General features: G+C 43.7%; 1 protein-coding gene and 1 long non-coding RNA gene across 2 annotated transcripts; one reads left to right on the top strand and one right to left on the bottom strand.

Annotated features, from left to right (window-relative positions):
• Nucleotides 1-245,218: 245,218 nt before the first annotated feature.
• Nucleotides 245,219-247,780, bottom strand: LOC143215113 (uncharacterized). The gene is made up of 2 exons (XM_076436926.1): nt 246,867-247,780; nt 245,219-245,249 (listed from the first exon to the last, which is right to left on the bottom strand). The coding sequence occupies exons 1-2, from the start codon at nt 247,778-247,780 to the stop codon at nt 245,219-245,221; spliced, it is 945 nt and encodes a 314-aa protein (XP_076293041.1).
• A 3,091-nt stretch (nt 247,781-250,871) lies between these two features.
• LOC143215226 (uncharacterized) lies at nt 250,872-252,788 on the top strand. Its single transcript, XR_013010326.1, has 3 exons — nt 250,872-251,858; nt 251,957-252,082; nt 252,163-252,788. It is a non-coding gene; the product is annotated as an uncharacterized LOC143215226 (long non-coding RNA).
• Nucleotides 252,789-288,358: the final 35,570 nt, after the last annotated feature.

Below are 288,358 nucleotides of genomic sequence, written 5' to 3' on the forward strand. Positions count from 1 at the left end.
CGAAATTGGCACGAAAACTCCGATTCGGCAAGCACGATCACGATTTATTCGAGTTTATGTCAGATTCGACGATTTCTTCGTTTCACAAATGAATTTCTGTGCGGAATCGCTGTTTCGCGTGCTAGATCAGTGCAATTGCATGCAAATATGCGAAATTGGCACAGAAACTCCGACAAGGCAAGCACGATCACGATTTATTCGAGCTTATGTCAGATACGACGACTATTCGTTTCAGAAGTGTATTTCTGTGCGGAATCGCTGTTTAGCGTGCTAGATCAGTGCATTTGTATGCAAATATGCGAAATTGGCACAGAAACTCCGACAAGGCAAGCAGGATCACGACTTATTCGAGCTTATGTCAGATTCGACGATTATTCGTCTCACAAATGAATTTCTGTACGGAATCGCTGTTTAGCGTGCCAGATCAGTGCATTTGTATGCAGATATTCGAAATTGGTACGGAAACTCCGATTCGGCAAGCACGCTCACCCTTTATTCGAGCTTATGTCAGATTCGACGATTCTTCCTTTCAGAAGTGTATTTCTGTGCGGAATTGATGTTTCGCGTGCTATATCAGTGCATTTGCATGCAAGTATGCGAAATTGGAATAGAAACTCCGACCCGGCAAGCACGATCACAATTTATTCGAGCCTATGTCACATTCGACGATTCTTCGTTTCAGAAGTGTATTTCTGTACGGAATCGCTGTTTCGCGTGCAAGATCAGTGCATTTCCATGCAAATATGCGAAATTGGCACGGAAACTCCGTTTCGGCAAGCACGATCACGATTTATTCGAGCTTATGTCAGATTCGACGATTCTTCGTTTGAGAAGTGTATTTCTGTGCGGAATCGCTGTTTAGCGTGCTAGATCAGTGCATTTGTATGCAAATATGCGAAATTGGCACAGAAACTCCGACAAGGCAAGCAGGATCACGTATTTATTCGAGCTTACGTCAGATTCGACGATTATTCGTTTCACAAATGAATTTCTGTACGGAATCGCTGTTTAGCGTGCTAGATCAGTGCATTTGTATGCAAATATGCGAAATTGGTACGGAAACTCCGATTCGGCAAGCACGCTCACCCTTTATTCGAGCTTATGTCAGATTCGACGATTCTTCGTTTGAGAAGTGTATTTCTGTGCGGAATCGCTGTTTCGCGCGCTAGATCAGTGCATTTGCGTGCAAGTATGAGAAATTGGAATAGAAACTCCGACCCGGCAATCACGATCACGATTTATTCGAGCTTATGTCAGATTCGACGATTCTTCGTTTCAGAAGTGTATTTCTGTTCGGAATCGCTGTTTCGCGTGATAGATCAGTGCATTTGTATGCAAATATGCGAAATTGGCACAGAAACTCCGACAAGGAAAGCAGGATCACGACTTATTCGAGCTTATGTCAGATTCGACGATTATTCGTTTCACAAATGAATTTCTGTACAGAATCGCTGTTTAGCGTGCTAGATCAGTGCATTTGTATGCAAATATGCGAAGTTGGTACGGAAACTCCGATGCGGCAAGCACGATCACCCTTTATTCGAGCTTATGTCAGATTCGACGATTCTTCGTTTCAGAAGTGTATTTCTGTGCGGAATCGCTGTTTCGCGTGATAGATCAGTGCATTTTCATGCAAATATGCGAAATTGGCAGGAAAACTCCGATTCGGCAAGCACGATCACGATTTATTCGAGTTTATGTCAGATTCGACGATTCTTCGTTTCACAAATGAATTTCTGTGCGGAATCGCTGTTTCGCGTGCTAGATCAGTGCATTTGTATGCAAATATGCGAAATTGGCACAGAAACTCCGACAAGGCAAGCAGGATCACGTATTTATTCGAGCTTATGTCAGATTCGACGATTATTCGTTTCACAAATGAATTTCTGTACGGAATCGCTGTTAAGCGTGCTAGATCAGTGCATTTGTATGCAAATATGCGAAATTGGTACGGAAACTCCGATTCGGCAAGCACGCTCACCCTTTATTCGAGCTTATGTCAGATTCGACGATTCTTCCTTTCAGAAGTGTATTTCTGTGCGGAATCGCTGTTTCGCGCGCTAGATCAGTGCATTTGCGTGCAAGTATGAGAAATTGGAATAGAAACTCCGACCCGGCAATCACGATCACGATTTATTCGAGCTTATGTCAGATACGACGACTATTCGTTTCAGAAGTGTATTTCTGTGCGGAATCGCTGATTAGCGTGCTAGATCAGTGCATTTGTATGCAAATATGCGAAATTGGCACAGAAACTCCGACAAGGCAAGCAGGATCACGTATTTATTCGAGCTTATGTCAGATTCGACGATTATTCGTTTCACAAATGAATTTCTGTACGGAATCGCTGTTAAGCGTGCTAGATCAGTGCATTTGTATGCAAATATGCGAAATTGGTACGGAAACTCCGATTCGGCAAGCACGCTCACCCTTTATTCGAGCTTATGTCAGATTCGACGATTCTTCCTTTCAGAAGTGTATTTCTGTGCGGAATCGCTGTTTCGCGCGCTAGATCAGTGCATTTGCATGCAAGTATGAGAAATTGGAATAGAAACTCCGACCCGGCAATCACGATCACGATTTATTCGAGCTTATGTCAGATTCGACGATTCTTCCTTTCAGAAGTGTATTTCTGTGCGGAATTGATGTTTCGCGTGCTATATCAGTGCATTTGCATGCAAGTATGCGAAATTGGAATAGAAACTCCGACCCGGCAAGCACGATCACAATTTATTCGAGCCTATGTCACATTCGACGATTCTTCGTTTCAGAAGTGTATTTCTGTACGGAATCGCTGTTTCGCGTGCAAGATCAGTGCATTTCCATGCAAATATGCGAAATTGGCACGGAAACTCCGATTCGGCAAGCACGATCACGATTTATTCGAGCTTATGTCAGATTCGAAGATTCTTCGTTTGAGAAGTGTATTTCTGTGCGGAATCGCTGTTTAGCGTGCTAGATCAGTGCATTTGTTTGCAAATATGCGAAATTGGCACAGAAACTCCGACAAGGCAAGCAGGATCACGTATTTATTCGAGCTTATGTCAGATTCGACGATTATTCGTTTCACAAATGAATTTCTGTACGGAATCGCTGTTTAGCGTGCTAGATCAGTGCATTTGTATGCAAATATGCGAAATTGGTACGGAAACTCCGATTCGGCAAGCACGCTCACCCTTTATTCGAGCTCATGTCAGATTCGACGATTCTTCCTTTCAGAAGTGTATTTCTGTGCGGAATTGATGTTTCGCGTGCTATATCAGTGCATTTGCATGCAAGTATGCGAAATTGGAATAGAAACTCCGACCCGGCAAGCACGATCACACTTTATTTATGCCTATGTCACATTCGACGATTCTTCGTTTCAGAAGTGTATTTCTGTACGGAATCGCTGTTTCGCGTGCAAGATCAGTGCATTTCCATGCAAATATGCGAAATTGGCACGGAAACTCCGATTCGGCAAGCACGATCACGATTTATTCGAGCTTATGTCAGATTCGACGATTCTTCGTTTGAGAAGTGTATTTCTGTGCGGAATCGCTGTTTAGCGTGCTAGATCAGTGCATTTGTTTGCAAATATGCGAAATTGGCACAGAAACTCCGACAAGGCAAGCAGGATCACGTATTTATTCGAGCTTATGTCAGATTCGACGATTATTCGTTTCACAAATGAATTTCTGTACGGAATCGCTGTTTAGCGTGCTAGATCAGTGCATTTGTATGCAAATATGCGAAATTGGTACGGAAACTCCGATTCGGCAAGCACGCTCACCCTTTATTCGAGCTTATGTCAGATTCGACGATTCTTCCTTTCAGAAGTGTATTTCTGTGCGGAATTGATGTTTCGCGTGCTATATCAGTGCATTTGCATGCAAGTATGCGAAATTGGAATAGAAACTCCGACCCGGCAAGCACAATCACAATTTATTCGAGCCTATGTCACATTCGACGATTCTTCGTTTCAGAAGTGTATTTCTGTACGGAATCGCTGTTTTGCGTGCAAGATCAGTGCATTTCCATGCAAATATGCGAAATTGGCACGGAAACTCCGATTCGGCAAGCACGATCACGATTTATTCGAGCTTATGTCAGATTCGACGATTCTTCGTTTGAGAAGTGTATTTCTGTGCGGAATCGCTGTTTAGCGTGCTAGATCAGTGCATTTGTATGCAAATATGCGAAATTGGCACAGAAACTCCGACAAGGCAAGCAGGATCACGTATTTATTCGAGCTTACGTCAGATTCGACGATTATTCGTTTCACAAATGAATTTCTGTACGGAATCGCTGTTTAGCGTGCTAGATCAGTGCATTTGTATGCAAATATGCGAAATTGGTACGGAAACTCCGATTCGGCAAGCACGCTCACCCTTTATTCGAGCTTATGTCAGATTCGACGATTCTTCGTTTGAGAAGTGTATTTCTGTGCGGAATCGCTGTTTCGCGCGCTAGATCAGTGCATTTGCATGCAAGTATGAGAAATTGGAATAGAAACTCCGACCCGGCAATCACGATCACGATTTATTCGAGCTTATGTCAGATTCGACGATTCTTCGTTTCAGAAGTGTATTTCTGTTCGGAATCGCTGTTTCGCGTGATAGATCAGTGCATTTGTATGCAAATATGCGAAATTGGCACAGAAACTCCGACAAGGCAAGCAGGATCACGACTTATTCGAGCTTATGTCAGATTCGACGATTATTCGTTTCACAAATGAATTTCTGTATAGAATCGCTGTTTAGCGTGCTAGATCAGTGCATTTGTATGCAAATATGCGAAATTGGTACGGAAACTCCGATGCGGCAAGCACGATCACCCTTTATTCGAGCTTATGTCAGATTCGACGATTCTTCGTTTGGGAAGTGTATTTCTGTGCGGAATCGCTGTTTCGCGCGCTAGATCAGTGCATTTGCATGCAAGTATGAGAAATTGGAATAGAAACTCCGACCCGGCAATCACGATCACGATTTATTCGAGCTTATGTCAGATTCGACGATTCTTCCTTTCAGAAGTGTATTTCTGTGCGGAATTGATGTTTCGCGTGCTATATCAGTGCATTTGTATGCAAATATGCGAAATTGGCACAGAAACTCCGACAAGGCAAGCAGGGTCACGACTTATTCGAGCTTATGTCAGATTCGACGATTATTCGTTTCACAAATGAATTTCTGTACAGAATCGCTGTTTAGCGTGCTAGATCAGTGCATTTGTATGCAAATATGCGAAATTGGTACGGAAACTCCGATTCGGCAAGCACGCTCACCCTTTATTCGAGCTTATGTCAGATTCGACGATTCTTCGTTTGAGAAGTGTATTTCTGTGCGGAATCGCTGTTTCGCGCGCTAGATCAGTGCATTTGCATGCAAGTATGAGAAATTGGAATAGAAACTCCGACCCGGCAATCACGATCACGATATTATTCGAGCCTATGTCAGATTCGACGATTCTTCGTTTCAGAAGTGTATTTCTGTGCGGAATCGCTGTTTCGCGTGATAGATCAGTGCATTTTCATGCAAATATGCGAAATTGGCACGAAAACTCCGATTCGGCAAGCACGATCACGATTTATTCGAGTTTATGTCAGATTCGACGATTCTTCGTTTCACAAATGAATTTCTGTGCGGAATCGCTGTTTCGCGTGCTAGATCAGTGCAATTGCATGCAAATATGCAAAATTGGCACAGAAACTCCGACAAGGCAAGCACGATCACGATTTATTCGAGCTTATGTCAGATACGACGACTATTCGTTTCAGAAGTGTATTTCTGTGCGGAATCGCTGTTTAGCGTGCTAGATCAGTGCATTTGTATGCAAATATGCGAAATTGGCACAGAAACTCCGACAAGGCAAGCAGGATCACGACTTATTCGAGCTTATGTCAGATTCGACGATTATTCGTTTCACAAATGAATTTCTGTACAGAATCGCTGTTTAGCGTGCTAGATCAGTGCATTTGTATGCAAATATGCGAAATTGGTACGGAAACTCCGATGCGGCAAGCACGATCACCCTTTATTCGAGCTTATGTCAGATTCGACGATTCTTCGTTTGAGAAGTGTATTTCTGTACGGAATCGCTGTTTAGCGTGCTAGATCAGTGCATTTGTATGCAAATATGCGAAATTGGCACAGAAACTCCGACAAGGCAAGCAGGATCACGTATTTATTCGAGCTTATGTCAGATTCGACGATTATTCGTTTCACAAATGAATTTCTGTACGGAATCGCTGTTTAGCGTGCTAGATCAGTGCATTTGTATGCAAATATGCGAAATTGGTACGGAAACTCCGATTCGGCAAGCACGCTCACCCTTTATTCGAGCTCATGTCAGATTCGACGATTCTTCCTTTCAGAAGTGTATTTCTGTGCGGAATTGATGTTTCGCGTGCTATATCAGTGCATTTGCATGCAAGTATGCGAAATTGGAATAGAAACTCCGACCCGGCAAGCACGATCACACTTTATTTATGCCTATGTCACATTCGACGATTCTTCGTTTCAGAAGTGTATTTCAGTACGGAATCGCTGTTTCGCGTGCAAGATCAGTGCATTTCCATGCAAATATGCAAAATTGGCACGGAAACTCCGATTCGGCAAGCACGATCACGATTTATTCGAGCTTATGTCAGATTCGACGATTCTTCGTTTGAGAAGTGTATTTCTCTGCGGAATCGCTGTTTAGCGTGCTAGATCAGTGCATTCGTATGCAAATATGCGAAATTGGTACGGAAACTCCGATTCGGCAAGCACGCTCACCCTTTATTCGAGCTTATGTCAGATTCGACGATTCTTCGTTTGAGAAGTGTATTTCTGTGCGGAATCGCTGTTTAGCGTGCTAGATCAGTGCATTTGTATGCAAATATGCGAAATTGGCACAGAAACTCCGACAAGGCAAGCAGGATCACGACTTATTCGAGCTTATGTCAGATTCGACGATTATTCGTTTCACAAATGAATTTCTGTACAGAATCAGTGTTTAGCGTTCTAGATCAGTGCATTTGTATGCAAATATGCGAAATTGGTACGGAAACTCCGATGCGGCAAGCATAATCACCCTTTATTCGAGCTTATGTCAGATTCGACGATTCTTCGTTTGAGAAGTGTATTTCTGTACGGAATCGCTGTTTAGCGTGCTAGATCAGTGCATTTGTATGCAAATATGCGAAATTGGCACAGAAACTCCGACAAGGCAAGCAGGATCACGTATTTATTCGAGCTTATGTCAGATTCGACGATTATTCGTTTCACAAATGAATTTCTGTACGGAATCGCTGTTTAGCGTGCTAGATCAGTGCATTTGTATGCAAATATGCGAAATTGGTACGGAAACTCCGATTCGGCAAGCACGCTCACCCTTTATTCGAGCTTATGTCAGATTCGACGATTCTTCCTTTCAGAAGTGTATTTCTGTGCGGAATTGCTGTTTCGCGCGCTAGATCAGTGCATTTGCATGCAAGTATGAGAAATTGGAATAGAAACTCCGACCCGGCAATCACGATCACGATTTATTCGAGCTTATGTCAGATTCGACGATTCTTCCTTTCAGAAGTGTATTTCTGTGCGGAATTGATGTTTCGCGTGCTATATCAGTGCATTTGCATGCAAGTATGCGAAATTGGAATAGAAACTCCGACCCGGCAAGCACGATCACAATTTATTCGAGCCTATGTCACATTCGACGATTCTTCGTTTCAGAAGTGTATTTCTGTACGGAATCGCTGTTTCGCGTGCAAGATCAGTGCATTTCCATGCAAATATGCGAAATTGGCACGGAAACTCCGATTCGGCAAGCACGATCACGATTTATTCGAGCTTATGTCAGATTCGACGATTCTTCGTTTGAGAAGTGTATTTCTGTGCGGAATCGCTGTTTAGCGTGCTAGATCAGTGCATTTGTTTGCAAATATGCGAAATTGGCACAGAAACTCCGACAAGGCAAGCAGGATCACGTATTTATTCGAGCTTATGTCAGATTCGACGATTATTCGTTTCACAAATGAATTTCTGTACGGAATCGCTGTTTAGCGTGCTAGATCAGTGCATTTGTATGCAAATATGCGAAATTGGTACGGAAACTCCGATTCGGCAAGCACGCTCACCCTTTATTCGAGCTCATGTCAGATTCGACGATTCTTCCTTTCAGAAGTGTATTTCTGTGCGGAATTGATGTTTCGCGTGCTATATCAGTGCATTTGCATGCAAGTATGCGAAATTGGAATAGAAACTCCGACCCGGCAAGCACGATCACACTTTATTTATGCCTATGTCACATTCGACGATTCTTCGTTTGAGAAGTGTATTTCTGTACGGAATCGCTGTTTCGCGTGCAAGATCAGTGCATTTCCATGCAAATATGCGAAATTGGCACGGAAACTCCGATTCGGCAAGCACGATCACGATTTATTCGAGCTTATGTCAGATTCGACGATTCTTCGTTTGAGAAGTGTATTTCTGTGCGGAATCGCTGTTTAGCGTGCTAGATCAGTGCATTTGTTTGCAAATATGCGAAATTGGCACAGAAACTCCGACAAGGCAAGCAGGATCACGTATTTATTCGAGCTTATGTCAGATTCGACGATTATTCGTTTCACAAATGAATTTCTGTACGGAATCGCTGTTTAGCGTGCTAGATCAGTGCATTTGTATGCAAATATGCGAAATTGGTACGGAAACTCCGATTCGGCAAGCACGCTCACCCTTTATTCGAGCTTATGTCAGATTCGACGATTCTTCCTTTCAGAAGTGTATTTCTGTGCGGAATTGATGTTTCGCGTGCTATATCAGTGCATTTGCATGCAAGTATGCGAAATTGGAATAGAAACTCCGACCCGGCAAGCACGATCACAATTTATTCGAGCCTATGTCACATTCGACGATTCTTCGTTTCAGAAGTGTATTTCTGTACGGAATCGCTGTTTCGCGTGCAAGATCAGTGCATTTCCATGCAAATATGCGAAATTGGCACGGAAACTCCGATTCGGCAAGCACGATCACGATTTATTCGAGCTTATGTCAGATTCGACGATTCTTCGTTTGAGAAGTGTATTTCTGTGCGGAATCGCTGTTTAGCGTGCTAGATCAGTGCATTTGTATGCAAATATGCGAAATTGGCACAGAAACTCCGACAAGGCAAGCAGGATCACGTATTTATTCGAGCTTACGTCAGATTCGACGATTATTCGTTTCACAAATGAATTTCTGTACGGAATCGCTGTTTAGCGTGCTAGATCAGTGCATTTGTATGCAAATATGCGAAATTGGTACGGAAACTCCGATTCGGCAAGCACGCTCACCCTTTATTCGAGCTTATGTCAGATTCGACGATTCTTCGTTTGAGAAGTGTATTTCTGTGCGGAATCGCTGTTTCGCGCGCTAGATCAGTGCATTTGCATGCAAGTATGAGAAATTGGAATAGAAACTCCGACCCGGCAATCACGATCACGATTTATTCGAGCTTATGTCAGATTCGACGATTCTTCGTTTCAGAAGTGTATTTCTGTTCGGAATCGCTGTTTCGCGTGATAGATCAGTGCATTTGTATGCAAATATGCGAAATTGGCACAGAAACTCCGACAAGGCAAGCAGGATCACGACTTATTCGAGCCTATGTCACATTCGACGATTCTTCGTTTCAGAAGTGTATTTCTGTGCGGAATCGCTGTTTCGCGTGCAAGATCGGTGCATTTCCATGCAAATATGCGAAATTGGCACGGAAACTCCGATTCGGCAAGCACGATCACGATTTATTCGAGTTTATGTCAGATTCGACGATTCATCGTTTCACAAATGAATTTCTGTGCGGAATCGCTGTTTCGCGTGCTAGATCAGTGCAATTGCATGCAAATATGCGAAATTGGCACAGAAACTCCGACAAGGCAAGCACGATCACGATTTATTCGAGCTTATGTCAGATACGACGACTATTCGTTTCAGAAGTGTATTACTGTGCGGAATCGCTGTCTAGCGTGCTAGATCAGTGCATTTGTATGCAAATATGCGAAATTGGCACAGAAACTCCGACAAGGCAAGCAGGATCACGACTTATTCGAGCTTATGTCAGATTCGACGATTATTCGTTTCACAAATGAATTTCTGTATAGAATCGCTGTTTAGCGTGCTAGATCAGTGCATTTGTATGCAAATATGCGAAATTGGTACGGAAACTCCGATGCGGCAAGCACGATCACCCTTTATTCGAGCTTATGTCAGATTCGACGATTCTTCGTTTGGGAAGTGTATTTCTGTGCGGAATCGCTGTTTCGCGCGCTAGATCAGTGCATTTGCATGCAAGTATGCGAAATTGGAATAGAAACTCCGACCCGGCAAGCACGATCACAATTTATTCGAGCCTATGTCACATTTGACGATTCTTCGTTTCAGAAGTGTATTTCTGTACGGAATCGCTGTTTCGCGTGCAAGATCAGTGCATTTCCATGCAAATATGCGAAATTGGCACGGAAACTCCGATTCGGCAAGCACGATCACGATTTATTCGAGCTTATGTCAGATTCGACGATTCTTCGTTTGAGAAGTGTATTTCTGTGCGGAATCGCTGTTTAGCGTGCTAGATCAGTGCATTTGTTTGCAAATATGCGAAATTGGCACAGAAACTCCGACAAGGCAAGCAGGATCACGTATTTATTCGAGCTTATGTCAGATTCGACGATTATTCGTTTCACAAATGAATTTCTGTACGGAATCGCTGTTTAGCGTGCTAGATCAGTGCATTTGTATGCAAATATGCGAAATTGGTACGGAAACTCCGATTCGGCAAGCACGCTCACCCTTTATTCGAGCTCATGTCAGATTCGACGATTCTTCCTTTCAGAAGTGTATTTCTGTGCGGAATTGATGTTTCGCGTGCTATATCAGTGCATTTGCATGCAAGTATGCGAAATTGGAATAGAAACTCCGACCCGGCAAGCACGATCACACTTTATTTATGCCTATGTCACATTCGACGATTCTTCGTTTGAGAAGTGTATTTCTGTACGGAATCGCTGTTTCGCGTGCAAGATCAGTGCATTTCCATGCAAATATGCGAAATTGGCACGGAAACTCCGATTCGGCAAGCACGATCACGATTTATTCGAGCTTATGTCAGATTCGACGATTCTTCGTTTGAGAAGTGTATTTCTGTGCGGAATCGCTGTTTAGCGTGCTAGATCAGTGCATTTGTTTGCAAATATGCGAAATTGGCACAGAAACTCCGACAAGGCAAGCAGGATCACGTATTTATTCGAGCTTATGTCAGATTCGACGATTATTCGTTTCACAAATGAATTTCTGTACGGAATCGCTGTTTAGCGTGCTAGATCAGTGCATTTGTATGCAAATATGCGAAATTGGTACGGAAACTCCGATTCGGCAAGCACGCTCACCCTTTATTCGAGCTTATGTCAGATTCGACGATTCTTCCTTTCAGAAGTGTATTTCTGTGCGGAATTGATGTTTCGCGTGCTATATCAGTGCATTTGCATGCAAGTATGCGAAATTGGAATAGAAACTCCGACCCGGCAAGCACGATCACAATTTATTCGAGCCTATGTCACATTCGACGATTCTTCGTTTCAGAAGTGTATTTCTGTACGGAATCGCTGTTTCGCGTGCAAGATCAGTGCATTTCCATGCAAATATGCGAAATTGGCACGGAAACTCCGATTCGGCAAGCACGATCACGATTTATTCGAGCTTATGTCAGATTCGACGATTCTTCGTTTGAGAAGTGTATTTCTGTGCGGAATCGCTGTTTAGCGTGCTAGATCAGTGCATTTGTATGCAAATATGCGAAATTGGCACAGAAACTCCGACAAGGCAAGCAGGATCACGTATTTATTCGAGCTTACGTCAGATTCGACGATTATTCGTTTCACAAATGAATTTCTGTACGGAATCGCTGTTTAGCGTGCTAGATCAGTGCATTTGTATGCAAATATGCGAAATTGGTACGGAAACTCCGATTCGGCAAGCACGCTCACCCTTTATTCGAGCTTATGTCAGATTCGACGATTCTTCGTTTGAGAAGTGTATTTCTGTGCGGAATCGCTGTTTCGCGCGCTAGATCAGTGCATTTGCATGCAAGTATGAGAAATTGGAATAGAAACTCCGACCCGGCAATCACGATCACGATTTATTCGAGCTTATGTCAGATTCGACGATTCTTCGTTTCAGAAGTGTATTTCTGTTCGGAATCGCTGTTTCGCGTGATAGATCAGTGCATTTGTATGCAAATATGCGAAATTGGCACAGAAACTCCGACAAGGCAAGCAGGATCACGACTTATTCGAGCTTATGTCAGATTCGACGATTATTCGTTTCACAAATGAATTTCTGTACAGAATCGCTGTTTAGCGTGCTAGATCAGTGCATTTGTATGCAAATATGCGAAATTGGTACGGAAACTCCGATGCGGCAAGCACGATCACCCTTTATTCGAGCTTATGTCAGATTCGACGATTCTTCGTTTGAGAAGTGTATTTCTGTGCGGAATCGCTGTTTCGCGCGCTAGATCAGTGCATTTGCATGCAAGTATGAGAAATTGGAATAGAAACTCCGACCCGGCAATCACGATCACGATTTATTCGAGCTTATGTCAGATTCGACGATTGTTCCTTTCAGAAGTGTATTTCTGTGCGGAATTGATGTTTCGCGTGCTATATCAGTGCATTTGCATGCAAGTATGCGAAATTGGAATAGAAACTCCGACCCGGCAAGCACGATCACAATTTATTCGAGCCTATGTCACATTCGACGATTCTTCGTTTCAGAAGTGTATTTCTGTGCGGAATCGCTGTTTCGCGTGCAAGATCGGTGCATTTCCATGCAAATATGCGAAATTGGCACGGAAACTCCGATTCGGCAAGCACGATCACGATTTATTCGAGTTTATGTCAGATTCGACGATTCATCGTTTCACAAATGAATTTCTGTGCGGAATCGCTGTTTCGCGTGCTAGATCAGTGCAATTGCATGCAAATATGCGAAATTGGCACAGAAACTCCGACAAGGCAAGCACGATCACGATTTATTCGAGCTTATGTCAGATACGACGACTATTCGTTTCAGAAGTGTATTACTGTGCGGAATCGCTGTCTAGCGTGCTAGATCAGTGCATTTGTATGCAAATATGCGAAATTGGCACAGAAACTCCGACAAGGCAAGCAGGATCACGACTTATTCGAGCTTATGTCAGATTCGACGATTATTCGTTTCACAAATGAATTTCTGTATAGAATCGCTGTTTAGCGTGCTAGATCAGTGCATTTGTATGCAAATATGCGAAATTGGTACGGAAACTCCGATGCGGCAAGCACGATCACCCTTTATTCGAGCTTATGTCAGATTCGACGATTCTTTGTTTGGGAAGTGTATTTCTGTGCGGAATCGCTGTTTCGCGCGCTAGATCAGTGCATTTGCATGCAAGTATGAGAAATTGGAATAGAAACTCCGACCCGGCAATCACGATCACGATATTATTCGAGCCTATGTCAGATTCGACGATTCTTCGTTTCAGAAGTGTATTTCTGTGCGGAATCGCTGTTTCGCGTGATAGATCAGTGCATTTTCATGCAAATATGCGAAATTGGCACGAAAACTCCGATTCGGCAAGCACGATCACGATTTATTCGAGTTTATGTCAGATTCGACGATTCTTCGTTTCACAAATGAATTTCTGTGCGGAATCGCTGTTTCGCGTGCTAGATCAGTGCAATTGCATGCAAATATGCAAAATTGGCACAGAAACTCCGACAAGGCAAGCACGATCACGATTTATTCGAGCTTATGTCAGATACGACGACTATTCGTTTCAGAAGTGTATTTCTGTGCGGAATCGCTGTTTAGCGTGCTAGATCAGTGCATTTGTATGCAAATATGCGAAATTGGCACAGAAACTCCGACAAGGCAAGCAGGATCACGACTTATTCGAGCTTATGTCAGATTCGACGATTATTCGTTCAGAAGTGTATTTCTGTACGGAATCGCTGTTTCGCGTGCAAGATCAGTGCATTTCCATGCAAATATGCGAAATTGGCACGGAAACTCCGATTCGGCAAGCACGATCACGATTTATTCGAGCTTATGTCAGATTCGACGATTCTTCGTTTGAGAAGTGTATTTCTGTGCGGAATCGCTGTTTAGCGTGCTAGATCAGTGCATTTGTTTGCAAATATGCGAAATTGGCACAGAAACTCCGACAAGGCAAGCAGGATCACGTATTTATTCGAGCTTATGTCAGATTCGACGATTATTCGTTTCACAAATGAATTTCTGTACGGAATCGCTGTTTAGCGTGCTAGATCAGTGCATTTGTATGCAAATATGCGAAATTGGTACGGAAACTCCGATTCGGCAAGCACGCTCACCCTTTATTCGAGCTTATGTCAGATTCGACGATTCTTCGTTTGAGAAGTGTATTTCTGTGCGGAATCGCTGTTTCGCGCGCTAGATCAGTGCATTTGCATGCAAGTATGAGAAATTGGAATAGAAACTCCGACCCGGCAATCACGATCACGATTTATTCGAGCTTATGTCAGATTCGACGATTCTTCGTTTCAGAAGTGTATTTCTGTTCGGAATCGCTGTTTCGCGTGATAGATCAGTGCATTTGTATGCAAATATGCGAAATTGGCACAGAAACTCCGACAAGGCAAGCAGGATCACGACTTATTCGAGCTTATGTCAGATTCGACGATTCTTCGTTTCAGAAGTGTATTTCTGTTCGGAATCGCTGTTTCGCGTGATAGATCAGTGCATTTGTATGCAAATATGCGAAATTGGTACGGAAACTCCGATGCGGCAAGCACGATCACCCTTTATTCGAGCTTATGTCAGATTCGACGATTCTTCGTTTGAGAAGTGTATTTCTGTGCGGAATCGCTGTTTCGCGCGCTAGATCAGTGCATTTGCATGCAAGTATGAGAAATTGGAATAGAAACTCCGACCCGGCAATCACGATCACGATTTATTCGAGCTTATGTCAGATTCGACGATTCTTCGTTTGAGAAGTGTATTTCTGTGCGGAATCGCTGTTTCGCGCGCTAGATCAGTGCATTTGCATGCAAGTATGAGAAATTGGAATAGAAACTCCGACCCGGCAATCACGATCACGATTTATTCGAGCTTATGTCAGATTCGACGATTCTTCGTTTCAGAAGTGTATTTCTGTTCGGAATCGCTGTTTCGCGTGATAGATCAGTGCATTTGTATGCAAATATGCGAAATTGGCACAGAAACTCCGACAAGGCAAGCAGGATCACGACTTATTCGAGCTTATGTCAGATTCGACGATTCTTCGTTTCAGAAGTGTATTTCTGTTCGGAATCGCTGTTTCGCGTGATAGATCAGTGCATTTGTATGCAAATATGCGAAATTGGTACGGAAACTCCGATGCGGCAAGCACGATCACCCTTTATTCGAGCTTATGTCAGATTCGACGATTCTTCGTTTGAGAAGTGTATTTCTGTGCGGAATCGCTGTTTCGCGCGCTAGATCAGTGCATTTGCATGCAAGTATGAGAAATTGGAATAGAAACTCCGACCCGGCAATCACGATCACGATTTATTCGAGCTTATGTCAGATTCGACGATTCTTCCTTTCAGAAGTGTATTTCTGTGCGGAATTGATGTTTCGCGTGCTATATCAGTGCATTTGCATGCAAGTATGCGAAATTGGAATAGAAACTCCGACCCGGCAAGCACGATCACAATTTATTCGAGCCTATGTCACATTCGACGATTCTTCGTTTCAGAAGTGTATTTCTGTACGGAATCGCTGTTTCGCGTGCAAGATCAGTGCATTTCCATGCAAATATCCGAAATTGGCACGGAAACTCCGATTCGGCAAGCACGATCACGATTTATTCGAGCTTATGTCAGATTCGACGATTCTTCCTTTCAGAAGTGTATTTCTGTGCGGAATTGATGTTTCGCGTGCTATATCAGTGCATTTGCATGCAAGTATGCGAAATTGGAATAGAAACTCCGACCCGGCAAGCACGATCACAATTTATTCGAGCCTATGTCACATTCGACGATTCTTCGTTTCAGAAGTGTATTTCTGTACGGAATCGCTGTTTCGCGTGCAAGATCAGTGCATTTCCATGCAAATATGCGAAATTGGCACGGAAACTCCGATTCGGCAAGCACGATCACGATTTATTCGAGCTTATGTCAGATTCGACGATTCTTCGTTTGAGAAGTGTATTTCTGTGCGGAATCGCTGTTTAGCGTGCTAGATCAGTGCATTTGTTTGCAAATATGCGAAATTGGCACAGAAACTCCGACAAGGCAAGCAGGATCACGTATTTATTCGAGCTTATGTCAGATTCGACGATTATTCGTTTCACAAATGAATTTCTGTACGGAATCGCTGTTTAGCGTGCTAGATCAGTGCATTTGTATGCAAATATGCGAAATTGGTACGGAAACTCCGATTCGGCAAGCACGCTCACCCTTTATTCGAGCTCATGTCAGATTCGACGATTCTTCCTTTCAGAAGTGTATTTCTGTGCGGAATTGATGTTTCGCGTGCTATATCAGTGCATTTGCATGCAAGTATGCGAAATTGGAATAGAAACTCCGACCCGGCAAGCACGATCACACTTTATTTAAGCCTATGTCACATTCGACGATTCTTCGTTTCAGAAGTGTATTTCTGTACGGAATCGCTGTTTCGCGTGCAAGATCAGTGCATTTCCATGCAAATATGCGAAATTGGCACGGAAACTCCGATTCGGCAAGCACGATCACGATTTATTCGAGCTTATGTCAGATTCGACGATTCTTCGTTTGAGAAGTGTATTTCTGTGCGGAATCGCTGTTTAGCGTGCTAGATCAGTGCATTTGTTTGCAAATATGCGAAATTGGCACAGAAACTCCGACAAGGCAAGCAGGATCACGTATTTATTCGAGCTTATGTCAGATTCGACGATTATTCGTTTCACAAATGAATTTCTGTACCGAATCGCTGTTTAGCGTGCTAGATCAGTGCATTTGTATGCAAATATGCGAAATTGGTACGGAAACTCCGATTCGGCAAGCACGCTCACCCTTTATTCGAGCTTATGTCAGATTCGACGATTCTTCCTTTCAGAAGTGTATTTCTGTGCGGAATTGATGTTTCGCGTGCTATATCAGTGCATTTGCATGCAAGTATGCGAAATTGGAATAGAAACTCCGACCCGGCAAGCACGATCACAATTTATTCGAGCCTATGTCACATTCGACGATTCTTCGTTTCAAAAGTGTATTTCTGTACGGAATCGCTGTTTCGCGTGCAAGATCAGTGCATTTCCATGCAAATATGCGAAATTGGCACGGAAACTCCGATTCGGCAAGCACGATCACGATTTATTCGAGCTTATGTCAGGTTCGACGATTCTTCGTTTGAGAAGTGTATTTCTGTGCGGAATCGCTGTTTAGCGTGCTAGATCAGTGCATTTGTATGCAAATATGCGAAATTGGCACAGAAACTCCGACAAGGCAAGCAGGATCACGTATTTATTCGAGCTTACGTCAGATTCGACGATTATTCGTTTCACAAATGAATTTCTGTACGGAATCGCTGTTTAGCGTGCTAGATCAGTGCATTTGTATGCAAATATGCGAAATTGGTACGGAAACTCCGATTCGGCAAGCACGCTCACCCTTTATTCGAGCTTATGTCAGATTCGACGATTCTTCGTTTGAGAAGTGTATTTCTGTGCGGAATCGCTGTTTCGCGCGCTAGATCAGTGCATTTGCATGCAAGTATGAGAAATTGGAATAGAAACTCCGACCCGGCAATCACGATCACGATTTATTCGAGCTTATGTCAGATTCGACGATTCTTCGTTTCAGAAGTGTATTTCTGTTCGGAATCGCTGTTTCGCGTGATAGATCAGTGCATTTGTATGCAAATATGCGAAATTGGCACAGAAACTCCGACAAGGCAAGCAGGATCACGACTTATTCGAGCTTATGTCAGATTCGACGATTATTCGTTTCACAAATGAATTTCTGTACAGAATCGCTGTTTAGCGTGCTAGATCAGTGCATTTGTATGCAAATATGCGAAATTGGTACGGAAACTCCGATGCGGCAAGCACGATCACCCTTTATTCGAGCTTATGTCAGATTCGACGATTCTTCGTTTGAGAAGTGTATTTCTGTGCGGAATCGCTGTTTCGCGCGCTAGATCAGTGCATTTGCATGCAAGTATGAGAAATTGGAATAGAAACTCCGACCCGGCAATCACGATCACGATTTATTCGAGCTTATGTCAGATTCGACGATTGTTCCTTTCAGAAGTGTATTTCTGTGCGGAATTGATGTTTCGCGTGCTATATCAGTGCATTTGCATGCAAGTATGCGAAATTGGAATAGAAACTCCGACCCGGCAAGCACGATCACAATTTATTCGAGCCTATGTCACATTCGACGATTCTTCGTTTCAGAAGTGTATTTCTGTGCGGAATCGCTGTTTCGCGTGCAAGATCGGTGCATTTCCATGCAAATATGCGAAATTGGCACGGAAACTCCGATTCGGCAGGCACGATCACGATTTATTCGAGCTTATGTCAGATTCGACGATTATTCGCTTCACAAATAAATTTCTGTACGGAATCGCTGTTTAGCGTGCTAGATCAGTGCATTTGTATGCAAATATGCGAAATTGGCACAGAAACTCCGACAAGGCAAGCAGGATCACGTATTTATTCGAGCTTATGTCAGATTTGACGATTATTCGTTTCACAAATGAATTTCTGTACGGAATCGCTGTTTAGCGTGCTAGATCAGTGCATTTGTATGCAAATATGCGAAATTGGTACGGAAACTCCGATTCGGCAAGCACGCTCACCCTTTATTCGAGCTTATGTCAGATTCGACGATTCTTCGTTTGAGAAGTGTATTTCTGTGCGGAATCGCTGTTTCGCGCGCTAGATCAGTGCATTTGCATGCAAGTATAAGAAATTGGAATAGAAACTCCGACCCGGCAATCACGATCACGATTTATTCGAGCTTATGTCAGATTCGACGATTCTTCGTTTCAGAAGTGTATTTCTGTTCGGAATCGCTGTTTCGCGTGATAGATTAGTGCATTTGCATGCAAACATGCGAAATTGGCACGAAAACTCCGATTCGGCAAGCACGATCACGATTTATTCGAGCTTAAGTCAGATTCGACGATTATTTGCTTCACAAATGAATTTCTGTGCGGAATCGCTGTTTCGCGTGCTAGATCAGTGCAATTGCATGCAAATATGCGAAATTGGAATAGAAACTCCGACCCGGCATGCACGATCACAATTTATTCGAGCCTATGTCAGATTCGACGATTCTTCGTTTCTGAAGTGTATTTCTGTGCGGAATCGCTGTTTCGCGTGCAAGATCGGTGCATTTCCATGCAAATATGCGAAATTGGCACGGAAACTCCGATTCGGCAAGCACGATCACGATTTATTCGAGTTTATGTCAGATTCGACGATTCATCGTTTCACAAATGAATTTCTGTGCGGAATCGCTGTTTCGCGTGCTAGATCAGTGCAATTGCATGCAAATATGCGAAATTGGCACAGAAACTCCGACAAGGCAAGCACGATCACGATTTATTCGAGCTTATGTCAGATAAGACGACTATTCGTTTCAGAAGTGTATTACTGTGCGGAATCGCTGTCTAGCGTGCTAGATCAGTGCATTTGTATGCAAATATGCGAAATTGGCACAGAAACTCCGACAAGGCAAGCAGGATCACGACTTATTCGAGCTTATGTCAGATTCGACGATTATTCGTTTCACAAATGAATTTCTGTATAGAATCGCTGTTTAGCGTGCTAGATCAGTGCATTTGTATGCAAATATGCGAAATTGGTACGGAAACTCCGATGCGGCAAGCACGATCACCCTTTATTCGAGCTTATGTCAGATTCGACGATTCTTCGTTTGGGAAGTGTATTTCTGTGCGGAATCGCTGTTTCGCGCGCTAGATCAGTGCATTTGCATGCAAGTATGAGAAATTGGAATAGAAACTCCGACCCGGCAATCACGATCACGATTTATTCGAGCTTATGTCAGATTCGACGATTCTTCCTTTCAGAAGTGTATTTCTGTGCGGAATTGATGTTTCGCGTGCTATATCAGTGCATTTGTATGCAAATATGCGAAATTGGCACAGAAACTCCGACAAGGCAAGCAGGATCACGATTTATTCGAGCTTATGTCAGATTCGACGATTATTCATTTCACAAATGAATTTCTGTACGGAATCGCTGTTTCGCGTGCTATATCAGTGCATTTGCATGCAAGTATGCGAAATTGGAATAGAAACTCCGACCCGGCATGCACGATCACGATTTATTCGAGCTTATGTCAGATTCGACGATTCTTCCTTTCAGAAGTGTATTTCTGTGCGGAATTGATGTTTCGCGTGCTATATCAGTGCATATGTATGCAAATATGCGAAATTGGCACGAAAACTCAGATTCGGCAAGCACGATCACGATTTATTCGAGCTTATGTCAGATTCGACGATTATTCGCTTCACAAATGAATTTCTGTGCGGAATCGCTGTTTCGCGTGCTAGATCAGTGCAATTGCATGCAAATATGCGAAATTGGCACAGAAACTCCGACAAGGCAAGCAGGATCACGATTTATTCGAGCTTATGTCAGATTCGACGATTCTTCCTTTCAGAAGTGTATTTCTGTGCGGAATTGATGTTTCGCGTGCTATATCAGTGCATTTGCATGCAAGTATGCGAAATTGGAATAGAAACTCCGACCCGGCAAGCACGATCACAATTTATTCGAGCCTATGTCACATTCGACGATTCTTCGTTTCAGAAGTGTATTTCTGTACGGAATCGCTGTTTCGCGTGCAAGATCAGTGCATTTCCATGCAAATATGCGAAATTGGCACGGAAACTCCGATTCGGCAAGCACGATCACGATTTATTCGAGCTTATGTCAGATTCGACGATTCTTCGTTTGAGAAGTGTATTTCTGTGCGGAATCGCTGTTTAGCGTGCTAGATCAGTGCATTTGTTTGCAAATATGCGAAATTGGCACAGAAACTCCGACAAGGCAAGCAGGATCACGTATTTATTCGAGCTTATGTCAGATTCGACGATTATTCGTTTCACAAATGAATTTCTGTACGGAATCGCTGTTTAGCGTGCTAGATCAGTGCATTTGTATGCAAATATGCGAAATTGGTACGGAAACTCCGATTCGGCAAGCACGCTCACCCTTTATTCGAGCTTATGTCAGATTCGACGATTCTTCGTTTGAGAAGTGTATTTCTGTGCGGAATCGCTGTTTCGCGCGCTAGATCAGTGCATTTGCATGCAAGTATGAGAAATTGGAATAGAAACTCCGACCCGGCAATCACGATCACGATTTATTCGAGCTTATGTCAGATTCGACGATTCTTCGTTTCAGAAGTGTATTTCTGTTCGGAATCGCTGTTTCGCGTGATAGATCAGTGCATTTGTATGCAAATATGCGAAATTGGCACAGAAACTCCGACAAGGCAAGCAGGATCACGACTTATTCGAGCTTATGTCAGATTCGACGATTCTTCGTTTCAGAAGTGTATTTCTGTTCGGAATCGCTGTTTCGCGTGATAGATCAGTGCATTTGTATGCAAATATGCGAAATTGGTACGGAAACTCCGATGCGGCAAGCACGATCACCCTTTATTCGAGCTTATGTCAGATTCGACGATTCTTCGTTTGAGAAGTGTATTTCTGTGCGGAATCGCTGTTTCGCGCGCTAGATCAGTGCATTTGCATGCAAGTATGAGAAATTGGAATAGAAACTCCGACCCGGCAATCACGATCACGATTTATTCGAGCTTATGTCAGATTCGACGATTGTTCCTTTCAGAAGTGTATTTCTGTGCGGAATTGATGTTTCGCGTGCTATATCAGTGCATTTGCATGCAAGTATGCGAAATTGGAATAGAAACTCCGACCCGGCAAGCACGATCACAATTTATTCGAGCCTATGTCACATTCGACGATTCTTCGTTTCAGAAGTGTATTTCTGTGCGGAATCGCTGTTTCGCGTGCAAGATCGGTGCATTTCCATGCAAATATGCGAAATTGGCACGGAAACTCCGATTCGGCAAGCACAATCACGATTTATTCGAGTTTATGTCAGATTCGACGATTCATCGTTTCACAAATGAATTTCTGTGCGGAATCGCTGTTTCGCGTGCTAGATCAGTGCAATTGCATGCAAATATGCGAAATTGGCACAGAAACTCCGGCAAGGCAAGCACGATCACGATTTATTCGAGCTTATGTCAGATACGACGACTATTCGTTTCAGAAGTGTATTACTGTGCGGAATCGCTGTCTAGCGTGCTAGATCAGTGCATTTGTATGCAAATATGCGAAATTGGCACAGAAACTCCGACAAGGCAAGCAGGATCACGACTTATTCGAGCTTATGTCAGATTCGACGATTATTCGTTTCACAAATGAATTTCTGTATAGAATCGCTGTTTAGCGTGCTAGATCAGTGCATTTGTATGCAAATATGCGAAATTGGCACGGAAACTCCGATTCGGCAAGCACGATCACGATTTATTCGAGTTTATGTCAGATCGACGATTCATCGTTTCACAAATGAATTTCTGTACGGAATCGCTGTTTCGCGTGCTAGATCAGTGCAATTGCATGCAAATATGCGAAATTGGCACAGAACTCCGACAAGGCAAGCACGATCACGATTTATTCGAGCTTATGTCAGATACGACGACTATTCGTTTCAGAAGTGTATTTCTGTGCGGAATCGCTGTTTAGCGTGCTAGATCAGTGCATTTGTATGCAGATATGCGAAATTGGCACAGAAACTCCGACAAGGCAAGCAGGATCACGACTTATTCGAGCTTATGTCAGATTCGACGATTATTCGTTTCACAAATGAATTTCTGTACAGAATCGGTTTTTAGCGTGCTAGATCAGTGCATTTGTATGCAAATATGCGAAATTGGTACGGAAACTCCGATGCGGCAAGCACGATCACCCTTTATTCGAGCTATGTCAGATTCGACGATTCTTCGTTTGAGAAGTGTATTTCTGTGCGGAATCGCTGTTCGCGCGCTAGATCAGTGCATTTGCATGCAAGTATGAGAAATTGGAACTAGAAACTCCGACCCGGCAATCACGATCACGATTTATTCGAGCTTATGTCAGATTCGACGATTCTTCCTTTCAGAAGTGTATTTCTGTGCGGAATTGATGTTTCGCGTGCTATATCAGTGCATTGCATGCAAGTATGCGAAATTGGAATAGAAACGCCGACCCGGCAAGCACGATCACAATTTATTCGAGCCTATGTCACATTCGACGATTCTTCGTTTCAGAAGTGTATTTCTTTACGGAATCGCTGTTTCGCGTGCTAGATCAGTGCATTTGTATGCAAATATGCGAAATTGGTACGGAAACTCCGATTCGGCAAGCACGCTCACCCTTTATTCGAGCTCATGTCAGATTCGACGATTCTTCCTTTCAGAAGTGTATTTCTGTGCGGAATTGAGTTTCGCGTGCTATATCAGTGCATTTGCATGCAAGTATGCGAAATTGGAATAGAAACTCCGACCGGCAAGCACGATCACACTTTATTTATGCCTATGTCACATTCGACGATTCTTCGTTTCAGAAGTGTATTTCTGTACGGAATCGCTGTTTCGCGTGCAAGATCAGTGCATTTCATGCAAATATCCGAAATTGGCACGGAAACTCCGATTCGGCAAGCACGATCACGATTTATTCGAGCTTATGTCAGATTCGACGATTCTTCGTTTGAGAAGTGTATTTCTGTGCGGAATCGCTGTTTAGCGTGCTAGATCAGTGCATTTGTTTGCAAATATGCGAAATTGGCACAGAAACTCCGACAAGGCAAGCAGGATCACGTATTTATTCGAGCTTATGTCAGATTCGACGATTATTCGTTTCACAAATGAATTTCTGTACGGAATCGCTGTTTAGCGTGCTAGATCAGTGCATTTGTATGCAAATATGCGAAATTGGTACGGAAACTCCGATTCGGCAAGCACGCTCACCCTTTATTCGAGCTCATGTCAGATTCGACGATTGTTCCTTTCAGAAGTGTATTTCTGTGCGGAATTGATGTTTCGCGTGCTATATCAGTGCATTTGCATGCAAGTATGCGAAATTGGAATAGAAACTCCGACCCGCAAGCACGATCACACTTTATTTATGCCTATGTCACATTCGACGATTCTTCGTTTCAGAAGTGTATTTCTGTACGGAATCGCTGTTTCGCGTGCAAGATCAGTGCATTTCCATGCAAATATGCGAAATTGGCACGGAAACTCCGATTCGGCAAGCACGATCACGATTTATTCGAGCTTATGTCAGATTCGACGATTATTTGCTTCACAAATGAATTTCTGTGCGGAATCGCTGTTTCGCGTGCTAGATCAGTGCAATTGCATGCAAATATGCGAAATTGGAATAGAAACTCCGACCGGCATGCACGATCACAATTTATTCGAGCCTATGTCAGATTCGACGATTCTTCGTTTCAGAAGTGTATTTCTGTGCGGAATCGCTGTTTCGCGTGATAGATCAGTGCAATTGCATGCAAATATGCGAAATTGGCACAGAAACTCCGACAAGGCAAGCACGATCACGATTTATTCGAGCTTATGTCAGATACGACGACTATTCGTTTGAGAAGTGTATTTCTGTGCGGAATCGCTGTTAGCGTGCTAGATCAGTGCATTTGTATGCAAATATGCGAAATTGGCACAGAAACTCCGAAAAGGCAAGCAGGATCACGTATTTATTCGAGCTTATGTCAGATTCGACGATTATTCGTTTCACAAATGAATTTCTGTACGGAATCGCTGTTTAGCGTGCTAGATCAGTGCATTTGTATGCAATATGCGAAATTGGTACGGAAACTCCGATTCGGCAAGCACGCTCACCCTTTATTCGAGCTTATGTCAGATTCGACGATTCTTCGTTTCAGAAGTGTATTTCTGTGCGGAATCGCTGTTTCGCGTGATAGATTAGTGCATTTGCATGCAAATATGCGAAATTGGCACGAAAACTCCGATTCGGCAAGCACGATCACGATTTATTCGAGTTTATGTCAGATTCGACGATTCTTCGTTTCACAAATGAATTTCTGTGCGGAATCGCTGTTTCGCGTGCTAGATCAGTGCAATTGCATGCAAATATGCGAAATTGGCACAGAAACTCCGAGAAGGCAAGCACGATCACGATTTATTCGAAGCTTATGTCAGATACGACGACTAATCGTTTCAGAAGTGTATTTCTGTGCGGAATCGCTGTTTAGCGTGCTAGATCAGTGCATTTGTATGCAAATATGCGAAATTGGCACAGAAACTCCGACAAGGCAAGCAGGATCACGACTTATTCGAGCTTATGTCAGATTCGACGATTATTCGTTTCACAAATGAATTTCTGTACAGAATCGCTGTTTAGCGTGCTAGATCAGTGCATTTGTATGCAAATATGCGAAATTGGTACGGAAACTCCGATGCGGCAAGCACGATCACCCTTTATTCGAGCTTATGTCAGATTCGACGATTCTTCGTTTGAGAAGTGTATTTCTGTGCGGAATCGCTGTTTCGCGCGCTAGATCAGTGCATTAGCATGCAAGTATGAGAAATTGGAATAGAAACTCCGACCCGGCAATCACGATCACGATTTATTCGAGCTTATGTCAGATTCGACGATTCTTCCTTTCAGAAGTGTATTTCTGTGCGAAATTGATGTTTCGCGTGCTATATCAGTGCATTTGCATGCAAGTATGCGAAATTGGAATAGAAACTCCGACCCGGCAAGCACGATCACAATTTATTCGAGCCTATGTCACATTCGACGATTCTTCGTTTCAGAAGTGTATTTCTGTGCGGAATCGCTGTTTCGCGTGCAAGATCAGTGCATTTCTATGCAAATATGCGAAATTGGCACGGAAACTCCGATTCGGCAAGCACGATCACGATTTATTCGAGCTTATGTCAGATTCGACGATTCTTCGTTTGAGAAGTGTATTTCTGTGCGGAATCGCTGTTTAGCGTGCTAGATCAGTGCATTTGTATGCAAATATGCGAAATTGGCACAGAAACTCCGACAAGGCAAGCAGGATCACGTATTTATTCGAGCTTATGTCAGATTCGACGATTATTCGTTTCACAAATGAATTTCTGTACGGAATCGCTGTTTAGCGTGCTAGATCAGTGCATTTGTATGCAAATATGCGAAATTGGTACGGAAACTCCGATTCGGCAAGCACGCTCACCCTTTATTCGAGCTTATGTCAGATTCGACGATTCTTCGTTTCAGAAGTGTATTTCTGTGCGGAATCGCTGTTTCGCGTGATAGATTAGTGCATTTGCATGCAAATATGCGAAATTGGCACGAAAACTCCGATTCGGCAAGCACGATCACGATTTATTCGAGCTTATGTCAGATTCGACGATTATTCGCTTCACAAATAAATTTCTGTACGGAATCGCTGTTTAGCGTGCTAGATCAGTGCATTTGTATGCAAATATGCGAAATTGGCACAGAAACTCCGACAAGGCAAGCAGGATCACGATTTATTCGAGCTTATGTCAGATTCGACGATTATTCATTTCACAAATGAATTTCTGTACGGAATCGCTGTTTCGCGTGCTATATCAGTGCATTTGCATGCAAGTATGCGAAATTGGAATAGAAACTCCGACCCGGCATGCACGATCACGATTTATTCGAGCTTATGTCAGATTCGGCGATTCTTCCTTTCAGAAGTGTATTTCTGTGCGGAATTGATGTTTCGCGTGCTATATCAGTGCATATGTATGCAAATATGCGAAATTGGCACGAAAACTCAGATTCGGCAAGCACGATCACGATTTATTCGAGCTTATGTCAGATTCGACGATTATTCGCTTCACAAATGAATTTCTGTGCGGAATCGCTGTTTCGCGTGCTAGATCAGTGCAATTGCATGCAAATATGCGAAATTGGCACAGAAACTCCGACAAGGCAAGCAGGATCACGATTTATTCGAGCTTATGTCAGATTCGACGATTCTTCCTTTCAGAAGTGTATTTCTGTGCGGAATTGATGTTTCGCGTGCTATATCAGTGCATTTGCATGCAAGTATGCGAAATTGGAATAGAAACTCCGACCCGGCAAGCACGATCACAATTTATTCGAGCCTATGTCACATTCGACGATTCTTCGTTTCAGAAGTGTATTTCTGTACGGAATCGCTGTTTCGCGTGCAAGATCAGTGCATTTCCATGCAAATATGCGAAATTGGCACGGAAACTCCGATTCGGCAAGCACGATCACGATTTATTCGAGCTTATGTCAGATTCGACGATTCTTCGTTTGAGAAGTGTATTTCTGTGCGGAATCGCTGTTTAGCGTGCTAGATCAGTGCATTTGTTTGCAAATATGCGAAATTGGCACAGAAACTCCGACAAGGCAAGCAGGATCACGTATTTATTCGAGCTTATGTCAGATTCGACGATTATTCGTTTCACAAATGAATTTCTGTACCGAATCGCTGTTTAGCGTGCTAGATCAGTGCATTTGTATGCAAATATGCGAAATTGGTACGGAAACTCCGATTCGGCAAGCACGCTCACCCTTTATTCGAGCTTATGTCAGATTCGACGATTCTTCCTTTCAGAAGTGTATTTCTGTGCGGAATTGATGTTTCGCGTGCTATATCAGTGCATTTGCATGCAAGTATGCGAAATTGGAATAGAAACTCCGACCCGGCAAGCACGATCACAATTTATTCGAGCCTATGTCACATTCGACGATTCTTCGTTTCAGAAGTGTATTTCTGTTCGGAATCGCTGTTTCGCGTGCAAGATCAGTGCATTTCCATGCAAATATGCGAAATTGGCACGGAAACTCCGATTCGGCAAGCACGATCACGATTTATTCGAGCTTATGTCAGATTCGACGATTCTTCGTTTGAGAAGCGTATTTCTGTGCGGAATCGCTGTTTAGCGTGCTAGATCAGTGCATTTGTATGCAAATATGCGAAATTGGCACAGAAACTCCGACAAGGCAAGCAGGATCACGTATTTATTCGAGCTTACGTCAGATTCGACGATTATTCGTTTCACAAATGAATTTCTGTACGGAATCGCTGTTTAGCGTGCTAGATCAGTGCATTTGTATGCAAATATGCGAAATTGGTACGGAAACTCCGATTCGGCAAGCACGCTCACCCTTTATTCGAGCTAATGTCAGATTCGACGATTCTTCGTTTGAGAAGTGTATTTCTGTGCGGAATCGCTGTTTCGCGCGCTAGATCAGTGCATTTGCATGCAAGTATGAGAAATTGGAATAGAAACTCCGACCCGGCAATCACGATCACGATTTATTCGAGCTTATGTCAGATTCGACGATTCTTCGTTTGAGAAGTGTATTTCTGTGCGGAATCGCTGTTTCGCGCGCTAGATCAGTGCATTTGCATGCAAGTATGAGAAATTGGAATAGAAACTCCGACCCGGCAATCACGATCACGATTTATTCGAGCTTATGTCAGATTCGACGATTCTTCCTTTCAGAAGTGTATTTCTGTGCGGAATTGATGTTTCGCGTGCTATATCAGTGCATTTGCATGCAAGTATGCGAAATTGGAATAGAAACTCCGACCCGGCAAGCACGATCACAATTTATTCGAGCCTATGTCACATTCGACGATTCTTCGTTTCAGAAGTGTATTTCTGTACGGAATCGCTGTTTCGCGTGCTAGATCAGTGCATTTGTATGCAAATATGCGAAATTGGTACGGAAACTCCGATTCGGCAAGCACGCTCACCCTTTATTCGAGCATATGTCAGATTCGACGATTCTTCGTTTGAGAAGTGTATTTCTGTGCGGAATCGCTGTTTCGCGCGCTAGATCAGTGCATTTGCATGCAAGTATGAGAAATTGGAATAGAAACTCCGACCCGGCAATCACGATCACGATTTATTCGAGCTTATGTCAGATTCGACGATTCTTCGTTTCAGAAGTGTATTTCTGTTCGGAATCGCTGTTTCGCGTGATAGATCAGTGCATTTGTATGCAAATATGCGAAATTGGCACAGAAACTCCGACAAGGCAAGCAGGATCACGACTTATTCGAGCTTATGTCAGATTCGACGATTATTCGCTTCACAAATGAATTTCTGTGCGGAATCGCTGTTTCGCGTGCTAGATCAGTGCAATTGCATGCAAATATGCGAAATTGGCACAGAAACTCCGAGAAGGCAAGCACGATCACGATTTATTCGAGCTTATGTCAGATACGACGACTAATCGTTTCAGAAGTGTATTTCTGTGCGGAATCGCTGTTTAGCGTGCTAGATCAGTGCATTTGTATGCAAATATGCGAAATTGGCACAGAAACTCCGACAAGGCAAGCAGGATCACGACTTATTCGAGCTTATGTCAGATTCGACGATTATTCGTTTCACAAATGAATTTCTGTACAGAATCGCTGTTTAGCGTGCTAGATCAGTGCATTTGTATGCAAATATGCGAAATTGGTACGGAAACTCCGATGCGGCAAGCACGATCACCCTTTATTCGAGCTTATGTCAGATTCGACGATTCTTCGTTTGAGAAGTGTATTTCTGTGCGGAATCGCTGTTTCGCGCGCTAGATCAGTGCATTAGCATGCAAGTATGAGAAATTGGAATAGAAACTCCGACCCGGCAATCACGATCACGATTTATTCGAGCTTATGTCAGATTCGACGATTCTTCCTTTCAGAAGTGTATTTCTGTGCGAAATTGATGTTTCGCGTGCTATATCAGTGCATTTGCATGCAAGTATGCGAAATTGGAATAGAAACTCCGACCCGGCAAGCACGATCACAATTTATTCGAGCCTATGTCACATTCGACGATTCTTCGTTTCAGAAGTGTATTTCTGTGCGGAATCGCTGTTTCGCGTGCAAGATCAGTGCATTTCTATGCAAATATGCGAAATTGGCACGGAAACTCCGATTCGGCAAGCACGATCACGATTTATTCGAGCTTATGTCAGATTCGACGATTCTTCGTTTGAGAAGTGTATTTCTGTGCGGAATCGCTGTTTAGCGTGCTAGATCAGTGCATTTGTATGCAAATATGCGAAATTGGCACAGAAACTCCGACAAGGCAAGCAGGATCACGTATTTATTCGAGCTTATGTCAGATTCGACGATTATTCGTTTCACAAATGAATTTCTGTACGGAATCGCTGTTTAGCGTGCTAGATCAGTGCATTTGTATGCAAATATGCGAAATTGGTACGGAAACTCCGATTCGGCAAGCACGCTCACCCTTTATTCGAGCTTATGTCAGATTCGACGATTCTTCGTTTCAGAAGTGTATTTCTGTGCGGAATCGCTGTTTCGCGTGATAGATTAGTGCATTTGCATGCAAATATGCGAAATTGGCACGAAAACTCCGATTCGGCAAGCACGATCACGATTTATTCGAGCTTATGTCAGATTCGACGATTATTCGCTTCACAAATAAATTTCTGTACGGAATCGCTGTTTAGCGTGCTAGATCAGTGCATTTGTATGCAAATATGCGAAATTGGCACAGAAACTCCGACAAGGCAAGCAGGATCACGATTTATTCGAGCTTATGTCAGATTCGACGATTATTCATTTCACAAATGAATTTCTGTACGGAATCGCTGTTTCGCGTGCTATATCAGTGCATTTGCATGCAAGTATGCGAAATTGGAATAGAAACTCCGACCCGGCATGCACGATCACGATTTATTCGAGCTTATGTCAGATTCGGCGATTCTTCCTTTCAGAAGTGTATTTCTGTGCGGAATTGATGTTTCGCGTGCTATATCAGTGCATATGTATGCAAATATGCGAAATTGGCACGAAAACTCAGATTCGGCAAGCACGATCACGATTTATTCGAGCTTATGTCAGATTCGACGATTATTCGCTTCACAAATGAATTTCTGTGCGGAATCGCTGTTTCGCGTGCTAGATCAGTGCAATTGCATGCAAATATGCGAAATTGGCACAGAAACTCCGACAAGGCAAGCAGGATCACGATTTATTCGAGCTTATGTCAGATTCGACGATTCTTCCTTTCAGAAGTGTATTTCTGTGCGGAATTGATGTTTCGCGTGCTATATCAGTGCATTTGCATGCAAGTATGCGAAATTGGAATAGAAACTCCGACCCGGCAAGCACGATCACAATTTATTCGAGCCTATGTCACATTCGACGATTCTTCGTTTCAGAAGTGTATTTCTGTACGGAATCGCTGTTTCGCGTGCAAGATCAGTGCATTTCCATGCAAATATGCGAAATTGGCACGGAAACTCCGATTCGGCAAGCACGATCACGATTTATTCGAGCTTATGTCAGATTCGACGATTCTTCGTTTGAGAAGTGTATTTCTGTGCGGAATCGCTGTTTAGCGTGCTAGATCAGTGCATTTGTTTGCAAATATGCGAAATTGGCACAGAAACTCCGACAAGGCAAGCAGGATCACGTATTTATTCGAGCTTATGTCAGATTCGACGATTATTCGTTTGACAAATGAATTTCTGTACCGAATCGCTGTTTAGCGTGCTAGATCAGTGCATTTGTATGCAAATATGCGAAATTGGTACGGAAACTCCGATTCGGCAAGCACGCTCACCCTTTATTCGAGCTTATGTCAGATTCGACGATTCTTCCTTTCAGAAGTGTATTTCTGTGCGGAATTGATGTTTCGCGTGCTATATCAGTTCATTTGCATGCAAGTATGCGAAATTGGAATAGAAACTCCGACCCGGCATGCACGACCACGATTTATTCGAGCTTATGTCAGATTCGACGATTCTTCCTTTCAGAAGTGTATTTCAGTGCGGAATTGATGTTTCGCGTGCTATATCAGTGCATATGTATGCAAATATGCGAAATTGGCACGAAAACTCAGATTCGGCAAGCACGATCACGATTTATTCGAGCTTATGTCAGATTCGACGATTATTCGCTTCACAAATGAATTTCTGTGCGGAATCGCTGTTTCGCGTGCTAGATCAGTGCAATTGCATGCAAATATGCGAAATTGGCACAGAAACTCCGACAAGGCAAGCAGGATCACGATTTATTCGAGCTTATGTCAGATTCGACGATTCTTCCTTTCAGAAGTGTATTTCTGTGCGGAATTGATGTTTCGCGTGCTATATCAGTGCATTTGCATGCAAGTATGCGAAATTGGAATAGAAACTCCGACCCGGCAAGCACGATCACAATTTATTCGAGCCTATGTCACATTCGACGATTCTTCGTTTCAGAAGTGTATTTCTGTACGGAATCGCTGTTTCGCGTGCAAGATCAGTGCATTTCCATGCAAATATGCGAAATTGGCACGGAAACTCCGATTCGGCAAGCACGATCACGATTTATTCGAGCTTATGTCAGATTCGACGATTCTTCGTTTGAGAAGTGTATTTCTGTGCGGAATCGCTGTTTAGCGTGCTAGATCAGTGCATTTGTTTGCAAATATGCGAAATTGGCACAGAAACTCCGACAAGGCAAGCAGGATCACGTATTTATTCGAGCTTATGTCAGATTCGACGATTATTCGTTTCACAAATGAATTTCTGTACCGAATCGCTGTTTAGCGTGCTAGATCAGTGCATTTGTATGCAAATATGCGAAATTGGTACGGAAACTCCGATTCGGCAAGCACGCTCACCCTTTATTCGAGCTTATGTCAGATTCGACGATTCTTCCTTTCAGAAGTGTATTTCTGTGCGGAATTGATGTTTCGCGTGCTATATCAGTGCATTTGCATGCAAGTATGCGAAATTGGAATAGAAACTCCGACCCGGCAAGCACGATCACAATTTATTCGAGCCTATGTCACATTCGACGATTCTTCGTTTCAGAAGTGTATTTCTGTTCGGAATCGCTGTTTCGCGTGCAAGATCAGTGCATTTCCATGCAAATATGCGAAATTGGCACGGAAACTCCGATTCGGCAAGCACGATCACGATTTATTCGAGCTTATGTCAGATTCGACGATTCTTCGTTTGAGAAGCGTATTTCTGTGCGGAATCGCTGTTTAGCGTGCTAGATCAGTGCATTTGTATGCAAATATGCGAAATTGGCACAGAAACTCCGACAAGGCAAGCAGGATCACGTATTTATTCGAGCTTACGTCAGATTCGACGATTATTCGTTTCACAAATGAATTTCTGTACGGAATCGCTGTTTAGCGTGCTAGATCAGTGCATTTGTATGCAAATATGCGAAATTGGTACGGAAACTCCGATTCGGCAAGCACGCTCACCCTTTATTCGAGCTTATGTCAGATTCGACGATTCTTCGTTTGAGAAGTGTATTTCTGTGCGGAATCGCTGTTTCGCGCGCTAGATCAGTGCATTTGCATGCAAGTATGAGAAATTGGAATAGAAACTCCGACCCGGCAATCACGATCACGATTTATTCGAGCTTATGTCAGATTCGACGATTCTTCGTTTCAGAAGTGTATTTCTGTTCGGAATCGCTGTTTCGCGTGATAGATCAGTGCATTTGTATGCAAATATGCGAAATTGGCACAGAAACTCCGACAAGGCAAGCAGGATCACGACTTATTCGAGCTTATGTCAGATTCGACGATTATTCGTTTCACAAATGAATTTCTGTACAGAATCGCTGTTTAGCGTGCTAGATCAGTGCAATTGCATGCAAATATGCGAAATTGGCACAGAAACTCCGACAAGGCAAGCACGATCACGATTTATTCGAGCTTATGTCAGATACGACGACTATTCGTTTCAGAAGTGTATTTCTGTGCGGAATCGCTGTTTAGCGTGCTAGATCAGTGCATTTGTATGCAAATATGCGAAATTGGCACAGAAACTCCGACAAGGCAAGCAGGATCACGACTTATTCGAGCTTATGTCAGATTCGACGATTATTCGTTTCACAAATGAATTTCTGTACAGAATCGGTGTTTAGCGTGCTAGATCAGTGCATTTGTATGCAAATATGCGAAATTGGTACGGAAACTCCGATGCGGCAAGCACGATCACCCTTTATTCGAGCTTATGTCAGATTCGACGATTCTTCGTTTGAGAAGTGTATTTCTGTGCGGAATCGCTGTTTCGCGCGCTAGATCAGTGCATTTGCATGCAAGTATGCGAAATTGGAATAGAAACTCCGACCCGGCATGCACGATCACGATTTATTCGAGCTTATGTCAGATTCGACGATTCTTCCTTTCAGAAGTGTATTTCTGTGCGGAATTGATGTTTCGCGTGCTATATCAGTGCATATGTATGCAAATATGCGAAATTGGCACGAAAACTCAGATTCGGCAAGCACGATCACGATTTATTCGAGCTTATGTCAGATTCGACGATTATTCGCTTCACAAATGAATTTCTGTACAGAATCGGTGTTTAGCGTGCTAGATCAGTGCATTTGTATGCAAATATGCGAAATTGGTACGGAAACTCCGATGCGGCAAGCACGATCACAATTTATTCGAGCCTATGTCACATTCGACGATTCTTCGTTTGAGAAGTGTATTTCTGTTCGGAATCGCTGTTTCGCGTGATAGATCAGTGCATTTGTATGCAAATATGCGAAATTGGCACAGAAACTCCGACAAGGCAAGCAGGATCACGACTTATTCGAGCTTATGTCAGATTCGACGATTATTCGCTTCACAAATGAATTTCTGTGCGGAATCGCTGTTTCGCGTGCTAGATCAGTGCAATTGCATGCAAATATGCGAAATTGGCACAGAAACTCCGACAAGGCAAGCAGGATCACGATTTATTCGAGCTTATGTCAGATTCGACGATTCTTCCTTTCAGAAGTGTATTTCTGTGCGGAATTGATGTTTCGCGTGCTATATCAGTGCATTTGCATGCAAGTATGCGAAATTGGAATAGAAACTCCGACCCGGCAAGCGCGATCACAATTTATTCGAGCCTATGTCACATTCGACGATTCTTCGTTTGAGAAGTGTATTTCTGTGCGGAATCGCTGTTTCGCGCGCTAGATCAGTGCATTTGCATGCAAGTATGCGAAATTGGAATAGAAACTCCGACCCGGCATGCACGATCACGATTTATTCGAGCTTATGTCAGATTCGACGATTCTTCCTTTCAGAAGTGTATTTCTGTGCGGAATTGATGTTTCGCGTGCTATATCAGTGCATATGTATGCAAATATGCGAAATTGGCACGAAAACTCAGATTCGGCAAGCACGATCACGATTTATTCGAGCTTATGTCAGATTCGACGATTATTCGCTTCACAAATGAATTTCTGTGCGGAATCGCTGTTTCGCGTGCTAGATCAGTGCAATTGCATGCAAATATGCGAAATTGGCACAGAAACTCCGACAAGGCAAGCAGGATCACGATTTATTCGAGCTTATGTCAGATTCGACGATTCTTCCTTTCAGAAGTGTATTTCTGTGCGGAATTGATGTTTCGCGTGCTATATCAGTGCATTTGCATGCAAGTATGCGAAATTGGAATAGAAACTCCGACCCGGCAAGCACGATCACAATTTATTCGAGCCTATGTCACATTCGACGATTCTTCGTTTGAGAAGTGTATTTCTGTGCGGAATCGCTGTTTCGCGCGCTAGATCAGTGCATTTGCATGCAAGTATGAGAAATTGGAATAGAAACTCCGACCCGGCAATCACGATCACGATTTATTCGAGCTTATGTCAGATTCGACGATTCTTCCTTTCAGAAGTGTATTTCTGTGCGGAATTGATGTTTCGCGTGCTATATCAGTGCATTTGCATGCAAGTATGCGAAATTGGAATAGAAACTCCGACCCGGCAAGCACGATCACAATTTATTCGAGCCTATGTCACATTCGACGATTCTTCGTTTCAGAAGTGTATTTCTGTACGGAATCGCTGTTTCGCGTGCTAGATCAGTGCATTTGTATGCAAATATGCGAAATTGGTACGGAAACTCCGATTCGGCAAGCACGCTCACCCTTTATTCGAGCTTATGTCAGATTCGACGATTCTTCGTTTGAGAAGTGTATTTCTGTGCGGAATCGCTGTTTCGCGCGCTAGATCAGTGCATTTGCATGCAAGTATGCGAAATTGGAATAGAAACTCCGACCCGGCAAGCACGATCACGATTTATTCGAGCCTATGTCACATTCGACGATTCTTCGTTTCAGAAGTGTATTTCTGTACGGAATCGCTGTTTCGCGTGCAAGATCAGTGCATTTCCATGCAAATATGCGAAATTGGCACGGAAACTCCGATTCGGCAAGCACGATCACCCTTTATTCGAGCTTATGTCAGATTCGACGATTCTTCGTTTGAGAAGTGTATTTCTGTGCGGAATCGCTGTTTCGCGCGCTAGATCAGTGCATTTGCATGCAAGTATGAGAAATTGGAATAGAAACTCCGACCCGGCAATCACGATCACGATTTATTCGAGCTTATGTCAGATTCGACGATTCTTCCTTTCAGAAGTGTATTTCTGTGCGGAATTGATGTTTCGCGTGCTATATCAGTGCATTTGCATGCAAGTATGCGAAATTGGAATAGAAACTCCGACCCGGCAAGCACGATCACAATTTATTCGAGCCTATGTCACATTCGACGATTCTTCGTTTCAGAAGTGTATTTCTGTACGGAATCGCTGTTTCGCGTGCTAGATCAGTGCATTTGTATGCAAATATGCGAAATTGGTACGGAAACTCCGATTCGGCAAGCACGCTCACCCTTTATTCGAGCTTATGTCAGATTCGACGATTCTTCGTTTGAGAAGTGTATTTCTGTGCGGAATCGCTGTTTCGCGCGCTAGATCAGTGCATTTGCATGCAAGTATGAGAAATTGGAATAGAAACTCCGACCCGGCAATCACGATCACGATTTATTCGAGCTTATGTCAGATTCGACGATTCTTCGTTTCAGAAGTGTATTTCTGTTCGGAATCGCTGTTTCGCGTGATAGATCAGTGCATTTGTATGCAAATATGCGAAATTGGCACAGAAACTCCGACAAGGCAAGCAGGATCACGACTTATTCGAGCTTATGTCAGATTCGACGATTATTCGCTTCACAAATGAATTTCTGTGCGGAATCGCTGTTTCGCGTGCTAGATCAGTGCAATTGCATGCAAATATGCGAAATTGGCACAGAAACTCCGACAAGGCAAGCAGGATCACGATTTATTCGAGCTTATGTCAGATTCGACGATTCTTCCTTTCAGAAGTGTATTTCTGTGCGGAATTGATGTTTCGCGTGCTATATCAGTGCATTTGCATGCAAGTATGCGAAATTGGAATAGAAACTCCGACCCGGCAAGCACGATCACAATTTATTCGAGCCTATGTCACATTCGACGATTCTTCGTTTGAGAAGTGTATTTCCGTGCGGAATCGCTGTTTCGCGCGCTAGATCAGTGCATTTGCATGCAAGTATGCGAAATTGGAATAGAAACTCCGACCCGGCATGTACGATCACGATTTATTCGAGCTTATGTCAGATTCGACGATTCTTCCTTTCAGAAGTGTATTTCTGTGCGGAATTGATGTTTCGCGTGCTATATCAGTGCATATGTATGCAAATATGCGAAATTGGCACGAAAACTCAGATTCGGCAAGCACGATCACGATTTATTCGAGCTTATGTCAGATTCGACGATTATTCGCTTCACAAATGAATTTCTGTGCGGAATCGCTGTTTCGCGTGCTAGATCAGTGCAATTGCATGCAAATATGCGAAATTGGCACAGAAACTCCGACAAGGCAAGCAGGATCACGATTTATTCGAGCTTATGTCAGATTCGACGATTCTTCCTTTCAGAAGTGTATTTCTGTGCGGAATTGATGTTTCGCGTGCTATATCAGTGCATTTGCATGCAAGTATGCGAAATTGGAATAGAAACTCCGACCCGGCAAGCACGATCACAATTTATTCGAGCCTATGTCACATTCGACGATTCTTCGTTTCAGAAGTGTATTTCTGTACGGAATCGCTGTTTCGCGTGCAAGATCAGTGCATTTCCATGCAAATATGCGAAATTGTCACGGAAACTCCGATTCGGCAAGCACGATCACGATATTATTCGAGCCTATGTCAGATTCGACGATTCTTCGTTTCAGAAGTGTATTTCTGTGCGGAATCGCTGTTTCGCGTGATAGATCAGTGCATTTTCATGCAAATATGCGAAATTGGCACGAAAACTCCGATTCGGCAAGCAGGATCACGTATTTATTCGAGCTTATGTCAGATTCGACGATTATTCGTTTCACAAATGAATTTCTGTACGGAATCGCTGTTTAGCGTGCTAGATCAGTGCATTTGTATGCAAATATGCGAAATTGGTACGGAAACTCCGATTCGGCAAGCACGCTCACCCTTTATTCGAGCTCATGTCAGATTCGACGATTCTTCCTTTCAGAAGTGTATTTCTGTGCGGAATTGATGTTTCGCGTGCTATATCAGTGCATTTGCATGCAAGTATGCGAAATTGGAATAGAAACTCCGACCCGGCAAGCACGATCACACTTTATTTATGCCTATGTCACATTCGACGATTCTTCGTTTCAGAAGTGTATTTCTGTACGGAATCGCTGTTTCGCGTGCAAGATCAGTGCATTTCCATGCAAATATGCGAAATTGGCACGGAAACTCCGATTCGGCAAGCACGATCACGATTTATTCGAGCTTATGTCAGATTCGACGATTCTTCGTTTGAGAAGTGTATTTCTGTGCGGAATCGCTGTTTAGCGTGCTAGATCAGTGCATTTGTTTGCAAATATGCGAAATTGGCACAGAAACTCCGACAAGGCAAGCAGGATCACGTATTTATTCGAGCTTATGTCAGATTCGACGATTATTCGTTTCACAAATGAATTTCTGTACCGAATCGCTGTTTAGCGTGCTAGATCAGTGCATTTGTATGCAAATATGCGAAATTGGTACGGAAACTCCGATTCGGCAAGCACGCTCACCCTTTATTCGAGCTTATGTCAGATTCGACGATTCTTCGTTTCAGAAGTGTATTTCTGTACGGAATCGCTGTTTCGCGTGCAAGATCAGTGCATTTCCATGCAAATATGCGAAATAAGCACGGAAACTCCGATTCGGCAAGCACAATCACCCTTTATTCGAGCTTATGTCAGATTCGACGATTCTTCGTTTGAGAAGTGTATTTCTGTGCGGAATCGCTGTTTAGCGTGCTAGATCAGTGCATTTGTATGCAAATATGCGAAATTGGTACGGAAACTCCGATTCGGCAAGCACGCTCACCCTTTATTCGAGCTCATGTCAGATTCGACGATTCTTCGTTTGAGAAGTGTATTTCTGAGCGGAATCGCTGTTTAGCGTGCTAGATCAGTGCATTTGTATGCAAATATGCGAAATTGGCACAGAAACTCCGACAAGGCAAGCAGGATCACGTATTTATTCGAGCTTACGTCAGATTCGACGATTATTCGTTTCACAAATGAATTTCTGTACGGAATCGCTGTTTAGCGTGCTAGATCAGTGCATTTGTATGCAAATATGCGAAATTGGTACGGAAACTCCGATTCGGCAAGCACGCTCACCCTTTATTCGAGCTTATGTCAGATTCGACGATTCTTCGTTTGAGAAGTGTATTTCTGTGCGGAATCGCTGTTTCGCGCGCTAGATCAGTGCATTTGCATGCAAGTATGAGAAATTGGAATAGAAACTCCGACCCGGCAATCACGATCACGATTTATTCGAGCTTATGTCAGATTCGACGATTCTTCGTTTCAGAAGTGTATTTCTGTTCGGAATCGCTGTTTCGCGTGATAGATCAGTGCATTTGTATGCAAATATGCGAAATTGGCACAGAAACTCCGACAAGGCAAGCAGGATCACGACTTATTCGAGCTTATGTCAGATTCGACGATTATTCGTTTCACAAATGAATTTCTGTACAGAATCGCTGTTTAGCGTGCTAGATCAGTGCATTTGTATGCAAATATGCGAAATTGGTACGGAAACTCCGATGCGGCAAGCACGATCACCCTTTATTCGAGCTTATGTCAGATTCGACGATTCTTCGTTTGAGAAGTGTATTTCTGTGCGGTATCGCTGTTTCGCGCGCTAGATCAGTGCATTTGCATGCAAGTATGAGAAATTGGAATAGAAACTCCGACCCGGCAATCACGATCACGATTTATTCGAGCTTATGTCAGATTCGACGATTGTTCCTTTCAGAAGTGTATTTCTGTGCGGAATTGATGTTTCGCGTGTTATATCAGTGCATTTGCATGCAAGTATGCGAAATTGGAATAGGAACTCCGACCCGGCAAGCACGATCACAATTTATTCGAGCCTATGTCACATTCGACGATTCTTCGTTTCAGAAGTGTATTTCTGTGCGGAATCGCTGTTTCGCGTGCAAGATCGGTGCATTTCCATGCAAATATGCGAAATTGGCACGGAAACTCCGATTCGGCAAGCACGATCACGATTTATTCGAGTTTATGTCAGATTCGACGATTCATCGTTTCACAAATGAATTTCTGTGCGGAATCGCTGTTTCGCGTGCTAGATCAGTGCAATTGCATGCAAATATGCGAAATTGGCACAGAAACTCCGACAAGGCAAGCACGATCACGATTTATTCGAGCTTATGTCAGATACGACGACTATTCGTTTCAGAAGTGTATTACTGTGCGGAATCGCTGTCTAGCGTGCTAGATCAGTGCATTTGTATGCAAATATGCGAAATTGGCACAGAAACTCCGACAAGGCAAGCAGGATCACGACTTATTCGAGCTTATGTCAGATTCGACGATTATTCGTTTCACAAATGAATTTCTGTATAGAATCGCTGTTTAGCGTGCTAGATCAGTGCATTTGTATGCAAATATGCGAAATTGGTACGGAAACTCCGATGCGGCAAGCACGATCACCCTTTATTCGAGCTTATGTCAGATTCGACGATTCTTCGTTTGGGAAGTGTATTTCTGTGCGGAATCGCTGTTTCGCGCGCTAGATCAGTGCATTTGCATGCAAGTATGAGAAATTGGAATAGAAACTCCGACCCGGCAATCACGATCACGATTTATTCGAGCTTATGTCAGATTCGACGATTCTTCCTTTCAGAAGTGTATTTCTGTGCGGAATTGATGTTTCGCGTGCTATATCAGTGCATTTGTATGCAAATATGCGAAATTGGCACAGAAACTCCGACAAGGCAAGCAGGATCACGACTTATTCGAGCTTATGTCAGATTCGACGATTATTCGTTTCACAAATGAATTTCTGTACAGAATCGCTGTTTAGCGTGCTAGATCAGTGCATTTGTATGCAAATATGCGAAATTGGTACGGAAACTCCGATTCGGCAAGCACGCTCACCCTTTATTCGAGCTTATGTCAGATTCGACGATTCTTCGTTTGAGAAGTGTATTTCTGTGCGGAATCGCTGTTTCGCGCGCTAGATCAGTGCATTTGCATGCAAGTATGAGAAATTGGAATAGAAACTCCGACCCGGCAATCACGATCACGATATTATACGAGCCTATGTCAGATTCGACGATTCTTCGTTTCAGAAGTGTATTTCTGTGCGGAATCGCTGTTTCGCGTGATAGATCAGTGCATTTTCATGCAAATATGCGAAATTGGCACAGAAACTCCGACAAGGCAAGCACGATCACGATTTATTCGAGCTTATGTCAGATACGACGACTATTCGTTTCAGAAGTGTATTTCTGTGCGGAATCGCTGTTTAGCGTGCTAGATCAGTGCATTTGTATGCAAATATGCGAAATTGGCACAGAAACTCCGACAAGGCAAGCAGGATCACGACTTATTCGAGCTTATGTCAGATTCGACGATTATTCGTTTCACAAATGAATTTCTGTACAGAATCGCTGTTTAGCGTGCTAGATCAGTGCATTTGTATGCAAATATGCGAAATTGGTACGGAAACTCCGATGCGGCAAGCACGATCACCCTTTATTCGAGCTTATGTCAGATTCGACGATTCTTCGTTTGAGAAGTGTATTTCTGTGCGGAATCGCTGTTTCGCGCGCTAGATCAGTGCATTAGCATGCAAGTATGAGAAATTGGAATAGAAACTCCGACCCGGCAATCACGATCACGATTTATTCGAGCTTATGTCAGATTCGACGATTCTTCCTTTCAGAAGTGTATTTCTGTGCGAAATTGATGTTTCGCGTGCTATATCAGTGCATTTGCATGCAAGTATGCGAAATTGGAATAGAAACTCCGACCCGGCAAGCACGATCACAATTTATTCGAGCCTATGTCACATTCGACGATTCTTCGTTTCAGAAGTGTATTTCTGTGCGGAATCGCTGTTTCGCGTGCAAGATCAGTGCATTTCTATGCAAATATGCGAAATTGGCACGGAAACTCCGATTCGGCAAGCACGATCACGATTTATTCGAGCTTATGTCAGATTCGACGATTCTTCGTATGAGAAGTGTATTTCTGTGCGGAATCGCTGTTTAGCGTGCTAGATCAGTGCATTTGTATGCAAATATGCGAAATTGGCACAGAAACTCCGACAAGGCAAGCAGGATCACGTATTTATTCGAGCTTATGTCAGATTCGACGATTATTCGTTTCACAAATGAATTTCTGTACGGAATCGCTGTTTAGCGTGCTAGATCAGTGCATTTGTATGCAAATATGCGAAATTGGTACGGAAACTCCGATTCGGCAAGCACGCTCACCCTTTATTCGAGCTTATGTCAGATTCGACGATTCTTCGTTTCAGAAGTGTATTTCTGTGCGGAATCGCTGTTTCGCGTGATAGATTAGTGCATTTGCATGCAAATATGCGAAATTGGCACGAAAACTCCGATTCGGCAAGCACGATCACGATTTATTCGAGCTTATGTCAGATTCGACGATTATTCGCTTCACAAATAAATTTCTGTACGGAATCGCTGTTTAGCGTGCTAGATCAGTGCATTTGTATGCAAATATGCGAAATTGGCACAGAAACTCCGACAAGGCAAGCAGGATCACGATTTATTCGAGCTTATGTCAGATTCGACGATTATTCATTTCACAAATGAATTTCTGTACGGAATCGCTGTTTCGCGTGCTATATCAGTGCATTTGCATGCAAGTATGCGAAATTGGAATAGAAACTCCGACCCGGCATGCACGATCACGATTTATTCGAGCTTATGTCAGATTCGGCGATTCTTCCTTTCAGAAGTGTATTTCTGTGCGGAATTGATGTTTCGCGTGCTATATCAGTGCATATGTATGCAAATATGCGAAATTGGCACGAAAACTCAGATTCGGCAAGCACGATCACGATTTATTCGAGCTTATGTCAGATTCGACGATTATTCGCTTCACAAATGAATTTCTGTGCGGAATCGCTGTTTCGCGTGCTAGATCAGTGCAATTGCATGCAAATATGCGAAATTGGCACAGAAACTCCGACAAGGCAAGCAGGATCACGATTTATTCGAGCTTATGTCAGATTCGACGATTCTTCCTTTCAGAAGTGTATTTCTGTGCGGAATTGATGTTTCGCGTGCTATATCAGTGCATTTGCATGCAAGTATGCGAAATTGGAATAGAAACTCCGACCCGGCAAGCACGATCACAATTTATTCGAGCCTATGTCACATTCGACGATTCTTCGTTTCAGAAGTGTATTTCTGTACGGAATCGCTGTTTCGCGTGCAAGATCAGTGCATTTCCATGCAAATATGCGAAATTGGCACGGAAACTCCGATTCGGCAAGCACGATCACGATTTATTCGAGCTTATGTCAGATTCGACGATTCTTCGTTTGAGAAGTGTATTTCTGTGCGGAATCGCTGTTTAGCGTGCTAGATCAGTGCATTTGTTTGCAAATATGCGAAATTGGCACAGAAACTCCGACAAGGCAAGCAGGATCACGTATTTATTCGAGCTTATGTCAGATTCGACGATTATTCGTTTCACAAATGAATTTCTGTACCGAATCGCTGTTTAGCGTGCTAGATCAGTGCATTTGTATGCAAATATGCGAAATTGGTACGGAAACTCCGATTCGGCAAGCACGCTCACCCTTTATTCGAGCTTATGTCAGATTCGACGATTCTTCCTTTCAGAAGTGTATTTCTGTGCGGAATTGATGTTTCGCGTGCTATATCAGTGCATTTGCATGCAAGTATGCGAAATTGGAATAGAAACTCCGACCCGGCAAGCACGATCACAATTTATTCGAGCCTATGTCACATTCAACGATTCTTCGTTTCAGAAGTGTATTTCTGTTCGGAATCGCTGTTTCGCGTGCAAGATCAGTGCATTTCCATGCAAATATGCGAAATTGGCACGGAAACTCCGATTCGGCAAGCACGATCACGATTTATTCGAGCTTATGTCAGATTCGACGATTCTTCGTTTGAGAAGCGTATTTCTGTGCGGAATCGCTGTTTAGCGTGCTAGATCAGTGCATTTGTATGCAAATATGCGAAATTGGCACAGAAACTCCGACAAGGCAAGCAGGATCACGTATTTATTCGAGCTTACGTCAGATTCGACGATTATTCGTTTCACAAATGAATTTCTGTACGGAATCGCTGTTTAGCGTGCTAGATCAGTGCATTTGTATGCAAATATGCGAAATTGGTACGGAAACTCCGATTCGGCAAGCACGCTCACCCTTTATTCGAGCTTATGTCAGATTCGACGATTCTTCCTTTCAGAAGTGTATTTCTGTGCGGAATTGATGTTTCGCGTGCTATATCAGTGCATATGTATGCAAATATGCGAAATTGGCACGAAAACTCAGATTCGGCAAGCACGATCACGATTTATTCGAGCTTATGTCAGATTCGACGATTATTCGCTTCACAAATGAATTTCTGTGCGGAATCGCTGTTTCGCGTGCTAGATCAGTGCAATTGCATGCAAATATGCGAAATTGGCACAGAAACTCCGACAAGGCAAGCAGGATCACGATTTATTCGAGCTTATGTCAGATTCGACGATTCTTCCTTTCAGAAGTGTATTTCTGTGCGGAATTGATGTTTCGCGTGCTATATCAGTGCATTTGCATGCAAGTATGCGAAATTGGAATAGAAACTCCGACCCGGCAAGCACGATCACAATTTATTCGAGCCTATGTCACATTCGACGATTCTTCGTTTCAGAAGTGTATTTCTGTACGGAATCGCTGTTTCGCGTGCAAGATCAGTGCATTTCCATGCAAATATGCGAAATTGGCACGGAAACTCCGATTCGGCAAGCACGATCACGATTTATTCGAGCTTATGTCAGATTCGACGATTCTTCGTTTGAGAAGTGTATTTCTGTGCGGAATCGCTGTTTAGCGTGCTAGATCAGTGCATTTGTTTGCAAATATGCGAAATTGGCACAGAAACTCCGACAAGGCAAGCAGGATCACGTATTTATTCGAGCTTATGTCAGATTCGACGATTATTCGTTTCACAAATGAATTTCTGTACCGAATCGCTGTTTAGCGTGCTAGATCAGTGCATTTGTATGCAAATATGCGAAATTGGTACGGAAACTCCGATTCGGCAAGCACGCTCACCCTTTATTCGAGCTTATGTCAGATTCGACGATTCTTCCTTTCAGAAGTGTATTTCTGTGCGGAATTGATGTTTCGCGTGCTATATCAGTGCATTTGCATGCAAGTATGCGAAATTGGAATAGAAACTCCGACCCGGCAAGCACGATCACAATTTATTCGAGCCTATGTCACATTCGACGATTCTTCGTTTCAGAAGTGTATTTCTGTTCGGAATCGCTGTTTCGCGTGCAAGATCAGTGCATTTCCATGCAAATATGCGAAATTGGCACGGAAACTCCGATTCGGCAAGCACGATCACGATTTATTCGAGCTTATGTCAGATTCGACGATTCTTCGTTTGAGAAGCGTATTTCTGTGCGGAATCGCTGTTTAGCGTGCTAGATCAGTGCATTTGTATGCAAATATGCGAAATTGGCACAGAAACTCCGACAAGGCAAGCAGGATCACGTATTTATTCGAGCTTACGTCAGATTCGACGATTATTCGTTTCACAAATGAATTTCTGTACGGAATCGCTGTTTAGCGTGCTAGATCAGTGCATTTGTATGCAAATATGCGAAATTGGTACGGAAACTCCGATTCGGCAAGCACGCTCACCCTTTATTCGAGCTTATGTCAGATTCGACGATTCTTCGTTTGAGAAGTGTATTTCTGTGCGGAATCGCTGTTTCGCGCGCTAGATCAGTGCATTTGCATGCAAGTATGAGAAATTGGAATAGAAACTCCGACCCGGCAATCACGATCACGATTTATTCGAGCTTATGTCAGATTCGACGATTCTTCGTTTCAGAAGTGTATTTCTGTTCGGAATCGCTGTTTCGCGTGATAGATCAGTGCATTTGTATGCAAATATGCGAAATTGGCACAGAAACTCCGACAAGGCAAGCAGGATCACGACTTATTCGAGCTTATGTCAGATTCGACGATTATTCGTTTCACAAATGAATTTCTGTACAGAATCGCTGTTTAGCGTGCTAGATCAGTGCATTTGTATGCAAATATGCGAAATTGGTACGGAAACTCCGATGCGGCAAGCACGATCACCCTTTATTCGAGCTTATGTCAGATTCGACGATTCTTCGTTTGAGAAGTGTATTTCTGTGCGGAATCGCTGTTTCGCGCGCTAGATCAGTGCATTTGCATGCAAGTATGAGAAATTGGAATAGAAACTCCGACCCGGCAATCACGATCACGATTTATTCGAGCTTATGTCAGATTCGACGATTGTTCCTTTCAGAAGTGTATTTCTGTGCGGAATTGATGTTTCGCGTGCTATATCAGTGCATTTGCATGCAAGTATGCGAAATTGGAATAGAAACTCCGACCCGGCAATCACGATCACGATATTATTCGAGCCTATGTCAGATTCGACGATTCTTCGTTTCAGAAGTGTATTTCTGTGCGGAATCGCTGTTTCGCGTGATAGATCAGTGCATTTTCATGCAAATATGCGAAATTGGCACGAAAACTCCGATTCGGCAAGCACGATCACGATTTATTCGAGTTTATGTCAGATTCGACGATTCTTCGTTTCACAAATGAATTTCTGTGCGGAATCGCTGTTTCGCGTGCTAGATCAGTGCAATTGCATGCAAATATGCGAAATTGGCACAGAAACTCCGACAAGGCAAGCACGATCACGATTTATTCGAGCTTATGTCAGATACGACGACTATTCGTTTCAGAAGTGTATTTCTGTGCGGAATCGCTGTTTAGCGTGCTAGATCAGTGCATTTGTATGCAAATATGCGAAATTGGCACAGAAACTCCGACAAGGCAAGCAGGATCACGACTTATTCGAGCTTATGTCAGATTCGACGATTATTCGTTTCACAAATGAATTTCTGTACAGAATCGGTGTTTAGCGTGCTAGATCAGTGCATTTGTATGCAAATATGCGAAATTGGTACGGAAACTCCGATGCGGCAAGCACGATCACCCTTTATTCGAGCTTATGTCAGATTCGACGATTCTTCGTTTGAGAAGTGTATTTCTGTGCGGAATCGCTGTTTCGCGCGCTAGATCAGTGCATTTGCATGCAAGTATGCGAAATTGGAATAGAAACTCCGACCCGGCATGCACGATCACGATTTATTCGAGCTTATGTCAGATTCGACGATTCTTCCTTTCAGAAGTGTATTTCTGTGCGGAATTGATGTTTCGCGTGCTATATCAGTGCATATGTATGCAAATATGCGAAATTGGCACGAAAACTCAGATTCGGCAAGCACGATCACGATTTATTCGAGCTTATGTCAGATTCGACGATTATTCGCTTCACAAATGAATTTCTGTACAGAATCGGTGTTTAGCGTGCTAGATCAGTGCATTTGTATGCAAATATGCGAAATTGGTACGGAAACTCCGATGCGGCAAGCACGATCACAATTTATTCGAGCCTATGTCACATTCGACGATTCTTCGTTTGAGAAGTGTATTTCTGTGCGGAATCGCTGTTTCGCGCGCTAGATCAGTGCATTTGCATGCAAGTATGCGAAATTGGAATAGAAACTCCGACCCGGCATGCACGATCACGATTTATTCGAGCTTATGTCAGATTCGACGATTCTTCCTTTCAGAAGTGTATTTCTGTGCGGAATTGATGTTTCGCGTGCTATATCAGTGCATATGTATGCAAATATGCGAAATTGGCACGAAAACTCAGATTCGGCAAGCACGATCACGATTTATTCGAGCTTATGTCAGATTCGACGATTATTCGCTTCACAAATGAATTTCTGTGCGGAATCGCTGTTTCGCGTGCTAGATCAGTGCAATTGCATGCAAATATGCGAAATTGGCACAGAAACTCCGACAAGGCAAGCAGGATCACGATTTATTCGAGCTTATGTCAGATTCGACGATTCTTCCTTTCAGAAGTGTATTTCTGTACGGAATCGCTGTTTCGCGTGCTAGATCAGTGCATTTGTATGCAAATATGCGAAATTGGTACGGAAACTCCGATTCGGCAAGCACGCTCACCCTTTATTCGAGCTTATGTCAGATTCGACGATTCTTCGTTTGAGAAGTGTATTTCTGTGCGGAATCGCTGTTTCGCGCGCTAGATCAGTGCATTTGCATGCAAGTATGCGAAATTGGAATAGAAACTCCGACCCGGCAAGCACGATCACGATTTATTCGAGCCTATGTCACATTCGACGATTCTTCGTTTCAGAAGTGTATTTCTGTACGGAATCGCTGTTTCGCGTGCAAGATCAGTGCATTTCCATGCAAATATGCGAAATTGGCACGGAAACTCCGATTCGGCAAGCACGATCACCCTTTATTCGAGCTTATGTCAGATTCGACGATTCTTCGTTTGAGAAGTGTATTTCTGTGCGGAATCGCTGTTTCGCGCGCTAGATCAGTGCATTTGCATGCAAGTATGAGAAATTGGAATAGAAACTCCGACCCGGCAATCACGATCACGATTTATTCGAGCTTATGTCAGATTCGACGATTCTTCCTTTCAGAAGTGTATTTCTGTGCGGAATTGATGTTTCGCGTGCTATATCAGTGCATTTGCATGCAAGTATGCGAAATTGGAATAGAAACTCCGACCCGGCAAGCACGATCACAATTTATTCGAGCCTATGTCACATTCGACGATTCTTCGTTTCAGAAGTGTATTTCTGTACGGAATCGCTGTTTCGCGTGCTAGATCAGTGCATTTGTATGCAAATATGCGAAATTGGTACGGAAACTCCGATTCGGCAAGCACGCTCACCCTTTATTCGAGCTTATGTCAGATTCGACGATTCTTCGTTTGAGAAGTGTATTTCTGTGCGGAATCGCTGTTTCGCGCGCTAGATCAGTGCATTTGCATGCAAGTATGCGAAATTGGAATAGAAACTCCGACCCGGCAAGCACGATCACGATCTATTCGAGCTTATGTCAGATTCGACGATTCTTCCTTTCAGAAGTGTATTTCTGTGCGGAATTGATGTTTCGCGTGCTATATCAGTGCATTTGTTTGCAAATATGCGAAATTGGCACAGAAACTCCGACAAGGCAAGCAGGATCACGTATTTATTCGAGCTTATGTCAGATTCGACGATTATTCGTTTCACAAATGAATTTCTGTACGGAATCGCTGTTTAGCGTGCTAGATCAGTGCATTTGTATGCAAATATGCGAAATTGGTACGGAAACTCCGATTCGGCAAGCACGCTCACCCTTTATTCGAGCTCATGTCAGATTCGACGATTCTTCCTTTCAGAAGTGTATTTCTGTGCGGAATCGCTGTTTCGCGCGCTAGATCAGTGCATTTGCATGCAAGTATGAGAAATTGGAATAGAAACTCCGACCCGGCAATCACGATCACGATTTATTCGAGCTTATGTCAGATTCGACGATTCTTCGTTTCAGAAGTGTATTTCTGTTCGGAATCGCTGTTTCGCGTGATAGATCAGTGCATTTGTATGCAAATATGCGAAATTGGCACAGAAACTCCGACAAGGCAAGCAGGATCACGACTTATTCGAGCTTATGTCAGATTCGACGATTATTCGCTTCACAAATGAATTTCTGTGCGGAATCGCTGTTTCGCGTGCTAGATCAGTGCAATTGCATGCAAATATGCGAAATTGGCACAGAAACTCCGACAAGGCAAGCAGGATCACGATTTATTCGAGCTTATGTCAGATTCGACGATTCTTCCTTTCAGAAGTGTATTTCTGTGCGGAATTGATGTTTCGCGTGCTATATCAGTGCATTTGCATGCAAGTATGCGAAATTGGAATAGAAACTCCGACCCGGCAAGCACGATCACAATTTATTCGAGCCTATGTCACATTCGACGATTCTTCGTTTGAGAAGTGTATTTCCGTGCGGAATCGCTGTTTCGCGCGCTAGATCAGTGCATTTGCATGCAAGTATGCGAAATTGGAATAGAAACTCCGACCCGGCATGTACGATCACGATTTATTCGAGCTTATGTCAGATTCGACGATTCTTCCTTTCAGAAGTGTATTTCTGTGCGGAATTGATGTTTCGCGTGCTATATCAGTGCATATGTATGCAAATATGCGAAATTGGCACGAAAACTCAGATTCGGCAAGCACGATCACGATTTATTCGAGCTTATGTCAGATTCGACGATTATTCGCTTCACAAATGAATTTCTGTGCGGAATCGCTGTTTCGCGTGCTAGATCAGTGCAATTGCATGCAAATATGCGAAATTGGCACAGAAACTCCGACAAGGCAAGCAGGATCACGATTTATTCGAGCTTATGTCAGATTCGACGATTCTTCCTTTCAGAAGTGTATTTCTGTGCGGAATTGATGTTTCGCGTGCTATATCAGTGCATTTGCATGCAAGTATGCGAAATTGGAATAGAAACTCCGACCCGGCAAGCACGATCACAATTTATTCGAGCCTATGTCACATTCGACGATTCTTCGTTTCAGAAGTGTATTTCTGTACGGAATCGCTGTTTCGCGTGCAAGATCAGTGCATTTCCATGCAAATATGCGAAATTGTCACGGAAACTCCGATTCGGCAAGCACGATCACGATATTATTCGAGCCTATGTCAGATTCGACGATTCTTCGTTTCAGAAGTGTATTTCTGTGCGGAATCGCTGTTTCGCGTGATAGATCAGTGCATTTTCATGCAAATATGCGAAATTGGCACGAAAACTCCGATTCGGCAAGCAGGATCACGTATTTATTCGAGCTTATGTCAGATTCGACGATTATTCGTTTCACAAATGAATTTCTGTACGGAATCGCTGTTTAGCGTGCTAGATCAGTGCATTTGTATGCAAATATGCGAAATTGGTACGGAAACTCCGATTCGGCAAGCACGCTCACCCTTTATTCGAGCTCATGTCAGATTCGACGATTCTTCCTTTCAGAAGTGTATTTCTGTGCGGAATTGATGTTTCGCGTGCTATATCAGTGCATTTGCATGCAAGTATGCGAAATTGGAATAGAAACTCCGACCCGGCAAGCACGATCACACTTTATTTATGCCTATGTCACATTCGACGATTCTTCGTTTCAGAAGTGTATTTCTGTACGGAATCGCTGTTTCGCGTGCAAGATCAGTGCATTTCCATGCAAATATGCGAAATTGGCACGGAAACTCCGATTCGGCAAGCACGATCACGATTTATTCGAGCTTATGTCAGATTCGACGATTCTTCGTTTGAGAAGTGTATTTCTGTGCGGAATCGCTGTTTAGCGTGCTAGATCAGTGCATTTGTTTGCAAATATGCGAAATTGGCACAGAAACTCCGACAAGGCAAGCAGGATCACGTATTTATTCGAGCTTATGTCAGATTCGACGATTATTCGTTTCACAAATGAATTTCTGTACCGAATCGCTGTTTAGCGTGCTAGATCAGTGCATTTGTATGCAAATATGCGAAATTGGTACGGAAACTCCGATTCGGCAAGCACGCTCACCCTTTATTCGAGCTTATGTCAGATTCGACGATTCTTCGTTTCAGAAGTGTATTTCTGTACGGAATCGCTGTTTCGCGTGCAAGATCAGTGCATTTCCATGCAAATATGCGAAATAAGCACGGAAACTCCGATTCGGCAAGCACGATCACCCTTTATTCGAGCTTATGTCAGATTCGACGATTCTTCGTTTGAGAAGTGTATTTCTGTGCGGAATCGCTGTTTAGCGTGCTAGATCAGTGCATGTGTATGCAAATATGCGAAATTGGTACGGAAACTCCGATTCGGCAAGCACGCTCACCCTTTATTCGAGCTCATGTCAGATTCGACGATTCTTCGTTTGAGAAGTGTATTTCTGTGCGGAATCGCTGTTTAGCGTGCTAGATCAGTGCATTTGTATGCAAATATGCGAAATTGGCACAGAAACTCCGACAAGGCAAGCAGGATCACGTATTTATTCGAGCTTACGTCAGATTCGACGATTATTCGTTTCACAAATGAATTTCTGTACGGAATCGCTGTTTAGCGTGCTAGATCAGTGCATTTGTATGCAAATATGCGAAATTGGTACGGAAACTCCGATTCGGCAAGCACGCTCACCCTTTATTCGAGCTTATGTCAGATTCGACGATTCTTCGTTTGAGAAGTGTATTTCTGTGCGGAATCGCTGTTTCGCGCGCTAGATCAGTGCATTTGCATGCAAGTATGAGAAATTGGAATAGAAACTCCGACCCGGCAATCACGATCACGATTTATTCGAGCTTATGTCAGATTCGACGATTCTTCGTTTCAGAAGTGTATTTCTGTTCGGAATCGCTGTTTCGCGTGATAGATCAGTGCATTTGTATGCAAATATGCGAAATTGGCACAGAAACTCCGACAAGGCAAGCAGGATCACGACTTATTCGAGCTTATGTCAGATTCGACGATTATTCGTTTCACAAATGAATTTCTGTACAGAATCGCTGTTTAGCGTGCTAGATCAGTGCATTTGTATGCAAATATGCGAAATTGGTACGGAAACTCCGATGCGGCAAGCACGATCACCCTTTATTCGAGCTTATGTCAGATTCGACGATTCTTCGTTTGAGAAGTGTATTTCTGTGCGGTATCGCTGTTTCGCGCGCTAGATCAGTGCATTTGCATGCAAGTATGAGAAATTGGAATAGAAACTCCGACCCGGCAATCACGATCACGATTTATTCGAGCTTATGTCAGATTCGACGATTGTTCCTTTCAGAAGTGTATTTCTGTGCGGAATTGATGTTTCGCGTGTTATATCAGTGCATTTGCATGCAAGTATGCGAAATTGGAATAGAAACTCCGACCCGGCAAGCACGATCACAATTTATTCGAGCCTATGTCACATTCGACGATTCTTCGTTTCAGAAGTGTATTTCTGTGCGGAATCGCTGTTTCGCGTGCAAGATCGGTGCATTTCCATGCAAATATGCGAAATTGGCACGGAAACTCCGATTCGGCAAGCACGATCACGATTTATTCGAGTTTATGTCAGATTCGACGATTCATCGTTTCACAAATGAATTTCTGTGCGGAATCGCTGTTTCGCGTGCTAGATCAGTGCAATTGCATGCAAATATGCGAAATTGGCACAGAAACTCCGACAAGGCAAGCACGATCACGATTTATTCGAGCTTATGTCAGATACGACGACTATTCGTTTCAGAAGTGTATTACTGTGCGGAATCGCTGTCTAGCGTGCTAGATCAGTGCATTTGTATGCAAATATGCGAAATTGGCACAGAAACTCCGACAAGGCAAGCAGGATCACGACTTATTCGAGCTTATGTCAGATTCGACGATTATTCGTTTCACAAATGAATTTCTGTATAGAATCGCTGTTTAGCGTGCTAGATCAGTGCATTTGTATGCAAATATGCGAAATTGGTACGGAAACTCCGATGCGGCAAGCACGATCACCCTTTATTCGAGCTTATGTCAGATTCGACGATTCTTCGTTTGGGAAGTGTATTTCTGTGCGGAATCGCTGTTTCGCGCGCTAGATCAGTGCATTTGCATGCAAGTATGAGAAATTGGAATAGAAACTCCGACCCGGCAATCACGATCACGATTTATTCGAGCTTATGTCAGATTCGACGATTCTTCCTTTCAGAAGTGTATTTCTGTGCGGAATTGATGTTTCGCGTGCTATATCAGTGCATTTGTATGCAAATATGCGAAATTGGCACAGAAACTCCGACAAGGCAAGCAGGATCACGACTTATTCGAGCTTATGTCAGATTCGACGATTATTCGTTTCACAAATGAATTTCTGTACAGAATCGCTGTTTAGCGTGCTAGATCAGTGCATTTGTATGCAAATATGCGAAATTGGTACGGAAACTCCGATTCGGCAAGCACGCTCACCCTTTATTCGAGCTTATGTCAGATTCGACGATTCTTCGTTTGAGAAGTGTATTTCTGTGCGGAATCGCTGTTTCGCGCGCTAGATCAGTGCATTTGCATGCAAGTATGAGAAATTGGAATAGAAACTCCGACCCGGCAATCACGATCACGATATTATTCGAGCCTATGTCAGATTCGACGATTCTTCGTTTCAGAAGTGTATTTCTGTGCGGAATCGCTGTTTCGCGTGATAGATCAGTGCATTTTCATGCAAATATGCGAAATTGGCACAGAAACTCCGACAAGGCAAGCACGATCACGATTTATTCGAGCTTATGTCAGATACGACGACTATTCGTTTCAGAAGTGTATTTCTGTGCGGAATCGCTGTTTAGCGTGCTAGATCAGTGCATTTGTATGCAAATATGCGAAATTGGCACAGAAACTCCGACAAGGCAAGCAGGATCACGACTTATTCGAGCTTATGTCAGATTCGACGATTATTCGTTTCACAAATGAATTTCTGTACAGAATCGGTGTTTAGCGTGCTAGATCAGTGCATTTGTATGCAAATATGCGAAATTGGTACGGAAACTCCGATGCGGCAAGCACGATCACCCTTTATTCGAGCTTATGTCAGATTCGACGATTCTTCGTTTGAGAAGTGTATTTCTGTGCGGAATCGCTGTTTCGCGCGCTAGATCAGTGCATTTGCATGCAAGTATGAGAAATTGGAATAGAAACTCCCACCCGGCAATCACGATCACGATTTATTCGAGCTTATGTCAGATTCGACGATTCTTCCTTTCAGAAGTGTATTTCTGTGCGGAATTGATGTTTCGCGTGCTATATCAGTGCATTTGCATGCAAGTATGCGAAATTGGAATAGAAACTCCGACCCGGCAAGCACGATCACAATTTATTCGAGCCTATGTCACATTCGACGATTCTTCGTTTCAGAAGTGTATTTCTGTACGGAATCGCTGTTTCGCGTGCTAGATCAGTGCATTTGTATGCAAATATGCGAAATTGGTACGGAAACTCCGATTCGGCAAGCACGCTCACCCTTTATTCGAGCTCATGTCAGATTCGACGATTCTTCCTTTCAGAAGTGTATTTCTGTGCGGAATTGATGTTTCGCGTGCTATATCAGTGCATTTGCATGCAAGTATGCGAAATTGGAATAGAAACTCCGACCCGGCAAGCACGATCACACTTTATTTATGCCTATGTCACATTCGACGATTCTTCGTTTCAGAAGTGTATTTCTGTACGGAATCGCTGTTTCGCGTGCAAGATCAGTGCATTTCCATGCAAACATCCGAAATTGGCACGGAAACTCCGATTCGGCAAGCACGATCACGATTTATTCGAGCTTATGTCAGATTCGACGATTCTTCGTTTGAGAAGTGTATTTCTGTGCGGAATCGCTGTTTAGCGTGCTAGATCAGTGCATTTGTTTGCAAATATGCGAAATTGGCACAGAAACTCCGACAAGGCAAGCAGGATCACGTATTTATTCGAGCTTATGTCAGATTCGACGATTATTCGTTTCACAAATGAATTTCTGTACGGAATCGCTGTTTAGCGTGCTAGATCAGTGCATTTGTATGCAAATATGCGAAATTGGTACGGAAACTCCGATTCGGCAAGCACGCTCACCCTTTATTCGAGCTCATGTCAGATTCGACGATTCTTCCTTTCAGAAGTGTATTTCTGTGCGGAATTGATGTTTCGCGTGCTATATCAGTGCATTTGCATGCAAGTATGCGAAATTGGAATAGAAACTCCGACCCGGCAAGCCCGATCACACTTTATTTATGCCTATGTCACATTCGACGATTCTTCGTTTCAGAAGTGTATTTCTGTACGGAATCGCTGTTTCGCGTGCAAGATCAGTGCATTTCCATGCAAATATGCAAAATTGGCACGGAAACTCCGATTCGGCAAGCACGATCACGATTTATTCGAGCTTATGTCAGATTCGACGATTCTTCGTTTGAGAAGTGTATTTCTGTGCGGAATCGCTGTTTAGCGTGCTAGATCAGTGCATTTGTATGCAAATATGCGAAATTGGTACGGAAACTCCGATTCGGCAAGCACGCTCACCCTTTATTCGAGCTTATGTCAGATTCGACGATTCTTCGTTTGAGAAGTGTATTTCTGTGCGGAATCGCTGTTTCGCGCGCTAGATCAGTGCATTTGCATGCAAGTATGAGAAATTGGAATAGAAACTCCGACCCGGCAATCACGATCACGATTTATTCGAGCTTATGTCAGATTCGACGATTCTTCGTTTCAGAAGTGTATTTCTGTTCGGAATCGCTGTTTCGCGTGATAGATCAGTGCATTTGTATGCAAATATGCGAAATTGGCACAGAAACTCCGACAAGGCAAGCAGGATCACGACTTATTCGAGCTTATGTCAGATTCGACGATTATTCGTTTCACAAATGAATTTCTGTACAGAATCGCTGTTTAGCGTGCTAGATCAGTGCATTTGTATGCAAATATGCGAAATTGGTACGGAAACTCCGATGCGGCAAGCACGATCACCCTTTATTCGAGCTTATGTCAGATTCGACGATTCTTCGTTTGAGAAGTGTATTTCTGTGCGGAATCGCTGTTTCGCGCGCTAGATCAGTGCATTTGCATGCAAGTATGAGAAATTGGAATAGAAACTCCGACCCGGCAATCACGATCACGATTTATTCGAGCTTATGTCAGATTCGACGATTGTTCCTTTCAGAAGTGTATTTCTGTGCGGAATAGATGTTTCGCGTGCTATATCAGTGCATTTGCATGCAAGTATGCGAAATTGGAATAGAAACTCCGACCCGGCAAGCACGATCACAATTTATTCGAGCCTTGTCACATTCGACGATTCTTCGTTTCAGAAGTGTATTTCTGTGCGGAATCGCTGTTTCGCGTGCAAGATCGGTGCATTTCCATGCAAATATGCGAAATTGGCACGGAAACTCCGATTCGGCAAGCACGATCACGATTTATTCGAGTTTATGTCAGATTCGACGATTCATCGTTTCACAAATGAATTTCTGTGCGGAATCGCTGTTTCGCGTGCTAGATCAGTGCAATTGCATGCAAATATGCGAAATTGGCACAGAAACTCCGACAAGGCAAGCAGGATCACGACTTATTCGAGCTAATGTCAGATTCGACGATTATTCGTTTCACAAATGAATTTCTGTACAGAATCGCTGTTTAGCGTGCTAGATCAGTGCATTTGTATGCAAATATGCGAAATTGGTACGGAAACTCCGATTCGGCAAGCACGCTCACCCTTTATTCGAGCTTATGTCAGATTCGACGATTCTTCGTTTGAGAAGTGTATTTCTGTGCGGAATCGCTGTTTCGCGCGCTAGATCAGTGCATTTGCATGCAAGTATGAGAAATTGGAATAGAAACTCCGACCCGGCAATCACGATCACGATATTATTCGAGCCTATGTCAGATTCGACGATTCTTCGTTTCAGAAGTGTATTTCTGTGCGGAATCGCTGTTTCGCGTGATAGATCAGTGCATTTTCATGCAAATATGCGAAATTGGCACAGAAACTCCGACAAGGCAAGCACGATCACGATTTATTCGAGCTTATGTCAGATACGACGACTATTCGTTTCAGAAGTGTATTTCTATGCGGAATCGCTGTTTAGCGTGCTAGATCAGTGCATTTGTATGCAAATATGCGAAATTGGCACAGAAACTCCGACAAGGCAAGCAGGATCACGACTTATTCGAGCTTATGTCCGATTCGACGATTATTCGTTTCACAAATGAATTTCTGTACAGAATCGGTGTTTAGCGTGCTAGATCAGTGCATTTGTATGCAAATATGCGAAATTGGTACGGAAACTCCGATGCGGCAAGCACGATCACCCTTTATTCGAGCTTATGTCAGATTCGACGATTCTTCGTTTGAGAAGTGTATTTCTGTGCGGAATCGCTGTTTCGCGCGCTAGATCAGTGCATTTGCATGCAAGTATGAGAAATTGGAATAGAAACTCCGACCCGGCAATCACGATCACGATTTATTCGAGCTTATGTCAGATTCGACGATTCTTCCTTTCAGAAGTGTATTTCTGTGCGGAATTGATGTTTCGCGTGCTATATCAGTGCATTTGCATGCAAGTATGCGAAATTGGAATAGAAACTCCGACCCGGCAAGCACGATCACAATTTATTCGAGCCTATGTCACATTCGACGATTCTTCGTTTCAGAAGTGTATTTCTGTACGGAATCGCTGTTTCGCGTGCTAGATCAGTGCATTTGTATGCAAATATGCGAAATTGGTACGGAAACTCCGATTCGGCAAGCACGCTCACCCTTTATTCGAGCTCATGTCAGATTCGACGATTCTTCCTTTCAGAAGTGTATTTCTGTGCGGAATTGATGTTTCGCGTGCTATATCAGTGCATTTGCATGCAAGTATGCGAAATTGGAATAGAAACTCCGACCCGGCAAGCCCGATCACACTTTATTTATGCCTATGTCACATTCGACGATTCTTCGTTTCAGAAGTGTATTTCTGTACGGAATCGCTGTTTCGCGTGCAAGATCAGTGCATTTCCATGCAAATATGCGAAATTGGCACGGAAACTCCGATTCGGCAAGCACGATCACGATTTATTCGAGCTTATGTCAGATTCGACGATTATTCGCTTCACAAATGAATTTCTGTGCGGAATCGCTGTTTCGCGTGCTAGATCAGTGCAATTGCATGCAAATATGCGAAATTGGCACAGAAACTCCGACAAGGCAAGCAGGATCACGATTTATTCGAGCTTATGTCAGATTCGACGATTCTTCCTTTCAGAAGTGTATTTCTGTGCGGAATTGATGTTTCGCGTGCTATATCAGTGCATTTGCATGCAAGTATGCGAAATTGGAATAGAAACTCCGACCCGGCAAGCACGATCACAATTTATTCGAGCCTATGTCACATTCGACGATTCTTCGTTTCAGAAGTGTATTTCTGTACGGAATCGCTGTTTCGCGTGCAAGATCAGTGCATTTCCATGCAAATATGCGAAATTGTCACGGAAACTCCGATTCGGCAAGCACGATCACAATTTATTCGAGCCTATGTCACATTCGACGATTCTTCGTTTCAGAAGTGTATTTCTGTACGGAATCGCTGTTTCGCGTGCAAGATCAGTGCATTTCCATGCAAATATGCAAAATTGGCACGGAAACTCCGATTCGGCAAGCACGATCACGATTTATTCGAGCTTATGTCAGATTCGACGATTCTTCGTTTGAGAAGTGTATTTCTGTGCGGAATCGCTGTTTAGCGTGCTAGATCAGTGCATTTGTATGCAAATATGCGAAATTGGTACGGAAACTCCGATTCGGCAAGCACGCTCACCCTTTATTCGAGCTTATGTCAGATTCGACGATTCTTCGTTTGAGAAGTGTATTTCTGTGCGGAATCGCTGTTTCGCGCGCTAGATCAGTGCATTTGCATGCAAGTATGAGAAATTGGAATAGAAACTCCGACCCGGCAATCACGATCACGATTTATTCGAGCTTATGTCAGATTCGACGATTCTTCGTTTCAGAAGTGTATTTCTGTTCGGAATCGCTGTTTCGCGTGATAGATCAGTGCATTTGTATGCAAATATGCGAAATTGGCACAGAAACTCCGACAAGGCAAGCAGGATCACGACTTATTCGAGCTTATGTCAGATTCGACGATTATTCGTTTCACAAATGAATTTCTGTACAGAATCGCTGTTTAGCGTGCTAGATCAGTGCATTTGTATGCAAATATGCGAAATTGGTACGGAAACTCCGATGCGGCAAGCACGATCACCCTTTATTCGAGCTTATGTCAGATTCGACGATTCTTCGTTTGAGAAGTGTATTTCTGTGCGGAATCGCTGTTTCGCGCGCTAGATCAGTGCATTTGCATGCAAGTATGAGAAATTGGAATAGAAACTCCGACCCGGCAATCACGATCACGATTTATTCGAGCTTATGTCAGATTCGACGATTGTTCCTTTCAGAAGTGTATTTCTGTGCGGAATAGATGTTTCGCGTGCTATATCAGGGCATTTGCATGCAAGTATGCGAAATTGGAATAGAAACTCCGACCCGGCAAGCACGATCACAATTTATTCGAGCCTATGTCACATTCGACGATTCTTCGTTTCAGAAGTGTATTGCTGTGCGGAATCGCTGTTTCGCGTGCAAGATCGGTGCATTTCCATGCAAATATGCGAAATTGGCACGGAAACTCCGATTCGGCAAGCACGATCACGATTTATTCGAGTTTATGTCAGATTCGACGATTCATCGTTTCACAAATGAATTTCTGTGCGGAATCGCTGTTTCGCGTGCTAGATCAGTGCAATTGCATGCAAATATGCGAAATTGGCACAGAAACTCCGACAAGGCAAGCACGATCACGATTTATTCGAGCTTATGTCAGATACGACGACTATTCGTTTCAGAAGTGTATTACTGTGCGGAATCGCTGTCTAGCGTGCTAGATCAGTGCATTTGTATGCAAATATGCGAAATTGGCACAGAAACTCCGACAAGGCAAGCAGGATCACGACTTATTCGAGCTTATGTCAGATTCGACGATTATTCGTTTCACAAATGAATTTCTGTATAGAATCGCTGTTTCGCGCGCTAGATCAGTGCATTTGCATGCAAGTATGAGAAATTGGAATAGAAACTCCGACCCGGCAATCACGATCACGATTTATTCGAGCTTATGTCAGATTCGACGATTCTTCCTTTCAGAAGTGTATTTCTGTGCGGAATTGATGTTTCGCGTGCTATATCAGTGCATTTGTATGCAAATATGCGAAATTGGCACAGAAACTCCGACAAGGCGAGCAGGATCACGACTTATTCGAGCTTATGTCAGATTCGACGATTATTCGTTTCACAAATGAATTTCTGTACAGAATCGCTGTTTAGCGTGCTAGATCAGTGCATTTGTATGCAAATATGCGAAATTGGTACGGAAACTCCGATTCGGCAAGCACGCTCACCCTTTATTCGAGCTTATGTCAGATTCGACGATTCTTCGTTTGAGAAGTGTATTTCTGTGCGGAATCGCTGTTTCGCGCGCTAGATCAGTGCATTTGCATGCAAGTATGAGAAATTGGAATAGAAACTCCGACCCGGCAATCACGATCACGATATTATTCGAGCCTATGTCAGATTCGACGATTCTTCGTTTCAGAAGTGTATTTCTGTGCGGAATCGCTGTTTCGCGTGATAGATCAGTGCATTTTCATGCAAATATGCGAAATTGGCACGAAAACTCCGATTCGGCAAGCACGATCACGATTTATTCGAGTTTATGTCAGATTCGACGATTCTTCGTTTCACAAATGAATTTCTGTGCGGAATCGCTGTTTCGCGTGCTAGATCAGTGCATTTGTATGCAAATATGCGAAATTGGCACAGAAACTCCGACAAGGCAAGCAGGATCACGACTTATTCGAGCTTATGTCAGATTCGACGATTATTCGTTTCACAAATGAATTTCTGTACAGAATCGGTGTTTAGCGTGCTAGATCAGTGCATTTGTATGCAAATATGCGAAATTGGTACGGAAACTCCGATGCGGCAAGCACGATCACCCTTTATTCGAGCTTATGTCAGATTCGACGATTCTTCGTTTGAGAAGTGTATTTCTGTGCGGAATCGCTGTTTCGCGCGCTAGATCAGTGCATTTGCATGCAAGTATGAGAAATTGGAATAGAAACTCCGACCCGGCAATCACGATCACGATTTATTCGAGCTTATGTCAGATTCGACGATTCTTCCTTTCAGAAGTGTATTTCTGTGCGAAATTGATGTTTCGCGTGCTATATCAGTGCATTTGCATGCAAGTATGCGAAATTGGAATAGAAACTCCGACCCGGCAAGCACGATCACAATTTATTCGAGCCTATGTCACATTCGACGATTCTTCGTTTCAGAAGTGTATTTCTGTACGGAATCGCTGTTTCGCGTGCTAGATCAGTGCATTTGTATGCAAATATGCGAAATTGGTACGGAAACTCCGATTCGGCAAGCACGATCACAATTTATTCGAGCCTATGTCACATTCGACGATTCTTCGTTTCAGAAGTGTATTTCTGTACGGAATCGCTGTTTCGCGTGCAAGATCAGTGCATTTCCATGCAAATATGCAAAATTGGCACGGAAACTCCGATTCGGCAATCACGATCACGATTTATTCGAGCTTATGTCAGATTCGACGATTCTTCGTTTGAGAAGTGTATTTCTGTGCGGAATCGCTGTTTAGCGTGCTAGATCAGTGCATTTGTATGCAAATATGCGAAATTGGTACGGAAACTCCGATTCGGCAAGCACGCTCACCCTTTATTCGAGCTTATGTCAGATTCGACGATTCTTCGTTTGAGAAGTGTATTTCTGTGCGGAATCGCTGTTTCGCGCGCTAGATCAGTGCATTTGCATGCAAGTATGAGAAATTGGAATAGAAACTCCGACCCGGCAATCACGATCACGATTTATTCGAGCTTATGTCAGATTCGACGATTCTTCGTTTCAGAAGTGTATTTCTGTTCGGAATCGCTGTTTCGCGTGATAGATCAGTGCATTTGTATGCAAATATGCGAAATTGGCACAGAAACTCCGACAAGGCAAGCAGGATCACGACTTATTCGAGCTTATGTCAGATTCGACGATTATTCGTTTCACAAATGAATTTCTGTACAGAATCGCTGTTTAGCGTGCTAGATCAGTGCATTTGTATGCAAATATGCGAAATTGGTACGGAAACTCCGATGCGGCAAGCACGAACACCCTTTATTCGAGCTTATGTCAGATTCGACGATTCTTCGTTTGAGAAGTGTATTTCTGTGCGGAATCGCTGTTTCGCGCGCTAGATCAGTGCATTTGCATGCAAGTATGAGAAATTGGAATAGAAACTCCGACCCGGCAATCACGATCACGATTTATTCGAGCTTATGTCAGATTCGACGATTGTTCCTTTCAGAAGTGTATTTCTGTGCGGAATTGATGTTTCGCGTGCTATATCAGTGCATTTGCATGCAAGTATGCGAAATTGGAATAGAAACTCCGACCCGGCAAGCACGATCACAATTTATTCGAGCCTATGTCACATTCGACGATTCTTCGTTTCAGAAGTGTATTTCTGTGCGGAATCGCTGTTTCGCGTGCAAGATCGGTGCATTTCCATGCAAATATGCGAAATTGGCACGGAAACTCCGATTCGGCAAGCACGATCACGATTTATTCGAGTTTATGTCAGATTCGACGATTCATCGTTTCACAAATGAATTTCTGTGCGGAATCGCTGTTTCGCGTGCTAGATCAGTGCAATTGCATGCAAATATGCGAAATTGGCACAGAAACTCCGACAAGGCAAGCACGATCACGATTTATTCGAGCTTATGTCAGATACGACGACTATTCGTTTCAGAAGTGTATTACTGTGCGGAATCGCTGTCTAGCGTGCTAGATCAGTGCATTTGTATGCAAATATGCGAAATTGGCACAGAAACTCCGACAAGGCAAGCAGGATCACGACTTATTCGAGCTTATGTCAGATTCGACGATTATTCGTTTCACAAATGAATTTCTGTATAGAATCGCTGTTTAGCGTGCTAGATCAGTGCATTTGTATGCAAATATGCGAAATTGGTACGGAAACTCCGATGCGGCAAGCACGATCACCCTTTATTCGAGCTTATGTCAGATTCGACGATTCTTCGTTTGGGAAGTGTATTTCTGTGCGGAATCGCTGTTTCGCGCGCTAGATCAGTGCATTTGCATGCAAGTATGAGAAATTGGAATAGAAACTCCGACCCGGCAATCACGATCACGATTTATTCGAGCTTATGTCAGATTCGACGATTCTTCCTTTCAGAAGTGTATTTCTGTGCGGAATTGATGTTTCGCGTGCTATATCAGTGCATTTGTATGCAAATATGCGAAATTGGCACAGAAACTCCGACAAGGCAAGCAGGATCACGACTTATTCGAGCTTATGTCAGATTCGACGATTATTCGTTTCACAAATGAATTTCTGTACAGAATCGCTGTTTAGCGTGCTAGATCAGTGCATTTGTATGCAAATATGCGAAATTGGTACGGAAACTCCGATTCGGCAAGCACGCTCACCCTTTATTCGAGCTTATGTCAGATTCGACGATTCTTCGTTTGAGAAGTGTATTTCTGTGCGGAATCGCTGTTTCGCGCGCTAGATCAGTGCATTTGCATGCAAGTATGAGAAATTGGAATAGAAACTCCGACCCGGCAATCACGATCACGATATTATTCGAGCCTATGTCAGATTCGACGATTCTTCGTTTCAGAAGTGTATTTCTGTGCGGAACCGCTGTTTCGCGTGATAGATCAGTGCATTTTCATGCAAATATGCGAAATTGGCACGAAAACTCCGATTCGGCAAGCACGATCACGATTTATTCGAGTTTATGTCAGATTCGACGATTCTTCGTTTCACAAATGAATTTCTGTGCGGAATCGCTGTTTCGCGTGCTAGATCAGTGCAATTGCATGCAAATATGCGAAATTGGCACAGAAACTCCGACAAGGCAAGCACGATCACGATTTATTCGAGCTTATCTCAGATACGACGACTATTCGTTTCAGAAGTGTATTTCTGTGCGGAATCGCTGTTTAGCGTGCTAGATCAGTGCATTTGTATGCAAATATGCGAAATTGGCACAGAAACTCCGACAAGGCAAGCAGGATCACGACTTATTCGAGCTTATGTCAGATTCGACGATTATTCGTTTCACAAATGAATTTCTGTACAGAATCGGTGTATAGCGTGCTAGATCAGTGCATTTGTATGCAAATATGCGAAATTGGTACGGAAACTCCGATGCGGCAAGCACGATCACCCTTTATTCGAGCTTATGTCAGATTCGACGATTCTTCGTTTGAGAAGTGTATTTCTGTGCGGATTCGCTGTTTCGCGCGCTAGATCAGTGCATTTGCATGCAAGTATGAGAAATTGGAATAGAAACTCCGACCCGGCAATCACGATCACGATTTATTCGAGCTTATGTCAGATTCGACGATTCTTCCTTTCAGAAGTGTATTTCTGTGCGGAATTGATGTTTCGCGTGCTATATCAGTGCATTTGCATGCAAGTATGCGAAATTGGAATAGAAACTCCGACCCGGCAAGCACGATCACAATTTATTCGAGCCTATGTCACATTCGACGATTCTTCGTTTCAGAAGTGTATTTCTGTACGGAATCGCTGTTTCGCGTGCTAGATCAGTGCATTTGTATGCAAATATGCGAAATTGGTACGGAAACTCCGATTCGGCAAGCACGCTCACCCTTTATTCGGGCTCATGTCAGATTCGACGATTCTTCCTTTCAGAAGTGTATTTCTGTGCGGAATTGATGTTTCGCGTGCTATATCAGTGAATTTGCATGCAAGTATGCGAAATTGGAATAGAAACTCCGACCCGGCAAGCACGATCACACTTTATTTATGCCTATGTCACATTCGACGATTCTTCGTTTCAGAAGTGTATTTCTGTACGGAATCGCTGTTTCGCGTGCAAGATCAGTGCATTTCCATGCAAATATCCGAAATTGGCACGGAAACTCCGATTCGGCAAGCACGATCACGATTTATTCGAGCTTATGTCAGATTCGACGATTCTTCGTTTGAGAAGTGTATTTCTGTGCGGAATCGCTGTTTAGCGTGCTAGATCAGTGCATTTGTTTGCAAATATGCGAAATTGGCACAGAAACTCCGACAAGGCAAGCAGGATCACGTATTTATTCGAGCTTATGTCAGATTCGACGATTATTCGTTTCACAAATGAATTTCTGTACGGAATCGCTGTTTAGCGTGCTAGATCAGTGCATTTGTATGCAAATATGCGAAATTGGTACGGAAACTCCGATTCGGCAAGCACGCTCACCCTTTATTCGAGCTCATGTCAGATTCGACGATTCTTCCTTTCAGAAGTGTATTTCTGTGCGGAATTGATGTTTCGCGTGCTATATCAGTGCATTTGCATGCAAGTATGCGAAATTGGAATAGAAACTCCGACCCGGCAAGCACGATCACACTTTATTTATGCCTATGTCACATTCGACGATTCTTCGTTTCAGAAGTGTATTTCTGTACGGAATCGCTGTTTCGCGTGCAAGATCAGTGCATTTCCATGCAAATATGCGAAATTGGCACGGAAACTCCGATTCGGCAAGCACGATCACGATTTATTCGAGCTTATGTCAGATTCGACGATTCTTCGTTTGAGAAGTGTATTTCTGTGCGGAATCGCTGTTTAGCGTGCTAGATCAGTGCATTTGTTTGCAAATATGCGAAATTGGCACAGAAACTCCGACAAGGCAAGCAGGATCACGTATTTATTCGAGCTTATGTCAGATTCGACGATTATTCGTTTCACAAATGAATTTCTGTACGGAATCGCTGTTTAGCGTGCTAGATCAGTGCATTTGTATGCAAATATGCGAAATTGGTACGGAAACTCCGATTCGGCAAGCACGCTCACCCTTTATTCGAGCTTATGTCAGATTCGACGATTCTTCCTTTCAGAAGTGTATTTCTGTGCGGAATTGATGTTTCGCGTGCTATATCAGTGCATTTGTATGCAAATATGCGAAATTGGTACGGAAACTCCGATTCGGCAAGCACGATCACAATTTATTCGAGCCTATGTCACATTCGACGATTCTTCGTTTCAGAAGTGTATTTCTGTACGGAATCGCTGTTTCGCGTGCAAGATCAGTGCATTTCCATGCAAATATGCAAAATTGGCACGGAAACTCCGATTCGGCAAGCACGATCACGATTTATTCGAGCTTATGTCAGATTCGACGATTCTTCGTTTGAGAAGTGTATTTCTGTGCGGAATCGCTGTTTAGCGTGCTAGATCAGTGCATTTGTATGCAAATATGCGAAATTGGTACGGAAACTCCGATTCGGCAAGCACGCTCACCCTTTATTCGAGCTTATGTCAGATTCGACGATTCTTCGTTTGAGAAGTGTATTTCTGTGCGGAATCGCTGTTTCGCGCGCTAGATCAGTGCATTTGCATGCAAGTATGAGAAATTGGAATAGAAACTCCGACCCGGCAATCACGATCACGATTTATTCGAGCTTATGTCAGATTCGACGATTCTTCGTTTCAGAAGTGTATTTCTGTTCGGAATCGCTGTTTCGCGTGATAGATCAGTGCATTTGTATGCAAATATGCGAAATTGGCACAGAAACTCCGACAAGGCAAGCAGGATCACGACTTATTCGAGCTTATGTCAGATTCGACGATTATTCGTTTCACAAATGAATTTCTGTACAGAATCGCTGTTTAGCGTGCTAGATCAGTGCATTTGTATGCAAATATGCGAAATTGGTACGGAAACTCCGATGCGGCAAGCACGATCACCCTTTATTCGAGCTTATGTCAGATTCGACGATTCTTCGTTTGAGAAGTGTATTTCTGTGCGGAATCGCTGTTTCGCGCGCTAGATCAGTGCATTTGCATGCAAGTATGAGAAATTGGAATAGAAACTCCGACCCGGCAATCACGATCACGATTTATTCGAGCTTATGTCAGATTCGACGATTGTTCCTTTCAGAAGTGTATTTCTGTGCGGAATTGATGTTTCGCGTGCTATATCAGTGCATTTGCATGCAAGTATGCGAAATTGGAATAGAAACTCCGACCCGGCAAGCACGATCACAATTTATTCGAGCCTATGTCACATTCGACGATCCTTCGTTTCAGAAGTGTATTTCTGTGCGGAATCGCTGTTTCGCGTGCAAGATCGGTGCATTTCCATGCAAATATGCGAAATTGGCACGGAAACTCCGATTCGGCAAGCACGATCACGATTTATTCGAGTTTATGTCAGATTCGACGATTCATCGTTTCACAAATGAATTTCTGTGCGGAATCGCTGTTTCGCGTGCTAGATCATTGCAATTGCATGCAAATATGCGAAATTGGCACAGAAACTCCGACAAGGCAAGCACGATCACGATTTATTCGAGCTTATGTCACATACGACGACTATTCGTTTCAGAAGTGTATTACTGTGCGGAATCGCTGTCTAGCGTGCTAGATCAGTGCATTTGTATGCAAATATGCGAAATTGGCACAGAAACTCCGACAAGGCAAGCAGGATCACGACTTATTCGAGCTTATGTCAGATTCGACGATTATTCGTTTCACAAATGAATTTCTGTATAGAATCGCTGTTTAGCGTGCTAGATCAGTGCATTTGTATGCAAATATGCGAAATTGGTACGGAAACTCCGATGCGGCAAGCACGATCACCCTTTATTCGAGCTTATGTCAGATTCGACGATTCTTCGTTTGGGAAGTGTATTTCTGTGCGGAATCGCTGTTTCGCGCGCTAGATCAGTGCATTTGCATGCAAGTATGAGAAATTGGAATAGAAACTCCGACCCGGCAATCACGATCACGATTTATTCGAGCTTATGTCAGATTCGACGATTCTTCCTTTCAGAAGTGTATTTCTGTGCGGAATTGATGTTTCGCGTGCTATATCAGTGCATTTGTATGCAAATATGCGAAATTGGCACAGAAACTCCGACAAGGCAAGCAGGATCACGACTTATTCGAGCTTATGTCAGATTCGACGATTATTCGTTTCACAAATGAATTTCTGTACAGAATCGCTGTTTAGCGTGCTAGATCAGTGCATTTGTATGCAAATATGCGAAATTGGTACGGAAACTCCGATTCGGCAAGCACGCTCACCCTTTATTCGAGCTTATGTCAGATTCGACGATTCTTCGTTTGAGAAGTGTATTTCTGTGCGGAATCGCTGTTTCGCGCGCTAGATCAGTGCATTTGCATGCAAGTATGAGAAATTGGAATAGAAACTCCGACCCGGCAATCACGATCACGATATTATTCGAGCCTATGTCAGATTCGACGATTCTTCGTTTCAGAAGTGTATTTCTGTGCGGAATCGCTGTTTCGCGTGATAGATCAGTGCATTTTCATGCAAATATGCGAAATTGGCACGAAAACTCCGATTCGGCAAGCACGATCACGATTTATTCGAGTTTATGTCAGATTCGACGATTCTTCGTTTCACAAATGAATTTCTGTGCGGAATCGCTGTTTCGCGTGCTAGATCAGTGCATTTGTATGCAAATATGCGAAATTGGCACAGAAACTCCGACAAGGCAAGCAGGATCACGACTTATTCGAGCTTATGTCAGATTCGACGATTATTCGTTTCACAAATGAATTTCTGTATAGAATCGCTGTTTAGCGTGCTAGATCAGTGCATTTGTATGCAAATATGCGAAATTGGTACGGAAACTCCGATTCGGCAAGCACGCTCACCCTTTATTCGAGCTTATGTCAGATTCGACGATTCTTCGTTTGAGAAGTGTATTTCTGTGCGGAATCGCTGTTTAGCGTGCTAGATCAGTGCATTTGTTTGCAAATATGCGAAATTGGCACAGAAACTCCGACAAGGCAAGCAGGATCACGTATTTATTCGAGCTTATGTCAGATTCGACGATTATTCGTTTCACAAATGAATTTCTGTACGGAATCGCTGTTTAGCGTGCTAGATCAGTGCATTTGTATGCAAATATGCGAAATTGGTACGGAAACTCCGATTCGGCAAGCACGCTCACCCTTTATTCGAGCTCATGTCAGATTCGACGATTCTTCCTTTCAGAAGTGTATTTCTGTGCGGAATTGATGTTTCGCGTGCTATATCAGTGCATTTGCATGCAAGTATGCGAAATTGGAATAGAAACTCCGACCCGGCAAGCACGATCACACTTTATTTATGCCTATGTCACATTCGACGATTCTTCGTTTCAGAAGTGTATTTCTGTACGGAATCGCTGTTTCGCGTGCAAGATCAGTGCATTTCCATGCAAATATGCGAAATTGGCACGGAAACTCCGATTCGGCAAGCACGATCACGATTTATTCGAGCTTATGTCAGATTCGACGATTCTTCGTTTGAGAAGTGTATTTCTGTACGGAATCGCTGTTTCGCGTGCAAGATCAGTGCATTTCCATGCAAATATGCAAAATTGGCACGGAAACTCCGATTCGGCAAGCACGATCACGATTTATTCGAGCTTATGTCAGATTCGACGATTCTTCGTTTCAGAAGTGTATTTCTGTACGGAATCGCTGTTTCGCGTGCAAGATCAGTGCATTTCCATGCAAATATGCGAAATTGGCACGGAAACTCCGATTCGGCAAGCACGATCACGATTTATTCGAGCTTATGTCAGATTCGACGATTCTTCGTTTCAGAAGTGTATTTCTGTACGGAATCGCTGTTTCGCGTGCAAGATCAGTGCATTTCCATGCAAATATGCAAAATTGGCACGGAAACTCCGATTCGGCAAGCACGATCACGATTTATTCGAGCTTATGTCAGATTCGACGATTCTTCGTTTGAGAAGTGTATTTCTGTGCGGAATCGCTGTTTAGCGTGCTAGATCAGTGCATTTGTATGCAAATATGCGAAATTGGTACGGAAACTCCGATTCGGCAAGCACGCTCACCCTTTATTCGAGCTTATGTCAGATTCGACGATTCTTCCTTTCAGAAGTGTATTTCTGTGCGGAATTGATGTTTCGCGTGCTATATCAGTGCATTTGTATGCAAATATGCGATATTGGTACGGAAACTCCGATTCGGCAAGCACGATCACAATTTATTCGAGCCTATGTCACATTCGACGATTCTTCGTTTCAGAAGTGTATTTCTGTACGGAATCGCTGTTTCGCGTGCAAGATCAGTGCATTTCCATGCAAATATGCAAAATTGGCACGGAAACTCCGATTCGGCAAGCACGATCACGATTTATTCGAGCTTATGTCAGATTCGACGATTCTTCGTTTGAGAAGTGTATTTCTGTGCGGAATCGCTGTTTAGCGTGCTAGATCAGTGCATTTGTATGCAAATATGCGAAATTGGTACGGAAACTCCGATTCGGCAAGCACGCTCACCCTTTATTCGAGCTTATGTCAGATTCGACGATTCTTCGTTTGAGAAGTGTATTTCTGTGCGGAATCGCTGTTTCGCGCGCTAGATCAGTGCATTTGCATGCAAGTATGAGAAATTGGAATAGAAACTCCGACCCGGCAATCACGATCACGATTTATTCGAGCTTATGTCAGATTCGACGATTGTTCCTTTCAGAAGTGTATTTCTGTGCGGAATTGATGTTTCGCGTGCTATATCAGTGCATTTGCATGCAAGTATGCGAAATTGGAATAGAAACTCCGACCCGGCAAGCACGATCACAATTTATTCGAGCCTATGTCACATTCGACGATCCTTCGTTTCAGAAGTGTATTTCTGTGCGGAATCGCTGTTTCGCGTGCAAGATCGGTGCATTTCCATGCAAATATGCGAAATTGGCACGGAAACTCCGATTCGGCAAGCACGATCACGATTTATTCGAGTTTATGTCAGATTCGACGATTCATCGTTTCACAAATGAATTTCTGTGCGGAATCGCTGTTTCGCGTGCTAGATCATTGCAATTGCATGCAAATATGCGAAATTGGCACAGAAACTCCGACAAGGCAAGCACGATCACGATTTATTCGAGCTTATGTCAGATACGACGACTATTCGTTTCAGAAGTGTATTACTGTGCGGAATCGCTGTCTAGCGTGCTAGATCAGTGCATTTGTATGCAAATATGCGAAATTGGCACAGAAACTCCGACAAGGCAAGCAGGATCACGACTTATTCGAGCTTATGTCAGATTCGACGATTATTCGTTTCACAAATGAATTTCTGTACAGAATCGCTGTTTAGCGTGCTAGATCAGTGCATTTGTATGCAAATATGCGAAATTGGTACGGAAACTCCGATGCGGCAAGCACGATCACCCTTTATTCGAGCTTATGTCAGATTCGACGATTCTTCGTTTGGGAAGTGTATTTCTGTGCGGAATCGCTGTTTCGCGTGCTAGATCAGTGCAATTGCATGCAAATATGCGAAATTGGCACAGAAACTCCGACAAGGCAAGCACGATCACGATTTATTCGAGCTTATGTCAGATACGACGACTATTCGTTTCAGAAGTGTATTTCTGTGCGGAATCGCTGTTTAGCGTGCTAGATCAGTGCATTTGTATGCAAATATGCGAAATTGGCACAGAAACTCCGACAAGGCAAGCAGGATCACGACTTATTCGAGCTTATGTCAGATTCGACGATTATTCGTTTCACAAATGAATTTCTGTACAGAATCGCTGTTTAGCGTGCTAGATCAGTGCATTTGTATGCAAATATGCGAAATTGGTACGGAAACTCCGATGCGGCAAGCACGATCACCCTTTATTCGAGCTTATGTCAGATTCGACGATTCTTCGTTTGAGAAGTGTATTTCTGTGCGGAATCGCTGTTTCGCGCGCTAGATCAGTGCATTAGCATGCAAGTATGAGAAATTGGAATAGAAACTCCGACCCGGCAATCACGATCACGATTTATTCGAGCTTATGTCAGATTCGACGATTCTTCCTTTCAGAAGTGTATTTCTGTGCGGAATTGATGTTTCGCGTGCTATATCAGTGCATTTGCATGCAAGTATGCGAAATTGGAATAGAAACTCCGACCCGGCAAGCACGATCACAATTTATTCGAGCCTATGTCACATTCGACGATTCTTCGTTTCAGAAGTGTATTTCTGTACGGAATCGCTGTTTCGCGTGCTAGATCAGTGCATTTGTATGCAAATATGCGAAATTGGTACGGAAACTCCGATTCGGCAAGCACGCTCACCCTTTATTCGAGCTTATGTCAGATTCGACGATTCTTCGTTTGAGAAGTGTATTTCTGTGCGGAATCGCTGTTTCGCGCGCTAGATCAGTGCATTTGCATGCAAGTATGCGAAATTGGAATAGAAACTCCGACCCGGCAAGCACGATCACGATTTATTCGAGCTTATGTCAGATTCGACGATTCTTCCTTTCAGAAGTGTATTTCTGTGCGGAATTGATGTTTCGCGTGCTATATCAGTGCATTTGTTTGCAAATATGCGAAATTGGCACAGAAACTCCGACAAGGCAAGCAGGATCACGTATTTATTCGAGCTTATGTCAGATTCGACGATTATTCGTTTCACAAATGAATTTCTGTACGGAATCGCTGTTTAGCGTGCTAGATCAGTGCATTTGTATGCAAATATGCGAAATTGGTACGGAAACTCCGATTCGGCAAGCACGCTCACCCTTTATTCGAGCTCATGTCAGATTCGACGATTCTTCCTTTCGGAAGTGTATTTCTGTGCGGAATTGATGTTTCGCGTGCTATATCAGTGCATTTGCATGCAAGTATGCGAAATTGGAATAGAAACTCCGACCCGGCAAGCCCGATCACACTTTATTTATGCCTATGTCACATTCGACGATTCTTCGTTTCAGAAGTGTATTTCTGTACGGAATCGCTGTTTCGCGTGCAAGATCAGTGCATTTCCATGCAAATATGCGAAATTGGCACGGAAACTCCGATTCGGCAAGCACGATCACGATTTATTCGAGCTTATGTCAGATTCGACGATTCTTCGTTTGAGAAGTGTATTTCTGTGCGGAATCGCTGTTTAGCGTGCTAGATCAGTGCATTTGTTTGCAAATATGCGAAATTGGCACAGAAACTCCGACAAGGCAAGCAGGATCACGTATTTATTCGAGCTTATGTCAGATTCGACGATTATTCGTTTCACAAATGAATTTCTGTACGGAATCGCTGTTTAGCGTGCTAGATCAGTGCATTTGTATGCAAATATGCGAAATTGGTACGGAAACTCCGATTCGGCAAGCACGCTCACCCTTTATTCGAGCTTATGTCAGATTCGACGATTCTTCGTTTGAGAAGTGTATTTCTGTGCGGAATCGCTGTTTCGCGCGCTAGATCAGTGCATTTGCATGCAAGTATGAGAAATTGGAATAGAAACTCCGACCCGGCAATCACGATCACGATTTATTCGAGCTTATGTCAGATTCGACGATTCTTCGTTTCAGAAGTGTATTTCTGTTCGGAATCGCTGTTTCGCGTGATAGATCAGTGCATTTGTATGCAAATATGCGAAATTGGCACAGAAACTCCGACAAGGCAAGCAGGATCACGACTTATTCGAGCTTATGTCAGATTCGACGATTATTCGCTTCACAAATGAATTTCTGTGCGGAATCGCTGTTTCGCGTGCTAGATCAGTGCAATTGCATGCAAATATGCGAAATTGGCACAGAAACTCCGACAAGGCAAGCAGGATCACGATTTATTCGAGCTTATGTCAGATTCGACGATTCTTCCTTTCAGAAGTGTATTTCTGTGCGGAATTGATGTTTCGCGTGCTATATCAGTGCATTTGCATGCAAGTATGCGAAATTGGAATAGAAACTCCGACCCGGCAAGCACGATCACAATTTATTCGAGCCTATGTCACATTCGACGATTCTTCGTTTGAGAAGTGTATTTCCGTGCGGAATCGCTGTTTCGCGCGCTAGATCAGTGCATTTGCATGCAAGTATGCGAAATTGGAATAGAAACTCCGACCCGGCATGTACGATCACGATTTATTCGAGCTTATGTCAGATTCGACGATTCTTCCTTTCAGAAGTGTATTTCTGTGCGGAATTGATGTTTCGCGTGCTATATCAGTGCATATGTATGCAAATATGCGAAATTGGCACGAAAACTCAGATTCGGCAAGCACGATCACGATTTATTCGAGCTTATGTCAGATTCGACGATTATTCGCTTCACAAATGAATTTCTGTGCGGAATCGCTGTTTCGCGTGCTAGATCAGTGCAATTGCATGCAAATATGCGAAATTGGCACAGAAACTCCGACAAGGCAAGCAGGATCACGATTTATTCGAGCTTATGTCAGATTCGACGATTCTTCCTTTCAGAAGTGTATTTCTGTGCGGAATTGATGTTTCGCGTGCTATATCAGTGCATTTGCATGCAAGTATGCGAAATTGGAATAGAAACTCCGACCCGGCAAGCACGATCACAATTTATTCGAGCCTATGTCACATTCGACGATTCTTCGTTTCAGAAGTGTATTTCTGTACGGAATCGCTGTTTCGCGTGCAAGATCAGTGCATTTCCATGCAAATATGCGAAATTGTCACGGAAACTCCGATTCGGCAAGCACGATCACGATATTATTCGAGCCTATGTCAGATTCGACGATTCTTCGTTTCAGAAGTGTATTTCTGTGCGGAATCGCTGTTTCGCGTGATAGATCAGTGCATTTTCATGCAAATATGCGAAATTGGCACGAAAACTCCGATTCGGCAAGCAGGATCACGTATTTATTCGAGCTTATGTCAGATTCGACGATTATTCGTTTCACAAATGAATTTCTGTACGGAATCGCTGTTTAGCGTGCTAGATCAGTGCATTTGTATGCAAATATGCGAAATTGGTACGGAAACTCCGATTCGGCAAGCACGCTCACCCTTTATTCGAGCTCATGTCAGATTCGACGATTCTTCCTTTCAGAAGTGTATTTCTGTGCGGAATTGATGTTTCGCGTGCTATATCAGTGCATTTGCATGCAAGTATGCGAAATTGGAATAGAAACTCCGACCCGGCAAGCACGATCACACTTTATTTATGCCTATGTCACATTCGACGATTCTTCGTTTCAGAAGTGTATTTCTGTACGGAATCGCTGTTTCGCGTGCAAGATCAGTGCATTTCCATGCAAATATGCGAAATTGGCACGGAAACTCCGATTCGGCAAGCACGATCACGATTTATTCGAGCTTATGTCAGATTCGACGATTCTTCGTTTGAGAAGTGTATTTCTGTGCGGAATCGCTGTTTAGCGTGCTAGATCAGTGCATTTGTTTGCAAATATGCGAAATTGGCACAGAAACTCCGACAAGGCAAGCAGGATCACGTATTTATTCGAGCTTATGTCAGATTCGACGATTATTCGTTTCACAAATGAATTTCTGTACCGAATCGCTGTTTAGCGTGCTAGATCAGTGCATTTGTATGCAAATATGCGAAATTGGTACGGAAACTCCGATTCGGCAAGCACGCTCACCCTTTATTCGAGCTTATGTCAGATTCGACGATTCTTCGTTTCAGAAGTGTATTTCTGTACGGAATCGCTGTTTCGCGTGCAAGATCAGTGCATTTCCATGCAAATATGCGAAATTGGCACGGAAACTCCGATTCGGCAAGCACGATCACAATTTATTCGAGCTTATGTCAGATTCGACGATTCTTCGTTTGAGAAGTGTATTTCTGTGCGGAATCGCTGTTTAGCGTGCTAGATCAGTGCATTTGTATGCAAATATGCGAAATTGGCACAGAAACTCCGACAAGGCAACCAGGATCACGTATTTATTCGAGCTTACATCAGATTCGACGATTATTCGTTTCACAAATGAATTTCTGTACGGAATCGCTGTTTAGCGTGCTAGATCAGTGCATTTGTATGCAAATATGCGAAATTGGTACGGAAACTCCGATTCGGCAAGCACGCTCACCCTTTATTCGAGCTTATGTCAGATTCGACGATTCTTCGTTTGAGGAGTGTATTTCTGTGCGGAATCGCTGTTTCGCGCGCTAGATCAGTGCATTTGCATGCAAGTATGAGAAATTGGAATAGAAACTCCGACCCGGCAATCACGATCACGATTTATTCGAGCTTATGTCAGATTCGACGATTCTTCGTTTCAGAAGTGTATTTCTGTTCGGAATCGCTGTTTCGCGTGATAGATCAGTGCATTTGTATGCAAATATGCGAAATTGGCACAGAAACTCCGACAAGGCAAGCAGGATCACGACTTATTCGAGCTTATGTCAGATTCGACGATTATTCGTTTCACAAATGAATTTCTGTACAGAATCGCTGTTTAGCGTGCTAGATCAGTGCATTTGTATGCAAATATGCGAAATTGGTACGGAAACTCCGATGCGGCAAGCACGATCACCCTTTATTCGAGCTTATGTCAGATTCGACGATTCTTCGTTTGAGAAGTGTATTTCTGTGCGGTATCGCTGTTTCGCGCGCTAGATCAGTGCATTTGCATGCAAGTATGAGAAATTGGAATAGAAACTCCGACCCGGCAATCACGATCACGATTTATTCGAGCTTATGTCAGATTCGACGATTGTTCCTTTCAGAAGTGTATTTCTGTGCGGAATTGATGTTTCGCGTGTTATATCAGTGCATTTGCATGCAAGTATGCGAAATTGGAATAGAAACTCCGACCCGGCAAGCACGATCACAATTTATTCGAGCCTATGTCACATTCGACGATTCTTCGTTTCAGAAGTGTATTTCTGTGCGGAATCGCCGTTTCGCGTGCAAGATCGGTGCATTTCCATGCAAATATGCGAAATTGGCACGGAAACTCCGATTCGGCAAGCACGATCACGATTTATTCGAGTTTATGTCAGATTCGACGATTCATCGTTTCACAAATGAATTTCTGTGCGGAATAGCTGTTTCGCGTGCTAGATCAGTGCAATTGCATGCAAATATGCGAAATTGGCACAGAAACTCCGACAAGGCAAGCACGATCACGATTTATTCGAGCTTATGTCAGATACGACGACTATTCGTTTCAGAAGTGTATTACTGTGCGGAATCGCTGTCTAGCGTGCTAGATCAGTGCATTTGTATGCAAATATGCGAAATTGGCACAGAAACTCCGACAAGGCAAGCAGGATCACGACTTATTCGAGCTTATGTCAGATTCGACGATTATTCGTTTCACAAATGAATTTCTGTATAGAATCGCTGTTTAGCGTGCTAGATCAGTGCATTTGTATGCAAATATGCGAAATTGGTACGGAAACTCCGATGCGGCAAGCACGATCACCCTTTATTCGAGCTTATGTCAGATTCGACGATTCTTCGTTTGGGAAGTGTATTTCTGTGCGGAATCGCTGTTTCGCGCGCTAGATCAGTGCATTTGCATGCAAGTATGAGAAATTGGAATAGAAACTCCGACCCGGCAATCACGATCACGATTTATTCGAGCTTATGTCAGATTCGACGATTCTTCCTTTCAGAAGTGTATTTCTGTGCGGAATTGATGTTTCGCGTGCTATATCAGTGCATTTGTATGCAAATATGCGAAATTGGCACAGAAACTCCGACAAGGCAAGCAGGATCACGACTTATTCGAGCTTATGTCAGATTCGACGATTATTCGTTTCACAAATGAATTTCTGTACAGAATCGCTGTTTAGCGTGCTAGATCAGTGCATTTGTATGCAAATATGCGAAATTGGTACGGAAACTCCGATTCGGCAAGCACGCTCACCCTTTATTCGAGCTTATGTCAGATTCGACGATTCTTCGTTTGAGAAGTGTATTTCTGTGCGGAATCGCTGTTTCGCGCGCTAGATCAGTGCATTTGCATGCAAGTATGAGAAATTGGAATAGAAACTCCGACCCGGCAATCACGATCACGATATTATTCGAGCCTATGTCAGATTCGACGATTCTTCGTTTCAGAAGTGTATTTCTGTGCGGAATCGCTGTTTCGCGTGATAGATCAGTGCATTTTCATGCAAATATGCGAAATTGGCACAGAAACTCCGACAAGGCAAGCACGATCACGATTTATTCGAGCTTATGTCAGATACGACGACTATTCGTTTCAGAAGTGTATTTCTGTGCGGAATCGCTGTTTAGCGTGCTAGATCAGTGCATTTGTATGCAAATATGCGAAATTGGCACAGAAACTCCGACAAGGCAAGCAGGATCACGACTTATTCGAGCTTATGTCAGATTCGACGATTATTCGTTTCACAAATGAATTTCTGTACAGAATCGGTGTTTAGCGTGCTAGATCAGTGCATTTGTATGCAAATATGCGAAATTGGTACGGAAACTCCGATGCGGCAAGCACGATCACCCTTTATTCGAGCTTATGTCAGATTCGACGATTCTTCGTTTGAGAAGTGTATTTCTGTGCGGAATCGCTGTTTCGCGCGCTAGATCAGTGCATTAGCATGCAAGTATGAGAAATTGGAATAGAAACTCCGACCCGGCAATCACGATCACGATTTATTCGAGCTTATGTCAGATTCGACGATTCTTCCTTTCAGAAGTGTATTTCTGTGCGGAATTGATGTTTCGCGTGCTATATCAGTGCATTTGCATGCAAGTATGCGAAATTGGAATAGAAACTCCGACCCGGCAAGCACGATCACAATTTATTCGAGCCAATGTCACATTCGACGATTCTTCGTTTCAGAAGTGTATTTCTGTGCGGAATCGCTGTTTCGCGTGCAAGATCAGTGCATTTCCATGCAAATATGCGAAATTGGCACGGAAACTCCGATTCGGCAAGCACGATCACGATTTATTCGAGCTTATGTCAGATTCGACGATTCTTCGTTTGAGAAGTGTATTTCTGTGCGGAATCGCTGTTTAGCGTGCTAGATCAGTGCATTTGTATGCAAATATGCGAAATTGGCACAGAAACTCCGACAAGGCAAGCAGGATCACGTATTTATTCGAGCTTATGTCAGATTCGACGATTATTCGTTTCACAAATGAATTTCTGTACGGAATCGCTGTTTAGCGTGCTAGATCAGTGCATTTGTATGCAAATATGCGAAATTGGTACGGAAACTCCGATTCGGCAAGCACGCTCACCCTTTATTCGAGCTTATGTCAGATTCGACGATTCTTCGTTTCAGAAGTGTATTTCTGTGCGGAATCGCTGTTTCGCGTGATAGATTAGTGCATTTGCATGCAAATATGCGAAATTGGCACGAAAACTCCGATTCGGCAAACACGATCACGATTTATTCGAGCTTATATCAGATTCGACGATTATTCGCTTCACAAATAAATTTCAGTACAGAATCGCTGTTTAGCGTGCTAGATCAGTGCATTTGTATGCAAATATGCGAAATTGGCACAGAAACTCCGACAAGGCAAGCAGGATCACGATTTATTCGAGCTTATGTCAGATTCGACGATTATTCATTTCACAAATGAATTTCTGTACGGAATCGCTGTTTCGCGTGCTATATCAGTGCATTTGCATGCAAGTATGCGAAATTGGAATAGAAACTCCGACCCGGCAATCACGATCACGATTTATTCGAGCTTATGTCAGATTCGACGATTGTTCCTTTCAGAAGTGTATTTCTGTGCGGAATTGATGTTTCGCGTGCTATATCAGTGCATTTGCATGCAAGTATGCGAAATTGGAATAGAAACTCCGACCCGGCAAGCACGATCACAATTTATTCGAGCCTATGTCACATTCGACGATCCTTCGTTTCAGAAGTGTATTTCTGTGCGGAATCGCTGTTTCGCGTGCAAGATCGGTGCATTTCCATGCAAATATGCGAAATTGGCACGGAAACTCCGATTCGGCAAGCACGATCACGATTTATTCGAGTTTATGTCAGATTCGACGATTCATCGTTTCACAAATGAATTTCTGTGCGGAATCGCTGTTTCGCGTGCTAGATCATTGCAATTGCATGCAAATATGCGAAATTGGCACAGAAACTCCGACAAGGCAAGCACGATCACGATTTATTCGAGCTTATGTCAGATACGACGACTATTCGTTTCAGAAGTGTATTACTGTGCGGAATCGCTGTCTAGCGTGCTAGATCAGTGCATTTGTATGCAAATATGCGAAATTGGCACAGAAACTCCGACAAGGCAAGCAGGATCACGACTTATTCGAGCTTATGTCAGATTCGACGATTATTCGTTTCACAAATGAATTTCTGTACAGAATCGCTGTTTAGCGTGCTAGATCAGTGCATTTGTATGCAAATATGCGAAATTGGTACGGAAACTCCGATGCGGCAAGCACGATCACCCTTTATTCGAGCTTATGTCAGATTCGACGATTCTTCGTTTGGGAAGTGTATTTCTGTGCGGAATCGCTGTTTCGCGTGCTAGATCAGTGCAATTGCATGCAAATATGCGAAATTGGCACAGAAACTCCGACAAGGCAAGCACGATCACGATTTATTCGAGCTTATGTCAGATACGACGACTATTCGTTTCAGAAGTGTATTTCTGTGCGGAATCGCTGTTTAGCGTGCTAGATCAGTGCATTTGTATGCAAATATGCGAAATTGGCACAGAAACTCCGACAAGGCAAGCAGGATCACGACTTATTCGAGCTTATGTCAGATTCGACGATTATTCGTTTCACAAATGAATTTCTGTACAGAATCGCTGTTTAGCGTGCTAGATCAGTGCATTTGTATGCAAATATGCGAAATTGGTACGGAAACTCCGATGCGGCAAGCACGATCACCCTTTATTCGAGCTTATGTCAGATTCGACGATTCTTCGTTTGAGAAGTGTATTTCTGTGCGGAATCGCTGTTTCGCGTGCTAGATCAGTGCATTTGTATGCAAATATGCGAAATTGGCACAGAAACTCCGACAAGGCAAGCAGGATCACGTATTTATTCGAGCTTATGTCAGATTCGACGATTATTCGTTTCACAAATGAATTTCTGTACGGAATCGCTGTTTAGCGTGCTAGATCAGTGCATTTGTATGCAAATATGCGAAATTGGTACGGAAACTCCGATTCGGCAAGCACGCTCACCCTTTATTCGAGCTTATGTCAGATTCGACGATTCTTCGTTTCAGAAGTGTATTTCTGTGCGGAATCGCTGTTTCGCGTGATAGATTAGTGCATTTGCATGCAAATATGCGAAATTGGCACGAAAACTCCGATTCGGCAAACACGATCACGATTTATTCGAGCTTATGTCAGATTCGACGATTATTCGCTTCACAAATAAATTTCTGTACAGAATCGCTGTTTAGCGTGCTAGATCAGTGCATTTGTATGCAAATATGCGAAATTGGCACAGAAACTCCGACAAGGCAAGCAGGATCACGATTTATTCGAGCTTATGTCAGATTCGACGATTATTCATTTCACAAATGAATTTCTGTACGGAATCGCTGTTTCGCGTGCTATATCAGTGCATTTGCATGCAAGTATGCGAAATTGGAATAGAAACTCCGACCCGGCATGCACGATCACGATTTATTCGAGCTTATGTCAGATTCGACGATTCTTCCTTTCAGAAGTGTATTTCTGTGCGGAATTGATGTTTCGCGTGCTATATCAGTGCATATGTATGCAAATATGCGAAATTGGCACGAAAACTCAGATTCGGCAAGCACGATCACGATTTATTCGAGCTTATGTCAGATTCGACGATTATTCGCTTCACAAATGAATTTCTGTGCGGAATCGCTGTTTCGCGTGCTAGATCAGTGCAATTGCATGCAAATATGCGAAATTGGCACAGAAACTCCGACAAGGCAAGCAGGATCACGATTTATTCGAGCTTATGTCAGATTCGACGATTATTCGTTTCACAAATGAATTTCTGTACGGAATCGCTGTTTCGCGTGCTATATCAGTGCATTTGCATGCAAGTATGCGAAATTGGAATAGAAACTCCGACCCGGCATGCACGATCACAATTTATTCGAGCCTATGTCAGATTCGACGATTCTTCGTTTCAGAAGTGTATTTCTGTGCGGAATCGCTGTTTCGCGTGATAGATCAGTGCATTTTCATGCAAATATGCGAAATTGGCACGAAAACTCCGATTCGGCAAGCACGATCACGATTTATTCGAGCCTATGTCAGATTCGACGATTCTTCGTTTCACAAATGAATTTCTGTGCGGAATCGCTGTTTCGCGTGCTAGATCAGTGCAATTGCATGCAAATATGCGAAATTGGCACAGAAACTCCGACAAGGCAAGCACGATCACGATTTATTCGAGCTTATGTCAGATACGACGACTATTCGTTTCAGAAGTGTATTTCTGTGCGGAATCGCTGTTTAGCGTGCTAGATCAGTGCATTTGTATGCAAATATGCGAAATTGGCACAGAAACTCCGACAAGGCAAGCAGGATCACGACTTATTCGAGCTTATGTCAGATTCGACGATTATTCGATTCACAAATGAATTTCTGTACAGAATCGCTGTTTAGCGTGCTAGATCAGTGCATTTGTATGCAAATATGCGAAATTGGTACGGAAACTCCGATGCGGCAAGCACGATCACCCTTTATTCGAGCTTATGTCAGATTCGACGATTCTTCGTTTGAGAAGTGTATTTCTGTGCGGAATCGCTGTTTCGCGCGCTAGATCAGTGCATTAGCATGCAAGTATGAGAAATTGGAATAGAAACTCCGACCCGGCAATCACGATCACGATTTATTCGAGCTTATGTCAGATTCGACGATTCTTCCTTTCAGAAGTGTATTTCTGTGCGGAATTGATGTTTCGCGTGCTATATCAGTGCATTTGCATGCAAGTATGCGAAATTGGAATAGAAACTCCGACCCGGCAAGCACGATCACAATTTATTCGAGCCTATGTCACATTCGACGATTCTTCGTTTCAGAAGTGTATTTCTGTGCGGAATCGCTGTTTCGCGTGCAAGATCAGTGCATTTCCATGCAAATATGCGAAATTGGCACGGAAACTCCGATTCGGCAAGCACGATCACGATTTATTCGAGCTTATGTCAGATACGATGACTATTCGTTTCAGAAGTGTATTTCTGTGCGGAATCGCTGTTTAGCGTGCTAGATCAGTGCATTTGTATGCAAATATGCGAAATTGGCACAGAAACTCCGACAAGGCAAGCAGGATCACGACTTATTCGAGCTTATGTCAGATTCGACGATTATTCGTTTCACAAATGAATTTCTGTACAGAATCGCTGTTTAGCGTGCTAGATCAGTGCATTTGTATGCAAATATGCGAAATTGGTACGGAAACTCCGATGCGGCAAGCACGATCACCCTTTATTCGAGCTTATGTCAGATTCGACGATTCTTCGTTTGAGAAGTGTATTTCTGTGCGGAATCGCTGTTTCGCGCGCTAGATCAGTGCATTAGCATGCAAGTATGAGAAATTGGAATAGAAACTCCGACCCGGCAATCACGATCACGATTTATTCGAGCTTATGTCATATTCGACGATTCTTCCTTTCAGAAGTGTATTTCTGTGCGGAATTGATGTTTCGCGTGCTATATCAGTGCATTTGCATGCAAGTACGCGAAATTGGAATAGAAACTCCGACCCGGCAAGCACGATCACAATTTATTCGAGCCTATGTCACATTCGACGATTCTTCGTTTCAGAAGTGTATTTCTGTGCGGAATCGCTGTTTCGCGTGCAAGATCAGTGCATTTCCATGCAAATATGCGAAATTGGCACGGAAACTCCGATTCGGCAAGCACGATCACGATTTATTCGAGCTTATGTCAGATTCGACGATTCTTCGTTTGAGAAGTGTATTTCTGTACGGAATCGCTGTTTAGCGTGCTAGATCAGTGCATTTGTATGCAAATATGCGAAATTGGCACAGAAACTCCGACAAGGCAAGCAGGATCACGTATTTATTCGAGCTTATGTCAGATTCGACGATTATTCGTTTCACAAATGAATTTCTGTACGGAATCGCTGTTTAGCGTGCTAGATCAGTGCATTTGTATGCAAATATGCGAAATTGGTACGGAAACTCCGATTCGGCAAGCACGCTCACCCTTTATTCGAGCTTATGTCAGATTCGACGATTCTTCGTTTCAGAAGTGTATTTCTGTGCGGAATCGCTGTTTCGCGTGATAGATTAGTGCATTTGCATGCAAATATGCGAAATTGGCACGAAAACTCCGATTCGGCAAGCACGATCACGATTTATTCGAGCTTATGTCAGATTCGACGATTATTCGCTTCACAAATAAATTTCTGTACGGAATCGCTGTTTAGCGTGCTAGATCAGTGCATTTGTATGCAAATATGCGAAATTGGCACAGAAACTCCGACAAGGCAAGCAGGATCACGATTTATTCGAGCTTATGTCAGATTCGACGATTATTCATTTCACAAATGAATTTCTGTACGGAATCGCTGTTTCGCGTGCTATATCAGTGCATTTGCATGCAAGTATGCGAAATTGGAATAGAAACTCCGACCCGGCATGCACGATCACGATTTATTCGAGCTTATGTCAGATTCGACGGGATCCGGACATTTCGTCGAAGGACATTTCGTCGAAAATCGAATTCGGACATTTCGTCGAAGTCATTTCGTCGAATGGACATTTCGTCGAAAGGACAGTTGGTCGAATGGACATTTGGTCGAATGGACATTTCGTCGAAAGGACAGTTCGTCGAATGGACATTTCGTCGAAGTGACATTTCGTCGAAGGGACATTTCGTCGATGGGACATTTCGTCGAAGGGACATTTCTTGACCCAAGTTTTGGTTTTGGTTTTAGTTTTGGTTTTGGTTTTAGTTTTGGTTTTGGTTTTGGTTTTGGTTTTGGTTTTGGTTTTGATTTTGGTTTTGGTTTTGGTTTGGTTTGGTTGTCAGGCTGGCCCTTTCCACCCCCCCCCTGTTTTCTCTCTGACACCACACACACACACCCAGTGCTTAACACGCACCCAGTATTTTTAAAAAGAAGGTTTCCGTTAAGAAATTAACATTTGCACCAATTTTCACTATCATATTTGTAATCAGCACGTGAAAATACGTAAGAATCTAGAGTATAATTTAGAAACAGTGGGTGCGTGTTAAGCACTGGGTGGGTGTGTGTGGTGTCAGAGAGAAAACACGGGGGGGGGGTGGAAAGGGCCAGCCTGACACCACACACACCCACCCAGTGCTTAACACGCACCCAGTGTTTTTAAAAAGAAGGTTTCAGTAATTATTTACAAAAGCACCACCCTCTCCGATTTTGATAAAATTTATATATGATATAGATATGGACATTTTGAACAACTTTTTCCTTTTCCAATATAGGGGGGTTTGGGCAACCAAAACCAAAACCAAAACCAAAAACAAAACAAAAATTTAAAACAAAAACTTGGGTCAAGAAAGTGGACGAAATGTATTTTCGACGAAATGTCTCTTCGACGAAATGTCCCATCGACGAAATGTCTCATCGAAGAAATGTCACTTCGACAAATTATCCATTCGACGAACTGTACTTTCGACGAAATGTCAATTCGACCAAATGTCCATTCGACCAACTGTCCTTTCGTCGAAATGTCCATTCGACCAAATGTCCATTCGACGAAATGTCTTCGACGAAATGTCTTTCGACGAAATGTCTTTCGACGAAGTGCCCTAGATCCCAGATTCGACGATTCTTCCTTTCAGAAGTGTATTTCTGTGCGGAATTGATGTTTCGCGTGCTATATCAGTGCATATGTATGCAAATATGCGAAATTGGCACGAAAACTCAGATTCGGCAAGCACGATCACGATTTATTCGAGCTTATGTCAGATTCCACGATTATTCGCTTCACAAATGAATTTCTGTGCGGAATCGCTGTTTCGCGTGCTAGATCAGTGCAATTGCATGCAAATATGCGAAATTGGCACAGAAACTCCGACAAGGCAAGCAGGATCACGATTTATTCGAGCTTCTGTCAGATTCGACGATTATTCGTTTCACAAATGAATTTCTGTACGGAATCGCTGTTTCGCGTGCTGTATCAGTGCATTTGCATGCAAGTATGCGAAATTGGAATAGAAACTCCGACCCGGCATGCACGATCACAATTTATTCGAGCCTATGTCAGATTCGACGATTCTTCGTTTCAGAAGTGTATTTCTGTGCGGAATCGCTGTTTCGCGTGATAGATCAGTGCATTTTCATGCAAATATGCGAAATTGGCACAGAAACTCCGACAAGGCAAGCACGATCACGATTTATTCGAGCTTATGTCAGATACGACGACTATTCGTTTCACAAATGAATTTCTGTACGGAATCGCTGTTTAGCGTGCTAGATCAGTGCATTTGTATGCAAATATGCGAAATTGGCACAGAAACTCCGACAAGGCAAGCACGATCACGATTTATTCGAGCTTATGTCAGATACGACGACTATTCGTTTCAGAAGTGTATTACTGTGCGGAATCGCTGTCTAGCATGCTAGATCAGTGCATTTGTATGCAAATATGCGAAATTGGCACAGAAACTCCGACAAGGCAAGCAGGATCACGACTTATTCGAGCTTATGTCAGATTCGACGATTATTCGTTTCACAAATGAATTTCTGTACAGAATCGCTGTTTAGCGTGCTAGATCAGTGCATTTGTATGCAAATATGCGAAATTGGTACGGAAACTCCGATGCGGCAAGCACGATCACCCTTTATTCGAGCTTATGTCAGATTCGACGATTCTTCGTTTGGGAAGTGTATTTCTGTGCGGAATCGCTGTTTCGCGCGCTAGGTCAGTGCATTTGCATGCAAGTATGAGAAATTGGAATAGAAACTCCGACCCGGCAATCACGATCACGATTTATTCGAGCTTATGTCAGATTCGACGATTCTTCCTTTCAGAAGTGTATTTCTGTGCGGAATTGATGTTTCGCGTGCTATATCAGTGCATTTGTATGCAAATATGCGAAATTGGCACAGAAACTCCGACAAGGCAAGCAGGATCACGACTTATTCGAGCTTATGTCAGATTCGACGATTATTCGTTTCACAAATGAATTTCGGTACAGAATCGCTGTTTAGCGTGCTAGATCAGTGCATTTGTATGCAAATATGCGAAATTGGTACGGAAACTCCGATGCGGCAAGCACGATCACCCTTTATTCGAGCTTATGTCAGATTCGACGATTCTTCGTTTGAGAAGTGTATTTCTGTGCGGAATCGCTGTTTCGCGCGCTACATCAGTGCATTTGCATGCAAGTATGAGAAATTGGAATAGAAACTCCGACCCGGCAATCACGATCACGATTTATTCGAGCTTATGTCAGATTCGACGATTCTTCCTTTCAGAAGTGTATTTCTGTGCGGAATTGATGTTTCGCGTGCTATATCAGTGCATTTGCATGCAAGTATGCGAAATTGGAATAGAAACTCCGACCCGGCAAGCACAATCACAATTTATTCGAGCCTATGTCACATTCGACGATTCTTCGTTTCAGAAGTGTATTTCTGTGCGGAATCGCTGTTTCGCGTGCAAGATCAGTGCATTTCCATGCAAATATGCGAAATTGGCACGGAAACTCCGATTCGGCAAGCACGATCACGATTTATTCGAGCTTATGTCAGATTCGACGATTCTTCCTTTCAGAAGTGTATTTCTGTGCGGAATTGATGTTTCGCGTGCTATATCAGTGCATTTGTATGCAAATATGCGAAATTGGTACGGAAACTCCGATTCGGCAAGCACGATCACAATTTATTCGAGCCTATGTCACATTCGACGATTCTTCGTTTCAGAAGTGTATTTCTGTGCGGAATCGCTGTTTCGCGTGATAGATCAGTGCATTTTCATGCAAATATGCGAAATTGGCACGAAAACTCCGATTCGGCAAGCACGATCACGATTTATTCGAGCCTATGTCAGATTCGACGATTCTTCGTTTCACAAATGAATTTCTGTGCGGAATCGCTGTTTCGCGTGCTAGATCAGTGCAATTGCATGCAAATATGCGAAATTGGCACAGAAACTCCGACAAGGCAAGCACGATCACGATTTATTCGAGCTTATGTCAGATACGACGACTATTCGTTTCACAAATGAATTTCTGTACGGAATCGCTGTTTAGCGTGCTAGATCAGTGCATTTGTATGCAAATATGCGAAATTGGCACAGAAACTCCGACAAGGCAAGCACGATCACGATTTATTCGAGCTAATGTCAGATACGACGACTATTCGTTTCAGAAGTGTATTACTGTGCGGAATCGCTGTCTAGCGTGCTAGATCAGTGCATTTGTATGCAAATATGCGAAATTGGCACAGAAACTCCGACAAGGCAAGCAGGATCACGACTTATTCGAGCTTATGTCAGATTCGACGATTATTCGTTTCACAAATGAATTTCTGTACAGAATCGCTGTTTAGCGTGCTAGATCAGTGCATTTGTATGCAAATATGCGAAATTGGTACGGAAACTCCGATGCGGCAAGCACGATCACCCTTTATTCGAGCTTATGTCAGATTCGACGATTCTTCGTTTGAGAAGTGTATTTCTGTGCGGAATCGCTGTTTCGCGCGCTAGATCAGTGCATTTGCATGCAAGTATGAGAAATTGGAATAGAAACTCCGACCCGGCAATCACGATCACGATTTATTCGAGCTTATGTCAGATTCGACGATTCTTCCTTTCAGAAGTGTATTTCTGTGCGGAATTGATGTTTCGCGTGCTATATCAGTGCATTTGCATGCAAGTATGCGAAATTGGAATAGAAACTCCGACCCGGCAAGCACAATCACAATTTATTCGAGCCTATGTCACATTCGACGATTCTTCGTTTCAGAAGTGTATTTCTGTGCGGAATCGCTGTTTCGCGTGCAAGATCAGTGCATTTCCATGCAAATATGCGAAATTGGCACGGAAACTCCGATTCGGCAAGCACGATCGCGATTTATTCGAGCTTATGTCAGATTCGACGATTCTTCCTTTCAGAAGTGTATTTCTGTGCGGAATTGATGTTTCGCGTGCTATATCAGTGCATTTGTATGCAAATATGCGAAATTGGTACGGAAACTCCGATTCGGCAAGCACGATCACAATTTATTCGAGCCTATGTCACATTCGACGATTCTTCGTTTCAGAAGTGTATTTCTGTGCGGAATCGCTGTTTCGCGTGATAGATCAGTGCATTTTCATGCAAATATGCGAAATTGGCACGAAAACTCCGATTCGGCAAGCACGATCACGATTTATTCGAGCCTATGTCAGATTCGACGATTCTTCGTTTCACAAATGAATTTCTGTGCGGAATCGCTGTTTCGCGTGCTAGATCAGTGCAATTGCATGCAAATATGCGAAATTGGCACAGAAACTCCGACAAGGCAAGCACGATCACGATTTATTCGAGCTTATGTCAGATACGACGACTATTCGTTTCACAAATGAATTTCTGTACGGAATCGCTGTTTAGCGTGCTAGATCAGTGCATTTGTATGCAAATATGCGAAATTGGCACAGAAACTCCGACAAGGCAAGCACGATCACGATTTATTCGAGCTAATGTCAGATACGACGACTATTCGTTTCAGAAGTGTATTACTGTGCGGAATCGCTGTCTAGCGTGCTAGATCAGTGCATTTGTATGCAAATATGCGAAATTGGCACAGAAACTCCGACAAGGCAAGCAGGATCACGACTTATTCGAGCTTATGTCAGATTCGACGATTATTCGTTTCACAAATGAATTTCTGTACGGAATCGCTGTTTAGCGTGCTAGATCAGTGCATTTGTATGCAAATATGCGAAATTGGTACGGAAACTCCGATGCGGCAAGCACGATCACCCTTTATTCGAGCTTATGTCAGATTCGACGATTCTTCGTTTGAGAAGTGTATTTCTGTGCGGAATCGCTGTTTCGCGCGCTAGATCAGTGCATTTGCATGCAAGTATGAGAAATTGGAATAGAAACTCCGACCCGGCAATCACGATCACGATTTATTCGAGCTTATGTCAGATTCGACGATTCTTCCTTTCAGAAGTGTATTTCTGTGCGGAATTGATGTTTCGCGTGCTATATCAGTGCATTTGTATGCAAATATGCGAAATTGGCACAGAAACTCCGACAAGGCAAGCAGGATCACGACTTATTCGAGCTTATGTCAGATTCGACGATTATTCGTTTCACAAATGAATTTCTGTACAGAATCGCTGTTTAGCGTGCTAGATCAGTGCATTTGTATGCAAATATGCGAAATTGGTACGGAAACTCCGATGCGGCAAGCACGATCACCCTTTATTCGAGCTTATGTCAGATTCGACGATTCTTCGTTTGAGAAGTGTATTTCTGTGCGGAATCGCTGTTTCGCGTGCTAGATCAGTGCATTTGTATGCAAGTATGAGAAATTGGAATAGAAACTCCGACCCGGCAATCACGATCACGATTTATTCGAGCTTATGTCAGATTCGACGATTCTTCCTTTCAGAAGTGTATTTCTGTGCGGAATTGATGTTTCGCGTGCTATATCAGTGCATTTGCATGCAAGTATGCGAAATTGGAATAGAAACTCCGACCCGGCAAGCACAATCACATTTTATTCGAGCCTATGTCACATTCGACGATTCTTCGTTTCAGAAGTGTATTTCTGTGCGGAATCGCTGTTTCGCGTGCAAGATCAGTGCATTTCCATGCAAATATGCGAAATTGGCACGGTAACTCCGATTCGGCAAGCACGATCACGATTTATTCGAGCTTATGTCAGATTCGACGATTCTTCGTTTGAGAAGTGTATTTCTGTGCGGAATCGCTGTTTAGCGTGCTAGATCAGTGCATTTGTTTGCAAATATGCCAAATTGGCACAGAAACTCCGACAAGGCAAGCAGGATCACGTATTTATTCGAGCTTATGTCAGATTCGACGATTATTCGTTTCACAAATGAATTTCTGTACGGAATCGCTGTTTAGCGTGCTAGATCAGTGAATTTGTATGCAAATATGCGAAATTGGTACGGTAACTCCGATTCGGCAAGCACGCTCACCCTTTATTCGAGCTTATGTCAGATTCGACGATTCTTCGTTTCAGAAGTGTATTTCTGTGCGGAATCGCTGTTTCGCGTGATAGATCAGTGCATTTTCATGCAAATATGCGAAATTGGCACGAAAACTCCGATTCGGCAAGCACGATCACGATTTATTCGAGTTTATGTCAGATTCGACGATTCTTCGTTTCACAAATGAATTTCTGTGCGGAATCGCTGTTTCGCGTGCTAGATCAGTGCAATTGCATGCAAATATGCGAAATTGGCACAGAAACTCCGACAAGGCAAGCACGATCACGACTTATTCGAGCTTATGTCAGATTCGACGATTATTCGTTTCACAAATGAATTTCTGTACAGAATCGCTGTTTAGCGTGCTAGATCAGTGCATTTGTATGCAAATATGCGAAATTGGTACGGAAACTCGGATGCGGCAAGCACGATCACCCTTTATTCGAGCTTATGTCAGATTCGACGATTCTTCGTTTGGGAAGTGTATTTCTGTGCGGAATCGCTGTTTCGCGCGCTAGATCAGTGCATTTGCATGCAAGTATGAGAAATTGGAATAGAAACTCCGACCCGGCAATCACGATCACGATTTATTTGAGCTTATGTCAGATTCGACGATTCTTCCTTTCAGAAGTGTATTTCTGTGCGGAATTGATGTTTCGCGTGCTATATCAGTGCATATGTATGCAAATATGCGAAATTGGCACAGAAACTCCGACAAGGCAAGCAGGATCACGTATTTATTCGAGCTTATGTCAGATTCGACGATTATTCGTTTCACAAATGAATTTCTGTACGGAATCGCTGTTTAGCGTGCTAGATCAGTGCATTTGTATGCAAATATGCGAAATTGGTACGGAAACTCCGATTCGGCAAGCACGCTCACCCTTTATTCGAGCTTATGTCAGATTCGACGATTCTTCGTTTCAGAAGTGTATTTCTGTGCGGAATCGCTGTTTCGCGTGATAGATCAGTGCATTTGCATGCAAACATGCGAAATTGGTACGAAAACTCCGATTCGGCAAGCACGATCACGATTTATTCGAGCTTATGTCAGATTCGACGATTATTCGCTTCACAAATAAATTTCTGTACGGAATCGCTGTTTAGCGTGCTAGATCAGTGCATTTGTATGCAAATATGCGAAATTGGCACAGAAACTCCGACAAGGCAAGCAGGATCACGTATTTATTCGAGCTTATGTCAGATTCGACGATTATTCGTTTCACAAATGAATTTCAGTACGGAATCGCTGTTTAGCGTGCTAGATCAGTGCATTTGTATGCAAATATGCGAAATTGGTACGGAAACTCCGATTCGGCAAGCACGCTCACCCTTTATTCGAGCTTATGTCAGATTCGACGATTCTTCGTTTGAGAAGTGTATTTCTGTGCGGAATCGCTGTTTCGCGCGCTAGATCAGTGCATTTGCATGCAAGTATAAGAAATTGGAATAGAAACTCCGACCCGGCAATCACGATCACGATTTATTCGAGCTTATGTCAGATTCGACGATTCTTCGTTTCAGAAGTGTATTTCTGTTCGGAATCGCTGTTTCGCGTGATAGATTAGTGCATTTGCATGCAAATATGCGAAATTGGCACGAAAACTCCGATTCGGCAAGCACGATCACGATTTATTCGAGCTTATGTCAGATTCGACGATTATTTGCTTCACAAATGAATTTCTGTGCGGAATCGCTGTTTCGCGTGCTAGATCAGTGCAATTGCATGCAAATATGCGAAATTGGAATAGAAACTCCGACCCGGCATGCACGATCACAATTTATTCGAGCCTATGTCAGATTCGACGATTCTTCGTTTCAGAAGTGTATTTCTGTGCGGAATCGCTGTTTCGCGTGATAGATCAGTGCATTTTCATGCAAATATGCGAAATTGGCACGAAAACTCCGATTCGGCAAGCACGATCACGATTTATTCGAGTTTATGTCAGATTCGACGATTCTTCGTTTCACAAATGAATTTCTGTGCGGAATCGCTGTTTCGCGCGCTAGATCAGTGCATTTGAATGCAAGTATGAGAAATTGGAATAGAAACTCCGACCCGGCAATCACGATCACGATTTATTCGAGCTTATGTCAGATTCGACGATTCTTCCTTTCAGAAGTGTATTTCTGTGCGGAATTGATGTTTCGCGTGCTATATCAGTGCATTTGTATGCAAATATGCGAAATTGGCACAGAAACTCCGACAAGGCAAGCAGGATCACGACTTATTCGAGCTTATGTCAGATTCGACGATTATTCGTTTCACAAATGAATTTCTGTACAGAATCGCTGTTTAGCGTGCTAGATCAGTGCATTTGTATGCAAATATGCGAAATTGGTACGGAAACTCCGATGCGGCAAGCACGATCACCCTTTATTCGAGCTTATGTCAGATTCGACGATTCTTCGTTTGAGAAGTGTATTTCTGTGCGGAATCGCTGTTTCGCGTGCTAGATCAGTGCATTTGCATGCAAGTATGAGAAATTGGAATAGAAACTCCGACCCGGCAATCACGATCACGATTTATTCGAGCTTATGTCAGATTCGACGATTCTTCCTTTCAGAAGTGTATTTCTGTGCGGAATTGATGTTTCGCGTGCTATATCAGTGCATTTGCATGCAAGTATGCGAAATTGGAATAGAAACTCCGACCCGGCAAGCACAATCACAATTTATTCGAGCCTATGTCACATTCGACGATTCTTCGTTTCAGAAGTGTATTTCTGTGCGGAATCGCTGTTTCGCGTGCAAGATCAGTGCATTTCCATGCAAATATGCGAAATTGGCACGGAAACTCCGATTCGGCAAGCACGATCACGATTTATTCGAGCTTATGTCAGATTCGACGATTCTTCGTTTGAGAAGTGTATTTCTGTGCGGAATCGCTGTTTAGCGTGCTAGATCAGTGCATTTGTTTGCAAATATGCCAAATTGGCACAGAAACTCCGACAAGGCAAGCAGGATCACGTATTTATTCGAGCTTATGTCAGATTCGACGATTATTCGTTTCACAAATGAATTTCTGTACGGAATCGCTGTTTAGCGTGCTAGATCAGTGCATTTGTATGCAAATATGCGAAATTGGTACGGTAACTCCGATTCGGCAAGCACGCTCACCCTTTATTCGAGCTTATGTCAGATTCGACGATTCTTCGTTTCAGAAGTGTATTTCTGTGCGGAATCGCTGTTTCGCGTGATAGATCAGTGCATTTTCATGCAAATATGCGAAATTGGCACGAAAACTCCGATTCGGCAAGCACGATCACGATTTATTCGAGTTTATGTCAGATTCGACGATTCTTCGTTTCACAAATGAATTTCTGTGCGGAATCGCTGTTTCGCGTGCTAGATCAGTGCAATTGCATGCAAATATGCGAAATTGGCACAGAAACTCCGACAAGGCAAGCACGATCACGATTTATTCGAGCTTATGTCAGATACGACGATTCTTCCTTTCAGAAGTGTATTTCTGTGCGGATTCGCTGTCTAGCGTGCTAGATCAGTGCATTTGTATGCAAATATGCGAAATTGGCACAGAAACTCCGACAAGGCAAGCAGGATCACGACTTATTCGAGCTTATGTCAGATTCGACGATTATTCGTTTCACAAATGAATTTCTGTACAGAATCGCTGTTTAGCGTGCTAGATCAGTGCATTTGTATGCAAATATGCGAAATTGGTACGGAAACTCGGATGCGGCAAGCACGATCACCCTTTATTCGAGCTTATGTCAGATTCGACGATTCTTCGTTTGGGAAGTGTATTTCTGTGCGGAATCGCTGTTTCGCGCGCTAGATCAGTGCATTTGCATGCAAGTATGAGAAATTGGAATAGAAACTCCGACCCGGCAATCACGATCACGATTTATTTGAGCTTATGTCAGATTCGACGATTCTTCCTTTCAGAAGTGTATTTCTGTGCGGAATTGATGTTTCGCGTGCTATATCAGTGCATATGTATGCAAATATGCGAAATTGGTACAGAAACTCCGACAAGGCAAGCAGGATCACGTATTTATTCAAGCTTATGTCAGATTCGACGATTATTCGTTTCACAAATGAATTTCTGTACGGAATCGCTGTTTAGCGTGCTAGATCAGTGCATTTGTATGCAAATATGCGAAATTGGTACGGAAACTCCGATTCGGCAAGCACGCTCACCCTTTATTCGAGCTTATGTCAGATTCGACGATTCTTCGTTTCAGAAGTGTATTTCTGTGCGGAATCGCTGTTTCGCGTGATAGATCAGTGCATTTGCATGCAAACATGCGAAATTGGTACGAAAACTCCGATTCGGCAAGCACGATCACGATTTATTCGAGCTTATGTCAGATTCGACGATTATTCGCTTCACAAATAAATTTCTGTACGGAATCGCTGTTTAGCGTGCTAGATCAGTGCATTTGTATGCAAATATGCGAAATTGGCACAGAAACTCCGACAAGGCAAGCAGGATCACGTATTTATTCGAGCTTATGTCAGATTCGACGATTATTCGTTTCACAAATGAATTTCTGTACGGAATCGCTGTTTAGCGTGCTAGATCAGTGCATTTGTATGCAAATATGCGAAATTGGTACGGAAACTCCGATTCGGCAAGCACGCTCACCCTTTATTCGAGCTTATGTCAGATTCGACGATTCTTCGTTTGAGAAGTGTATTTCTGTGCGGAATCGCTGTTTCGCGCGCTAGATCAGTGCATTTGCATGCAAGTATAAGAAATTGGAATAGAAACTCCGACCCGGCAATCACGATCACGATTTATTCGAGCTTATGTCAGATTCGACGATTCTTCGTTTCAGAAGTGTATTTCTGTTCGGAATCGCTGTTTCGCGTGATAGATTAGTGCATTTGCATGCAAATATGCGAAATTGGCACGAAAACTCCGATTCGGCAAGCACGATCACAATTTATTCGAGCTTATGTCAGATTCGACGATTATTTGCTTCACAAATGAATTTCTGTGCGGAATCGCTGTTTCGCGTGCTAGATCAGTGCAATTGCATGCAAATATGCGAAATTGGAATAGAAACTCCGACCCGGCATGCACGATCACAATTTATTCGAGCCTATGTCAGATTCGACGATTCTTCGTTTCAGAAGTGTATTTCTGTGCGGAATCGCTGTTTCGCGTGATAGATCAGTGCATTTTCATGCAAATATGCGAAATTGGCACGAAAACTCCGATTCGGCAAGCACGATCACGATTTATTCGAGTTTATGTCAGATTCGACGATTCTTCGTTTCACAAATGAATTTCTGTGCGGAATCGCTGTTTCGCGCGCTAGATCAGTGCATTTGCATGCAAGTATGAGAAATTGGAATAGAAACTCCGACCCGGCAATCACGATCACGATTTATTCGAGCTTATGTCAGATTCGACGATTCTTCCTTTCAGAAGTGTATTTCTGTGCGGAATTGATGTTTCGCGTGCTATATCAGTGCATTTGTATGCAAATATGCGAAATTGGCACAGAAACTCCGACAAGGCAAGCAGGATCACGACTTATTCGAGCTTATGTCAGATTCGACGATTATTCGTTTCACAAATGAATTTCTGTACAGAATCGCTGTTTAGCGTGCTAGATCAGTGCATTTGTATGCAAATATGCGAAATTGGTACGGAAACTCCGATGCGGCAAGCACGATCACCCTTTATTCGAGCTTATGTCAGATTCGACGATTCTTCGTTTGAGAAGTGTATTTCTGTGCGGAATCGCTGTTTCGCGTGATAGATCAGTGCATTTTCATGCAAATATGCGAAATTGGCACGAAAACTCCGATTCGGCAAGCACGATCACGATTTATTCGAGTTTATGTCAGATTCGACGATTCTTCGTTTCACAAATGAATTTCTGTGCGGAATCGCTGTTTCGCGTGCTAGATCAGTGCAATTGCATGCAAATATGCGAAATTGGCACAGAAACTCCGACAAGGCAAGCACGATCACGATTTATTCGAGCTTATGTCAGATACGACGACTATTCGTTTCACAAATGAATTTCTGTACGGAATCGCTGTTTAGCGTGCTAGATCAGTGCATTTGTATGCAAATATGCGAAATTGGCACAGAAACTCCGACAAGGCAAGCACGATCACGATTTATTCGAGCTAATGTCAGATACGACGACTATTCGTTTCAGAAGTGTATTACTGTGCGGAATCGCTGTCTAGCGTGCTAGATCAGTGCATTTGTATGCAAATATGCGAAATTGGCACAGAAACTCCGACAAGGCAAGCAGGATCACGACTTATTCGAGCTTATGTCAGATTCGACGATTATTCGTTTCACAAATGAATTTCTGTACAGAATCGCTGTTTAGCGTGCTAGATCAGTGCATTTGTATGCAAATATGCGAAATTGATACGGAAACTCCGATGCGGCAAGCACGATCACCCTTTATTCGAGCTTATGTCAGATTCGACGATTCTTCGTTTGAGAAGTGTATTTCTGTGCGGAATCGCTGTTTCGCGCGCTAGATCAGTGCATTTGCATGCAAGTATGAGAAATTGGAATAGAAACTCCGACCCGGCAATCACGATCACGATTTATTCGAGCTTATGTCAGATTCGACGATTCTTCCTTTCAGAAGTGTATTTCTGTGCGGAATTGATGTTTCGCGTGCTATATCAGTGCATTTGCATGCAAGTATGCGAAATTGGAATAGAAACTCCGACCCGGCAAGCACAATCACAATTTATTCGAGCCTATGTCACATTCGACGATTCTTCGTTTCAGAAGTGTATTTCTGTGCGGAATCGCTGTTTCGCGTGCAAGATCAGTGCATTTCCATGCAAATATGCGAAATTGGCACGGAAACTCCGATTCGGCAAGCACGATCACGATTTATTCGAGCTTATGTCAGATTCGACGATTCTTCCTTTCAGAAGTGTATTTCTGTGCGGAATTGATGTTTCGCGTGCTATATCAGTGCATTTGTATGCAAATATGCGAAATTGGTACGGAAACTCCGATTCGGCAAGCACGATCACAATTTATTCGAGCCTATGTCACATTCGACGATTCTTCGTTTCAGAAGTGTATTTCTGTGCGGAATCGCTGTTTCGCGTGATAGATCAGTGCATTTTCATGCAAATATGCGAAATTGGCACGAAAACTCCGATTCGGCAAGCACGATCACGATTTATTCGAGCCTATGTCAGATTCGACGATTCTTCGTTTCACAAATGAATTTCTGTGCGGAATCGCTGTTTCGCGTGCTAGATCAGTGCAATTGCATGCAAATATGCGAAATTGGCACAGAAACTCCGACAAGGCAAGCACGATCACGATTTATTCGAGCTTATGTCAGATACGACGACTATTCGTTTCACAAATGAATTTCTGTACGGAATCGCTGTTTAGCGTGCTAGATCAGTGCATTTGTATGCAAATATGCGAAATTGGCACAGAAACTCCGACAAGGCAAGCACGATCACGATTTATTCGAGCTAATGTCAGATACGACGACTATTCGTTTCAGAAGTGTATTACTGTGCGGAATCGCTGTCTAGCGTGCTAGATCAGTGCATTTGTATGCAAATATGCGAAATTGGCACAGAAACTCCGACAAGGCAAGCAGGATCACGACTTATTCGAGCTTATGTCAGATTCGACGATTATTCGTTTCACAAATGAATTTCTGTACGGAATCGCTGTTTAGCGTGCTAGATCAGTGCATTTGTATGCAAATATGCGAAATTGGTACGGAAACTCCGATGCGGCAAGCACGATCACCCTTTATTCGAGCTTATGTCAGATTCGACGATTCTTCGTTTGAGAAGTGTATTTCTGTGCGGAATCGCTGTTTCGCGCGCTAGATCAGTGCATTTGCATGCAAGTATGAGAAATTGGAATAGAAACTCCGACCCGGCAATCACGATCACGATTTATTCGAGCTTATGTCAGATTCGACGATTCTTCCTTTCAGAAGTGTATTTCTGTGCGGAATTGATGTTTCGCGTGCTATATCAGTGCATTTGTATGCAAATATGCGAAATTGGCACAGAAACTCCGACAAGGCAAGCAGGATCACGACTTATTCGAGCTTATGTCAGATTCGACGATTATTCGTTTCACAAATGAATTTCTGTACAGAATCGCTGTTTAGCGTGCTAGATCAGTGCATTTGTATGCAAATATGCGAAATTGGTACGGAAACTCCGATGCGGCAAGCACGATCACCCTTTATTCGAGCTTATGTCAGATTCGACGATTCTTCGTTTGAGAAGTGTATTTCTGTGCGGAATCGCTGTTTCGCGTGCTAGATCAGTGCATTTGTATGCAAGTATGAGAAATTGGAATAGAAACTCCGACCCGGCAATCACGATCACGATTTATTCGAGCTTATGTCAGATTCGACGATTCTTCCTTTCAGAAGTGTATTTCTGTGCGGAATTGATGTTTCGCGTGCTATATCAGTGCATTTGCATGCAAGTATGCGAAATTGGAATAGAAACTCCGACCCGGCAAGCACAATCACAATTTATTCGAGCCTATGTCACATTCGACGATTCTTCGTTTCAGAAGTGTATTTCTGTGCGGAATCGCTGTTTCGCGTGCAAGATCAGTGCATTTCCATGCAAATATGCGAAATTGGCACGGAAACTCCGATTCGGCAAGCACGATCACGATTTATTCGAGCTTATGTCAGATTCGACGATTCTTCGTTTGAGAAGTGTATTTCTGTGCGGAATCGCTGTTTAGCGTGCTAGATCAGTGCATTTGTTTGCAAATATGCCAAATTGGCACAGAAACTCCGACAAGGCAAGCAGGATCACGTATTTATTCGAGCTTATGTCAGATTCGACGATTATTCGTTTCACAAATGAATTTCTGTACGGAATCGCTGTTTAGCGTGCTAGATCAGTGAATTTGTATGCAAATATGCGAAATTGGTACGGTAACTCCGATTCGGCAAGCACGCTCACCCTTTATTCGAGCTTATGTCAGATTCGACGATTCTTCGTTTCAGAAGTGTATTTCTGTGCGGAATCGCTGTTTCGCGTGATAGATCAGTGCATTTTCATGCAAATATGCGAAATTGGCACGAAAACTCCGATTCGGCAAGCACGATCACGATTTATTCGAGTTTATGTCAGATTCGACGATTCTTCGTTTCACAAATGAATTTCTGTGCGGAATCGCTGTTTCGCGTGCTAGATCAGTGCAATTGCATGCAAATATGCGAAATTGGCACAGAAACTCCGACAAGGCAAGCACGATCACGATTTATTCGAGCTTATGTCAGATAGGACGACTATTCGTTTCAGAAGTGTATTTCTGTGCGGATTCGCTGTCTAGCGTGCTAGATCAGTGCATTTGTATGCAAATATGCGAAATTGGCACAGAAACTCCGACAAGGCAAGCAGGATCACGACTTATTCGAGCTTATGTCAGATTCGACGATTATTCGTTTCACAAATGAATTTCTGTACAGAATCGCTGTTTAGCGTGCTAGATCAGTGCATTTGTATGCAAATATGCGAAATTGGTACGGAAACTCGGATGCGGCAAGCACGATCACCCTTTATTCGAGCTTATGTCAGATTCGACGATTCTTCGTTTGGGAAGTGTATTTCTGTGCGGAATCGCTGTTTCGCGCGCTAGATCAGTGCATTTGCATGCAAGTATGAGAAATTGGAATAGAAACTCCGACCCGGCAATCACGATCACGATTTATTTGAGCTTATGTCAGATTCGACGATTCTTCCTTTCAGAAGTGTATTTCTGTGCGGAATTGATGTTTCGCGTGCTATATCAGTGCATATGTATGCAAATATGCGAAATTGGCACAGAAACTCCGACAAGGCAAGCAGGATCACGTATTTATTCGAGCTTATGTCAGATTCGACGATTATTCGTTTCACAAATGAATTTCTGTACGGAATCGCTGTTTAGCGTGCTAGATCAGTGCATTTGTATGCAAATATGCGAAATTGGTACGGAAACTCCGATTCGGCAAGCACGCTCACCCTTTATTCGAGCTTATGTCAGATTCGACGATTCTTCGTTTCAGAAGTGTATTTCTGTGCGGAATCGCTGTTTCGCGTGATAGATCAGTGCATTTGCATGCAAACATGCGAAACTGGTACGAAAACTCCGATTCGGCAAGCACGATCACGATTTATTCGAGCTTATGTCAGATTCGACGATTATTCGCTTCACAAATAAATTTCTGTACGGAATCGCTGTTTAGCGTGCTAGATCAGTGCATTTGTATGCAAATATGCGAAATTGGCACAGAAACTCCGACAAGGCAAGCAGGATCACGTATTTATTCGAGCTTATGTCAGATTCGACGATTATTCGTTTCACAAATGAATTTCAGTACGGAATCGCTGTTTAGCGTGCTAGATCAGTGCATTTGTATGCAAATATGCGAAATTGGTACGGAAACTCCGATTCGGCAAGCACGCTCACCCTTTATTCGAGCTTATGTCAGATTCGACGATTCTTCGTTTGAGAAGTGTATTTCTGTGCGGAATCGCTGTTTCGCGCGCTAGATCAGTGCATTTGCATGCAAGTATAAGAAATTGGAATAGAAACTCCGACCCGGCAATCACGATCACGATTTATTCGAGCTTATGTCAGATTCGACGATTCTTCGTTTCAGAAGTGTATTTCTGTTCGGAATCGCTGTTTCGCGTGATAGATTAGTGCATTTGCATGCAAATATGCGAAATTGGCACGAAAACTCCGATTCGGCAAGCACGATCACGATTTATTCGAGCTTATGTCAGATTCGACGATTATTTGCTTCACAAATGAATTTCTGTGCGGAATCGCTGTTTCGCGTGCTAGATCAGTGCAATTGCATGCAAATATGCGAAATTGGAATAGAAACTCCGACCCGGCATGCACGATCACAATTTATTCGAGCCTATGTCAGATTCGACGATTCTTCGTTTCAGAAGTGTATTTCTGTGCGGAATCGCTGTTTCGCGTGATAGATCAGTGCATTTTCATGCAAATATGCGAAATTGGCACGAAAACTCCGATTCGGCAAGCACGATCACGATTTATTCGAGTTTATGTCAGATTCGACGATTCTTCGTTTCACAAATGAATTTCTGTGCGGAATCGCTGTTTCGCGCGCTAGATCAGTGCATTTGAATGCAAGTATGAGAAATTGGAATAGAAACTCCGACCCGGCAATCACGATCACGATTTATTCGAGCTTATGTCAGATTCGACGATTCTTCCTTTCAGAAGTGTATTTCTGTGCGGAATTGATGTTTCGCGTGCTATATCAGTGCATTTGTATGCAAATATGCGAAATTGGCACAGAAACTCCGACAAGGCAAGCAGGATCACGACTTATTCGAGCTTATGTCAGATTCGACGATTATTCGTTTCACAAATGAATTTCTGTACAGAATCGCTGTTTAGCGTGCTAGATCAGTGCATTTGTATGCAAATATGCGAAATTGGTACGGAAACTCCGATGCGGCAAGCACGATCACCCTTTATTCGAGCTTATGTCAGATTCGACGATTCTTCGTTTGAGAAGTGTATTTCTGTGCGGAATCGCTGTTTCGCGTGCTAGATCAGTGCATTTGCATGCAAGTATGAGAAATTGGAATAGAAACTCCGACCCGGCAATCACGATCACGATTTATTCGAGCTTATGTCAGATTCGACGATTCTTCCTTTCAGAAGTGTATTTCTGTGCGGAATTGATGTTTCGCGTGCTATATCAGTGCATTTGCATGCAAGTATGCGAAATTGGAATAGAAACTCCGACCCGGCAAGCACAATCACAATTTATTCGAGCCTATGTCACATTCGACGATTCTTCGTTTCAGAAGTGTATTTCTGTGCGGAATCGCTGTTTCGCGTGCAAGATCAGTGCATTTCCATGCAAATATGCGAAATTGGCACGGAAACTCCGATTCGGCAAGCACGATCACGATTTATTCGAGCTTATGTCAGATTCGACGATTCTTCGTTTGAGAAGTGTATTTCTGTGCGGAATCGCTGTTTAGCGTGCTAGATCAGTGCATTTGTTTGCAAATATGCCAAATTGGCACAGAAACTCCGACAAGGCAAGCAGGATCACGTATTTATTCGAGCTTATGTCAGATTCGACGATTATTCGTTTCACAAATGAATTTCTGTACGGAATCGCTGTTTAGCGTGCTAGATCAGTGCATTTGTATGCAAATATGCGAAATTGGTACGGTAACTCCGATTCGGCAAGCACGCTCACCCTTTATTCGAGCTTATGTCAGATTCGACGATTCTTCGTTTCAGAAGTGTATTTCTGTGCGGAATCGCTGTTTCGCGTGATAGATCAGTGCATTTTCATGCAAATATGCGAAATTGGCACGAAAACTCCGACTCGGCAAGCACGATCACGATTTATTCGAGTTTATGTCAGATTCGACGATTCTTCGTTTCACAAATGAATTTCTGTGCGGAATCGCTGTTTCGCGTGCTAGATCAGTGCAATTGCATGCAAATATGCGAAATTGGCACAGAAACTCCGACAAGGCAAGCACGATCACGATTTATTCGAGCTTATGTCAGATACGACGATTCTTCCTTTCAGAAGTGTATTTCTGTGCGGATTCGCTGTCTAGCGTGCTAGATCAGTGCATTTGTATGCAAATATGCGAAATTGGCACAGAAACTCCGACAAGGCAAGCAGGATCACGACTTATTCGAGCTTATGTCAGATTCGACGATTATTCGTTTCACAAATGAATTTCTGTACAGAATCGCTGTTTAGCGTGCTAGATCAGTGCATTTGTATGCAAATATGCGAAATTGGTACGGAAACTCGGATGCGGCAAGCACGATCACCCTTTATTCGAGCTTATGTCAGATTCGACGATTCTTCGTTTGGGAAGTGTATTTCTGTGCGGAATCGCTGTTTCGCGCGCTAGATCAGTGCATTTGCATGCAAGTATGAGAAATTGGAATAGAAACTCCGACCCGGCAATCACGATCACGATTTATTTGAGCTTATGTCAGATTCGACGATTCTTCCTTTCAGAAGTGTATTTCTGTGCGGAATTGATGTTTCGCGTGCTATATCAGTGCATATGTATGCAAATATGCGAAATTGGCACAGAAACTCCGACAAGGCAAGCAGGATCACGTATTTATTCAAGCTTATGTCAGATTCGACGATTATTCGTTTCACAAATGAATTTCTGTACGGAATCGCTGTTTAGCGTGCTAGATCAGTGCATTTGTATGCAAATATGCGAAATTGGTACGGAAACTCCGATTCGGCAAGCACGCTCACCCTTTATTCGAGCTTATGTCAGATTCGACGATTCTTCGTTTCAGAAGTGTATTTCTGTGCGGAATCGCTGTTTCGCGTGATAGATCAGTGCATTTGCATGCAAACATGCGAAATTGGTACGAAAACTCCGATTCGGCAAGCACGATCACGATTTATTCGAGCTTATGTCAGATTCGACGATTATTCGCTTCACAAATAAATTTCTGTACGGAATCGCTGTTTAGCGTGCTAGATCAGTGCATTTGTATGCAAATATGCGAAATTGGCACAGAAACTCCGACAAGGCAAGCAGGATCACGTATTTATTCGAGCTTATGTCAGATTCGACGATTATTCGTTTCACAAATGAATTTCTGTACGGAATCGCTGTTTAGCGTGCTAGATCAGTGCATTTGTATGCAAATATGCGAAATTGGTACGGAAACTCCGATTCGGCAAGCACGCTCACCCTTTATTCGAGCTTATGTCAGATTCGACGATTCTTCGTTTGAGAAGTGTATTTCTGTGCGGAATCGCTGTTTCGCGCGCTAGATCAGTGCATTTGCATGCAAGTATAAGAAATTGGAATAGAAACTCCGACCCGGCAATCACGATCACGATTTATTCGAGCTTATGTCAGATTCGACGATTCTTCGTTTCAGAAGTGTATTTCTGTTCGGAATCGCTGTTTCGCGTGATAGATTAGTGCATTTGCATGCAAATATGCGAAATTGGCACGAAAACTCCGATTCGGCAAGCACGATCACAATTTATTCGAGCTTATGTCAGATTCGACGATTATTTGCTTCACAAATGAATTTCTGTGCGGAATCGCTGTTTCGCGTGCTAGATCAGTGCAATTGCATGCAAATATGCGAAATTGGAATAGAAACTCCGACCCGGCATGCACGATCACAATTTATTCGAGCCTATGTCAGATTCGACGATTCTTCGTTTCAGAAGTGTATTTCTGTGCGGAATCGCTGTTTCGCGTGATAGATCAGTGCATTTTCATGCAAATATGCGAAATTGGCACGAAAACTCCGATTCGGCAAGCACGATCACGATTTATTCGAGTTTATGTCAGATTCGACGATTCTTCGTTTCACAAATGAATTTCTGTGCGGAATCGCTGTTTCGCGCGCTAGATCAGTGCATTTGCATGCAAGTATGAGAAATTGGAATAGAAACTCCGACCCGGCAATCACGATCACGATTTATTCGAGCTTATGTCAGATTCGACGATTCTTCCTTTCAGAAGTGTATTTCTGTGCGGAATTGATGTTTCGCGTGCTATATCAGTGCATTTGTATGCAAATATGCGAAATTGGCACAGAAACTCCGACAAGGCAAGCAGGATCACGACTTATTCGAGCTTATGTCAGATTCGACGATTATTCGTTTCACAAATGAATTTCTGTACAGAATCGCTGTTTAGCGTGCTAGATCAGTGCATTTGTATGCAAATATGCGAAATTGGTACGGAAACTCCGATGCGGCAAGCACGATCACCCTTTATTCGAGCTTATGTCAGATTCGACGATTCTTCGTTTGAGAAGTGTATTTCTGTGCGGAATCGCTGTTTCGCGTGATAGATCAGTGCATTTTCATGCAAATATGCGAAATTGGCACGAAAACTCCGATTCGGCAAGCACGATCACGATTTATTCGAGTTTATGTCAGATTCGACGATTCTTCGTTTCACAAATGAATTTCTGTGCGGAATCGCTGTTTCGCGTGCTAGATCAGTGCAATTGCATGCAAATATGCGAAATTGGCACAGAAACTCCGACAAGGCAAGCACGATCACGATTTATTCGAGCTTATGTCAGATACGACGACTATTCGTTTCAGAAGTGTATTTCTGTGCGGATTCGCTGTCTAGCGTGCTAGATCAGTGCATTTGTATGCAAATATGCGAAATTGGCACAGAAACTCCGACAAGGCAAGCAGGATCACGACTTATTCGAGCTTATGTCAGATTCGACGATTATTCGTTTCACAAATGAATTTCTGTACAGAATCGCTGTTTAGCGTGCTAGATCAGTGCATTTGTATGCAAATATGCGAAATTGGTACGGAAACTCGGATGCGGCAAGCACGATCACCCTTTATTCGAGCTTATGTCAGATTCGACGATTCTTCGTTTGGGAAGTGTATTTCTGTGCGGAATCGCTGTTTCGCGCGCTAGATCAGTGCATTTGCATGCAAGTATGAGAAATTGGAATAGAATCTCCGACCCGGCAATCACGATCACGATTTATTCGAGCTTATGTCAGATTCGACGATTCTTCCTTTCAGAAGTGTATTTCTGTGCGGAATTGATGTTTCGCGTGCTATATCAGTGCATATGTATGCAAATATGCGAAATTGGTACGGAAACTCCGATTCGGCAAGCACGCTCACCCTTTATTCGAGCTTATGTCAGATTCGACGATTCTTCGTTTCAGAAGTGTATTTCTGTGCGGAATCGCTGTTTCGCGTGATAGATCAGTGCATTTGCATGCAAACATGCGAAATTGGTACGAAAACTCCGATTCGGCAAGCACGATCACGATTTATTCGAGCTTATGTCAGATTCGACGATTATTCGCTTCACAAATAAATTTCTGTACGGAATCGCTGTTTAGCGTGCTAGATCAGTGCATTTGTATGCAAATATGCGAAATTGGCACAGAAACTCCGACAAGGCAAGCAGGATCACGTATTTATTCGAGCTTATGTCAGATTCGACGATTATTCGTTTCACAAATGAATTTCTGTACGGAATCGCTGTTTAGCGTGCTAGATCAGTGCATTTGTATGCAAATATGCGAAATTGGTACGGAAACTCCGATTCGGCAAGCACGCTCACCCTTTATTCGAGCTTATGTCAGATTCGACGATTCTTCGTTTGAGAAGTGTATTTCTGTGCGGAATCGCTGTTTCGCGCGCTAGATCAGTGCATTTGCATGCAAGTATAAGAAATTGGAATAGAAACTCCGACCCGGCAATCACGATCACGATTTATTCGAGCTTATGTCAGATTCGACGATTCTTCGTTTCAGAAGTGTATTTCTGTTCGGAATCGCTGTTTCGCGTGATAGATTAGTGCATTTGCATGCAAATATGCGAAATTGGCACGAAAACTCCGATTCGGCAAGCACGATCACGATTTATTCGAGCTTATGTCAGATTCGACGATTATTTGCTTCACAAATGAATTTCTGTGCGGAATCGCTGTTTCGCATGCTACATCAGTGCAATTGCATGCAAATATGCGAAATTGGAATAGAAACTCCGACCCGGCATGCACGATCACAATTTATTCGAGCCTATGTCAGATTCGACGATTCTTCGTTTCAGAAGTGTATTTCTGTGCGGAATCGCTGTTTCGCGTGATAGATCAGTGCATTTTCATGCAAATATGCGAAATTGGCACGAAAACTCCGATTCGGCAAGCACGATCACGATTTATTCGAGTTTATGTCAGATTCGACGATTCTTCGTTTCACAAATGAATTTCTGTGCGGAATCGCTGTTTCGCGTGCTAGATCAGTGCAATTGCATGCAAATATGCGAAATTGGCACAGAAACTCCGACAAGGCAAGCACGATCACGATTTATTCGAGCTTATGTCAGATACGACGACTATTCGTTTCAGAAGTGTATTTCTGTGCGGAATCGCTGTTTAGCGTGCTAGATCAGTGCATTTGTATGCAAATATGCGAAATTGGCACAGAAACTCCGACAAGGCAAGCAGGATCACGACTTATTCGAGCTTATGTCAGATTCGACGATTATTCGTTTCACAAATGAATTTCTGTACAGAATCGCTGTTTAGCGTGCTAGATCAGTGCATTTGTATGCAAATATGCGAAATTGGTACGGAAACTCCGATGCGGCAAGCACGATCACCCTTTATTCGAGCTTATGTCAGATTCGACGATTCTTCGTTTGAGAAGTGTATTTCTGTGCGGAATCGCTGTTTCGCGCGCTAGATCAGTGCATTAGCATGCAAGTATGAGAAATTGGAATAGAAACTCCGACCCGGCAATCACGATCACGATTTATTCGAGCTTATGTCAGATTCGACGATTCTTCCTTTCAGAAGTGTATTTCTGTGCGGAATTGATGTTTCGCGTGCTATATCAGTGCATTTGCATGCAAGTATGCGAAATTGGAATAGAAACTCCGACCCGGCAAGCACGATCACAATTTATTCGAGCCTATGTCACATTCGACGATTCTTCGTTTCAGAAGTGTATTTCTGTGCGGAATCGCTGTTTCGCGTGCAAGATCAGTGCATTTCCATGCAAATATGCGAAATTGGCACGGAAACTCCGATTCGGCAAGCACGATCACGATTTATTCGAGCTTATGTCAGATTCGACGATTCTTCGTTTGAGAAGTGTATTTCTGTGCGGAATCGCTGTTTAGCGTGCTTGATCAGTGCATTTGTATGCAAATATGCGAAATTGGCACAGAAACTCCGACAAGGCAAGCAGGATCACGTATTTATTCGAGCTTATGTCAGATTCGACGATTATTCGTTTCACAAATGCATTTCTGTACGGACTCGCTGTTTAGCGTGCTAGATCAGTGCATTTGTATGCAAATATGCGAAATTGGTACGGAAACTCCGATTCGGCAAGCACGCTCACCCTTTATTCGAGCTTATGTCAGATTCGACGATTCTTCGTTTCAGAAGTGTATTTCTGTGCGGAATCGCTGTTTCGCGTGATAGATCAGTGCATTTGCATGCAAACATGCGAAATTGGTACGAAAACTCCGATTCGGCAAGCACGATCACGATTTATTCGAGCTTATGTCAGATTCGACGATTATTCGCTTCACAAATAAATTTCTGTACGGAATCGCTGTTTAGCGTGCTAGATCAGTGCATTTGTATGCAAATATGCGAAATTGGCACAGAAACTCCGACAAGGCAAGCAGGATCACGTATTTATTCGAGCTTATGTCAGATTCGACGATTATTCGTTTCACAAATGAATTTCTGTACGGAATCGCTGTTTAGCGTGCTAGATCAGTGCATTTGTATGCAAATATGCGAAATTGGTACGGAAACTCCGATTCGGCAAGCACGCTCACCCTTTATTCGAGCTTATGTCAGATTCGACGATTCTTCGTTTGAGAAGTGTATTTCTGTGCGGAATCGCTGTTTCGCGCGCTAGATCAGTGCATTTGCATGCAAGTATAAGAAATTGGAATAGAAACTCCGACCCGGCAATCACGATCACGATTTATTCGAGCTTATGTCAGATTCGACGATTCTTCGTTTCAGAAGTGTATTTCTGTTCGGAATCGCTGTTTCGCGTGATAGATTAGTGCATTTGCATGCAAATATGCGAAATTGGCACGAAAACTCCGATTCGGCAAGCACGATCACGATTTATTCGAGCTTATGTCAGATTCGACGATTATTTGCTTCACAAATGAATTTCTGTGCGGAATCGCTGTTTCGCGTGCTAGATCAGTGCAATTGCATGCAAATATGCGAAATTGGAATAGAAACTCCGACCCGGCATGCACGATCACAATTTATTCGAGCCTATGTCAGATTCGACGATTCTTCGTTTCAGAAGTGTATTTCTGTGCGGAATCGCTGTTTCGCGTGATAGATCAGTGCATTTTCATGCAAATATGCGAAATTGGCACGAAAACTCCGATTCGGCAAGCACGATCACGATTTATTCGAGTTTATGTCAGATTCGACGATTCTTCGTTTCACAAATGAATTTCTGTGCGGAATCGCTGTTTCGCGCGCTAGATCAGTGCATTTGCATGCAAGTATGAGAAATTGGAATAGAAACTCCGACCCGGCAATCATGATCACGATTTATTCGAGCTTATGTCAGATTCGACGATTCTTCCTTTCAGAAGTGTATTTCTGTGCGGAATTGATGTTTCGCGTGCTATATCAGTGCATTTGTATGCAAATATGCGAAATTGGCACAGAAACTCCGACAAGGCAAGCAGGATCACGACTTATTCGAGCTTATGTCAGATTCGACGATTATTCGTTTCACAAATGAATTTCTGTACAGAATCGCTGTTTAGCGTGCTAGATCAGTGCATTCGTATTCAAATATGCGAAATTGGTACGGAAACTCCGATGCGGCAAGCACGATCACCCTTTATTCGAGCTTATGTCAGATTCGACGATTCTTCGTTTGAGAAGTGTATTTCTGTGCGGAATCGCTGTTTCGCGTGCTAGATCAGTGCATTTGCATGCAAGTATGAGAAATTGGAATAGAAACTCCGACCCGGCAATCACGATCACGATTTATTCGAGCTTATGTCAGATTCGACGATTCTTCCTTTCAGAAGTGTATTTCTGTGCGGAATTGATGTTTCGCGTGCTATATCAGTGCATTTGCATGCAAGTATGCGAAATTGGAATAGAAACTCCGACCCGGCAAGCACAATCACAATTTATTCGAGCCTATGTCACATTCGACGATTCTTCGTTTCAGAAGTGTATTTCTGTGCGGAATCGCTGTTTCGCGTGCAAGATCAGTGCATTTCCATGCAAATATGCGAAATTGGCACGGAAACTCCGATTCGGCAAGCACGATCACGATTTATTCGAGCTTATGTCAGATTCGACGATTCTTCGTTTGAGAAGTGTATTTCTGTGCGGAATCGCTGTTTAGCGTGCTAGATCAGTGCATTTGTTTGCAAATATGCCAAATTGGCACAGAAACTCCGACAAGGCAAGCAGGATCACGTATTTATTCGAGCTTATGTCAGATTCGACGATTATTCGTTTCACAAATGAATTTCTGTACGGAATCGCTGTTTAGCGTGCTAGATCAGTGTATTTGTATGCAAATATGCGAAATTGGTACGGTAACTCCGATTCGGCAAGCACGCTCACCCTTTATTCGAGCTTATGTCAGATTCGACGATTCTTCGTTTCAGAAGTGTATTTCTGTGCGGAATCGCTGTTTCGCGTGATAGATCAGTGCATTTTCATGCAAATATGCGAAATTGGCACGAAAACTCCGATTCGGCAAGCACGATCACGATTTATTCGAGTTTATGTCAGATTCGACGATTCTTCGTTTCACAAATGAATTTCTGTGCGGAATCGCTGTTTCGCGTGCTAGATCAGTGCAATTGCATGCAAATATGCGAAATTGGCACAGAAACTCCGACAAGGCAAGCACGATCACGATTTATTCGAGCTTATGTCAGATACGACGACTATTCGTTTCAGAAGTGTATTTCTGTGCGGATTCGCTGTCTAGCGTGCTAGATCAGTGCATTTGTATGCAAATATGCGAAATTGGCACAGAAACTCCGACAAGGCAAGCAGGATCACGACTTATTCGAGCTTATGTCAGATTCGACGATTATTCGTTTCACAAATGAATTTCTGTACAGAATCGCTGTTTAGCGTGCTAGATCAGTGCATTTGTATGCAAATATGCGAAATTGGTACGGAAACTCGGATGCGGCAAGCACGATCACTCTTTATTCGAGCTTATGTCAGATTCGACGATTCTTCGTTTGGGAAGTGTATTTCTGTGCGGAATCGCTGTTTCGCGCGCTAGATCAGTGCATTTGCATGCAAGTATGAGAAATTGGAATAGAAACTCCGACCCGGCAATCACGATCACGATTTATTCGAGCTTATGTCAGATTCGACGATTCTTCCTTTCAGAAGTGTATTTCTGTGCGGAATTGATGTTTCGCGTGCTATATCAGTGCATATGTATGCAAATATGCGAAATTGGCACAGAAACTCCGACAAGGCAAGCAGGATCACGTATTTATTCGAGCTTATGTCAGATTCGACGATTATTCGTTTCACAAATGAATTTCTGTACGGAATCGCTGTTTAGCGTGCTAGATCAGTGCATTTGTATGCAAATATGCGAAATTGGTACGGAAACTCCGATTCGGCAAGCACGCTCACCCTTTATTCGAGCTTATGTCAGATTCGACGATTCTTCGTTTCAGAAGTGTATTTCTGTGCGGAATCGCTGTTTCGCGTGATAGATCAGTGCATTTGCATGCAAACATGCGAAATTGGTACGAAAACTCCGATTCGGCAAGCACGATCACGATTTATTCGAGCTTATGTCAGATTCGACGATTATTCGCTTCACAAATAAATTTCTGTACGGAATCGCTGTTTAGCGTGCTAGATCAGTGCATTTGTATGCAAATATGCGGAATTGGCACAGAAACTCCGACAAGGCAAGCAGGATCACGTATTTATTCGAGCTTATGTCAGATTCGACGATTATTCGTTTCACAAATGAATTTCTGTACGGAATCGCTGTTTAGCGTGCTAGATCAGTGCATTTGTATGCAAATATGCGAAATTGGTACGGAAACTCCGATTCGGCAAGCACGCTCACCCTTTATTCGAGCTTATGTCAGATTCGACGATTCTTCGTTTGAGAAGTGTATTTCTGTGCGGAATCGCTGTTTCGCGCGCTAGATCAGTGCATTTGCATGCAAGTATAAGAAATTGGGATAGAAACTCCGACCCGGCAATCACGATCACGATTTATTCGAGCTTATGTCAGATTCGACGATTCTTCGTTTCAGAAGTGTATTTCTGTTCGGAATCGCTGTTTCGCGTGCTAGATCAGTGCAATTGCATGCAAATATGCGAAATTGGAATAGAAACTCCGACCCGGCATGCACGATCACAATTTATTCGAGCCTATGTCAGATTCGACGATTCTTCGTTTCAGAAGTGTATTTCTGTGCGGAATCGCTGTTTCGCGTGATAGATCAGTGCATTTTCATGCAAATATGCGAAATTGGCACGAAAACTCCGATTCGGCAAGCACGATCACGATTTATTCGAGTTTATGTCAGATTCGACGATTCTTCGTTTCACAAATGAATTTCTGTGCGGAATCGCTGTTTCGCGTGCTAGATCAGTGCAATTGCATGCAAATATGCGAAATTGGCACAGAAACTCCGACAAGGCAAGCACGATCACGATTTATTCGAGCTTATGTCAGATACGACGACTATTCGTTTCAGAAGTGTATTTCTGTGCGGAATCGCTGTTTAGCGTGCTAGATCAGTGCATTTGTATGCAAATATGCGAAATTGGCACAGAAACTCCGACAAGGCAAGCAGGATCACGACTTATTCGAGCTTATGTCAGATTCGACGATTATTCGTTTCACAAATGAATTTCTGTACAGAATCGCTGTTTAGCGTGCTAGATCAGTGCATTTGTATGCAAATATGCGAAATTGGTACGGAAACTCCGATGCGGCAAGCACGATCACCCTTTATTCGAGCTTATGTCAGATTCGACGATTCTTCGTTTGAGAAGTGTATTTCTGTGCGGAATCGCTGTTTCGCGCGCTAGATCAGTGCATTAGCATGCAAGTATGAGAAATTGAAATAGAAACTCCGACCCGGCAATCACGATCACGATTTATTCGAGCTTATGTCAGATTCGACGATTCTTCCTTTCAGAAGTGTATTTCTGTGCGGAATTGATGTTTCGCGTGCTATATCAGTGCATTTGCATGCAAGTATGCGAAATTGGAATAGAAACTCCGACCCGGCAAGCACGATCACAATTTATTCGAGCCTATGTCACATTCGACGATTCTTCGTTTCAGAAGTGTATTTCTGTGCGGAATCGCTGTTTCGCGTGCAAGATCAGTGCATTTCCATGCAAATATGCGAAATTGGCACGGAAACTCCGATTCGGCAAGCACGATCACGATTTATTCGAGCTTATGTCAGATTCGACGATTCTTCGTTTGAGAAGTGTATTTCTGTGCGGAATCGCTGTTTAGCGTGCTTGATCAGTGCATTTGTATGCAAATATGCGAAATTGGCACAGAAACTCCGACAAGGCAAGCAGGATCACGTATTTATTCGAGCTTATGTCAGATTCGACGATTATTCGTTTCACAAATGAATTTCTGTACGGAATCGCTTTTTAGCGTGCTAGATCAGTGCATTTGTATGCAAATATGCGAAATTGGTACGGAAACTCCGATTCGGCAAGCACGCTCACCCTTTATTCGAGCTTATGTCAGATTCGACGATTCTTCGTTTCAGAAGTGTATTTCTGTGCGGAATCGCTGTTTCGCGTGATAGATTAGTGCATTTGCATGCAAATATGCGAAATTGGCACGAAAACTCCGATTCGGCAAGCACGATCACGATTTATTCGAGCTTATGTCAGATTCGACGATTATTCGCTTCACAAATAAATTTCTGTACGGAATCGCTGTTTAGCGTGCTAGATCAGTGCATTTGTATACAAATATGCGAAATTGGCACAGAAACTCCGACAAGGCAAGCAGGATCACGTATTTATTCGAGCTTATGTCAGATTCGACGATTATTCGTTTCACAAATGAATTTCTGTACGGTATCGCTGTTTAGCGTGCTAGATCAGTGCATTTGTATGCAAATATGCGAAATTGGTACGGAAACTCCGATTCGGCAAGCACGCTCACCCTTTATTCGAGCTTATGTCAGATTCGACGATTCTTCGTTTCAGAAGTGTATTTCTGTGCGGAATCGCTGTTTCGCGTGATAGATCAGTGCATTTGCATGCAAACATGCGAAATTGGTACGAAAACTCCGATTCGGCAAGCACGATCACGATTTATTCGAGCTTATGTCAGATTCGACGATTATTCGCTTCACAAATAAATTTCTGTACGGAATCGCTGTTTAGCGTGCTAGATCAGTGCATTTGTATACAAATATGCGAAATTGGCACAGAAACTCCGACAAGGCAAGCAGGATCACGTATTTATTCGAGCTTATGTCAGATTCGACGATTATTCGTTTCACAAATGAATTTCTGTACGGAATCGCTGTTTAGCGTGCTAGATCAGTGCATTTGTATGCAAATATGCGAAATTGGTACGGAAACTCCGATTCGGCAAGCACGATCACGATTTATTCGAGCTTATGTCAGATTCGACGATTATTCGCTTCACAAATAAATTTCTGTACGGAATCGCTGTTTAGCGTGCTAGATCAGTGCATTTGTATGCAAATATGCGAAATTGGCACAGAAACTCCGACAAGGCAAGCAGGATCACGATTTATTCGAGCTTATGTCAGATTCGACGATTATTCATTTCACAAATGAATTTCTGTACGGAATCGCTGTTTCGCGTGCTATATCACTGCATTTGCATGCAAGTATGCGAAATTGGAATAGAAACTCCGACCCGGCATGCACGATCACGATTTATTCGAGCTTATGTCAGATTCGACGATTCTTCCTTTCAGAAGTGTATTTCTGTGCGGAATTGATGTTTCGCGTGCTATATCAGTGCATATGTATGCAAATATGCGAAATTGGCACGAAAACTCAGATTCGGCAAGCACGATCACGATTTATTCGAGCTTATGTAAGATTCCACGATTATTCGCTTCACAAATGAATTTCTGTGCGGAATCGCTGTTTCGCGTGCTAGATCAGTGCAATTGCATGCAAATATGCGAAATTGGCACAGAAACTCCGACAAGGCAAGCAGGATCACGATTTATTCGAGCTTATGTCAGATTCGACGATTATTCGTTTCACAAATGAATTTCTGTACGGAATCGCTGTTTCGCGTGCTATATCAGTGCATTTGCATGCAAGTATGCGAAATTGGAATAGAAACTCCGACCCGGCATGCACGATCACAATTTATTCGAGCCTATGTCAGATTCGACGATTCTTCGTTTCAGAAGTGTATTTCTGTGCGGAATCGCTGTTTCGCGTGATAGATCAGTGCATTTTCATGCAAATATGCGAAATTGGCACGAAAACTCCGATTCGGCAAGCACGATCACGATTTATTCGAGCCTATGTCAGATTCGACGATTCTTCGTTTCACAAATGAATTTCTGTGCGGAATCGCTGTTTCGCGTGCTAGATCAGTGCAATTGCATGCAAATATGCGAAATTGGCACAGAAACTCCGACAAGGCAAGCACGATCACGATTTATTCGAGCTTATGTCAGATACGACGACTATTCGTTTCACAAATGAATTTCTGTACGGAATCGCTGTTTAGCGTGCTAGATCAGTGCATTTGTATGCAAATATGCGAAATTGGCACAGAAACTCCGACAAGGCAAGCACGATCACGATTTATTCGAGCTTATGTCAGATACGACGACTATTCGTTTCAGAAGTGTATTACTGTGCGGAATCGCTGTCTAGCGTGCTAGATCAGTGCATTTGTATGCAAATATGCGAAATTGGCACGAAAACTCCGATTCGGCAAGCACGATCACGATTTATTCGAGCTTATGTCAGATTCGACGATTATTCGCTTCACAAATAAATTTCTGTACGGAATCGCTGTTTAGCGTGCTAGATCAGTGCATTTGTATGCAAATATGCGAAATTGGCACAGAAACTCCGACAAGGCAAGCAGGATCACGATTTATTCGAGCTTATGTCAGATTCGACGATTATTCATTTCACAAATGAATTTCTGTACGGAATCGCTGTTTCGCGTGCTATATCAGTGCATTTGCATGCAAGTATGCGAAATTGGAATAGAAACTCCGACCCGGCATGCACGATCACGATTTATTCGAGCTTATGTCAGATTCGACGATTCTTCCTTTCAGAAGTGTATTTCTGTGCGGAATTGATGTTTCGCGTGCTATATCAGTGCATATGTATGCAAATATGCGAAATTGGCACGAAAACTCAGATTCGGCAAGCACGATCACGATTTATTCGAGCTTATGTCAGATTCCACGATTATTCGCTTCACAAATGAATTTCTGTGCGGAATCGCTGTTTAGCGTGCTAGATCAGTGCATTTGTATGCAAATATGCGAAATTGGTACGGAAACTCGGATGCGGCAAGCACGATCACCCTTTATTCGAGCTTATGTCAGATTCGACGATTCTTCGTTTGGGAAGTGTATTTCTGTGCGGAATCGCTGTTTCGCGCGCTAGATCAGTGCATTTGCATGCAAGTATGAGAAATTGGAATAGAAACTCCGACCCGGCAATCACGATCACGATTTATTTGAGCTTATGTCAGATTCGACGATTCTTCCTTTCAGAAGTGTATTTCTGTGCGGAATTGATGTTTCGCGTGCTATATCAGTGCATATGTATGCAAATATGCGAAATTGGCACAGAAACTCCGACAAGGCAAGCAGGATCACGTATTTATTCAAGCTTATGTCAGATTCGACGATTATTCGTTTCACAAATGAATTTCTGTACGGAATCGCTGTTTAGCGTGCTAGATCAGTGCATTTGTATGCAAATATGCGAAATTGGTACGGAAACTCCGATTCGGCAAGCACGCTCACCCTTTATTCGAGCTTATGTCAGATTCGACGATTCTTCGTTTCAGAAGTGTATTTCTGTGCGGAATCGCTGTTTCGCGTGATAGATCAGTGCATTTGCATGCAAACATGCGAAATTGGTACGAAAACTCCGATTCGGCAAGCACGATCACGATTTATTCGAGCTTATGTCAGATTCGACGATTATTCGCTTCACAAATAAATTTCTGTACGGAATCGCTGTTTAGCGTGCTAGATCAGTGCATTTGTATGCAAATATGCGAAATTGGCACAGAAACTCCGACAAGGCAAGCAGGATCACGTATTTATTCGAGCTTATGTCAGATTCGACGATTATTCGTTTCACAAATGAATTTCTGTACGGAATCGCTGTTTAGCGTGCTAGATCAGTGCATTTGTATGCAAATATGCGAAATTGGTACGGAAACTCCGATTCGGCAAGCACGCTCACCCTTTATTCGAGCTTATGTCAGATTCGACGATTCTTCGTTTGAGAAGTGTATTTCTGTGCGGAATCGCTGTTTCGCGCGCTAGATCGGTGCATTTGCATGCAAGTATAAGAAATTGGAATAGAAACTCCGACCCGGCAATCACGATCACGATTTATTCGAGCTTATGTCAGATTCGACGATTCTTCGTTTCAGAAGTGTATTTCTGTTCGGAATCGCTGTTTCGCGTGATAGATTAGTGCATTTGCATGCAAATATGCGAAATTGGCACGAAAACTCCGATTCGGCAAGCACGATCACAATTTATTCGAGCTTATGTCAGATTCGACGATTATTTGCTTCACAAATGAATTTCTGTGCGGAATCGCTGTTTCGCGTGCTAGATCAGTGCAATTGCATGCAAATATGCGAAATTGGAATAGAAACTCCGACCCGGCATGCACGATCACAATTTATTCGAGCCTATGTCAGATTCGACGATTCTTCGTTTCAGAAGTGTATTTCTGTGCGGAATCGCTGTTTCGCGTGATAGATCAGTGCATTTTCATGCAAATATGCGAAATTGGCACAAAAACTCCGATTCGGCAAGCACGATCACGATTTATTCGAGTTTATGTCAGATTCGACGATTCTTCGTTTCACAAATGAATTTCTGTGCGGAATCGCTGTTTCGCGCGCTAGATCAGTGCATTTGCATGCAAGTATGAGAAATTGGAATAGAAACTCCGACCCGGCAATCACGATCACGATTTATTCGAGCTTATGTCAGATTCGACGATTCTTCCTTTCAGAAGTGTATTTCTGTGCGGAATTGATGTTTCGCGTGCTATATCAGTGCATTTGTATGCAAATATGCGAAATTGGCACAGAAACTCCGACAAGGCAAGCAGGATCACGACTTATTCGAGCTTATGTCAGATTCGACGATTATTCGTTTCACAAATGAATTTCTGTACAGAATCGCTGTTTAGCGTGCTAGATCAGTGCATTTGTATGCAAATATGCGAAATTGGTACGGAAACTCCGATGCGGCAAGCACGATCACCCTTTATTCGAGCTTATGTCAGATTCGACGATTCTTCGTTTGAGAAGTGTATTTCTGTGCGGAATCGCTGTTTCGCGTGATAGATCAGTGCATTTTCATGCAAATATGCGAAATTGGCACGAAAACTCCGATTCGGCAAGCACGATCACGATTTATTCGAGTTTATGTCAGATTCGACGATTCTTCGTTTCACAAATGAATTTCTGTGCGGAATCGCTGTTTCGCGTGCTAGATCAGTGCAATTGCATGCAAATATGCGAAATTGGCACAGAAACTCCGACAAGGCAAGCACGATCACGATTTATTCGAGCTTATGTCAGATACGACGACTATTCGTTTCAGAAGTGTATTTCTGTGCGGATTCGCTGTCTAGCGTGCTAGATCAGTGCATTTGTATGCAAATATGCGAAATTGGCACAGAAACTCCGACAAGGCAAGCAGGATCACGACTTATTCGAGCTTATGTCAGATTCGACGATTATTCGTTTCACAAATGAATTTCTGTACAGAATCGCTGTTTAGCGTGCTAGATCAGTGCATTTGTATGCAAATATGCGAAATTGGTACGGAAACTCGGATGCGGCAAGCACGATCACCCTTTATTCGAGCTTATGTCAGATTCGACGATTCTTCGTTTGGGAAGTGTATTTCTGTGCGGAATCGCTGTTTCGCGCGCTAGATCAGTGCATTTGCATGCAAGTATGAGAAATTGGAATAGAAACTCCGACCCGGCAATCACGATCACGATTTATTTGAGCTTATGTCAGATTCGACGATTCTTCCTTTCAGAAGTGTATTTCTGTGCGGAATTGATGTTTCGCGTGCTATATCAGTGCATATGTATGCAAATATGCGAAATTGGCACAGAAACTCCGACAAGGCAAGCAGGATCACGTATTTATTCGAGCTTATGTCAGATTCGACGATTATTCGTTTCACAAATGAATTTCTGTACGGAATCGCTGTTTAGCGTGCTAGATCAGTGCATTTGTATGCAAATATGCGAAATTGGTACGGAAACTCCGATTCGGCAAGCACGCTCACCCTTTATTCGAGCTTATGTCAGATTCGACGATTCTTCGTTTCAGAAGTGTATTTCTGTGCGGAATCGCTGTTTCGCGTGATAGATCAGTGCATTTGCATGCAAACATGCGAAATTGGTACGAAAACTCCGATTCGGCAAGCACGATCACGATTTATTCGAGCTTATGTCAGATTCGACGATTATTCGCTTCACAAATAAATTTCTGTACGGAATCGCTGTTTAGCGTGCTAGATCAGTGCATTTGTATGCAAATATGCGAAATTGGCACAGAAACTCCGACAAGGCAAGCAGGATCACGTATTTATTCGAGCTTATGTCAGATTCGACGATTATTCGTTTCACAAATGAATTTCAGTACGGAATCGCTGTTTAGCGTGCTAGATCAGTGCATTTGTATGCAAATATGCGAAATTGGTACGGAAACTCCGATTCGGCAAGCACGCTCACCCTTTATTCGAGCTTATGTCAGATTCGACGATTCTTCGTTTGAGAAGTGTATTTCTGTGCGGAATCGCTGTTTCGCGCGCTAGATCAGTGCATTTGCATGCAAGTATAAGAAATTGGAATAGAAACTCCGACCCGGCAATCACGATCACGATTTATTCGAGCTTATGTCAGATTCGACGATTCTTCGTTTCAGAAGTGTATTTCTGTTCGGAATCGCTGTTTCGCGTGATAGATTAGTGCATTTGCATGCAAATATGCGAAATTGGCACGAAAACTCCGATTCGGCAAGCACGATCACGATTTATTCGAGCTTATGTCAGATTCGACGATTATTTGCTTCACAAATGAATTTCTGTGCGGAATCGCTGTTTCGCGTGCTAGATCAGTGCAATTGCATGCAAATATGCGAAATTGGAATAGAAACTCCGACCCGGCAATCACGATCACGATTTATTCGAGCTTATGTCAGATTCGACGATTCTTCGTTTCAGAAGTGTATTTCTGTTCGGAATCGCTGTTTCGCGTGATAGATTAGTGCATTTGCATGCAAATATGCGAAATTGGCACGAAAACTCCGATTCGGCAAGCACGATCACGATTTATTCGAGTTTATGTCAGATTCGACGATTCTTCGTTTCACAAATGAATTTCTGTGCGGAATCGCTGTTTCGCGCGCTAGATCAGTGCATTTGAATGCAAGTATGAGAAATTGGAATAGAAACTCCGACCCGGCAATCACGATCACGATTTATTCGAGCTTATGTCAGATTCGACGATTCTTCCTTTCAGAAGTGTATTTCTGTGCGGAATTGATGTTTCGCGTGCTATATCAGTGCATTTGTATGCAAATATGCGAAATTGGCACAGAAACTCCGACAAGGCAAGCAGGATCACGACTTATTCGAGCTTATGTCAGATTCGACGATTATTCGTTTCACAAATGAATTTCTGTACAGAATCGCTGTTTAGCGTGCTAGATCAGTGCATTTGTATGCAAATATGCGAAATTGGTACGGAAACTCCGATGCGGCAAGCACGATCACCCTTTATTCGAGCTTATGTCAGATTCGACGATTCTTCGTTTGAGAAGTGTATTTCTGTGCGGAATCGCTGTTTCGCGTGCTAGATCAGTGCATTTGCATGCAAGTATGAGAAATTGGAATAGAAACTCCGACCCGGCAATCACGATCACGATTTATTCGAGCTTATGTCAGATTCGACGATTCTTCCTTTCAGAAGTGTATTTCTGTGCGGAATTGATGTTTCGCGTGCTATATCAGTGCATTTGCATGCAAGTATGCGAAATTGGAATAGAAACTCCGACCCGGCAAGCACAATCACAATTTATTCGAGCCTATGTCACATTCGACGATTCTTCGTTTCAGAAGTGTATTTCTGTGCGGAATCGCTGTTTCGCGTGCAAGATCAGTGCATTTCCATGCAAATATGCGAAATTGGCACGGAAACTCCGATTCGGCAAGCACGATCACGATTTATTCGAGCTTATGTCAGATTCGACGATTCTTCGTTTGAGAAGTGTATTTCTGTGCGGAATCGCTGTTTAGCGTGCTAGATCAGTGCATTTGTTTGCAAATATGCCAAATTGGCACAGAAACTCCGACAAGGCAAGCAGGATCACGTATTTATTCGAGCTTATGTCAGATTCGACGATTATTCGTTTCACAAATGAATTTCTGTACGGAATCGCTGTTTAGCGTGCTAGATCAGTGCATTTGTATGCAAATATGCGAAATTGGTACGGTAACTCCGATTCGGCAAGCACGCTCACCCTTTATTCGAGCTTATGTCAGATTCGACGATTCTTCGTTTCAGAAGTGTATTTCTGTGCGGAATCGCTGTTTCGCGTGATAGATCAGTGCATTTTCATGCAAATATGCGAAATTGGCACGAAAACTCCGATTCGGCAAGCACGATCACGATTTATTCGAGTTTATGTCAGATTCGACGATTCTTCGTTTCACAAATGAATTTCTGTGCGGAATCGCTGTTTCGCGTGCTAGATCAGTGCAATTGCATGCAAATATGCGAAATTGGCACAGAAACTCCGACAAGGCAAGCACGATCACGATTTATTCGAGCTTATGTCAGATACGACGATTCTTCCTTTCAGAAGTGTATTTCTGTGCGGATTCGCTGTCTAGCGTGCTAGATCAGTGCATTTGTATGCAAATATGCGAAATTGGCACAGAAACTCCGACAAGGCAAGCAGGATCACGACTTATTCGAGCTTATGTCAGATTCGACGATTATTCGTTTCACAAATGAATTTCTGTACAGAATCGCTGTTTAGCGTGCTAGATCAGTGCATTTGTATGCAAATATGCGAAATTGGTACGGAAACTCGGATGCGGCAAGCACGATCACCCTTTATTCGAGCTTATGTCAGATTCGACGATTCTTCGTTTGGGAAGTGTATTTCTGTGCGGAATCGCTGTTTCGCGCGCTAGATCAGTGCATTTGCATGCAAGTATGAGAAATTGGAATAGAAACTCCGACCCGGCAATCACGATCACGATTTATTTGAGCTTATGTCAGATTCGACGATTCTTCCTTTCAGAAGTGTATTTCTGTGCGGAATTGATGTTTCGCGTGCTATATCAGTGCATATGTATGCAAATATGCGAAATTGGCACAGAAACTCCGACAAGGCAAGCAGGATCACGTATTTATTCAAGCTTATGTCAGATTCGACGATTATTCGTTTCACAAATGAATTTCTGTACGGAATCGCTGTTTAGCGTGCTAGATCAGTGCATTTGTATGCAAATATGCGAAATTGGTACGGAAACTCCGATTCGGCAAGCACGCTCACCCTTTATTCGAGCTTATGTCAGATTCGACGATTCTTCGTTTCAGAAGTGTATTTCTGTGCGGAATCGCTGTTTCGCGTGATAGATCAGTGCATTTGCATGCAAACATGCGAAATTGGTACGAAAACTCCGATTCGGCAAGCACGATCACGATTTATTCGAGCTTATGTCAGATTCGACGATTATTCGCTTCACAAATAAATTTCTGTACGGAATCGCTGTTTAGCGTGCTAGATCAGTGCATTTGTATGCAAATATGCGAAATTGGCACAGAAACTCCGACAAGGCAAGCAGGATCACGTATTTATTCGAGCTTATGTCAGATTCGACGATTATTCGTTTCACAAATGAATTTCTGTACGGAATCGCTGTTTAGCGTGCTAGATCAGTGCATTTGTATGCAAATATGCGAAATTGGTACGGAAACTCCGATTCGGCAAGCACGCTCACCCTTTATTCGAGCTTATGTCAGATTCGACGATTCTTCGTTTGAGAAGTGTATTTCTGTGCGGAATCGCTGTTTCGCGCGCTAGATCAGTGCATTTGCATGCAAGTATAAGAAATTGGAATAGAAACTCCGACCCGGCAATCACGATCACGATTTATTCGAGCTTATGTCAGATTCGACGATTCTTCGTTTCAGAAGTGTATTTCTGTTCGGAATCGCTGTTTCGCGTGATAGATTAGTGCATTTGCATGCAAATATGCGAAATTGGCACGAAAACTCCGATTCGGCAAGCACGATCACAATTTATTCGAGCTTATGTCAGATTCGACGATTATTTGCTTCACAAATGAATTTCTGTGCGGAATCGCTGTTTCGCGTGCTAGATCAGTGCAATTGCATGCAAATATGCGAAATTGGAATAGAAACTCCGACCCGGCATGCACGATCACAATTTATTCGAGCCTATGTCAGATTCGACGATTCTTCGTTTCAGAAGTGTATTTCTGTGCGGAATCGCTGTTTCGCGTGATAGATCAGTGCATTTTCATGCAAATATGCGAAATTGGCACGAAAACTCCGATTCGGCAAGCACGATCACGATTTATTCGAGTTTATGTCAGATTCGACGATTCTTCGTTTCACAAATGAATTTCTGTGCGGAATCGCTGTTTCGCGCGCTAGATCAGTGCATTTGCATGCAAGTATGAGAAATTGGAATAGAAACTCCGACCCGGCAATCACGATCACGATTTATTCGAGCTTATGTCAGATTCGACGATTCTTCCTTTCAGAAGTGTATTTCTGTGCGGAATTGATGTTTCGCGTGCTATATCAGTGCATTTGTATGCAAATATGCGAAATTGGCACAGAAACTCCGACAAGGCAAGCAGGATCACCCTTTATTCGAGCTTATGTCAGATTCGACGATTCTTCGTTTGAGAAGTGTATTTCTGTGCGGAATCGCTGTTTCGCGTGATAGATCAGTGCATTTTCATGCAAATATGCGAAATTGGCACGAAAACTCCGATTCGGCAAGCACGATCACGATTTATTCGAGTTTATGTCAGATTCGACGATTCTTCGTTTCACAAATGAATTTCTGTGCGGAATCGCTGTTTCGCGTGCTAGATCAGTGCAATTGCATGCAAATATGCGAAATTGGCACAGAAACTCCGACAAGGCAAGCACGATCACGATTTATTCGAGCTTATGTCAGATACGACGACTATTCGTTTCAGAAGTGTATTTCTGTGCGGATTCGCTGTCTAGCGTGCTAGATCAGTGCATTTGTATGCAAATATGCGAAATTGGCACAGAAACTCCGACAAGGCAAGCAGGATCACGACTTATTCGAGCTTATGTCAGATTCGACGATTATTCGTTTCACAAATGAATTTCTGTACAGAATCGCTGTTTAGCGTGCTAGATCAGTGCATTTGTATGCAAATATGCGAAATTGGTACGGAAACTCGGATGCGGCAAGCACGATCACCCTTTATTCGAGCTTATGTCAGATTCGACGATTCTTCGTTTGGGAAGTGTATTTCTGTGCGGAATCGCTGTTTCGCGCGCTAGATCAGTGCATTTGCATGCAAGTATGAGAAATTGGAATAGAATCTCCGACCCGGCAATCACGATCACGATTTATTCGAGCTTATGTCAGATTCGACGATTCTTCCTTTCAGAAGTGTATTTCTGTGCGGAATTGATGTTTCGCGTGCTATATCAGTGCATGTGTATGCAAATATGCGAAATTGGTACGGAAACTCCGATTCGGCAAGCACGCTCACCCTTTATTCGAGCTTATGTCAGATTCGACGATTCTTCGTTTCAGAAGTGTATTTCTGTGCGGAATCGCTGTTTCGCGTGATAGATCAGTGCATTTGCATGCAAACATGCGAAATTGGTACGAAAACTCCGATTCGGCAAGCACGATCACGATTTATTCGAGCTTATGTCAGATTCGACGATTATTCGCTTCACAAATAAATTTCTGTACGGAATCGCTGTTTAGCGTGCTAGATCAGTGCATTTGTATGCAAATATGCGAAATTGGCACAGAAACTCCGACAAGGCAAGCAGGATCACGTATTTATTCGAGCTTATGTCAGATTCGACGATTATTCGTTTCACAAATGAATTTCTGTACGGAATCGCTGTTTAGCGTGCTAGATCAGTGCATTTGTATGCAAATATGCGAAATTGGTACGGAAACTCCGATTCGGCAAGCACGCTCACCCTTTATTCGAGCTTATGTCAGATTCGACGATTCTTCGTTTGAGAAGTGTATTTCTGTGCGGGATCGCTGTTTCGCGCGCTAGATCAGTGCATTTGCATGCAAGTATAAGAAATTGGAATAGAAACTCCGACCCGGCAATCACGATCACGATTTATTCGAGCTTATGTCAGATTCGACGATTCTTCGTTTCAGAAGTGTATTTCTGTTCGGAATCGCTGTTTCGCGTGATAGATTAGTGCATTTGCATGCAAATATGCGAAATTGGCACGAAAACTCCGATTCGGCAAGCACGATCACGATTTATTCGAGCTTATGTCAGATTCGACGATTATTTGCTTCACAAATGAATTTCTGTGCGGAATCGCTGTTTCGCATGCTACATCAGTGCAATTGCATGCAAATATGCGAAATTGGAATAGAAACTCCGACCCGGCATGCACGATCACAATTTATTCGAGCCTATGTCAGATTCGACGATTCTTCGTTTCAGAAGTGTATTTCTGTGCGGAATCGCTGTTTCGCGTGATAGATCAGTGCATTTTCATGCAAATATGCGAAATTGGCACGAAAACTCCGATTCGGCAAGCACGATCACGATTTATTCGAGTTTATGTCAGATTCGACGATTCTTCGTTTCACAAATGAATTTCTGTGCGGAATCGCTGTTTCGCGTGCTAGATCAGTGCAATTGCATGCAAATATGCGAAATTGGCACAGAAACTCCGACAAGGCAAGCACGATCACGATTTATTCGAGCTTATGTCAGATACGACGACTATTCGTTTCAGAAGTGTATTTCTGTGCGGAATCGCTGTTTAGCGTGCTAGATCAGTGCATTTGTATGCAAATATGCGAAATTGGCACAGAAACTCCGACAAGGCAAGCAGGATCACGACTTATTCGAGCTTATGTCAGATTCGACGATTATTCGTTTCACAAATGAATTTCTGTACAGAATCGCTGTTTAGCGTGCTAGATCAGTGCATTTGTATGCAAATATGCGAAATTGGTACGGAAACTCCGATGCGGCAAGCACGATCACCCTTTATTCGAGCTTATGTCAGATTCGACGATTCTTCGTTTGAGAAGTGTATTTCTGTGCGGAATCGCTGTTTCGCGCGCTAGATCAGTGCATTAGCATGCAAGTATGAGAAATTGGAATAGAAACTCCGACCCGGCAATCACGATCACGATTTATTCGAGCTTATGTCAGATTCGACGATTCTTCCTTTCAGAAGTGTATTTCTGTGCGGAATTGATGTTTCGCGTGCTATATCAGTGCATTTGCATGCAAGTATGCGAAATTGGAATAGAAACTCCGACCCGGCAAGCACGATCACAATTTATTCGAGCCTATGTCACATTCGACGATTCTTCGTTTCAGAAGTGTATTTCTGTGCGGAATCGCTGTTTCGCGTGCAAGATCAGTGCATTTCCATGCAAATATGCGAAATTGGCACGGAAACTCCGATTCGGCAAGCACGATCACGATTTATTCGAGCTTATGTCAGATTCGACGATTCTTCGTTTGAGAAGTGTATTTCTGTGCGGAATCGCTGTTTAGCGTGCTTGATCAGTGCATTTGTATGCAAATATGCGAAATTGGCACAGAAACTCCGACAAGGCAAGCAGGATCACGACTTATTCGAGCTTATGTCAGATTCGACGATTATTCGTTTCACAAATGAATTTCTGTACAGAATCGCTGTTTAGCGTGCTAGATCAGTGCATTTGTATGCAAATATGCGAAATTGGTACGGAAACTCGGATGCGGCAAGCACGATCACCCTTTATTCGAGCTTATGTCAGATTCGACGATTCTTCGTTTGGGAAGTGTATTTCTGTGCGGAATCGCTGTTTCGCGCGCTAGATCAGTGCATTTGCATGCAAGTATGAGAAATTGGAATAGAATCTCCGACCCGGCAATCACGATCACGATTTATTCGAGCTTATGTCAGATTCGACGATTCTTCCTTTCAGAAGTGTATTTCTGTGCGGAATCGCTGTTTCGCGTGCAAGATCAGTGCATTTCCATGCAAATATGCGAAATTGGCACGGAAACTCCGATTCGGCAAGCACGATCACGATTTATTCGAGCTTATGTCAGATTCGACGATTCTTCGTTTGAGAAGTGTATTTCTGTGCGGAATCGCTGTTTAGCGTGCTAGATCAGTGCATTTGTTTGCAAATATGCCAAATTGGCACAGAAACTCCGACAAGGCAAGCAGGATCACGTATTTATTCGAGCTTATGTCAGATTCGACGATTATTCGTTTCACAAATGAATTTCTGTACGGAATCGCTGTTTAGCGTGCTAGATCAGTGTATTTGTATGCAAATATGCGAAATTGGTACGGTAACTCCGATTCGGCAAGCACGCTCACCCTTTATTCGAGCTTATGTCAGATTCGACGATTCTTCGTTTCAGAAGTGTATTTCTGTGCGGAATCGCTGTTTCGCGTGATAGATCAGTGCATTTTCATGCAAATATGCGAAATTGGCACGAAAACTCCGATTCGGCAAGCACGATCACGATTTATTCGAGTTTATGTCAGATTCGACGATTCTTCGTTTCACAAATGAATTTCTGTGCGGAATCGCTGTTTCGCGTGCTAGATCAGTGCAATTGCATGCAAATATGCGAAATTGGCACAGAAACTCCGACAAGGCAAGCACGATCACGATTTATTCGAGCTTATGTCAGATACGACGACTATTCGTTTCAGAAGTGTATTTCTGTGCGGATTCGCTGTCTAGCGTGCTAGATCAGTGCATTTGTATGCAAATATGCGAAATTGGCACAGAAACTCCGACAAGGCAAGCAGGATCACGACTTATTCGAGCTTATGTCAGATTCGACGATTATTCGTTTCACAAATGAATTTCTGTACAGAATCGCTGTTTAGCGTGCTAGATCAGTGCATTTGTATGCAAATATGCGAAATTGGTACGGAAACTCGGATGCGGCAAGCACGATCACTCTTTATTCGAGCTTATGTCAGATTCGACGATTCTTCGTTTGGGAAGTGTATTTCTGTGCGGAATCGCTGTTTCGCGCGCTAGATCAGTGCATTTGCATGCAAGTATGAGAAATTGGAATAGAAACTCCGACCCGGCAATCACGATCACGATTTATTCGAGCTTATGTCAGATTCGACGATTCTTCCTTTCAGAAGTGTATTTCTGTGCGGAATTGATGTTTCGCGTGCTATATCAGTGCATATGTATGCAAATATGCGAAATTGGCACAGAAACTCCGACAAGGCAAGCAGGATCACGTATTTATTCGAGCTTATGTCAGATTCGACGATTATTCGTTTCACAAATGAATTTCTGTACGGAATCGCTGTTTAGCGTGCTAGATCAGTGCATTTGTATGCAAATATGCGAAATTGGTACGGAAACTCCGATTCGGCAAGCACGCTCACCCTTTATTCGAGCTTATGTCAGATTCGACGATTCTTCGTTTCAGAAGTGTATTTCTGTGCGGAATCGCTGTTTCGCGTGATAGATCAGTGCATTTGCATGCAAACATGCGAAATTGGTACGAAAACTCCGATTCGGCAAGCACGATCACGATTTATTCGAGCTTATGTCAGATTCGACGATTATTCGCTTCACAAATAAATTTCTGTACGGAATCGCTGTTTAGCGTGCTAGATCAGTGCATTTGTATGCAAATATGCGAAATTGGCACAGAAACTCCGACAAGGCAAGCAGGATCACGTATTTATTCGAGCTTATGTCAGATTCGACGATTATTCGTTTCACAAATGAATTTCTGTACGGAATCGCTGTTTAGCGTGCTAGATCAGTGCATTTGTATGCAAATATGCGAAATTGGTACGGAAACTCCGATTCGGCAAGCACGCTCACCCTTTATTCGAGCTTATGTCAGATTCGACGATTCTTCGTTTGAGAAGTGTATTTCTGTGCGGAATCGCTGTTTCGCGCGCTAGATCAGTGCATTTGCATGCAAGTATAAGAAATTGGGATAGAAACTCCGACCCGGCAATCACGATCACGATTTATTCGAGCTTATGTCAGATTCGATGATTTTTCGTTTCAGAAGTGTATTTCTGTTCGGAATCGCTGTTTCGCGTGCTAGATCAGTGCAATTGCATGCAAATATGCGAAATTGGAATAGAAACTCCGACCCGGCATGCACGATCACAATTTATTCGAGCCTATGTCAGATTCGACGATTCTTCGTTTCAGAAGTGTATTTCTGTGCGGAATCGCTGTTTCGCGTGATAGATCAGTGCATTTTCATGCAAATATGCGAAATTGGCACGAAAACTCCGATTCGGCAAGCACGATCACGATTTATTCGAGTTTATGTCAGATTCGACGATTCTTCGTTTCACAAATGAATTTCTGTGCGGAATCGCTGTTTCGCGTGCTAGATCAGTGCAATTGCATGCAAATATGCGAAATTGGCACAGAAACTCCGACAAGGCAAGCACGATCACGATTTATTCGAGCTTATGTCAGATACGACGACTATTCGTTTCAGAAGTGTATTTCTGTGCGGAATCGCTGTTTAGCGTGCTAGATCAGTGCATTTGTATGCAAATATGCGAAATTGGCACAGAAACTCCGACAAGGCAAGCAGGATCACGACTTATTCGAGCTTATGTCAGATTCGACGATTATTCGTTTCACAAATGAATTTCTGTACAGAATCGCTGTTTAGCGTGCTAGATCAGTGCATTTGTATGCAAATATGCGAAATTGGTACGGAAACTCCGATGCGGCAAGCACGATCACCCTTTATTCGAGCTTATGTCAGATTCGACGATTCTTCGTTTGAGAAGTGTATTTCTGTGCGGAATCGCTGTTTCGCGCGCTAGATCAGTGCATTAGCATGCAAGTATGAGAAATTGAAATAGAAACTCCGACCCGGCAATCACGATCACGATTTATTCGAGCTTATGTCAGATTCGACGATTCTTCCTTTCAGAAGTGTATTTCTGTGCGGAATTGATGTTTCGCGTGCTATATCAGTGCATTTGCATGCAAGTATGCGAAATTGGAATAGAAACTCCGACCCGGCAAGCACGATCACAATTTATTCGAGCCTATGTCACATTCGACGATTCTTCGTTTCAGAAGTGTATTTCTGTGCGGAATCGCTGTTTCGCGTGCAAGATCAGTGCATTTCCATGCAAATATGCGAAATTGGCACGGAAACTCCGATTCGGCAAGCACGATCACGATTTATTCGAGCTTATGTCAGATTCGACGATTCTTCGTTTGAGAAGTGTATTTCTGTGCGGAATCGCTGTTTAGCGTGCTTGATCAGTGCATTTGTATGCAAATATGCGAAATTGGCACAGAAACTCCGACAAGGCAAGCAGGATCACGTATTTATTCGAGCTTATGTCAGATTCGACGATTATTCGTTTCACAAATGAATTTCTGTACGGAATCGCTTTTTAGCGTGCTAGATCAGTGCATTTGTATGCAAATATGCGAAATTGGTACGGAAACTCCGATTCGGCAAGCACGCTCACCCTTTATTCGAGCTTATGTCAGATTCGACGATTCTTCGTTTCAGAAGTGTATTTCTGTGCGGAATCGCTGTTTCGCGTGATAGATTAGTGCATTTGCATGCAAATATGCGAAATTGGCACGAAAACTCCGATTCGGCAAGCACGATCACGATTTATTCGAGCTTATGTCAGATTCGACGATTAGTCGCTTCACAAATAAATTTCTGTACGGAATCGCTGTTTAGCGTGCTAGATCAGTGCATTTGTATGCAAATATGCGAAATTGGCACAGAAACTCCGACAAGGCAAGCAGGATCACGTATTTATTCGAGCTTATGTCAGATTCGACGATTATTCGTTTCACAAATGAATTTCTGTACGGAATCGCTGTTTAGCGTGCTAGATCAGTGCATTTGTATGCAAATATGCGAAATTGGTACGGAAACTCCGATTCGGCAAGCACGCTCACCCTTTATTCGAGCTTATGTCAGATTCGACGATTCTTCGTTTCAGAAGTGTATTTCTGTGCGGAATCGCTGTTTCGCGTGATAGATTAGTGCATTTGCATGCAAATATGCGAAATTGGCACGAAAACTCCGATTCGGCAAGCACGATCACGATTTATTCGAGCTTATGTCAGATTCGACGATTAGTCGCTTCACAAATAAATTTCTGTACGGAATCGCTGTTTAGCGTGCTAGATCAGTGCATTTGTATGCAAATATGCGAAATTGGCACAGAAACTCCGACAAGGCAAGCAGGATCACGTATTTATTCGAGCTTATGTCAGATTCGACGATTATTCGCTTCACAAATAAATTTCTGTACGGAATCGCTGTTTAGCGTGCTAGATCAGTGCATTTGTATACAAATATGCGAAATTGGCACAGAAACTCCGACAAGGCAAGCAGGATCACGTATTTATTCGAGCTTATGTCAGATTCGACGATTATTCGTTTCACAAATGAATTTCTGTACGGAATCGCTGTTTAGCGTGCTAGATCAGTGCATTTGTATGCAAATATGCGAAATTGGTACGGAAACTCCGATTCGGCAAGCACGCTCACCCTTTATTCGAGCTTATGTCAGATTCGACGATTCTTCGTTTCAGAAGTGTATTTCTGTGCGGAATCGCTGTTTCGCGTGATAGATCAGTGCATTTGCATGCAAACATGCGAAATTGGTACGAAAACTCCGATTCGGCAAGCACGATCACGATTTATTCGAGCTTATGTCAGATTCGACGATTATTCGCTTCACAAATAAATTTCTGTACGGAATCGCTGTTTAGCGTGCTAGATCAGTGCATTTGTATACAAATATGCGAAATTGGCACAGAAACTCCGACAAGGCAAGCAGGATCACGTATTTATTCGAGCTTATGTCAGATTCGACGATTATTCGTTTCACAAATGAATTTCTGTACGGAATCGCTGTTTAGCGTGCTAGATCAGTGCATTTGTATGCAAATATGCGAAATTGGTACGGAAACTCCGATTCGGCAAGCACGATCACGATTTATTCGAGCTTATGTCAGATTCGACGATTATTCGCTTCACAAATAAATTTCTGTACGGAATCGCTGTTTAGCGTGCTAGATCAGTGCATTTGTATGCAAATATGCGAAATTGGCACAGAAACTCCGACAAGGCAAGCAGGATCACGATTTATTCGAGCTTATGTCAGATTCGACGATTATTCATTTCACAAATGAATTTCTGTACGGAATCGCTGTTTCGCGTGCTATATCAGTGCATTTGCATGCAAGTATGCGAAATTGGAATAGAAACTCCGACCCGGCATGCACGATCACGATTTATTCGAGCTTATGTCAGATTCGACGATTCTTCCTTTCAGAAGTGTATTTCTGTGCGGAATTGATGTTTCGCGTGCTATATCAGTGCATATGTATGCAAATATGCGAAATTGGCACGAAAACTCAGATTCGGCAAGCACGATCACGATTTATTCGAGCTTATGTAAGATTCCACGATTATTCGCTTCACAAATGAATTTCTGTGCGGAATCGCTGTTTCGCGTGCTAGATCAGTGCAATTGCATGCAAATATGCGAAATTGGCACAGAAACTCCGACAAGGCAAGCAGGATCACGATTTATTCGAGCTTATGTCAGATTCGACGATTATTCGTTTCACAAATGAATTTCTGTACGGAATCGCTGTTTCGCGTGCTATATCAGTGCATTTGCATGCAAGTATGCGAAATTGGAATAGAAACTCCGACCCGGCATGCACGATCACAATTTATTCGAGCCTATGTCAGATTCGACGATTCTTCGTTTCAGAAGTGTATTTCTGTGCGGAATCGCTGTTTCGCGTGATAGATCAGTGCATTTTCATGCAAATATGCGAAATTGGCACGAAAACTCCGATTCGGCAAGCACGATCACGATTTATTCGAGCCTATGTCAGATTCGACGATTCTTCGTTTCACAAATGAATTTCTGTGCGGAATCGCTGTTTCGCGTGCTAGATCAGTGCAATTGCATGCAAATATGCGAAATTGGCACAGAAACTCCGACAAGGCAAGCACGATCACGATTTATTCGAGCTTATGTCAGATACGACGACTATTCGTTTCACAAATGAATTTCTGTACGGAATCGCTGTTTAGCGTGCTAGATCAGTGCATTTGTATGCAAATATGCGAAATTGGCACAGAAACTCCGACAAGGCAAGCACGATCACGATTTATTCGAGCTTATGTCAGATACGACGACTATTCGTTTCAGAAGTGTATTACTGTGCGGAATCGCTGTCTAGCGTGCTAGATCAGTGCATTTGTATGCAAATATGCGAAATTGGCACGAAAACTCCGATTCGGCAAGCACGATCACGATTTATTCGAGCTTATGTCAGATTCGACGATTATTCGCTTCACAAATAAATTTCTGTACGGAATCGCTGTTTAGCGTGCTAGATCAGTGCATTTGTATGCAAATATGCGAAATTGGCACAGAAACTCCGACAAGGCAAGCAGGATCACGATTTATTCGAGCTTATGTCAGATTCGACGATTATTCATTTCACAAATGAATTTCTGTACGGAATCGCTGTTTCGCGTGCTATATCAGTGCATTTGCATGCAAGTATGCGAAATTGGAATAGAAACTCCGACCCGGCATGCACGATCACGATTTATTCGAGCTTATGTCAGATTCGACGATTCTTCCTTTCAGAAGTGTATTTCTGTGCGGAATTGATGTTTCGCGTGCTATATCAGTGCATATGTATGCAAATATGCGAAATTGGCACGAAAACTCAGATTCGGCAAGCACGATCACGATTTATTCGAGCTTATGTCAGATTCCACGATTATTCGCTTCACAAATGAATTTCTGTGCGGAATCGCTGTTTCGCGTGCTAGATCAGTGCAATTGCATGCAAATATGCGAAATTGGCACAGAAACTCCGACAAGGCAAGCAGGATCACGATTTATTCGAGCTTATGTCAGATTCGACGATTATTCGTTTCACAAATGAATTTCTGTACGGAATCGCTGTTTCGCGTGCTATATCAGTGCATTTGCATGCAAGTATGCGAAATTGGAATAGAAACTCCGACCCGGCATGCACGATCACAATTTATTCGAGCCTATGTCAGATTCGACGATTCTTCGTTTCAGAAGTGTATTTCTGTGCGGAATCGCTGTTTCGCGTGATAGATCAGTGCATTTTCATGCAAATATGCGAAATTGGCACGAAAACTCCGATTCGGCAAGCACGATCACGATTTATTCGAGCCTATGTCAGATTCGACGATTCTTCGTTTCACAAATGAATTTCTGTGCGGAATCGCTGTTTCGCGTGCTAGATCAGTGCAATTGCATGCAAATATGCGAAATTGGCACAGAAACTCCGACAAGGCAAGCACGATCACGATTTATTCGAGCTTATGTCAGATACGACGACTATTCGTTTCACAAATGAATTTCTGTACGGAATCGCTGTTTAGCGTGCTAGATCAGTGCATTTGTATGCAAATATGCGAAATTGGCACAGAAACTCCGACAAGGCAAGCACGATCACGATTTATTCGAGCTTATGTCAGATACGACGACTATTCGTTTCAGAAGTGTATTACTGTGCGGAATCGCTGTCTAGCGTGCTAGATCAGTGCATTTGTATGCAAATATGCGAAATTGGCACAGAAACTCCGACAAGGCAAGCAGGATCACGACTTATTCGAGCTTATGTCAGATTCGACGATTATTCGTTTCACAAATGAATTTCTGTACAGAATCGCTGTTTAGCGTGCTAGATCAGTGCATTTGTATGCAAATATGCGAAATTGGTACGGAAACTCCGATGCGGCAAGCACGATCACCCTTTATTCGAGCTTATGTCAGATTCGACGATTCTTCGTTTGGGAAGTGTATTTCTGTGCGGAATCGCTGTTTCGCGCGCTAGATCAGTGCATTTGCATGCAAGTATGAGAAATTGGAATAGAAACTCCGACCCTGCAATCACGATCACGATTTATTCGAGCTTATGTCAGATTCGACGATTCTTCCTTTCAGAAGTGTATTTCTGTGCGGAATTGATGTTTCGCGTGCTATATCAGTGCATTTGTATGCAAATATGCGAAATTGGCACAGAAACTCCGACAAGGCAAGCAGGATCACGACTTATTCGAGCTTATGTCAGATTCGACGATTATTCGTTTCACAAATGAATTTCTGTACAGAATCGCTGTTTAGCGTGCTAGATCAGTGCATTTGTATGCAAATATGCGAAATTGGTACGGAAACTCCGATGCGGCAAGCACGATCACCCTTTATTCGAGCTTATTGCAGATTCGACGATTCTTCGTTTGAGAAGTGTATTTCTGTGCGGAATCGCTGTTTCGCGCGCTAGATCAGTGCATTTGCATGCAAGTATGAGAAATTGGAATAGAAACTCCGACCCGGCAATCACGATCACGATTTATTCGAGCTTATGTCAGATTCGACGATTCTTCCTTTCAGAAGTGTATTTCTGTGCGGAATTGATGTTTCGCGTGCTATATCAGTGCATTTGCATGCAAGTATGCGAAATTGGAATAGAAACTCCGACCCGGCAAGCACAATCACAATTTATTCGAGCCTATGTCACATTCGACGATTCTTCGTTTCAGAAGTGTATTTCTGTGCGGAATCGCTGTTTCGCGTGCAAGATCAGTGCATTTCCATGCAAATATGCGAAATTGGCACGGAAACTCCGATTCGGCAAGCACGATCACGATTTACTCGAGCTTATGTCAGATTCGACGATTCTTCCTTTCAGAAGTGTATTTCTGTGCGGAATTGATGTTTCGCGTGCTATATCAGTGCATTTGTATGCAAATATGCGAAATTGGTACGGAAACTCCGATTCGGCAAGCACGATCACAATTTATTCGAGCCTATGTCACATTCGACGATTCTTCGTTTCAGAAGTGTATTTCTGTGCGGAATCGCTGTTTCGCGTGATAGATCAGTGCATTTTCATGCAAATATGCGAAATTGGCACGAAAACTCCGATTCGGCAAGCACGATCACGATTTATTCGAGCCTATGTCAGATTCGACGATTCTTCGTTTCACAAATGAATTTCTGTGCGGAATCGCTGTTTCGCGTGCTAGATCAGTGCAATTGCATGCAAATATGCGAAATTGGCACAGAAACTCCGACAAGGCAAGCACGATCACGATTTATTCGAGCTTATGTCAGATACGACGACTATTCGTTTCACAAATGAATTTCTGTACGGAATCGCTGTTTAGCGTGCTAGATCAGTGCATTTGCATGCAAGTATGAGAAATTGGAATAGAAACTCCGACCCGGCAATCACGATCACGATTTATTCGAGCTTATGTCAGATTCGACGATTCTTCCTTTCAGAAGTGTATTTCTGTGCGGAATTGATGTTTCGCGTGCTATATCAGTGCATTTGCATGCAAGTATGCGAAATTGGAATAGAAACTCCGACCCGGCAAGCACAATCACAATTTATTCGAGCCTATGTCACATTCGACGATTCTTCGTTTCAGAAGTGTATTTCTGTGCGGAATCGCTGTTTCGCGTGCAAGATCAGTGCATTTCCATGCAAATATGCGAAATTGGCACGGTAACTCCGATTCGGCAAGCACGATCACGATTTATTCGAGCTTATGTCAGATTCGACGATTCTTCGTTTGAGAAGTGTATTTCTGTGCGGAATCGCTGTTTAGCGTGCTAGATCAGTGCATTTGTTTGCAAATATGCCAAATTGGCACAGAAACTCCGACAAGGCAAGCAGGATCACGTATTTATTCGAGCTTATGTCAGATTCGACGATTATTCGTTTCACAAATGAATTTCTGTACGGAATCGCTGTTTAGCGTGCTAGATCAGTGAATTTGTATGCAAATATGCGAAATTGGTACGGTAACTCCGATTCGGCAAGCACGCTCACCCTTTATTCGAGCTTATGTCAGATTCGACGATTCTTCGTTTCAGAAGTGTATTTCTGTGCGGAATCGCTGTTTCGCGTGATAGATCAGTGCATTTTCATGCAAATATGCGAAATTGGCACGAAAACTCCGATTCGGCAAGCACGATCACGATTTATTCGAGTTTATGTCAGATTCGACGATTCTTCGTTTCACAAATGAATTTCTGTGCGGAATCGCTGTTTCGCGTGCTAGATCAGTGCAATTGCATGCAAATATGCGAAATTGGCACAGAAACTCCGACAAGGCAAGCACGATCACGATTTATTCGAGCTTATGTCAGATACGACGACTATTCGTTTCAGAAGTGTATTTCTGTGCGGATTCGCTGTCTAGCGTGCTAGATCAGTGCATTTGTATGCAAATATGCGAAATTGGCACAGAAACTCCGACAAGGCAAGCAGGATCACGACTTATTCGAGCTTATGTCAGATTCGACGATTATTCGTTTCACAAATGAATTTCTGTACAGAATCGCTGTTTAGCGTGCTAGATCAGTGCATTTGTATGCAAATATGCGAAATTGGTACGGAAACTCGGATGCGGCAAGCACGATCACCCTTTATTCGAGCTTATGTCAGATTCGACGATTCTTCGTTTGGGAAGTGTATTTCTGTGCGGAATCGCTGTTTCGCGCGCTAGATCAGTGCATTTGCATGCAAGTATGAGAAATTGGAATAGAAACTCCGACCCGGCAATCACGATCACGATTTATTTGAGCTTATGTCAGATTCGACGATTCTTCCTTTCAGAAGTGTATTTCTGTGCGGAATTGATGTTTCGCGTGCTATATCAGTGCATATGTATGCAAATATGCGAAATTGGCACAGAAACTCCGACAAGGCAAGCAGGATCACGTATTTATTCGAGCTTATGACAGATTCGACGATTATTCGTTTCACAAATGAATTTCTGTACGGAATCGCTGTTTAGCGTGCTAGATCAGTGCATTTGTATGCAAATATGCGAAATTGGTACGGAAACTCCGATTCGGCAAGCACGCTCACCCTTTATTCGAGCTTATGTCAGATTCGACGATTCTTCGTTTGAGAAGTGTATTTCTGTGCGGAATCGCTGTTTCGCGCGCTAGATCAGTGCATTTGCATGCAAGTATAAGAAATTGGAATAGAAACTCCGACCCGGCAATCACGATCACGATTTATTCGAGCTTATGTCAGATTCGACGATTCTTCGTTTCAGAAGTGTATTTCTGTTCGGAATCGCTGTTTCGCGTGATAGATTAGTGCATTTGCATGCAAATATGCGAAATTGGCACGAAAACTCCGATTCGGCAAGCACGATCACGATTTATTCGAGCTTATGTCAGATTCGACGATTATTTGCTTCACAAATGAATTTCTGTGCGGAATCGCTGTTTCGCGTGCTAGATCAGTGCAATTGCATGCAAATATGCGAAATTGGAATAGAAACTCCGACCCGGCATGCACGATCACAATTTATTCGAGCCTATGTCAGATTCGACGATTCTTCGTTTCAGAAGTGTATTTCTGTGCGGAATCGCTGTTTCGCGTGATAGATCAGTGCATTTTCATGCAAATATGCGAAATTGGCACGAAAACTCCGATTCGGCAAGCACGATCACGATTTATTCGAGTTTATGTCAGATTCGACGATTCTTCGTTTCACAAATGAATTTCTGTGCGGAATCGCTGTTTCGCGCGCTAGATCAGTGCATTTGCATGCAAGTATGAGAAATTGGAATAGAAACTCCGACCCGGCAATCACGATCACGATTTATTCGAGCTTATGTCAGATTCGACGATTCTTCCTTTCAGAAGTGTATTTCTGTGCGGAATTGATGTTTCGCGTGCTATATCAGTGCATTTGTATGCAAATATGCGAAATTGGCACAGAAACTCCGACAAGGCAAGCAGGATCACGACTTATTCGAGCTTATGTCAGATTCGACGATTATTCGTTTCACAAATGAATTTCTGTACAGAATCGCTGTTTAGCGTGCTAGATCAGTGCATTTGTATGCAAATATGCGAAATTGGTACGGAAACTCCGATGCGGCAAGCACGATCACCCTTTATTCGAGCTTATGTCAGATTCGACGATTCTTCGTTTGAGAAGTGTATTTCTGTGCGGAATCGCTGTTTCGCGTGCTAGATCAGTGCATTCGCATGCAAGTATGAGAAATTGGAATAGAAACTCCGACCCGGCAATCACGATCACGATTTATTCGAGCTTATGTCAGATTCGACGATTCTTCCTTTCAGAAGTGTATTTCTGTGCGGAATTGATGTTTCGCGTGCTATATCAGTGCATTTGCATGCAAATATGCGAAATTGGCACGGAAACTCCGATTCGGCAAGCACGATCACGATTTATTCGAGCTTATGTCAGATTCGACGATTCTTCGTTTGAGAAGTGTATTTCTGTGCGGAATCGCTGTTTAGCGTGCTAGATCAGTGCATTTGTTTGCAAATATGCCAAATTGGCACAGAAACTCCGACAAGGCAAGCAGGATCACGTATTTATTCGAGCTTATGTCAGATTCGACGATTATTCGTTTCACAAATGAATTTCTGTACGGAATCGCTGTTTAGCGTGCTAGATCAGTGCATCTGTATGCAAATATGCGAAATTGGTACGGTAACTCCGATTCGGCAAGCACGCTCACCCTTTATTCGAGCTTATGTCAGATTCGACGATTCTTCGTTTCAGAAGTGTATTTCTGTGCGGAATCGCTGTTTCGCGTGATAGATCAGTGTATTTTCATGCAAATATGCGAAATTGGCACGAAAACTCCGATTCGGCAAGCACGATCACGATTTATTCGAGTTTATGTCAGATTCGACGATTCTTCGTTTCACAAATGAATTTCTGTGCGGAATCGCTGTTTCGCGTGCTAGATCAGTGCAATTGCATGCAAATATGCGAAATTGGCACAGAAACTCCGACAAGGCAAGCACGATCACGATTTATTCGAGCTTATGTCAGATACGACGACTATTCGTTTCAGAAGTGTATTTCTGTGCGGATTCGCTGTCTAGCGTGCTAGATCAGTGCATTTGTATGCAAATATGCGAAATTGGCACAGAAACTCCGACAAGGCAAGCAGGATCACGACTTATTCGAGCTTATGTCAGATTCGACGATTATTCGTTTCACAAATGAATTTCTGTACAGAATCGCTGTTTAGCGTGCTAGATCAGTGCATTTGTATGCAAATATGCGAAATTGGTACGGAAACTCGGATGCGGCAAGCACGATCACCCTTTATTCGAGCTTATGTCAGATTCGACGATTCTTCGTTTGGGAAGTGTATTTCTGTGCGGAATCGCTGTTTCGCGCGCTAGATCAGTGCATTTGCATGCAAGTATGAGAAATTGGAATAGAAACTCCGACCCGGCAATCACGATCACGATTTATTTGAGCTTATGTCAGATTCGACGATTCTTCCTTTCAGAAGTGTATTTCTGTGCGGAATTGATGTTTCGCGTGCTAGATCAGTGCATTTGTATGCAAATATGCGAAATTGGCACAGAAACTCCGACAAGGCAAGCAGGATCACGTATTTATTCGAGCTTATGTCAGATTCGACGATTATTCGTTTCACAAATGAATTTCTGTACGGAATCGCTGTTTAGCGTGCTAGATCAGTGCATTTGTATGCAAATATGCGAAATTGGTACGGAAACTCCGATTCGGCAAGCACGCTCACCCTTTATTCGAGCTTATGTCAGATTCGACGATTCTTCGTTTCAGAAGTGTATTTCTGTGCGGAATCGCTGTTTCGCGTGATAGATCAGTGCATTTGCATGCAAACATGCGAAATTGGTACGAAAACTCCGATTCGGCAAGCACGATCACGATTTATTCGAGCTTATGTCAGATTCGACGATTATTCGCTTCACAAATAAATTTCTGTACGGAATCGCTGTTTTGCGTGCTAGATCAGTGCATTTGTATGCAAATATGCGAAATTGGCACAGAAACTCCGACAAGGCAAGCAGGATCACGTATTTATTCGAGCTTATGTCAGATTCGACGATTATTCGTTTCACAAATGAATTTCTGTACGGAATCGCTGTTTAGCGTGCTAGATCAGTGCATTTGTATGCAAATATGCGAAATTGGTACGGAAACTCCGATTCGGCAAGCACGCTCACCCTTTATTCGGGCTTATGTCAGATTCGACGATTCTTCGTTTGAGAAGTGTATTTCTGTGCGGAATCGCTGTTTCGCGCGCTAGATCAGTGCATTTGCATGCAAGTATAAGAAATTGGAATAGAAACTCCGACCCGGCAATCACGATCACGATTTATTCGAGCTTATGTCAGATTCGACGATTCTTCGTTTCAGAAGTGTATTTCTGTTCGGAATCGCTGTTTCGCGTGATAGATTAGTGCATTTGCATGCAAATATGCGAAATTGGCACGAAAACTCCGATTCGGCAAGCACGATCACGATTTATTCGAGCTTATGTCAGATTCGACGATTATTTGCTTCACAAATGAATTTCTGTGCGGAATCGCTGTTTCGCGTGCTAGATCAGTGCAATTGCATGCAAATATGCGAAATTGGAATAGAAACTCCGACCCGGCATGCACGATCACAATTTATTCGAGCCTATGTCAGATTCGACGATTCTTCGTTTCAGAAGTGTATTTCTGTGCGGAATCGCTGTTTCGCGTGATATATCAGTGCATTTTCATGCAAATATGCGAAATTGGCACGAAAACTCCGATTCGGCAAGCACGATCACGATTTATTCGAGTTTATGTCAGATTCGACGATTCTTCGTTTCACAAATGAATTTCTGTGCGGAATCGTTGTTTCGCGCGCTAGATCAGTGCATTTGCATGCAAGTATGAGAAATTGGAATAGAAACTCCGACCCGGCAATCACGATCACGATTTATTCGAGCTTATGTCAGATTCGACGATTCTTCCTTTCAGAAGTGTATTTCTGTGCGGAATTGATGTTTCGCGTGCTATATCAGTGCATTTGTATGCAAATATGCGAAATTGGCACAGAAACTCCGACAAGGCAAGCAGGATCACGACTTATTCGAGCTTATGTCAGATTCGACGATTATTCGTTTCACAAATGAATTTCTGTACAGAATCGCTGTTTAGCGTGCTAGATCAGTGCATTTGTATGCAAATATGCGAAATTGGTACGGAAACTCCGATGCGGCAAGCACGATCACCCTTTATTAGAGCTTATGTCAGATTCGACGATTCTTCGTTTGAGAAGTGTATTTCTGTGCGGAATCGCTGTTTCGCGTGCTAGATCAGTGCATTTGCATGCAAGTATGAGAAATTGGAATAGAAACTCCGACCCGGCAATCACGATCACGATTTATTCGAGCTTATGTCAGATTCGACGATTCTTCCTTTCAGAAGTGTATTTCTGTGCGGAATTGATGTTTCGCGTGCTATATCAGTGCATTTGCATGCAAGTATGCGAAATTGGAATAGAAACTCCGACCCGGCAAGCACAATCACAATTTATTCGAGCCTATGTCACATTCGACGATTCTTCGTTTCAGAAGTGTATTTCTGTGCGGAATCGCTGTTTCGCGTGCAAGATCAGTGCATTTCCATGCAAATATGCGAAATTGGCACGGAAACTCCGATTCGGCAAGCACGATCACGATTTATTCGAGCTTATGTCAGATTCGACGATTCTTCGTTTGAGAAGTGTATTTCTGTGCGGAATCGCTGTTTAGCGTGCTAGATCAGTGCATTTGTTTGCAAATATGCCAAATTGGCACAGAAACTCCGACAAGGCAAGCACGATCACGATTTATTCGAGCTTATGTCAGATACGACGACTATTCGTTTCAGAAGTGTATTTCTGTGCGGATTCGCTGTCTAGCGTGCTAGATCAGTGCATTTGTATGCAAATATGCGAAATTGGCACAGAAACTCCGACAAGGCAAGCAGGATCACGACTTATTCGAGCTTATGTCAGATTCGACGATTATTCGTTTCACAAATGAATTTCTGTACAGAATCGCTGTTTAGCGTGCTAGATCAGTGCATTTGTATGCAAATATGCGAAATTGGTACGGAAACTCGGATGCGGCAAGCATGATCACCCTTTATTCGAGCTTATGTCAGATTCGACGATTCTTCGTTTGGGAAGTGTATTTCTGTGCGGAATCGCTGTTTCGCGCGCTAGATCAGTGCATTTGCATGCAAGTATGAGAAATTGGAATAGAAACTCCGACCCGGCAATCACGATCACGATTTATTCGAGCTTATGTCAGATTCGACGATTCTTCCTTTCAGAAGTGTATTTCTGTGCGGAATTGATGTTTCGCGTGCTATATCAGTGCATATGTATGCAAATATGCGAAATTGGCACAGAAACTCCGACAAGGCAAGCAGGATCACGTATTTATTCGAGCTTATGTCAGATTCGACGATTATTCGTTTCACAAATGAATTTCTGTACGGAATCGCTGTTTAGCGTGCTAGATCAGTGCATTTGTATGCAAATATGCGAAATTGGTACGGAAACTCCGATTCGGCAAGCACGCTCACCCTTTATTCGAGCTTATGTCAGATTCGACGATTCTTCGTTTCAGAAGTGTATTTCTGTGCGGAATCGCTGTTTCGCGCGCTAGATCAGTGCATTTGCATGCAAGTATAAGAAATTGGAATAGAAACTCCGACCCGGCAATCACGATCACGATTTATTCGAGCTTATGTCAGATTCGACGATTCTTCGTTTCAGAAGTGTATTTCTGTTCGGAATCGCTGTTTCGCGTGATAGATTAGTGCATTTGCATGCAAATATGCGAAATTGGCACGAAAACTCCGATTCGGCAAGCACGATCACGATTTATTCGAGCTTATGTCAGATTCGACGATTATTTGCTTCACAAATGAATTTCTGTGCGGAATCGCTGTTTCGCGTGCTAGATCAGTGCAATTGCATGCAAATATGCGAAATTGGAATAGAAACTCCGACCCGGCATGCACGATCACAATTTATTCGAGCCTATGTCAGATTCGACGATTCTTCGTTTCAGAAGTGTATTTCTGTGCGGAATCGCTGTTTCGCGTGATAGATCAGTGCATTTCCATGCAAATATGCGAAATTGGCACGGAAACTCCGATTCTGCAAGCACGATCACGATTTATTCGAGCTTATGTCAGATTCGACGATTCTTCGTTTGAGAAGTGTATTTCTGTGCGGAATCGCTGTTTAGCGTGCTTGATCAGTGCATTTGTATGCAAATATGCGAAATTGGCACAGAAACTCCGACAAGGCAAGCAGGATCACGTATTTATTCGAGCTTATGTCAGATTCGACGATTATTCGTTTCACAAATGAATTTCTGTACGGAATCGCTGTTTAGCGTGCTAGATCAGTGCATTTGTATGCAAATATGCGAAATTGGTACGGAAACTCCGATTCGGCAAGCACGCTCACCCTTTATTCGAGCTTATGTCAGATTCGACGATTCTTCGTTTCAGAAGTGTATTTCTGTGCGGAATCGCTGTTTCGCGTGATAGATCAGTGCATTTGCATGCAAACATGCGAAATTGGTACGAAAACTGCGATTCGGCAAGCACGATCACGATTTATTCGAGCTTATGTCAGATTCGACGATTATTCGCTTCACAAATAAATTTCTGTACGGAATCGCTGTTTAGCGTGCTAGATCAGTGCATTTGTATGCAAATATGCGAAATTGGCACAGAAACTCCGACAAGGCAAGCAGGATCACGTATTTATTCGAGCTTATGTCAGATTCGACGATTATTCGTTTCACAAATGAATTTCTGTACGGAATCGCTGTTTAGCGTGCTAGATCAGTGCATTTGTATGCAAATATGCGAAATTGGTACGGAAACTCCGATTCGGCAAGCACGCTCACCCTTTATTCGAGCTTATGTCAGATTCGACGATTCTTCGTTTGAGAAGTGTATTTCTGTGCGGAATCGCTGTTTCGCGCGCTAGATCAGTGCATTTGCATGCAAGTATAAGAAATTGGAATAGAAACTCCGACCCGGCAATCACGATCACGATTTATTCGAGCTTATGTCAGATTCGACGATTCTTCGTTTCAGAAGTGTATTTCTGTTCGGAATCGCTGTTTCGCGTGATAGATTAGTGCATTTGCATGCAAATATGCGAAATTGGCACGAAAACTCCGATTCGGCAAGCACGATCACGATTTATTCGAGCTTATGTCAGATTCGACGATTATTTGCTTCACAAATGAATTTCTGTGCGGAATCGCTGTTTCGCGTGCTAGATCAGTGCAATTGCATGCAAATATGCGAAATTGGAATAGAAACTCCGACCCGGCATGCACGATCACAATTTATTCGAGCCTATGTCAGATTCGACGATTCTTCGTTTCAGAAGTGTATTTCTGTGCGGAATCGCTGTTTCGCGTGATAGATCAGTGCATTTTCATGCAAATATGCGAAATTGGCACGAAAACTCCGATTCGGCAAGCACGATCACGATTTATTCGAGTTTATGTCAGATTCGACGATTCTTCGTTTCACAAATGAATTTCTGTGCGGAATCGCTGTTTCGCGCGCTAGATCAGTGCATTTGCATGCAAGTATGAGAAATTGGAATAGAAACTCCGACCCGGCAATCACGATCACGATTTATTCGAGCTTATGTCAGATTCGACGATTCTTCCTTTCAGAAGTGTATTTCTGTGCGGAATTGATGTTTCGCGTGCTATATCAGTGCATTTGTATGCAAATATGCGAAATTGGCACAGAAACTCCGACAAGGCAAGCAGGATCACGACTTATTCGAGCTTATGTCAGATTCGACGATTATTCGTTTCACAAATGAATTTCTGTACAGAATCGCTGTTTAGCGTGCTAGATCAGTGCATTTGTATGCAAATATGCGAAATTGGTACGGAAACTCCGATGCGGCAAGCACGATCACCCTTTATTCGAGCTTATGTCAGATTCGACGATTCTTCGTTTGAGAAGTGTATTTCTGTGCGGAATCGCTGTTTCGCGTGCTAGATCAGTGCATTTGCATGCAAGTATGAGAAATTGGAATAGAAACTCCGACCCGGCAATCACGATCACGATTTATTCGAGCTTATGTCAGATTCGACGATTCTTCCTTTCAGAAGTGTATTTCTGTGCGGAATTGATGTTTCGCGTGCTATATCAGTGCATTTGCATGCAAGTATGCGAAATTGGAATAGAAACTCCGACCCGGCAAGCACAATCACAATTTATTCGAGCCTATGTCACATTCGACGATTCTTCGTTTCAGAAGTGTATTTCTGTGCGGAATCGCTGTTTCGCGTGCAAGATCAGTGCATTTCCATGCAAATATGCGAAATTGGCACGGAAACTCCGATTCGGCAAGCACGATCACGATTTATTCGAGCTTATGTCAGATTCGACGATTCTTCGTTTGAGAAGTGTATTTCTGTGCGGAATCGCTGTTTAGCGTGCTAGATCAGTGCATTTGTTTGCAAATATGCCAAATTGGCACAGAAACTCCGACAAGGCAAGCAGGATCACGTATTTATTCGAGCTTATGTCAGATTCGACGATTATTCGTTTCACAAATGAATTTCTGTACGGAATCGCTGTTTAGCGTGCTAGATCAGTGTATTTGTATGCAAATATGCGAAATTGGTACGGTAACTCCGATTCGGCAAGCACGCTCACCCTTTATTCGAGCTTATGTCAGATTCGACGATTCTTCGTTTCAGAAGTGTATTTCTGTGCGGAATCGCTGTTTCGCGTGATAGATCAGTGCATTTTCATGCAAATATGCGAAATTGGCACGAAAACTCCGATTCGGCAAGCACGATCACGATTTATTCGAGTTTATGTCAGATTCGACGATTCTTCGTTTCACAAATGAATTTCTGTGCGGAATCGCTGTTTCGCGTGCTAGATCAGTGCAATTGCATGCAAATATGCGAAATTGGCACAGAAACTCCGACAAGGCAAGCACGATCACGATTTATTCGAGCTTATGTCAGATACGACGACTATTCGTTTCAGAAGTGTATTTCTGTGCGGATTCGCTGTCTAGCGTGCTAGATCAGTGCATTTGTATGCAAATATGCGAAATTGGCACAGAAACTCCGACAAGGCAAGCAGGATCACGACTTATTCGAGCTTATGTCAGATTCGACGATTATTCGTTTCACAAATGAATTTCTGTACAGAATCGCTGTTTAGCGTGCTAGATCAGTGCATTTGTATGCAAATATGCGAAATTGGTACGGAAACTCGGATGCGGCAAGCACGATCACCCTTTATTCGAGCTTATGTCAGATTCGACGATTCTTCGTTTGGGAAGTGTATTTCTGTGCGGAATCGCTGTTTCGCGCGCTAGATCAGTGCATTTGCATGCAAGTATGAGAAATTGGAATAGAAACTCCGACCCGGCAATCACGATCACGATTTATTCGAGCTTATGTCAGATTCGACGATTCTTCCTTTCAGAAGTGTATTTCTGTGCGGAATTGATGTTTCGCGTGCTATATCAGTGCATATGTATGCAAATATGCGAAATTGGCACAGAAACTCCGACAAGGCAAGCAGGATCACGTATTTATTCGAGCTTATGTCAGATTCGACGATTATTCGTTTCACAAATGAATTTCTGTACGGAATCGCTGTTTAGCGTGCTAGATCAGTGCATTTGTATGCAAATATGCGAAATTGGTACGGAAACTCCGATTCGGCAAGCACGCTCACCCTTTATTCGAGCTTATGTCAGATTCGACGATTCTTCGTTTCAGAAGTGTATTTCTGCGCGGAATCGCTGTTTCGCGTGATAGATCAGTGCATTTGCATGCAAACATGCGAAATTGGTACGAAAACTCGGATTCGGCAAGCACGATCACGATTTATTCGAGCTTATGTCAGATTCGACGATTATTCGCTTCACAAATAAATTTCTGTACGGAATCGCTGTTTAGCGTGCTAGATCAGTGCATTTGTATGCAAATATGCGAAATTGGCACAGAAACTCCGACAAGGCAAGCAGGATCACGTATTTATTCGAGCTTATGTCAGATTCGACGATTATTCGTTTCACAAATGAATTTCTGTACGGAATCGCTGTTTAGCGTGCTAGATCAGTGCATTTGTATGCAAATATGCGAAATTGGTACGGAAACTCCGATTCGGCAAGCACGCTCACCCTTTATTCGAGCTTATGTCAGATTCGACGATTCTTCGTTTGAGAAGTGTATTTCTGTGCGGAATCGCTGTTTCGCGCGCTAGATCAGTGCATTTGCATGCAAGTATAAGAAATTGGGATAGAAACTCCGACCCGGCAATCACGATCACGATTTATTCGAGCTTATGTCAGATTCGACGATTCTTCGTTTCAGAAGTGTATTTCTGTTCGGAATCGCTGTTTCGCGTGATAGATTAGTGCATTTGCATGCAAATATGCGAAATTGGCACGAAAACTCCGATTCGGCAAGCACGATCACGATTTATTCGAGCTTATGTCAGATTCGACGATTATTTGCTTCACAAATGAATTTCTGTGCGGAATCGCTGTTTCGCGTGCTAGATCAGTGCAATTGCATGCAAATATGCGAAATTGGAATAGAAACTCCGACCCGGCATGCACGATCACAATTTATTCGAGCCTATGTCAGATTCGACGATTCTTCGTTTCAGAAGTGTATTTCTGTGCGGAATCGCTGTTTCGCGTGATAGATCAGTGCATTTTCATGCAAATATGCGAAATTGGCACGAAAACTCCGATTCGGCAAGCACGATCACGATTTATTCGAGTTTATGTCAGATTCGACGATTCTTCGTTTCACAAATGAATTTCTGTGCGGAATCGCTGTTTCGCGTGCTAGATCAGTGCAATTGCATGCAAATATGCGAAATTGGCACAGAAACTCCGACAAGGCAAGCACGATCACGATTTATTCGAGCTTATGTCAGATACGACGACTATTCGTTTCAGAAGTGTATTTCTGTGCGGAATCGCTGTTTAGCGTGCTAGATCAGTGCATTTGTATGCAAATATGCGAAATTGGCACAGAAACTCCGACAAGGCAAGCAGGATCACGACTTATTCGAGCTTATGTCAGATTCGACGATTATTCGTTTCACAAATGAATTTCTGTACAGAATCGCTGTTTAGCGTGCTAGATCGGTGCATTTGTATGCAAATATGCGAAATTGGTACGGAAACTCCGATGCGGCAAGCACGATCACCCTTTATTCGAGCTTATGTCAGATTCGACGATTCTTCGTTTGAGAAGTGTATTTCTGTGCGGAATCGCTGTTTCGCGCGCTAGATCAGTGCATTTGCATGCAAGTATGAGAAATTGGAATAGAAACTCCGACCCGGCAATCACGATCACGATTTATTTGAGCTTATGTCAGATTCGACGATTCTTCCTTTCAGAAGTGTATTTCTGTGCGGAATTGATGTTTCGCGTGCTATATCAGTGCATATGTATGCAAATATGCGAAATTGGCACAGAAACTCCGACAAGGCAAGCAGGATCACGTATTTATTCGAGCTTATGTCAGATTCGACGATTATTCGTTTCACAAATGAATTTCTGTACGGAATCGCTGTTTAGCGTGCTAGATCAGTGCATTTGTATGCAAATATGCGAAATTGGTACGGAAACTCCGATTCGGCAAGCACGCTCACCCTTTATTCGAGCTTATGTCAGATTCGACGATTCTTCGTTTCAGAAGTGTATTTCTGCGCGGAATCGCTGTTTCGCGTGATAGATCAGTGCATTTGCATGCAAACATGCGAAATTGGTACGAAAACTCGGATTCGGCAAGCACGATCACGATTTATTCGAGCTTATGTCAGATTCGACGATTATTCGCTTCACAAATAAATTTCTGTACGGAATCGCTGTTTAGCGTGCTAGATCAGTGCATTTGTATGCAAATATGCGAAATTGGCACAGAAACTCCGACAAGGCAAGCAGGATCACGTATTTATTCGAGCTTATGTCAGATTCGACGATTATTCGTTTCACAAATGAATTTCTGTACGGAATCGCTGTTTAGCGTGCTAGATCAGTGCATTTGTATGCAAATATGCGAAATTGGTACGGAAACTCCGATTCGGCAAGCACGCTCACCCTTTATTCGAGCTTATGTCAGATTCGACGATTCTTCGTTTGAGAAGTGTATTTCTGTGCGGAATCGCTGTTTCGCGCGCTAGATCAGTGCATTTGCATGCAAGTATAAGAAATTGGGATAGAAACTCCGACCCGGCAATCACGATCACGATTTATTCGAGCTTATGTCAGATTCGACGATTCTTCGTTTCAGAAGTGTATTTCTGTTCGGAATCGCTGTTTCGCGTGATAGATTAGTGCATTTGCATGCAAATATGCGAAATTGGCACGAAAACTCCGATTCGGCAAGCACGATCACGATTTATTCGAGCTTATGTCAGATTCGACGATTATTTGCTTCACAAATGAATTTCTGTGCGGAATCGCTGTTTCGCGTGCTAGATCAGTGCAATTGCATGCAAATATGCGAAATTGGAATAGAAACTCCGACCCGGCATGCACGATCACAATTTATTCGAGCCTATGTCAGATTCGACGATTCTTCGTTTCAGAAGTGTATTTCTGTGCGGAATCGCTGTTTCGCGTGATAGATCAGTGCATTTTCATGCAAATATGCGAAATTGGCACGAAAACTCCGATTCGGCAAGCACGATCACGATTTATTCGAGTTTATGTCAGATTCGACGATTCTTCGTTTCACAAATGAATTTCTGTGCGGAATCGCTGTTTCGCGTGCTAGATCAGTGCAATTGCATGCAAATATGCGAAATTGGCACAGAAACTCCGACAAGGCAAGCACGATCACGATTTATTCGAGCTTATGTCAGATACGACGACTATTCGTTTCAGAAGTGTATTTCTGTGCGGAATCGCTGTTTAGCGTGCTAGATCAGTGCATTTGTATGCAAATATGCGAAATTGGCACAGAAACTCCGACAAGGCAAGCAGGATCACGACTTATTCGAGCTTATGTCAGATTCGACGATTATTCGTTTCACAAATGAATTTCTGTACAGAATCGCTGTTTAGCGTGCTAGATCGGTGCATTTGTATGCAAATATGCGAAATTGGTACGGAAACTCCGATGCGGCAAGCACGATCACCCTTTATTCGAGCTTATGTCAGATTCGACGATTCTTCGTTTGAGAAGTGTATTTCTGTGCGGAATCGCTGTTTCGCGCGCTAGATCAGTGCATTAGCATGCAAGTATGAGAAATTGGAATAGAAACTCCGACCCGGCAATCACGATCACGATTTATTCGAGCTTATGTCAGATTCGACGATTCTTCCTTTCAGAAGTGTATTTCTGTGCGGAATTGATGTTTCGCGTGCTATATCAGTGCATTTGCATGCAAGTATGCGAAATTGGAATAGAAACTCCGACCCGGCAAGCACGATCACAATTTATTCGAGCCTATGTCACATTCGACGATTCTTCGTTTCAGAAGTGTATTTCTGTGCGGAATCGCTGTTTCGCGTGCAAGATCAGTGCATTTCCATGCAAATATGCGAAATTGGCACGGAAACTCCGATTCGGCAAGCACGATCACGATTTATTCGAGCTTATGTCAGATTCGACGATTCTTCGTTTGAGAAGTGTATTTCTGTGCGGAATCGCTGTTTAGCGTGCTTGATCAGTGCATTTGTATGCAAATATGCGAAATTGGCACAGAAACTCCGACAAGGCAAGCAGGATCACGTATTTATTCGAGCTTATGTCAGATTCGACGATTATTCGTTTCACAAATGAATTTCTGTACGGAATCGCTTTTTAGCGTGCTAGATCAGTGCATTTGTATGCAAATATGCGAAATTGGTACGGAAACTCCGATTCGGCAAGCACGCTCACCCTTTATTCGAGCTTATGTCAGATTCGACGATTCTTCGTTTCAGAAGTGTATTTCTGTGCGGAATCGCTGTTTCGCGTGATAGATTAGTGCATTTGCATGCAAATATGCGAAATTGGCACGAAAACTCCGATTCGGCAAGCACGATCACGATTTATTCGAGCTTATGTCAGATTCGACGATTATTCGTTTCACAAATGAATTTCTGTGCGGAATCGCTGTTTCGCGTGCTAGATCAGTGCAATTGCATGCAAATATGCGAAATTGGCACAGAAACTCCGACAAGGCAAGCACGATCACGATTTATTCGAGCTTATGTCAGATACGACGACTATTCGTTTCAGAAGTGTATTTCTGTGCGGATTCGCTGTCTAGCGTGCTAGATCAGTGCATTTGTATGCAAATATGCGAAATTGGCACAGAAACTCCGACAAGGCAAGCAGGATCACGACTTATTCGAGCTTATGTCAGATTCGACGATTATTCGTTTCACAAATGAATTTCTGTACAGAATCGCTGTTTAGCGTGCTAGATCAGTGCATTTGTATGCAAATATGCGAAATTGGTACGGAAACTCGGATGCGGCAAGCACGATCACCCTTTATTCGAGCTTATGTCAGATTCGACGATTCTTCGTTTGGGAAGTGTATTTCTGTGCGGAATCGCTGTTTCGCGCGCTAGATCAGTGCATTTGCATGCAAGTATGAGAAATTGGAATAGAAACTCCGACCCGGCAATCACGATCACGATTTATTCGAGCTTATGTCAGATTCGACGATTCTTCCTTTCAGAAGTGTATTTCTGTGCGCAATTGATGTTTCGCGTGCTATATCAGTGCATATGTATGCAAATATGCGAAATTGGCACAGAAACTCCGACAAGGCAAGCAGGATCACGTATTTATTCGAGCTTATGTCAGATTCGACGATTATTCGTTTCACAAATGAATTTCTGTACGGAATCGCTGTTTAGCGTGCTAGATCAGTGCATTTGTATGCAAATATGCGAAATTGGTACGGAAACTCCGATTCGGCAAGCACGCTCACCCTTTATTCGAGCTTATGTCAGATTCGACGATTCTTCGTTTGAGAAGTGTATTTCTGTGCGGAATCGCTGTTTCGCGCGCTAGATCAGTGCATTTGCATGCAAGTATAAGAAATTGGGATAGAAACTCCGACCCGGCAATCACGATCACGATTTATTCGAGCTTATGTCAGATTCGACGATTCTTCGTTTCAGAAGTGTATTTCTGTTCGGAATCGCTGTTTCGCGTGATAGATTAGTGCATTTGCATGCAAATATGCGAAATTGGCACGAAAACTCCGATTCGGCAAGCACGATCACGATTTATTCGAGCTTATGTCAGATTCGACGATTCTTCGTTTGAGAAGTGTATTTCTGTGCGGAATCGCTGTTTAGCGTGCTTGATCAGTGCATTTGTATGCAAATATGCGAAATTGGCACAGAAACTCCGACAAGGCAAGCAGGATCACGTATTTATTCGAGCTTATGTCAGATTCGACGATTATTCGTTTCACAAATGAATTTCTGTACGGAATCGCTGTTTAGCGTGCTAGATCAGTGCATTTGTATGCAAATATGCGAAATTGGTACGGAAACTCCGATTCGGCAAGCACGCTCACCCTTTATTCGAGCTTATGTCAGATTCGACGATTCTTCGTTTCAGAAGTGTATTTCTGTGCGGAATCGCTGTTTCGCGTGATAGATCAGTGCATTTGCATGCAAACATGCGAAATTGGTACGAAAACTCCGATTCGGCAAGCACGATCACGATTTATTCGAGCTTATGTCAGATTCGACGATTATTCGCTTCACAAATAAATTTCTGTACGGAATCGCTGTTTAGCGTGCTAGATCAGTGCATTTGTATGCAAATATGCGAAATTGGCACAGAAACTCCGACAAGGCAAGCAGGATCACGTATTTATTCGAGCTTATGTCAGATTCGACGATTATTCGTTTCACAAATGAATTTCTGTACGGAATCGCTGTTTAGCGTGCTAGATCAGTGCATTTGTATGCAAATATGCGAAATTGGTACGGAAACTCCGATTCGGCAAGCACGCTCACCCTTTATTCGAGCTTATGTCAGATTCGACGATTCTTCGTTTGAGAAGTGTATTTCTGTGCGGAATCGCTGTTTCGCGCGCTAGATCAGTGCATTTGCATGCAAGTATAAGAAATTGGGATAGAAACTCCGACCCGGCAATCACGATCACGATTTATTCGAGCTTATGTCAGATTCGACGATTCTTCGTTTCAGAAGTGTATTTCTGTTCGGAATCGCTGTTTCGCGTGATAGATTAGTGCATTTGCATGCAAATATGCGAAATTGGCACGAAAACTCCGATTCGGCAAGCACGATCACGATTTATTCGAGCTTATGTCAGATTCGACGATTATTTGCTTCACAAATGAATTTCTGTGCGGAATCGCTGTTTCGCGTGCTAGATCAGTGCAATTGCATGCAAATATGCGAAATTGGAATAGAAACTCCGACCCGGCATGCACGATCACAATTTATTCGAGCCTATGTCAGATTCGACGATTCTTCGTTTCAGAAGTGTATTTCTGCGCGGAATCGCTGTTTCGCGTGATAGATCAGTGCATTTTCATGCAAATATGCGAAATTGGCACGAAAACTCCGATTCGGCAAGCACGATCACGATTTATTCGAGTTTATGTCAGATTCGACGATTCTTCGTTTCACAAATGAATTTCTGTGCGGAATCGCTGTTTCGCGTGCTAGATCAGTGCAATTGCATGCAAATATGCGAAATTGGCACAGAAACTCCGACAAGGCAAGCACGATCACGATTTATTCGAGCTTATGTCAGATACGACGACTATTCGTTTCAGAAGTGTATTTCTGTGCGGAATCGCTGTTTAGCGTGCTAGATCAGTGCATTTGTATGCAAATATGCGAAATTGGCACAGAAACTCCGACAAGGCAAGCAGGATCACGACTTATTCGAGCTTATGTCAGATTCGACGATTATTCGTTTCACAAATGAATTTCTGTACAGAATCGCTTTTTAGCGTGCTAGATCGGTGCATTTGTATGCAAATATGCGAAATTGGTACGGAAACTCCGATGCGGCAAGCACGATCACCCTTTATTCGAGCTTATGTCAGATTCGACGATTCTTCGTTTGAGAAGTGTATTTCTGTGCGGAATCGCTGTTTCGCGCGCTAGATCAGTGCATTTGCATGCAAGTATGAGAAATTGGAATAGAAACTCCGACCCGGCAATCACGATCACGATTTATTTGAGCTTATGTCAGATTCGACGATTCTTCCTTTCAGAAGTGTATTTCTGTGCGGAATTGATGTTTCGCGTGCTATATCAGTGCATATGTATGCAAATATGCGAAATTGGCACAGAAACTCCGACAAGGCAAGCAGGATCACGTATTTATTCGAGCTTATGTCAGATTCGACGATTATTCGTTTCACAAATGAATTTCTGTACGGAATCGCTGTTTAGCGTGCTAGATCAGTGCATTTGTATGCAAATATGCGAAATTGGTACGGAAACTCCGATTCGGCAAGCACGCTCACCCTTTATTCGAGCTTATGTCAGATTCGACGATTCTTCGTTTCAGAAGTGTATTTCTGCGCGGAATCGCTGTTTCGCGTGATAGATCAGTGCATTTGCATGCAAACATGCGAAATTGGTACGAAAACTCGGATTCGGCAAGCACGATCACGATTTATTCGAGCTTATGTCAGATTCGACGATTATTCGCTTCACAAATAAATTTCTGTACGGAATCGCTGTTTAGCGTGCTAGATCAGTGCATTTGTATGCAAATATGCGAAATTGGCACAGAAACTCCGACAAGGCAAGCAGGATCACGTATTTATTCGAGCTTATGTCAGATTCGACGATTATTCGTTTCACAAATGAATTTCTGTACGGAATCGCTGTTTAGCGTGCTAGATCAGTGCATTTGTATGCAAATATGCGAAATTGGTACGGAAACTCCGATTCGGCAAGCACGCTCACCCTTTATTCGAGCTTATGTCAGATTCGACGATTCTTCGTTTGAGAAGTGTATTTCTGTGCGGAATCGCTGTTTCGCGCGCTAGATCAGTGCATTTGCATGCAAGTATAAGAAATTGGGATAGAAACTCCGACCCGGCAATCACGATCACGATTTATTCGAGCTTATGTCAGATTCGACGATTCTTCGTTTCAGAAGTGTATTTCTGTTCGGAATCGCTGTTTCGCGTGATAGATTAGTGCATTTGCATGCAAATATGCGAAATTGGCACGAAAACTCCGATTCGGCAAGCACGATCACGATTTATTCGAGCTTATGTCAGATTCGACGATTATTTGCTTCACAAATGAATTTCTGTGCGGAATCGCTGTTTCGCGTGCTAGATCAGTGCAATTGCATGCAAATATGCGAAATTGGAATAGAAACTCCGACCCGGCATGCACGATCACAATTTATTCGAGCCTATGTCAGATTCGACGATTCTTCGTTTCAGAAGTGTATTTCTGTGCGGAATCGCTGTTTCGCGTGATAGATCAGTGCATTTTCATGCAAATATGCGAAATTGGCACGAAAACTCCGATTCGGCAAGCACGATCACGATTTATTCGAGTTTATGTCAGATTCGACGATTCTTCGTTTCACAAATGAATTTCTGTGCGGAATCGCTGTTTCGCGTGCTAGATCAGTGCAATTGCATGCAAATATGCGAAATTGGCACAGAAACTCCGACAAGGCAAGCACGATCACGATTTATTCGAGCTTATGTCAGATACGACGACTATTCGTTTCAGAAGTGTATTTCTGTGCGGAATCGCTGTTTAGCGTGCTAGATCAGTGCATTTGTATGCAAATATGCGAAATTGGCACAGAAACTCCGACAAGGCAAGCAGGATCACGACTTATTCGAGCTTATGTCAGATTCGACGATTATTCGTTTCACAAATGAATTTCTGTACAGAATCGCTGTTTAGCGTGCTAGATCGGTGCATTTGTATGCAAATATGCGAAATTGGTACGGAAACTCCGATGCGGCAAGCACGATCACCCTTTATTCGAGCTTATGTCAGATTCGACGATTCTTCGTTTGAGAAGTGTATTTCTGTGCGGAATCGCTGTTTCGCGCGCTAGATCAGTGCATTAGCATGCAAGTATGAGAAATTGGAATAGAAACTCCGACCCGGCAATTACGATCACGATTTATTCGAGCTTATGTCAGATTCGACGATTCTTCCTTTCAGAAGTGTATTTCTGTGCGGAATTGATGTTTCGCGTGCTATATCAGTGCATTTGCATGCAAGTATGCGAAATTGGAATAGAAACTCCGACCCGGCAAGCACGATCACAATTTATTCGAGCCTATGTCACATTCGACGATTCTTCGTTTCAGAAGTGTATTTCTGTGCGGAATCGCTGTTTCGCGTGCAAGATCAGTGCATTTCCATGCAAATATGCGAAATTGGCACGGAAACTCCGATTCGGCAAGCACGATCACGATTTATTCGAGCTTATGTCAGATTCGACGATTCTTCGTTTGAGAAGTGTATTTCTGTGCGGAATCGCTGTTTAGCGTGCTTGATCAGTGCATTTGTATGCAAATATGCGAAATTGGCACAGAAACTCCGACAAGGCAAGCAGGATCACGTATTTATTCGAGCTTATGTCAGATTCGACGATTATTCGTTTCACAAATGAATTTCTGTACGGAATCGCTTTTTAGCGTGCTAGATCAGTGCATTTGTATGCAAATATGCGAAATTGGTACGGAAACTCCGATTCGGCAAGCACGCTCACCCTTTATTCGAGCTTATGTCAGATTCGACGATTCTTCGTTTCAGAAGTGTATTTCTGTGCGGAATCGCTGTTTCGCGTGATAGATTAGTGCATTTGCATGCAAATATGCGAAATTGGCACGAAAACTCCGATTCGGCAAGCACGATCACGATTTATTCGAGCTTATGTCAGATTCGACGATTATTCGTTTCACAAATGAATTTCTGTGCGGAATCGCTGTTTCGCGTGCTAGATCAGTGCAATTGCATGCAAATATGCGAAATTGGCACAGAAACTCCGACAAGGCAAGCACGATCACGATTTATTCGAGCTTATGTCAGATACGACGACTATTCGTTTCAGAAGTGTATTTCTGTGCGGATTCGCTGTCTAGCGTGCTAGATCAGTGCATTTGTATGCAAATATGCGAAATTGGCACAGAAACTCCGACAAGGCAAGCAGGATCACGACTTATTCGAGCTTATGTCAGATTCGACGATTATTCGTTTCACAAATGAATTTCTGTACAGAATCGCTGTTTAGCGTGCTAGATCAGTGCATTTGTATGCAAATATGCGAAATTGGTACGGAAACTCGGATGCGGCAAGCACGATCACCCTTTATTCGAGCTTACGTCAGATTCGACGATTCTTCGTTTGGGAAGTGTATTTCTGTGCGGAATCGCTGTTTCGCGCGCTAGATCAGTGCATTTGCATGCAAGTATGAGAAATTGGAATAGAAACTCCGACCCGGCAATCACGATCACGATTTATTCGAGCTTATGTCAGATTCGACGATTCTTCCTTTCAGAAGTGTATTTCTGTGCGGAATTGATGTTTCGCGTGCTATATCAGTGCATATGTATGCAAATATGCGAAATTGGCACAGAAACTCCGACAAGGCAAGCAGGATCACGTATTTATTCGAGCTTATGTCAGATTCGACGATTATTCGTTTCACAAATGAATTTCTGTACGGAATCGCTGTTTAGCGTGCTAGATCAGTGCATTTGTATGCAAATATGCGAAATTGGTACGGAAACTCCGATTCGGCAAGCACGCTCACCCTTTATTCGAGCTTATGTCAGATTCGACGATTCTTCGTTTGAGAAGTGTATTTCTGTGCGGAATCGCTGTTTCGCGCGCTAGATCAGTGCATTTGCATGCAAGTATAAGAAATTGGGATAGAAACTCCGACCCGGCAATCAAGATCACGATTTATTCGAGCTTATGTCAGATTCGACGATTCTTCGTTTCAGAAGTGTATTTCTGTTCGGAATCGCTGTTTCGCGTGATAGATTAGTGCATTTGCATGCAAATATGCGAAATTGGCACGAAAACTCCGATTCGGCAAGCACGATCACGATTTATTCGAGCTTATGTCAGATTCGACGATTCTTCGTTTGAGAAGTGTATTTCTGTGCGGAATCGCTGTTTAGCGTGCTTGATCAGTGCATTTGTATGCAAATATGCGAAATTGGCACAGAAACTCCGACAAGGCAAGCAGGATCACGTATTTATTCGAGCTTATGTCAGATTCGACGATTATTCGTTTCACAAATGAATTTCTGTACGGAATCGCTGTTTAGCGTGCTAGATCAGTGCATTTGTATGCAAATATGCGAAATTGGTACGGAAACTCCGATTCGGCAAGCACGCTCACCCTTTATTCGAGCTTATGTCAGATTCGACGATTCTTCGTTTCAGAAGTGTATTTCTGTGCGGAATCGCTGTTTCGCGTGATAGATCAGTGCATTTGCATGCAAACATGCGAAATTGGTACGAAAACTCCGATTCGGCAAGCACGATCACGATTTATTCGAGCTTATGTCAGATTCGACGATTATTCGCTTCACAAATAAATTTCTGTACGGAATCGCTGTTTAGCGTGCTAGATCAGTGCATTTGTATGCAAATATGCGAAATTGGCACAGAAACTCCGACAAGGCAAGCAGGATCACGTATTTATTCGAGCTTATGTCAGATTCGACGATTATTCGTTTCACAAATGAATTTCTGTACGGAATCGCTGTTTAGCGTGCTAGATCAGTGCATTTGTATGCAAATATGCGAAATTGGTACGGAAACTCCGATTCGGCAAGCACGCTCACCCTTTATTCGAGCTTATGTCAGATTCGACGATTCTTCGTTTGAGAAGTGTATTTCTGTGCGGAATCGCTGTTTCGCGCGCTAGATCAGTGCATTTGCATGCAAGTATAAGAAATTGGAATAGAAACTCCGACCCGGCAATCACGATCACGATTTATTCGAGATTATGTCAGATTCGACGATTCTTCGTTTCAGAAGTGTATTTCTGTTCGGAATCGCTGTTTCGCGTGATAGATTAGTGCATTTGCATGCAAATATGCGAAATTGGCACGAAAACTCCGATTCGGCAAGCACGATCACGATTTATTCGAGCTTATGTCAGATTCGACGATTATTTGCTTCACAAATGAATTTCTGTGCGGAATCGCTGTTTCGCGTGCTAGATCAGTGCAATTGCATGCAAATATGCGAAATTGGAATAGAAACTCCGACCCGGCATGCACGATCACAATTTATTCGAGCCTATGTCAGATTCGACGATTCTTCGTTTCAGAAGTGTATTTCTGTGCGGAATCGCTGTTTCGCGTGATAGATCAGTGCATTTTCATGCAAATATGCGAAATTGGCACGAAAACTCCGATTCGGCAAGCACGATCACGATTTATTCGAGTTTATGTCAGATTCGACGATTCTTCGTTTCACAAATGAATTTCTGTGCGGAATCGCTGTTTCGCGCGCTAGATCAGTGCATTTGCATGCAAGTATGAGAAATTGGAATAGAAACTCCGACCCGGCAATCACGATCACGATTTATTCGAGCTTATGTCAGATTCGACGATTCTTCCTTTCAGAAGTGTATTTCTGTGCGGAATTGATGTTTCGCGTGCTATATCAGTGCATTTGTATGCAAATATGCAAAATTGGCACAGAAACTCCGACAAGGCAAGCAGGATCACGACTTATTCGAGCTTATGTCAGATTCGACGATTATTCGTTTCACAAATGAATTTCTGTACAGAATCGCTGTTTAGCGTGCTAGATCAGTGCATTTGTATGCAAATATGCGAAATTGGTACGGAAACTCCGATGCGGCAAGCACGATCACCCTTTATTCGAGCTTATGTCAGATTCGACGATTCTTCGTTTGAGAAGTGTATTTCTGTGCGGAATCGCTGTTTCGCGTGCTAGATCAGTGCATTTGCATGCAAGTATGAGAAATTGGAATAGAAACTCCGACCCGGCAATCACGATCACGATTTATTCGAGCTTATGTCAGATTCGACGATTCTTCCTTTCAGAAGTGTATTTCTGTGCGGAATTGATGTTTCGCGTGCTATATCAGTGCATTTGCATGCAAGTATGCGAAATTGGAATAGAAACTCCGACCCGGCAAGCACAATCACAATTTATTCGAGCCTATGTCACATTCGACGATTCTTCGTTTCAGAAGTGTATTTCTGTGCGGAATCGCTGTTTCGCGTGCAAGATCAGTGCATTTCCATGCAAATATGCGAAATTGGCACGGAAACTCCGATTCGGCAAGCACGATCACGATTTATTCGAGCTTATGTCAGATTCGACGATTCTTCGTTTGAGAAGTGTATTTCTGTGCGGAATCGCCGTTTAGCGTGCTAGATCAGTGCATTTGTTTGCAAATATGCCAAATTGGCACAGAAACTCCGACAAGGCAAGCAGGATCACGTATTTATTCGAGCTTATGTCAGATTCGACGATTATTCGTTTCACAAATGAATTTCTGTACGGAATCGCTGTTTAGCGTGCTAGATCAGTGTATTTGTATGCAAATATGCGAAATTGGTACGGTAACTCCGATTCGGCAAGCACGCTCACCCTTTATTCGAGCTTATGTCAGATTCGACGATTCTTCGTTTCAGAAGTGTATTTCTGTGCGGAATCGCTGTTTCGCGTGATAGATCAGTGCATTTTCATGCAAATATGCGAAATTGGCACGAAAACTCCGATTCGGCAAGCACGATCACGATTTATTCGAGTTTATGTCAGATTCGACGATTCTTCGTTTCACAAATGAATTTCTGTGCGGAATCGCTGTTTCGCGTGCTAGATCAGTGCAATTGCATGCAAATATGCGAAATTGGCACAGAAACTCCGACAAGGCAAGCACGATCACGATTTATTCGAGCTTATGTCAGATACGACGACTATTCGTTTCAGAAGTGTATTTCTGTGCGGATTCGCTGTCTAGCGTGCTAGATCAGTGCATTTGTATGCAAATATGCGAAATTGGCACAGAAACTCCGACAAGGCAAGCAGGATCACGACTTATTCGAGCTTATGTCAGATTCGACGATTATTCGTTTCACAAATGAATTTCTGTACAGAATCGCTGTTTAGCGTGCTAGATCAGTGCATTTGTATGCAAATATGCGAAATTGGTACGGAAACTCGGATGCGGCAAGCACGATCACCCTTTATTCGAGCTTATGTCAGATTCGACGATTCTTCGTTTGGGAAGTGTATTTCTGTGCGGAATCGCTGTTTCGCGCGCTAGATCAGTGCATTTGCATGCAAGTATGAGAAATTGGAATAGAAACTCCGACCCGGCAATCACGATCACGATTTATTCGAGCTTATGTCAGATTCGACGATTCTTCCTTTCAGAAGTGTATTTCTGTGCGGAATTGATGTTTCGCGTGCTATATCAGTGCATATGTATGCAAATATGCGAAATTGGCACAGAAACTCCGACAAGGCAAGCAGGATCACGTATTTATTCGAGCTTATGTCAGATTCGACGATTATTCGTTTCACAAATGAATTTCTGTACGGAATCGCTGTTTAGCGTGCTAGATCAGTGCATTTGTATGCAAATATGCGAAATTGGTACGGAAACTCCGATTCGGCAAGCACGCTCACCCTTTATTCGAGCTTATGTCAGATTCGACGATTCTTCGTTTCAGAAGTGTATTTCTGTGCGGAATCGCTGTTTCGCGTGATAGATCAGTGCATTTGCATGCAAACATGCGAAATTGGTACGAAAACTCCGATTCGGCAAGCACGATCACGATTTATTCGAGCTTATGTCAGATTCGACGATTATTCGCTTCACAAATAAATTTCTGTACGGAATCGCTGTTTAGCGTGCTAGATCAGTGCATTTGTATGCAAATATGCGAAATTGGCACAGAAACTCCGACAAGGCAAGCAGGATCACGTATTTATTCGAGCTTATGTCAGATTCGACGATTATTCGTTTCACAAATGAATTTCTGTACGGAATCGCTGTTTAGCGTGCTAGATCAGTGCATTTGTATGCAAATATGCGAAATTGGTACGGAAACTCCGATTCGGCAAGCACGCTCACCCTTTATTCGAGCTTATGTCAGATTCGACGATTCTTCGTTTGAGAAGTGTATTTCTGTGCGGAATCGCTGTTTCGCGCGCTAGATCAGTGCATTTGCATGCAAGTATAAGAAATTGGGATAGAAACTCCGACCCGGCAATCACGATCACGATTTATTCGAGCTTATGTCAGATTCGACGATTCTTCGTTTCAGAAGTGTATTTCTGTTCGGAATCGCTGTTTCGCGTGATAGATTAGTGCATTTGCATGCAAATATGCGAAATTGGCACGAAAACTCCGATTCGGCAAGCACGATCACGATTTATTCGAGCTTATGTCAGATTCGACGATTATTTGCTTCACAAATGAATTTCTGTGCGGAATCGCTGTTTCGCGTGCTAGATCAGTGCAATTGCATGCAAATATGCGAAATTGGAATAGAAACTCCGACCCGGCATGCACGATCACAATTTATTCGAGCCTATGTCAGATTCGACGATTCTTCGTTTCAGAAGTGTATTTCTGTGCGGAATCGCTGTTTCGCGTGATAGATCAGTGCATTTTCATGCAAATATGCGAAATTGGCACGAAAACTCCGATTCGGCAAGCACGATCACGATTTATTCGAGTTTATGTCAGATTCGACGATTCTTCGTTTCACAAATGAATTTCTGTGCGGAATCGCTGTTTCGCGTGCTAGATCAGTGCAATTGCATGCAAATATGCGAAATTGGCACAGAAACTCCGACAAGGCAAGCACGATCACGATTTATTCGAGCTTATGTCAGATACGACGACTATTCGTTTCAGAAGTGTATTTCTGTGCGGAATCGCTGTTTAGCGTGCTAGATCAGTGCATTTGTATGCAAATATGCGAAATTGGCACAGAAACTCCGACAAGGCAAGCAGGATCACGACTTATTCGAGCTTATGTCAGATTCGACGATTATTCGTTTCACAAATGAATTTCTGTACAGAATCGCTGTTTAGCGTGCTAGATCGGTGCATTTGTATGCAAATATGCGAAATTGGTACGGAAACTCCGATGCGGCAAGCACGATCACCCTTTATTCGAGCTTATGTCAGATTCGACGATTCTTCGTTTGAGAAGTGTATTTCTGTGCGGAATCGCTGTTTCGCGCGCTAGATCAGTGCATTAGCATGCAAGTATGAGAAATTGGAATAGAAACTCCGACCCGGCAATCACGATCACGATTTATTCGAGCTTATGTCAGATTCGACGATTCTTCCTTTCAGAAGTGTATTTCTGTGCGGAATTGATGTTTCGCGTGCTATATCAGTGCATTTGCATGCAAGTTTGCGAAATTGGAATAGAAACTCCGACCCGGCAAGCACGATCACAATTTATTCGAGCCTATGTCACATTCGACGATTCTTCGTTTCAGAAGTGTATTTCTGTGCGGAATCGCTGTTTCGCGTGCAAGATCAGTGCATTTCCATGCAAATATGCGAAATTGGCACGGAAACTCCGATTCGGCAAGCACGATCACGATTTATTCGAGCTTATGTCAGATTCGACGATTCTTCGTTTGAGAAGTGTATTTCTGTGCGGAATCGCTGTTTAGCGTGCTTGATCAGTGCATTTGTATGCAAATATGCGAAATTGGCACAGAAACTCCGACAAGGCAAGCAGGATCACGTATTTATTCGAGCTTATGTCAGATTCGACGATTATTCGTTTCACAAATGAATTTCTGTACGGAATCGCTTTTTAGCGTGCTAGATCAGTGCATTTGTATGCAAATATGCGAAATTGGTACGGAAACTCCGATTCGGCAAGCACGCTCACCCTTTATTCGAGCTTATGTCAGATTCGACGATTCTTCGTTTCAGAAGTGTATTTCTGTGCGGAATCGCTGTTTCGCGTGATAGATTAGTGCATTTGCATGCAAATATGCGAAATTGGCACGAAAACTCCGATTCGGCAAGCACGATCACGATTTATTCGAGCTTATGTCAGATTCGACGATTATTCGCTTCACAAATAAATTTCTGTACGGAATCGCTGTTTAGCGTGCTAGATCAGTGCATTTGTATGCAAATATGCGAAATTGGCACAGAAACTCCGACAAGGCAAGAAGGATCACGATTTATTCGAGCTTATGTCAGATTCGACGATTATTCATTTCACAAATGAATTTCTGTACGGAATCGCTGTTTCGCGTGCTATATCAGTGCATTTGCATGCAAGTATGCGAAATTGGAATAGAAACTCCGACCCGGCATGCACGATCACGATTTATTCGAGCTTATGTCAGATTCGACGATTCTTCCTTTCAGAAGTGTATTTCTGTGCGGAATTGATGTTTCGCGTGCTATATCAGTGCATATGTATGCAAATATGCGAAATTGGCACGAAAACTCAGATTCGGCAAGCACGTTCACGATTTATTCGAACTTATGTCAGATTCGACGATTATTCGCTTCACAAATGAATTTCTGTGCGGAATCGCTGTTTCGCGTGATAGATCAGTGCATTTTCATGCAAATATGCGAAATTGGCACGAAAACTCCGATTCGGCAAGCACGATCACGATTTATTCGAGTTTATGTCAGATTCGACGATTCTTCGTTTCACAAATGAATTTATGTGCGGAATCGCTGTTTCGCGTGCTAGATCAGTGCAATTGCATGCAAATATGCGAAATTGGCACAGAAACTCCGACAAGGCAAGCACGATCACGATTTATTCGAGCTTATGTCAGATACGACGACTATTCGTTTCAGAAGTGTATTTCTGTGCGGATTCGCTGTCTAGCGTGCTAGATCAGTGTATTTGTATGCAAATATGCGAAATTGGCACAGAAACTCCGACAAGGCAAGCAGGATCACGACTTATTCGAGCTTATGTCAGATTCGACGATTATTCGTTTCACAAATGAATTTCTGTACAGAATCGCTGTTTAGCGTGCTAGATCAGTGCATTTGTATGCAAATATGCGAAATTGGTACGGAAACTCGGATGCGGCAAGCACGATCACCCTTTATTCGAGCTTATGTCAGATTCGACGATTCTTCGTTTGGGAAGTGTATTTCTGTGCGGAATCGCTGTTTCGCGCGCTAGATCAGTGCATTTGCATGCAAGTATGAGAAATTGGAATAGAAACTCCGACCCGGCAATCACGATCACGATTTATTCGAGCTTATGTCAGATTCGACGATTCTTCCTTTCAGAAGTGTATTTCTGTGCGGAATTGATGTTTCGCGTGCTATATCAGTGCATATGTATGCAAATATGCGAAATTGGCACAGAAACTCCGACAAGGCAAGCAGGATCACGTATTTATTCGAGCTTATGTCAGATTCGACGATTATTCGTTTCACAAATGAATTTCTGTACGGAATCGCTGTTTAGCGTGCTAGATCAGTGCATTTGAAGTACAAAGAGTACAAAAGAAAACGGGGTATTCCCTCTACACTCCCCTTGGTGCGGCAAACAAACAAAAAGAAATAGTCTTGCGGGAGTAATACGAAGAGAAGAAAATAAATTTTTTTTAAAAAAAAAATGTCCTCTTATTGCGATTCAGTCTTGTTTTCTCTTCGTGATATCGGCGCCCCCTCCTTTCTAGTGTTGGGCGGCCGTTCACCGTCTTGCCCGCCGGTCGTGTCGCGGTCCCCCCGTTTTCCACGAGGCCGCGCACTCCGGGCAGGTCTTTACCGTGTAAAACGGTCGCCCACACCGGAAACAATAATCCCACTTTTGGGGAGCCCGGCATTCCGTGTGTGTATGTAACATGCTGAGGCATCGCCAGCAGCCGAACTCCACCTCTGACCCGCGCTTTTTCTTCGCGGCTCCCCGCCATTTGGGTCCGCCCCTCGGCACCTGATCTCCCTCTCGCCTTCCCTCATTCGGCCCCCGGGCTACGTCTTCCCGTCTTCCCGGGGCCGGTAGGTCAACTGCTTGGCGGATTTGCTGCTGTATGCGCTGCATACGTGCCGCCACGCTTTCGAGCTGCCGTCCCCTCTCTTGCGCGGGTGGCACGACGGCCGTCGGCAGTGTTTTCGGGGCTGGTCCCGGCCTGACTTCTGGCTCGTTGGCCGGTATTCCCCTGAAGGTCGGGTCTAGCAGTTTGGCCCATCTTTCCCGGCCTTGAGGTCCACCTCTGCCGAACGCTCGTGCCCAAGCTGTAATCATATCTTCCTCCTCCGGTTTGCTTCTTGGCTGGGAAGTTGGCTGGTTTACCGGGAGGGGTCTTACTCAGGCTCCCCCCGGTAGTTTCACTTCGTCCTGGAGTGGCGGTTCTGCGTCTAGGCCCGTTTGTGACGGATATAGGGCCCTTAGGGCGGTAAGGAGTCCTAGCCGGATTATGTCTTTTACTTCCTCCGTTTCCCTCCGGTCCTCCTCTTCCTCGCTTGACGATCCCGATGTTTCCTCTTGACTTCGCTGGGCCGGGTCTTCCTCCTCCTCGGGGGTTTCCCTGAGCACATTCTCCGCAAGGATAGGCCCGTCCTCCACATTCGAGAGTCCCGCCATCGCCTGAATCCAGGCTTCCACCCATTCGTAGGTGTCCATGACCCCTGATTCTTCTTCTTGGAAACGAGCGGTATTCTGTATAGTGGTAACATCTTATCGTATTACTTGGTGTTAGGTGGTCTCTGTGGGGGGAAGTATGGTTTGAGATCCTCAATGTGAGCTTTGCCGAGGCTGCGTCCGTCCTCCGCGGTTAGGACGTACACCCCAGGCGATAACTTTTTCGTGACCGTGACGGGGCCAATAAATTTCGGCACTAACTTTGCCGCTACATAGTTTGCCGCCGAGGAGAGTACTCGCTGTCGCTTCATTACCCTATCCCCGACGTTAAATTCCTTATCTCTCCGCCGCATATTATAATAGTGCGCCTGTCTCTTATACGCGTCCTCGAGGTTCTCCAACATCCAGTGCCTTAACGACGGCAACTGTGACACTCTCTTCTTCCACGTATCGTTGGAGGTCACCTCGAGGTCGACAGGAGGGTCTACGCTTGCCCTAACGCACTTCGCCGGTCGTGGCTCTCGCCCGAAATTCAGAAACGCGGGAGAGGCCTGTAGTACGGAATGGTACGCGGTATTATACGCGAATCTAAATTGCGGTAAATTGAGGTCCCAATCTCGGTGATCCCTACCAATGTAAGCTACAATCATTGTCTTCAGAATTCGATTAACGCGCTCTATCGGATTGGCCTGCGGATGGTACGGGGGGGTCGTAGTGAGTCGGATCCCGTACTCTTCCGCGAGCTCCCGAATACTTTTGTTGGCGAACTCCGTACCGTTATCCGTTAATAGGACGTCCGGAGTCCCCCAACGCGAGAAGATTAACGCCTCGAGTGCCTCAGCAATCTTTTGGCCGGTCGCTTTTCGGAGCGGGGTACACTCAATCCATTTCGTGAATAGATCCTGGATCACCAGGAGGTAAACATTGCCGGTCCTGCTAGGCGGAAACGGGCCCATTATGTCCGCTGCTACCACTGACCATGGCGTGTCAACACGGCGCCGACCCATCAACCCCGGTGGAAGTGCTTGCTCCACCTTCGTGAGTTGACAGGTATTACAGCGTCTCACGTATTCGACCACTGTCCTGTACATGCCAGGCCAGTAATAGCGGGACGCGATACGCTGGTACGTCTTTTCGACGCCCAGATGCCCTGCCTGCGGATTGTCATGCGCCTCCTGCAGGATCTCGGTTCTGCGCTCCTCCGGTATCACCAGTTTCCATTCACACCCATCTGACCTTAGTGTTTCCGCGATGAGGGGATCGGTACGGCGGCAAAATAGTTCCCCGTCCCGAATGGACCAGTCCTTATTTTTATTCGGGTTCCGCTCTACTTCCGCGAACTTGCCCTCGTACCAATTCGCTGGAATTGTTGCCACAACGTGTGTCCCGTTTTCTTCGGCCCCCTCCCCCTCGAATGCTCGCGATAGTGCATCCGGCACTTTATTCAGGGCTCCCTGCCGATATACCACTTTAAAATCGTATTCCATTAGCTGCAGGGCCCACCGTGCTAACCTACCCGTTGGGTTCTTCAACGTTCTAAGCCAGCGCAGGCTGTTGTGGTCCGTCACCACCGTAAACGCGTACCCCTCCAAGTAGGGTCGAAACTTCTCCACCGCCCAGACGATCGCGAGGCATTCCAATTCCGTGGCGGAATATTTTCTCTCCGGTACCGATAGAGATCTACTCGCGAATGCGATAACTCTTTCGACTTCATCGACCTCCTGCGTTAATACGGCGCCTAGTCCCACCGTACTTGCGTCCGTCTGTACTGTGAAGGGGACTTCGAAATTTGGGCACGAGAGGGTAGGTGCTGAGGCTATCGCGTCTCGAAGGGATTCGAAGGCGGTTTGTTGATCGTCCTTCCATTCCCATGCGCGATCTTTCCGTAAAAGGCCATTTAATGGTTCGGCAAGTGTGGCGAATGCCGGGATGAATCTTCTATACCAAGAAGCCATTCCAAGGAAACGTCGTACCTGCTTCACCGTTTTCGGCGGAGGGAACGATAATACGGGTTGCACTTTCTCCGCGTCCACCTTCAGCCCCTCTCGGCTCACCACGAAGCCCAAGTACCGGACTTCCTGTCGGCAAAACTCGCACTTTTTCGCATTGATTATTAGACCGGCCTTTTTGATCTTATTCAACACTCTATCGAGCCACACGAGATGTTCCGTGAACGTCTTGGTGACGATAATAATATCGTCTAAATACGAAAACGCGTGCGGCTCCATTTCCGGCCCTATCAATCGGTCTAATAATCTCTGAAAAGTTGCGGGAGCGCCTGACAGTCCGTACGGCATGCGGCGGAAATGGAATAGGCCCTTCCCCGGGACCGTGAAAGCTGTTATTTCCCGGCTTTTCTCTTCCAGGGGAATTTGAAAATACGCCTGACTGAGGTCGATTGTCGAAATGTATTTCGCTGAACGTAATTTGTCGAGAATCTGTGTCATGAGCGGCAGCGGATACGCGTCTTTCCTCGAGACCTCGTTAACTTTCCGAAAATCGAGACAGAAGCGGTAGGTACCATTGGCCTTCTTGACCATCACTATCGGACTTGACCAGGCACTCTGCGATGGCTCTATTATGCCGTCGGCCAGTAGTTTATCTACTTCCTGGTATATGGCCTCCTGTACTTTCGGGGAGACGGCATAATATCGCTGTTTAATAGGTTGATGGTCACCCACATCGATTCTGTGGCTGATCAAGTCCGTTATGCCCGTCATTTTGTCGAATTCCGGCAACGTGGACTCGAGGAAGGCGTCTAAGCGACTCTTTTCACTGTCCGTTAAAATCTGCAGACCACAACATACCGCGCTAGGGGGGGTGTCTTCGAAACGGAACCTATCCCCGGGCCGCGACGCGAAATACCAGACAGCGTTATGGTATTCCACTACTATGCCGAACTTCGCTATCGAATCCGTACCTAGCAGTAGGGGGGTCACGAGATTGTCTAGGACCTTCGCGGCTATCACGCGTCTCTCTTCGCCTATTCTTAACTGAAAATGTGCCTCGTCTTCGGCACGATCTAAAGCCCCCGTGGCAAGAAAGAAATAGCACGATTTTCCCGCTTTAATGAGCTCGATACTAGTGCCCTTAACTTTACCGAGAACGTCCCGACTAATAAATGTCAGGGACGACCCCGAATCGATTAGGGCGCGCGTGGCCATTTTGCCGATAAATGCGTCCACGGTTAGCAAAGGAGTGCGGTATTTGTCCCCGACAGTTACTACACGGGCCGATATCAATTCGGGTGGAGTCTCTCCGGCCGCTCCGATTGACTCCCCCTGTCGTTTCCCGATCGCGGTCGACACCTTTGGCAACGTTTCATTGTGACACCTCCCGCCCCGCAACCGTAACAATGTAACCGACGTTCTTCTCGGCAATGGCGTGAGAGGTGACCGGTCTTACGGCAATTCCAACATTGCAGCCGAATCCCTCCGTTCGCACGCTGTTTATCGTGCGAGTCCCATTGGTCTGTTGTTACGGCTGCGGTCATCTCCGCCGCGCGAGGGCGGGGCTCACGCGAGGGGTCCCGTGATGTTTTTCCGGATCGGGATTTTTCGCTTCCCTTCGGCGTGGCTTGTGGAACACGCTTCCTTAGCGCCGCCTTGGGTTCGCGAGTTCCCGACCCAGATCTCGAGCTCCCCCCGGCAGACTTAAATGAACTCGCGTCCGAATCTCCCGTCTCGTCCCCGCTGGTGGTTGCTACCGCGTTCGCATACTCGAAACGGACTGATCTATTCCGCGTTTCCGATCTAGAGCGCGAGTATCGGGGGGAATCTGAAGCGGAACCGGGGCGGTCCTCCCGCGAGGATTTCGGCCCATTCTTGTTCCTTTGCTCTATCTCCCGTTCAGCTTCAATTAACTGTTTACGTAGTTCTCTCACCGTAGCTATCGAACCGATCGCTATGGAACGCTGCAGGGATGGCCTTGCGCCCCAATATAACCGCTTCGCCTTTTTCTGTTCCGACCACGGTGGCTGTAATCTCTTAAATAAGACCGACATTTTCATAATGTATTCGCGTACCGGTTCATCCTTCTCCTGATAATTATCTTTTATTCTGCGTACCAGAGTGTCCTGGTAGTCCGTTTCCCCGAAAAATTCCCTAAAAGCCTCCGCGAATTCCTCCCATGTTGTACACTCCGCCCCCTCCTCCTTGTACCAATGCTTTGCGGTTCCCCCGAGACATACCGCTAAACAACGTAAAAAGTCGCTTCTTGCGATATTACAATACTCCCGTTGTAGCTCTAGATCTTCTAGAAACTCCTCAGGGTCCTCTTCCGGTTCTCCGGTGAATTTTAATTTCCATCGTCGCATTATGTCGACGATGGGTGTTCCCTGGTAATAAAGGTCTCGAGGTCTCGCTCCGCTCGGTACTCGGGATGTGGGGACTGGGAGGATTACTTCGTGAGGGGGTGACCTCTCTCTGTTGCCCCTTACGTACCCCGAGGGGCCCGCTTCGGATACCCACTCCTGTTCCATCGCGTCTCCGTAAACCGATCGCTCTTCCGAGTTGGACCGTTCCCTTTTCGGTATATTAAGTAGGCTTCTCATTTGTCCGGGGTTTCGGTACCTGACTACTCTGGTTGCGTTTGTACGATATGATGGATAGGGATCGGGTTCGCCGGCCGCGCTACACGAATGACGGCCCCGCTAATTGCGGAAATTATTCGAGAGAGAGAGAATGCGTATCTAATTTGTACCCGCGAGCAAACGAAAAATCCCGATTTTTCTTACATGGCTTTCCCCCGGCAATTTCTCCCTCTGCTTTTCGCGGCAGGAAAGAGTAAGTATCCTATTGACTATCCTAATCGCGTTCTACTGCCCGTCGACAGTGTTAATACGCGTTTACCGTAACTAACCGTCGTACCCCCTCCTCCTTTCCTCGGCCAGCGCTAGCCGTCGTAATCCATACTTGAGGGGTGTACGATATTTTGCCAATTTAACTCGAAAATCACAAATACACCCGAACTAATTTAATCGAGGTTAAGACGGCACCCGTCTAGGCTACAACATTGACACCTCAAACCATATTCTCCCCCAACACCACACATAAAAAAACATTATATAAAAAAAAAATGTGGGTGGGCGACAGAAATTTTCTTTTGGGGAAAATACACAGCCAATTTCAATCAATTTTGCATAAATTGTATCGGTCGTGCGTCATTCCAGGCCTCGATCACTAACTTTCTTTTTGGCGGGTGACCCCGACAAAACAAAATAGGGGTTTAATTAAACTGCGTCTCCTCGGACAAGTTTTAGTGGTACAACCTCCGCGCGCTATATCCCGCGTGCCGGTTTGCGAGGGGCACCCTCGACTTGCTGGTGGGTCGCACTCGTTGGCGCGTCCCGTACCAGCAAGTGCGATAGTCGCCCGTACCACGCAACCGACCGCGAGACCCCACAACCTACGAAGGTTGCCCCCCCTAAACCTCTTTGGAGACGTTAAAAAAAAATTAATAAATGATAAAATTCGTAGACAACAGATAAGTAATTAAATAAATTAATAAATAAATAATTTAGTAACAATAAATAATTTTGAACGAATTACATGACTAGAGATTTACAACAACTAAATTAATAAATAAATAAATAAACTCTTCAACAAACAAATAAATAAATAAATACTGCAACCAACAGACCAACACTTTCAGAAATAATAATTTATTAAATAATCAAATATTTAATCGGTATAATTGTGGTCACCCGGTATCTACGCTTAGCCGCTGGAATGGCACACGAAACAATTACAAGGTGAACCCTGTAGATAGTAAATATCAAGTTGTAATACGATTCCGTGCTGGCTCGATTCTCCCGACTGAATGAACGAGAGAGAAAAAAAAATGTTTACACGGGTCGCGTGTCTCTATTACGCCGCGGCTCGCTTCGTCTCTGTGACTCGTCTTTCCTCGCCGATAATATATTTTCTCCCGTGAGAGCCCCGCGCCTCTCCCCGTGTCGTTACGAACAAGCCTTTTCTCAAATCGCTTTTTCTGCGAGAGATTTGAACTGTTCGGGCGCCAATTTGTCACGCCGTTCACCGGTTCTCGACAGAATCGGTGGCCGGACTCGGGAAATTATGGCCTGACGGCCGGGCCACGCTCGGTCGCGCGAAACGTGGTCCTCCCGGGACAAACAATCACTCGCGTATTCGAAATTGTTCACCCTCGAGCGCTCGAAAAGGAACCTACGGGCGCCAGGCACGCACTCGTGCCGCACGAAAACAATCGGGGTTCAAACCCGAGGGATCACTTTTCCGAACACACGAGGATTGCGCGACCTGGGATAGCGGTAGAAGGGTCCAAGGTTACACGCGGGATGAAGGACGGGGCATTCCCCGCGACGGGAACGTTTCTCACAGGGAAAGAAGGAACCGAGACATTTACGGCAGACAAAGATCGTTTATTATCTCGGGAATTAACGTTGACAGGCCACCGGCGAGAGCCGGTGGCAAGCAAGATGGCCGCCGGCGCGATCTCGATCGATTTCGACGGGTGTTCGGTCGTTCGCGCGTACTATTCCCGGTTCGCGTCGGACTCGGCGGTCACAGGATTCCGCGTGAATGATACAAGCCTGGAAAGGCACGATGTCCGCCGAGCCCCGATAGAATACGCGTCGCAGTACGAAGAGACTAGGCGAGGACGGCAAACACGTAGCGAGATCGAAGCGGGCGCGTCGCGTCGTCCCACCGTGGAACTTCCGAGGATCGTGAATCTAAAGGGCCGCAATCGAAATTCGTACGTCCCGCAAAACCACTCGGGATCGCTACGACACACTGCTTCGGCGCCGGCGCGAGAACACTCGTCTCGGACCCCGGACGCGCCGAAGCACTTAGCTCGCGCAAATAGGTTACAGAACCTTCCAAAAGACGTCCCGAGCCAACACGAGCAATCACAGAACTTTATTCGCAGTATTATGACCGGTACTTACCAAACGGCACGGCTCAAGCTCGACAATGGCGGTCGTAGCACAGTACTTTTCCGATGACAACGCGGTTAGAGGATACGTGAAGCTAATACGGGGTCCTTCGTCCTAGTGACCCACTTCGCGTCGGCTCGGAACGCGGAAACGGGGCGTCCCCCACTACTTCCTCATCTATCCTCGCTGCTACGACGGCCGGACCTATCGCGTGGCTCCTCGCTACAGGGCCGAATTCAGGGAATTCGGACCCGGGCCTCCGACAATTGTTCATTTTCTCGGGGCCGCGTCCGATAACGCTGCGAGGGCGAGGGGATGGACCCGAGCTATTCCAGGTGAGCTCTCGTGGCTGTTCCCGGGTGAGAGTCGGCAAGGTTGGGCAGATGAACGTCCCTACGAAGTCATTTCCTCGTCGGCATCTCCGGGTTGGTAAATCCGAGCTCGGTCCAATCCCCGTTGTCTTCCTCGTTCGCGCCGTTACGTGATAGGTCGGCCGGGCGTCTTCCCGTAATGGCTTTCGCCAATTAGCAGCTGCGGATAGGTGTCGGCTCCCCTTGCAAGGGAGCAGGTCCTGAAACTCCGTGTCGCGCCCAGCGGCGCGACATTCAAATGCGATAAATTTTCCGCCGCTGGAGGCCGGTTGTCTCCAGGGAGATCGATCGCTACGCTCGCTTTGATTCGTATCGGCTCGCGAGTGACCCGGTCTCGGTTAAAAGGGTTCGGACAGACGTCGGCAAAGCTGCCACGTCACAATACATATATTATTTCTCCTCTTTGTTTCTATATAAAATTTTATTATGATCCTCCATTAGTTAATAAACGCCCCGTTCAGCGGTATCATTGACCACCTTCAGTCTATGTTTCAGTCAGACTACTTATTATTCATAATAACTTCTTTTTCCGATATTATAACTGTTTTTCTTTTGTAGATTGGAGCATATTAATGAATTTATTTATAAGGGAGTAGAGAGACTTCCAGGATTGCAAAATATTCATTTACTCATTTCTCGATAATACAAACACGGGGTTTTTCACTAGTCAAAAACGCTAGATAAAACATCGATCTAGGGCGCTATCTGCCTCAAAAGTCCTATTTTTTCGTTTACGAGGCGTAATTTGCATTATTCGGCAGCATGTAGCTATGAAAATAGCTATACATATGCGCAGTTGTATGCTTCCGAATAATGAAAATTACGCCCCTTAATATCTCTGTCAGTTATGTATGTATGAAAAATCTCTTCAAACAAAAGTTGTAGTATATAAGGAGGTGGATATAGTATCAGAGAAAAAAAATTTTTTCAAAGTCATTATTTCAAGTTTTCAAGGTCACGGATGTTTTTCTATCAACAACTGTTTATGCTATATATGGATTCTTAAAGAGAAAAAAGACAAATTCAACGATATATCATAACGTCTATTTATGTCAAGATTTAAAAAATTAAAAATTTTCAAATTTGCTGCGCCTCATTTTTCCATGATCCAATCGGCCCCAACATTTTTCCAGATCATTTTCTCAACATTTGTTACAATTCTGGTTTACGGGACCAAAAAATTTCATGGTCGAAAAATAAAGTCCAGCCTAATGTACATATACGTAAATTACGAGAAGCAGTAAAGGGTGCTTAACGTCGAAGAAGAAAATCCTGGTAATTAAAACTTAATATGTACTACATTCTACGTTATTAGGATAATTGTAGTTTAATTATGATACATTTTATAAGCAATGAAATTAGAGCATCATTGCGAAAAAAGATGAGTTTACAATAACCTCAATATTTTATGAAATTCTATTATAATTATAGTTATGACTGTATTTTTTTATTATAGGAAGACAGAAGATCAAATAAACTTGTGTATGCTAGTATAAAATCAATTTATATATATTATACAATTTATTTTATTATTTGTTTGACAACTAATAAATCTACAAATTGTTTCATAAACTAAAAAATACTTCCTGCATTTTCGTATTCTCCAATCAGTCCAAATAAATACCATCAACCTGTTCTCGATCATATACCTATAGATATAATGAGGTATTAATATATTTTTATTAATGCAATTATGACAGTAACAAAACGTTTCTATTTTAAATGAATACATATTTTGAACATAGTTTTTATATTTTTAATTTTTTGGAAGGTTAAAAAATGTAATTAAAAAAGTAATGAAAAATAAAAATAAAAAAAAATCCCCGCTGCACGGGGACTCGAAGGCTAGCTCCAGATTGAGATTCATACGCTCGACGGCTCGACAGTCGCATTTCAGTTTCGTTTCCGTAAGCCGTAAAGCATGGCAACATGGCAAGTGCTAAAAATAGATTGCGGCTGGCACAAGCGCACAAGCAGCGCACACGGATATAGCAAAGTTACGCTGGCGAGTGTAGCGCGCGGGCGCGTTGCTAACACGATACATACAGTGTCTTCTGCACCGACGAAATGCCGTCGGTGGCCTCCTGTTTCTCACTCCAGTCAGAATATATCCTAGAGGGCGTAAGAGAACACCGAAAAATTTTAGGCTCGCCAACTCCCGTAAGGCTGGCAGTCTTTAATAGTATCTCGTCGGTGCTGGCAGTCTTTAATAGTATCTCGTCGGTGACTACATTTTTAGCATGGAACAGTACCTTCCACAAAACACACTGGCATTTTTACAAATTAATGTGTGTTCAACGCGCAGAAAACACAAGGTCACGACGATTCACCAACTTTACCGCACATGTACTGGCACAAAATGGTTCTGGCGTACCGCGACCGCGTATATTCTACAAACCACGTGCTACAGACGCTACACTAGTACTTAAAGTCGTCTATAGAGCGCACCACAGTGTGGTCCCACACAAGATGGCCGACAAGTTGATACCCCTTCCGTCTTTCGCCATACCCCCCGCGGGTGACGCTCAGTCCTTAGGTCCGTGCTGGCTGGCCGGGGGCTTGCCGGCCGTGTTTATTGCACCACTTGGCCAAGGCGCTCGAGGCCCTCGTCGCTTCGTCGCTTTGTCGCCCTAGCACAGATGATGGGCAGAAAATGTATTTGAATAAAAATTTCGAGGATAATTTCACGGATAAAACCACTAGAAACAATCCTAATTCTATCGAGTTTAGGCTTTTCTTAATCGGCAGAACGCCACGAATTGGCTCGTGTCACTTTCGTGATGGCAGCACGGAAAATAAATAAGTTCAGCATTCACTCCTTAGCGGTTTCATGCCGAGCTACCTGGCTGGCCGGGGGATTGCCCGGCCGTGTTTATTGCACCACGCGGCCTAGGCGACCGAGGCACCGATATGATGGGCAAAAATTTTGAATTTCACTTTCATAAAAATGATGTGAGATCTGATCTTCTCTGGCGCGGGAGGGGGAAATCGGCTCTGCGCATGGGATCTGATCCAGGCTAAGCGTCCGCTCTACCGTCGGTCTAGGTGCTGATTCAGGCTAAAATTGGGAGGGGGGAATCCGCTCTACCGTCGGTCTAGAACAGGCGTGGGCACGGGTAGAGCCCCTCAAACGTCTGCTACCCCCACCAAGCTTCCTTTCGGTGGTGCTCCTCGTGGCTCCGATGCACAAAGCCTGCGCACTGCTTGCGACAAGCGAAACGCGTCCTTCCTACATAGTAACGGCGGATGCTGGTGGGGGACAGTGGGCGCTACGGTGGGGACTGTTTTGCCTCAATTGAGGCAAAATTGCCCACGCCTGGTCTAGAAGCTGATCCAGGCTAAAAGTGGGAGGGGGAAATCCGCTCTACCGTCGGTCTAGGAGCTGATCCAGGCTATGATTTTGGTGGTGGCAGCACTATACCGGAGGCAACTCAGAACCCGGGCACTCTCATATCCTCTCTGGTATAGGTTAGAGAGGAATGCGCGCGAGGTTGTTCGTTCGTCGGTTTTGAATACAAGAGAGATCGGCCATTATTCGTTGAGCGTCTCCGCAGTTGAACAGTCGTAAAGTTGTAAAGTCGTATTAAAGAATTGTAAGCTTTGTATGTGTATATCACACGTGTGGTCATTAAAATATACTGATTGTTAAAACGGATATTGAGTTTATTCTACGCGTAAACACGCGGGATAAAGATACACGGAATTAGTCATCAAAATTACCAACAAATATAAATGGCACTCCAAAAGCGACAAATAAGTGGTGGTGATATTATGATATACACTATTATACACGATAATATGTAGAGTACCATTAAAGCACAATTACAAAGTTTATGGACACAAAATACATATAGAATGGTATAACAGACAAAGACATTGTCAATGGATAGTTAATATGTATATGTATGTGTACAGGGTGAGTCTGAGAAACAGAACACCTAAATATCTCCGTTACTTTTCATTATACAAAAAAGCTTCTTAGGAGAAAGTTACACTGTTTGAAGGGCCACATGTAACGGTGAAAGGGACAAAATTTTCAAGGTCATTTTTTTATGAGACTTCAAGGTGATTGATATTTTTTTTAATGGAATGAGGTATTTTTTAATACATCAATCGATGCAGCTGGACATTCGTTATAAAAAAGTACTAACCCATGTATGTCGAAAAGTTAGTAGTTCAGGAGGTATTTCCATTTAAATAACTCTAAAACGCCATTACTGCCGTACTAAGACGTTAGCGTTTACTTGCTAGTGTAAATCGAAGAGTTGAAAATGAAATTGAAGATTTGAAATTGAAATTGAAAAATTGACGTTGAAAATGAAATTGGAGATTTGAAATTAATGAATTCAAATTGAAAAATTGAAGTTGAAATTGAAAAATTGACGTTGAAATTGAAAAATTGAAATTGAAGAGTTGAAATTGAAAAATTGAAGTTGAAGGGTTGATATTGAAATTGAAGTTGAAATGGAAAAAGTGATGTTGAAATTGAAATTAACAAAGTAAAATTGAAAAATTGAAGTTGAAATGGAAGAGTAAAAATTCAAGATGAAATGGAAGAGTAGAAATTGATGTTGAAATGGAAGAGTTGAAATTGAAGTTGAAATGGAAGAGTTAAAATTGAAATTGAAATGGGAGAGTTAAAATTGAAGTTGATAATGGGAGAGTTAAAATTGAAGTTGAAATGGAAAAATTGAAATTGAAAATGAAGTTGAAGAGTTGATATTGTGGGAATTGGAAGGTTTTGGTGGAAATCAAGTTCGCGTGTAAGATAACGTCAAAGATCTAACGATACTAAGCTAACCTAAACTAACTATATCGAAAAGAAAAGTCCACTCGGTACTACGCTGTTCTACGCTGTGCAGTTCGATCTGCTCGCATTGACTTCCAGAGCCACTCTGCATATTTTCCCTTCGTCAAGAGCTCTCGTCGCCAGTCGTTCTTTTACTTCTCCCCCACGATCTATACCTGAGTAATAAACGTAACGGTTTTTTCCGCGGAGGTTTGAGACTGTTTGGGACACGGTTCTGCAGGCCATCGCCGCTTGCCTGCAAACCATCTGTGTCCCAAATGGTCAGGATACAAAATACTTGAAGCTAGACGCTCTTAGACCTAATGTTAATTTATTCGAACCCCACAATATTGAAATTGAAGTTGAAATGGAAAAATTGATGTTGAAATGGAAGAGGAGAAATAGAAGTTGAAATGGAAGAGTTGAAATTGAAGTTGAAATGGAAAAGGAGAAATAGAAGTTGAAATGGAAGAGTTAAAATTGAAGTTGAAATGGAAAAATTCATGTTGAAATTGAAATTGAAGAGTTGAAATTAACGAATTGAAATTGAAAAATTGAAGTTGAAACTGAAAAATTGACGTTGAAATTGAAAAATTGAGGAGTTGAAATTGAAATTGAAGTTGAAGTGTTGATATTGAAATTGAACTTGATATTAACGAAATGAAATTGAAAAATTGAAGTTGAAATGGAAGAGTAGAAATTGAAGTTGAAATGGAAGAGTTGAAATTGAAGTTGAAATGGAAGAGTAGAAATTGAAGTTGAAATGGAGGAATAGAAATTGAAGTTGAAATGGAAGAGTTGAAATTGAAGTTGGAAATAAAGTTGAAATTGAAAAATTGAAGTTGGAGATGAAGTTGACGAGTTGATATTGAAATTGAAGTTTGTAAAGGAATAGAAGGGTCGTGGAAGGATATGAAAATCAATGTCACTAGCACTGTTGGTTAAGTGTATAAAGCACAAGTCATTGTCCAGTTTATTAACTTCCCGATTTTATAGGGAAGTTATTGTAATGACCCCGAAAATCGAAAATCGATTTTTTAGCAGATCTTCACGTTTCATGGTCATTGCAATCATTTTAGACTATTTACAGCAAAATGTTCGTATGTGTGTGTGTGTGCGTATGGCCGTTTCTATGTAATCAAATTTTTCGTTAACGTTTTCAGAAAAAGTAACAACGCGATCAGAATGATGAATGATGCAATCGATGTGCCCCGTCGTAACTTAGAGCTGATTCGATTTTGGTCCATATCGGTCAAGTAGTTTTTTAGATTTTTAGTTTTTTTCGAAAGGAGTTGATTCTACAATGCAATTTATACGAGAGAACGGAAAGTTTCCACCGAAGAAACAAACGTAAGTACACAAAAAATTTTTTTTTGCATTTTTTTTTGTACCTTACGCTAATGTTTCCGCTTACAATAATCGAAAATTATCCCAATGCAAGTGTGAGTTAATTCTACTCCCGAGAATACATTTTCAAAGAATATCGATGAAAGTACAAAAAAAATTTATATTACAATCTTTAAAAAAACAATCAGTTCAAAACGAATTATTAACTGAGATTAAATTGAAAATTAATATAAACTATATGATAATTATTAATAACATTGATGTTGAAAACGGATTGGTTAATGGAGCACACACACACATGCGGAATATTAAAATTTATTACTTTTCAAGAAAATACTAAAATTTCGTTTATATTGTGGATAGATCTTCAATTGGCCAGAGTAGGAGTGAAAGTAAGAACTCGTTATCGTGATTATATGAAAAATGCAAATATTCATCAAAATTTAACACCAATGCTAAAAATCTCGAATCATGTAAATATGTCGAGTGAGGAAAAATATCAAATCACACGTAGTCAATTTCCAGTGGTTCCTGTTGAAGCGATTACGATTCATAAAAGTCAGGGACAAACATACGAGAAAAGTATGTTTGAATTTTAAAACATCAGAAAAACGAACTTTACAAATGTTGTATGTAGCACTGAGCAGAGTTTCAAAATTGAGCGTGGTTTATATATTTTGGGACAATTTAAATTAACAGTATCGCAGAAAACCAAGATCAATACTGCAAACCCGGATAATGAGGAGTTGTATCGTTTGCGAAAAACTAATTAAGACAATTTATTTTGCAACATTAGTATGCTATAACAAGGAACCAAGCGAGCAACGAGCCTGCGATGTTCGTTTAATGCGACGCCATATAGCAAACATTTTGATAAGTAGAAAACTATTGAATTTCCCTGAAAACGTATAATCTTCTTAAAACGTACACTTAATAATGATAATAATATACTGTAACTAACGAATCGGGAAGCTCTTTGTGTGGCTCGTGGAGAGTCACACACCAAATAAAAAAAAAACATGAATAGCTATAGGTACTACTAGCCATGCTTACCACTAACCCTTTCGCAAGAGCAGTCTTATCCGCGAGCTCGCGAAGCGAGCGAGCAAAAACAACCCTACTCGCGAGCGAGCGAAGCGAGCGAGCACAATAACCCTCTAGTTTTATTTTAAATTACTTTACAAACTCTGAACTGTATGTTAAAAATCTAAAAAAATTATTTTTGTTTATTTAAAGTGATAAGTTTGAAAATAGAGAAACATGCTGTCCAGGCATAGGGCACTTACACTGTTTTATGTTTCACCTACTCATTTCACGCTGTCTATTAATAAAGTTTAATTGCTGCTAAGTGTACATTTTTATGTGAAATGCAATGAAGTGTACGTTCCTCAAGAAAGCGTTTACACAAATGCAATGGTTATTGACTCTGCAAGTACTTATTGAAAAATTCTGCATTCTTGCGTGATTGTTTTATAACGATTGAAACAGGAGAAAAAATAGTTGTGATATTTGTAGGCTTTATTATCGCAGTGCTTTCTGCAGTCTGCAGTCATTTATGAATTAATTAACCGACATTGTAATCGTACAAAAATTTATTTTGTCTATAAGGAGTTCAATGCAATGTGAAAATATTTGTTGAACTCATATCTATTAATGAATTATGTAACAACAAGTTGAACTGTGAACCATTATATGTATTTGTCATAATTAGACTGGCGGATTTTATGCATTTATGACAAAAATAAGTGGGCAGAATGTAAAACCATGCAAACATATATACAGAATTTAGAGAGACCATTGCATTTTGTTTTCAACCCATTAAAACCAATAAAAAAAGAATTTATTAAATGCCTGTATACCTTATGTATCTTACAATGAAATAAAACAATTATTATCTTGCATAAAAATCCGCAGTATAGTCATAAGTGCACAGAGAACCTAGGATTTATTAATTTCTATAATATTCTTGCACAGAAATGAAGATTTTCATACAGTCTCGCCTGTGCAGATATTTTTATGAATACAATATAATATCCTTAGAACAAGAAACAAGATTTTCCTTCAGAAATTAGTGGCTAAAACTGTGTACATTTACTTACATATCCGCAGTGTAACAATTAATTTATAGAATAACAAAAGACGAATTGTATCGCTCTTTCGTCTTAACAGACTTAATTTTGTGTTTCGCGACCCAGACGAACATCTAGAAGTCCAGTCAATGAATGCTCATAAGGGGGGTGTAGAGGGAAATGGAAGGAACACAATTTTGAACTTTGGGACTGTTGTAGTGGGTAATCGAATCCCTACGTTACCGACTGTGTGGTGGAGAGGTAAGAGCGCTATGGTGGCGAATGTCCTAGAGTGTGGAGTGTACATGATTGAAAGAGACTCGAGAGAGTGTGTGATACTGCGGTGTGCAATATGTTTAGATGTTCAATATATTGTTGTTATTAATAGAGTTTATATTAAATATGGTGTGGAGAAAACGCAATTCCCTGGAGTCTTTTCTTTATAAAGAAGTAGAATAGCCAACAGGGACTTAGTTTGGACTAGTTAGGAGATAGACATACTAAACGTCCTTACTCCTAGGAGGTGAGCGGAGTGCAGGAGGACATGTAGAAACTGACTGGAAAGAACAGGTGTGGATAAGGATCTGAGATGTATGTATGAAGGTGTCTCGGGCGTAATGCGTGAAGCGGGTCCCCGTTACGCCTTTTAACTCAGATCAGGCGATGTTTGTAGAGGGGCGGTCCATTGATCGTCCCGAGTGAGGTTAGGTTTTTAGTGGGTATGGGTACGCCGAACAACCGCGGCCCGAGCCTCACACTACCCCCTTCTGGGGTGTGCGTAACAGCATTTTCCCCCTCACTCTTAACAAACAAAAAGGGGGACACGTAGAAGGTCCCCCTTTTCGGTTTTCCGTTTGTATCTCGGAAACTATGTGTCCTAGCGATGAGACCATCCTATACAAAATTAAAGCTGACAAAATGTGCCACAAGATTGATTGCATTCAGTTTTTCGCTATCTCGCATAGTTTCCGAGATATCCGCGCTCAAAATTCACTAATTGTGCTGAAGGGTTCTTTTTCACAATTAGTGAACTTTGAGCGCGGATATCTCGGAAACTATGCAAGATAGCGAAAAACTGAATCCAATCAATCTTGTGGCACATGTTGTCAGCATTAATTTTGTATAGAATGGTCTTATCGCTATCTCGCATAGTTTCCGAGATATAAGCGGAGAACCGAAAAAGGGGACCTTTTCTACGTGCCCCCCTGCACCCCGTTCACCTCCTAGGAGTGGGGACTTGTAGTATGTTTACCTCCTAACTAGTCCAAACACAGACCTAAAGTTAAAAATTGTGTTCCTTCCATTTCCCTCTACAACTTTTCGTTGACTGGACTATAGTACTGTTGTATACCCGATAACCTATATAAACCCGATACCAAGCCACGGACACGTCAGCCTAACTTATAAGTTATTAGAACTAGATAGGACTATACAACCCTTAGACCTTGTCCTTTCAACGTCATACTTTCGACAACGCTTTCCCACTCCTTTCCACATTCTCCTCTCCAAAATAAGTTATACAGGGTGTCCCAAGACCCCTTCGACTCCGGGAAATGGGAGGTTCCTTAGGTCATTTGAAGCAACATTTTCCTTTGCACCAATGTCAGCCGGGGCTTTGTTTAGGAGTTATTAACGAAAAACACGGACCAATCAGAGCGCGACCTAGACGCGCGATGGCACGTTCAGCCCGGCGCGCCGAGAGACGAGCGCGGTGTAACGCCGCGATGCCGCAACGAACAAGAGTTTCTCGAGATTATGTGAATCTTCCCCGATTTGGATGAGCTTTGGATATGTTGTCAAGACCATGATTCTGAACAACATTTCCCTTTACAGTTTTTGTCAGCCGGCTTTAGTTTACGCGATACATAATTGTAAAGACTTGTAATTGTAAATCGATCGATAGTACTATCTTCTACCCGATTTGGATGAGCTTTGGATATGTTGTCAAGACCATGATTCTGAACAACATTTCCCTTTACAGTTTTTGTCGGCCGGCTTTAGTTTACGCGATAAATGTAAAAACTTTTAATTGTAAATCGATCGATTGTACTATCTTTTACCCGATTTGGATGAGCTTTGGATATGTTGTCAAGACCATGATTCTGAACAACATTTCCTTTAGACTTTTTGTCGGTCGCGGAAGAACTTTACTTGTCAATTCATATGGGTGGATCTTTTTACCCGACTTACGGCAACGTTACCCGAACGAGAGAAGAAGCAGAAACTGATTGTATTGAAAACTCACTTATTCAGCCGTAAATCCATTTGCTGCTTCGAAATGTGTGTCACTGGGTCACTAGGTGACGAACTGTACAGATGTCTTCAGGTATACGACAGTACCGAAAGCTAAGGGACGTACGGCCAGGTCGACGAACTGCACAGCCGGTGGTAGAAGGCCTAAGGGATGCGCGGTCAAGTCGACGATCCAGAATTTCAGTTTCACTTTCGAATCGATAAATAATTCGTATGTTTATTTCACACAGATGCCTTGAAATTTTTCCACACTCACAATCACTGTTCACATTTGTCAACACATAGTTATGCACTAATAATAATTGCTTAAACAACTAATTAAACGATTATCTAATCTATTATCTAATATCTAATCTAATCTATCTAATCTAATCTAATCTATCTAATGTAATATATCTAATCTAATCACTAGACTGCGGATCTTTATGTAAAATGAAAGTTGGCTGCCGCTATTACAAGGGACAGGAGCCAGACAGATATTTGATTCTCACTGTGATCATTTTAAGAAGTTGAAAATAATACATTGGTGTTCTGAAATTACTTTAATCTCTCTAGTGTCTTAAAATGCACCTACTCATGTTTGCTACAAATGCATGACATCCGCAGTCTAGTGATTGCATTACCTGATTGTTGTGATTTGTGCAGCAGGACAAGGGATATGGCAATTATTATTAGTGCATAACTATGTGTTGACAAATGTGAACAGTGATTGTGAGTGTGGAAAAATTTCAAGGCATCTGTGTGAAATAAACATACGAATTAATTATCTATTCGAAAGTGAAAGTGAAATTCTGGATCGTCGACTTGACCGCGCATCCCTTAGGCCTTTTACCACCGGCTGTGCAGTTCGTCGACCTGGCCGTACGTCCCTTAGCTTTCGGTACTGTCCTATACCTGACGACATCTGTACAGTTCGTCACCGAGTGACCCAGTGACACACATTTCGAAGCAGCAAATGGATTTACGGCTGAATACGTGAGTTTTTAATACAATCAGTTTCTGCTTTTTCCCTCGTTCGGGTAAAGTTGCCGTAAGTCGGGTAAAGAGATCCACCCATATGAATTGACAAGTAAAGTTCTTCCGACCGACAAAAACTGTAAAGGGTAATGTTGTTCAGAATCATGGTCTTGACAACATATCCAAAGCTCATCGAAATCGGAGAGGAGATAGTTCAGTTAGTACATCGATCGATTTACAATAATAAGTTACTTATCGCGTAAACTAAAGCCGGCCGACAAAAACTGTAAAGGGAAATGTTGTTCAGAATCATGGTCTTGACAACATATCCAAAGCTCATCCAAATCGGGGAAGATTCACATAATCTCGAGAAACTCTTGTTCGTTGCGGCATCGCGGCGTTACACCGCGCTCGTCTCTCGGCGCGCCGGGCTGAACGTGCCATCGCGCGTCTAGGTCGCGCTCTGATTGGTCCGTGTTTTTCGTTATTAACTCCTAAACAAAGCCTCGGCTGACATTGGTGCAAAGGAAAATGTTGCTTCAAATGACCTAAGGAACCTCCCATTTCCCGGAGTCGAAGGGGTTTTGGGACACCCTGTATATGTATAATAAATATGTATACGCCGATATTTGTATATAAAAAATTACGCAGATTTGCGTATGTCGTCGAAACCAACAAATAACTGCATAGAAATATCATATTGATGTTACCACATCAAAAACTGAAACAAAATTTTTCTAAATAGATTTTTTATAATTTTGTAATTAATAAAATTACTTACACGCATCAAAATAAAATAAACATACGTAAGGATATTTATGCTCGTTTGTAGCCTCCAAATCCTATTAAACACCCGTAGTACAAACGAAGTATACCGAATATTCAGTTTTTACTAACACGCGAACATCGGTAACATTTAGCACGAACCGTCAAAAAAGTCCACAAGATGCAATGTCTGCAGGGATCTACTGACGAGATACTATCCACAGACTTAAGGGGGTAGTATACCCTCGATTTGCAACTAGAAAATAACTAGAATCTCACTAGAAAAATGGCTCGAAACATGGGTCTGCGCCATGTTGTTGTTTGACCTTATACGAGCATATTTTGAGCTGGATGAGGGCTCATTCTAAAGACGAAGGTTTATCACACCACGCTCTGGTCATGATTTTAACGAGATTATGTTTATATCTAATAATATGAGGGCTCAAAGTAGAGGAAAAGTCTAGGAAAAAAACCAGCAGATTTCAATGCATTTTTCCGTCTCAAAAAGACTTTTTGACTTATATGATGACCAGGGCGCAGTGCGTTGAACCTTCCTCTTTGGAATGAGCCCTCATCCAGCTCAAAATATGCTCGTATAAGGTCAAACAACAACATGGCGCAGACCCATGTTTCGGACCCAAAATCTAGTAAGATTCTAGTAAATAGCAAATATCTAGCAAATAACTAGAATCTTACTAGATTTTGGGTCCGAAATATGGGTCTGCGCCATGTTGTTGTTTGACCTTATACGAGCATATTTTGAGCTGGATGAGGGCTCATTCTAAAGAGGAAGGTTGATCACACCACGCTCTGGTCATCATACAAGTCAAAAAGTCTTTTGGAGACAGAAAAATGCATTGAAATCTGCTGGTTTCTTTCCTAGACTTTTTCTCTACTTTGGGCCCTCATATTATCTTCTAATATATAAAAATGGATGTTTGTATATATATATGTAAAGAAATGATATTTCTTAAATTCAAATTTCACTGCGCTTCGCACGTTGTAAGGCATAGAGTGTTTACTGTTAGAGAGGACTAATAGAAAGAGATAGATAGATAGATGATTACGTAACAGAACATGTGTTCATAAAATTAAAAGAGTAAGACAAGTGTGAATAAAGAAGTGATATAGAATAAACTTTAAATGTCGTTTCTTTGTTTACAGGTAAGAGTGTACATAGTGTAGATAATTGTTGTAATATAGTATAATAAATAAAGAGAAAAACTTTGTTTACAGGGAAACAATTTCTAGTTTATCTTGAAAATCCTGTGCAATAGATAGACGTCTTATAAAACGACATTATTAGTTAAACAAAAGAAAATGGACAGGCTCCAATTCGAATTTGCCGTGATAGCATCGAGTGATGGCAAAACAAATGTACTAGCCATAACCTCTATAACTACAGAGCAGGGAAAATGCTTTGCAATGCCAGAAGAGTATAGAACAATGAACAACCATAAGGAAATTATGAAGACAAGTAATTATGCAAAAATAAAAAATAGCTTAAAAAAAAGACATCAGACCAGAAAAATATGGATAAAATTAGGAGAAGAACTAAAAAAGACATATGTAGATGAAGAGGGAAATATACAATTTTCAGATCAATATTTAGAAGAAATAGTTATAGAACAACCTGCAGGGGAAAAAGGAAACCTACAACAAATCCTGGAAAAATTAATAGAAGCCACAGAAAAAAAAGAAGGTCAACAAAATTTGAAAAACATATCAGAGAAATTTATTATAGAAAAATTCACAAGCAAGAACTCAAATGCAAAGCAATGGATGGAAAACTTTGAGAAAGAATGTATACGATTTAATATAACAAAAGATGAAACAAAGATAGAGATACTAAGATTATTTTTAGAGAAACCCTGTTTGGATTGGTACAGCTCGATGGCCACGAAGTTAACAATGAATTCTGAATGGGAAGAGTGGAAAAGAAAATTCTTAGAAACATTTGCAAACAGAGGATGGAATATGGTAACATATGCTTTTGCATTCAGATATAAGGAAGGATCATTAATTGATTATGCAATGAGAAAAGAGAAACTTATATTAGATATAAACAAATCTATAGACCCCACAACATTGATTGACCTCATTGCAACTTTTCTACCCGAACTTATCTTAAATAAAATAGAGAGAGACGAACTCAACGATAGCACAGATCTGTTCAACGAAATTAGAAAATACGAAGGTATGATATATAAAAGAAACTCCATAAAAACCAAAGATAGTAAATTAGAGTTTAAGAGAAAGCCTGAAAAAAAGCCGTGCAAAACTTGTAAAGACTTAAATAAAGGAATTAGATATCACCCGGAGGAAATATGCTGGTTTAGAATAAAAAATACCGAACATGAAAAAACTAGAAATGTAAATAATAACTCTATCATAGAAGTGGATTTAAACACAGAGGAAAAAAACGATTAATAACACCATTAATTAAGATCAAACTATTATTAGAAGACAAGTTAGAGGTAAATGGTATTTATGATTCAGGTTCACAGATCTCTCTAATAAATTCGAGACTGATCAAAGTAAAAGAAAAAAAGAAGATATAAATAAAGCATATATGAAAACGGTTAATGGTGTAAAGAAAACGGATGGTTTGATAACTATTAAGATAAAGATTTTTGAAATTGAAGACGAGATGGATGTTTATATAGTTGAAAATGAAGATTTCGAGGATTTCATAATAGGGTTAGATATGATAAAAAAATTTAACCTGACCCAGAATGAAAAGTTGGAGAGAGAACAGAAAAACAAAACAAATATAAAAGAATTACATAATAAAATTGAGAAAAACTCGATAAATAAAGAAAATAAAGATGAAAAGATAGAAATGTATTCGATAAACTTCAACGAACATATACAAGAAGGAGAATTTAAGATTACAATAGATCATTTAGACAACCAAAAGAAAAACGAAATAGAGAAAATAATAAAAGAATACAAAACAATTTTTGCAAAAGATAAATACGATATTGGAATGGTTACAGATTATGAAGCCCATATAGATTTACTAGTTGATAAATACTGCAGTAAACGACCATACAGATGCACAATAGAAGATAAGAAAGAAATAGAAGAACAGATATCAATGTTACTAAAAAAAAATTTAATAGAAGAATCCTACAGCCCTTTTGCAGCCCCGGTAACACTGGCATTTAAAAAAGACGAAAATAAAAGATCAAGACTATGTATTGACTTTAGAGAATTAAACAAAATTATTGTACCACAGGCCCAACCATTTCCATTGATAGATGATCTGATAATAAAGACAAGAAATTGCAAATACTTTACTACACTAGATATAAACTCAGCCTTTTGGTCAATACCACTACGAATTGAGGATAGGAGAAAAACTGGATTTGTCACACAGGATGGTCACTTTCAATGGACCTGTTTACCATATGGATTAAAAACATCACCAGCGATTTTTCAACGAATCTTAAGCAACGTTTTAAGGAAACATGGACTCACAGGATTTGCGGTAAATTACATTAATGATATTTTAATATATTCATCATCCTTTCAAGAACACATAATACACGTAAAACGGGTGTTAGAAGCAATAATAAAAGAGGGTTTTAGACTAAAATTTAAAAAATGTACATTCGCTTCTGACTCAGTACAATATCTCGGCCACGTAATTCAGAAAAATTCAGTAAGACCTTTAAAAGATAATCTAACTTCAATAAGAAATTTCCCAACCCCAAAGACACAAAAAAACATTAGACAATTTCTAGGAAAAATCAAATTTTATAATGAATACATACCAAAAAGTGCAATAATACTAGATCCATTACATAAACTATTAAGAAAAAACGAGAAATTTGTATGGACAGAAAAATGCGAAAAATCTTTTGATCAAATAAAACAGCTTTTATGCTCCCAACCGGTATTGGAGATATTTGACAAAGATTTACCAATAAAAATCTATACAGATGCATCTTTGGGGGGTATTGGAGCAATATTAAAACAAACGCAACCAAATAATAAAGATAAGACCGTGGCATACTTTTCAAAAAAACTTAATGAGGTTCAAAAAAGGAAAAAGGCTATATACTTGGAGTGTCTAGCAATAAAAGAAGCTGTGAAATACTGGCAACACTGGCTTATAGGGAAACCGTTCACCATATACTCGGACCACAAACCTCTAGAGAATATGAATATAAAAGCTAGAACAGATGAAGAGCTAGGAGACCTAACGTATTATTTATCTCAATATGATTTTGTAATAAAATACATACCAGGTAAAGAAAATTTAGAAGCAGACTGTTTGAGCAGAAACCCGGTATTAGAATCAGAAGATAACAGAGAAGAATTAATGAAGATAGTTAATTTGATAAAAATAGAAGATATAATGACAGACCAACAGGAAAATGAAACAATTAAAAAAAAAACAAAATTTGATAAAAAAAATGAAATTTATTATAGAAAGATAAAAAAAAGAGAAAAAATTATCTTATCAGAGGAATTCAGCAAAAAACTTATAAAGCAAGTGCACGAAGATCTATGCCACATAGGAATCAGACAGTTGCAGAGAAAAATAAGTCCAATATATACAGCGAAAAATTTAACAAAAATTATAACAAACATTTGTAAAAGCTGCGAAATCTGCACGAAAAATAAATCAAAAGGCCAAGGGAAATATGGATCACTGTCACAGCTAGGACCAGCAACAAAACCATTTGAAATAATGTCTATAGATACAATTGGTGGGTTTGGAGGATCCAGATCAACAAAAAAGTATCTACATCTTTTAGTAGATCACTTCACACGATACGCCTTAGTCGTAACCTCAAAAACGCAGTGTGCGAGTGATTTTATTAAATTAGTGAAAAATGTGTTACAAACAGACGAAATTGGAGTGATTCTCACAGATCAATACCCGGGAATTAATTCTCGAGAATTTAAAGAGTTCCTGGATAAGAATAATGTAAAATTAATATTTACGGCAGTTACCACGCCATTCTCGAACGGTCTGAACGAGAGGTTGAATCAGACGCTAGTCAATAAAATAAGGTGTAAGATGAACGAAAGGAAAGGAAAAAAGACTTGGACAACGGTAGCGAAAGAATGCGTAGAAAAATATAATGAGACAGAACACTCAGTCACGAACTTCGCTCCAAAATACTTGCTGGATGGCACAGATGTAACCATCTTACCAAAAGAATTGAAGATAAAGAAGAAGGAAGATAATTGGATTGAGGACAAAAGAACAGCGTTAGAAAACACAATAAGATCACACAACTATAATAAAAAATTATTCGATAAAAACCGAAAGCAATATGAATTCAAAATTGGAGACAAAGTGTATGTAGAGAACGGAAACAGGCTAAACAGAAAAAAATTAGATGAACTAAAAATTGGCCCATTTGAAATAATAGAGAAAATATCAAACTCCATCTACAAAATCAACACTGGAAAAAAGAAAACAGAATCAACCTTTTTTCATATAACCAAGTTACAACCTATTAGAACAGAAGAAGAGGAGACAGATGTTGAAGAACACGAGGAAAACATGTAAAATACAAAAAAATTTTGTTAAGGATTTTCACCCTGTGTGGGGGAGATGTAAAGAAATGATATTTCTTAAATTCAAATTTCACCGCGCTTCGCACGTTGTAAGGCATAGAGTGTTTACTGTTAGAGAGAAGGACTATGTACAATGATCATGGAATCATAGCTCGTCGATCGCGAATCGGTGATCGCTTCGGACACCTTCGTTGGTGGTCGGTCACCGCCGCCGCGATTTTCAAATGTTTTTTAGCCGTGCATCCGCACGACGAGCGATTCGTCTTTCTTCTTGTTCTGGCTCTCAACGTGGAAGCACGTGCATAAGCCTGGTGTGAACCAAGTGTTGAATAAATTGTTTTATATTAAATAGTGGATTTCATTTAGTCTACGACACGTGGAATCGTCGACACAACCGACGAAATTCATACGTGAGGGCGAAACAATCAAGCCCACAATTTTATACATGGTCCTTCGAGCCGGATTCAGCCAGCAGCAATCCAGCAACAGTTATTGTTAATTCACACTTCGGCCAAGACCAGAATATTGCAACAAGCTTCCTGAGGGCCATTGCGTTTTCACGCTCTGCATCCACGAGGTCGACGGAGATCAGCCAACGCATCTTCCAACAACGGCCTCGAGACAGAGACGTGTGCTACGAGAACAGAGAACCACGCTGCTGCATCCACGAGGTCGACGGAGGGTAACCAACGCATCTTCCAGCAACGACATCGAGACAGAGGCGTGAGCTACAGGAACAGCGGACTACGACGCTGTATCCACGAGGTTGACGGAGAGCAGCATACAACTTCAACATCAACGTCGACACGAGGCGTGCACCACGTGAACGGCGAATTTCACGGTCAGGTAACTGTTTAATCTATAGTCATTTAGAGAGTGCTTAGTTTGAATTCGGTATCGATAGTCATTCCCTCGATCTCGCAAACAATGGCGTCGCAAGATGTTGCGATATTGCGGAAACAAAGAGGCATCGTCAAGGCCGCGTGTACGCGAACGAAGAATTATGTAGATAGCATCGTTAATTGTACGCCAGATGTAATCGCGCAACTTGAGGAACGTAAATCGAAACTTGAAAATTATTGGTCAGAATATAACGCTATTCAGATTCAAATCGAAACGATCGACGAATCCGACGGAGATCGCGAAGGGTTCGAAAGCGCGTATTACGCGTTATCGGCAAAAATGCGGACTATAATTCTCGCACCTGAACGTGGTTGTTTGAACGTGGCGCCTTCGCCAACTAATACAAATCGCACGGACGCGGAAAATCCGATAACGCACGTGCGTTTGCCGAAATTAACACTACCAAACTTCAGCGGGAAATACGAGGACTGGGTGCCATTTCACAATGTTTATAATTCTGTAATACACGAAAGTACTGCGCTTACAATTATGCAGAAGTTTCAATACTTGCGGACGGCAATCACAGGCGACGCTGCCGGTGTTATCGAATCGCTTGAATTATCGGATGAAAATTACAACGTGGCTTGGAACCTCTTACAGGAACGATACAACAATACCCGCGTTATTGTGCAAACACATATTCGCAAAATACTAGAACTTCCCGTAATGACAAAGGAAAACTTATTAGAGTTGCGACAGATCGCGGACGGAACAGCCAAGCATGTGCGCGCGCTCACTTCTTTGAAACGTCCTGCCGACAAATGGGACGACTTGCTTGTCTATATAATCACTTCAAAATTAGACACGGTTACGGTTCGAGAGTGGCAAAATTCACTTACGGGCGCCGAATTGCCCACATTACATGAATTACTAACATTCCTACAACATCGGTGTCAAATGTTAGAAACCAACCTCAAAAGAACGCCTGCACTGGCGCCTGTGAGCCAAAACCGCCAACAGGCGACCTCGTACAGACATTCGTCGACACATGTAGCCACCGTTAATTCGAAATGCGCGTATTGTCGTGGCGATCATCGAATATACTCTTGTAACGACTTTCTCAAATTGCCGACGGAAAAACGCATCGCGCAAGTACGCAGACAAAAGCTTTGCATAAATTGCCTTAGCCGTCGAACCACACGAGTGCACAATGTAATTCGCGAGCATGCCAAATTTGCAATGTGAAACACAATACATTGTTGCATCTAAGCTCTAAAAAAAAGGAGGAGGACCCGATCGCGGCGGCAATCTCGCAAGACGCCACGGTGCCTCAGTCCAAAGTGACGTCAAACAGTGCTGTGGCGTCACGGAGCAACAATGTAATGTTGTCCACAGCGGTAATACACGCACACGATAGCACGGACACTTCGAGGCGGTGCCGCGTGTTGCTGGACAGTGGTTCTCAAGCCAATTTTATCTCGCAACAATTAGTAAGTCGGTTGAATTTAAAATCACGCGCTACTAATATATCAATTACAGGTATTAATCAAACGGCAACGACTACGAATCGCGTCGTTTCGGTAAAAATAGAATCACGAAACAACTCATTCAGCACCACTATTGACTGCGTCGTGACAAATCGTATTACCGAGCGACTTCCATCTGCCTCCTTTAATCGAGACGATATTCGCATTCCTCATAACATTAGATTAGCTGATCCGAAATTCAATGAATCTTCTGAGATTGACATGTTGATCGGCGCTGATCTCTTCTGGCAACTTCTGTGTATCGGACAAATCAAAGTATCCGCGAATCATCCGATGCTGCAAAAGACTCGGTTCGGATGGGTGCTCGCGGGTCGCTGTATGTCTGATAACTCGATCTCTCAATCGGTAAGGTCCTTTCACATTGCCGTAACAAACGATCAATTACACAGTCAGTTACGGGATTCTTGGCGTGTGGAGGAAGTTGAATTTGCATCTGCACCGCATTCGCCTGATGAACGCATGTGTGAGACTCACTTTAGACGTACAACCACGCGCGATGCTCGTGGTCGTTTTGTTGTTCGCCTACCGGTAAGGGAGGATGTATTGCACGCCATCGGTGATGTTGGTTCTGTCGCGTTGCGGCGATTTCGCAGTTTAGAGAAGCGTCTCGATCGCGATGAAACCTTGAAGACACAGTACGCGGGGTTCATGCGCGAGTATTTGGAATTGGGGCATATGCGAAGGGTTGAAAATCGGGAATTAGTAACTAACGATCCAACATTCTATTTGCCACACCACGCAGTGTTCAAGGAATCCAGTAGCACAACAAAGTTGCGGGTCGTGTTCGACGGATCTTGCAAAAGCCCTTCAGGCACATCTCTCAACGACGCGTTAATGGTGGGTCCAGTCGTGCAGCAGGATCTGCTGTCGATAATTCTCAGATTTCGTACACTGATTTATGTGTTTTGTGCCGATATCGTAAAAATGTACAGACAGATTTTGGTCCACGAATCCCAAACACGGTTGCAACGAATTTTTTGGCGCGAGAACTCCTCGGACAGTATTGCCACATACGAGCTCACCACGGTCACGTACGGCACATCCTCGGCCCCGTACTTAGCCACTCGCTGTCTCAACTACCTGGCCGAACTCGAATCGCGAAACTTCCCTCTCGGTTCGAAGCACATATTAAGAGATTTTTATGTCGATGATTGTCTAAGTGGGGCAGATACTATTGCTGAGGCAAAAATCATTCGTGATCAGATTGTGGCGGCGCTGAGGAAGGGTCAGTTCACGTTAAGCAAATGGGCTTCTAATGAGCCACAACTTTTAGAAGTCAATCAGGCCATTGACCCTCCGTCGGCTGGGCCACAGCTGATCGATCTGAGCAAAGAATGCGACTCTCGCATACTCGGCATCCGATGGAACCCTGTAACTGATTCACTGCATTTTCGCGTAGAGCGTAGCTTATCAGGTGATCGGATCACAAAGCGCACAATTCTTTCGGAAATATCGAAGCTTTTCGACCCACTTGGGCTTATCGGACCCGTAATTATGATCGCCAAAATGATTATTCAGGAATTGTGGCAAGCGGAGATTAATTGGGACGAATCCGTCCCTACAAACATACATACGAGGTGGTCTCATCTTACGGATCAACTTACGTGCCTCAATCAATTACAAATTCCGCGACTGACAAAATTTAGTAATATTCAGCTCGACCAGCAAGTCCACGGCTTCTGCGATGCTAGCCAGGCCGCGTACGGAGCGTGTATTTATATTCGGTCGAGGGGTGCCGATGGTGATTATCGAGTCGAATTGCTGTGTTCAAAATCCCGCGTTGCTCCATTGAAGACGGTTTCACTTCCCCGACTTGAGTTTTGCGCGGCCGTTTTGCTTGCGCAGCTCTTCGACAAGGTTCGAAAATCAATTGATCTTGAGCACATGCAGAAATTTTTTTGGTCCGACGCTACAATAGTTTTGCACTGGATCTCGTCTTGTTCACGAAATTGGTCGGTATTCGTGACAAACAGAATCGGGGAGATCCAACGTTTGACCAGCGCTGCCGATTGGCGACACGTATCGACGCGAGATAATCCCGCTGACATTTTATCGCGCGGAGTCGAGCCGGCGGTGCTACTGGATTCCCGAATCTGGTGGCACGGCCCTGATTTTCTTCAGGGCGATGAGACGTCCTGGCCTGAATTCAAGGTCGAGTTTGACAGCGTCGAGATGCCAGAGCAGCTTAAACGTGCTCTAGTGCATGTTGCAATTAAGGAAAACTCGACCGTTCGCAGATTGCTTGATTCGGTTTCAAGTTTACAAAAAATATGCCGAATCATCGGCCACTGTTTAAAGTTTTGCAAGCGTCAAAGGCTCGCTGCTGGAGTCGCGGAGCCTTTGGGGGGTGGGGAGACCGCGTTGGCCGTGCTCGCGCTGTGCAAGTTCGTCCAGGCTGAAACATACGCGGCAGAAATCAAATTACTAGCCGATAAAAAACCACTTGAGCGGTCGAGTAATCTATTATCCCTGTCTCCTTTCCTCGACACAGACGGACTGATTCGCGTGGGAGGTAGATTGAAAAATTCGACACTAGCGTACTCAACGCGATATCCTATTCTTTTACCAAAGAGTCACCGACTTACTAATTTAATCATCGAACATGAAAATAGACGCAATCTGCATGCCGGAGTGCAGGGCACAATCGCGGCTGTACGCCAGCGATTCTGGCCGTTATCACTAAGATCTACGACTCGCAAAATTGTTCGTGAATGCATTACATGCTTTAAGAACAATCCGGAACAATCAGAAGCTATAATGAGTTCACTACCGGCGCCACGAGTCAGCCCTTCTCGCCCGTTTACACACTGTGGTGTAGACTACGCCGGTCCGATCATAATTCGCGAAGGCAAAAGACGTAACGCCCGAAATGTGAAGGCATACATAGCAATATTTGTTTGTTTTGCGACAAAGGCGGTGCATATCGAAATTGTCGGAGACCTAACAACGGACTCGTTCATTGGAGTATTAAAGAGATTTATATCTCGCAGAGGCAAAATAATTTCGTTGCATTCTGATAATGGCACCGCATTTACTGGTGCTGCCCGCGAGTTAAAAGAACTACACGAGTTCTTGGCACGCACCAATATTAAATCAATTATTCGAGACTTTTTGCAGGAATCTCAGATTTCCTGGCATTTTATCCCTCCCAATGCGCCGCATTTCGGCGGACTTTGGGAGGCCGCCGTAAAATCGGCTAAATTCCATATGCACCGTGTAATGGGAAATGCGCATTTGACGTATGAGGAAGTACAGACGCTTTTTTGTGAGATCGAGGCAATTTTGAATTCGAGACCCATAACGCCTCTATCGGAGGATCCTAATGATATGGCTTGTTTGACACCTGGGCACTTTTTGATTGGCGAAGAGTTAAACAGTTTTCCGCGCGAAGACCTATCGGGTCTCAACGAAAATAGACTATCGAGATGGCAACGAGTTGAGCAATTGCGTCAACATTTTTGGTCGCGCTGGAGTCGCGAATATTTATGGCAGTTACAAAAAAAATCGAAGTGGCGAACAAATAAGGGTAGTCAGCTGCAATTGGGGCAGCTGGTTTTAGTCAAGCAGCAAGGACTAGCGCCTTTGCAATGGATCATGGGCCGAGTTCAGGAAATCCATCCGGGTCCGGATGACGTTGTTCGTGCTGCATCAATAAAGACATTGAAGGGAATAATAACACGTCCGTTAGCCAAGTTGGCTATATTGCCGATGGAGGCCTAGGGGTGCGCCTCGTTGTACGCAGTCGTGTGGTCATGCGTGGAATTCGTGTTATGGCATAAGTGGTTGTAAGAGTTCTGTACAGTTTGCGCTGTTGATTGTTGAAGGCACAGCCTTTCAAGGTGGGCGGTGTACAATGATCATGGAATCATAGCTCGTCGATCGCGAATCGGTGATCGCTTCGGACACCTTCGTTGGTGGTCGGTCACCGCCGCCGCGATTTTCAAATGTTTTTTAGCCGTGCATCCGCACGACGAGCGATTCGTCTTTCTTCTTGTTCTGGCTCTCAACGTGGAAGCACGTGCATAAGCCTGGTGTGAACCAAGTGTTGAATAAATTGTTTTATATTAAATAGTGGATTTCATTTAGTCTACGACACGTGGAATCGTCGACACAACCGACGAAATTCATACGTGAGGGCGAAACAATCAAGCCCACAATTTTATACAGACTAATAGAAAGAGATAGATAGATAGATGATTACGTAACAGAACACGTGTTCATAAAATTAAAAGAGTAAGACAAGTGTGAATAAAGAAGTGATATAGAATAAACTTTAAATGTCGTTTCTTTGTTTACAGGTAAGAGTGTACATAGTGTAGATAATTGTTGTAATATAGTATAATAAATAAAGAGAAAAACTTTGTTTACAGGGAAACAATTTCTAGTTTATCTTGAAAATCTTGTGCAATAGATAGATGTCTTATATACAGGGTGAGTCACCAAACGTTACCACCTCAAATATCTTTGTTGTTTCTAAAGATACGTAAAATATGGTAAGGACAAAGTTGAATGGTACAATGGGGCTGACACGATGCAAAAAAAAAATTTTGTTTTTATGTCATTTTTCCAGAGATATGAAGGTGACCTTCATTTTTTTAAATGGAATGAGGTATTTTTTAATAGATCAATCGATGCAGCTGGACATTCGTTATAATAAAGTACTAACCTATGTATGTCGAAAAGTTATTAGTTCAGGAGATATTTCAATTTAAATAACTCTAAAACACCATTACTGTCGTGATAAGACGTTACATAAGTAAGTAAACACTGACGTCGTAGTACGACAGTAATGGTATTTTAGAGTTATTTAAATTGAAATATCTCCTGAACTAATAACTTTTCGACATACATAGGTTAGTACTTTATTATAACGAATGTCCAGCTGCATCGATTGATGTATTAAAAAATACCTCATTCCATTTAAAAAAATGAAGGTCACCTTCATATCTCTGAAAAAATGACATAAAAACAAAATTTTTTTTTTTGCATCGTGTCAGCCCCATTGTACCATTCAACTTTGTCCTTACCATATTTTACGTATCTTTAGAAACAACAAAGATATTTGAGGTGGTAACGTTTGGTGACTCACCCTGTATATAATTAATAGACTCCGAAACTGTTTGACCGATCAACATAAAACTTGGCACATATATGTATTTTTTCATGGAGAAGGTTTTTACGCTATTCAATTTGTTGTAACTCGCCGCTGTAGATGGCGCTGCAATACATCAACTTCTATACCGTTAAACCTATCGCTATGAAAATTGGTATACATAGGTATTTGAGAACGAGGAATATTCTATATAAATAATATAATTCTCTATAAAAAAAGAACAAACCAATACAGGGTCTGTCCGGAAAGTAATGCAACCACATTTAAAAAAAAATCTATTAAACATATGGGTACAAACCTTTAAATTTCTGCAAAGTAGGACCCTTGGGCGTCGACACATTTTTTCCAGCACGATTTCCATGCTTCGTATGCTCCCTGGAAGGTGTTATCTGGAGCCTCTCGTAGTACCCTCTCGTCGCAGCCTCGTCGAGCACTTCCAAACAAAGCTTTTCCGTAGATTACGGGGAAAACAGTAAACGGTACTTCTTAGTTGGATCACAACACTTCCTCAACCCCCGCGTACAGTCCTGACTTGTCTCTCGCCGACTTCTTGTAATATATAAAAATGGATGTTTGTATATATATATATATATATATATATATATATATATATATATATATATATATAATTAATAGACTCCGAAACTGTTTGACCGATTAACATGAAACTTGGCACATATATGTATTTTTTCATGGAGAAGGTTTTTACGCTATTCAATTTGTTGTAAATCGCCGCTGTAGATGGCGCTGCAATACATCAGCTTCTATACCGTTGAACCTATCGCTATGAAAATTGGTATACATAGGTATTTGAGAACGAGGAATCTTCTATGTAAATAATATAATATATAAGAAAATCGTGTCTGTCTGTATGTATGTATGTATGTATGTATGTTTGTTTGTAACGGCATCACTTGAGAACGGCTCAACGTAGAAAGCTGGGGCTTGAACCATTAGACGCGGCATTTCTTCGGGAAGGTTTAGGAACAAACCGCATTCAAAAAAGTTTATTGATTCAAAAGTTGTGACGTCATTAGTGAAAAAAGTCAACTTTTTCGCTCTCGTTTGGGCACGTTTTTGCTTATAACTTTTGATCAAATGGACTTTTTCGAGTGCGGAGAGAGAGAGAGAGAGAGAGAGAGAGAGAGAGAGAGAGAGAGAGAGAGAGCGTGGAGAGTGTAACGTCGTACCGACGTGTTGGGTCGGTTTTGTTCATATGAGCAAATTTTCGCCGTATATATATATATACATATATACAATATATATATATGGTATACTTATACATGCTTATACCTCCTTCGTAAAATCCAAACCGAAATCGCGTTTAAATCCGTACACAGCGATATGTATATATATCTTACGCGTATTTATATATATATACATATCCCCGTGAGCGTGAACATAGGGAATCGGAAAAGACGCAATAGTCACCGGTACAAGCGGACGTCAGCATGGCAACCGCGAGTACAAGTGTACGTACATCTAAACCGTCGTCTCGTTCAAACAGCGAAAAGTATACATCGACGACAACATATTCGTCCGTACTTCGTACGATTTAGACAAAGGACTTCGCGGTTCACCGAATCCCTATGGTCCGCGCTCTCATTATAAATAAGACGAAATCGCGCGAATCGCTCTCTTTCCAGTTTCGGAATTCATACAATTCAGTTCTCTAGCGTCTTCAATCGAGTTCAGTTCAATCATTTTCTCGCGTTTTCGGACTCTGTTTCAGATCACTCACGATACTCAGGTCGTATTGCACCTTACCATTTCTACCATTTTCATTTCATTTATACTTCAGTTGTTTCTAAATTATCATTCGAGCTTGCTCGCATTATCTTTCATATTATAATTGCTATTTCTGCGCTATTTTGTTCAAACGAGCTCGCTCGCTTTATAATTCATATTACAATTGCTATTTCTGCGCTATTTTGTTCAAACGAGCTCGCTCGCTTTATAATTCATATTACAATTGCTATTACTGTGCTATTTTGTTTGTACGAGCTCGCTCGCACTATCTTTCATATACAATTGTTACTTTTGTGCTATTTTGTTTGTACGAGCTCGCTCGCACTATCTTTCATATTACGATTGCTATTTTTGTGCTATTTTGTTTGTACGAGCTTGCTCGCATTATCTTTCAAGCTCGTAATTCTTATTTTTGGTGCCATTTTGCTTTGTACGAGTTCGCTCGCGAACCGTTATTTTGTAACTATTCTGGCTCATTACACCTTGTTGTTTAAACGCATTATTTCGCAGCTTTTATTCAGCAACATCCTGCTCCTCGATATCTTCCACTTCTAAAGTGTCGTTCCCAGTGACCGGTTAAAGTGATCGCGAAAGTGAGTGTGCGCGTGGTGTTTCATCGGGTTGTTCGACTCCGACCTGTTCCGCAAATTCCTTAGACTTCCTACGTCCGTTCTTCTAACCCTAAAATTGGTGTATCAATCGTGTACGTCTGAGCCCAGAGGGTGCTCGGTACCGAGAGAACACTAATTCCCTTCGATCGAAATCTCCTGTCACAAATCGAGCAAACCCACGCGTTCGGACGAGTTGCACACACCCGCATAGTGACACTTCGACCACTGGGAACCATCTCTACTACCGCGACGCGTGTTAGTTCTACGCGGTGTTCACGACGGACGACGTCCGTCTCGGTTCGCATTTATTCCCCTCTTCGCCTTTTCAACAACGACGAACACCGGTATCGGGTCCCTGATCAGACGTGGACGTTACGCGCCACGTGGATCTAAGATCGTCTTAAATAAATTGCTCGGTTACGTCCCCGCCCCGCCTAGGCTCGTTTCGTCGGATCATTTCCGACCCGGGACGTAACAGGAGCCATTTTTGGCGCAGTCGGTTGGACGCGACGGTCGCCGAATAAAGCCGGTTGTTCGTTGCTGAAAATCTAATCGAAATTCCTTTTCTTTCCCGCCCTTTGGCGGCCCTGTATCGCCTAACCCTCTCTCTTCACGATGGTTTCCGCTGAATCAAAATTGAATTCGAACGTGCCCTCACCCCTCTCTTCCTCGGACCTGTTCGCGTTCCAATTGGAGCTCGCCAGGAAAGAAGCCATCCTTCAAGAGCGCGCCGCCGCCCTTGAAACCGCGGCAAACCTCTCGCGAATCAGAACAACGTGCTCGAGAAAATGAATTGTTGGCAATGCGTCGCGAGTTTCACGATATGCGGACGAACAGCATCGACTCGAATGCTGCACGTTTCCGCCCCCGTTACGATTCGACCCCCTTTATCGAAACTCCTCGCCCCGATCCTGTGAATTTCACAGTCCAACAAGCGGTCGAATTCGTTCCCACCTTCAATGGCAGCAACATGTCTGTCCTCCAATTCATCAGAGCGTGTAAACGCGCACGCGAAGTGATCCCCGCGCACGCGGAACGCACGCTTACAAAGCTCATTTGTAACAAGCTCCGCGGCCGCGCTTACGCTGCCGTGGAGGACGAGGACTGTTCCACGGTCTCTGATCTCTGCAGCCGTCTTAAAGACGTGCTGGGCCCCCATCGCTTCGTCGACCAGTACCGGGGTGAACTGGCGAGCATCTCGCAGGGTCCCACCGAGCACGTGCTCGATTTTATCAGTCGCGTAAAAGATTTACGCATCGCGATCCTTGATTGTCACCGCGACGGGAACAATGTCGACGAAGTCGATACCCTCACCATAGACAGTTTCATTCGCGGCCTTATCCCCACGTTACGCGCCGAGGTCCGCCCGTTTCGAAACGAGCCGTTACGAATCGTTTTCGACGAGGCCATTTCCGCCTATAAACAATACGAACTCGATAAACTCCGACACCAGGAACCCCTTCGCGACGATTATCGCCGCGCACATTTTTCAGAGGCATGTTCCTCTACGTCCAATCGCCGCGATTATTATTCCCCCGAGAATCGCGACCAATATGACTCCCCTCTTCGCGAACTTCGCGAATCTCACAAACCCCGCAATCGTACGCCTGAACTTCGCGACTACTACGGCTACTCTCCCCGCGACGAATACGATTCGCGTAGTCCTACCTTTGAGCGACGAACGACGTCGGGTTTTGACCGATCCACCCCCGCGTACCGCGAACCCTGGCGTACCGCGGATTCTTCAAACTCTGTGAACGCGTCTCGTCCCCTCCCGACACCGCGCCGATACGAACCCCAGCAGAGCAGACAGCGAGCCGAAATCTCTTCCACAAATCAACCAGTCGTGCGCGATAGCGTCTCTATTCCGTTCCCAAATCCGCGCGAGCACACGGTCGAGGCCAGTACCGTAGCGTGCGTCACCGTCAATGTAAATAGTCCAAATACCGGGCACATTTCTCGCCTAGATGTTAAACCGAGCGTAGTTTTAGGTGACTGCCGAGTCACAAACAATCGCGGAAAGGCCAGCCCACGGTGCACTGTTGCACTGACCGAAGTGGCGACCTCCTCCCTACCGGTACTGAAGGTAGAAGAGATCGAAGCCCACCCTTTCTATTCCCACCCCAAACCCATTTCTGATTCCGGATCAGTTTCGGAACAGTTTACTAATTTCACATCTCGCACGAGCCGGTCGTGCGAGTCGATCGACATCGATCAGCTCGCGCCAAACCCAAAATCCGAATCGGTTTCGGATTATTCTATTTCCAATTCAAACTCAAAATCCGAATCCGCTTCGGATTGTTTTATTTCTATTTCAAATTCAAAATCCGAATCCGCTTCGGATTATTTTATTGCTAACTCAAACTCAAAATCCGAATCCGCTTCGGATCATTCTATTTCTGATCCAAATCCACAGTCCGAAACTGTTTCGGACCATCTCGCTACATCTTGTACGACTCGACCGTACGAGTCGATCAAAAATGATCACCTCGCGCCAATTCCAGAACTCGAAACAAAGAGAGTTCATTTCTCCCCACAAGATGCTACTCCGAGTATGACAGAACACTACGAAACGATCCCACTGACTCACCTCAATCCAGATGAGATTGAGAAGGTAAAATCTTTACCACGAGACAACCACGATCTCTCCTATCTCCAGAAAGATCGACGTGGAAGCGCCCACGCATGCAAACGCGAAATCATCGCCACTAGCGATACCGTTACGCGCATTCACCAATACCAAGCCCCGCCAACCCACGAGGAAATCATAAACGACAAAATCACAGAAATACCAAATGCTGCTTCGACACAAATTCCAGACTACGCGCATAAAATTTCCTCTTGGATTGTGCGGAGGAAGTCGAGTAAGCGTCGCGACAAATTAAACAGGCTATCCAAGGAAAATGTACAGCCTGGAAACAGAGACGATCGACATTCACGCGTCCCAGTAGTTCGCAACAGACGCCGAGGATACCTGTTGTCAACTACCAACGGAACCTGCTTCAGTCTACGCTCCGTGGGAACACCGTACATCACGACGCCCGCCCAAATCACCCAAACCCAACCAAGCTCAACGACCTCCCGTAGCCTCATACTGCCAGGCGAGATCCGAAACGATGGCAGTAGCATTGGAACCGCATACGGTGACTCCTCTAATTCACCTGCACTCCGGACAGACCTGTCCCTTCCAAAAAAGAAACTGCCTCGACACGCAGGATGGCCCTACGTTTTGGAACACAACACGCCAGGCCTCTGCAGAACATATCATGGCCGTACTATTTCAGCCGAGAAGGCAGCCCAGTACAGGAGCCGATTCGACGAGTTCCCTCGTTACAAGGGGACCATCTGCTACGACTTCAATAGGACGAAGATGTGCAAGGCGTGCAGCCTCCACCTTCGTGGAACCCTGTAAGCTGCAAGGAATGCCCATACCGGCTGGCAATAGCCATGACCAAGGACGTATTCTGGGACAGCCAGCACCTACTCCTGAAGAGAAAGCCGTCAGGTTCAGCTCTCCGTTTGACTGGCACCTGTGCTACCGAGAAACCGTCTACTCCGACATCAACGGCCGAGAGTTCTCCCAGCGTTGCAGCCTGCACGTACAAGGGACCGGAGAGGCGTTCCACGTCCACTCCATCCAATGGATAAAATCGGATGAAGAACACCTGCTCGAGATGCAAGGGGCCACTGTACCACACGCAACCCCCGTTGGATTGCAGCGAATGCGGGACGCGGCTCAACATCGTTATGGCCAAAACGATATTCAGGAGCAGCCCACACGTCGAGGAACTTCGGCGATATCAGCTCCCGCTGAGAGCCAACAACCCGGCGCCCTAATGCCGCTTCTGCAGCTGGTGGGGCACCACCGCCGGGGGGCCGCCCGTTAGGCCGCCACCCCAAGGAGGAAGGTGTGACGTCGTCCGACGTTGGTTCTGGAGCTTCCTCAGCTGACCCCACCCCCCCCATATCCAACACGTCGTCAGCAGCATCCGCGTTTCACTGCGTTGCCGCCGGAAAAGTTCGCGCCCCCAAGGGGTAAGGTGTAACGTCGTACCGACGTGTTGCGTCGGTTTTGTTCATATGAGCAAATTCTCGCCGTATATACATATATATATATATATATGGTATACTTATACATGCTTATACCTCCTTCGTAAAATCCAAACCGAAATCGCGTTTAAATCCGTACACAGCGATATGTATATATATCTTACGCGTATTTATATATTGTCACGTCGCTTTTCTAGATTCGTAAAAGATGGTAACGCGAACTCTAGCGACACCGAGATTTTATAGGCAGAAGGCCGGGCCACGCTCGGCCGCACGATACGTGGTCCTCTCGGGACAAAACAACGTACGTAGACTCAACGTTATGTCGGATGTTTTCGAAATTCGGGCGCCAGACACCTCAGGGTGTCACGCGAAACGATCAAACTCTCTCTCCGTACTTTACGTTGTTCTAAACCCCGAGTCTACGACGTTCTATCTAAACCTTGAATAGCGATCGAAAAGGGGTCCAGGATCTACGCCGAGAGAACACGAGGCGTTCCCCGCGGCGGGAAGGTTTCGCACAAGAAATGAACAACGTAGTTCGGCTAGAAATTCGTTTATTGAACGACGGTCTTGAGTAGCCGAGGAACTCGGCAGCGAACAATGTAATAGCCGGCGCGTCACATACAATTTTGGCGAAAGATGTCGTTCGCACGCGCGTTTCTCCCGTTCTTTCTCTCGACGCTTCTAATTCGACGGTAACGAGAACAGATTGTCACGAGAGGCCTAAACGGCAGCGAAATAGTCGAATTACGATGTAACGAGCGTTTAATACTTGACTTGCTTCGATCGAACTGAACTTGCTAACACGAATCGAGCACGCGGCGGCCTCACACCGAGGAACTTCGCGTTTATTCCGGCGTCGTACAACCGCCACGAGGCGGCCACGCGGCCCCCGCTGTCCGACCGGATTCTTACTTCTCGGCCACGAAAGTACGATTAAGCACGAGGGACGTACGTTTCCCTGATGAGCTTTCCCACGAATATCGGCCGTCTGGAATGTCGTTGATTCTCGCGACGCGAATACCGAACCCTACGACGCGCTACCCGAGCCAACACGATAAATCACCATTATTTATTATTAGGAAAGCCTGATCGGCGCTTACCGTGGCAGCGACGCTGGAAGATGTCGGCAGCGATTCAATGTGCCCCTTTTCTGGTTGCAGTCGCAAAAGTACTCTAGTATTTAGCAATCGTTAACAGGTCTACTCTCTACACGATTCAACGAAGCAGTGATTTTCGGCACGCGGTGGCTCGGGAACGCGTAAGACGAGCGTCCCCCACTTCTCGTAGTCTTTCTTTCTCGCGCGACGCTTCGGCCTATCGCCAATTAGGATTTCTGCGTCAACGAATCCTACGCTGCGACGGCTGGCTCCTGATGTCCAGCGACGTATCCGGCATCGATCTCTCTGATTGGTCGCTTCTTGCTGAGACAATCGACGTAGGCCAATCCGGTTGCGGTACAAGCTTCTTCACGGTTGAGGCGACGACAGGGTAAAGTGGATGGACGTCTTGTTACCGCGTGCCCTCGTCGGCGCCTCCAGGTTGGTTGTCCTGGGCCCTTTCGATTCTGCCGTCTCCTGGTGCAAGAATACGTCCTGGCCGGCTTCTAGCTGTTTTTCCCTTATAGTACCGTTGCGTCGGCGGTTGGACAAGAGTTCCGGGTCCCCCCGGGACCCGGATACGGCTCTGAAATTCTGCGTCGCGCAATTGGCGCGACGTTCAAAAATATGAGAACTTCGTCCCTGGGGCTCGCACGTGCCCTGGGAGAGCGCTCGCAGCGGCCCTTATCGTGTTCTGCTTTACCAAAGGGTGGCCCGGTCTTTCGCTAGTTGGTTCAGAGTGGCGTAGGCAATTTTGCCACGTCACAACTCCCCCCCCCCCAAGAGAGACCGGGTCATACCGGCGGCAGCTACCGATGAGGCTATCGCGGGCTGGGTAGCGAACGCTCTCCCTCGGCCGTTCCACTAGATAATTACAACTTATAATTACCCTTATTCCCACATGTACCTGCCACCCTGCTTCCGTCGCCAGATACTTACTAGTCGTAGTACAATGATATGAACGAGATTCCTTTTCCTCGACCGGCTCGCCTGAAATACACTCGCCAATTTCGCAACGACCGTTCGACCCGCGTTAACGATGGAGGTTTTTAGGGCAACATTAAAAGGTACAACAACTACGGCAACGAGTTTCTATAATTTTTCCTTCGCATTGATAATAATACTGTTACGGTGGTATTCAGTCTAAAGAAAACAAAACTTATATCTCAGTGATTTAATAACAAACAAAATGGTTCTCTTGGTATTTCCTTCCGTAATCCTTATCCTATCATTACTAAACTCATGTTATTTCTCCGCTTAACGGCAACGATTTATCTGTCACGGCATCGATTCTAGTTTCGTCGGTCCCGGGGACTGTAGCCCCACGGATGATGAGGGCCTCCGTCTTTCCAGTCCTTTCCGCAACATGGGCATGTTTTGACGGTATACCCGCCTCGGCCACACCTGAAGCAATACTCTGATGCAGGAGCGTTGCAGTACTTATGACTGTGTCCTTTCCTTCCGCATCGCCAACAGTTTCTTTGGCGGTCAATCAGCTCCACTGTTCTTTGTTGTCCTGGCGGCAGCGGTGTTAAAGAAAACGGCCTTCTAGGCGGTGACCCTCCCTTGCGGCTTACTTGGTACCAAGATGGGGGTGGTGCTCTCCTTGGCCCCCTCGGAATAATAGGGCTTGTTATTGGGATAGGTCCGAGTTCCGGCATCGGAGGACGTAGCTCCTCCGCCCTTTTCTTCTCCTCTTCTTCCCTTTTTAGTCGAGCAATACCGGCTCGATGGACGAAGTTGAAATCTTCTTCGTCTTGGAGACTTCCTCTAATTCTCGCCATTATTTTGCCCGGAGTGATGGGTCCCATGGGGTGTAACCCCTTGGGTTCCAGCTCGTCCTTTTTATCGGCATCGGTCGAGGTTCCCTGACCTATTTTTAGAGGGTCTTCGGCAGCAAATGTTTTTGGGTCTCTCGGGCTTCCTTCCTCGTTGGACTCACCGGTAGTTAATTGATTCTCTTCCTTCTGAAGATCCCCCTCCTCGGGAAGTGTAACGGCAGCGGACGGATCTTTATGTTCTCGGATTTCCTCCTCCTCGGGGAGTACAACGGCAGCGGACGGATCTTTGTTTTCTTGGAGATCCTCCTCCTCGGGGAGTACGACGGCAGCGGACGGATCTTTATGTTCGTGGAGATCCTTCTCCTCGGGGAGTACGACGGCAGCGGACGGATCTTTATCTTCTTGGAGATCCTCCTCCTCGGGGAGTACGACGGCAGCGGACGGATCTTTACCTTCCCTTTGGTTTTCCTCTTCGGGGCTTCCTTCGGAGATATTGTCCAATATGTCCTCCGGTATGTCCTCGAGGGTATTGTTCAGGGCCTCTTCCGTCTTGTCTCGCTCTTGGGTAAAATCCTTATCCGGCATCGTGTGCCATTCGGCTTCCGGTCTGTCGTCTGCCGAGACATACGAGTAACTCGTGCTCCCTTCAGTGATTATGTCCACCTCCTCTTCTGGTGGACATTTGGGTGAACGTTTTGGCAGTACTATGTATTGCTGCCACGTTTGCGTAGCTACCGTTCTTCTTGGTCTCTCCTGGATCCACTCTAGATGCTTCGTGAAGATCTCTTCCGCCATTTGTACGTCCTTTGATTCCCTCAGCTCGTTTATGGCCGCCTGTACTGCTGTTGTCGGGTCCATATTGAGTCTGGCCCTCTGTTACTTCCCTCTCAGTTTTCGCGGCAGCGAACTGATTCCGTTATCCTAGAAAGAAAAGTCTGACCATTTTATTCTTGGTCTTCGGTGGCGTGTGATGGAAGGTACGCCTTTAAGTCTCTTATGTGTGCTTTCCCTAAGTCGCGACCATCTTCCGTTGTGAGTCCGTATACGACCGGGGATAACTTCTTCGTAATTATGACGGGACCGCTGAATTTAGGTACTAGTTTTGCCGCGAAATGTTGAGCGGCTGATGACAGTGCTCTTTGTCGTCTAACTACCCTATCTCCTACCTCGAATTCTTTATTTTTATGCCGTTCGTTATAGTATTTTTCCTGTCGATTATAGGCTTCCTCTAAGTTCTCTATGAGAACTTCTCTATGAGAGCTTCGAAACGTTTGTAGCTGTGCCACCCTACCCTTCCATCGTTCGGTCGTCTTTACGGTCAGATCTACTGGCGGCTCAGTGGTCGCCCGCACGCATTTAGCCGGTCGGGGTTCCCGTCCAAAGTTTAAAAATGCCGGGGACGTACGCAGAACTGAATGATAGGCTGTATTATAAGCGAATCTAAATTTAGACAAGTTAATATCCCATTCCCTGTGATCTCTTTCTAGGAATGCCACTATCATGGTCTTTAAAATACGGTTTACTCTCTCTACCGGGTTCGCCTGTGGGTGGTACGGGGGGGTGGTGGTAATCCTTATGCCATATTCGTTGGCGAGCTCATGCAGGCATTTATTTGAGAACTCGGTGCCATTATCTGTTAGGAGCACGTCCGGTGTTCCCCATCTTGAAAAGATTAAATTTTCAAGCGCGTCTGCAATTTTTGGGCCTGTGGCCTTACGAAGCGGAGCACATTCTACCCACTTGGTAAAAAGATCCTGCATTACCAGGAGGTACGCGTGACCGGATTTGCTTGCTGGAAAAGGGCCCATAATATCGGCAGCGACCACGGACCACGGTGTTTCAATATGGCGCCGACCCATCAGCCCGGAAGGGAGTGTTTGCTCTACTTTCGTCAACTGACAGGTTGTGCAGCGTCTTACATATTCCACCGTGGTCCGGTACATTCCCGGCCAATAATAACGCGTAGCTATTCTGTGATAAGTTTTCTCAATCCCTAAGTGTCCGGCTTGCGGACCATGGTGGGCTTCCTGCAAAATCTCTGTCCTGCGCTCCTCCGGCACTACCAATTTCCACTCATCGCTATCCTCGCCTAAGGTTTCCGCTATTAGTGGATCGGTTCTACGATAGTAAAGTTCTCCACCTCGCAGGCACCAGTCTTTAAATTTTTCCGGGTTTTTCTCAATTTCCGCGACCTTCCCCTCGTACCACTTGGGTCTAATTACGGCAGCGATCCCAATTTCCTCCTCGACGCCCTCCCCCCCCCCCTCGAAAGCTCGCGAGAGTGCGTCTGGCACTCGATTCAAGGCGCCTTGCCGGTACACTACTTGAAAGTCATATTCCAAGAGCTGTAAGGCCCATCTCGCTAAACGACCCGAAGGATTCTTTAGTTTTCGCAGCCACCGTAAGCTGTTATGATCGGTTATTACTGTGAAATTATAGCCTTCCAAGTATGCTCTAAATTTTTCTACCGCCCAGACAATTGCTAAACACTCTAACTCAGTTGCTGAATATTTTCTTTCCGGCAGCGAAAGAGATCTACTTGCGAACGCCACCACTTTCTCGACACCTTCGATCTCCTGGGTCAATACGGCCCCCAATCCTACTGTACTTGCGTCAGTTTGTAATGTAAACGGCAACTCAAAATTTGGGCAAGAAAGGGTTGGTGCGGCAGCTATCATATCGCGTAGGGACTCGAAGGCAGATTGCTGTCTGTCCTTCCATTCCCAATCACAATTTTTCCGCAATAAGTTGTTTAGCGGCTCTGCTAGTGTCGCGAATCCTGGGATAAACCGTCTATACCAAGAGGCCATACCCAAGAATCTGCGCACTTGTTTTACATTTTTTGGTGGAGGGTAAGACAAAATCGGTTGAATCTTTTCCGCATCTACCTTCAACCCTTCTCTGCTGACTACAAACCCTAAGTAGCGAACTTCTGATTGACAAAATTCACACTTCTCTGGATTGATAATGAGACCGGCAGCATTTATTCTATCTAATACGCGCTTTAACCACACCAGGTGTTCTTTGAAGGTCTTCGGAACAATGATTATGTCGTCTAAATATGAAAATGCGTGTGGCTCCATTTCCGGCCCTATTAGTCGATCTAATAAACGTTGAAAGGTGGCCGGTGCTCCCGTCACCCCATATGGCATGCGCCGAAATTGAAAAAGGCCCTTTCCCGGGACTGTGAATGCTGTTATCTCTCGGCTTTGGTGTTCGAGCGGGATTTGAAAATAGGCTTGACTCAGATCGATGGTCGAGATGTATTTTGCCGTTCGCAATTTGTCGAGTATTTGGGTCATAAGCGGCAGCGGGTAAGCATCTTTCCTAGGGACTTCATTTACCTTTCGAAAATCCAGGCAGAATCTGTATTTACCGTTTGGTTTCTTAACCATTACTATGGGACTTGACCAGCCACTATTTGGTGGTTCAATTATGCCGTCCGCCAACAAGATATCTACTTCTTTGTAAATGGCCTCTAGTACTTTGGGAGAGACGGCATAATACCTTTGTTTTATGGGTGGGTGATCTCCCACATTTATTCGGTGGCTGATCAAGTCTGTTAAGCCCTTCATTTCTTTAAATTCCGGCAGCTCAGTCTCCAGGAAAGTCGTCAATTTTTGTTTTTCGGCATCGTCTAATACTTGTAACCCGCAACACACGGTAGCGGGGTTTGGGTCGTCGAAGGGGAATTTTCTTCCGGTTCGGCAGCGAAGTACCAAACTGAGTTATGGTACTCAGCTATTATTCCGAATAGCGCAATGGTATCCATCCCCAATAGTAATGGGGTCACCAAATTGTCTAATACTCTAGCCGAGATTTCGTGTTCCTTTTTGCCTATTCTCACTCTAAAGTAGGCCCGTTCCAATGCCCGGTCAATGGTCCCTGTCGCGAGCAGAAAGTAACACGGTTTTTCTGTGTATTCTATTCTTACGGCATCGATGTTAATTTCTTCTAGTACTTTACGGCTTACAAATGTAATTGACGAGCCTGAATCGACCAGGGCGCGTACCGGCAGCGAGTCGATATAAGCGTTTACTGTTAGTAACGGTGGTCTTACTTTTTCCCCGTTGGTTACTATACGGGCCGATATTATTTCGGGGGGGGGGGGGGTCCCTCCGGCCCTTTCGAGTGACTCCTCCCCCCGTTTCCCGATGATCTACTACATTTCCGGCATCGATTCAACGTTACGCCCTGCGCTCCGCAACGATAACAATGAATTCGGGGTTCTTCCCTACAATCCCGCGATCTATGTCCCATTTTCCGGCAATTCCAGCATTCTGAGTCTAGTTGCCGCGCGTTGTCTGTCGCGTGTTGGAGACTTTCTTCTATCGTCTGTGGCTGTCATTGTCGGTTGCCGCGATGATGATGGTTGCGACCAATTTCCCCTAGGTTCCTTCCGGAACGAATTTTCTATTCGCGGTGGTCTACTGTCGCGTTTACTTTCTCCGGAGTAGGAGGTTCTGGGAGCGAGATCTCGGTCTTTCGTTCCCCCTCCGATATTCGTTGGGGTTACTACGTTCGCGAACTCTATTTGTCCGACCTTCCCCCTCCCTTGTTGTTTATTGAAAGAGTACCTATTAGGATCGTATGCGAAGGTTGGGTGTGCCATTTCCGCCGGTTTCGGATTCCTTTTTAATTTCGAGATATCCGATTCTTTTTCCGCCTCTATCAACGCGAGTTCTAATTGCTCGAAAGTCTCCATTATTCCTAGGCTAATGGCTTGTCGCAAGATGGGTTTCGCGCCCCAGTATGTCCTTTTCATACGCCTTTCCTCCGTCCACGGAGGGTCTAGTCTTTCGAACATTCCCTCCATGCTGATAAGGTAGTCGCGTATTGGCTCGTTTTCACCCTGTGATCTATCCTTTATGTTCTGGACCAAGGTATCGCGATATTCCGAGTCGCCAAAGAATCTTTTGAAAGCCGTTTCGAAATCTTCCCAATTACGGAATTTAGCTTCCCTCGTTTTATACCAGTGGGTAGCTATGCCTTCAAAACAAACTCGTAGGCAACGCAGTAGGTGTTTGTCCGCGATATTACCGTATCTACGATGTTCTTGGAGTCGCTCTAGAAAGGTTTGTGAGTCCTCTCCAGGCGCTCCCGTAAATTTTATACGCCATCTCCGCATAACCTCGGGGACTGGCGTGCCTCGACAGTACATTTCCCGTGGATCATTTGGCGAGGGTTGATTTCGTGACCCCGTTGAGGGTCCCGGCAGCGATGATTGCGCCTCGATTTCACGGAAGAGGGGGGTAAAGTTTTCGTTATTAAGCTGCGGCACCTTTAAAAAGACGTTTTTCGGAGGTGATCCACCGTTGGCGGCCTGTTCCTCATCCGAGGTCAGAGGATCATAATTACCGTACCCGTCCGTCTCGTCACCATAAGCCGAATAGAAATCTCGTTGGTCCCCCTCTTCGTTTTCCCCCGTTCCCGGGTTTTCCGTGGGCCTCAACATTCTCGGTACTCGAATGGCACGGTATCTACCTAACCCGGTCTATAAACAACGGATGTTTATTTTTTCGTAGACCCTAATGGTCCGTACCGCGTAGCCCTTGTTCGAGAGCTCGCTTCGGTCCGTGAGGAGACAAAGGAACACGATATCTTTTAGGGTCTAACGTTCCCCCAAGTCGCAAACGTTCTCTCACTAACCAATGGCCCTGTATCGGACCTTGCCTGTCGGCAACGAAACCTATCCTTCCGTTCTTTACGACCGTCCCCCAAAATTTTTGTACAATCGAAGTTTTATGACCTTGGCGTCATTTATTTTATAACCCCGAAACTACCAACGACGGTGTTCGAAAGGTAACAAATTTGTCCCTTCTCGCTTCGCTAACCAGGTTTCAAAATCCGCAAACAAATCCGCGCTGATTTGGAGGTTCGCACGCAAGATTCGGTATTATTAATTCAGCTACGGGATATATATTTTTCCGCAAAACGAAATCTGGCAGCAAGGCAACAAGTTACATACGGGAAACTCGCGACATAAGGTATGACAGCACACGGACTATAGGGAACCTTCCATCACCAATTGTTGAATACAGTAACACCGAAAATGTCCACATAGAATATTGAGTTTCCTGTGATAGGATTCCGCGCTAGAACGCAGTGAACCCGTCACAGTAAACAACACACAGTATAGTACAATAAAAAAAAATATACAACGAAAACGGCAACAATTAAATTTCAATAATAAAGGATTTTTGGTTGTCGAAGTGAAAGATGGTATACCCGGATTCTTTACGGTAGAGTATTATGAAAGTGAAACGAAAGGAAAAAAAATACGGCAACAGAGTAAGTGCTGTGACGTGGCAGCTTTTGCTGACGTCTATCCGAACCCTTTAACCGAGACCGGGTCACCTGCGAGCCGATGCGAATCGAGGCGAGCGTAGCGATCGATCTCCCTGGAGACAACCGGTTTCCAGCGGCGGAAAATTTATCGCATTTGAATGTCGCGCCGCTGGGCGCGACACGAGGTTTCAGGGCCTGCTCCCTTGCAAGGGGAGCCGATACCTATCTTTGACTGCTAATTGGCGATAATCACCACGAGAAGACGCCCGGCAGACCTATCGCGGGACGGCGCTGACGGAGAAGACAACGGGGATTGGACCGAGCTCGGATCTGTCAACCCGGAGATGCCGACAAGGAAGTTACTTCTTAGGGATGTCCAACGGCCCAACCTTGCCGACTCTCATCCGGGAATGGCCATGAGAGCCCACCCGGAATGGCTCGGGTCCACCCCTACCGCCCTCGCAGCGTTATCGGACGCGGCCCCGAGAAACTAAACAATTATCGGAGGCCTGGGTCCGAATTCACTGAATTCGGCCCGGCAGCGAGGAGCCACGCGATAGGTCCGACCGTCGCGACAGCGAAGATAGATGAGGAAGTAGTGGGGACGCTCCGCTTCCGCGTTTCGAGCCGACACGAAGTAGGTGACTAGGACGCAGGACTGCGAAGTAGAGACACGTATTTTGTAATCGCGCTATCGGCTAAGTACTGTGCATCGACAGCATTTATCGGGCTAGAATCGCGCCGTTTGGTAAGTGCCGGTCATAATACTGCGAATAAAGTTCTGTGATTGCTCGTGTTGGCTCGGGACGTCTTTTGGAAGGTTCTGTAACCTATTTGCGCGGGCTAAGTGCTTCGGCGCGTCCGGGGTCCGAGACGAGTGTTCTCGCGCCGGCGCCGAAGCAGTGTGTCGTAGCGATCCCGAGTGGTTTTGCGGGACGTACGAATTTCGATTGCGGCCCTTTAGATTCACGATCCTCGGAAGTTCCACGGTGGGACGACGCGACGCGCCCGCTTCGATCTCGCTACGTGTTTGCCGCCCTCGCCTAGTCTCTTCGCACTGCGACGCGTATTCTATCGGGGCTCGGCGGAAATCGTGCCTTTCCAGGCTTGTATCATTCACGCGGAATCCTGTGACCGCCGAGTCCGACGCGAACCGGGAATATTACGCGCGAACGACCGAACACCCGTCGAAATCGATCGAGATCGCGCCGGCGGCCATCTTGTTCGCCACCGGCTCTCGCCGGTGGCCTGTCAACGTTAATTCCCGAGATAATAAACGATCTTTGTCTGCCGTAAATGTCTCGGTTCATTCTTTCCCTGTGAGAAACGTTCCCGTCGCGGGGAATGCCCCGTCTTTCACTCCACGTGTAACCTCGGACCCTTCTACCGCTATCCCAGGTCGCGCAATCCTCGTGTGTTCGGAAAAGTGATCCCTCGGGTTTGAATCCCGATTGTTTTCGTGCGGCACGAGTGCGTGCCTGGCGCCCGTAGGTCCCATTTCGAGCGCTCGAGGGAGAACAATTTCGAATACGCGAGTGATTGTTTGTCCCGGGAGGACCACGTTTCGCGCGACCGAGCGTGGCCCGGCCGTCAGGCCATAATTTCCCGAGTCCGGTCACCGATTCTGTCGAGAACCGGTGAACGGCGTGACAAATTGGCGCCCGAACAGTTCAAGTCTCTCGCAGAAGAAGCGATTTGAGAAAAGGGTTTTTCTTAGAGACGCGTGGAGAAGCGCGGGGCTCTCACAGGAGAAAACATATTATCGGCGAAGAAAGGCGAGTCACAGAGACGAAGCGAGCCGCGGCGTAATAGAGACACGCGACCCGTGTAAACATTTTTTTTTTCTCTCCTTCGTTCAGTCGGAAGAATCGAGTCAGCACGGAATTTCTATTATAATTTGGTATTTATTGTCTACAAGGTTCACCTTGTAATTGTTTCGTGTGCCATTCCAGCGGCTAAGCGTAGATACCGGGTGACCAAAATTATGTTGAATAAAGATTTTATTGTTTACTAAATTATTATTTATTGAATCGTAGAGTTATTTAATTGTTTGTTTGTTGCAGTATTTATTTATTTATTTAATTAGTGTAAATTTCTAGTCATTTAATTTATTCAAATTATTTATTATTACTGAAGTATTTATTTAATAATTTATTTATTTATTTTTTTTTAACGTCTCCAAAGGGGTTTAGGGGAGCAACCTTCGTAGCTTGTGGGGTCTCGCGGTCGGTTGCGTGGTACGGGCGACCATCGCACTTGCTGATACGGGACGCGCCAACGAGTGCGACCCACCAGCAGGTCGAGGGTGCCCCTCGCAAGCCGGCACGCGGGATATAGCACGCGGAGGTTGCGTCACTAAAATTCGCCCGAGGAGACGCAAATTAAACAAACCTTTAGTTTGTTTTGTCGGGGTCACCCGCCAAAAAGAAAATTAGTTATCGAGGCCCGGAATGACACACGATTGATATAATTTATGGAAAATTAATTGGAATTTACTGTGTATTCCCCCCGTTTGTGTGGTGTTGGGGGAAGTATGGTGTCGAGTCCGAAATATGGTAGCCACTAGACGAGTGCCGCCCTAATGTGCGATAAAAATTTCGTTTGAATGATGTGCGAAGGTCTCTCTCCCTATTGTTTCACGAAGGCTAGCGCTGGCCTAGAGGGGAATTTGCGATGGGAACCCTTTTGCGAACGCGCACGGACCTTTGTCGAACCGCAAAGGACGCGGAAGATTCAATTGGCGACAAAATTTCTTTTTTTTTTCCGTTAGACGAAAATGGGGCGAATTGCTTGGGGAACAGCCGTGAGTAGGAAACGGAAATTTACGATAGTCAAGGAAGTTCGGACACCCGTTAGAGGAAGGCACGGGAAAGTCTTTTTTTTGTGCGGTAATAGAAGCGTTCCCTTGGTTTAGCCGCGTAGCTGCGCGAGGCCGTCTGCATGTACCGCTTACACCACAGGCAGCTGACGAGCTTGGTTATCGGTTATTTACTATCGTGGCGGTCACAGTTACTAGAGGTTAATCGACGAGGGGCCCACCCTAGTTTCGCGTCCGCTACCGAGATATCTGCCGCCAATGGCGGAGGGAGCGACGATTCGGGCGACTGTCTCCCCAAAACCCGCCCGGAGGGAACCCAAACCCGGACCGGGAATTCGAGAATCTCGAGCGTCGTGCGGGAAAAGGAGTTCAGCTACCGCGCCGAGGGGAACCGAAAAGTACCGGACCGGGGTAAGAACACGGGATCCTTCGCGAGACCCCCCGACGCGCAAAGCCGAGGTTACCGCAACCGTGGCAACGCGACAAGGGTCATCGCCCGCCAAACAACGCGTGAGCGAAGCGTACCTGCTGCAACGTTTAAGTGTCGTAAGCCAGGACACCTGTCGAGAGTATGCCGCGAATAACCTGGGCTGCATTGCCACGGAGGCGAGTCAAGGGGGGTAACATTAAGGCGTTGCCGTAGATGCAACAACCGGCGGGTAACGGGGGGAGATGTCGATCAGAGGGGCCGGAGAGACTTCGCCCGAATTAATTTCGACGCACGTAACGACGATCAATAACGGGGACAATAATCGATCACCTCTCTTGGCTGTGGACGCGGGTATCGGCGAGTAGCCGATCCACGACCTAAATAATTTAGGTGCGTCGCGGACATTAGCGAATTAAGACGTCCTCGAAAAATCGATGACGGGGATATCGCGCAGGGGGAAGCGGACGGGCAAAGAGGAGCGTAATATTTTCGCGCGGGGCCAGGGTAATCTCGCGACCTCCTATTTTTGGGAACAGATTCGGTCACGCAATTCGGCAGGGTATCCGAAGACCATCACGCGGTATGGTAGTTCACGATGCAACCGAAGCAAACCCATCTGGTAGCCACATTTCGGGCGAGATGGTAAGTGGAGTAATTCGCGGAAGTTGAGCGGGACCCGGAAGAATTTAGGAACTGGTCCCATTTGGAACGGGATGATTTTGTCGTCACACAGATCACCTTATCGCGGGAACGTAGGTTTGACGGGGACGTAGGGAAATTCTCAACCCCGAGGACCGCGGGACCGAGATCCTGCAGGAGGGCACGGTAACCCGCAGGCAGGGCAATGAGAGATCGATAAGGAAAATTTATAAAGAGACACTATTTTCGTTTTTTAAAAAAATCCCTTATTTTGCATTTGTTATTTTGTGTTGCCGTTTTTTGTGTGAAGTATTATCTGAGTTATTATCATTTGTACTAACATACCCAATAAAATCTTTCAAAGATGCAGAACAGAAGGGGGCTGGCACGTCGGGTGTACCAAGCTAATAGATTGGGGGTCCCATCAATTATCGCCGGGATTGGACAGCTGTTGTCGTCGTCCACAGATTCGTTGTTGCCACATACGCTAATAGCCGTAGGCGATGTGTTGCGGCAGGCTGATCACGAATACCTTAGAAGCTTCACTACATGGATGGCTAGGCCATTAATTGCCGAAGTGATGGCAAGATCTTGGAGTGTCAAATATGGGACTAATGATGAGAATGTAATATTAGCCCGAATCTATGGAGATCTGGCAGCCATTTCATCGGCTAGAAACAATACAACAATTGCTGATTGTATGGCATCTCGTGCACACATCTTGAGTGTACTACGACACAATACTCCGCATCCTAATGAGATGAGAGGATTGATAACTGATATAGTGAGAAAATGCAGGGCTGCAGGCGCTCAGAGAATAGCAGCAGCAGATTGCAGAGGGATTATTGAGCCTCCAGTTGACATATCTCATCAAACATATATCTTCTATGAAATGCGGGGGCATGTTATCCCAGATACCCTATTTGCTGCCGAGGAGACAAGATTGTTATGGGCCAATCTCAGAAATCCTGATATAGATCACGTAGAACTTGAGAACTTAAACCCTGATTTAGTGCCGAATTATGATGAAATCTGGGCTAATGGATCTGATGATATGATTTTGGGCCACTTTGAGGCTAAAGCTAGACAAAATCCTGATAAAAGCAGAGCGTTATTTGCATCCGCGATATTTTGTTTCCTAACAGCAATCTCAAAACAGTCTAGCATCACTCAGGCCTGGGTAACCCGACGCAGAAGAATGTTCCAAGAAAATTTACCTGGAGTGAATTTAGATGATCATATTAATGACACCATTGTTAAACACTATAATAGATTCTATTTTCATCATGATATCACTGCTAATGAAGTTTACAAACAGTTAGTTACATGCTGGTCTATGTTACAAGGACCTGAGGGACTACCCTTGACATGGATTTTAGAGCAATCTGCCAATAATCACGTAACAAGCCTCACTACTATCGCAGATGTTGTTACCAAGTTACGCTATTTTGATACCGAGCTACTGATCAATAAAGGAAACAGGTACTCGTCTAGGATTGGTGATATTGGGATCCGCGTTTGTCTCTACCTTGGTTTTGGGCTACCGTGAGGAAACTCTGAGGAAGATCGATCGTCACCGAGCCCGCGAATGAAATGACCGGTAACTGCCAACGGTGTGGCCCGGTCTCCTTTAGGGGGGGAGGAGTTGTGACGTGGCAGCTTTTGCTGACGTCTATCCGAACCCTTTAACCGAGACCGGGTCACCTGCGAGCCGATGCGAATCGAGGCGAGCGTAGCGATCGATCTCCCTGGAGACAACCGGTTTCCAGCGGCGGAAAATTTATCGCATTTGAATGTCGCGCCGCTGGGCGCGACACGAGGTTTCAGGGCCTGCTCCCTTGCAAGGGGAGCCGATACCTATCTTTGACTGCTAATTGGCGATAATCACCACGAGAAGACGCCCGGCAGACCTATCGCGGGACGGCGCTGACGGAGAAGACAACGGGGATTGGACCGAGCTCGGATCTGTCAACCCGGAGATGCCGACAAGGAAGTTACTTCTTAGGGATGTCCAACGGCCCAACCTTGCCGACTCTCATCCGGGAATGGCCATGAGAGCCCACCCGGAATGGCTCGGGTCCACCCCTACCGCCCTCGCAGCGTTATCGGACGCGGCCCCGAGAAACTAAACAATTATCGGAGGCCTGGGTCCGAATTCACTGAATTCGGCCCGGCAGCGAGGAGCCACGCGATAGGTCCGACCGTCGCGACAGCGAAGATAGATGAGGAAGTAGTGGGGACGCTCCGCTTCCGCGTTTCGAGCCGACACGAAGTAGGTGACTAGGACGCAGGACTGCGAAGTAGAGACACGTATTTTGTAATCGCGCTATCGGCTAAGTACTGTGCATCGACAGCATTTATCGGGCTAGAATCGCGCCGTTTGGTAAGTGCCGGTCATAATACTGCGAATAAAGTTCTGTGATTGCTCGTGTTGGCTCGGGACGTCTTTTGGAAGGTTCTGTAACCTATTTGCGCGGGCTAAGTGCTTCGGCGCGTCCGGGGTCCGAGACGAGTGTTCTCGCGCCGGCGCCGAAGCAGTGTGTCGTAGCGATCCCGAGTGGTTTTGCGGGACGTACGAATTTCGATTGCGGCCCTTTAGATTCACGATCCTCGGAAGTTCCACGGTGGGACGACGCGACGCGCCCGCTTCGATCTCGCTACGTGTTTGCCGCCCTCGCCTAGTCTCTTCGCACTGCGACGCGTATTCTATCGGGGCTCGGCGGAAATCGTGCCTTTCCAGGCTTGTATCATTCACGCGGAATCCTGTGACCGCCGAGTCCGACGCGAACCGGGAATATTACGCGCGAACGACCGAACACCCGTCGAAATCGATCGAGATCGCGCCGGCGGCCATCTTGTTCGCCACCGGCTCTCGCCGGTGGCCTGTCAACGTTAATTCCCGAGATAATAAACGATCTTTGTCTGCCGTAAATGTCTCGGTTCATTCTTTCCCTGTGAGAAACGTTCCCGTCGCGGGGAATGCCCCGTCTTTCACTCCACGTGTAACCTCGGACCCTTCTACCGCTATCCCAGGTCGCGCAATCCTCGTGTGTTCGGAAAAGTGATCCCTCGGGTTTGAATCCCGATTGTTTTCGTGCGGCACGAGTGCGTGCCTGGCGCCCGTAGGTCCCATTTCGAGCGCTCGAGGGAGAACAATTTCGAATACGCGAGTGATTGTTTGTCCCGGGAGGACCACGTTTCGCGCGACCGAGCGTGGCCCGGCCGTCAGGCCATAATTTCCCGAGTCCGGTCACCGATTCTGTCGAGAACCGGTGAACGGCGTGACAAATTGGCGCCCGAACAGTTCAAGTCTCTCGCAGAAGAAGCGATTTGAGAAAAGGGTTTTTCTTAGAGACGCGTGGAGAAGCGCGGGGCTCTCACAGGAGAAAACATATTATCGGCGAAGAAAGGCGAGTCACAGAGACGAAGCGAGCCGCGGCGTAATAGAGACACGCGACCCGTGTAAACATTTTTTTTTTCTCTCCTTCGTTCAGTCGGAAGAATCGAGTCAGCACGGAATTTCTATTATAATTTGGTATTTATTGTCTACAAGGTTCACCTTGTAATTGTTTCGTGTGCCATTCCAGCGGCTAAGCGTAGATACCGGGTGACCAAAATTATGTTGAATAAAGATTTTATTGTTTACTAAATTATTATTTATTGAATCGTAGAGTTATTTAATTGTTTGTTTGTTGCAGTATTTATTTATTTATTTAATTAGTGTAAATTTCTAGTCATTTAATTTATTCAAATTATTTATTATTACTGAAGTATTTATTTAATAATTTATTTATTTATTTTTTTTTAACGTCTCCAAAGGGGTTTAGGGGAGCAACCTTCGTAGCTTGTGGGGTCTCGCGGTCGGTTGCGTGGTACGGGCGACCATCGCACTTGCTGATACGGGACGCGCCAACGAGTGCGACCCACCAGCAGGTCGAGGGTGCCCCTCGCAAGCCGGCACGCGGGATATAGCACGCGGAGGTTGCGTCACTAAAATTCGCCCGAGGAGACGCAAATTAAACAAACCTTTAGTTTGTTTTGTCGGGGTCACCCGCCAAAAAGAAAATTAGTTATCGAGGCCCGGAATGACACACGATTGATATAATTTATGGAAAATTAATTGGAATTTACTGTGTATTCCCCCCGTTTGTGTGGTGTTGGGGGAAGTATGGTGTCGAGTCCGAAATATGGTAGCCACTAGACGAGTGCCGCCCTAATGTGCGATAAAAATTTCGTTTGAATGATGTGCGAAGGTCTCTCTCCCTATTGTTTCACGAAGGCTAGCGCTGGCCTAGAGGGGAATTTGCGATGGGAACCCTTTTGCGAACGCGCACGGACCTTTGTCGAACCGCAAAGGACGCGGAAGATTCAATTGGCGACAAAATTTCTTTTTTTTTTCCGTTAGACGAAAATGGGGCGAATTGCTTGGGGAACAGCCGTGAGTAGGAAACGGAAATTTACGATAGTCAAGGAAGTTCGGACACCCGTTAGAGGAAGGCACGGGAAAGTCTTTTTTTTGTGCGGTAATAGAAGCGTTCCCTTGGTTTAGCCGCGTAGCTGCGCGAGGCCGTCTGCATGTACCGCTTACACCACAGGCAGCTGACGAGCTTGGTTATCGGTTATTTACTATCGTGGCGGTCACAGTTACTAGAGGTTAATCGACGAGGGGCCCACCCTAGTTTCGCGTCCGCTACCGAGATATCTGCCGCCAATGGCGGAGGGAGCGACGATTCGGGCGACTGTCTCCCCAAAACCCGCCCGGAGGGAACCCAAACCCGGACCGGGAATTCGAGAATCTCGAGCGTCGTGCGGGAAAAGGAGTTCAGCTACCGCGCCGAGGGGAACCGAAAAGTACCGGACCGGGGTAAGAACACGGGATCCTTCGCGAGACCCCCCGACGCGCAAAGCCGAGGTTACCGCAACCGTGGCAACGCGACAAGGGTCATCGCCCGCCAAACAACGCGTGAGCGAAGCGTACCTGCTGCAACGTTTAAGTGTCGTAAGCCAGGACACCTGTCGAGAGTATGCCGCGAATAACCTGGGCTGCATTGCCACGGAGGCGAGTCAAGGGGGGTAACATTAAGGCGTTGCCGTAGATGCAACAACCGGCGGGTAACGGGGGGAGATGTCGATCAGAGGGGCCGGAGAGACTTCGCCCGAATTAATTTCGACGCACGTAACGACGATCAATAACGGGGACAATAATCGATCACCTCTCTTGGCTGTGGACGCGGGTATCGGCGAGTAGCCGATCCACGACCTAAATAATTTAGGTGCGTCGCGGACATTAGCGAATTAAGACGTCCTCGAAAAATCGATGACGGGGATATCGCGCAGGGGGAAGCGGACGGGCAAAGAGGAGCGTAATATTTTCGCGCGGGGCCAGGGTAATCTCGCGACCTCCTATTTTTGGGAACAGATTCGGTCACGCAATTCGGCAGGGTATCCGAAGACCATCACGCGGTATGGTAGTTCACGATGCAACCGAAGCAAACCCATCTGGTAGCCACATTTCGGGCGAGATGGTAAGTGGAGTAATTCGCGGAAGTTGAGCGGGACCCGGAAGAATTTAGGAACTGGTCCCATTTGGAACGGGATGATTTTGTCGTCACACAGATCACCTTATCGCGGGAACGTAGGTTTGACGGGGACGTAGGGAAATTCTCAACCCCGAGGACCGCGGGACCGAGATCCTGCAGGAGGGCACGGTAACCCGCAGGCAGGGCAATGAGAGATCGATAAGGAAAATTTATAAAGAGACACTATTTTCGTTTTTTAAAAAAATCCCTTATTTTGCATTTGTTATTTTGTGTTGCCGTTTTTTGTGTGAAGTATTATCTGAGTTATTATCATTTGTACTAACATACCCAATAAAATCTTTCAAAGATGCAGAACAGAAGGGGGCTGGCACGTCGGGTGTACCAAGCTAATAGATTGGGGGTCCCATCAATTATCGCCGGGATTGGACAGCTGTTGTCGTCGTCCACAGATTCGTTGTTGCCACATACGCTAATAGCCGTAGGCGATGTGTTGCGGCAGGCTGATCACGAATACCTTAGAAGCTTCACTACATGGATGGCTAGGCCATTAATTGCCGAAGTGATGGCAAGATCTTGGAGTGTCAAATATGGGACTAATGATGAGAATGTAATATTAGCCCGAATCTATGGAGATCTGGCAGCCATTTCATCGGCTAGAAACAATACAACAATTGCTGATTGTATGGCATCTCGTGCACACATCTTGAGTGTACTACGACACAATACTCCGCATCCTAATGAGATGAGAGGATTGATAACTGATATAGTGAGAAAATGCAGGGCTGCAGGCGCTCAGAGAATAGCAGCAGCAGATTGCAGAGGGATTATTGAGCCTCCAGTTGACATATCTCATCAAACATATATCTTCTATGAAATGCGGGGGCATGTTATCCCAGATACCCTATTTGCTGCCGAGGAGACAAGATTGTTATGGGCCAATCTCAGAAATCCTGATATAGATCACGTAGAACTTGAGAACTTAAACCCTGATTTAGTGCCGAATTATGATGAAATCTGGGCTAATGGATCTGATGATATGATTTTGGGCCACTTTGAGGCTAAAGCTAGACAAAATCCTGATAAAAGCAGAGCGTTATTTGCATCCGCGATATTTTGTTTCCTAACAGCAATCTCAAAACAGTCTAGCATCACTCAGGCCTGGGTAACCCGACGCAGAAGAATGTTCCAAGAAAATTTACCTGGAGTGAATTTAGATGATCATATTAATGACACCATTGTTAAACACTATAATAGATTCTATTTTCATCATGATATCACTGCTAATGAAGTTTACAAACAGTTAGTTACATGCTGGTCTATGTTACAAGGACCTGAGGGACTACCCTTGACATGGATTTTAGAGCAATCTGCCAATAATCACGTAACAAGCCTCACTACTATCGCAGATGTTGTTACCAAGTTACGCTATTTTGATACCGAGCTACTGATCAATAAAGGAAACAGGTACTCGTCTAGGATTGGTGATATTGGGATCCGCGTTTGTCTCTACCTTGGTTTTGGGCTACCGTGAGGAAACTCTGAGGAAGATCGATCGTCACCGAGCCCGCGAATGAAATGACCGGTAACTGCCAACGGTGTGGCCCGGTCTCCTTTAGGGGGGGAGGAGTTGTGACGTGGCAGCTTTTGCTGACGTCTATCCGAACCCTTTAACCGAGACCGGGTCACCTGCGAGCCGATGCGAATCGAGGCGAGCGTAGCGATCGATCTCCCTGGAGACAACCGGTTTCCAGCGGCGGAAAATTTATCGCATTTGAATGTCGCGCCGCTGGGCGCGACACGAGGTTTCAGGGCCTGCTCCCTTGCAAGGGGAGCCGATACCTATCTTTGACTGCTAATTGGCGATAATCACCACGAGAAGACGCCCGGCAGACCTATCGCGGGACGGCGCTGACGGAGAAGACAACGGGGATTGGACCGAGCTCGGATCTGTCAACCCGGAGATGCCGACAAGGAAGTTACTTCTTAGGGATGTCCAACGGCCCAACCTTGCCGACTCTCATCCGGGAATGGCCATGAGAGCCCACCCGGAATGGCTCGGGTCCACCCCTACCGCCCTCGCAGCGTTATCGGACGCGGCCCCGAGAAACTAAACAATTATCGGAGGCCTGGGTCCGAATTCACTGAATTCGGCCCGGCAGCGAGGAGCCACGCGATAGGTCCGACCGTCGCGACAGCGAAGATAGATGAGGAAGTAGTGGGGACGCTCCGCTTCCGCGTTTCGAGCCGACACGAAGTAGGTGACTAGGACGCAGGACTGCGAAGTAGAGACACGTATTTTGTAATCGCGCTATCGGCTAAGTACTGTGCATCGACAGCATTTATCGGGCTAGAATCGCGCCGTTTGGTAAGTGCCGGTCATAATACTGCGAATAAAGTTCTGTGATTGCTCGTGTTGGCTCGGGACGTCTTTTGGAAGGTTCTGTAACCTATTTGCGCGGGCTAAGTGCTTCGGCGCGTCCGGGGTCCGAGACGAGTGTTCTCGCGCCGGCGCCGAAGCAGTGTGTCGTAGCGATCCCGAGTGGTTTTGCGGGACGTACGAATTTCGATTGCGGCCCTTTAGATTCACGATCCTCGGAAGTTCCACGGTGGGACGACGCGACGCGCCCGCTTCGATCTCGCTACGTGTTTGCCGCCCTCGCCTAGTCTCTTCGCACTGCGACGCGTATTCTATCGGGGCTCGGCGGAAATCGTGCCTTTCCAGGCTTGTATCATTCACGCGGAATCCTGTGACCGCCGAGTCCGACGCGAACCGGGAATATTACGCGCGAACGACCGAACACCCGTCGAAATCGATCGAGATCGCGCCGGCGGCCATCTTGTTCGCCACCGGCTCTCGCCGGTGGCCTGTCAACGTTAATTCCCGAGATAATAAACGATCTTTGTCTGCCGTAAATGTCTCGGTTCATTCTTTCCCTGTGAGAAACGTTCCCGTCGCGGGGAATGCCCCGTCTTTCACTCCACGTGTAACCTCGGACCCTTCTACCGCTATCCCAGGTCGCGCAATCCTCGTGTGTTCGGAAAAGTGATCCCTCGGGTTTGAATCCCGATTGTTTTCGTGCGGCACGAGTGCGTGCCTGGCGCCCGTAGGTCCCATTTCGAGCGCTCGAGGGAGAACAATTTCGAATACGCGAGTGATTGTTTGTCCCGGGAGGACCACGTTTCGCGCGACCGAGCGTGGCCCGGCCGTCAGGCCATAATTTCCCGAGTCCGGTCACCGATTCTGTCGAGAACCGGTGAACGGCGTGACAAATTGGCGCCCGAACAGTTCAAGTCTCTCGCAGAAGAAGCGATTTGAGAAAAGGGTTTTTCTTAGAGACGCGTGGAGAAGCGCGGGGCTCTCACAGGAGAAAACATATTATCGGCGAAGAAAGGCGAGTCACAGAGACGAAGCGAGCCGCGGCGTAATAGAGACACGCGACCCGTGTAAACATTTTTTTTTTCTCTCCTTCGTTCAGTCGGAAGAATCGAGTCAGCACGGAATTTCTATTATAATTTGGTATTTATTGTCTACAAGGTTCACCTTGTAATTGTTTCGTGTGCCATTCCAGCGGCTAAGCGTAGATACCGGGTGACCAAAATTATGTTGAATAAAGATTTTATTGTTTACTAAATTATTATTTATTGAATCGTAGAGTTATTTAATTGTTTGTTTGTTGCAGTATTTATTTATTTATTTAATTAGTGTAAATTTCTAGTCATTTAATTTATTCAAATTATTTATTATTACTGAAGTATTTATTTAATAATTTATTTATTTATTTTTTTTTAACGTCTCCAAAGGGGTTTAGGGGAGCAACCTTCGTAGCTTGTGGGGTCTCGCGGTCGGTTGCGTGGTACGGGCGACCATCGCACTTGCTGATACGGGACGCGCCAACGAGTGCGACCCACCAGCAGGTCGAGGGTGCCCCTCGCAAGCCGGCACGCGGGATATAGCACGCGGAGGTTGCGTCACTAAAATTCGCCCGAGGAGACGCAAATTAAACAAACCTTTAGTTTGTTTTGTCGGGGTCACCCGCCAAAAAGAAAATTAGTTATCGAGGCCCGGAATGACACACGATTGATATAATTTATGGAAAATTAATTGGAATTTACTGTGTATTCCCCCCGTTTGTGTGGTGTTGGGGGAAGTATGGTGTCGAGTCCGAAATATGGTAGCCACTAGACGAGTGCCGCCCTAATGTGCGATAAAAATTTCGTTTGAATGATGTGCGAAGGTCTCTCTCCCTATTGTTTCACGAAGGCTAGCGCTGGCCTAGAGGGGAATTTGCGATGGGAACCCTTTTGCGAACGCGCACGGACCTTTGTCGAACCGCAAAGGACGCGGAAGATTCAATTGGCGACAAAATTTCTTTTTTTTTTCCGTTAGACGAAAATGGGGCGAATTGCTTGGGGAACAGCCGTGAGTAGGAAACGGAAATTTACGATAGTCAAGGAAGTTCGGACACCCGTTAGAGGAAGGCACGGGAAAGTCTTTTTTTTGTGCGGTAATAGAAGCGTTCCCTTGGTTTAGCCGCGTAGCTGCGCGAGGCCGTCTGCATGTACCGCTTACACCACAGGCAGCTGACGAGCTTGGTTATCGGTTATTTACTATCGTGGCGGTCACAGTTACTAGAGGTTAATCGACGAGGGGCCCACCCTAGTTTCGCGTCCGCTACCGAGATATCTGCCGCCAATGGCGGAGGGAGCGACGATTCGGGCGACTGTCTCCCCAAAACCCGCCCGGAGGGAACCCAAACCCGGACCGGGAATTCGAGAATCTCGAGCGTCGTGCGGGAAAAGGAGTTCAGCTACCGCGCCGAGGGGAACCGAAAAGTACCGGACCGGGGTAAGAACACGGGATCCTTCGCGAGACCCCCCGACGCGCAAAGCCGAGGTTACCGCAACCGTGGCAACGCGACAAGGGTCATCGCCCGCCAAACAACGCGTGAGCGAAGCGTACCTGCTGCAACGTTTAAGTGTCGTAAGCCAGGACACCTGTCGAGAGTATGCCGCGAATAACCTGGGCTGCATTGCCACGGAGGCGAGTCAAGGGGGGTAACATTAAGGCGTTGCCGTAGATGCAACAACCGGCGGGTAACGGGGGGAGATGTCGATCAGAGGGGCCGGAGAGACTTCGCCCGAATTAATTTCGACGCACGTAACGACGATCAATAACGGGGACAATAATCGATCACCTCTCTTGGCTGTGGACGCGGGTATCGGCGAGTAGCCGATCCACGACCTAAATAATTTAGGTGCGTCGCGGACATTAGCGAATTAAGACGTCCTCGAAAAATCGATGACGGGGATATCGCGCAGGGGGAAGCGGACGGGCAAAGAGGAGCGTAATATTTTCGCGCGGGGCCAGGGTAATCTCGCGACCTCCTATTTTTGGGAACAGATTCGGTCACGCAATTCGGCAGGGTATCCGAAGACCATCACGCGGTATGGTAGTTCACGATGCAACCGAAGCAAACCCATCTGGTAGCCACATTTCGGGCGAGATGGTAAGTGGAGTAATTCGCGGAAGTTGAGCGGGACCCGGAAGAATTTAGGAACTGGTCCCATTTGGAACGGGATGATTTTGTCGTCACACAGATCACCTTATCGCGGGAACGTAGGTTTGACGGGGACGTAGGGAAATTCTCAACCCCGAGGACCGCGGGACCGAGATCCTGCAGGAGGGCACGGTAACCCGCAGGCAGGGCAATGAGAGATCGATAAGGAAAATTTATAAAGAGACACTATTTTCGTTTTTTAAAAAAATCCCTTATTTTGCATTTGTTATTTTGTGTTGCCGTTTTTTGTGTGAAGTATTATCTGAGTTATTATCATTTGTACTAACATACCCAATAAAATCTTTCAAAGATGCAGAACAGAAGGGGGCTGGCACGTCGGGTGTACCAAGCTAATAGATTGGGGGTCCCATCAATTATCGCCGGGATTGGACAGCTGTTGTCGTCGTCCACAGATTCGTTGTTGCCACATACGCTAATAGCCGTAGGCGATGTGTTGCGGCAGGCTGATCACGAATACCTTAGAAGCTTCACTACATGGATGGCTAGGCCATTAATTGCCGAAGTGATGGCAAGATCTTGGAGTGTCAAATATGGGACTAATGATGAGAATGTAATATTAGCCCGAATCTATGGAGATCTGGCAGCCATTTCATCGGCTAGAAACAATACAACAATTGCTGATTGTATGGCATCTCGTGCACACATCTTGAGTGTACTACGACACAATACTCCGCATCCTAATGAGATGAGAGGATTGATAACTGATATAGTGAGAAAATGCAGGGCTGCAGGCGCTCAGAGAATAGCAGCAGCAGATTGCAGAGGGATTATTGAGCCTCCAGTTGACATATCTCATCAAACATATATCTTCTATGAAATGCGGGGGCATGTTATCCCAGATACCCTATTTGCTGCCGAGGAGACAAGATTGTTATGGGCCAATCTCAGAAATCCTGATATAGATCACGTAGAACTTGAGAACTTAAACCCTGATTTAGTGCCGAATTATGATGAAATCTGGGCTAATGGATCTGATGATATGATTTTGGGCCACTTTGAGGCTAAAGCTAGACAAAATCCTGATAAAAGCAGAGCGTTATTTGCATCCGCGATATTTTGTTTCCTAACAGCAATCTCAAAACAGTCTAGCATCACTCAGGCCTGGGTAACCCGACGCAGAAGAATGTTCCAAGAAAATTTACCTGGAGTGAATTTAGATGATCATATTAATGACACCATTGTTAAACACTATAATAGATTCTATTTTCATCATGATATCACTGCTAATGAAGTTTACAAACAGTTAGTTACATGCTGGTCTATGTTACAAGGACCTGAGGGACTACCCTTGACATGGATTTTAGAGCAATCTGCCAATAATCACGTAACAAGCCTCACTACTATCGCAGATGTTGTTACCAAGTTACGCTATTTTGATACCGAGCTACTGATCAATAAAGGAAACAGGTACTCGTCTAGGATTGGTGATATTGGGATCCGCGTTTGTCTCTACCTTGGTTTTGGGCTACCGTGAGGAAACTCTGAGGAAGATCGATCGTCACCGAGCCCGCGAATGAAATGACCGGTAACTGCCAACGGTGTGGCCCGGTCTCCTTTAGGGGGGGAGGAGTTGTGACGTGGCAGCTTTTGCTGACGTCTATCCGAACCCTTTAACCGAGACCGGGTCACCTGCGAGCCGATGCGAATCGAGGCGAGCGTAGCGATCGATCTCCCTGGAGACAACCGGTTTCCAGCGGCGGAAAATTTATCGCATTTGAATGTCGCGCCGCTGGGCGCGACACGAGGTTTCAGGGCCTGCTCCCTTGCAAGGGGAGCCGATACCTATCTTTGACTGCTAATTGGCGATAATCACCACGAGAAGACGCCCGGCAGACCTATCGCGGGACGGCGCTGACGGAGAAGACAACGGGGATTGGACCGAGCTCGGATCTGTCAACCCGGAGATGCCGACAAGGAAGTTACTTCTTAGGGATGTCCAACGGCCCAACCTTGCCGACTCTCATCCGGGAATGGCCATGAGAGCCCACCCGGAATGGCTCGGGTCCACCCCTACCGCCCTCGCAGCGTTATCGGACGCGGCCCCGAGAAACTAAACAATTATCGGAGGCCTGGGTCCGAATTCACTGAATTCGGCCCGGCAGCGAGGAGCCACGCGATAGGTCCGACCGTCGCGACAGCGAAGATAGATGAGGAAGTAGTGGGGACGCTCCGCTTCCGCGTTTCGAGCCGACACGAAGTAGGTGACTAGGACGCAGGACTGCGAAGTAGAGACACGTATTTTGTAATCGCGCTATCGGCTAAGTACTGTGCATCGACAGCATTTATCGGGCTAGAATCGCGCCGTTTGGTAAGTGCCGGTCATAATACTGCGAATAAAGTTCTGTGATTGCTCGTGTTGGCTCGGGACGTCTTTTGGAAGGTTCTGTAACCTATTTGCGCGGGCTAAGTGCTTCGGCGCGTCCGGGGTCCGAGACGAGTGTTCTCGCGCCGGCGCCGAAGCAGTGTGTCGTAGCGATCCCGAGTGGTTTTGCGGGACGTACGAATTTCGATTGCGGCCCTTTAGATTCACGATCCTCGGAAGTTCCACGGTGGGACGACGCGACGCGCCCGCTTCGATCTCGCTACGTGTTTGCCGCCCTCGCCTAGTCTCTTCGCACTGCGACGCGTATTCTATCGGGGCTCGGCGGAAATCGTGCCTTTCCAGGCTTGTATCATTCACGCGGAATCCTGTGACCGCCGAGTCCGACGCGAACCGGGAATATTACGCGCGAACGACCGAACACCCGTCGAAATCGATCGAGATCGCGCCGGCGGCCATCTTGTTCGCCACCGGCTCTCGCCGGTGGCCTGTCAACGTTAATTCCCGAGATAATAAACGATCTTTGTCTGCCGTAAATGTCTCGGTTCATTCTTTCCCTGTGAGAAACGTTCCCGTCGCGGGGAATGCCCCGTCTTTCACTCCACGTGTAACCTCGGACCCTTCTACCGCTATCCCAGGTCGCGCAATCCTCGTGTGTTCGGAAAAGTGATCCCTCGGGTTTGAATCCCGATTGTTTTCGTGCGGCACGAGTGCGTGCCTGGCGCCCGTAGGTCCCATTTCGAGCGCTCGAGGGAGAACAATTTCGAATACGCGAGTGATTGTTTGTCCCGGGAGGACCACGTTTCGCGCGACCGAGCGTGGCCCGGCCGTCAGGCCATAATTTCCCGAGTCCGGTCACCGATTCTGTCGAGAACCGGTGAACGGCGTGACAGTGCAAACGAAGAGATGAAAAGAAAATTCAGAGAGTTTACTGTAATTAATAAGCAGAGAAAAAAAATCTTTGGGAAATAATATAATTGAATCTGTATTACCGAAGGTTAAAGAAGAGTTTACTAACGGTGTGGCGAAACTAAACCATAAAAATCCTTTAATAGCTGAGGCAAATACGAAAAGTATTCAAACAGACAAAACTCACGTGGAATCGACAAACAAAATTTTACAAAAAAAAATAAATAGAACGATCACTCAAATCATTAATTATTAACTATTGACTAGAAAAATAAATAGACGACAGGAATTATCCATTTAAGTTAGAACAGAACATTAAGACAGAATATAGGAAAGAACAGAAAAATCCGGTACGACAACCAAAACAGAACAAAGTAGAAACATGGCATCAAATCATCATTTTAGAAACAGTTCATAAATATGCAAAATATCATAAATATCATAAACAACAAAAAATATTATTATGGTAACACTTCAATAAATAAATAATCGTCACAATAACACAACAAATAAATAAACACCGGCAACAAGTTCAACAGAAAAATGCAATAAATGTAATACTGTATTCAAATTTAAGAGAGCCACTCGAAATTACTATTTTAGAAAAATAATTCATAGAATAATTCAATATTGTTTATTACTTTGATCAAGGAAATCTCATCGGAACACCGTTCGGAAAGACAATTCAATCGATGTCGTCAGAGATATCCCGTAGTGGCTCGTGAGAAAAAAAAATCGTTCAATAATAGATTCTCGGTAGCAACAATATTTCTTCCGAATCACTGATCGGCAAGACCATTCAATCCGTGTCGTCGGAAATATTATTCTATTTCACATAAGAAATACAATTTACTTGAATCAATGGCAATGGCAATTTCATAATACAAGACAATAACAAAACCTGCTTTATTGGCTCGTTGTAGGTCGCGAGAATGGTTCCCGTCGCAAACAAGTATTTCTGCACGTGTTCACCGTCGCGGCTACGATCGTGCGTGAAGCTCGCTCGGCCGAAAGCAAGTACACTCGGAAAAGATAATTTTCGTCCGGCAGCAAATGAAAGAATTTTCTTGTGTGAGCCCCGCGCCTCTGGCGTATCTCTGATGTAAAAAGCCCTTTCACAGGTCACCTTTACGGCGAGATGGTCCCTGTTCGGGCGCCAATTTTGTCACGTCGCTTTTCTAGATTCGTAAAAGATGGTAACGCGAACTCTAGCGACACCGAGATTTTATAGGCAGAAGGCCGGGCCACGCTCGGCCGCACGATACGTGGTCCTCTCGGGACAAAACAACGTACGTAGACTCAACGTTATGTCGGATGTTTTCGAAATTCGGGCGCCAGACACCTCAGGGTGTCACGCGAAACGATCAAACTCTCTCTCCGTACTTTACGTTGTTCTAAACCCCGAGTCTACGACGTTCTATCTAAACCTTGAATAGCGATCGAAAAGGGGTCCAGGATCTACGCCGAGAGAACACGAGGCGTTCCCCGCGGCGGGAAGGTTTCGCACAAGAAATGAACAACGTAGTTCGGCTAGAAATTCGTTTATTGAACGACGGTCTCGAGTAGCCGAGGAACTCGGCAGCGAACAATGTAATAGCCGGCGCGTCACATACAATTTTGGCGAAAGATGTCGTTCGCACCAGTGATGCCGAAATCGTGGTACTGTGGTACTAAGCCGTGGTACGAGACCCCCCCACTATGACCTACCGTTGCCCCTACTGGCCTTCTCCAACTCGCTCGCGCGCTACACTCACCAACGTACCTCTCCTAGGATATGAGAGGTACGTTGGTGAGTGTAGCGCGCGAGCGAGTTGGAGAAGGCCAGTAGGGGCAACGGTAGGTCATAGTGGGGGGGTCTCGTACCACGGCTTAGTACCACAGTACCACGATTTCGGCATCACTGGTTCGCACGCGCGTTTCTCCCGTTCTTTCTCTCGACGCTTCTAATTCGACGGTAACGAGAACAGATTGTCGCGAGAGGCCTAAACGGCAGCGAAATAGTCGAATTACGATGTAACGAGCGTTTAATACTTGACTTGCTTCGATCGAACTGAACTTGCTAACACGAATCGAGCACGCGGCGGCCTCGCACCGAGGAACGAACCGAGGTTGCCGAGAATCAACGACGACGCCGATCTTTCTCGAACCCGCGACTTCGCGTTTATGCCGGCGTCGTACAACCGCCACGAGGCGGCCACGCGGCCCCCGCTGTCCGACCGGATTCTTACTTTTCGGCAACGAAAGTACAATTAAGCACGAGGGACGTACGTTTCCCTGATGAGCTTTCCCACGAATATCGGCCGTCTGGAATGTCGTTGATTCTCGCGACGCGAATACCGAACCCTACGACGCGCTACCCGAGCCAACACGATAAATCACCATTATTTATTATTAGGAAAGCCTGATCGGCGCTTACCGTGGCAGCGACGCTGGAAGATGTCGGCAGCGATTCAATGTGCCCCTTTTCTGGTTGCAGTCGCAAAAGTACTCTAGTATTTAGCAATCGTTAACAGGTCTACTCTCTACACGATTCAACGAAGCAGTGATTTTCGGCACGCGGTGGCTCGGGAACGCGTAAGACGAGCGTCCCCCACTTCTCGTAGTCTTTCTTTCTCGCGCGACGCTTCGGCCTATCGCCAATTAGGATTTCTGCGTCAACGAATCCTACGCTGCGACGGCTGGCTCCTGATGTCCAGCGACGTATCCGGCATCGATCTCTCTGATTGATCGCTTCTTGCTGAGACAATCGACGTAGGCCAATCCGGTTGCGGTACAAGCTTCTTCCCGGTTGAGGCGACGACAGGGTAAAGTGGATGGACGTCTTGTTACCGCGTGCCCTCGTCGGCGCCTCCAGGTTGGTTGTCCTGGGCCCTTTCGATTCTGCCGTCTCCTGGTGCAAGAATACGTCCTGGCCGGCTTCTAGCTGTTTTTCCCTTATAGTACCGTTGCGTCGGCGGTTGGACAAGAGTTCCGGGTCCCCCCGGGACCCGGATACGGCTCTGAAATTCTGCGTCGCGCAATTGGCGCGACGTTCAAAAATATGAGAACTTCGTCCCTGGGGCTCGCACGTGCCCTGGGAGAGCGCTCGCAGCGGCCCTTATCGTGTTCTGCTTTACCAAAGGGTGGCCCGGTCTTTCGCTAGTTGGTTCAGAGTGGCGTAGGCAATTTTGCCACGTCACAATATATATACATATAATATATACAACAAGATTTTGCCGACCGATCAAAATTACGTTAAAACACGAATCACCTGATTTGATCAAAATGGAAACTAAAAAAGTCGAGGAACAGATCACAAAATTAATGCCGTTAACCGTCACAATTAATAATAAAAATATAATTGTCCAATACCACTTTAAACTCACCATGATAGATGGAAAAGCTTTTAGTGCTATTACTGAGTCCAATCAGTCCAATCAGTCGTGTGCAATTTGTAAGGCAGCTCCACAAATGATGAATAATTTAAAGTTATTAAAAACGCGCGCGTTACCAATAACAACAGATTTCTACGAATATGGCATTTCAAGTCTCCATGCGTGGATCAAAAGCATGGAATGCATTTTGCACATTTCATACCAGATAGAAATCAAGAAATGGCAAGTGCGAAGTTCCAACGATAAATCGCAGTATAAAGAACGAAAAAAAAATATTCAGAAAAAGCTAAAAGAGATGCTGCATATATTGGTCGACATACCGAAGCAAGGTTTCGGCACAACAAATACGGGGATCATTGCAAGAATATTTTTTGAGAATTATGCTACAACAGCCGAGATTACAGGTATTTTTTATATTTTATATAATGAGTGTTATACCCGTATTGTAACAAGCTACAGTAAAATATTTTATTGTCTTTCTTAATATATTTAATAGGATGAAAATAATATAACAGTAATTCTAAATTCTTCTACGGTTTTTACTGTTTTAAATTACATGTACTCATTTTTGTCATTACAGGTGTTAACGAGGAGTTAATTAAAAGACTGGGTGTCATTCTAGTTTCCTTGTCTGGTTGCAGACAAATTTGCCCTGATTTATTCCAGAAATATGCAATGGAAACTTATAATTTATACATTGCGAATTATAAATGGTATTATATGCCATCAACCCTGCATAAAATTCTTTGTCATGGTGCAGATATCATAAAAAGTTCATGTTTACCAATTGGAATGCTTTCCGAAGAGGCACTGGAGGCAAGGAATAAAGATGTAAGAAACATAAGAGAACATCACACGAGAAAATCTTCTCGATGTAACACAATGAAGGACCTTTTCCATACATTGTTATATACGTCAGATATTTTCATATCCTCCATTTCTGCTGAAAAATGCCCAATCTCAGCGGCCACAGCCAGTTCAAAATTCGCTCAATATTGAAACTGCTGTAACTTTGCTAAAATTTATCCAAATTTGATGAAAAAACAACCATTTTAAAGCTTAAGATTTCTACTTTTTGTACTGTGTCCCATTTTCTGCGTGGGTGGAGCCATAGAGGAGATTTCAAGGTCACCTTGATTTTTTTAAACAGAATGTCCTTTTTTTATACCATAGATCGATAGAGTATCAAATTCTGAGTATAAAAGTGTTGACCTTCGTATGTCCTAAACGTAATAGTTAACGAGATATTATCAAAAGAAGAAAGAAAATTATTTCGATAATATCTCGTTAACTATTAGGTTTAGGACATACGAAGGTCAACACTTTTATACTCAGAATTTGATACTCTATCGATCTATGGTATGGAAAAGGACATTCTGTTTAAAAAAATCAAGGTGACCTTGAAATCTCCTCTATGCCTCCACCCACGCAGAAAATGTTTATACCACAACATGTCCCCCTCTGTTCCGGGAAAATTTTGTTCATAACATTTTTTCATATTATTACAAATAACGAGATAATATTCAAAGTGAACGTAGTTATTCCTCCAGCCTGTATATTATTTAAATTTCATGTGTATACTGTTTTCGTATTTTAGTATATATTGTGTGTTTATTATTATTATTTAATATTTACTTAAGTAAATACGAAAATATAGCGAATGCGACATGCAGGATGTGAGAAATGCTGCGATTTTCGCGCGCGCCCGATGGCCATTTTTTCGTAAATCAACTATAAAACACGAAAGCAAACGAAAGCAGAAACCATTTTTCTTGCGTCTTAATCAGAAGACTTCAAAGAATACAATGGCACAGAAATGAGCACCGGGACGCACAAGGAAGTATAACGAAATCATTACCAAAGTCTTACAATCATCAAGAAAGTGACTCATCGTTGGTTATCTTTAAGTATTAATAATTAAAAACATGTATATGGTACAAAAGTGAATTTCTCTTAAAAGTATACCCTATACTTAGATAAAAAAACTTCTACCAAACAAAAATCTGTTAGTGTATGTAAATAAGGTAACAATTACTAACAGGTGAATTCGTTGAGAAATGAAAGCGGGTTAGCGGAACTTCATCTTCCGACAAATGTCAGTGCTTAATGGATACATGAATGGGAAAATGAATGATCGGAGATTGTTCCTCAGACATTCAACTAACTCAAGCCACAAAAATTTTACAATTTATCTAAAATTTTTTAAATTCAGTTATGACCGCTGAAATCGGGCAAATACCCCACTGTGCGCCGCGCCGCACATTGGTCTGGAGACCATGTTATCGTGGCCAAAATTCAATTTTTCAACTTTTATATATTGAAAAAATTTTTTTCCTATATAGTAACAACCCTTCAAACCTCCCAAATCCAAAATATTATTCATTTTAGATGATTCTGTGATGAGATACAGCGTTCTAAAGACAAAGTCAGAAAATTCAAAGTAAAATAAAACGTTTTAGATTTCAATCATCGAATATCAGAAAATAGATTTTAATGATGATTTTATATATGTTAGTAAGCGCATTTCAAATATTTAATCCATTTTTATGCATTGTTTAGTCCATACACGAATAGCGTAAATTAATAGCAATTCAAACTTTGAAAAGAATTATACAAAAACGTTTAAGACCGCTAAGCATCGGACTTGTTTTATATGAAAGCTTGAACATTTACTAAGAAGGTCATGTAAATTTTAACTGCAATCTCCCGCAATCTTGAACTATAAACGGATTTTAACAAATACGGGCCCGCGGTTATTCCACGCCTGGATACGCAGTTCCACTTGAATCTTGCATAGCAGCCGGGAAGTACAATGTATGTATATGTCTTTTCTACGCCAGTCTTGTTCGCTTTAGTGTTTTGTTTTATAAACAATAGAAATCGGTTTGGTCTGAGGATGCTTCTATTGTTCACATTAGTTTTTAGTGCAGTATTCGAAGTGAACAGAGAAACATCTCTCCTAGCGGACGAATTTATTAAATTTTTTGTGTATTTTAATCTCAGTTATATAATTACAGTTATATTATACATTATACATAGTCTATACATATATAATTCATAGTTCAGTTATATAGTCTAGTTTTTCATACAGTGTAAAGTGTACTATTGTTTCAAATAATTCTGTATAATAATGTCGGAAAGATTTCCAAGTAAGTTTAATTTATTCATTTGATCGCCACCAGATTTTTCTGTTCGCGGAAGATTAATTATTTTTACTTTTTATTTGTTGTTTCTATTATTATCTTTATTTCGCTATTTGTAGATTAGTATTGCTTTAAAAATGAAGACCTTTTTAATATATGGCTAGTATAGACCATCCGAACAGGAAAGCAATTGCTGTGTCTGCTTTTATATTTAACACAATGTTAGAACACAATGTTAATGAAGCATACAAAAAATCAACTGAGGAGAGAATTCGTCACTTTTGTAATAATGTAGCTATAAAATGGAAAAGTTCTCATCGTGCATTAAAAAACTTTAAAACAAAGCATCATAACTGGTTGCAACAACATTCTATGGTTGACAAATGTATAAATGAAAATCCCTGTCCTGAAGCTTCAACATCTGTAGGACGTCCTCGTCTTCCATACGAAAATAAATCAACAAGATCAAAAAGACGAGAAGCATCCATGCTTTCGAACGAAATGGATCAGGACTTAAATTTAATAGTACAAGCAACGGGCATGACTGCACGGAAAAGGGGTAACATAGATGTGGCCACTGTTTTAGACAGTTTGACCAACAGTCCCCAAGTGGCGAAGAAAATGAGACAATCAATTTCGGACGATAAAAAGGAATTAATTCCTATAACTGTAGATGAAGCATTAGCCTTTTTTACGATAATAATCTATCGAAAAGAGTGTACGTGAATATAAGGATACAGAATAGACTCAGCAATTCTGACATATATCCGACATACGATGCTCTCATTGAAGCAAAGAAAAAATGCGTACCTTTTGGAATCGAAGTTACTGACATAATTGCATACGTACCATTAGAGAATCTTTTACAACATACAACAAAAAGAATAGTGTCACTGCAAACAAAAGTGATTGACAATACCATTCTACAAAATAATAATAATGTACTGGAATGTGAAATGTTATTTAGTTATGGATTTGATGGCAGTAGTGGCCAATCAATGTATAAACAAAAATTTGAACAATCACAAGCTTTGGCGGGGGCCGATTCTTCCCTCTTTGTCAGTACGCTAATACCTTTGAGACTCATAGCAAGAAATAAAACAATATTATGGAATAATGAAACTCCTAATTCCGTCAGATTTTGCAGGCCTATAAAAATTCAGTTTGTCAAAGAAACTGCGGAAGTGGACTTGAAAGAAAATGAAGATATAAACCAGCAAATTAATAATATATCGTACTTTAATTTAGTATATAACAATACAATGTTAAGAATTAAATTTACCTTAATGTTAACATTAATTGATGGAAAAACACTAAATATATTAACACAAAATAAATCGTCGCAATCTTGCCCCGTTTGTAAAGCAACACCTAAACAAGTGTTACAAATTGATGATTTTCGGGCGGAAGAATTTACACCCAAAGATAGACAGTTTAAAATATGGGTTCAGTCCACTCCATGCGTGGATACATTTTTTTGAATGTATTATACATATTTCATACAGGATAAAAATAAAGAAATGGCAAATAAAACAAAACGAAGAAAAGGTAGAGTTTCTTCGTCGAAAAAAAGAAATCCAGAATATGTTTTGGGAAAAATTGGCATTAAACGTAGACAAGCCAAAACAAGGGAGTGGTAATACAAATGACGGCAATACTGCTCGTCGAGCATTTGAAGATATCCAAATATTAGAAGAAATAACAGGCGTAGATAATAATTTATTGCATAAAATGAAAATAATTTTAATTACCATTTCTTCTCAATTTCCTATAAATGCAGAAAAGTTTGATTTATTTTGTTTGGAAACAGCCAAGATATTTAAAAACAAATATCCGTGGTACCCAATGCCACCAACCCTACATGAAGTTTTAATTCATGGAAAACAAATTTTGGAACATTGTATATTACCTCCGGGTTGTCTAAGCGAAGAAGCATCCGAATCTAAGAATAAATATTACAAATGTGACAGAGAATTTCATGCACGAAAGGATAGTCGGAAAAATAATTTGCACGATATATTCCATAGGTAGGCATAACTGTTGTTAATTTTAAATCATTATAAGTTGTTTGGTTTTCTTCTTTTTTTTAGTTATTTTTCAGTTATATTTAATTCTTTATTTATTTGAAAATTTTTAACAGAGCCATGGTAACATCGGATCCTCTAATATCAAGCATAAGCTTAAAGAAACGAAGACAAAAATATGCAAAAAAATCAAGTCTACCATCTGAGGTATTGTCCTTATTGTCTCCTTTATGGTTGGAAACGGAACCAATTGACAACGAAGATTTAGAAGAAGAGGACGAATATGATTTGCCCATGCTTGAATATTTGGAGGATATAGAATTAGAATCAGAATTAATAATTCAAAAATCATAATATATATATGTATATATATTACTCATATTGGTAGCATTACTTGATGCTTAGAAATGTTGAAAAATGTTAGTATGTACGTCTTTTTAATGTAAGCCAAGAAAAAACTACTTTCGAGAAGCATTGTTCACAATTTTTCAGTTATATGTGATGATCTGACAAAAAAACGGTTTCAACAAAAGTTAATCAGCATTCAGTTTTTTATAAACGTCAATATAAAAAATTTCGAAAAAAATTTTTTTTCTTCAAATATCAAGGCCACCCCTATTTTTTAGACGTCACTGTTGCGGATAGAATTAAGAGCGTTCACTATTGTAGCGAGAAGGTGGCGATATTTGGAGTTTTGCGAGATCATTGTAAGAAATGCTGTATACTATAGAGATATGGTAATTTTCTATCAAATATATGTAAAACGGCAGGGCTGGTTCGAGAAAGAATGCTATTGTTATCGAAATAATGACACGAGCCAACTCTTAACGATGTTAGGCTAGGCGCGTGGGTGGCTGAGTGGTGGTTATGATCGCTGGGTTACCAGCGTGAAAGGGAAGACAAAAGGTCTCCCTAGGCCTCCAGAGAACTCAGGCCTAGCTACCTGAGATTATAAATCGCATAGTGCGAGGGAAGGCATAAGGTCATCCCCTAGACCACTAGGCACCTCAGAGCTAGGTATCTGAGAATATGAATCGCATAGTGCGAGGGAAGGCATAAGGTCATCCCCTAGACCACTAAGCAAAAGCGACGGAGTTGGTATCGCAATTACAATTAGAAGTACCAGAGAAGGGGAGCCTCATCATAATGCCCAAACGGCTCCCACGAATTCATTCTAAAACCAGCGCTCAACGTAAACGGACAGAACTACCTTCACATTGTACAGTCACTATATATTTTTTATTGCATAATCATATAGCTGACGTCAAGACAAATTCAACGACCTACAATACTATGATATTAACTCTTGAAATAATGCTAAAATAATATTGGCCACGAAAACAGGGTCTCCAGACCACTGTGCGCCGTGGGATGGATTTATTGTCGCCATCTTGGACGTCATGAACAGATGCTGTTTGACGTTCGCTGGGTGTTTGCGTGAAGCCATCGTCACCGGCGCACAGTGGTTTAAACGGGCCATTTAGCTGGACAAAACCCAAAAATGGAAATCTCGCAGAAAATTGCTCGCTTCGGTAAATGAGAGGTAAGGTACCAGGTCAGAAGAATCACTGTTGGTTTTTCCCCAATAATATTTTCCCCAATATCACCCCATAATAAAATATACCCCCACGAACAACTCATTTTTCATCTCCGTATTTCTTCATCGTCGTTCGACACCTCACTATTAATTAGTATATCTCGTTGTGAACATCTAGTAGTGGAAATATTTGTGGAATTTTTCATTCTATGATGGATACCAGCATGAACCAAAAGGACAAAACTCAAATAAAACTTAAATATATTGTTTATTTGCTTAAAAATGAAAGTATACTTCAAACGTATATAGCATTCAAACTTTGACAGTCTCACAAAAAAAACCTTTAAAAACCTTTAGGATGGAACATGTTGGAACATCTTTATAGAAGTCTAGAGTGTCCGAAAAAATCAATTTTATTAGCACGAACTTGCACCTTTGAATTTGAGACAGTTTTTAGTAATTCAATGTCGATATACGAATCATCTCTATGATTCTCTTCTACGTAAGCCACAAACGACACAAAAAGATATCAAAACATGGTTGGAGTAAACGTGATATCGTATTTTTGGACCCTTAAAATGTATGCAAACAATTTTGAAGATTTATAAATTTTTTAAAATTTTGAAAATGATTTTTTTAAAAAAAATTTTGTACAAATTTGTCGGCCTAAAAATACGATGTAACTTTTATTTGAATCAGTTTTTGCTATCTTCTGTCGTTTGTGATTCATAAGCACTTACATAAAACGGTCGGTTCGGAAGTTTTTCGGTGGAAATGCCCAATTCTCACCACGATGTTTTGAACATTTCGGATAATCTGGCAAGAAAATGTTTCAAACAAAAGTTAATCTATACTCAGTCATCTATAAATCCCAATAAAAACATTTCACCAAATTTATTTTTTAATAAAAAAATATAATTATGTTAATTTCTTAAACGCCACTAAGTATTTTTTATTACATATTGTTGTAGCTGATGTCAAGACGAATCCAATGACCTACTTAACTACGGCTTTAAGTCTTAAAATAATGCTAGAATAATTTTGTCCAGCTAAATTGCCCGTTTAGACCACTGTGCGCCGAGGAGAGGAACTCGAGCTTGCCTCCTTTGGACGCCGAGCCGCTGAGCCAGCGACTCTGAGATCAGCGAGACTTCACTGCCGGGATCTATCAGGGATCGAGCTAGGCAGCCTTGTCCCATGGTGCCTGAAACTGCGACGCGTGCAGTACTTGGTAGAACGGAGGAATTTCGACTCACGTGCTCTGAAGTTTGATGCACGCAGGCTACCGGAGAGGTGGGCTCCTTGGTGGTGGTTACAGCATCGTGGATCGTGGTATGGTGCTTCCCTTCACACTTCTGACACCTCTTAGATGACTTGCATTCTGTAGCTGAATGTTTCCCAAGACAATTGAAGCAGAGGTTAAGGGAACGTGCAGCCTCCTTCCTCTCGACTGGCGTCTTCTCCTGGTATTTGCTGCAAAACAGGATGAAGTGCTTCTCCTGACAGAGATTGCAGTGTCTTACCGGAGTGCTGGCTCTTGACACCTGATGAACCTTTGCTGACTTGGCAGAAGATTTCCTAACCTCGGAAGATTCAGCGCGAGGGGACGCCTCCAGCCTTTCACGGGTCTGTATTCTACCTTCCATGACTTCCTTAAGTTGTTCCAGGGTTGGCAATTCCTTGGATTTCTTCAGGAAATCCTCCCATTCCCGCTGAGACTGTTGATCCCATCGCTCGACGGTCAACTCGACGATCCAGTCGAGTGCGTTGGTGACGGGTCGACCTAGGTTATCGAGCGCGTCGATGGCGTCGAACGTGTCGTCGTACAGTCGCTTCATCTCTTCAGCGGATTCCCTTTTCATGGGAGCCAGTGAGGCCAGCAATTGGATTTGAGCCTGTACGAGACGTCGAGGATTTTCGTACCGAGTGCTCAATTTCTCCCAGGCGACTTGGAAATTATCCGAAGTCGTCTTGACGTTTTTGAGGTTGTAATGATTGTATAAGACACGAGACATCTCCCTCATACACTATACGCGAGCGCGCCACGCGAAATCGCGAAGCGCTACTTCCCGCGGCGGCCGTATCAAATCAGTTCGAGCTACGATCTGGCTAATAGAGAGGATTCTCGAATGCTACGACTGTATCACGAGCTGTCCCAACCTTTTCCTGCGTACCACGCCAAGGCCCCAAGTGTCATACAACACGGGGAGACCCTTCCTGCGAGAGACATAAATCTCCGCCGTCCGAAGTGGCACGCACCACCGGGCATCCTCGACCCAAGTGTCACACGGCACGGGACTCTTCGCCTCAAGTGTCACGCGGCACGAGGAATCCCTAAACGCTCAGGCGGCACAAACTGCGAGCATCTCGTTCCTGACTACCTGCACCATGCGAAGCATTGTAAGGCCATAAAATGGTCACTGCGGTAACCACGCTGCGTCGAGATCGTTAGGGAGCCGTCGAGTCACTATCGCCCGCGTTTATACCGATGCATTGTCGGGTACACTGTCTCATGTACTATCCGCTCTACTGTTCGCCGTCATACAATTAGCGCCGTTAGCTTTAAGTTCCGTTCCGATTATTTCGCGCTCCGCGTTTCACTGTCTTCGCGCTGATCTTGCGTCGCGTTCATCTTGCGTTCCGTTTATTTCACGCTCCGATCATCCGCTCCGCGTTTCACTGTCTCCGCGTTCATTTTGCGTCGCGTTTACTTCGCGCTCCGATCATCCGCTCCGTGCGTTCATCTTGCGTCGCGTTTACTTCACGCTCCGATCATCCGCTCCGCGTTCATCTTACGTTCCAATCATTTCGCGTTCTCATCGTATCGCGTTTCGTTCACTTCGCGTCCGCGACTTTATGTTTAACTTGCGCTTTATAATAATTCACATCACCGACCGACGTAGATACTGTGATGAAGAACCTCGGTTCCTAATAAAGAGATCTGTTTAACCCGTATCGGCGTTGTTCATTCGTGGCTCAGAAAAACCCTGGACAGCCGAGTGAGCTGGCACATTCTCCCTACGTTCGAATGTTACAAGGTGCTTGGCAGCACTGCCCTTCATACACGCCTTTAAATAATGAAGTCGTTCCACCGGAGACAAGGACTTGTCGTTGATGATAAGCGAGGTAAACAGATCGCGAAATGAAGGCCAATCCTTGTATTGGCCGTCAAATATTGAGAGACCCATCTTTGGTAATACAGGGCGTGACCTTGGATGGTTCGTCTCTTCAGCCGTTGAATTTGAATTGGACGGTTCCTTAACGGTCGCAGCGGCTTCGATTTCGTAGATCATGTCAAGAAGCATGGCTGCTTGATCCATATAAATTTCATGGGTTTCCTCGTACTCATCGTCCTTAAAGTAGGGAATATCCTTTAATTTGGGATCAGTTCTAGCGGCGATTCTGATTTCAGCATCTCCCTTGACGTAATCAGCCCAGAGTTGTTGAACAGATGAGTGACCGGTCCGAAGCAGGCCCATAGTAATGTTCGCCTTTCCTTTCTTCTTGATGTTGGTCACGATTCGGGAGAGTCGATGCCCGATAAGTCGCTGATCTCCGACAAGGTCAGACATGATTTTCCGTGTGAAATAGAAGCACTTTCCGTAAAATCACTCAAATTGTTACTTTCTAGCGAACTGCAGCGCGAGATCCGGCTCGAAGGACCAAAATGTAGCGGATCAGATAGGTAAACCAGTCTCTTAACAATCAACAACTTTATTTATCCACACAGGGGTTCGTCAACGGTCAACGGTCTTAGTGTAAACACCTTGTGAACACATAAACGAGCGCGTTTGATCACTTCACAATAAAGAACGATTCACAAAAGAAAATACTTGGTAATGTAGGATTGGATTGGTGTCGGATGAAGTAACGAACGATCTTCGTAGGTTTAGTGAAAACAGTGAAATTTATTTGGAATGAACAGAATGACTTATAATGCGTTCTCGAGCGACGACCTTTCCTCGAGGTAAGGCTGCAGCGGACTGACTCGGCAGTCGCCCCCACTCCAACATATCCCCGTCCGCAGCGCACACAGCCATACCAGCGCGCAACGTGACCAGTCAGATAGATCACTCTCTACAGTAATTAATACCCGCACGCTTAGATATAAGTAAGTAGAGATCTCGCGAAACCGTACAAGATAACGTGATAACGTGAGCTAGAACGAGATTCACCCTTTCTACCGAAGTGCGATAGCCAGAGTGATCACGGATCGATCAGTCGGCCGTTAGCTGTCACCGTCGGGAGATCGATTGGATATCTCATCGATCGATTCGCCAATCGGAGGTCAATGCTCCGATTCAGCCGATAATCGAGAGTAATCAATTCTCGACTGTGCCAGCCAATGATTCCGCGGGCCGCGATCGATTCTAGATCTCGCTACTCTCGGCGTAGCCGCCTATCGCTGAGCGGCGAAATAGGTAGGAGCGCGCACGCTGCCATCACATCCAGCCAATCCCAAACAGAGAGCAATGTTAAACTCGGCAACGTTAAAGAGTGAGTTGAGAAAATCATTATCCTTACAAGTAGGCAATCTATCTGGATCATCAGAGACCCATGATGTGGACTAATTTTGTCTAGAGCTTCCCTAATTTTGGTTTCAGACTGGTGATTCTCAGGAGTGTGACAAGATGTTACTTTAATCCATTTGTTCTTTATGATTTTGCTGCGGTTCCAAACATAGTTTTTGCTGGTGCGGCAATTAATACTCTTTGCAAAGTCTCTAAAATTGTCTCTCTTCTTTTTCTTAAAAGTTTTGCTAGCCAGAGCCGAAAATTTTTTGTATTCTATGTAATCATTACTGTTTTTAGTTGTTACGGATTGGACGGGATAAGAACACTCACAGAATTTGGACGAGCACACTTTATTCCCGTCTTGCGGTTAGTCGCGACAAAACACTTTATACAAACTATGTACAGATCTCTAGCCAAATTGTAAAGTTGACTAGAGCGAATAAAGAACAGAACAATGTACTTTTGTGAGACTTAATGATTAACAGCAGCGTAGCTGAGAATTTAGCGAGATTCGAATCGAACTAGCCGAGAAAACCGGGTGCAACGACGCGCGACGTTTTCGTACCGATGCTAATTAACGATTGATCTAGATCGACCAGCAGCGAGAATTTCTCTCTCACCGTCGGAACGATGACTTTGCGATACGAACCGCTGGGCCAATAGAAACTGTATTAGCCCAGTCGATAATCGATCCGACGGCGATAGCCTATAGCGCGGCGCGCTGCTAATCGATCATCGATCCTCGCGATGTCGCAAGGATCAGCCAATACGCGGGCTGCGTGGTGGATCGTGCGTCACGATCCTACGACACGCGTGGCCAATCCCAAACATTCCGCCCGCCTCGTCATTCATTGACGAAATTGAGAAGGATGAATGGGTCGGAAACGCGCGGCGTAGTAACCGAAGCTATAAACAATGAGACGCGAGTGAATAAATGGAAAATGTACAGTGATGAGTATTGACGAGAAGAGTACAATTCATATGCAGTTGGACAATGAGGTGAGTGAAAACTACTCTACTTCACTGAGCGACGAATGTAAAGTAGTGTGTGACCCAATTAGTGAAATGCTTAACCTACAATTAAGCAGTGTGGTTGAAATTTCGCAGGTGCGAATCGGGAGCACCACGTGATAAGCCTGCCTCGGGGACCTCTCCAGCATTCGTCTCAGCATCGTCGGTGTCAGCAGAGGCTTAATTCGTGAACCGGACGAAGAAATTGAGACTTGGCAGTGCGGGCTGTAGCGACTCGAAGGAAAGCGTCTGGTCCCGGGTGTACGAGTATCACGCGAACGAGAGGCCATTGAGTAGGCGGAAGAATGAATCACTTTCGAGAAGACAGAGGACTCCGGCTTTGATTCGTGTCTTGTACTTGTGCCGTTTGCCTCGAGTTTGACGAGAGTTTAAGTACTCCCGAGACCAGAGCTTCCAAAAATGTTGTATCTGCTGGATTGATTGCCACCGAGATAAACGAGATGATGGAAGGTCCTCGAGGCTGGGCTCGGGGCTAGCAGTGAGCGGTTCCCCGATCAAGTGGTACCCAGGCGTTAGAGTTACTGGATCCTCGGAGTCGTCTGTGAACGTGAGTACAAGTTTAAAGAGACAGCAAGCTTCGATACCAGTCAGGAGCGTGGTCAGCTCCTCGAAGTACCGTAACTGCTCTTCGATGATCCTGTGTAGGTGGTGCTTGGCTGCGTAGATGGCAGCTTTACAGCTTTCTTCAAAGAGTGAAGAGGAAGTGAGATTCGATTTCCAGGAGAGGCTTTCCCTGGAGTTCCGCTGACCACGATCCTGCCTGGATCGAAGGTGCGTAGGTGGAACATAATAGTTTCCAGATCTGCAAGAGAAGACGTGATTAGCGCTAACTGGAGATTTTTCGATTTTAGGTCGGGCAGTTTGCCCTTTCCAGAGTAAACTAACGGTGCCGCGAACGATACAGGATTTTACCGACTGACGACCGCGGAGGATCCTGCACTCCTGGCGTGGCGTTGTCAGGGGAGGTTGTGTCCCTCCCTGCAGGCGTCGGTTGTGGGCAGCTTCGACCCACGACTTCGCCAGAGGGGATACGTACAACGGAGATGTTCCGCCGAGCGCAGCGGGCTCGGGGAATCCAGAGTTCCGGAGAAGAGTAGCTGTAATGTTCCGACAACGGTCAGAGCGAGAGAGACAGTTGATGCCGAAGTAGCTGTGAAAGATGAGCGAGTCCCATCTGCCGACTCTTTTCAGCTCGGAGGTGAAGTAGCCATCCAGAGGACTCCTGGAGTGGGAGGCCCACGCGTAATGTGGAAGCCCGCCCGTCCTGCGGATCAAGCACTCTGATGGAAGACGGCTATGGCTCCAGCGATTCTGTAATAGAGTTGCAAAAGGAGTTTGTGTCCCCCCATGCTGGCATCGTTTGTGGGCAGCTTCGACCCACAACTTAGCCGGAGGGGATACATGAAGTAGATATGTTCCACCGAGCGCAGCTAGCTCGGGGAACCCAGAACTCCAGAGTGTTGATGATGCGGTGATTGGAAAGCAGTCAGAGGAATAAAGCCCCGGCAGAGATGTTCCGTCGAGCGCAACTGGCTCGGGGAACGCAGAGTTCCAGCGAGAAGTGGTGACCTGACAGCATTCAGAGGAGTAGAGCCCCGGTAGAGATGTTCCGTCGAGCGCAGCGGGCTCGAGGAACGCAGAGTCCCAGTGAGAAGTGTTAATCTGACTGTAGTCAGATGAATAGAGTCCCGGTAGGGATGTTCCGTCGAGCGCAGCGGGCTCGAGGAACGCAGAGTTCCAGCGAGATGTGGAAGCGGTGCATCGACAGCAGTCCGAGGAAGAAAACCAGTTGCTGCCAAAGAAGGAGGTGGAAATCCTGTCCGGACGACTCCTGCAGCGGGATGCCCACTTGCGACGTGGAGTCCCGCCCGCCATGAGGAGCTCTTGAAGCTCCTGCGACTTAGGTCCAGCCTCAGGATGTGTTTCCGCTTCGGGCAGAAGATCAGCAACGTCGTTGACCCTCCTGGAGAAGCGAGAGCCACGTGGGTGGTGACGCTCCTCCACCTTGCCGAGTTGGTACTGGCATCTGGTTGCAAGGTACGGTGCATAAACTAGACCACGAGTGATAGTGCTCACCTCGTAATCCCAGAATTTTAATTTCAGCTCAAGTCTCCTTCCGATCAGCTGCCAGTTTGGACCATCAGGATGACCGTGTATTGCCTGGTACATCCTGTCGGTCAGTGTTGCAGATTGGGCTTGTGTCCAAAGCCTGCGATTGTGGTAGAGATGGCTCAGTTTTTCCCAAACCACTTGGAAGTCGGATGAATGCGGTTCAACGTGCGTGATGAGAGCAGCGGCGTCGCCTTGCAAACACTTCTTCAAATAATGAAGACGTTCCAGTGAGGACAGCGATGGGTCACTTGCGACAAGTGAAGTAAACAGTTCGCGAAATGCTGGCCAGTCCTTGATGTGACCCGCGAACGTTGGAATTGAAGATGTTGACAGCGCAGCGCGTGACCTTGCAGAGGTAGCGTCGACGACCGGTGTATTTAAAGTCGCCGACTTCGTAACGGTCGCCGCCGCCTTGAGTTCGTCGATCAAGTCTTGTAAAGATTTGATCTGCTCGACGTAATTCAGTCGAGTAGTGCCGAATTCATCGTTCAGGAGATAAGGGCTCTTCTTCAGGGTAGCATCAGTTTGAGAGGCTGCTCTGATTGCGGAATCACCCTTGCAATAGTCATCCCATAGTTCTTCAATGTTGTCTCGACAAGCATGAAGTGTTCCCAACGTGATGTTAGCCTTCCCTCTCCTCTTCAAGTTGACCAGAACGAGGGAGAGTCGTTGCGCGACAAGTCGTTGATTTCCGATCGACCTTTGCGTGACCGTCTCGCCGACCGTTGCGTTTGAATTTGAAGATTCTCTAACGGTAGCTGAGGCCCTGAGGTCCGAAATCATGTCTTGCAGCAATTCGTACTGTTCCATGTGGATCTGTTGCACATCGTCGTACTCGTCTTCCTTGATGTACGCACTTTCTCTTAATTTCTGATCCCTTTCAGCAGCGGCTCTGATGGCGGAATCTCCCTCTCGATAACACTGTCCAACAAATTTCAACTTTTTTTGTGATTTCAATATACTGTTGGGCCCTTCTTATAGAGTTTTTTGCGCTGATTCCGAATCTGGTTTTAATTTTTTTCCTATACGTCCAGTTTTTGAAAATCATGGCTTTGAAAAAAAAACATATTTTTCAACTTTAAACAAATATTGTGATGTTATTATAAAAGATATTGAATTGTTGTTTACAGCAAACGATTCTGTAGACTTTCCTGAATACAGTGACATCCAATATTAATACATTATGATTGTTTAAACATGTTTAAACAATGATTAAAGACGGAGATGCACCACTTTTGCACCAATTTTTGCGGATATTTTCGAATTTATCTCAAAAAATAAGGATCCAGCGAAAAATTGAACTATACCACGCGAAAGAGCAGACTTTTATCTTGAGAAACCCCCCTGTGAAGTTTGCATGGTCGACGTTTTTACCGAACCAGAAAGCAAAATATCTTCGCCCGACATGCGTTGACGCCAGTGGTGCTCTTCCACTAGCGCGGTCGTTCGTAGGGATACGGCGCGGCGCGCTGCGGTGAAACGGCGCGTGGCTATAAGCGCGCAATTATGTCAGCTTACTTAAATGTAATATTTTATTAAATGTTATACTATTGTTATTTATTATTTATTAGTATATTTATTCAGTATAAATTATTTTATGTATTTTTTAATGTTAGTCTCTCGTTTATAGTATATTTCATACAAAAAATACCTTTTGTAACAAAAAAATAATTTATTCACACACTACACTATTACACTATTTACAATGCTAATATATATGTGTACACTATTCAGATATAATACACTACTAAAATACATATATTATATACAGAACAACTAAAATACTATAAATAACTATAAATGTTTTTTATGAAGTTTTATACGTAGCAATGCAGATTTGAAATGCTTGACACGACTGATTTCAACAAACACAAAGCCGAAACTGAACTCTGGCATCAGTTTTCTTAAGAACCAACACGATACATATTTTGAAATAAATGACGGTCTACAGACAACGGAATACATACAATGTAAGGAAAGTCTGCAATGCGGTGACTGAAAAATTTTATTTTCAGTAATTGTCGTCTTATCTATGTATTGTAATTATAGTGCCAATGAACACTCGAGATTCTTCCGAGTAAAATAAGTCCAAACACAATATAAACGGGACTATTTTTATTGACTTAAATACATAATTAAAATAGTTTGCTCCATATTAAATCGATATAGTGTATTATATCTGAGTAGTATACACATATATATTAGCATTGTAAATAGTGTAATAGTGTAGTGTGTGAATAAATTATTTTTTTGTTACAAAAGGTATTTTTTGTATTAAATATACTATAAACGAGAGACTAACAGTAAAAAATACAAAAATAATTTATACAGAATAAATATACTAATAAATAATAAATAACAATAATATAACATTTAATAAAATATTACATTTAAGTAAGCTGACATAATTGCGCACTTATAGCCACGCGCCGTTTCATCGCAGCGCGCCGCGCCGTATCCCGACGAACGACCGCGCTAGTGGAAGAGCACCACTGGCGTCAACGCATGTCGGGCGAAGATATTTTGCTTTCTGGTTCGGTAAAAACGTCGACCATGCAAACTTCACAGGGGGGTTTCTCAAGATAAAAGTCTGCTCTTTCGCGTGGTACAGTTCAATTTTTCGCTGGACCCTTATTTTTTGAGATAAATTCGAAAATATCCGCAAAAATTGGTGCAAAAGTGGTGCATCTCCGTCTTTAATCATTGTTTAAACATGTTTAAACAATCATAATGTATTAATATTGGATATCACTGTATTCGGGAAAGTCTACAGAATCTTTTGCTGTAAACAACAATTCAATATCTTTTATAATAACATCGCAATATTTGTTTAAAGTTGAAAAATATGTCTTTTTTTAAAACTCCATTTTCTCAAAAACTGGACGTATAGGAAAAAAATTAAAACCAGATTCGGAATCAGCGCAAAAAACTCTATAAGAAGGACCCAACAGTATATTGAAATCAAATTTGGTGTTGGACAGTGTAATCAGACCATAATTCTTGGAGTGTAGTCAGGCCAGCTTGCAGGAATCCCAGCGAAATGTTGGCCTTTCCCCGTTTTTTGATGGTTGAAACGAGTCTGGAAATCCGTTGGCCGATGAGCTGCTGATTACTGACAAGGTCAGCCATTGGTTTTGATTCGCGTTTTCAAACGCACAACGGTTAAAAAATCACTTTGTAAATTTTCCAGTGAACTGCAGCACTGTATCCGGCTCGAAGGACCAAATGTTACGGATTGGACGGGATAAGAACACTCACAGAATTTGGACGAGCACACTTTATTCCCGTCTTGCGGTTAGTCGCGACAAAACACTTTATACAAACTATGTACAGATCTCTAGCCAAATTGTAAAGTTGACTAGAGCGAATAAAGAACAGAACAATGTACTTTTGTGAGACTTAATGATTAACAGCAGCGTAGCTGAGAATTTAGCGAGATTCGAATCGAACTAGCCGAGAAAACCGGGTGCAACGACGCGCGACGTTTTCGTACCGATGCTAATTAACGATTGATCTAGATCGACCAGCAGCGAGAATTTCTCTCTCACCGTCGGAACGATGACTTTGCGATACGAACCGCTGGGCCAATAGAAACTGTATTAGCCCAGTCGATAATCGATCCGACGGCGATAGCCTATAGCGCGGCGCGCTGCTAATCGATCATCGATCCTCGCGATGTCGCAAGGATCAGCCAATACGCGGGCTGCGTGGTGGATCGTGCGTCACGATCCTACGACACGCGTGGCCAATCCCAAACATTAGTAAATTGCCATTTTTTGAAAGCCGCTTTCCTGAGCCTTTTGACCTTGTCACACTCCAAATGGTACCCACCATGGTACCTGTTTAGGATTAAGCGCGTAGAAATAAGTTAGTTTAAGATATCGATGTCGAGCGATACGGTCCCCAGCAGCCCCCCGCGTTAATCGTACCTAGGATTCGCGTTCCTGCCAATCCGTTGTACACAACTCCCGTGTTTTTGGCGATTCCCGGTATCGCGTTCGTGATGCGTGATCACGTGACTCCCGAGAACGACCGTTAATCGCTCGCCTTACCTCGCTCATTAGACTCGTTCTAACCACCATACGATTTATACGCTTTATATCGCGCCCAGTTATTGTAACTATATCCAGCCTTTCGGGATACATATCAGTATCGACTCGATTGCGCGCCCGTTCTAGTTTACGCGATTTAAACGTAATAAATCACGGTTCCTCAACAACGTGCGACGTCTCTCTATCATTTTCCTTCTTCTACCTCTTCCCGCTCACGCTTCCCACACCATTTCCCATTCCGGACTACCTTCTGTGTTTGTACCCGATCCTTTCGTATTCCCATACAGTCCACTCCTCATATATTTGTCCCGGGTTCCCAAACAGTACCGGATTTCGATGGACTTTGTCATTAACAATTCTTTTTTTGGGGGGGGGGGGGGTGTTTGCTATTACAGCATTTGTTAGTATATTGGTGAAAATATTATATTTTTCATTTGTGGTTAAAAGGTCGTAATCTGTTGTCAAAAATCGATCATAATTTTTTTCTAGGTTAGTAGATACTTCATCCCAGTTTGTTCTTAATGATTTTAATCTGAAGGACTTTTTGTGATATATACTTTTTTTAGTCGATACTGTTACAAATATGGGGTAATGATCAGAGCCCCAAGTTTCGTCGTTTACTTCTACATTGATATTATGAGTTATGTTTGCTGAAGAGAATATAAGATCTAAATTGGATCTTATATCATTATTAAATTGAACATAGGTAATAGATTTTCAATTATGAAGAAATAAGTCAGATTTGTTATAACTATTAAAAAGTCTTTCGCCATTAGTATCATTGTTTTTGCAATTCCAACTTGTATGATGAGCGTTGAAGTCGCCCATCAATATTGCATGTTGGCTTTTATCTACCTGTGTGACTATTTCATCCCACTGAGATTGTGAGAGTGTTGAATGGGGAGCTCTATAACATACGAATATATCTATTGCGGGGTTTATAGTAGTAATTTTTATGCCAGCTAGTTCAACAGATTGATCAGGACACTTTAGATTTTGAAGTTCAAAGTAAGCTAAGTTGTTGCGAATTAGAATAAGAATACCACCCCCTCTTGAGTGCAGACGATCTTTCCCGAAGGTCTTGAAACCAGCGAAGTAGAAGTTTTTATCCGTTTGAGATTCTTCTGAGAGCCAGGATTCTACACATATCAAGATGTCCAAATTAATGAGGATATTGGGAAGTTTTTCTTTTCTTCTTAAGATGTGCTTCTTGGGTTCCAAAACAGTATATTCAAATCCTTATGATGATAGGTGGTCATGATCGGATTGATGAATGTTCTTTTATTAAAGGTGATATTTTAAATTTTATAATTTATCATGTTAAATTATTATATTTGCGTGGAGGTGAGAGGTACGTGCTTGACTTCACAACTTTATATATTTGTTGATGTACATTAATACAACTTAAACAACTGTATCTTTACAGAACTTTTAACAAAAATACTTTTAACTGAAAATACTCTTTTGTATAATAATACTTCTGAATTACTATCATTAAGCCTTTTATATAAACGTGATCGAGGTTACATCTGTACATACGGAGCGTCTTGTCGTGAGTGATGTTTCGAACGGCCAACGATTTCTAACGGTTCGTGCGCGATCGCTGATTGGTCACTTTTCCGATTTACTAGAAACAGGCTTGCCACAGTTAAAATCACAGTTGTATTTTCAACATATCAGATAATCGGTCGGAGTCGTGATCAGAGTCAGACATATTTTGTAACAGGATTTTCTTTTTAATTCTCGTGCATCTTGATTTTAGACTTCGATCCTCGATATGTTTATGAACTATGTCGATCATTTCAATTAAACCATTTATGTCTTTGGTGAATTCCAAAGCAACTTCTAATGAATTGTATTGTCCATGAGACTTTTCCAGAAACATTTTAAATTGGGTGTAGTCTAAAACATAAAGATTAGGAGATTGCTCCAAGATGTCTTTAATTGGCGTGTGGGACACGGGTGAATCAAACAACTATTTGTTCGCTCGCGTGAAACTTTATTTTTCTTTTCGGACGCGCGTCTGTCTCGATCGACTGTCCAGAACAGAATGCATGATCGCGCGTCTTCGACTGTCGAATGTTCGCCTTCGACAGTCGATTGTTTAACCGTTGGGTGGCGGTCCAACGGCGTGCTCGTTGCACGTGCCGCCACATTACCCCCCTTGGTGAATTTAGGGGTACGCTCGCTTTTCCTATCGCTAAAATATTATATTTACAATTATATACACGCTTACAAACTACTTACAATTAATGCCTATAATTAAAAGGTCGCCACGTAGCGGTCGGGAAAATGTACGCGCCTTCCCAATCTGGTCGTACGTTCGACCTGCTCGCCCGTCTCGGGGATCGGAGCATCGCTGTTGCCTCCCGTATTGGGGGCCGGAACGTCGCTGTTGCCCCCCTGCGGCGGGGAGCCGTTCGGTGTACCGCGTACGTCGTCGTGCAGCAGGTACGCGGGTTTGAGGCGATCTAACGACACCGGAACCACTCGATTCTTAACACGAATGTTGAAATGTTTCGGGTGCCGCTCGATCACCTCGTACGGACCGTCGTACGCAGGCTGCAAGGCACGTTTAAGCGCGCCGTGCCTTACAAACACCTGCGTCGTCGTGCTTAGGTCCTTGAACACGAACGTCTTTTTGCTTCCGTGGCGCGTTACACGCGTCGGACGCATCTCGCGGAAGTGTTCGCGTAATTTCGCGATAAACGTTTCGTCGTTGACGTTCGCGGTTCGCTGGTCTACTAATAATTCGCCCGGTAGGCGAATCGGTTCGCCGTAGACCATTTCGGCGCAGGTCGCTCGGATGTCCTCCTTCCAGGCGGCTCGAATGCCTAGAAGTACCACCGGCAGCGCGTCGGCCCAGCTGTTCGCATGGCAAACGATTGCCGCTTTCAACTGGCGGTGGAATCGTTCCACCATGCCGTTCGCCGCTGGGTGGTATGCGGTCGTTCGCAGATGTTCCGTGCCGACAAGGTGTGACAATTGTTTGAACAACGCCGACTCAAATTGTCGCCCTTGATCGGTAGTGATTCGGTGGGGCGCACCGAATCGAGCGATCCATCCCGAAAACATCGCGTACGCCACCGTTTCGGCGGTGATGTTCTCGACGGGGAATGCCTCCGGCCAGCGCGTGTAACGGTCGACGCATGTTACGCAATACCGGTATCCCTTCGACATCGGCAACGGGCCGATGATGTCCACGTGGACGTGCTCGAAACGCGCTGAAGGGATCCGGAAAGTACCGACCGGAGCAGACACGTGCCTGCCTATTTTCGCCCGTTGACATTGTATGCACGCTCGTGCCCAGGCTTCGCAATCTTTTTGCACACCTGGCCACACGAATCTTTGTGCGACCAATTTCGTGGTCGCCTTGGCACCGGGGTGCGCAAGATTGTGTAGCGACGTGAACACGTGTTCTCGGAACTCCCTCGTTACGAATGGTCGTAACGCGGAAGTTGAAACGTCGCAGTATAACTCTATGTTGCCGCTCGGTAAATCTATCGTTTTCATTTGGATTTCCAGAGAGGAGTCGGTTGATCGCAGGAGCGTTCGTAGCTCGTCATCCTCTCGCTGCGATTCCGCGAGTTTCGCGAAATCTATTGCGGTCGAAATTTCCGCCACGCGGGACAAGGCGTCGGCGACCACGTTATCTCGGCCGGCCACGTGCCGGATGTCAGTCGTGAACTGACCAATCAGGTCCAAATACCGGAACTGTCGCGGCGTATGCTTTTCGGGGCGCTGCGCGAACGCGTACGTTATCGGTTTGTGGTCGGTGAAAATCGTGAACGCGCGACCCTCGACCATATGTCGAAAATACCGCACTGCTTTATAGATCGCGAGGAGTTCCCGATCGTACGGGCTATATTTCCGCTCGGCCGCCGTCAGCTTCTTTGTAAAGAAGGCTAACGGCTGCCACCCGTCGCGTGACCGCTGCTGCAATGCAGCGCCTACCGTGAAATCCGACGCGTCGCTGAATATCGCAAGGGGTAACGTGGTGTCGGGATGGGCCAGGAGAGCTGCGTGCGCCAGGCTTTCCCTGCACTTGTCGAAGGCCTCGATTCGTTCCGGAGTCCATTCGACCGGGTCTCGTCCCTTCGCGTTTCCCTGTAGAGCTGCATTGAGTGGCGACTGCATCTCGGCGGCGCCACGCACGAATCGTCGGTAAAAGTTTATTACACCCAGAAACTGTCGCAGTTCTTTCACTGTTTCTGGGCGCGGGAAAGTTCGAATCGCTTCGACTTTTTCCGGAAGCGGTCGGGTACCGTGCGCGGACACTGAGTAACCCAGGAACGTCACTTCCGGCGCACCAAACACACACTTCGCGCAATTAACTAGCACTCCGTACTCGTTCAGGCGGGAAAAGAGTTCGCGTAGGTGCGCTTTGTGTTCCTCGACTGTGCTCGATGCGACCAGGATATCGTCTATGTAAACGTAGCACCAGTCGAGGCCGCGTAACACTTCGTCCATAAACCGCTGGAATGTCTGCGCCGCGTTTCGGAGTCCGAAAGACATCCAGGGGAATTCAAAAAGACCAAACGGGGTCGTAATCGCGGTTTTCGCAATGTCTTCCGGGTTCACCGGTATTTGATTATACGCGCGCACCAGGTCTATCGTTGAGAACACGTACTTCCCGCCTAAGCGCTGCGCGAAATCCTCGATGTGCGGCACCGGATATTTATCCGCAATTGTCCTCGCGTTTAACGCGCGGTAATCGCCGCACGGTCGCCATTCGTCACCTTTCTTCGGAGCCAGGTGTAGAGCCGAAGACCAACAGCTTTCGGATCGTCGCGCTGTTCCGTCCCTCACCATTGCTTCGAATTCGGCCTTCGCGATGCGGAGCTTATCCGGCGCCAGCCGACGGGGCTTGCACGATACCGGCGGGCCAGGTGTCGTCCGGATGTGGTGCTTCGTCGCGTGTTTGGCCGTGCGGTGTCCTCCCGACGGCCGCGTGAGGTCCGGGCATTCTGCGAGAATCCTGTGGAAGGTGGATTCTCCGGCAATCGCCTTCACACTCTCGGCACAACACATCACCACGCGGCCGGCCGCCGTCAGAGTCGTAACACCGTCTGTTAGTTTTTTCGCGCGCATATCGACGAGGAGTCCGTAATGGCTCAAAAAATCGGCGCCGATTATCGGACTGGTAACGTCCGCTATCACAAACCGCCACGAAAATACCCGACGCAGGCCGAAGTTCAACTTGAACCTCACGGAGTCGTACGTCGCAATCGTCGAGCCGTTCGCGGCGTAAAGTTCGTATGTCGTCCTTTCGCGTGCACCACTCACACGCGAACGCGGAAAAACGCACAGGTCGGATCCTGTGTCCACCATGAATGTGATTTTCGTGCTATGGTCCGTCACGAAAAGGCGGCTTGTAGACGGCGCAGAGTCGTTCGCCGCCATTAACGACCGTCCCGCCGGTTTCCCGTCGCGTGGGAACAGGGGTCGCGGCACTTCTTTGCGGCGGGACCATGCTTCCAATGATACCAGCACCTGCCGTCACCAGGTGGTACCTCATCGTTTCGGTTTCGCGATTTCGACGCCCTTCTTCCGCGAGGGCCGCGAGATTTGGACCGCGCGCGGCGGGTGTCCGTTCCGACGCGGAGAGCGGCGATTTCGCGACGGAGTTCCGCTATCGCGGCTTGGGTATCGTCCGTTCGGTTTGTCGATGTTGCAGCTACCTGCGGGCGAGACAACACCTCAATGACGGTATCGGCGAGGGCTGCGAGGTCGGAGAGCGGGTCCTTCTGCCGCGTTACGAGCACTGTTTGCGCGCCCGTCGGCAAGCGCGACATCCACAGCGTTTTGAGGAACTCTTCCGTCACGGTACCGCCGGCGAGGCTTTGCAGACGCCGCAGGAACACGGAAGGCTTCCGGTCGCCGATCTCCTCGTGTTCGAGGAGGTTCCGGATGTCCTGATCTCTCGAGTCCGCTATTCGTCGGATCAGCTCGGTCTTCAGCGTCTCGTACATATCGGCCGCCGGTGGATTGCCGATGATGTCGACCACTACGTCCGCGTACTTGTTTTCCAAGTTCGCTGTGACGTAGTGGTATTTCGTGGCGTCCAGGGTGATCCCGGACAGAATAAACTGCGATTCCAACTGCTGGAACCATATCCGCGGATTCTTCTCCCAGAACGGTGGGATTTTGATCGCCACCCTGGCTACGCCCGCCACGGGAACGGGTATTGGCGGTTCTGCCATCGTCACGTTTCGTTATTTTAAAAACACCCGCACTGCACAATATCGCTGTTCGCTCTGCCTTTGCGCGACAGATCACGTCGGGGTCACCAATTATGTGGGACACGGGTGAATCAAACAACTATATGTTCGCTCGCGTGAAACTTTATTTTTCTTTTCGGACGCGCGTCTGTCTCGATCGACTGTCCAGAACAGAATGCATGATCGCGCGTCTTCGACTGTCGAATGTTCGCCTTCGACAGTCGATTGTTTAACCGTTGGGTGGCGGTCCAACGGCGTGCTCGTTGCACGTGCCGCCACAGGCGTCAGAATTTCATCTATATCCTTGGTACAGTTTTCTAAAGTATCTTCGCCAGCAAGTTTCTTTTTCTTGGTGATCGGTATTTTGAAGTCGCTCTTTGTCGTTGGTAAGGTAGGGGATGAGCTTCTTTCGTCAAAAGATCGATTTGTACATTCGTTTAACTTAGAGAACAGGATTTCATGAGAGCCCTCCGATGACGTGGATGATGGAACAAGTCTTTTAATACCTTTTTTCTCGTTAATTATGTCGTCTGTATTTGAGAGAACAGGTGCGTTGTCATTACTATTCATTTCACCACGTGTTCATTGTATACATATACAAAATACAAGAAGTAAGAGAATACCAAAAAACTTTAAAAAAAAAATTAAACCGACTTCGAAAAAACGCACTAAAGAGTATAAAAAAGTGTGAAATAAAAAAAAAACTTTTTAAAAAGAAAAAACGCACTAAAAAGTGTAAAATAATTTCCATTTAATTTATGTGAATACACACGAACTTAAATACAATACAATCTTTTCAGAGGCGGCGCAAATATATTATTTAAATATAAATATATTAGTATGTCGGAGATGGTGTCAAAAGAAGGCCGAAGAATTTCTAACAATGCAGTTCTATTTTACCCATTACAAGAAATTGGGGAAACGACATAGTACCTTTTGTTTTTTTTTTGCACGCGGCCGAGCATACCTGGGCCGCTGGGAGAGGGTGCGGTGGATTGAACGGTTTTGCCGCGAGAAAGAGAGAGTGACGGACACACTTTGTAACGAACTTTCGAGGAGTAAAGTTGATTGTTCTTTGTTCTGTTAATAAAGTCTTTTGGTGTGTGGCATTTGCCGAAGTATAAGAGTGTGTAAGTTACTTAATACACTTCCTGATAAAGAAGACCACGGCTGAAGGAACTACAGGAGAAAATTCTTTATCTCCGACAAGTATTTAGAAGAATTTAAGGATTTTCGTAATTTCCAGTGTCGACAATTTTCAATTTTGCGCCGCCTCCGAAAAGATTGTATTGTATTTAAGTTCGTGTGTATTCACATAAATTAAATGGAAATTATTTTATACTTTTTAGTGCGTTTTTTCATTTTTAAAAAGTTTTTTTTTATTTCACACTTTTTTTATCTCTGTCAGCCGTCACATTCCAAATCGTAATTTATAAATATCTGAAAGCCGCAATCGATAACGGTAACGAGGTCGCGTCGTTACTGTTCCTAATGTCTAACATTCAGCGGAGTTCACAACGGTATCACCACTCTACATTTTCGCAAATAAATTCGTAATTAATAAAAAAATGTAAAATTTTTTTGCACGGGACCATCCCGGGAACATACTCTACAAGATGCAAAATTTCGTTCCGATTGGTCCATCCATCTCGGCGTAATCGGTGAACATACATAGAAAAAAAAAGCGAAAAAAAAGGCACATACAGATCGAATTGAGTAACCTCCTCCTTTTTCGAAGTCGGTTAAAAACTATTTAATTGATTTCCGCCACAGTCCAAATAATAAATAATCTTTTATTTGCAAATAAGAAATAATAAATGCATCATTTTTGGAATTATTTAAATAATTTTTATTTAAATAAAAAGTTTAGTTGTTATTTACAATTAAAATCACACGTTTATTTATTATTTGAAATAAAATTTGCCCAACACTGGCGTCATATCGAAACGCCGTGGTAAAATGTCAAAGATAAATGTTCGACCGAAAATCTCGGTGTAACTGTCCTTTCGATTGGTAAACAAACATTATAGTATAATAATACTGAAACTACAAACGCACACTGACGCACACTGAGCTCCTTCGGTGCAAAGCGGGTCAGTGGAGTGGGGATGAGTCAGAGTGGGAACGCGTAGTGGAGTTGGGAGCGCTGTCGCGCCGCGTGGCGATCGCTGAACGCGATGACGTAGGTTTCGCGGGTAAGTGAACGGGTAAATATTTGTTATTTCTCCGAAACGGATAGACTTTAAAAAAAATTTTTTTTTAATAATGCATTGTCATCCAGTTCTGAGCCATGTAACCGATTTGAAGTCTCTAGCTCAGGCATGCACAGGTGGACGATTTGGGAGCCGGAGCACTCGACCCGGCTCATGAGCCGAGTCGGAGCAGTGACCTAGCTCGGACGTATGGAAGGGGAACCCACTTTAGGATGACGGGTAATTCCGTGTCTAAGATGTTTCGCGTGGGTAACACAGACAACGATATAGATATTTATTAAAACAATAACACGTAACAATAACAAAACAAAACAAGATGTAATAATAATAACAATAACGAGAAAACTAGATTATAAACGTTAATGACTATCGAGTACTAACAAAGTACAGAGATATGATATAACGTAGCGCGGGCAACTCTAAAGCGATGCGTTCTCGACGAGTACCACAAGCTTTCTGTCCACTGGTAAAAATCCTTTTTGGTGGGAGGATTAGCAACGTGAGAAAGACCGTTAAAATAAGGGGAGGAATTCTCCGTTCCTCAAGAGTAAGGAGAAAGTTTCCTTCCCCAAAACAATTAAAATCATACCTGCAACACAAGGAAGGAAACCAAGGCCGCCCCCAATCATCGTACAATACCAAAGCGCTCAAGAAACAATAAATCAGATACTATTCAGCGGCAATAATATAGCAGGTAACTACCGAACAAAAAAATTCACAGAAACGAGCCATACGCGAGCCATACATCGACCATCCCGAGGACTACATATCGTGGGAGATAATCATTTCAAAAGAAATTACCCAATGCTGGAAATGTCAAAGATTAGGCCACTCCTCCTCAAATTGTAGTTTAGCTTTTAGATGCGTAAAATGCGCGGAAACCCACGAAATAGGAAACTGTAAATTAACAATTATTCAAGAGAACACAAATAACCTAAAATGCGCCCTCTGCGGAAACAACGGCCACCCAGCCTCGTACAAAGGCTGTCCCGTCACAAAAAACCACAAACAAAACATACTAGTCCAACAACTCAAACAACACGAAACAAATATAAAAAAAATTGGCAAGATACAAAAACTAATAAACCCGCAAATATCATACAGACAAATAACCGCCAGGACACCCACAAACAAACTTACATACACTACACATAACCTACCAAAAAACACCAACACATCAAAACCACAACACAACACACCAAACTCTCTTTCACCTATCCAAACCCCCACACACTTAAAGAACCTTCCAAACCACAACCCACCCCCAACCTATAACAACCCACAGAACTCCAAATAACAGATATATTACTAGACATAAAAAAAACAATTAAACACTCTAAACCAATCATTCTAAACCAACAAAAGTTTCACAACAAAAAAGAGCAAGCCTCCTACAGTTACTCAACGAACACGATCCAGACATAGTACTTCTAGGCGAAACAAAACTAAACCATAGACACACAATCAACTATACTGTTACGAATGACGAACAGGTGTTCAATATCATCTCTGCCAGGAACCGTCCTAGATAAACGAAGAGAGCTACCCTAGATAAATCTACATAACAGTTTAGGTTAGTTTAGGTCCCAAACATATGCACGACCAACTGGTCGTTGACAAAATACGAATGTTCACTTGAAGGGTACTGACAAGTATCACCCGTCATTGCAGAGCTATATAAGCCCTTACATCTCTACTCTCGTGGGCTTTTTTTTTCTTCCCATAGGGGTTTTATTCCTCCCTTTTTCTCCTCGGGATGCTGGTGAGGACCGTTTCTTCCATTCACTCACCAGCATCTATCCGAGAACAGCCACTCGTGTTCTTGGCTGTACTACTTTCGTGGGCTAGTACTGTCGTAATCAGGAATCGTGTCGCGTCGTGCTGCATCTCGGAAGTCAACGGTAATAATTATTTACTTTCAAGGCTTCCTCACCGATTTTGATGAAATTTAACCCCTTAACCTATAACTACGGACATAGCCCGTAGTACAATGATCGGGCCAAACGTGAATAATACGGGCATAGCCCGTAATATTGTACGATGATCGCGTGCTTGTTTACGTTTTCGGCCTAAATTTTTGAAAAGTAAATCGTAGGTTAAGGGGTTAAATATGTTACAGATTTCTACATTTTGAACAACTTTTTCCTATACATGTTAGCGCCGCTCGATTTTAGTTTTCGAGATATTTCCGAAAAACTATCGCCAATAATCTATTAAATTTTCTGTATTCCTGCACGCTCTACGACAACATAAGCCTGTCCCGGCCCACCATTTGTTTACATTTTGCTTGTAAACACGCTGCGGACATGAGAGAAAAAACAGGGTCTCACTCTGACCATACATAGTCCAGTCGCCAGGTACTTTTAATAGGAAAGTATTCCGAACTTAATGAAATTTTGACACGTCATTTAGGGGTACTCTGGGGTGTCGAATCTCAGTTTTCGACCTCGAGGACCCTGTACTAACTTGGGGAGGGGGAAAAACCACGATTTTTATTACCTTGTTTTGGTTTTTCGCCTATTACTCAAAAACTGTGGGTCCTATGAACTTTTGTCTTCCATTTTTGGAAAGAGCATTAAATTTCCTTCAAATTTCACTGTTCAATCTTTTTTTTTTACCAAATAGGCACCGAGAGACAGGCGTTCAAATTTAGGAAATTAAGTGGCAACTGACGAATATAGGGAAAGACAGAGAAAATTACACTGTCCAACAACAAAAATGTTTCCATATAACTGTTGGGTGTATCTTATACAGTTTTTAGCGTTAATTCCGAATCTGGCCTTAATTTTTCTCCTACACGCACAGTTTTTGAGAAATTTGAGTTTGAAAAAAAACACGTTTTTCGACTTTGAACAGATATTATGATGTTATTATAAAACATATTGTATTATTCTTTACAGCAAAAGATTCTCTAAACTTTCCCGAATCCAGTGATGTGCAATAGTAATACATTATGATTGTTTAAACATGTTTAAACAATCATTAAAGACGGAGAGGCATCACTTTTATACACATTTTTGAGGATGTTTTTCAATTAAAAACAAAAAAATAAGGATCCAAGGGTCCAGCGGAAAGTCGAATTGCACCACGCGATAGAGCAGACTTTTATCTTGAGAAACCACTCTTTCAACTCTCCATCGTCGACGTTTTTTCGAGATAAAAAGAAAAATCTATTTTATTTTATTTTCTATTTTGTAAGCATCAGACATGGATTCTTACTCTTCACCTACCCAATCTACATTTACTACTCTTTGAGATTACGGATTAATGGGGAAGTCAGATTGATACGAGTACAATGTTAGGGTTTTTGGAGAAAGAGAGACTTTCTTTACGTATTTCTCAAATTCGTCTTCCGGGGCGGGGGGGGGGGGGGTGTGAAAATGTAAGGGGTATACACACTATGTAGATTATATGTAGTGTTCGAGCAGCTGTTGGTAGTCGGGGTCACGGAAATTCTGGTGCCACTCGTATTCGAATTCCTCCCAGGTCGACATCGGAGGGCAGGTGTCGAACCATTTCGCCGCGGTACCGGTGAAACAGATCGGAAGACAGCGGAGGAGGTCGTCATCGCGAACGGTACAGGCTCTTCGCATAACGGAGAGCCTTTTGAAAAATTCTTCCGGATCTTCCCCGGGTTTCCCTTCAAACGAAAGGTCCCATTTCCGCATGACCTCGTACGCCGTCTTGGTACCCTCAGGGTCGACCGGAGGAACCGAGGTCGTTACGGTGGCTGGGCGCGGTACTATCTGGGATGGTTTCCATCCTGTCGGTACCTGCAGCGTAGTCGGACCGGGCGGGTGCGACTCAGGGTCCTGTTTTACCACAGTCCCGTCGTCCTCACTACCGTACGCGCTGTAGTACGATCTATCGTCCTCCGGCCACCTCGAAACATAGGTCCTACCACCCTCCGCCATCGCTACCTGAGAGTTATTTACGAGACCCGTACTCGAGAGCGAGACAAAAGATCTTGCAATGCGGCCGGTAACGCCGAAGCTGTTTTTCGGACGCGATTTCTCGGCTTGTTTTTCACGCGCGACCGTTACCGAAACTTTACCCGGAGTTGTCGGACTCAAGGACCCTCGACCGCGCGGTGTTTACTTAAACGTCCGGACACGGCTCGGATTCCTCGCTACGACACGAAACTCGACGTCGGCCTCGACTAGATCGCTGTTGCTAACCGAAATCGCTGTCCTTGAGAATCGAAATATTTTCGTTTTCGAAATCTAACCGCCTCACTCAGTGCTGAAGTCCCGCATTTCCAAATATCTGGCAAGGTCGTTACACGGGGTATCGCGTCCTTGCTTTGTACGCGTCGATAGTCGTTCGCACAGAAAGAAAATACCAAAAAAAACTAACTACGCGACGAACACGAGGGAATTTGCCTCTACCGGCGGGGGACAAAAGGAAACACCGAAGACGTACACTCCAACAAGCACAAATTTCAATAAATTAAATAAGTTAACAAGAAATATCTTGACAAGACTTAAGTAAAAAAAATTTTGTCGAGCTGGCTCGCCTCAACAAGTCCTCGTTTCGCGAGGAACCTCGAAAGTCACGCAACGGAACGTGGTTGTGCGCGGCTTTCGTTTGGTACGTTCGTGAGAGCAATTTCGCGCTTCGTTTTAATTCTTCTCTAATCGCCTAACCCGTGTCTCGCAATTCCCGTCGATTTTCCTAATTCCGCTCGAGCGATCACGGCGTGCCGGAGGATCGGTCCGCAATCGGCCCTGTGAGAGTCTTTTGTCAACCCGTGCCTCTCTCCGTGTTCAGGGAAAACCCTTTCGAAAGAGAGGTCCCTGTTCGGGCGCCAAATTGTCACGTTAACCTTTTTCCGACGAGCGGTTTGACTCGCGGAAGCCGGTTACCTTCGGACCTTGCAGGCGCGGAGACCAGGCCACGGGCAAGCCGAGTGCACGTGGTCCGCCCGAGACAATACGCGACTCGAAGATTCGACGAATTCCTTACGAAAATCTACAAGTTCGGGCGCCAGGCACCGCAACGATGCCACACGAAACGCGAAACAATGCTCGAGCTCGGAGAAGCCGAGGTCGAGAGTCAAATCTTCGAGATACGCTGATCGAAACGACGTCGCGACTAGGCCAGGTGGTTCGAACACGGGATGACGAGGACAGCCCTCTCGGCAGGACGGATCTCACAGGGAATCGAATAATTCGACTACGATATGGTCTCGAGCTATTTATTGTAGCAGTCGGTAGATTACAAAATCAGCGGCCACGTGGCCGCGACCCGAGAGCCCGCGCTCTTCATACAAGATAGCGAAAAGATGGTCGTTCGCCGCGCGGTTGTCCTACCGATGTCGCTCGCAACGATACCGCTGACAATTACCGTCGTTTCGTTCGCAACGAACTTCGGAAACGCGAGGCGCAGATGACCGGCGAACTGCGAGACGGCCGCGATGACTTCCGCACGTGATTCGCCTGGACGCGTACGTTATCGATTACGCGATCGAACGCCGACGGACAGAATACGCGCTTCGACAGGAGACACAGGATTCGAGAAACGCGAAGATACCGAATTGGGTTACTCTCACGAACGCGACTCCTCGTAAGACACTCTTTCGCACGCAATTTACAGAGGAAAACTCTCCCGAAATATTCCCGAAAAACCTCAAAGCATTCCGAGAGGAATGCGAGCGAATTATCGAGGACCGAACGGGAAGCGTTCGTCCTCGCACGACGAAGGTCGAGCCGGCGCGCAACGAAAATACCGAATGGATCACTGAGACGACTTACCGTTTCTCGTGGCGTGCTTCGTTCGGATACAATTGAACGGCTCCCGGTAGAGCGTGCAGCAAGGCTAGGCTCGGGTGGACGTTGTCCTTGTCTCACCAGAGTCCTCACAGGACAATGTACTCTTCGCGGCGCAACGATTACTTGGGTTTCGCAACGATCAAAAAGGCGTCAACGTGTCGTTCGTACGATAGCCAGCGCGACAGTGATCCATCGATTTTCGGCCGCCTAGCGGATCGAACTCGGCTCCCCCCACTCGACCGCTTTTCCCGAATTGCCTATGGCGTGTTTCCACGGCGTGAACTCTATGGCACAGGAGCGTACCCTCTTCGCGCCCTAGGGCCCCGAGCAATCACGAAATTGGTCAAGGAGCGTATCGCTCACTTGACCAGCGGAGGGGCTTCCTCTTCTTGTCTACGAGGGCACCGACCCCGGGGCAGCTCTCCCTTGATGGGGCGAGACGACGTCAGGGTTTTCCGTCGGTCCGTATTCGGACAAGGTGTTCGAAAGCTGCTGTCCTGGCGTCGCCTCCGGTTTGCTTGCCGAGTGTCCTCGCATCAAGCTCTATTTTCCCGAAATCGGTCATTCGCTTTTCCGTCGGGCGCTTCCTGGCTGCGGGGCGTCTGTTATTTCCCCGTGACAATTCGGAAGGTCGGTGGTTCCTTCGGCGCGTTCCTTATACGGTCCTGAAACTTGCCGTTCTCGGCACGCGCGACAGGTGTCATTAGGAGGTCCTCGATAATATCGGGATCTCTTAGAGGGGCGCTCTCGAATCCTGTCTCGGTACTTGTCCCGTTAGAGGGCGGTCCGGTCCTTTACCGTTCTCGAACCTACGCGGAGTCACCGGAGAAGGGACGTCGCAAACGTTGCAACGTCACAGTAGATATGTTGAAAAACTAAATTTGTGAGCCAAAAACCTGCAATTTCCTGCTAAATGTCACAATGTGTGGCACAAAATGACATTTTGAGAAACATTTCCTAATTTTGTTTAAACAATCATAATGTATTACTATTGCACATCACTGGATTCGGGAAAGTTTAGAGAATCTTTTGCTGTAAAGAATAATACAATATCTTTTATAATAACATCATAATATCTGTTCAAAGTCGAAAAACGTGTTCTTTTTCAAACTCAAATTTCTCAAAAACTGTGCGTGTAGGAGAAAAATTAAGGCCAGATTCGGAATCAACGCTAAAAACTGTATAAGATACACCCAACAGTTATGTGGAAACATTTTTGTTGTCGGACAGTGTAATTTTCTCTGTCTTTCCCTATATTCGTCAGTTGCCACTTAATTTCCCAATTTTGAACTCCTGTCTCCTCGGTGCCTATTTGGTAAATAAAAAAGATTGACCAGTGAAATTGGAAGGAAATTTAATGCTCTTTCCAAAAATGGAAGACAAAAGTTCATAGGACCCACAGTTTTTGAGTAATAGGCGAAAAACCAAAACAAGGTAATAAAAATCGTGGTTTTTCCCCCTCCCCAAGTTAGTACAGGGTCCTCGAGGTCGAAAACTGAGATTCGACACCCCAGAGTACCCCTAAATGACGTGTCAAAATTTCATTAAGTTCGGAATACTTTCCGAATAGACGCCCTTTTTTCGACCTGCCGACTGGACTAACATATACAGGGTGTCTCAAAATTAGGTCCGGAGCCGAAAATGGGAGGTTCCTGAGATCATTTCAAGCGACATTTTCCTTTGAAAAAATGTCGTCCGCGGCTTCGTTAACGAGTTATTAACGAAAAACACGGACCAATCAGACCGCGAGCTAGACGCGTGCAGCCCGGCTGAGCCCGGCGCGCCGGCAGCCGAGTGTCTGTGGCACGCCGCCAGAGTTGGGCAAAATGTAATTTCAATTACAGTTACAATTACTTGCCAATTACTGTAATTTGGAATTGCAGAAATACAATTACAATTACATGTAATTGTCATTGGAATTGCAATTACTTGACGAATCACTGTAATTGTAATTGGAATTGCAATTACTTGACGAATCACTGTAATTGTAATTGTGATCCGCAATTACAATTACTGGTTGAGCAAAAGCAATTGCAATTCCAATTTCAACTACATGTAATTGTAACTGTAATTGTTAGTAGCAGTTACAAGACTTACAAGCAATTGCAGCTACCAGCCACAATTACTTGTAACTGCTACTAACAATTACAGTTACAATTACATGTCATTGGAATTGGAATTGCAGAAATACAATTACAATTACATGTAATTGTAATTGGAATTGCAATTACATTCGCTGAACCAGTAATTGTAATTGTGGTCCGCAATTACAATTACTGGTTGAGCGAAAGTAATTGCAATTACAATTACAGTTACATGTAATTGTAATTGAAGATGTAATTAATTACTCATGTAATTAATTCCTGCCCAACCCTGCACGCCGCGATTCGCAACGAACAAAAGTTTCTCGATGATGTGAATCTTCGCCAATTTCGATAAGCTTTGGATATGTTGTCAATACCATGATTCTGAACAACATTTCCCTTTATAGTTTCTGTCGATCGGCTTTAGTTTACGATATTATTGTAAAAATTTGTAATTGTAAATCGATCGATGTACTATTTCCTATCCGATTTCGATAAGCTTTGGATATGTTGTCAATACCATGATTCTGAACAACATTTCCCTTTACAGTTTCTGTCGACCGGCTTTAGTTTAAGATATTATTATAAAAATTTGTAATTGTAAATCGATCGATGTACTATCTCTTCGCCAATCGAGATAAGCTTTGGATATGTTGTCAAGACCATGATTCTGAACAACATTTCCCTTTACAGTTTCTGTCGATCGGCTTTAGTTTACGATATTATTGTAAAAATTTGTAATTGTATATCGATCGATGTACATACTATCTCCTCGCCGATTTCGATGAGCTTTATTTCAAAGGAAAAAGATATTTAAAACATCGAATTTATAACATATTTCAAAGTCATCGAAATCGGTGAGGAGTCACATCATCGGCAACTTTACCCGAACGATAGAAGAAGCACAAACTTATTGAATTAAAAACTCACTTATTCCGCCGTAAATCCATTTGAATACCACATACAACCACCACACTTTCACATAATTGTTGAACTCGTAGCACACTTTTATAACTCGTATCGATATCGAACGAAATTACTTACTCCGACGCGGAAAGAGATCGATGCTCTTCGCGATGCCGCGCGAAACTGTGCTCTCCCAGCGTACAATGTATTCGATGAAGGCGTCGTTTAAAACAAATGAAATCGTTCCCAAGGAGATATTGATTTTTCGAGAATCATATGATTCTGGAAAACACCGATTCTTGACGAACGAACGATGCCGTGGACGAGATATCTCGTGTATCCTTATTACACAGCATCGTTTCTTCGACATCGCGGAAACGAGATATCTCGTCGATTGTAGTTCCTGTGCGACCGTGAAAAGGACTGATTAAAAATTTTATAAAAAAAATTAAACCAGCTTCGAAAAAATTAGAAAGTATGAAATAATTTCCATTTAATTTATGTGAATACACACGAACTTAAATACAATACAATCTTTTCGGAGGCGTTAAACTTGCACAATTTCGAGAAAATTGTGGTTTTTCCAATACCACGCGCGGAAAAAATTTTTTCTGAACATGCTGTACCTCATTTCCCGTAGATTTTTTCACGCTGATTTCAAATCTGGTATCAAAATTTTCCTACGACCTCAGGATATTGCAAAATCGATTTCTTGAAATTCTACATGCTTAATGAATTTTCTCAAGGTTAAAAAACGTTCGTACCATAATCTCCCTATTTTTCCGTGTTCTGCAAAGTTTCAGCTTTAATTTTTAAAAAATTTCTCTACCTCATTGCTATCGAAAGTTCTTTGATTTTGTCTCCGATTTGGACGAAAGGTCCCACTGTACGGCGTTCTAGCCTCTTCGACGGTCAACATGCAGCCGAATATTGCAAAACCATTGCTCGTAATCGTAAAAATAGGACTTTTGAGAATGATCGCATCCTAGATTCATCTTTCGTCTAGCGATTTTGACTACTAAAAAACCCCGTCTTTGCATTATTGAGAAATCAGAAGTCTAATCCCGGACCCCTGCAGTCCTCGCGTACGTATACGTGATCTAGCGGTATGTTATATGTATATATGTATATGTATATGTATATATGTATATATGTATATGTATATGTATATATGTATATGTATATGTATATGTATATGTATATATGTATATATATATATATATAAAGGGTGTCCCAAAATTCGTGAAAATCCCGAAAGGGGGTGGTCCCTGAGACCATTCTAAGAGACATTTTCCTTTGCACCAATGTCAACTGCGGCTTTGTTTAGGAGTTATTAACGAAAAACACGGACCAATCAGAGCGCGTCCTGGCCCGCCGCGCCGCGCCGCGCCGGCAAGCGAGTGTCGGTGGTACGCCGTGACATCGCAACGAACAAGAGTTTCTTGATAATGTGAATCCTCTCCGATTTCGATGAGCTTTGGATACGTTGTCCAGACCATGATTCTGAACAACATTTCTCTTTAGACTTTTTGGCGATCGGCTTTAGTTTACGAGATAATCGTAAAAAAAGAGAAGAAGCAGAAACTGATTGAATTAAAAACTCACGTATTCAGCCGTAAATCCATTTGCTGCTTCGAAATGTGTGTCACTGGGTCACTCGGTGACGAACTGCACAGATGTCTTCAGGTACACGGCAGTACCGAAAGCCAAGGGACGTACGGCCAGGTCGACGAACTGCACAGCCGGTGGTAGAAGGCCTAAGGGATGCGCGGTCAAGTCGACGATCCAGAATTTAACTTTCACTTTCGAATCGATAAATAATTCGTATGTTTATTTTACACAGATGCCTTGAAATTTTTCCACACTCACAATCACTGTTCACATTTGTCAACACATAGTTATGCACTAATAATAATTGCCATATCCCTTGTACTGCTGCACAAATCACAACAATCAGGTAATGCAATCACTAGACTGCGGATTTCATGCATTTGTAGCAAACATGAGTAGGTGCATTTTAATACAGTAGAGAGATTAAAATAATTTCAAAACACCAATGTATTATTTTCAAATTCTTAAAATGATCACAGTAAGAATCAAATATCTGTCTGGCTCCTGTCCCTTGTAATAGCGGCAGCCAACATTCATTTTGAATAAAGATTCGCAGTCTAGTGATTAGTTTAAATATCACAGTCAAAAAAAACAGCTAATACATAGCAACCGTTAGCTTTGAATTTTCAAGTCTTTGGAGATGTTCTCTCTACCGCGGCTCGAACGACACTGATTTTCCGCAAGATTTTTCTAAAGAATTTAGGAAGGGCATTTAGAGTGTCGAAATTCGAAATGCACGCTGTAGCACGAGAACGACGGGACGGTTGGACGAAAAACAGGATACGAGAAGGACCGCTTTAAGACTTATGGCAATCACATGTTTAGGTTTTCCTGTAGATTGGTACGCAGAGTCGATGGGTAACCGTTCGAAAACGTCGTCTGTCCTTCTTTTAGAAAGTTTCTTAAGGAAGGTATAGGACAATAGGGATGCTACGCTGACCTGACATTTTTACCCCTTGCTGGGTAAAAGGACGGATGACGTTTTCGAACAGTTACCCATCGACTCTACGTACCAACCTGCAGGAAAAACTAAACATGTGTTTGCCACAAAGCTTACAGAGGTCCTTCTCGCATTCTGTTTTTCGTCTAACCGTCCCGTCGTTCTCGTGCTACAGCGTGCATTTCGAATTTCGACACTCTAAATGCCCTTCCTAAATTCTTTAGAAAAATCTTGAGGAAAATCAGTGTCGTTCGAGCCGCGGTAGAGAGAACATCTCCAAAGACTTGTCAATTCAAAACTAACGGTTGCTATTAGCTGTGTTTTTGATATTGATATTTAAACTAATCACTAGACTGCGGATCTTTATGCAAAATTAATGTTGGCTGCCGCTATTACAAGGGACAGGAGCCAGACAGATATTTGATTCGCACTGTGATCATTTTAAGAAGTTGAAAATAATACTATGGTGCTTTGAAATTATTTTAATCTCTCTACTGTATTAAAATGCACCTACTCGTGTTTGCTACAAATGCATGAAATCCGCAGTCTAGTGATTGCATTACCTGATTGTTGTGATTTGTGCAGCAGTACAAGGGATATGGCAATTATTATTAGTGCATAACTATGTGTTGACAAATGTGAACAGTGATTGTGAGTGTGGAAAAATTTCAAGGCATCTGTGTAAAATAAACATACGAATTATTTATCGATTCGAAAGTGAAAGTTAAATTCTGGATCGTCGACTTGACCGCGCATCCCTTAGGCCTTCTACCACCGGCTGTGCAGTTCGTCGACCTGGCCGTACGTCCCTTGGCTTTCGGTACTGCCGTGTACCTGAAGACATCTGTGCAGTTCGTCACCGAGTGACCCAGTGACACACATTTCGAAGCAGCAAATGGATTTACGGCTGAATACGTGAGTTTTTAATTCAATCAGTTTCTGCTTCTTCTCTTTTTTTACGATTATCTCGTAAACTAAAGCCGATCGCCAAAAAGTCTAAAGAGAAATGTTGTTCAGAATCATGGTCTTGACAACGTATCCAAAGCTCATCGAAATCGGAGAGGAGATAGTTCAGATAGTTCATCGATCGATTTACAATTACAAGTTACTTATCTCGTAAACTAAAGCCGATCGCCAAAAAGTCTAAAGAGAAATGTTGTTCAGAATCATGGTCTTGACAACATATCCAAAGCTCATCAAAATCGGAGAGGGTTCACATTATCGAGAAACTCTTGTTCGTTGCGATGTCGCGGCGTACCACCGACACTCGCTTGCCGGCGCGGCGTGGCGCGCCGGGCCAGGGCGCGCTCTGATTGGTCCGTGTTTTTCGTTAATAACTCCTAAACAAAGCCGCAGTTGACATTGGTGCAAAGGAAAATGTCTCTTAGAATGGTCTCAGGAACCACCCCCTTTCGGGATTTTCACGAATTTTGGGACACCCTGTATATATATATATATATATACAGGGTGAGTCACCAAACGTTACCACCTCAAATATCTTTGTTGTTTCTAAAGATACGTAAAATATGGTAAGGACAAAGTTGAATGGTACAATGGGGCTGACACGATGCAAAAAAAAAATTTTGTTTTTATGTCATTTTTTCAGAGATATGAAGGTGACCTTCATTTTTTTAAATGGAATGAGGTATTTTTTAATACATCAATCGATGCAGCTGGACATTCGTTATAATAAAGTACTAACCTATGTATGTCGAAAAGTTATTAGTTCAGGAGATATTTCAATTTAAATAACTCTAAAACACCATTACTGTCGTGATAAGACGTTACATAAGTAAGTAAACACTGACGTCGTAGTACGACAGTAATGGTATTTTAGAGTTATTTAAATTGAAATATCTCCTGAACTAATAACTTTTCGACATACATAGGTTAGTACTTTATTATAACGAATGTCCAGCTGCATCGATTGATGTATTAAAAAATACCTCATTCCATTTAAAAAAATGAAGGTCACCTTCATATCTCTGAAAAAATAACATAAAAACAAAATTTTTTTTTTGCATCGTGTCAGCCCCATTGTACCATTCAACTTTGTCCTTACCATATTTTACGTATCTTTAGAAACAACAAAGATATTTGAGGTGGTAACGTTTGGTGACTCACCCTGTATATATATATATATATATATATATATATATATATATACATTATAAGGTATACCTTATTCTTATGTTTATCACCAGAAGTTAAAGAATTTGTTGATGAGAAGTAAGTTAAAAAGATTAAATACTTACCTTACTTACTGTGTAAATGAAAATATAATCATGGAAAATAGATATCTAATTTAAATTACATTACAGTCACACATAGCCTACAAGGAGTGCCAGCGGCAAACGCAGCGATACATCGGCTGATCGTACGCGCGCCCGCGTCAAGTAATATACGTCAAATAAACGTTCAAATACTTCACTATGTTTAATTTTTTTGTGTTTTATATATGAGAATACAATATATACCTTCAAACTAGTGGGTTATCAAATCATTTCAACGAAAAATGATTACATTAGTTCTTTTCACAAAAATCGATTTCTTGAAAAAACCAGAGGTCGTAGACAAATTTTGAGACCAGATTTGAAATCAGCGTGAAAAAATCTACGGGAAATGATATATAGCAAAAATTAAAAAAATTTTTTCTGCCCGTGGTAACGCAGAAACCACATTTTCTGGAAATTGTGAAAGTTTAACGAATTTTCCCAAGGTTAAAAAACGTTCTTACCATAATCTCCCTATTTTTCCCATATTCTGCAAAGTTTAAGCTTTAATTTAAAAAAAAATTCATCGCTCTACCTCATTTCTATCGAAAGTTATTCCTTTTTGAAGCGAGGTAAGTCACTTTTACCTATCGTGCGCCGTATCCCGTCCCGAGCGCCACTGGCGGAAACTCATGTCGCGCGAAGATATTTTGCTTTCTGGTTCGAAAAAAACGTCGACCATGCAAACTTTACAGGGGGGTTTCTCAAGATAAAAGTCTGCTCTTTCGCGTGGTATAGTTCAATTTTCCGATGGACCCTTATTTTTTGAAATAAATTTGAAAATATCCGCAAAAGTGGTGCATCTCCGTCTTTAATCATTGTTTAAACATGTTTAAACAATCATAATGTATTAATATTGGATATCACTGTATTCGGGAAAGTCTACAGAATCATTTGCTGTAAAGAACAATTCAATATCTTTTATAATAACATCGCAATATTTGTTTAAAGTTAAAAAATATGTCTTTTTTTTAAACTCCATTTTCTCAAAAACTGGACGTATAGGGAAAAAATTAAAACCAGATTCGGAATCAGCGCGGAAAACTCTATGAGAATCGCATAGTGGGAATCGAAATACTTTTAAAAAGTTGAAATTTGTTGGACAGTGTTATTGGCGATAGTTTTTCGCAAATATCTCGAAAACTAAAATCGAGCGGCGCTGACATGTATATACTTGAGTCCAAATAAGAATGTACTTGTTCTGCACATGTTGTTGCGCGTCAGCCAATGATCGCGTGGTCGGCGAAGTACGAGTAGGGGGATTAGCCAATGAACGAGTTCCGTTCATAGTGAGATGCGCAGTAGAGTCTTAAATTCGTCGGCTAGTAAGTACATTCTTATTTGGACTCCTATATAGGAAAAAGTTGTTCAAAATGTAGAAATCTGTAACATATTTAAATTTCATCAAAATCGGTGAGGAAGCCCTGAAAGTAAATAATTATCAAGTCAACTACCAGTGAGATCGGACGTTCGTTCCTTTTGAATCAAAGTTTAACCGTACAGATTCCGCGAGTTCGGTGTAAAATCTGTCAGGCAGTGATAAGGTTGCTCCGATACCTCCGCATTGCCAGTGCGTCAACACCGTACATCTTAGTTTAGGTAATATCATCTTTCAATTCTTTCTATTCTAAATTCAATCCATTCACGACAATTACACAATTGTAATACGAATAGTGATAGTAAAACAAATTCATTAAACACATGATTATTGTCCAATATCCTGACTTCCGTTTCCGGTTGTGTGAGAGATTGTGGTAGGTAACTAGCTGTGCGTGATTTTGGTGTGTTAGAGTGGAGTGGAAAGAAGTGCGAGTGCTGAAAACTGCTGAGAGGGGTTAGGAGGACTAGGGATAGGTGGGAGAGAAAGGGACAAGGGTGTGGGAGTGAGAGAAAAAGCAATAGGAAAGGGATAAGTGTACGGAGAGAGTAGGTTAGGTTTGCGCGGAGATAGACAGGTGGGCGCGGGAAAAGAGAGTAGGAGGAAGGTGGCGCGATCTGGAGAGAGAAAAGTAAAATAGGTGACAGGTAGAGTAAGAAGCGGGAACTTTTGAAAGGAAGTAAGAGGGAAAAAGTTAAAAGTGTAGGAAAATGGGCGAGAGAAGAGGGGTAGAAAAGGGGATAGAGAGGGAGGAAGCGAAGGGTAGATTGGGGATGATTATGAGGGATGGTAATATAGAGCGGTGGTTCAGCTCTGAAAGTGTGGACTACGTGGGGAGGAAAAGGGGGTTTGAGAACGTAGAGGAAGGGGGGAGGATGTTAACGCAATTTTTAAAAAAAGCGATAATAAGAGGAGGTCTCCGCAAAAAGATAACAGGGGTGAGGGAGGGAATTATAAAGAAATGGAAGAAATGTTTAGAGGGTTAATGGGGGAGGTGAGGAGGATGAGGGATGAGATGAGGGGGGAAAGGGAGGAAGGGAAACTGTTAATAGATGAATGGAGGAGGGAAAGGGAAAAATGGAGGGAAGAGAGGAGGGAGGAAGAACTAAATAGGGAAAGGATGAGGAATTGGTTAGAAAGCTTAGAGGGAAGGGTAGTAAAGGTAGAGGGGAGAATAGAGGAGCTAGTGAGGGAGGAGGGGGAAGGGGGTAGGAGGGAAAAAGCAGATATGAGAATAGATTGTATAGAGGGAAAATTGGGAAAAGTGGAGGACTGGATAGGGGAAAAGGAAAGGGGGGAAAAGAGGCGGGGGAGTATGGGGCAAGGGGAGAAATAAATATAGATGAGAATAGGAAAAGATTAAGGTTATTAGAAATTAAGCAGGACAAGAGGGATAGAGAGGAGAAGTAGAATAATATAGTAATAAGGAGGATAAAGGTGGAGGGTAGTGACATAAAAGTAGAGGTTAGAAGACTGTGGGAAAAGATGGAGTTGAAAGAAGAGGGGATTAATGAAATTAGGAAGATAGGGAAAGTAGGTAAAGACGGGAGGGGAATGGTTCTGGTGAAGTTGTCAAGTAGGGAAACTAAAAGAAGGGTAATGGAGGGAAAGAAAAAGCTTAGGGGGCAAGAGGAAAGGGTAGAGGACGATTTAACAGAAGAGGAGAGGAGGGCAAGGTGGAAAATTGAAAGGGCAGCTGAGAAAGAAAGGAGGGAGGGAAAAAATGTTCAGATAGGATACATGAAGTTATGGGTAAATGGGAAGGTGAAAAGGTGGGATGAGATTGAGGAAAAATTGATAGAGGGGCAGGGAAACGAATAGGGAAGGAATCAGGGGAGGGTGGGGATAAGCGGAAGAGGGAAGGGTATAAGATTAGTTTCTGGAATGTGGCAGGGCTGTTAAATAAAAATAAGGATTTTTGGAAAGGGATTGAAGATTGGGATGTAGTTTTTTTTATGGAGACGTGGCTGGAAGAGAAGGGGTGGGATAAAATCAGGGATAGGCTCCCAAAAGGGTATGTGTGGGAGGCTCAATGGGCAAAAAGGGAGGAAAAGAAGGGAAGGGCAAAAGGGGGTATGGTTTTAGGTGTGAGGAAGGAATTAGAAATAGAAGGGGGGGACAAAAAAGGAAGCGAGGGGATTATGTCGGTGAAGGTGAAGTTAGAGGGGGGCTGGTGGAGGGTGGTGGGGGTATATGTAAATGGGGATTTAGACAAGAAGCTAGATGAGATGGGGGAATGGATAGAGGCTAGAGAAAAAGGGGTAAGGGTGATTGTAGGGGGGGGGATTTTAATGCAAGAACGGGAAGGGAAGGGGGAGAGGTCTTAGAAGAAGGAGGGGGGAGAGGGTTAAGAAGTTCTAAGGACCTAATAGTTAATGGGGATGGGAGGAGACTGTGTAACTACATAGGAGAAAGGGGGTGGGGAATTATGAACGGGAATATAAAGGGGGATGAGGAAGGGGAGTGGACGTACGTAGGGGCGAGAGGGAACTCGGTGATTGATTACGTGCTGGGGAATGAGGATACAAGGGAAGGTGTGGGAAAGGTAGAGATTGGGGATAAGACAGACTCAGATCATATGCCCGTAATAGTATGGGTAAAGGGGGAGATGGGAGGGAAAAAAGGGAGGAAGGGAGGAGGGAAAAGAAGAATGGTGGGGAGGTGGTCGGAAGAAGCAGGGGAGGAATTTAGGGAAAAATTTGCAGCTAGAGCAAGTGGAGGGGATGGGTCGCAGGAAGACTGGGAAGGGCTGAAAGGGAAAATAATGGAAGTTATAGGGGAAATGGGGAAAAATGAAAAAATAAAGAGAAAAGGATGGTGGGATGAGGAATGTAGAGTAGGAAAAAAGTTAGCGAGGGAGGAGTTAAGAAAGTGGAGAAAGGAAGGAGGGGATGGATTAGCCTTTAGGGAGAAGAAAAGGGAATATCAGAAATTGTGCGAGGAGAGGAAGAAAAAAGAGAGGGAAAAATGGGAAAAAGAAGTAGAGGGGATAAAAACGGAGAGTCAGGTGTGGAAGGTTGTAAATAGGGAAAGAAAAAGAAGATCGAGGATAGACGAAAGAATAAGGATGGAAGAGTGGGAACAATATTTTAGGGATTTGCTGGGAGGGGTAGAAGGGAGGGTGGGAAAGTTAGGAAAAAGTAGAAGAGAGGGGGATGGAGAGAAAGATTTAGAATTAGGGGAAATCATAAGGGTGGTAAAAGGGCTGAAGGATGGGAAAGCGGCGGGTGGAGACGGGATTCCAAATGAGATATGGAAGCATGGGGGATCCGAAGTGCAGGAGGAGCTATGGAGGATCTGCAATAGGGTGTGGAGGGGAGGGGGTTGGCCGGAGGATTGGGCGGAGGGGGTGGTGGTGTCAATCGCAAAGAAAGGGGATAGTAGAAAGGTGGAAAACTATAGAGGAGTTACATTGACGCAGACAGCATATAAGATTTACGCGGCAGTATTAGCGGAGAGGGTGAGGGAGGAAGTGGAGAGAAAGGGGCTGTTGCCGGCAAGCCAAACAGGATTTAGAAAAGGCCTAGGGTGTATAGATAACATCTATGTGTTAAACTATCTTATAAACAGGCAGGTAAGGAGGAAAGAAAGGAGGATAGTAATTATGTTTGTAGATTTGAAGGCGGCGTTTGACTCGGTAGACAGGGAAGTATTATTAGAAGGGATGAGGAAAAGGGGAGTGAGGGAAGGGCTAGTGGAAAGATGTGAGGAGGTTCTGAGAGAAACAAAAAGTAAATTAAGAGTGGGGAAAGAAGAAGGGGAATGTTTCTGGACAGAAAGAGGGGTTAGGCAGGGCTGCCCACTAAGCCCCTTGTTATTCACATTAATGCTGGCGGATATAGATGAGGAGCTTGAGAGGGGAGGTTGGGGAGGGGTCAAAGTGGGGGGAAGAAAGATTCGTACGCTATCATATGCAGACGATATAGACATGTTAGCAGAGGAGGAGGACGGGATGAGGGGAATGATGGGGGTATTAGAAAGGTACCTAGAGGGGAAAAAGCTACAGCTTAACGCGGACAAGTCAAAGGTGATGAGGTGTAGGGTGGGAGGGGGGAGATGGAAGAAGGTTTCAGGGAGGTGGAAAGGGAAGGTAATTGAGGAAGTAGGGGAGTACAATTATTTAGGGTACACGATCACGAGGGATGGGGGGCAGAAGGCGCATGTACAGGATAGACTAAGAAAGGGGGCGGCGGTTATGGGACAGGTCTGGGGGATAGGGAAGAGGAAGTTTGGTAAAGATTGGGGTAGAAGAGTGTGGCTGTTTGACAAACTGGTATGGTCGGTAGTTAGCTACGGAGTAGAAATATGGGGTTGGAAAGAGAGAGAAGGAATAGAGAAGCTACAGGAAAGGTATTTGAAATGGGTTTTAGGGGTAGGTAGGTTTACGCCAGGATATATGGTTAGGGAAGAGTTACAAAGGGAATTGTTGAGGGGGAGGGCTGGGTTAAGGGCATGGGGGTATGAGAAGAAGTTAGGGGAGGGTAAAGGGGGGGAGTTAGCACGGTTATGTTGGGAAGAGATACGGAGAAGGGATGGGAGGGGAGGGATAAGGAATGGGTGGGAAAGGGAGAGAGAGGAATTTATAAGGGAGCAAGGGTGGTCGTTGGAGGAATGGAATGAAATAGTAGAGGGGAGGAATGAGTCAGTCAGTGGAGAGATAATAAAAAGAGAGGGGAAAAGGCAAAGAAAGGATAGGTGGGAGAAAATAGAAAACTCGAAGTCGAACAAGTGGTATGGGAGGGTAAAGGGGGAGGGGCTGCCGGGGTATTTAAAGAAAGGGTGGGGTGAGAGTAGGTGGCAGAGGGTGGCAAGGTACAGGTTAGGGAATGAGATGATGGGTGAGAGATATTGGATGGATGAAGACAGGAGAAAATGTAGAGTGTGTGGATGGGAAAACGAAACGTGGGAGCATGTGTGGGAAGTATGTATGAGGATGGATGACAGTAAAGGATGGCAGGAGAGTATGTGGGAAATGTTGGAAGATGAAGGAGGAGGGGAGGAATGGATGAGGATGATAGATGATTGGAGAATGGGAATGAATGAGAAGAGTGGGAGTGGAAGTGAGCAACCGGGAAAGGGAGTCCACGGCTAGGGAAGGGGGGTTGAGAAGAGCTACGGGAACGAGGTTCTGGGGGAAAAGGGGTGAGTTAGCAGATATGCTAGCTCAATGTAAGCGTGTCTCTCTCTCTCTCTCTAGAGTAATTTAGGTTAAGATTAGTTGATAAGTTAGGTTTAAGTAAATAGTAATTAAGTATTAAGTTTGTATGAGCGTTGTTATAATGGAGGCAGTATGTAAATTTGTAACCCCAAGGGGATCAAATAAAGTTATTATATATTGTCCAATATCCTAATCAAGTAATTGAACGTCCCCACACGATACAATCTTACCGCTCGGATTGTATTAATTAAATTATACTAGTTACGAGGCTTACTAATTATCACAGCGATTCCCTGATTAAGCATCAGGTTCGTTCGCGACATTCCAATTGTCCAAACAGAGACTTATCCAACCTAGCGGCTCCCCAGTTTGGCATTGGGTTCGTCCGCATCCTAACAGCTCCCTGATTTCGCATCAGGTTCGTCTGTGCTATTATACAACCTCCTAGCAGCTCCCCGGTTTCGCATCGGGTTCGTCTGCGTTTGACTCCATTCCTAGAGGCTCCCTGACTTCGCGTCAGGTACGTCCTCGCTGTCTATAATCCTAGCGGCTCCCCAATTTCGCATTGGGTTCGTCCGCGTTCCTTAACTAACAAATTGATACCATATTCCAAGGGTAACAACCCTTCGCCGGCCACTCGTGTCGCTCGCGGCCTTGGCTCGTAACAATACCAACTACACAACCCACAGATCAGATAGAGTAAACTCAACTCAAGGAGGCGGAACTGCAATACTAATTAAACGCCAAATTAAACACGAAAAAATACAGATCCCTACACTAACAAACATCACAGCAATAGAAACAACAGTAATCAAAATCGCACTCCCCAAACAGGAAAAACTATTCATAATATCAGCCTATGCCCCAGGTAACAACCAAATAGATTTCATACCGGATTTCAAAAAAATAATAACAAACCTAAATCTAGCAAACCAGAACACGTATTACGTACTAGCCTGTGACCTGAACGCACGACACGTAGACTGGAATAACGCAAAAAAACCACCCTAGGGGCATCGACCTCAAAAACTGGCTAAAACGCCATAAAATACAACATACCACTACGCAGATCTGACCTCCCTTCCTATCCTAAGTGCAACTCTTACATTGACCTTTGCCTACACGACGCGACGCGACGCCAGAATACAATTCCACAACCTAACCAACAACGACCTTAAAACAATCCCTTTCGATAGCGACCATAATGCCCTCAAATTCTCCATCTCCATAGACAATGTAACACACCTAGAAACAAACACAATAAACAAGAGACCTAACTTCTCGACCGCAAATTGGCAGAAATTTAATAAAGTAGCATCAATAGAAATACAAGACCTAAGAATAGACCACACCAGAAATTTAACAAACGACGAAATCGACTAAGGACTCGACAATCTAGAAATAGCAATCAACAGGGAAATTGTAAAAAATCAATCCCTTCACACAAAACTTCCAACTCCTCAGAAATCTACACTGACAATAAAATCAAGAAACTTCAAAATAGCAAAAAATACATAATCTCTCAAATACACAAAATAAAAACCTCCCACAATCCTCTCTCCACCAACTCCTTACCAGTATTATCGAAACTCCTAAAAGACACAAAAACAGAAATAGACAATAGAATACCAAAAATCCTTCTCCACCTACTGGGAGACAAAAATAAAACAAATTTCAACGAAACGTCCCCAGAACCCGTTCACACATATAAACAACATATTCAGAAAAAAATCCCCATCAGCATTTGAAACTCTCCGAATTAACAAAAACAGCAATCAAATCTTCATCAAAGCCGAAATAGACCCAACAAAATACAAAGCAGACGAAGACAACAACCTAACAACCTACACATAACAAATACGACAGACAAACTAAACATTATGGGAGCTCACTTTGACATTACGCACAGCCAAAACAATGAAATGGGAAACTCCCATCTAGAATGCATAATACATACTCACACCACTACACTAAAAAACAAATTCACCCAAGATACCACCAACCACATAACAATCACCAATTTCACAGCTAACTCACCCGCATACAATCCAACTGAAACCAACATTAAAAACTACTTCACATCACAAACTGAACTCATATCCTTACTGAAAAATCTAAACAATAAGAAATCCTCCAGCTTCGACAACATCCCAAACGCAGTATTTAAAAAACTTCCAGGCAAATACATATTCCTCTACACTATCCTATTCCAAAGAAGTGGAAAACAGAAAAACACTAGCTCTTAAAAAGAAAAAGAAAAATGGAAACAACACAGCCGACTACAGACTACAGACCATTTAGTCTTCTCCCAAATATCAGCAAAATATT

The sequence above is a fragment of the Lasioglossum baleicum genome, chromosome 13, assembly GCF_051020765.1.
Source record: "Lasioglossum baleicum chromosome 13, iyLasBale1, whole genome shotgun sequence".
Taxonomy (NCBI): Eukaryota; Metazoa; Arthropoda; class Insecta; order Hymenoptera; family Halictidae; genus Lasioglossum; species Lasioglossum baleicum.

Excerpts from the sequence above, each read along its gene's own strand:
- LOC143215113 (XM_076436926.1), bottom strand. The coding sequence starts at position 247,780 with ATGTCTCGTGTCTTATACAATCATTACAACCTCAAAAACGTCAAGACG. Across the intron at positions 245,250-246,866 it reads CGGCTCGGCGTCCAAAGGAG|ATACCTAGCTCTGAGGTGCC; the intron begins GCAAGCTCGAGT and ends TCATATTCTCAG.